This window comes from Xyrauchen texanus, chromosome 10, assembly GCF_025860055.1.
Source record: "Xyrauchen texanus isolate HMW12.3.18 chromosome 10, RBS_HiC_50CHRs, whole genome shotgun sequence".
Lineage (NCBI taxonomy): Eukaryota > Metazoa > Chordata > Actinopteri > Cypriniformes > Catostomidae > Xyrauchen > Xyrauchen texanus.
In genome coordinates, this window is record NC_068285.1 from 23916374 (window position 1) to 24204731 (window position 288358).

Here is a 288358-nt window from a genome sequence, read left to right on the forward strand (position 1 = left end):
TTAACAATGACAAGTGAACACGAAGGCTAACAAAGAGACTAAGGGGCTACACAAGGGACAAAAGTGAAAACTAAGGAATGCAAAGGTGACAAAAATGGCAGACAAAGGGCAATAGTGAAACAAGACAAGGAATTCCTAACAGTAACAGTGTTACATCTGTCCCACACTGATCACTTTCCATAGTGATTTTCTAAGTGACCTTACACCCTCAATATCCCAAAATATGTTAAGTAGACAAATAAAATATTACAACAAGCAAAGTTTTCTTTCATGGTGAGTCAGGAAAGATTTAGACACAATAAATTGGTAGTAAGAAAGTAAAAACACTACTGTTTATGACAGTTCAAACTTGCACTGGAAATATTAATTTACAACCGTACTCAATTTATCCTATAAGATGTTTAAAGCAGGCTATTGCCAAATTAAGAGGGATTTGATTCATAGCAGATCATTTTAAGATGCTATCTTAGTCAAGTAATTCATATTATTGCCACTTTTACTGTGGTCATGTTATCAATATATCTGCCTTTTCTGGATAAAATATATTTGATTTTATATCACACATATGCAGAAACTAATCAACATCATTTTCATTGTTATATATTTTTATTTGTTTTATTTGTTATAGGTCTCTAGAATATCTAATATCGCAACGAACACATAGCTAATTATTTATGAAGAAATCCCTATTAATTCTCAGGTTCCTTAATTCTTTCAACCTTTATGGTGTCTGTGTGCACAAAATAAAACTGTCTCTAAACAAGTCACAAACAAAGGAGTGGTAGAAATGGCAGCACTATTCTTTAGGTTCATTACTTAAAACCTTCTTTATACACTGTCCTATCGAGTGATCGTTTACATTTACGCATTTGGCAGACGCTTTTATCCATAGCGACTTACAGTGCACTTATTACAGGGACAGTCCCCCTGGAGCAACCTGGAGTTAAGTGCCTTGCTCAAGGACACAATGGTGGTGGCTGTGGGGATCGAACCAGCGTCCTTCTGATTACCAGATTACCAGTTATGTGCTTTAGACCACTACACCACCACCAATCAGGAACACATACGAACATTCCCCATCCCCATTTACTACTCACACTACAGACATAAGCACATGCAGAGCTTACTCATGCAAAGCAGGCTGGATGAGCTGGACTGACAGCTGTCTAGCCCAAAACCAGTCCGCCTTCGACCGCGTCATTTGATTGGCTGAGGCCATCACACCTCCCCCAGGGGTCGCTCTGGTTTAAAAAAAAAAAAAAAAAAGAGCAAAAGGTCAGATGAAATGATACTTAGAAAAATAGATCATTTACTTGGCTGGGCTAAAAAAAAAAAATACAAAAAGTTTATAAGTAGAATGACGTCTCACGATGACGTTACCATTTTGTCGCATATAAGGGGTGTTAGGGGGTGTTGACTAAGGAACAAGTTCAGCCTACCATTCGTAATGATGCAGTTATCACTACATTAGCACGGGTTAAAATCACAATAAAATCGAAAACAGACCAGTGAATCAAATCAAAGCATCACACTATGCAGATCACCAACATTTATGGTCTACTCTAAATTCTAACGGCTTCTGCGCGACCCGCAGGAATCCAATGCGCATGCGCACAGGATAGCGCTTTAAATATCCCCAGTCATCTGATGAAGCAAAACATTTGCTGTAGCCAATCAGGGAGCAGGAGAAAGACGGACAGGGCGGCCATCACTGATACTGGCAAATAATTCACTGACAACTCTACAACAGATGACAGTATTCGCCTGTTGTTCACCCCGCTCGGAGTAAACCGAGATTGGATAGGCAGAAGCAGGAAGGGACAAGCGGACAGGGGGAGAGGAGGTGACAGAGACTGGAAAAAACAAAGATGGCAGTGTAGATTAAGGGACGGTCTATCGAAGAGACTCTGCATCAAACTGATAACTTTTTGGCTTTCGGGCGAATCCGGATCGTGTCGGAGTGGTTCGTGTTTGTTCGGAAGGTGGACCGGAGGCGAAGAGCCCAGCCTGGTAGACGAGAGTAGCTGTGCGCGTGCTGTCACGGCGGATAACGGCACTAAACAACAGCCTGTTGTTTTGTTGAGGCTTAGACAAGCTGTTTTTTTCTGTCTCTTTACAAGCTGTGAGCGAAAGCTAACCTGTGTTATATCCAAAAATAGCAGGCATGCATGCAGGCCAAACTGCAGTGAAACACAGATGAAATTATATTCACTGTCCCCTAATCTAGGATCATATTACCCGATAATTATTCGAGAGATTGTTTACAACTGAATTAATTGTTGGCTCTTCAGATCCCCCATCATCCATACAGGCCAAAAATAGCTTCGAAAAAACTGGAAATCTCACACTGACACTGCAATCCTGTGCTCGAACAGCTCAAACTCCCTCTCTGACACATTTGGATCGGGTTCGGATGTCTTCGATGGAAGAGAGGATGGAATTAGGCGTCGCAGCCGCCCCGGGCTCCTCGTCTACGGGTCTGGGAGTCGGTCCGGTGGGGGGCGCCCTGGATGCGGGTCCGGGGAACGCTGGACTGGCAGGTATTCAAGAGGAGTCCGGGGTGCGGAGAGACGGTGCTGGTACCGAGGCCGACTCGGACGCACCGCCCAAGAAGCGCGTGAGACTGCAGGAAGGGGAAGCGGGGAAGCTCGAGGAGCGCCTGTACTCTGTGCTGTGCTGCACGGTGTGTCTTGACCTGCCTAAAGCCTCTGTGTACCAGGTAAACAAGCACAATGTCTTTATGGAGTACACACATTATTATGTATGCAGAGATAACTATGGAAGGCTGTGTTTTGCCGACCTGACCACTTAAATCTTATGATAATATATAATCATTGCATCCCCTTGCAATGCATCAGATTTCGCCTAGAGGTACTGTAGGCACAGCCTGTAATAATAATAGATACGAGGGCGTTCAGTATGATGCGGAGACATAATTGCTTTGAGATTTTGGCATCTCTTTGCTATTTTGATTATTTGCCTATTTTTCAAGCAAATTGTCGGTGACTCACAACGTGCAATTTGAATGTGTAATAAAATGCGACAACTTGAGAACTGTGACGCACCATTTGACACATTTGCCAAAACCCCAATAGTATCCTCATGAAGCTTTTTATTATTTTTTATTCTTTGAGAGCTTGTTTGCTGGTATTATTTGTTATACTCCTAAGCATAATATGATACTGACCTAAGCAGCTGTTTTTTGCCTTGAAAGGCAAACATGACAATCAAGGTGGTCACATGTTCGATTTAACCCAATCACTGCTGGCCTCTCTTGGTCACCCCTCCCCAAAATATGTACCCTGCATAATCCCTGTGAAGCCACTGCCTAAACCAGCTGTAAAAGAACTTCCTTTTGACACTCACTCACATTTGAACACAATTTTTGGTGATTAGGTTTGCCCCATCTCTTTTTTTCTCAGTGTTTTTTAAAAACTTTATAAGACTCTAAATGGGGTTGCATCATATGCTTTCAGCTGTCCTCTGACCCATTCTCCTAAATCCTCAACTTAGTTCTGGGTAACAATAGAGTGGCCATTCTGATTGCTGTATTGAAACTAGAAAGGAAACATTACAATGTTTGACAAAGTATGACAAAAACCTTCAGACATCCATGTGTTCTTTTCTTTTGTGTGCTTTTCTAGTGAACATTGACACTCTTTCACACTGACCCATGAAAGCATGTGATTCAGGCAGAATGTGACACACAGCATCATGTGTTGTAATCCGTTTGTTACTGAATCAGGGTTGAATCCCATCAAATAAAACGGTAATTTCTATAAGCACTGAAGCCAAACAAAATAAGTCAGTAATAAATAAAAAAAAAAATTCACAACTGCAGTAATCAAACAAACACAGATTAAATGGAGGAGCTCCAATGATATACACTAGATCGGTTTGGTGAATTCGTAAGCCAGTAACAGAATTATTCAAATGTTTAGTTAAACTTTAAACTAATCATAAAATCTTACCATTCAACATTTTTTAACATCAGGAGCTTATCTTTCATCTGGAACTAATGAATGAAGAATTACCTTTGTACGTAATTTAAAAACACATTAATAGATTTTGTAGTAAGTCAGTTACAAACATTTTTGTAAAATTTCTTATTTTAGATACATTAGCGATAGTTCATCCAAAATGAAAATTCTGTCATCATTTACTCACCATCATGCCATCCCAGATGTGTATGACTTGCTTTCTTCTGCAGAACACAAATTAAGATTTTTAGAAGAATATCTCCGCTCTGTAGTCCATACAATGCAAGTGAATGGTGACCAGATCTTTGAAGCTTCCAAAAGCACATACAGGCAACATAAAAATAATCCATAAGACTCCAGTGGTTAAATCCATGTCTTGTGATGCGATTCAATCAGTTTTGGGTGAGAACAGACCAAAATGTAACTCCTTTTCACTAATCATGACATCTGCTGTCTCATTGTCGATCATGATGTCAAGCTCAACTACATTTCCTAGCCCCATCTTGTGTGCATGTGTTAAGCACTAGGAAATGTAATCGAGCTTGAAATCATAACCATGCCTAGAGACTGCAATAGCAAGTTTTCTTGTGAAAAAGGTGTTATATTTTGGTCTGTTCTCACCAAAAACTGATTGGATCGCTTCAGAAGACATGGATTAAGACATTGGATTCTACTTTTTTGCCGATAACCTTTATGCTTTATGCAATAATTATTGTTCTGCAGCAAAAATAAAGTCATACACATCTGGGATGGCATGAGGGTGATTAAATGATGAGTGAATTTTCATTTTTGGGTGAACTATCCCTTTAAATTCAGACCTTGAAATTGATGTTACTTGCTGGCATCATTCAGGAAAGTGCTATAAAGGGTCAGTTGAGGAAAATGGGGAACTCCTGTAACAGTCCGTTAAAGGAGTCCTGTAACAAGAAAAGTACATTTACTCAAACAGCACTCTTTGAGAAGGAATCATTACATTGTGCTTATCATAAAATCTCTTCAGCTCTGTTGCTCTCTGTGCTGTGGACTGAATATGTGTGCTTTCATTTCACAGTGTACAAATGGGCACCTGATGTGCACTGGCTGTTTTATCCACCTGCTTGCCGACGCACGTCTGAAGGAGGAGCAGGCTACGTGTCCTAACTGCCGCTGTGAGATCAGTAAGAGTCTGTGTTGCAGGAACCTGGCGGTGGAGAAAGCCGTAAGTGAACTGCCCTCTGATTGCAGCTACTGCCTCAAACAGTTCCCTCGCTCCAGCCTAGACCGCCATCAAACAGAGGAGTGCCAGGACAGGTACTGGTACCTGTATAAAAATTCACAAAACTCACACCTGAATTAATAAACCAAGATCATGCACAACACACAGTCCCCTTTTAAAGGACAGTATACCATATATTGTTTATCGATGCACGACTAGGACTTATACACATCACACACGTTCAAATGCAGGCTTCAAATTTTAAATACATTTATAAATATAAGCTTGCACACTGAGAGATTTGCATATTTTATACTATTTCTGCTAGTGATGATATAAGTTGGTTATTTTATTTCATTATTTCTGATTTGTTCTGGAAATAGACTGACACAGTGTAAGTACAAGCGGATTGGCTGCCCATGGCAGGGGCCTTTCCATGAGCTCAGTGCTCATGAGGCAGAGTGCTCTCACCCCTCCAAGACTGGCATGGAGTTGATGGGTATACTGGACGAGATGGACCAGAGCCATCGCAGAGAGCTACAGCTCTACAGCAGCATATTTAGCCTACTGTGCTTTGAGAAGATTGGTTTTACAGGTACACGCATAAAACCCCTGAAATTTCATTTCATTAGGTTTTAGACCATTTGTTTTGAGCCTCCGAATGGAGCTCAATTAATTTCGTTTTCTTGAACCTGATGATGTTGTAGAAAATAATTTGATCACACATGCTTTAGAAAATAGAATTCTATAGAAGTGCATGGCAGAACAAAAACCAAGCCATGAGCCAAAGGAATGCTTTGTAGAGCTTTTAGGTATGATTGTGTCAATAAATACATTAATAAAAGGGTACAAAGAAATTATATTGCAATGAAGGCCTCTGTATAAATAAATGAATGTGAGAGTTATTCCTACTTTGAGTGCATTGTATTGTATTTTTGAGTCTATGCACCTGGACAATTGGATAATATTTTTAAGCCTGGGCTGGTGTTTGGCGGAGCTTTATTTGTTATACTGCTGAATGCAATGAATGTTACCAGGTGCACAGTGGCCCTATACTTGTGGAAAAACTATGGGGCCTTATACACCAAACTCGTTTTTGTCCAGTTTGTTTAATTTCTATGTAAACATGCGCTTGTTGTTTTTCAGTATTTCGCACTGGAGCACAAGTAGGTATAGCTGTACACCAGAGATCTCCAAACTGGGGGCAGAATCTCCAAAAGTGGGAGTGGTTACTCCAGAAGGGGGTGGAGTTACTACACAAAGAGGTTTGGCCAATTCCAAAAGGGGGCGATTAGTTTAGGGGCTCCGTATATCTTTGCTGGTGGTGGTTGGAGCGCCCGCCCCTTATTGGAACTTGGTTGCAGCTATACCATTCTCCAGGAGTGACATGCTTTTTAGAATTACATCACACGCGTATACCACTGCTGACCGGAAGCGATGATTTAAAGTTAAAAAGTACTTAAATATTTGGTAGGTCCAGTGGCGCCATGCAAGGTTCGGACATGTGAACGGCGACCTCTGCACACTTTGCTAGTTTTATTAATATTTGTGTCGTAACCGTGAGATTCAATACACCCTGATTCTTAACTGTTCTATGAAGACAATATGTCAAAGATTCAAAATCCTCAGGCTCTGGAGATATTATAAGACACTTAAATGCTCAAGCTGATATCCCATACAGGGCCGCAGACCAGGGACTCAGTTTGGATGGTGCGGCGGGAGAAATCCAGGGTCATCTGTCCAGCATGTCGGTGATGCTGACGAAGTTCGTAGAGGACTTGGAGGATCTTGCTGTAATACTTTGATCGATTACGCCCATGGAGTCGAAATTCACTGAGTTGGTTACAAGAATGGGGGACATCGAGAAACGGATCGATTATCATTTCTTCGGGACAGTTTGTGGATAAATCTGCACGTTTTTGGTGCTTGTGGACTGGAGTTTGTTTTGTGGAATATCTCTGGCAGGATATTGGAGTGATTGGGTTTTTTAATTGTACGTATGTATCAGCCAAATTGGCCAGTTTACTGAACATTAGTTTGACTTCGTTTATTCCGTATATATATATATATGTATAATGTATATGTTTTTTTCTTTTCTTTATTATTGTAAGAATTAATAAAAAAAAAATGTAATTACAAAAAAGTACTTAAATATTGATCTTTTTTCCGATCATGTCGCTTTAGAAGATATTAATTTAACTGCTGGAGTCGTATCAATGACGTTTATGCTGACTATCTGTTCTTTTTGGATTTTCAAAAGTCTTATCACTTTTGAAAATGTGTTTTCTATTTTTCTTCAAATGTGTTCTGGTGAAGAAAGAAAGTCAAATACACCTGGGATATCATGAGGATGAGTAAATGATGAGAGTATTTTCATTTTTGGGTGAACTAAACCTTTAACCATGTTCAGCCGGAACTCACGTTGGCAATGCTTTGGCCAAGCACTCGCGTTTGCGTATGCGTACGTTCTAAAGTATAGTACTGTGCAAAAGTCTTTTTAAAAGACATTTATCTTAAGATAGTTATGTATATATTCAGCTTAAGAGTGTTAATAGGAAATATAGATTTTAGACTCCCAAACATAACTTTTGAACATAGAAAAGATTAGAATAGAAGAACAAGGAGCACTACAACAGATAGCATGTCCCCCACAGACCCCCACTGAACACTGAGTCAGCCTGGGATAACATGAAGAGACAAAAGCAATTGAGACAGCCAAAATAGATAGAAGAACTGTGGCAAATTCTCCAAGAAGAGTGGAACATCCTATCTGCCAACACCCAAGACAAACTGTGTCCCGGTGTACCTAGGAGAATTGGTGACGTTTTGAAGGCAAAGGTGGTCACACCAAATATTGATTTTGCTTTTTTATGTTATCTGGACTTTGCATGACATTAATTGATAAATGAAAACTATTTATGGCATTATTTTGGAAGACATCCTTACTATACAATAAACTTTTGCACAGTACTGTATGTTTCTTGTCTAAGAGTCCTGTAGTTTACTCACTGCCTAATCAAATTCAGTATTAAGGTTGGAAGAGCCTTGGTCAGAGATGTGATTTTCAAAGGTCCTGTATAGCAGTAGGAGAAACTGCATACAAACCATTTCTGCAGCACTTAATCAGTTAGGTCTCAATGTTCCTATAGCTCAACTGGTTGTTCATGGTGCTAACAATGCTGAGGTTGTGGGGTTGATGATTCTCAGGGAACACATATACTGATAAAATGTATACCTTAAAGTTGCTTTGGATAAAAGCGCCTGTTAAATGATAATGTGTTGTAGATGGAAGATACTCCTTAGTAAAAGGCATATAGCACCATTGGAGTTGCCAAATGGTACTAAATGGATTAAGAGAGCTGTAACAAGGTTTTGTATCTCATCAATGGAAAACAGAAAGTATATACCATAATAAGTATGGAAAAATTTAAAGGGTCTGTGTATTTAATGAAAGTGCTGTATACTCTCTACAACATTTAATGCTCTCAAACGCAATATCTCATTTCAGAGGTGCAGTTCCGGCCTTACCGCACCGATGACTTTATCACTCGACTGTATTACGAGACACCGCGCTTCACCGTGCTCAACCAAACCTGGGTGCTGAAGGCGCGGGTCAACGACTCAGAACGCAACCCTAACCTGTCTTGCAAACGTACGCTCTCCTTCCAGCTCATCCTGAAGAGCAAAGTGAACTCTGCACTGGAGTGCTCCTTCCTGCTGCTGAAGGGCCCGTACGATGATGTGAAAATCAAACCTGTAATCCAGCACCACGTCTTCTCCAATGATGCAAATGAAACAGAGTATGCCCTGCTCCCCATCAGCGACAGTGTGGAGTGCAACAAGCTGCTGGCTGCCAAAAATATCAACCTCCGCCTCTTCATCTTTCAGATCCAGAAATAGAGGCTTGAGATGATGGGACGGAAGAAACGGATCAGACAAGGGGAGAAGGGTATGGCGTGAACAAAGAAGGAGAGACGGAGGGGAGACAAGCACCACTGAACCACAGATACCTCTACAGGAGCAAGGAAGGAGACGGATGAAGAAATACGGCCCATCAGTACTGCAGTAGATTGTTTGTTTTTGTGCAAGTGTGTGTTGTTGCTGGTCAGCTTTCAGACCCTCTATGGCCAAAACAATCTGCGTTTTTCCATTAACAATCTCACCCAATACCCTGCTGATCTCTCATTGGCAGAACAAAATAGGCCTGAATGGACAGCACAAAAGAATCTGTGACTGTTTCCTTGAGCCTGTTTGTCAATCAAGACCAATGATGAGTAATATAAGGAACAAACCTGCTGTGTGACGGACTGAATGAGTGAGTGTATTTCTGTGACAAAGAGGTAGAAACAGATTTGTCAAAGGTGTAATACAGCATATCATTCAGGCAATGTGTGTATCCATGCAGTGTGCTGTTCTGTTCGAAACCTTATCCACACAGACACTGCAGCACAGAGGCTGCAAGCAACTGCTTTAAGTGTATTTTTTATATGTGAAGGTAGCCATTTTCATTGAAGTGCAGCAGTACAGTTAGGCTGAATAAAATGGCTGCCAACCCCAGAACCCAAAAGATGCGATATTGCATGATTTTAGTTTGATTTTTGTGTGCTCCCTGGAATGCACACTTTTAGTTGAGTAGCATTGTAGCCCTGTAATGTAACTTAAGTTTGACCTTATTAACACATTTATTTAAAAAAGAAAAAACAACTACCCGTGGACCTTTTTTCCTCCTGTAATTTTTTTTCTTCTTCTCCTCTTATGTGTCTTTTTAACCCCCCAGCAGTTTGTGAACACAGGTACATTTCTCACATGCTGATGTCATAATGCCATCAGCGAAGTCATCATTATTTATATTTTATTTAACCTACATTTATTAATGAGGTAACATAGACTCACTCACACACACACACAATCTTCTTTCATACCTTCATTAGAAATTCACACACACACAGTCACACAAAGCTGGGGGGAAAACAAGAGCCAAGGGGGGTAATTGGATCTCATTTCAGATAAACTCAGCTGTGACTTAACAGATTACAAATACTTGAATTATGAACGACAGAACAACAAACACACATGTGCTGATCTAGCAGAGACTGTCACTTCTGATTAGAGGAGTTTAGATTAAAACTGTTTCTGCATTTAAAAGCTTTTAATTCTCACATTACTCTCTGGCTGTATATGTGCCTTTCTATTAAAGCTCATTTTAAACTTATTACACTGCTTTTTGATATAAAAATTTTACAGAGTTGATGCATTCATTTGTTTACTGTAAGAAATGTGTTATTCACTGTCAAAAGCTTAGTTGTGCATGTTAAAAATAATTAACAATATATGAATTTACAGTTATGACAGCAAAATCAAATCACACTCAACATAATGGAACTCTTGTCATGTGGGTAACAACATTAAAGGAATATTCAAGCTTCAATATAAGTTAAGCTCAATTGACAGCATTTGTAGCATAATGTAGACTCGCCGTTTTAAAAAAAGAAAGAAAGAAAGAAAGAGGAAGCAAAAGATGTGGTTAAAGTAAATGGAAGTATATGGGGCCAATGAAACATGTAAACTTAACGTGTTAATTTAAGTGTGGTGAAATCACTTGTAGAGTTTACTGGTGCTGCATCATCATGGCAACCCAGACGTCTATTTGACGTGTGTGTTTACATCTAGACGTATTTTAAGTGTAGTGCTCATCTGCAGTACATCTAGAAGACGTTTCCTCTCGGATGTTAATAAGACTTTCAACAGATGTCCTTGAGACATTTATGATTTAGTTTGTTTGTAATCTGATATTTTTCAGATGTTTATCAGAAGTTAATTAGATTGCATTGCTTTTCAGATGAAAAGGTCTAAAATGGACATCTCGGAGGTACTGTACTTGTGCAATCTGGGTACTTACATTGATATGGTTAGTAAGAGATTTTGTCACACTAAAATCATGTTAACACTTATGTTTACATCTTGTGGCTATACATTTGAAACAAAACAAAAAAAAGTGTATTTTAACATTTATGGACTGGCCCATTGACTTCCATTGTAAGTGCCTCACTGTAACCACACGTATTCTTTATTTTGAATTTATATATAAACGAGTTAAAGTTGAATTTTTGTTTTTGTGGTAATCACGTTATGACCACAAAGCATTTTTTTGTTTGTTATTGTAGTGCCTTTTCATACCAACAGAGAGCGCTGCTTTTATCACGTTTACATTTAAATCATAAACACATCAACACAAAATTACTCCAACGTATGTCTAAAACTCAGTTTTTGAATATGTGAAAAGGCCAAGACCAAAGTTAAATGTGTGCAAAACCCAAACAAATGGCATATGAGAACATCAACTGACTCTTCAGTTAATGCAAGTAGACCACACACACACACAAAAAAAAAAAAAATCTGCAAATTGTTTAAAATGCCATATATTTAAGAAATTCCACTCAGATATTGTCATTTCCTGCAATCATTATATTACATCCTAATATAATTTTGTCAACCAAAAAAAAAACTTTAAACATTTGTTTAAAATGTAAGTATTGTGATATTAACAGACAGTGCTAACTCAAGTGCATTTCATTCTCCACTCATGTAATATATAGACCTCTATAAACAAGATAAATAGAGTATATCCAAATATATCTTATGTATATTAAGCTAAAACACCAGCACTAATATAAATAGTATAAATTATACTCTAACAGCAAATTGAACTTGATCTTTTCATTCTTAACATGTTCATAAAACTCGATTAAACAAACGACTGAAAGTAGAAAAGTCTGAATCTGAATAACGCTATCAGACTTCAGTACTACAGACTGTATGGACCATTATTGTGTAGCTATAAATACTGAATGCATATTAGCTTGTAATAGCACTGGTTCTGTTTGGCTTTCACAGCTGTAGGTGTGACTGTGTGAAGACAGTTTATTTTAGTACCAGCACTGGTTCTGATTAACGTTGCAGCCGTTTTTGCAGCTGCTTGACTGGAAGGAGACTCCCAGCATACTGAGTGGTGGAGGGGATGAAGGGGGCAAAGAGTTGCAGTACACTTGAACTCCAGCAGGGGGCACCAAACTCTGGGTCTGCCCACCTTGCCCTGACACTAGCATTGTAGATGGATAAGAAGGTTGTTGTTGCTGCTGCTGTTGAGGAACCTTAAAGTGAGAGAAGCACATATATTTATTATTATTTTACAATCACTTAATTTTACTGATAATTGCATTTAGAAGTATTTTTTTCTTTGCATCTATACCTGATAGGAGGGTACAGATGGATAAGATCCTATCATGCCTTGCTGTGTTTGGGGTAGAATCTGACTTCCCATCATGCCTGGACAACCTTGTTGATTAGATATGACAGTCGGGTATCCTGTTGAGAGAGATGTTGATAACTCTGTGTGAGATTTTATTGTTAGTTATATTTTATTGTTGCATCACCTGTGCACTCTACATGCACTACACAATCTTTGTTAATTGTGGACTCAATATTATAACCAACACAAAGCTTACAGCTGTAAAAACATAATGTGAATGTTTATATCAGGGGGCATCTCCAATTTTATTCATGATCTCATAAAAAGTGGATGTTTTGCTAGGTAATTTTTTTGTTCTCCTTTTTCTTAACTGATGAAACTAGACATCAGCTTAACTTGCCCTGTTGTTGTGTCCTTTGGTTTGCTATCATACTGCTCCTTTTCAACAGAAGAAATGCTAATCTATATGGACATAAGTATTGGGCCACACATCTTAATCATTGAATTCAGGTGTTTCGTTCAGTCCCATTGCCACATGTAAAGTCAAGCACCTAGCCATGCAGTCTGCCTTTACAAACATTTGTGAAAGAATGGGTTGTTCTAAAGTGCTCACTGAATTCGAGCGTGGTACAGTAATTGGATGCCATCATTGCAACAAGTCAGTTTGTGAAATTTCTTCCCTTCTAGATATTCCACGATCAACTGTAAGTGGTAGCCTATTATTGCAAAGTGGAAGCGTTTGGGAACCACAGCAACTCAGCCACGAAGTGGCAGACTACGTAAAGAGTGCTGAGGTGCATAGTGTGTAAAAGTCACCAACACTCTGCTGAGTTCCAAACCTCTTCTGACATTAACATCAGCACAAAAACTGTGCGCCGGGAGCTTCATGGCATGGGTTTCCATGGTCGAGCAGCTGTATGCAAGCCTTACATCACCAAGCACAATGCCAAGTGTCGGATGGAGTGGTATAAAGCACGCCGCCACTGGAGCAGTGGAAACGTGTTCTGTGGAGTGACGAATCATGCTTCTCTATCTGGCAGTCTGATGGACAAGTCTGGGTTTGACGAATGCCAGGAGAACGTTTCCTGCCTGACTGCATTGGGCCAACTGTAATGTTTGGTGGAGAAGGGATAATGCTATGGGGTTGTTTTTCTGGGGTTGGCCTAGGCCCCTTTAGTTCCACTGAAGGGAAAGATTAATGCCTCAGCTTACCAAGACATTTTGGAAAATTCTATGCTTCCAACTTTGTGGAAACAGTTTGGGGAAGGACCTTTTCTATTCCAGCATGACTGTGCCCCAGTGCACAAAGAAAGGTGCATAAAGGCATGGTTGGATGAGTTTGGTGTGGAAGAACTTGACTGGCCCGCACAGAGCCCTGACCTCAACCCTGTTGAACACCATTGGGATGAACTAGAATGGAGATTGCGAGCCAGGCCCTCTTGTCCAACATTATTCTCTAACCTCTCAAAAGCTCTTCTGGAAGAATGGGCAAAAGACATACTTTTCTTGTAGAAAGCCTTCCCAGAGTGGAAGCTGTTATAACTGCAAAGGGAGGGCCAACTCGATATTAATGCCTATGGATTTAGAATAGGATGTCATAAAAGCTTCTGTAGGTGTAATATGTAGGTGTCCCAATACTTTTGTCCATAGGTTGTATCTGTTTTTTCCTCTCTTCTTGGATGATTTCTTTCTTTTAACAATTAACCCATCATCTTTCACAAAAACAAAAGCTTTACTCACTATTTGTCTGTGTGGCAGGGCGGAGAGCGGGGCCGGGTCGTGATCATACGCACCCGGTCCAGTATCAGGCTAATCAAACCTCAGAGGCTTGATTAGCCTGATACTGGACCGGGTGTGTATGATCACGACCCGGCCCTGCCCTCTGCCCTGCCACAGTCTGCTTCTGATTGAAATAAAACACTTAAAATGTTCTTACTCTGGCAATTTTGGCTTTACAAACAGCATCAATGTCTAGTAACAGATCAGAACAGTTATATTTGTGAATCAACGTCACACAAAACTGTCTAAAACAATCACAAAAGCGCATTCATCAGGGTCAGATCTAGGGGGTTGCTGGGGTGGGCTTTGCCCCTCCAAATTATACCTATGCCCCCCCATTTGCAAATGAAGCACAGAATCGAACTGTATCGTCAATGCGCTAACCATATCAACAAATTACCCCCCCATGTCGACAGATGACACACTCGTACAACAACCCCACTATATACTTCACCTATACAATTCAATTATTTCTCTCAATCCTAATAAGATTCCCACAGACATATGGGAGTATGGACACGCTTATGACCCCTGGTTTACATTTATGTGTAAACACATCACATATAGGATGTATCAAAAGAGGGCTGCGGTGAATAGCAGGAAAAGAGACCGGTTCACTGTGAGACCAGTCACACCATCTCTTACAGTGTAACGGCCCCCTCCCCTACTACTGTAAGATCAAGGCATAAGGGACTCAGAGGTGTTTCATGTGTACCTGTTTGTGTGCTGTAAGTGGCTGCTCCGTATTGTTGAGATGCACTGGGACACTGAACAGGGTAGCTGTACACTGAAACCTAAGAGAGGAGGGTAGTGTTGATTCATAATTAGACATATGACATTACACTGTATTTCTTCATTACTCATTTATGATGATTACCTGGTTGCTCTGCTGACCATGGGTCTGAGGGGGCAGGGCTGTGGGATGAGCCAGTGTCATTCCAGGGCTCACATAACAGTCTGAATGGTGACATGGCGCGTAACTGTGGTGAGGCTGGGCATTGCTGTGTGTGGGCGGAGCCCCTTGCATGTAGTAAGAGGGCATATCAGGAAGATCCCCTGATGATTGGTGGCTCAACATCATGTGACCAAACTTAGAGGTAAGATCTTCCCTCTGAGAACCAAAAATATATTTTTTATGACTATAATCATATCTATATACTAAATGCATTTCATCACATTTTACAGTTTATGTAAAAGATTATGTGACACAAATGTAAACAATTTTTCACTAAACCAGATCCGATTAAAAACTCACTTACAGTCTGTTCTATTGGATGTTGCTGAGAGGTAGAGATATTTAAATGCTGAGGTGGAAGATACGTCACTGAGGAATATTGAACCTAAACCAGAAATGATTGTATTTATACACATGACTTGTATTTTCTTTTTATATTGCATCAATTACTGTACCAATGCAGTGTGCCCAGGTTGCATACTATACATTTCATGCATGCATACTGTACCTTCCCATATGGTGCACAGTATACATATTACATTCAGCTGCGTCTTCTGCCCAGTCCTACATATTGTTTCACTTACCTGTGGGACTCCATGGCTTGCTACTGTCTGCTGCTGAGGTGGAGGGGGTGGTGCTTGAGGCTGCATTGTGTTAGACTGGTTACTAATTGGCTTCTGACTGACTGGTGGGTTGTAAACCGCTGGAGTTCCATCAGGATTCAGAAATGGCTGCCCTAAAATGACACTTCCATTATTAGCTTGATGATAGAATTTACTTGTAGTCTACTCAGATTGTTACAAAACATTGAACTCTTTTGAGATACAGAGGTGTGTTCTGTTGTATTGAGAACTATGCAAGTGAGTGTATACCTGTATGTGGGTTCAATAAGATACTCCCTGGAGGTATTGATGACTCTGCAGGTACAATGATGTAAGCAGGGCTGTTGTTGGGTGGAGTGTAGGACAGAGCTGACTCGGACACTAATTGACAGATCAGATAGAGACGACAGCAGATAATATGTAAACAGAGTGTGTATGCACAATAGCTTTCACTGATTGCATGTATCAAATTTTGAGTTTATAATATCCATTTTTAACTTGATCTAGTTTTATTCATCTAGGTAGTCATAGACATGATGGGTAGTGCTATTTTTGCACCTGGTTTGCAGAGTTTGGAGCTGCTGTGTGTAGATTTAGAGGTCCACGACGGGCTGTCAGAATCTGTGCTGCTCCAGGGTTGAGGGTCATTCCAATGAGAGTCCAGTTCAAAACTGCTCTGCCTGCTGCCAGACAGCTGACCAGAACTGCCCCTGTTACCCCTGCAGAACAAGACACATATCATAAGCATTATTTTGGCAAAGACAAACTTTGTATCTTGTAAATTCCATAATTAAGTTGTTTAGCATGAACTGACAGGACAATGAATAAAAAGATCATTTTGGACTGAAAAGTGTTTCAGCAGTGTTACATTATTTCAGTTCAGAAAACACTTCTCACCTAAATAGCTGTCGTCTTCTCTGGGTCTCACTGAGAATACTACTGTCTTCTAGACCTCTGTAAACAGATAAGAAAATAAAAAAAAACAACTTAAAAAACAGGGGGAAAAATATTTAAAGGTGAGGCGTGTAACCAAAAAGAATTTAAATAATTTTTCAACTGTAAACAATATCCAATGATAGAGAGTGCCGCTGTTTCAATGCCACAAACAGTCAATTCAAAGCCCAAGTCAGTTTTGTGATTAAACATAAAAACTTTATTACAGTTAGCCCCACTCCACCTTTAAGTCAACCACTTGAAGGGGATTTCCTTACTGTGGTGCTTGCAAAACATTGCTTTGTTTGTTTCAGTGGTCAGACATGTCAACTTCTGGCCCAAATATAGTTGTCTCTGTACATTAAACTGGAGTATTTTAACATTCAAAAACACACTTATAATTTAATATTGAAAATATATATACATTTAAGCCAGTTGGTTTACAAAATATTGTCTACTAGCACTTTGCCAGCTTAGCAACTTCTGCCATACATCCTTAAATTTCCATTTTTTGACAGGAATGACAATGAGGCTCTCTTCAGTGGACTGTACTGAAGTTTAAATCGTTTTTGAATTGTTCCGCAGACAAAACATAAAAATAATATATTTTCAAGAACATTCAGTAGATAAACTCAAGACAACATGAGTTGTGGAAAGTCAGATGTGATCTAGGAGCTTTATACAGTTTTATACTCTTTGTGCCATTGAGATGGGAAGTCTATCCCTCACAGCCTCGTTGTCATTCCCATTAAAAATTAACAATTGCACTATTGTGAATAAGGCTTGAAATAAAGTTTCAATCTATTAATCCTTCATCCTGATATATAGACTCAAGCCCAATCAGCCAAGCTGCTATGATCATACTTCCGTTCCCTCTCCATATGAAGGGTTTCTGCTTGTGTAAGTGCAGATACTTCATTTTTCCTTCTCATTGGCGGATATGACAACCTCACAATAACTGTCAGAACAGCTGACTCTCCAGCCACAAACTTTAAAACCCACCCCTTTAAATTCGCCTACATGTGATTTCATATTGGACTCACGTTGAAGATCTCACATTGGACATAAATCACATATTTATATCAACTCCACACCTAAACTCAAATGCAATGTTCTTGTTGTAATGACAACTCATCTGTTACAACTGTATATACTTGTACTGTAACTCTGGATATCTGGATGATTTAAAAGTGGCATGATTGAAAATTACTTTGTGTTTCTTCATGGCACTTGAGGCCTAACTTAGCTTTCTTTGAGTATTCTTTGCTACCTATACATGGAGCACTTTAAGTCATTTTTGCAAGAAAGTGACTGAAAAGAACATAAATACAATGTAAATATACTGAATCATTTACATTTTAGTATCTATATATTGTGTAGATGATAATTAGACCATTTATACATGTTAAAAATATGAATTATTAAGAGATATTTACCTGGTCTCAATGAAAACGCTCTGTGAAACACAACTGGACTGAAATAAAGGAAAGAGAACAAAATCAGAGTCCAAAGCTTCAATGTACAACTGTGTGTGCATTTTCTATCTGTGTTTTCTTACATCCTGAGAAAATATACGTTCTCTGACTCTCTGGTACTCCTCCTCTCTCTCCTCTATAGACTTGCTCCTCATCTGGTCTTTGAGCAATGGAACTCTCAGCTATAAAACAACAGCAGACACAAGTTAACCAAGCACAAAGATCAGGAGGAGCCTTTGTTAGCTCTTTTCTAATATCAGTGGTCAGTGAAGTGTGTATTTATCCATACCTGACTATCTTCTTTGTCCTGACTGGTGTCTCTCTTCAGTATTAACCTTCTTTCCTCTATCTTCTCCTCTTGAACATGTTCTGCAAACCGGTGTTCTGGTCTGAAAAGCATACACACTGTTATAGCCACGTCTATTCTTTCATAAACACACATACATATAACAGAGACATACATCCTAGAATTGCTGGTTTTGTTGATGATAACAGCTTTTCCACTGTGATCCACATTGTGTTCCAGACCAAAATAAGCTGCGACCCTGTGAACCAGCATCCTGTGATATGACGACATCTGAGGAAATTTCTTATAGGAGCTACAGAAAGAAAGAGCAAATAAACATATACATTATGGTTTAACTTGTTACAGAAAATGAGCCTGTTCCTTGCCCTTAAAGATGTGGTGAATCTTACCTGTTGTCTGTCATAAAGTCAATCATATCTTGCTCGAGTTTAAGAAGCATCAGTCTGTCTCTGCAAGCCACAAAGAAGAAGGAAATAGATAACAGTTTATTGGAGTGAAAGTAAGGGAATGAACGAGTAAATGCAGAGTGAAATTTCACACTTTAACTCACCTAGGACTGCTCTTTAAAGTAGTGATAAGAAATCCCTCCAGATCAATGCCTGTGGAGTCTGTGTACTCCAGACTAGGCTCTAAAAGTAACAAATGCACATACCGTTTAGATGTGCCAAGAATTGGAGTATATTAAAACTATTTGTTTGTGCAATTGTGACTAAGGGGGTGGGGGTTCAAAATATGGATTTCAAAATAAAACACTGAATCTACATTCTCACACCAAGAATAATTTTTTTTTGTTTGTTTTTTCTATGATTTTTCAACAGAAACTTTTTTGGGGACAGACGGATCTCACAGAGAATTCAGTGACAGTAGGTCAAATGTTTTTCTGCTGAAATCTGTGCTTACTGAAATCTGAACCACTGCCCCGAGTGTCCGACTGTGGAAGTCTTTTTGAATGTACATGGTCAGTTTCTGGTCGAAATGTCCACAAAATGGTGCCAAAAGCGAGTTGTAAAGAGAGATGTTTTTTCAGAGGAATACAATTTTTTAAAATGCAATCTCCAAATCGCATTCATCATTGATTAGATCAGAGGTTTTAAAAATTTTCAATAACATAATGACACCCTTTCGAGGGACCCCCCTTCCTAAAATATAAAGTAAGCTTTATCATTTTATGTATAAAGACTGTGTGAGAAAAATGGTAGCCTAAGTGAGATAATTTTTTTCCTCATTTAAAACGGTTATTTCTAAAGAAATGAATAGTAATTTTGAAACATAAGTATAAAATCATAACCACTCATTTGAGATGAAGAAAAAAGCTCAGTAAAAAATTCAGGACTCCTTTAAAGGTTACTGAGACGTGAGTAGTATTCAGCTGATCATATGATTTTAAAATTGCAGCCACCATAAGAGTGCCCCTGCTTTTATAAGGTTACTGATATGACTGAACTCCTCATCTCATGTGAGAGCTCATTTTTTGTTTCAAAATTACATTTAATTTCTTTAGGCGTAAAACTTTTAATAAGAAAAAAATTAGAGTGCACCTTTAATATATTAATTGTTCTAAAGCCCCAAAAAAATAGAAAATATTTTATGTAAAATATTATCTCCAAACAGAATGATTTTTAATTGAGTTCACAGTGTTTCTTTTTTCTTATCATCTTATTTCTTAAGAGACACCTTTCAAATAAATTCAAGTGTAGCATGTTAACAATAAATAGTACTCTTCCAAAGCAGCTTATGGCCTTACAATCTCTCTCTCTCTCTCTCTCTCTCACTACTAATAATATTTTTATAAAATAATAATACATTATATATATATATATATATATATATATATTATTATTATTATTTTATTCAGTTTATTTTGTAATAAGTTTAAGTTTTTTGGTGCAATTTTTTTCTCCTTTTTTTTTGCAGACCTCCTAGCAGCGCCCTGGGTGTCCCAGACCCCCAGTTTGAAAACCCATGGAATAGTTAATTACTTCCACATGACCAGAACCCTTGTCTTTAACATGCTTTCAGTAGCGTCACAGGAAAAAGTCATTTTAATTAATGCTAAAATATCTGATGGGAGATGGAAGAATGGGATCGATGTCAGGGTACCAGAACATTTAATAGCAACAATATGACCCGTGTGATCATGTTCAAACAAGTGAAGTGAGTAAAAGATATACACTAAATGAAAATATTTGCAATATTATATTGATATGATAATGTTTATACTCTGTTGATTCACATGTGCATACGTGCAAGGTAAATCACCTTTGGATAAACTTGGCTTTTTGGTTGTGGTGCCCACTTTGCCCTTCCCCTCTTCCTTCTCATCACACTCAGGACTGTCACTATGGTTACTAGATATAGTTGTCTCGCTCTCTTTTTCCTTTACCCAGACAGAGCAAAGTTCCATCACAATCTATAGAATCAATTAAATGTCGTAAAAGATACCACACATTCAGGCCTGGTGGGACATAAATGGAATATTTAAGAAGGAACCTTTGAAATAACATTTCAGTCATTTCATTACTTTAAATAGTCCCTGTGAAAGTTACAGTCTTGATTTACCTACAAATCACATATTAGTTATCACTAGATGATCAGCAACAACATGTTATTAGGTGTGATAAAGAGAAAAAAAGGAAAGAAAATGGATGGAATTAGATGAATAGATTCTTACTTTGCTGTTCTCCTCAGTGGGTAATAATGACTCGTCACATACTGCTGTACTCCGAACTAATTTCCCTTTGGCCTGTAACACATACATTCAATTACACAATTTCATCATTCAGGAGAGTACATTGTTATTCCTAGAGGAAAAGTGTTCTTAGTGCATATTATTACTGAATTTGGTATTGGTACCATATTACAGTATATTAAAGATAAAAAATATAAGTAATGAGCTTTAACCCCTGTTATATGCAAAATGCTGTCTGTTTTGTTTAACTTAATGGAGCTGTTTACTAAGAAATATTATGCGATTAATCACAATCTGAATTTCTAAGTATATAAAAGACAAATTTCAGTTCAGTATAAAAATATTTACGTAAATGTTCATGGGCAAAAGCCGAAAATCAGCACATAAACAATCATTTAAAGAATGTATGAGGGAGACAAGGTATCTGACTTTAGTATGATCATATATAAATGTTCATTTGAATGAATCAATATTTTAGCTTGATGTCCCAGTGATTGTATTCAATGTTCAGTGGATCAACACTACAGTAAAAAGTGCTACTACAGCATTTTTAAACTATCTCAGACTGTTTGAGAGCTGTTGACGTATATTTTGGAGTTGGGTAACTTTGTACTATCAAGGGAGTGAATGCAATGTTTACTAATGGAATTTTGACTCAGCCAGACAACTGTTGGTGTTAAGAAGCCAGCAGAACATGCCATTAACCCATGGAGGACAGAAAATGACTCAAAATGCAATATCCAACTGTACATACCTCCAACAATAATACATGTCTAGCAAGCTGGTAGGTAAGCTGCAAGTTCTTACTCTCCAGCATTCACATAAGAAAGGTGAATAAATGTAATCAGCGTAATCATACCTTCAAATTCGTTTTAAGTCCTTCATGGTTACCATTTATGTTTGGCTGCTCAAGACAAACATACAGAGTAAAAGAAACAAATCAAATGAGAAAAGACAGAGGTAAAATTGATAACCCAAAATTGTTACCGAAAGGAGCTATTTCTACCTGATCTAAGCCTTAAAATGAGTTTTGTTCATTTAACCCTAATGCATTCAGGTTGATTCAGTGATGTTAAAATACTGTTTTTGACACCAATAAAACCAGATAAATTAGATGTTACCACATGAAGCACATTTCTAGATTAACATTATTTTTCAGTGTGGAAGAAAATGGAAGGTGTGGGAACTCCATTATCACCTTGATGTTGTTATGACAGTCCTCAGTTTCCATGAAGCAACTTGGAGGTGGAGTCTCATCCTTCTTAGTGCATTCTGAAAGATTTGGAGATTCTCCTCTTTCTGACATCTTGAAATGTGTAGAGTCAAGGGTCATATTAGTTGTAGGCCACCATATGCCCCATGACCATCCAAGCCAGTTATCACCAAGATATGTTCTTTCCTCTTTTTTCACACTCTTCTCTTGCCAGAAGCATATGGTTGGACAGATTCATATTTGATAAAGAAGAATAAGAAGCAGAGCAAAACATTCCTTAGCATCTCTGTAAAACATTTAACGGACCCACTTTACATAAATTCACCCAAATTCACTTTATTTATTCTGCAGAACACAAATTATTATTTTTAGAAGGATATTACAGCTCTGTTGTCCATACAATGCAAGTGAAGGGGCACCAATATTTTGATTCTCCAAAAAGCACATAAAGGCATCATAAAATTAATCCATATGACTCCAGTGTTTTAATAAATTTCTGACTTTTTTCCTACTTCTCCCTGCCCAGTAGGGGGTGGTATGCTTGAAGAATGTGAATCACCAAAAACACAAGTAAAAGAATGTGAAAGTGATCTGTGGCTGCATCCAAAAACATAGGCAGCTAACTTGCTGCCTTATAAATTATTGGCTTAACTGACAGCTTTTGAATAAATGGAACTCTTAAGGAAACTGATTTTCATCCTGCCTCCGTATACAGCATCCGAAGGCAGCATTTTCCTGGTTTCGGACACAGCCTGTTTCTCACCCACGCCTATAACATCACTTCAGAAGACATGGATTTAACCACTGGAGTCTTGTAGATTACTTTTATGCTGATTTATGTGATTTTTAAGCTTAGAAATTTTGGCACTTATTCACATGTATTTTATGGACCAAAAGAGCAGAGAAATTCTTCTGAAAATCTTCATTTGTGTTCAGCAGATGAAAGAAATTCATACACATCTGGGATGCCACGAGGGTGAGCAAATGATGAGAGAATTTTCATTTTTGGGTGAACTATCCCTTTAAATACTATGCACTTACACACACAAAAATAAAAATTCAACATAACATAAATAATAATATTGCATGTGAATCTCTCAAGACTTTTTGCAGAATGAGGATCTGAATACACTGTAAAAACCTTAAGGAGCTTTATCTATCTGATCTGACCCTTTAAACTGGTTTTGTTTGTGTAACCTTGTTTATTCTGGTTGATTCAGTGATGTAAAAAATATTTATCCATGAATGAAACCAGTAAATTTAGATGTTACCAAATGAGGCACATTATTTGGGACCCATTTCTCTGAACAATATACATTGTGTATTTTTCTGCATACAAAATATTTATCCATTGCATTGCACTTTTGGTAAATGTCATTGTCAAATACTCACATATGTTTAAACCCTATTATGCTTCAACAGAGTCCAAAGTAACGATATATCTTTTTTATTTTTTTTATTTTATCCAGGCCATCAACTGACTAGCCAATTTGCTAATATTAACACAGCTCTATGGACTTTGTGGTTTAAAGTCAGCATAGCAACGTGTGGCGATTTGGATAAAGTACCTATCGTATATGAGTTACGGGTCACCAGTCTTCGTAAACATGAGTTTGTATGTTTGAGTATTATGTGTATGAGTATGTGTGTTTCAGTGCAGTGGCAGGTGTTGTAAATTATCTTTCCAGAATGAATGACTCCCTGAACTGAAGGCACACACATGCAAGGTCTGTTTGGATAAAGTGTAGCTATCATTCTTATGTCATCACTCTCATCATGATTTAACTTGTCTTCATGTCTGACCACTGAGTCACTGACTCAATTTCACCACGGTAAAGCCCTCGACTACACACGAACAGACACCACAGTAGCTTTCGGTATCAAGATCAAGGTCTTATATTGGTTAGCTGACAGGTGGCTGCAAAATAATTGTGTGAAAGAGATGTCATCTAACCAGCTCAAATGAACAGCACAATGGTCTTATATTTCTGCCTTTGACCCACCTTTACTAATATTAATGGTGACACTATTTTACAGCGTCTGTGGTACTTATTACACATTATTGTCCTTTACTATAATGATAACAATTACAATAGCTATGTTCCAGTTCTAGCAGCTCAAAAAATGCTGATGGAGTAAGTATATGTAGCACATTAATATTATTACTTATGTAAATACACAGTAGCACCCTAGCAAATTTCCGCCAAAAGACTAGATACAGTTATAGTAACTATGATTTTACCATTTCTGTGGTATTTTCCAGAGAGCCTTTATTACACGGCTCTCTGGAATACTCGATTCTGATTGGTCAATGGCGCCATCCAGTGGTCAGGTATTGCTAAGTAACAACCGCACATCCGGGGATTAAGACGTATCAGACCGTTCATCTGTGTTCTGCGAGCCATCTCTCCTTCTTCTCGGATCACTCTGCGATCTCTTCAAGTAAGCTAATAAAATGATTTCAACAAATGAATGTTTCATGGCCTTTTATTTGTTTATTTGGCAAGCAGTCTTGTAATAGGCTTAATATTCAGAAATAATGCGATCATTTTCACTAAATGATCACCAACAGAATTCTGACACAATCCAGAGGTTGATGCAACTCTCAGCCAGTTGTTATCGCCAGACAGACTTATATTGACAGACAGACAGACAGATAGATAGATATAAAAGAAAGTGAGTGAGCGATAGACAAATAAATAAAGCAATTTAATTTTGTTTATATTAGGTTGTTTTTTAACAGTTTGAACATTCAGTCAGTGTAAGTTTATGGGATTTGGGTGATTTTAGCAGAAAATATTTACCAGAGATGGGCCACGTCTATTTAAATGAATGGGAGAAATTGGAACGCCCAACCAAGATGCTCTAGTAGGCGGTGGGCCGAGTCCGTCTATCTCGTTTAGTTTTTGATTTGATAGTTACCCAGCAGCTGTCTGGCTCATTTTTTTTATTTGTCTGTATGAATAATTCACAAAAAGATTACCGATTGTTTCCAACGCCAATTGTTGCACATTAAAGTATAAAAATAGATTTAATTTCGCTAGCTGATCACAAACGTTGGCCGATAGTGAGATCCAATCAACGCTTGTGTTGTTACCTTGTTGAATTGATTTGGCCAATCACGTTATTCGTTGAACCAGCGTCGCGTGACTCGCGTCAGTCTGAAGCCAAATGAGTCTACAACCCAACCTGGAAAAAAAAAAATAAATTAAAAAAAAATACAACCCAACCTGGAGAGACCGGTGTGTCTCGGCAAGACAACGTCAAGGTAAGATTTGTTTTACAATGATTATACACCCCTATATCTTAATGCTTTTCATATAAGTTGTATTTAAGACTGCAAACTATACTTCGTCGTGAATATATGCGTTGTCGTTGATGAGAACAGTAGCCACGAAAGAATGTTGGTAGTGCAGCAGTAAAGCTAGGTCTAACGGTATGTTGCTTAGGCTAATCCAAATCATTCGGTACATACACAGTGAACTAAGCAAAGAGTATTCAAATACGGGATAATTACGGGTAAATATTTAAACGGGAAGACAGTAGGAAATAATTTGCAAGGTTGGATTGGCTTATAGCAAGCTACCTAGGCTACAAGTAAGCTAGACTAATTATCAGCTAAAAAGAGTGCAAAGCAAAACAAAGAAATGATTTCAAATCAACTTTATAGTGGTAGTCATGGAGTTATATAAGCCATTTATGGTTGATTGTCACAGTTTTATACAATGACACAATTCTGTGCATGGTAGCTTATGTGATTTAAAATTATCTAGTAATGTGTGCTTTCTGTGTTTATTTATCTGAATATAATTCTGTTGTTTATCTAACACACAGACACGGACAGGACAACATCATATCTCTCCACACCCAAATGACTACAGAGGTGATCGTTGACAATCATCACATCAACAGCACCATGAATGGAGCAGGTCAAGATCACGGAGTTGCTTAGTATCCACATCACAGATGACCCATCTTGATCTATCGACACCACCAACAGAACCTGGCCAAGAAACTCCAAAAACCTCTGCACTTCCTCCCACAGTTGAGGAAGGCTCATCTCCCACAAATCCATCCTCTTAACTTTCTATATGGGAATCATAGAGAGCCTCTTCCTTCCATCCCCACCCTCCAATAACCTAAGGGCAGCTGATTGACTCTTGCACAAATACACTGGTAGTTTACACTATGATGCTGCTACATTGGTTTATTTTTTTTATTTTTAAATTGGCTATGAACATTTGACCCCACTTACACACATATTGCACTGCCTTTTGCTACTTGTCATGTCATCCACTTGCACTGAAATACTAAATTAATTAGGGATGAGTCACGATTTTCGAATATTCGATTAGTTGATTTTATTATAGAATATTGAATAGGATGTGCGGGATGATTGTCTTTAAAAAAATCCCCATGTTTTAGTTGTGGTTATAAGTTGCAATCCTAAATTCACATAATATTTTTATACATTTTATAAATATATTCTTAATATTTGTTGTTTTTGTTTCTATGTTTGAGCTTATATATCTCAATATTAATAACAGTCTGGTTAATTTTGAGTCTTGAAATGTAAACTCTCAAGGGTTGGCTTTCTAAATATATGTTGGTTATGTGCATATTCAGAATGACTTCTGAGCAGCAACCTTTTTATTTAGGGGATGTCATGAATGCATCACTTGCCAAAATTGGGGCTGACTAGTAAGGGGTTAAACGTATGTAAATGAAACGTTTTATATAAAAATTATACATTTGATACAAACCTTCACTGTTGTTAGCTGCATTTTCTATCTTCTTACGTGCTCTTCTTATGTGTTCTTTGTTGGTGAAGAGCATGTAGCATTCTCTGTGAAATCCAACATTAGCCGGCACATCTTGGACGTCTTCGGAATTTAAGTTAAATGCCAATACGGCTTTTTCAGCTACTGTACTCTCTGTGGTTTGCAGGTTCACCCATAAATTTGTACATTGAACAATCTTTGCCCAACTTGTCTGGGAAAGGGGGTTACAGGGCTTTTTACATTTGAGGCTAAATGGATAAAACACCTCATTTTTACCTCAGTATTACTGAACTACAGAACTAAATTTACATTTTTAATGATTTACAGCAAAATTGTAATTTCAAGAACGCAGCTTCCTGGTCATCTGTGTTCATTATTTACATTGGTTGTCAAGGAAACGGGAGGTTTTCTAACGTTATGATTAGTACTCCTGCTTATTTGCCGGTTTAAAAAAGTAAGAGTTTGTAAGGACATTTTGCGTCAAATGTGCAAACAACAAAGTTGGAAACAATGTCTGTAGTACCTACACGATTTTATTACATGACCTCAGCAAAAAAAGACTTACACAGTTGTGAGGTAAGTATTAAATTCATAATTTCGAGGTCCGGCCCACCGCCTATAGTGCCCAACAGTCAACGAATGAAGAAAATAAGTCCCGCCTTACAGGTGAAAGAGCCAATCACCTTTTAAACAGACATGGCCTGTCAATCAACTTGACACGCGCATGCGTATTACCTATACAAAGCGGGAAAATTTAGTTTTGAGCGCAATGAGGTAAATATTCAAAATTTATGATACCTGTGTTGTCAGATTTTACTGATGATTTTAAATATGTTCTTTTGACCGTAATCTTGACCAACCACTCAAGGAGGAGTTACAATCAAAAAGGTTGGTTTAGGTAAAAAGGTTGGTTTAGGTAAAAAAATACAAACTCATGGTGTACAATAACAGTAGCCTGTTGGCTTTGTCAACATTAATAAACTGAGCTCACCTTCTTCAGCACAGTGTAAGAAACTTTCAGAATCATTCTAATTTCTTTCCTTCACTTTTTTAAGACATTAGTCGCTATGAACTGGGGAGTAACAGTCTCGGATTTAGTTTGAATGTTGTAACAATACTTGAGTAGGACCAGTTCACACCAAACACGTTTCTGCGTCCGTCTGCATAGCTTTTCGTTTGTTTTGTACGTAAACATGCGACTGTGACCGTTGCGCTTCGTCTCGCCTTTTTTTTCGCCGCGTTTTTAGACGCCGTGTCAAGTTAAAAATAATTTCAACTTTTTAAAACGCGTCTCAAGACCCTCGTGGGTCTATTCTCTGCGCTACGTCTAGCTTTTTACAGCGCAAGAACGCGTTTGGTCTGAACGGCTCCTAACTATGAATTTAGGCAGACAAGATGGTATCCACTGTAAACTTTAAGGCCAGTACGTATTTGGATAATTCGCGCGCACATACACAGACACGCGCGCGCTGCAGCATAGCGCAAATGTCTGTGTCCAAGATCCATTCTGTCTGCGTGGTGTAGCAGCAGCCGAGATAGGGTTCGGTTTCGACCACTAGGGCGCATTCCGGGCACTGTCTGGCACGGTTTATATTTGGAGCGGCTGTTTGGGGACTTCAGGCTGCTGTCACTGACGCACACGGAGATGGCGCAGGAGCAGCTGTAAGTTTCTAAAAAGGAACCCATATCTCGCGCTACCGATCCTCTGTTGTTAAAAGACCTGGTCCTATCACTATACTATTACAGAGGCACGAAAAAGCGTGCTGGAAAAATTAGGTGTTAAAATTGTATAACGGAATGAGTGTTCCAACTGATCCCGTTCCGACTTCAAGTTATTTACATCAGAAATGTATGAAGTGATCTGGTTCAGAAGATTAGTGCCAATAAATGTATCAATCAGATATATTCCCTTACAGAGCGATCTGAGATAAAGACATTAGCAGACTAACCCTGGCCAGTTTGTTGTTTAATTAATTGGGTCAGACTTGACACAATAAAACTCGCTAAACCTCAAAACAGCCGGTCATAACCAGTGCAGTACACAGAAAATGCGCACCACCTAATACACTCAATTTCTTATTCTATTCATATTTATTATAATCAACTCCAAAGGCATAAGAGAGGCACTTTGCTTACCTGTATATAGCTCGATCGGAATAAAATAGCCTAAATCGGTAGAAATGTTTAAGCTGAGCGGTTGTGCCGCAGACCGGTGGGCTTCTTCAACATCTTCTGTTTGTGACAGCAGAGCGCGTGCAGGTTTCACGCCATCCTCTTTCGACAGTCACTTAAATGAGCGCGCAAGCACGCGTGCCTCCAGCCTCTTCCTGACACACACACGCCAAGGCTAAAATAAACTCACTAAACAAAAATCCTAGACATCCACCTTGAACGTTAATTGGATGAGCGGGAATTACATGACCTGCAACAATGGAACTCAGAAAATGACAATGGTTCTGCCAAAATGCCTAGAAGTTATCACAAATGTGAAAACATAATTAGTTATTAGGAGATCTTCAAACCGTTTAAGAGGAAGAACATTCCTGACATTTATTTATTATAGACAGTGCTGGCCAATACCAAGTGTTAGCACAGTTTATCGCACTGAAAACCTTAATTAGTTGCATTAAACGCAATTGAGTAAACTCGTTCCCTCAATTGAATAAGTAGAGTAAAGGTGTCTCCAAAACTTGTGGTATTAAGTTCACTTAACTTGGTGTTCACATAGAACTTAACTATTTATGTAAATGTAACTAGATGCAAGTAAGCTTAACTCATATTTGCTATTTAAATGTTGATAATTAATCATTTAAATTTGGATAAAAGTAATTGAGTGGACTCAAATTTAGGTCATTCAATAACAGCTTAAATATGAATATGATAACATATTCTAGATCAATCAATAAATAAACTTAATTCTCCACTGAAATGCACATATACAAGGTGAACTGAAGTCGATTTAACAGAGTAATTGTGGGTATTCCCCATAGCCTCCATTTTTGTACCCATTAGTTTGAGTTCTTAACACTTAAAATCGAAATAAGTTCAAGCAACATTTATATTTGAGTTATGAGCCCAAAACTTGACATTTCATTAAGACATTTAATTAAGACCACTTGATTTTTCCAGAAATTGCAAAATTTTTACAGTGTGTATTCATAGTAATTGAAATATGGCATTTTCCTTTCAGAGTGACTATTTGCCAGAGGTGTGGACTCGAGTCGTGTGACTTGGACTTGACTCGGACTCGAGTCACTAATTTGATGACTCGCGTCTCAACTCGATAGATTCAAAAAAGACTTGCGACTCGACTTAGACTTTGACAGCAATGACTTGCAACTTGACTTGGACTTCAGCCCTCTGACTTGGAAATACTTATACTTTTTAAAACCAAAGAGAAGAGTTGTATAATTAAAAAAAATTGCAGTAAATCAACGATTCATTTCCCAAATAAACGATTCATTTGATTTTCAAATCTGCATTTCAATGCTCCATATTCAACGAATCAGACAACCAACCAATCAGCTTCCACGAAAGCTGGACCAAGTTTGAGGGCCACGGTGTGCATTTAAGGACAAGGACACAGCAAAAATTATACCAAAGTTGATCTGGATATATTGAATACAGCGTTAAAGGCAACAAAAGGATTGCAACATGTAGAACCTGTGGTTCCAAAATTACAGACACCTCGTCGACAACGTCCAATTTTGTGAGGCATCTGAAAATCCACAGACAGTGGTAAGTTGTTAACTAATTTACGTCAGCTATGGTTCAGTAACATACATGTCTATGGCAGCACATGGCAGATTTACAGGCTAACAAAGTCTGCATATCAAACCGCAAACTATTTTTTTTACTGCAGTCAGTAGCATTTAACATGTTATAGCAATTGGTGTAATGGACAAAATCTACCCGGTGTTTTATTACGCTGTTGTGTGACCTCGATAAAGGAACGCCATTTATTGTGACCACACACATTGGTGCTTTTTGAGCATAACTGGTTAGAACGTGCATGTAATCACACTCATTCTTTTGCGGACATGCTGGTCCTCTGTCATGTGTTTAGCTATATTTATTTAATTATATTGCTTATGGTTCTAAAAATCACAAAACCGATAATTTACTCTGTTTGCAGCCCTTTACACAGTATATAACTGGTATATGCAACTTAAATGTCTGCAATTAGCCACTGCCTGGTAATATTTCAGATTTCACTCACCAGTTCAGCACGTTCAGCGACCTTTCACTGCGTGTTTAGAGTAAAAGTTTGGTTTGCCTTAATGTGTGTCAAAGGATAAGATCCATGTATCATCTTTATTACCCTGTTTGGGCTTTACAGGTAGATATCGATAAAAAAAAAAAGAAAGATAAAATTAGTCAAGTCAAGTCAAGTGGTTTTTATTGTCGTTTCAACCATATACAGTTAGTACAGTACACAGCAAAAGGAGACAACGTTCCTCCAGGACCATGGTGCTACATAAAAACAACAAAGGACCAACACAGGACCACATGAGACAACACAACTAAATAAAATACCTATATAAAATACCTATATATACCTATATAAAGTGCACGTGCAAACATGTGCAAAGTACGGGACAGTACAACAAATGTCTGACAATGAACAGGACAATAGACACAGTGCAGCGCCGACCAGTACACAGTAGTGCAAAAAGATAACAGTTTCTAAAAACGTAAACATAACATACTATGAGATAGTGTTCTATGCACATAGCAGTTATTGATGTAGCAGACAGTTATAAAGTGACAGTAATTAAAGTGCAACTCAGGACACGTGTGTGTCAAACCAGTCTGTGAGTATTGAGGAGTCTGATGGCTTGGGGGAAGAAGCTGTTACACAGTCTGGCCGTGAGGGCCCGAATGCTTCGGTACCTCTTGCCAGAAGGCAGGAGGGTAAAGAGTTTGTGTGAGGGGTGTGTAGGGTCGTCCACAATGCTGGTTGTTTGCGGATGCAGTGTTTTTTGTAAATGTCTTTGATGGAGGGAAGAGAGACCCCAATGATCTTCTCAGCTGTCCTCACTATCCTCTGCAGGGCTTTGCGGTCCGAAACGGTGCAAGTCCCAAACCAGGCAGTGATGCAGCTGCTCAGGATGCTCTCAATAGTCCCTCTATAGAATGTAGTGAGGATGGGGGTTGGGAGATGTGCTTTCCTCAGCCTTCGAAGAAAGTAGAGACGCTGCTGGGCTTTCTTGGTGATAGAGCTGGTGTTGAGGGACCAGGTGAGGTTCTCCGCCAGGTGAACACCAAGGAATTTGGTGCTCTTGACGATCTCCACAGAGGAGATCACAATTAGATTATAAATTAGAAATTTCTAGATAAAATTTGTATAAATTTACTATAGTAATTCATACTCTGACACTAATTTGGGCAAAGCGCACTAATGACTTGTTTAAGACTTGAAGCTAAAAGTTGAGGACTTGTAAATTGACTTGGATTTGCCTGACTTGACTTAGGACTTGACTCGGGACTTTAATGCAATGACTTGAGACTTACTTGTGACTTGGAAAATAATGACTTCGTCCCACCTCTGCTATTTGCACCCCGGTGGAAAAAGCATCTGTCACACAGAGCAGCTATTTTCATCTGGTGAAACCACTGGAATATACGACAAACTAGACAATAAGTTTTGCTACAGTGGCGTGGGGTGTAAATACAGTGAAAATGTGTTGTGATGATGTACTAACAACCCCGGTTCGATTTCACCTTTTGTCCCACTCTGTTTCCACTCTTAATATATCCTTTAATACTATTTAAAACAATCAATAAAAATTCATATAAATGTTGATTTAATCACAGGGATTTGGTGACTGTGAATGTCGGTGAGTGCAGAGAAGGGTTTGATCCGGAGGAGGGGTCTGTTGATCCTACTCATTCCTGTGGCTCGGCATCACTTTTGTGTACATTCAACCCGATCTCGTGAAAAGTCGTACATCATTTATGAGGTGGCTATTTCGTGTGATGTCGCACGATTTTGTTTGCAAAAACCCGTACGATTTCATCACGTGCAAATTCCCATATGTCTAATGCGGAATTAGTTTGGTATTAGGTGTCCAATTCATGTGTGAAAATGATTCCTCATGCTCCCTGAACCACTCTTTCACAATTTGAGCTGATGAATCTTGGCATTGTCATCCTGGAATATGCCCGTGCCATCTGGGAAGAAAAAATCCATTGATGGGATAACCTGGTCATTCAGTACATTCGGGATGTTAGCTGACTTCATTTATTGCCGCATAATGTTGCTGAGTCTCGACCTGCCTCCAGAGGCTTGTACAGTGGCTACTATTCATGACGGGTGCATCACTTTCTTCTTACCCTGATGCGCCCATCGCTTTGGAATAGGGTAAATCTGGACTCATCAGACCACATGACCATTTTCCATTGCTCCACAGTCCAATATTTATACTCCCTTGCTAATTTAAGTAATTTTTTTCTGATTAGCCTCACTAACAAGTGGCTTTCTTGTGGCTGTTTAGTCCCAATCCTGTAAGTTCTCGTCACATTGTGTGTGTGTAAATGCTCTTAGTTAACTATTAAACATAGCTGTGAGATCTACTGTCGATTTTTACATTGTGACTTCAAGCATTTTAGTGATCTCCGATCACAATCATTCAAGATTTTTTTCCGACCACATTTCTTTCACGAAGCTGACGGTTCACCACTATCCTTCCAGGTTTTAATAATGTGTTGGACAGTTCTAAACACAATTCCAGTGATTTCAGCAATCACATTAGTTGTTTCCTTTCCTTTGTTCCATTAATGTAGTGTGTCTGTGAGACTCTAAATAAAAACAATGCAGTGATGCCCACACTGTATGCTAGTATTTAAATATGGGCGTAAATAGCATATACCATTATTTGCACCAGGGTGCAAATAGTATCTGCTTTTTCCCCCTTTTTTTTTAATATAGCCTATTCATTTCATAACATTGCATGAACTACATACCTTCATACCAGTAATCTGTCGATTTTTCAGTACCTATATAAAAAGCAGTTTAATAGTCTAAACAACACACTGAGAGTTTATGCAGCAGCACAAAGAGAAGCCACCAAATAACGCAATGAGCACCTGTTTGATGAAAAGATTATGCGACACTCAGAAAGAGACACACGTATGTAAGTGCTTATACCACAACTCCACTTTACACCTGCACATCGCTCTTTCTGCCATATGGCCTTGCCATTTCAGAGAATCTGAGATATCTACTCATTTAAAAAAACATAAGGCTTTTTAGAAGAGAGAGTGAAACAGACTCAGAGAAGACATAAATGTTGATTAAAGAATATCATAAGTAATCAGTGTACAACTTTGGCCAAAGAATAGAAGGAAATTATGTTTCTTGGGCCTGTTTGAATGTTTTCCCTGTTTTCTCTGCCCAGCTCTCCAAAACATTTAGACAAAAAGCACATGGTCTACTCTGTACTGTTTGAAGTGACGTTCATCCCAAAATGAATATTCATTCATCATTTACTTACCCTCATGTTGTTCCAAACCCATATGACTGCCTCTTGTGTTCCACAGTTAAATTAATCAAGTTTGGAACAACATGGGGGTGAGTAAACGTTTTTTGGCTGAACTAACCCTTTACGTGATGGGAAAGTTGTTTTAGATGTTTTAGATCAGCATATTGTTCTGTCATGACTGTAAAGAAGAATGTTGTTATGGCTATGCAACTTAACTGCATTTGTCTCCAGTCCATTTGAAGTCTATATATACACCGGCGGCCAAAAGTTTGGAATAATGTACAGATTTTGCTCTTATGGAAAGAAATTGGTACTTTTATTCACCAAGTGGCATTCATCTAATCAATGTATAGTCAGGACATTAATAAAGTGAAAAATTACTATTACAAATTGAATTTAAACTACTTCAAAGAGTTCTCATCAAAAAATCCTCCATGTGCAACAATGACAGCTTTGCAGATCCTTGGCATTCTAGCTGTCAGTTTGTCCAGATACTCAGAAGACATTTCACCCCACACTTCCTGTAGCACTTGCCATAGATGTGGCTGTCTTGTCGGGCACTTCTCACGCACATTAAAGTCTAGCTGATCCCACAAAAGCTCAATGGTGTTAAGATCCATAACACTCTTTTCTAATTGTCTGCTGTCCAAGGTCTGTATTTGTTTGCCCACTCCAACCTTTTCTTTTTGTTTCAAAAGTGGCTTTTTCTTTACAATTCTTGCCATAAGGTCTGCCCCGCTGAGTCTTCTCTTTACTGTTGTACATGAAACTGGTGTTGAGCGGGTAGAATTCAATGAAGCTGTCAGCTGAGGCGTCTATTTCTCAAACTAGAGACTCTGATGTACTTATCCTCTTGTTTAGTTGTACATCTGAGCCTTCCACATCTCTTTCTGTCCTTGTTAGTCCTCTGCCAGTTGTCCTTTGTCTTTGAAGACTGTAGTGTACACCTTTGTATGAAATGCTCAGTTGTTTTTGGCAATGTAATGCATTGTATATGCTCCATTCCTCAAAACAATGATTGACTGATGAGTTTCTTGGGAAATGGTTTCTTTTTTGCCATTTTTGTCCTAATATTGACTTTCAGACATGTCAGTCTATGACATACTGTGGAAACTCAAAAACAAACACAATGTTAAGCTTCATTTAATGAAACAAATAGCTTTCATCAGTGTTTGATAATGACAAGTGATTTTCTAGTACCAAAAGATACATTTAGCATGATTACTCAAGGATAAGGTGTTGGAGTGATGGCTGCTGGAAATGGGACCCGTCTAGATTTGATAAAAAACTTTTTTCAAATAGTGATGGCACTGTTTTTTTTACATCAGTAATGTCCTGACTATACTTTGTGATAAGTTGAATGACACTTTGGTGAAATAAAGCACCAATTTTCTTCAGAAACAGCAAAATCTGTACATCATTCCAAACTTTTGGCAGCCAGTGTGCGTGTATGCATGTATGTATGTATATGTATATATATATATATATATATATATATATATATCCATAAGTCCATAAGCAGGCCTACTTAATAGGCAAGAATGCTAAAAATTATTATTATTAATCTATTCATCCACCTATCAGAATAATTCTTTAAACATTATCAAGCTAAAATTATTTAAACAGCACAGAAAAAAAAGCTTTAAAATCATTAAAAAGCATCCCTTAATTCCCATATGTCTGCTAAATATTTTCATGCTATGTCTGTATCCTTAACCACTCTCTATAATAGTTCATATGCATTTGCGTATTGGTTACCTATACAGAATTATTTATAAATACACATTAGTGTATCAACACAAAGTAAACTAAAACACTAAATGTAATTGTAGTTGTAGCCACTCGTGCATTAAAAGCCTCCTTTTCTTGAAAAAAGCAAAAATCTGCAGGGGCCTGGGTAGCTCAGAGTATTGTTGCTGACTACAACCCCTGGAGTCACGAGTTTGAATCCAGGGTGTGCTGAATGACTCCAGCCAGATCTAAGAAACCAAATTGGCACGGTTGCTAGGGAGGGTCGATTCACAAGAGGTAACCTCCTCGTGGTCACGATTAGTGGTTTTTGCTCTCACTGGGGCGGTTGGTAAGCTGTGTGTGGATCGCGGAGAGTAGCATGAGCCTTCACATGCTGCGAGTCTCCTCTGTGTCATGCACAACGAGCCACTTGATAAGATGTGTGGATTGACGGTCTCAGAAGCGGAGGCAACTGAGGCAACCTGCCCTCCACCACCCGGATTGAGGGGAGTAACCGTGGCACTACGAGGACCTACCAAGTAGTGGGAATTGGGCATTCCAAATTGGGAGAAAAGGGGATAAAAAAATTAAATAAAAAAGGAGGCAAAAATCTGGGTCACAGTAATACACATAAAATGGAAGTGAATGGGGGCCAATAAAAGTTTTAAAAGTATAGCAACATGTAAAAAAATATACATGTTAACCACCAACCTTTTCTGTATAAAGTTATATACAATTTTACAACTTCATTGCCATGACAATGTAACACAGAAAACCCTAAAAATGACTGTAAAAACGATGGTATAAACAACATTCAAACAATACACAATTTGTAACAAAAGTATTAATTTTAATACTTTATAAAATTATAAGCTTCACATTTCTGCATTTAAACCCTCCAAAAATTTGCCCCCTTGACTTCCATTGTAAGTGACTCAATATAACCTTGATTGTTGCTTTATTTTTTTTTAAGGAAAACAAATGTTGTAATCAACATTATGCCACAAATGCTGTCGATTGAGCTTAACTTGTATTGAACCCAGACTATTCCTTTGATTCAGTCTCTTTTTAAGTTGTTAACAACTGTTAAACCAAATATGAACTGTTCCGCTTTCTAGTATGGCCTATTATATAACCTAAATCTATATGTTGAAACAATGGCCACTCTCACTGACTGGTAAAATTGGACTTGGGCTCTTGAGGATGAGATGTCCAGACTGGCACCTGCTGGGGTAAAGGTTAGGGTCAACATGCAGTTGTTCATACATACTGTTCATACAGTACGCCTGGCTAAACTATGAAGTCAATCAGTACTGTGGGACATCAAAGCATTCTGTTACTTAACTTGAAAGACACACAAATAGAACAACTACTTGAGCACTGAGCTTTCTCTAATGACACTTTCTCATTCCCTCAAGTCATCAGAGAAAGCTCTAGACAGGTTAAAATGGTCACAAGAGATACAGTAGCCAGATCTGGCAGGGAGTCAACAATGCAGCATCCGTTTGACATTTATATACTTCTATTGACACACCTGTCTCCCTCAATAAATCTCTCAATACTGGCACAAAGAATTTCTCTTACGGTACGCACTCACAGAGAGAATTTCACACCTGTTCTTTGTCAGTATTTCATTGGTTTGTGTTAGTAGAGGCCAAACCAATTTAGGAAATGAAGCATCAACAGGAAATGTGCTTTAGAATACAATAGCCACGATCTATTTCAAGCTATTTCTGTTCGCTTCAAATATATTGTATGTAAACACAACAGCAGTAGGAACAACAATCGGATTAATTCTAACCAAATGCTGAATGAGTTGTAGTGAGGCACAACAGGACATTCACTAAATTCAGTCCATCTTTGGTGTTACTGGAGTCTCTAAAGCACATAAAAATAACTGAGGATATTGAAGGACTCTGATCTTTTACGTTATCAAGCTAGATCTGTACGCTGATGGATTTCCGGAAATGGACATATGAATGCTTGTCAGTAAAAAGCAACAGCTGAGAGAAGCATGACGCCAGTAGGTTTAATTACATTATCCAATATGTGTAAAGGCTTTTAGACCATCTTAACCTTCATTAACAGCACACAGCAAAATCAGATTTTCAGATTACAGTTCCTGATGCATTGCTATTTTTTTTGACACATACTGCTTGTGTCAGAGTATCATAAACATTTTATATACCGTGTATTTTGATGCTAATAAAATGACAGGACTGTCACTTTAGTGCTCTAAAATGCATTCATAAGTAAAGGCATTAGTTATAGACAATGCCCAAAATGTAACAGTTTAGGCATATATGCATGGAGTGTGCATTGTAGGTGAATGAAAACATTCTTACATATTCGCAACACTTAATTATACCTCGATAAACCCATTCACAGACTAAAATCCCATCCTCTTCCATCTGTATCCATGGAGACACGAAGCACGGCACTTTAAGGACACAAATAGCATTGTAATAACTATCCCACAAACACACTTGATTCACAAGTGGTGACCCCCAGACTTATGTAGACATGCTCTTATACCCCAGCCAACTCAGATTGTCAGACTTGACATTGATGAATGAGAAACAATGCCATGAGTCATTGACAATGACCATAAATGATGGAAGTATGCTCTTGCACACCCACAGGCTCCAAGTGAAGAAAGTGAATAAGCGGATTTTAATCACATGAAAACAAAAGAAACACAAAAACAAATTATTTGTAGAGATTAATCAATTGCCTATTTTGTTTTCCGGTTCCTTTCCCAAGGCGATGATTGAAGACTGAACAGGAGTTATAATATTACTATACAGGTTACAATAAGACATAACTGCAGTTTTTCTCCCAGCAATTAAATGATCATCATCAAGGTAAGAAATCACTAACAGCTCTTGCAATAGATTATATGTCAGTATTCAATACAAAAATAAGATATAAGCAGTGGCAGGCAGCCAGCAGCTTCACTTTGGGCTAGATGGTAAGACAGAAAGAGGTCTAAGTTCTAAACTCCACCCAGAGAAAGTCAAACGTTAAAGACAGAGTGCAAATGCAGGGGTGTTAATAGTTAATTGCAAGTAATATGAGTGCTAGTTTACAAGAATGAGTGTGGCTGTAGTTGCAGAGAGTTGTTTGGGGGTAACAGTGCTCTACTGTTGGGGGTAATAGGGCTGTTGCGGCTGTTGGGGATAGGGGTAAGGCTGCTGCTGCTGCGGAGCTCCAGGGTATCCAGCCTGACCTTGGGCTTGATAGGGCACATAGGGCATATTAAACTGCCCATATGTATAAGGATTATAAGCCATCGGCATCTGGTAATACCTAAAAGCAGAAGAGAAAAATAAAAACAATTTATTTTAAAGCTTGAGGAAAGCTGTTTGAAACAATGGTTATTTTTGTCATTTCTTTTGGTGGTGCAGAAATTATCACTTCAGCTTTATACTGCCTTCAAGTGCTATCGGAATCATCATAAATGCGAGTTTCCCCACTCGGAAGTTGCAGATTCCAGCCCCCTCAAGTCGCAATTATGACTGGGAAAAGGTAATTTTGATACCCGAGTTTCCATGTTGAGTGGTCAACCGATTGTGAATTTTACAGATACTGATAAAAAAAGGCTAATAACTGTTAAATCATTTGACTTTTTTTAAAATAGATTCATAGAATTAAAAAAAAATTTTCATATGAAGTCATCTCGTTATGATGGCACAGACATAATGCTATAAGAGTTCAAACTGAATAAAATACCAGATGCAGTTTATTGTTCAAACACAATACCAATAATAATCAGAAACATTTTTAATTGTATTTGGTGTATAACATGGGACTTTTAACAATGCATACACACTTATTTTGAAATGACTGGGCCTTGGCTCTGCTACAATGCTCTTTTAAGTTAACAAATACATTTTTAATTGATTCCAATGAAAAACCAAACAAACATAAAAGGAAACACGGAATCAAATTACATGAACCTAAACCCTTCACTCTGAACATTAGGCATTGCCAGCAAGTGGGTGTGTCTTTGAGCCCAAGTAATCTAGAGGGGGTCCAATAGAATCAATTTAAAATCTTGATCTCTAGATATAGACTTGAATTTTTTTTAGAATCCTAGCCCACACTCCCTCCTTCAATACCAAGTTTAAATCTTTCTCCTATAATCTCTTGAGAGAAGTTGAAGCTCTGTCCCCCTGAATTAACAGGGAAAAATAAAACTTTTCCGAAGGCAGAAATTACCACTTCCAAAGTATCTGCCGCTTTAAGGGGGTGTATGCTACTCACAAAAACAGTACAGAGCAGATGGTGCAGCTGTAAATACCTAATGAACTGAGATCTGGGATTCCTAAAATGTTGAACCAAATTTTCAAAAGATCAACACTCCACTCTCATATAGGTCACTGAATGTATTAACCTCCCTCACAATCCAATCTCACCAACAGAAAGGGAACTTTATCAATACATAATTTTGGGTTCATCCATATGCTCAATTCAACATTTCTATAAATGTCCAAATTAAACACTCTTGACACTTTTGTCCATAATGAGTGCAAATGCGAGATAACGGGGTGCAACTTAACTTTTCCGATTAGTTTGATAGAAAGGCTTTGGGGCAAGAACTTCCAGTTCAATACAAAACCGGAGAGGGGCTCTCTCAGGTGGATGTTACCAATGAGTCAAATGTCTGAGAACGAATGTATAATAATAAAACAAAATCTTGGGTAGGCCTAGCCCACCTTTGTCAATCGGCTTATGTAACTTATTGAAATGTAATCTGGGATGTTTACTGAAGGATTTATGCTATCAAATTGCTTGAAATAAGAGAGGGAGACATCTACAAGGAGAGACTGTAGCAGATAGTTGAATTTTGGAATACAATTCATTAAAATTAACCTTCTCAATCATTGATAATTGTAATGAAGCCCACTTGTCCACATCGCTCGAAAACTTTTTTATTAAAAGGGTCAAAATTAACTACCTAAATCACACAAATTTGCTGGGAATAATATACCAAAATATTGAATACCCTGTTTGGGCCACTGGAAGGCGCACAGCTGAAAAGCGGTTACTGAGCAATATGCTGTCAGAGCCAAAGCTTCGAATCTAGACCAATTAACTCTGTATCCTGAGAAAAGGAATGATTAATTCTGTGAAGGCAATGCATAGATCTAGTGGGATCAGAGACGAATAATAAAATATCATCATATGTGTAAAGAAAAAGCCTATGTGTCACATCTTCTGCCACCACCCCTGGAAAATCACCTTCCCTTCTTATCGCGGCTGCTAATGGATCCATGGCAAGACAGAACAATAATGGGGAAAGAGGGCAACTTTGCTTCACTGCGGGTTACCCCTATCCAGAGTTAAATAATCTGAAATTAATTCATTTGTTTGTACCACCACTACCGGGTGTCTATAAAGCAACTTAATATATCCAATAAACATACTACCAAACCCATACATTTCCAAAATCTTAAAAAGATAATCCCATTCTACCATATCAAACACCTTTTCAGCGTCTAGTGAGTTGGTAGTGACCGGCGTCTGATCATTCGCCACTGACCACATGATATTGAGGAGATGCCTAATGTTATCAGAAGAGCTGTGACCCAGAATAAACCCCATCTGATCTATATGTATAAGAGATGTCATAACTTAATTGGTTAGCCAAAATATTTAAAGTCAGGGAAATTGTTAACTCTTACACTTGCTTGGATCTTTGTCCTTTTTAAGAATCAGACTGATCTGGGCTTGTGTCATGGTTGGTCGAAACTTTCCATTCTTTAATGATTCCGTATAAACTTCTAATAAAAGTGGAGCCAGTTCTGTAGCATAAGATCTAAAAAATTCAGTGGCAAATCCATCTGGCCCAGGAGCTTTGCCTGCAAGCAAGGCCCTAATTACCTCGACAAGGTTATCTCAGAATCATGAGAATGTTTTGCTCTGTAATCAATTTAGGGAGATCTAATGGTTCCACAATATCTTCATCAGTAGACGAAGACGTGGAACTATAGAGATCAAGATAGAATTCTTTAAAATCATTATTAATATCAATGGCCGAGGTAAATATTTCACCACCAGCAGATTTCACTGAGGGTATGGTAGATAAAGACTCTCTCTGCTTTATATATCTATCCAAATGCTTCCCTGCTTTGTCCCCCAACTCAAAATATGTCTTGCCCTGAATACCCAAAACCCCACCTTCCAGAACAAAATAGTATTATATCTGTATTTCAATCGGGTCAATTCACTGAGGCCATCAGACAAGATTCAGAGCTTCAGCTCTGCCTCTGCACTTTAAATATTTGCTTTCAATTCCACGAGTGCTTGTGTTTTGTATTTTTTGGTGAATGAGGCATACTGTATGATCCCACCCCTAAGAAATGATTTAAGTGCCTGCCAAGCCACTCCCACAGAGGATACTGAAGACCAGTTGGTCTCCGTATAAACATTGATTTCAGCATTTAACATGTGTTGGAAATCAGGATACATTAAAAGCACCAACTATATGATTTCTTTTCTCTATGTGGCAACACCTCTAAACTCACCAGAACATGATCTGAGACTAAAACGTTTACAATTGTACAAATCAACAACAGATGAAATGATGGACTTAGATATATATTAAAAAAATAATCTATTCTAGAATAAATCTTATGGACTGATGGAAAACGTTTACAGTCCTTACAGATGGGTTCAAAAGTCTCCAAATATCTGTAAGACCAAGATATTTACACATCCTGTGAAGCATCAGTGTTGCTCTAGGCTTACACACTTTTGCTTCACTATGATCAAGGACTGAATCCACCAAAAGATTAAAGTCTCCTCCCAATATTATATCAAGAAGGTACCAGTGGCCTGCAACATCCCTTCAAGATCTATAAAATAGCTCTGATCATCAGAATTAGGTGCATAAACATTAGCCAAAATTACTTAGTGTAATGACTCCCCTGCTCTTACTTGAGCCAGCACTAAAGAAAACCTGTCCACCACATATCTTCCCAAATTTTTCAGCTTCCTGCAGGGAAAGATGCGTTTCTTGAAGAAACACTATATCATATTTCTTATGTTTACGAAAATAAAAAATCTTCCTTCTTTTTATGGGGTGCCCCGACCCACGTGGAGAGAGATAATCCACTCATATTAACATTTCACATATTAGAAAAATTATATTGTGTGACAAAAATAAAACCCCAGAACTTTCCCCAGAACAAAACAAATAGAAAAACATGCGCATAAACCCTGTGCACGACAGCACCAACTGGCGTCCATCCCTCTAAACTCAAACAGTCCATGTACGCCTAAGCATACGAGAGCCCCCATGACAACTTTGCTGTTGTATTACTCAAGTCCGGTGCTTCTATAAAAATTGAGAGACAGAATTATATAACAGAAAATAATCTATAAAATAAACTCCACCCAATAGGCAAAATAAACACAAAGGAGTAGTGTTATCCCTGTTCTGCGGACCTGTCTGAGGTATCAGCTTGAGCACGCAAGTGTCTTTTAATATCTCCAGAGCCATATGATTTTGAATTCTTTGACATATTGACTTCATAGGACAGTTATATAGCAGGGTGTATTGAATTTCACCGGTTTATGATACAAAAATTATTAAAAAACTAGCAAAGTATGCAGAGCTGGCCGTTCAAATGTCCAACCCTCGCATGGCGCCATGCGACTCTCCCAAATTAAGCCTTTTAAAGCCTACAGATTCACCAGATGAAGGATTTTATAAATCCATTTCACCAGATCAGGTTTAATGAGAAAACAAAGGTTATTATTATTATTATTCACAAGATATGAAGTTAGATACGCATTGCATTTGCTGATGGGGGACATTTACATATAGTTGCTTTTGTCTTCGCATGCCCTCACTTCAACTTAGACACTTGATTATCTAATCAAAATATGCATTCAAGCAAGGATAAAACTATGGATATCATCAATTATGACCAATTTAGATACAGCAAAATTTAAATGAAGCAAATCCCAACAAGGTGTCAGTGATTTTTTTATTTCACATCGGGCTGCTGTTATAGTTGAACCAAGCTGCTCCAACTGTAGAATCCTCCAGTGCCAGCCACAGCAGAACATGGAGTAATAAAAAACAAATCAGAGGAGGAGGGAAAAAAAACTAAAAACATTTGGGATAGATTTGTGCCGATAATAGATCATTCCAAAATAGTGTCTAATCAATTAATTCCTAAAATTTTTAACAAATGAATATAAAATAACCTTTCAACACACCATTGCATTTTCCCCCCAAACTTTTAATCAGTACAACAGCACTCTTGCTTGTGATATATTGCATATTTTTGTATTATTATTAATAATTATTATTATTATAACAACAAATATTACAATTTACTATACAGTTGTAATATATTTCTGTTGCAAATTCCTCAGTTCGAAGCATCTATCTTTTATTTTGAATCAAGCGTTTATTTTGGGATAAACAGTTTGCTACATGGCCCAATGTGATCATTACAGTGCAAATGCTGTATAAATATTATATAAATATTTAGTTTACATGTACTGCACTTTACAGTAGATGAGGGCTCTGTTCTGTCATTTCATATAACTAGGGTGGCCAGACGTCCTGTTTTTCCCAGGACAGTCCCGTAAGCACTTTTTCCTAGTGTCCCGACTTATTCTGATAAAATCTTGTTTTGTCCTGTATTTCCTCTCTCCTTAAATCTCTCTATCGCTTGAGTGGCTTTCTCAGTCATGAGTATTCTAATCAAAGTTTGCCAAGGATACGGCTTGTAAAACCAATAAAAAATAAAAAATAAAAAAAATCACACCATGTTATTTGAAGTACATGATTGGATTTTTCGATCCAATCACAATCCCCTATTAAAAGATGTCCAGTTAGTAAACAGATTGAAGAGCACACAGATGAAATTGCGGCTGGAAAAATATCAAGGAAGCGTGCACGAACATTTAATGAGGATCTTCAAAAAGATTTAAAATTCCTTAAAAAGGAGTCACCAACAGATCCTAGCAAAGTGAGGTGTGAGATTTGTGGCACTCCCTTTTCCATCGCCCATGGAGGCTGCACCGACATCGTGCAGCATGTTCATACAAAAACAAAAAGCATATAGATGCTGCTAAAAGTGTGCCACACCAAGTGTTAGCAATTTTTTGGTGAAGCAAAGTTCCGAATCTGACAAGGTGCATGCAAGTGAAGGACTTTTTGCTTAATTTGACTCATTCTGTGGAGCACGGCCATAACTTTGCACATTCATGACCTGAGAAAAGTCTTGTAGGCCAGGATGGAGGAATCATTCATACCCACTAACATTAAAAAGCAGTTGGATGCCCTGGTTGAAGCTGGTGACATGCGAGTGGATGATTTATTTCGTGCAGTTGGATACTTTTATTCAGCATCGATGGATTACCTCCAAAATTGTAGCCGCTCATTGGAGAAAACAGAAAAACTTGAGTGAGCCCTACTGAGAGACATCCCAGAGTGGAAAGACATTCAGAGCAGCCTTGAACACTTCTACTCCAGAATCCCAGCTCTCAGTTTGATTGAGAAAAAAATGCTCTTTGATGAATGGGATTGCACGAAAAACACTGTCACTCGTCGCATCACTGAGTGGAACATGAACAAGATGGCTGTGTCTGAGAAATGGACAGATGTTTTTCGTGAGCTGGAGAGCAAGACCATCAACTTCGGAGCCTTAGCCAAGGTCATGGAGTTTGCTTTAAGCCTGCCTGGGACATTAGCATCTGTGGAGCGTGTGCTCTCATTAATGAACGCAGCATGGACACAGGATAAATCTAGACTCAGTGTAACATTAATGAAGGCAATGCTTTTCGTAAATGGACTGCTCTGCATTTTACGATAAACTCTTGAAAGACAAGTGCACACTGAGGAAAATTTAGGCCAGCGAAAAGTAGAAGGTGACAACAGTTACAGATGCACCCTCTACTTCGCATTGATCTGTGCCTAGGCAAGGATACGTCAATAAACATTTTTCTGGGAGGGGGCTCTCCCATTTTTGACAAACAGGAATATGGTCACCCTACATATAACACACAGGGCGCAAGTTTCTGTGGAGTTTCGAGTTATGAGTGGTCTGCTCCACACGTTCAAGCACGCAGCTAATGCAGAATAAGATTTCAGTCTTTGGCAGTTTAATAATCACAATAGGACATGTCATGATTTTAATTTGATTAATTGTGCATTTATTTTTTCCCAAAAAAAGTCACATTTGTGTGAGCATTTGGAAGCATTCGTGTGTCAGTCAGAGCGTGCAGGTAGCGAATTGAGTCAGTGCTTGGTACTACAGCTACTGCAGAAAAACTGATTTCTTTACATGTTTTTTATATTAGTACCAACTTGGTACCAATTTACCAGTACTTTTGACACCACTGCTTGTCAGCAAGCTGATTTATAGGCATTAATGTGTCAAAATAAAAGTTCCCCAAGAAACATTTAAGAATGAACATGGAATTGTCCATGTTTCTGCCAACAAAGCATCAGTACGTGATGTCCTCAATTACAACTTAAGAAATGGGAAGATAGATAAGCATGTGAAGGCAGCATTAAATCTCTCCAATATATGCACATTCACAGTCTTTTGATATTTATCCAACTCATCCAACTTCTGCTATTATTTCCTTTGCACTGTATATAACAGATTTGCATTTAGTTTTGCACTAAGTGCAAATATGCATTTATGTATATACAGTGTGTATAATATAATATATATATATATATATACACATATATATACACACACACACACACACACACACACAAATGTCTTCCGTATTCTATCTACACTATTACCTATTCAATTTTTATTTATTTCTATTCAATTTTTTATTATTGTCTGTCTTGTTGTTTTGTATTGTTGTTCACTGGAAGCTCCTGTCACCAAGACAAATTCCTTGTATGTGCAAGCATACCTGGCAATAAAGCTGATTCTTATTCTGATGAGCTGATCCAAAACCTGGTAAGTGGTCTTGCTGTTTACATAGGCAGCTACCTTCTAAAGCAGCATCCTAACTGAAATGAAGCTCATAAGCTCATCTGTGACACCAATCATGCAAAATGCACATTAGAATCGATCCAGTTGATTCCAATAAAGTTTGACGTTATGATGTTTTTACGCTAAGAGGTATGGAGTCTGTTGCACACAATTTGGACAAAATAAGTAAATGTGACGTCTTAATTTACCCTGGGTAGCCTTGATAACTTGGGTAGGGTGGTCCTTGAGCCTGTGAGGGTCCAGTAGTTGGTATGACAGGTGGGAAATTAGTACTACTGGGGGGCATTGGAGTGCTGACTGGAACTGAAGCACTGGCTGCCTGTGGAGTGATGTTCGGGGGTGGTGGCCTCGCTGGGGGCTGGGCCTTAGCCTGAGGCTGCTGCTGCTGCTAAGGTTGAAACAGAGAAAAAAAAGGAAATGGAAATGCAGAAGTTTATTTGGTCATTCACAGGCTTGCTATGATTAGACATTTGAATGATTGAACATTAGCTATATAAAGTGGCAGTACAACAATTTTTCCATATTAAATAAGCTTTACACCAAATTAATAGTATTATTGACACTTATGCTAAAAAATCATGTACACTCACATGAGAACAGGACTTGTCATATCAGTGGCCGATTAAAAGTTGAATTATTTTACATGGACCTCACCAGCAAAACATTATTCAGTAACCCTGCTGTTATTACTGCTCATAGTGTAATTCATTACAGATGACTGGGAAGAATGCATTTCTACAATGGAATTGGTAACCGAAAATGATTGCTTTTGTATGATGCTACATCCACACTGCTAGATGTTAGTATTGACCTTAGTCAGGGTAGACGGCATTTTTTAAATTTCACAACTAAAACAGAGGCTGTGAGGGATGGATGTACAGTCTGTTCAATGGGATTTACTGTCTAAATGTTCCAGTTCACATGTTTTCTGTAGTGTTTTGTCAACTGGGTTTCTTTTGATTTTACATATAATTTTAAAGGTGCACTTAGTAACTATTTATGATCAACACAAAGATATGAATTGCTACAACACATTGAACACACAGTGCTACTTTCACTCACTGCCTCAATTCCTTTATGAAAATTGAATACGCCGTTTACCCTGACTAAGGCCCATAGGTTCAATAAGACTGCCATTTCACGCAGCAAGACATTACATATACAGCATAAATACATCAAAAAGAAAAGAAAAAAAATTGACCTTTAAAAACATTTACAATTTCAAATTCTGCCATTATGCTTTCAAACTTAAAACTGATTTGAGGTTAAATGTCTTTATCTTTGAAACTGATCTGTTTGCACACTCACAAACACAGTCCTGGGTGCAGCGTTGGGGCCTCCTGCAGTAGGTGCAGGGGTGTTGGACTGGTATGATGGAATGCTGAATGAAGGAGCACTCGGCTCACGAGCAATGCTCTGCTGCAGCTCCCTGTCAATCAGACACAGTCACAGCATATCAACCAATCAAAGTCCTTCTGTATTATAATTGGGTGATGTGCACAATTCTGAAGTACATACTTGAGCAGCTCATCCCTTTCAGTTTTGCGGGCGAAAACAATGTCACTACACTTATTTTGAAATTTCAGCAGGATCTCTGTCAGATCATTGTAGAACTAAAAGAACAGGAGGAAAAAGGAGAGAACGAGGAAGCTGAATAGGTGAGTGACATCTTGTACATTGTGCATGTGTGCAGTACTAATATTAGAGCATGCGTTTAGTTACCTTTGTGCCCTCTTTGATATTGCAGCTGATCTCTATGTAGCTATCATGGGCGGCAGCTAGCTTCTTCAACACCTCCTCTCTGTTATTGGCCTCAGAGTTGGACTGCTTAAGTGCTGAAAATTCCTGATGAGACACCTGAGACAGAGAGTAGAGAGAGTAAGAACTACTCATTCTATCACCACATAGCAAATGAATTACACTCTTTTTGATCAATGAATTTACATGCTCTTTCCAGTCATTAGTAATTACTAAATAAGGATTTTGTTTTTTTAAATGATGCATATTCGGAACAATCACTAATGAATCATTCAGACTAATTTGTGAACTGGTTCATGGAAAAACAACTGGGACAATACTATGACTTAAAGGAATAGTTCACCCACAAATGAAAATTCTCTCATCTATCATTTACTCACCCTTATGCCATCCCGGATGTGTATGACTTTCACAGCAGAACATAAATACATTTCTCAGCTTTTTTGGTCCATTCAATGCAGTGTATGGGTGCCAAAATTTTGAAGCTCGAAAAATCACACAAGTCGGCATTAAAGTAATTATAAGACTCCAGTGGTTAAATCTGCTCAGTCAGTGTGCACTTTAACTTTCACATTTTTGTTTTGTTTTTGGTAGATCACATTATTCATGCATACGCCCCCTACTGGGCAAGGAAAATAATTTCTAACAAAAATTGACTTCCTCAACCACACCAATCACATATGAATTTAACCACTGGTGTCTAAAGGATTACTTTTATGCTGCATTTATGTGATTTTTGGAGGTTCAAAATGTTGGCACCTATTCACTTGCATTGTATGGACCTACAGAGCTGAGATAATCTTCTAAAAAAAAAAATCTTAATTTGTGTTCTGCAGAAGAAAGTCATACGCATCTGGGAGTAAATGATGAGAATTTTCATTTTTGGGTAAACTATTCCTTTAAGAGCAACTTTAATCAACACAAAGCAATATCAACCCAATAAGTTATTTTAGAGCAGAAAAATTATTAGGATTTTGCCACGAGTTTTAATGACTTTTCAGGCCTGTATAACAGCATTTAAAAATTAATTCCCAGATATTTCCTGGGTTTCCATTAAACAAGAGAACCCTGATAGCTGCAGCAACATCATTTGGTCACAGGCAAATCATTATTAACCAAGCTTCTGTCCATTCAAGTATTGATAGGTACTATTGCCATGATTTGAGTATGTGGGTAAAATTAATACTGAGGATTACACATTAATTCTTCACTGGTGCTTTCATTTAATTGACCCAGTCTAGTTCTAATGTGAGCATTTTCACCTGTATCTGCGACAGAAGTTCCTCCTGTCTGCGTAAATTCTGCTGGACGTGCTGTGTGTGAGTACCATAGCGTGAGTCCAGCTCGCTGGATGTCAGGGCCTCCTCATTAATGGCCCCATCTTGAGCCAGCGCAGTAAGGAACGTTGTTGTCATGTCAAAGGTCACGGACTTAATTTCTCCCTCCAGAATATCCCTTTCCCTCTTCACCTCATCCAACTGTGCCAGCTGAGCTCTCAGCACGTTCACAGCCTGCAAAGGAGAAGACAACCCTGGAATGAATAACCGCATGTGTGCATGCTTTGAAGAGTTTGATTAATTTAACAAAACCACCTTTGGGGGGGATATCCTCAAAAGGAAAAGGGGTTCATAAAGTAAATAATTTATTACTTATTCTAACAATGCAAAATCTTTTTTAATTTTTTTAGAGTAGCATTAGTGTAGTCTGCAGCAATTATAATTAGCTTTACTTAAAAAAAAATATATATATAAAAAAAAATAGAAGTCTACGGTATGTTCGCATTTGGATAGCTGGGTCAAATTGTGTGTGTCTTACCTCACTACCCTGTAGGGTCTTGGCAGGGTTGGCTGATGGTATGGCAGCACTGAGCTCATTCTCTGGTTTGCAGAGCAAAGCAATCATCTCACAATGTGCATTGTAACGCTCTTTCACCACCTGATCAGCCTGCACTGCCTTGTCAAGTACACAGCGGAAATTAATTCCCTCTGCACAGACAGAAGAAAAAGAGAGATGGAACACAATGCAAACTGATACTCATGCATATTTAGTATCCTCATGTGATTGTAAAATATGCACAATGCATAAGATAAACTGAGAGAGAGGGGGAGTGAGAGTGTCTGTATATATACCTGCTCGGAGTGGTTTATAGAGATCTCCAGATGGTGTTCTGCTCCAGCGCTGGTTGAATTTGGCTCGGAGTTCATTGTCTGTCGATTCTTCATCATTTAACATCTTTAATGACTGTTACACCAACACACAATATTTTTGACAATGATTAAAATTGCCATAAAGTGCTAGTATATACAGTACAATCAGTCGGTGTTATACACATACTGAATACCCCTCATTAAACTGAAAATATTTAAACCTAGAACTACATATAAAGTTTCAGATTTTAAAGTTATGATGTGATTTAAAGAGAAATTTAAGATTTTTAGGTTACTAATCAAATATAAGGAAATTTGTGATGATGGCCATGTATAAAGACTTTCTTTTTTTTTTTTTTACACAGTCAGCCAAAATGTCAGACCAAAAGGTTCCAAGTACACAAGATGTTCTTTGGAACATTCTCAGATTAAGTTGGGATAACATGGATCATCATGTTTTGAGTAGGCCATGCCAGCTCGAGTGGATGCAAGTAAAAGGCAACATATAAAAAAAATGATGCACTACATTTGAAAAATGCAAAATAGAAGCATTTTTACAAGATGTCTGACTTTTGGACCCCACTATAGAGATGGGCAATAAACAGACTGTGAATGCGTGAATCACCTCATCCAGGATCTCACTGTTCCTCTGCAGTAGTTCTGGCAGATCTTTAATCAGCTGTTCAATGCTCTGCAAGCCGCCCTGCTGTATGATAGCATGGCTCTTCTCCAGGATGGACTGAGGGACTGAGTTTCCTGACAGATCCTCCAGCGCAGCAGGGAGGTTCAGAGATGCCAGTACCCTAAATGTTTTTAACATTGAACAATTACTACTCCAGCAACCATTCTCAATTCATCCAAAATGTAATTTAGTTTTATTTGACAATCATTAGTGTCCTAGCCTTTCACCAATATATCGTTATCGGCATATACGTTTATCGAAATGTGCAGATATGAAACTTTTTTCAGAACATATAATGCAGAAAACAATGCTTTAGAATTGGTGTCATAGAGTAGTTTGTCCAGCAGAGTGTGCCCCGACTCCACTGTTTACAGAGCTGACGGTGGCTCTGCAGACAGTGCAGAGTTAAGCAGTGTCTTCTCGGTAAGTTGCTAACTAGCAATACATACTGGAAAGTTAATATACAATGACCCCATTATTTTCCCTTTTCAATACAACGCTAACCCTGGCCCTGACTACCATGTCAACCTGTTTATCACAACTGTTTGCTGTTAGCCAGCTATAGTTTGTCAGTGCAGTCAGTAATATTGCAGATTGAAAGGTAAACAGCAGAGCACCTGCTTTGTTTGCTGCTCAGCTTACTTGATTTCATGGGGTCTGCGGAGTGTTGATTTCATGCTACGCTGTTACCTAGTTGGTGAGACGCAATGCTGTCCAATCTTTTACTCTCCGTGACAACAAGCTTATAGCTAACTAGTAAACCACATAGCTACTTTCATCCCTTGTCAGCTGAGTGGAAGCTAATGTGTAAACATGTATTCAAAACTGTTTTGTTCAGGATTAGCAGTTTGTTACCCCCTTCAACCAAACAATTCCAGTCGTTGTATGTACAAAATATAACATTTAAAACCTAGTTTTCCACCGTTGAATGTTTCCCTGAACTTGTATGGCAGAATACGGTGTAACACCACTGCCTCTCTATATCTCTTGACTCGGCAGGTGTTAATGCTTTTGGCAGTATTAAAATAGTAAGCATTTGACTGATACTAAACAGTACTACTGCTATTTATTTTATTTGAATTTATTCTTTATTTTCTCAGTGTTCATTTCTAGAATTTGTTGACAATGTATAATAATAATAATAATAATAGTCAAATATTCCTTGATAAAAATATTTCTTCTTCTTCTGAGGACTTCTAAGTACCTTTGCATAGTCAAATCGGTGCACAATCCACATAGAAAAGGTATGTTTTCATTGCAGCTCAAAAATTAACTATATAAGCCACCATATCGCTAATCAGTGAATTGTCCCCCTCTAAAATCGGTATCGGCCTCAAGAATCCCATATCAGTCAGGCTCTAATAATAATTTAAAGGAAAACTTGTTTGACTTTATGTGCATTATTACACTTGTATGCAAATTTGAGCACCCCTGACCAGACAATATGTTGTGTTGATTTTCTAGGCGAAAAGATCTCTGAAAATCTCTGTGTAGATATAAAAACAGGCTGTGCATATAAGACGACTTAAGAATATTTCTGAACTAAAGCAGGAATAAAAAAAGTGTTCACTGGCAACAAGAAACATTTGGAGGCTCAAACAGCCCAAACAGTTGCTCATGCCACATATACCATTTTATTTTTTCCAATCTGTAAAATTGTGAATAAATAGTAACCATGCATTAATATTTGCAGAAATATTGCAGACAGGAACAGTTCACAAAAAAATAAAAATTCTGTCATTATTTACATACTTGTATTGCTCCAAACCCATATGATTTTCTTCCATGGAACACAAAAGGTATTTATTTATTGATAAGTCTTAATGACGTTTGAATATGAAATGCAATGAGAAAAAATGAGGTTTGATGTTATTGACCTAGTTGCAAAATTTGATTTAAGCACTTTATTAATGATTAGATGTGAGAGTGAAAAAGACTTTTGCTGTGGTTTTGTGTTCATTTTGTCCTTTTTCGAGCTTGACAGACTGTAATCGCTACTCACTTAAGAGTATATACAAAATAAAACCTGTGAAGACTTTCCACGGAAGACAGTCATAAGGATTAAGAGACATTACGGCAAGTAAATAACTGTAAATGATTAATTATTGGGTAAACTAATCCTTTGAGTTTTGTTCCTTGCAGTGTTTGTGTTGACTTATTTTACTTAAAAAAAATCAACAAAACATGTTATCTTGTCAGGAGTGCCCAGATATTTGCATACAACTGTATATCCAACAGTAGTGTATTCAAACACATTTAAATGCAAAGGAGTAGAATGTTTTCTTTGTAGTTGTAGTTGTTTTTGCAGTCATTTTCAACTGAAACCTATGAAAGAGTGCACTGCACATGCATGCAAGAATATACACGGACACTGACCCATTGCACAGATTTGTTGCTTCTCTCAAGCTTCCAACAAGTCTGTTCACGGTGTCTGACTTCCTTGAATTGGCTGCACTCACTGACTGCTGCACTGCCATTGGAACCATATTTTCAAAAAGATCTAAACACAAACAAAACAATATAGTCAGTAAATAATGCAATACATTGCATGCAATACGATTTTACATCTATAAAGGGAGAAATATCCCCCAAATATAAAAACAATAGTAAAAAGTAAAAGATCAACATAGTGTCATGTGTATCATCATTCCGACCTGTGAATTTCTGGCTGAGTGGTGTCTGCACTGCAGTTGCTTTGACAAGAGAAGCCTTGCCAATGTGTTCCAAGTCTTTGACCTCTGGCACACGGTCATGGTATATAAAGTCGTTGTCTTTCTTTGCAGCTGTGAGAGCACGGTTGATTTTATCCGTCAGATCCTTTACATTCACATACTCATCGTACCGGCAAGCAGCTGTCTTCAACAGCTCTGTGGCATGCTAAAAGACACGCATGGGAAATACAAACATTGTCAAAAAAACCAACATCACACTATTGAAGCTAAATAAAACAAGCAAGCATCCAACCGAAAATAAACAGTATGTCACACACAGATAAACCCACCTGTAGCCGAGCAATCTCCTCTCCAAATTTTTTCTTCTGATTGGCCATGGCTGACTGGTGCATCTCTGCGGTAGCCTGCATCATACAGTGCTTGGCAGCGAGGACAGGAAACACTTCCTGGAAATAAAAATACTAACCAGGGAGAGGCAACCACAGCAATCACAAACACCACGGCAACCACGAACCAACACCACAGGCAACCACAAACGAGCACAGACACACAGCACAGGGCGCAGGAAGAGAAAACAGAACAGCAAATCAGCACGCATCCTTCAGCAAACCCCAACCAAACCCTCACACAATGCTCATGCAGCGTTCACTCACAGATCAGTAGGAGAAGAAACAAGGGTTGGAGGTCTGGAGATTTGAAAGTGTGTGTCTGTGTATGAGGTGATGACTAGCAGTCATAGCAGAATCAACAGCCCTGTCTACGACTGGTATAAGCATTAATTGCAGGCAATCTGTTTGAAACGGGATGAAGCTAAATACATGTGTAAAAGGGTTCCAAATGTTTTGAGATTCATCCACTTCAGAATGTGGTTGAGGTGGTTCGAATTTCGAAAACACTTTTGACTTGCTTTCAATGTAAACACTCCTGTATTCGAATGTCAATACATACATGCCTCATTCACACCTTGCATTAACATGCGTTTCATATCTGGATTAAAGCTGGATATTCTTTAGCTGGATTGCATTTACACCTTGCAGACAAACGTGTCTCCATTTTTATCAGATAGAGATCCAACCAAAGTTAACCTCGCAAAATGGAAAACACTACTTACATATTAATTCAGAGGCTGTGGTAACTGAACATTTGCAGTGTATTAGTGAATTTGAAAAACATTGGTGGATAATCCAAATGATTTCCATTACTTTGAAATTCAGGTTTTTTTTGTTTTATTGAAAAATGTAACATTTTGGGTCGCCAAAGCAAATTTCATTATATTTATCTCACGTTTGTCACTTTGTAAAACCTAAATATGCTTCTCATCTGAAATGCGTGAGTGAAGCCTGGTTAAACTTTAGTGTTGCGTGAGTCATAGTGATTAGAAAACGAGAGAGACACAGGCGAGTGGGGATTTGAGATAATGCAAGAGTATTCCAATGGAATATTTGAGTGGAAATGGTTCATTGTTCGGGTGACAATATTGTAAGACGGCAGTATCTGTTGTGTACTTCAGATTACAATGGCAGAATAAATACAGCGCATTTACATTTACACCTTTAAATGTAGTCAGAATTCGTTCCTGACCACCTCCAAATGTGGTTTCAGTAAGCCGATCACAATTTGTCATGGGTGCATTTACACCTGTCATTTAATGTGGTCAAGTGCTATCCGATAGTGATCCGATGACCGAAAGCGCATGTAAATGCAAGGTATAAATGGGGCTGATGAGGCATGAGACACAAGAACTTCACTGAAGTTCTTGGGTGTGCCTGATATCAAAATTCAGGGACACAGATAAGAAGCACACACATATGAAGCTCAGTTACTAAAATAACTGAGAGCTCTGCTTGAAAGGTCATATTTCTGCTTAGATTGTAATTAAAGTCTAAGAACAGTGCACCAATTTTATCATGCTTTCTTTTTCTTTGCAGATGTTTTGGTGACTTATCATCATGCATTATACACTGACACAAGTGGAGACACATTTAAGACAGATTTTATTACCAGGTATAAACAGGGCCAATGAAATAAACACTGCACATATACAGACACACCCACAATGACTGCTGCATGCAGTATGTGTGGATCTTTGAGAATGTTTAACTGCCTCGAGTGACCTCTAGTGGATTATTTTCCCCAGCTTGCAAACTGATATGTCAGACATGTGTATTGACAGCTGCACTTACCTTAGGCAGATTCTCTTTGTACTGGCACTGCTTAAAAGCGTCGCCGTAGTAATCAGCAGCCTGATTGGCAAGTTTAGCTATGATGGCATCCTTCATCTTATCTGTGAAACAAAACAAAATTGGACCCACAATTGTGTAATATTGTGTCAATTAAAAACAACAATGCATATTCATAAACACACACACACACACACACACACACACACACACACACACACACACCTGCACTGGCCTTGAGAACGAAGACCTCTTGTGCCTGGCTAAGCATGATCTGACTGAGCGTGCCCACTGTCTCCGGGGAGATATCCATCGTGGGCTCTCGATTCAATGCAGATAGCACTGTGTCCTTTATATGAGCAAATGCACCACTTGCCAGCTAGAGAGAAACAGAAAACACTTGGTATTTAACTGTTATTGAAATAAAAGATTTAAAATTATTGAAAAGAAAGATTTAAAGAAAATTCATAATTTTCTCACCCTCATGACATTCCAAACTATATGATATTCTTTCTTCCATGGAACACAAAAGATTTTCAGCAGCCTCAGTCACCATTCACTTACATTGCATCTTTTTTTCTCTCTACATAAACATGAATAGTGACTAAAGCTACCATCCTGCCTAACATCTCCTTTTGTGTTGCATGGAAAGAAGAGTTATATGGGTTTGGAACAACATGAGTGTGAGAAGAATTGTGACAGAATGTACATTTTTTTGGAGCAAACTATCCCTAAAAGGTCTAACTCCAACCTGGTAGAACTTAGCAGCAGACTTCAGTCCTTCATCATTGTCGAGATTCTGCTCAGAAGCAATCTGACTGGCCAGTGCCCCCACATTAAACAATACACATGTCTTCTCGTAGCCCAAACTTGCCAAGGCTGAAAAACACAAAGAATATTACATATTGTTACCGTCTTCCATTATTTTGAAAGTATGGTGGATAATATTATTTAGAATTATTGTGTAAAGAAAATAAGAACTACACTTTATATGGGGTTTCAAAACAAAACTTCTTTAAAACAATTTCAGATCAAAAATTAAAATAAAGAAATCTATTCGTCTATCCTCCTCAGCCACCTATGTGGATTATTGTAACTAACACAATATACACACTTTAAGATATTATGGCAAGAAAATATCTGCCAAGAACATAAATATTATTACGCTGACTTCCAAGTTGCTATGGATATTTTCACAATTGAGTTTTTTTTAAATCTGTGCGTGTTATTTTCCTGTCAAGCGGGCTTTTTCTAGTGCAGGATAATTGCCTCAGGTGAGTCTGGTCCCATCTTTCACCGGACCATGTTTAACCTGTATGTATGCGTAAGTAACCAAGAAATTGACTATTTGTGACTAGGTACACCAATTTGGTTTTATTATTATTATTTTTACCCTTCTGATCAAGAAGACTATTTTCAACCATGAGCCGATTGGTAAACTGTTGAAAACGTATTTTATTCTGTGTGCACGTCATGTTTAGAACACATTAGGTTTATTGTACATTTCTCACATTTTATTTTCTATCCTAGCAATTTTTTTTTTTTTACATCATAACAGTAATTTAACATTCTTAATTGAACAGCTGTCATATTAGATTATAGGTAAATACGCACAAACCTAACCTAGTGTATGAGTTTAATTTTAACCAGCTTTGCGTGTCTCCCTCACTCTGTGCGCCCACTGCGTGTGTGATAGAGAATGCATGCTTTTATTCAAATGACCACAAGAAAAGGGCTTTTTTTTAATTAAACAACAAAAACAAGTAACTCTGAACAAAAACGTTGATGTTCGCAATAAATATGACTGAAAATGTCTGCTGGTATCTTATCTCAGTTTCAGTGAACTTGTAAACATTCAGCTGATCTTTTCGCCATTGTAGTTAGAGGTTATACTGTTTGATAGAGATACACGTAACTTGCTCTGGCTTTCAAGAAACAGGAAAAATTCCCAACTTGAAATAAATAAATACTGACATGTGTAGGATGTTTGTGTTGTAGAGATGAACAGGTAGAAAATTAAATCCAGTATGCCTATTAAATCAATAGGCATACTGGAATATTTGGGCATAGTAATATGGTGGTGCAGTGTGTTCACTGTTTTGACATCATCAGCAATTCAGTTCTGAATTGTTTTTGACTCTGGGTTTCTTACTTTATAGACTAGTCGACTACAAGATTTAGTGAAATTAGTCATTCCAAACATCCCTAATGCATGTGTGCTCATCTTTGAAATATTTTTTAACTATTCTTGCACTTACCAAGTTTGACTGAGCCTCCAAAAAGTGATCCTTTATCAAAAGCATCTTTCCATGTGAATGTCAGGCATAGCTGCAAAAACAAAGACATAATAATCAAAGAAGTTTATTAAAGTTTAAATTAAACTATATTAAAAAAATTGCAGTCACTGAAAAAGGAATGGGCATAATATTAGGCTTTAAAGTGTAGAAATATTACCTCTGGAAAGGGAAATTTGGTTTCGATTGCACAGAGCTGATCGTAATATCTAGATGGGAGAGAGACACACAATGAGAAACACTCCAGAACTGGGACACTATATAGCAAGGCAAAGTGAGATAGATAGAATTTGAGTCAGCCTTAAGCAGACTCAACACAAGTTAAGATTAATTAACAGCATTTGTGTCAATGTTGATAACAACAAAAAGAATTACTCGTTTTGAAAAAATACAGGTTACAGTGAGGCACTTCCAATGGAAGTGAATGGGGCCAGTTTTTTTTTTATTTAAAAGCAGAAATGTGAAGCCCTTACATTAATTCTTCTGTTAAACCTCATGTCTTATTTGAGCTGTTAAGTTGTTTAAATAGTCCTTTTTACAGTCAGTTTATGTGTTACGTTGTCATGGCAACAAAGTTGTACGATTGGATATAACTTTACATGGAAAAGGTTAGTAAGAGATTTATCACACTAAAATCATGTTAACACACAATGTTTGTGTCTATGCTTTGGAAAGTTGATTGGCCCCATTCACTTCCATTGTAAGTGTCTCACTGTATCTCAGATCTTCATTAATTTAGTTTTAAAGAAAGGGGGGCAAGTCCAAATGATTTTGTGATAATCAATATTATGCCACAAATGCTGTTGATTGAGTTTAACTAGTATTATACCCGGAATATTACTTTAAGTGATATTAAACCACAAGCTAAATGCAGAACATAAACAGTATGGACTAGGAAAATATAGGTGTATTTGTACCCACACCAGGACTTATTTTTTAAACAGAACTAAAAATCTTAGCTGGCACATTTCTCAGTACTACAGTCAAACAAATCGAATGAAATAAAGTAAATAAATGATCTCTTCTGACACCTCATTTACACTAATACTTTCCCTAAGGAACAGAAACTGGATTCAAAGTGGCCAAATGATCAAAGCATGAAGAAGCAACGCTGATTTTGTTAAACAAATTAACAAGCCATATCCTCAACTCTACTACAGCAAATGATCTACCTCTCCACTTTAGATAAATAAATAAATCACGTAGCCACGTGACAAATATCTTCAGACTAGCAAAAACCAATACGTCACTGAAACCTGCTGCACCCACCTACTTCAAATAAATGACTTCATTGAGCCTCGTGACGTCTAGGTCAACATCGAAATGACTTCAATTCTTAAAAAGCGAATACAATATAAACATGCATATTTTCTTTTCATTTATGTATTACTTGCGTCCAATTAAACGCGGTTAGTTTGAAAAACACACATGAGTCACTGCAATCCAGGAAGCCCGCACGATAACGTATGATAAATATTCTGGCATACCAGCCTAAATATTTACATATGAAAACATAAAAACGGTAATAATACGAATACAATACTACTACAACTAATACACAAACTAATAATACACGTACATTCCCCTCATTTGCGTAACAAACAACATGGACAAATGTTACACTCCCATTTTTGAGTAACATCCCTAATTATGTCATTTCTTACAATTTCAATGAAGCAAAAAAAAAAAGCAGATCAGCTACTGGCTTTAATAAAGTGCGCAACGAGGTAGTCATCACCTAGCGAAACTCTACATGAAACTAAATATTAAATTACATAACTAGTGCGAAACTAATACAGCTGCAGAGTCTGGTGTTGCTGTAGGTTAATGTGTCATGTCATAACTCCAATTTTAGGCATATTTCGCTCTCTGCACACATATTCGCAATTTATACAGAGTAAACGTGATAAGCCATGAAACTGAGCTTGTCAATATAATTGGAACAACTGTAGCAAGTCTGTTAGCGAGAAGTCTTGCCAGGTTCTCACCGCAGCAGGATTTCCAGCGAGCTCTCGTGTTTGTCCAGCGGCCTCCCAAGAGCACTTTTACGGAGCTTATTGAGCTCCTCCACGGCACGGAGGTACTCTGCCTGCTCCTCGCCGGGAGGATACGTGGCCGTCACAAACTTCGACAAGGGTTTCACTAAGTCGACCTCCGAGGACTTCTTCAACGGGACAGAAATAAACGTCGCCATTGGGGCCCACGGACACGACACAGTTCAAGCGGAGAAGGAGAACAGCACAGACGGATAAACACAAGGCCGTGTACTTCCTGGATCTCCTGCGTGCGTCATACCGTTATCCGTAATGTCAAAGCAACGCATGCGCAATCGAGAGTCAGTCCTTTTTTTAAATTATTGAACAAAAGACTTACAGGGGATACATATCTATGTGTGTGTGTGTGTGTGTGGATCACACACACACACACACACACACACACACACACACACACACACACACACACACACACACACACACACAGACAGAAAGAAAAGATTACAGGGATAGTATTTATGAAGAATTTTATAGTGAAGTTATTTCATCTTGTTAGGTAACAGAAACGTATTAATGCCAGTCCATTTAATAATAGTAGAGAAGAGCTTTAGGGTGACAGCTGATTTTCTTAATAAGGATTCTTCTAATCCAGAAATTGTTACATTTGATATTGGAAAGCTCTAATCCACCATTGGATAATTGGTGTATTTCACAGACTGACACTCTGTAACTACAGACCTGACCTTATGCAATAGTTTAGGTGAAAAACAATTAATAACCCAGACTTTCTGAATAATCGCATCCAACTCTTCCAAAGTCAAATCCATCTCACAAAATGACCGATTTCCATCACGTATAATAGGTGTGAATACTTGAACCCCTTCAAAACAGTCATCAGAAAACTGTGGTTTAAATGAATAAGTATAGAGCTGTGAATAAAAATTGGAAACAAAATTAGAAAATCTGTCTTCATCTGTGACCAAATTGCCCTCAATATATAGGGAAGATATTATTTTAGCTTTCCCTCTTTTCTTTTCTAAATTAAAAAGAAATATGCAGAAATGTTTCTCCCCGAAATCTAGAAACCTTCACTCTGGATCTAATAAAAGCACCTTTAGACTTTTCTGCATATAGGTTATTTAATTCTCCTTTTAGGTTGTGCAGTTCTACTTTATCATTTTCGTTTGTTGCTTACCTAAAATGTTATTAATTTCAACTAAACCAGAAGTATACCTTAAAGATTTTGCCTTTACCAATTTTTTACTAAATCGAATAGAGTCTTTTCTACACTCGTATTTGAACATCTCCCAATTCGAAGATACTGAAACAGCAGGTTTTGCTTTAAATTCTCCCATAATGTTCTTAATTCCTAAACAATAAGAGGGAATCCGTAATATTGAACAATTTAGCTTCCAATATCTAAGGTTTCTGTGACAACCAGTACCAGAATCAGATACAATAAGGTCGATATAAGTATGATCTGTGAGGGGAGCAGGACAAATACCTCTGGACTTAATAAAAGGAGACATTAAGTTTTATATACAACAGTAATCTATATGCGATTTTCTTGAGAGATCCGTACTAAACCAAGTATTTGAATAATCGTTGTCAACATGCATCGAGAGTCAGTCCTATGAGCACCATATTGATATTAGTCCTGCAAAAGAACTGCAGCACTATGCTGAAATATGGATAGCTTATTTAGAAGCTGTAAATTCATTGTGTGATGGATGCAATTGAACTAAACGGGTGTGTGCTACAAGGGTTTAGTGTAGTTTAGGAAAATCTGTCTGTCATTAAAAAAAAACAAAAACCAACTAGCAATTTAACAATGTTTGCAGTATAATAACTGATATGAATTAATAGTTGCTGAGACCATTTCCTATTCTTATCCATAATTTCTTTTGAACAAGTTACTGAAATGTCACCCAAATGATTAATTCTCTAAAATTCTGACTTCATTTAAAAAACAACAACAACAATCAAATTACAATTTACTTTTAAGTTACTTAATGATTACATTTGTTTCTCCTCAACAAAATAAATATAATTCCAGTAACACTTTACAGTAAGGTTCCATCTGATAACAATAATGCATTACAGCCTTTATTAATAAAGTTTTTAATTGTTAGTTCACTCACTGACCACATTATTAAGAGCACATGTACACCTATTCATATGATTATAATCAACCAATCATGTGGCAGCAGTGCAATGTATACAATCATGCAGATGTGGGTCAGGAGCTTCAATTAATATTCACATCAACCATCAGATTGGGGAAAAATAAGATCTCAATTATTTCGACCGTGGCATGATTGTTGGTGTCAGACAGGCTGGTTTGAGTATTTCTGTAACTGCTGATCTCATTGGATTTTCACACATAACAGTCTCTCGTTTACTCAGAATGGTGGCAAAAACAAAAACATATCCAGTGAGCGCCAGTTCTGTGGACAGAAATGCCTTGTTGATGAAAGAGGTCAATGGAGAATGGCCAGACTGTTTGAGCTGACAGAAAGGCTATACTGTACAATTGAAGTGAGCAGAATAGCATCTCAGAATGTCAAACATTGAGGTGAATGGGCTAAAACAGCAGAAGACCATGTTGGACACTATATTAGGACCATAGGGTTCATAATAAAATGGTAAGAGTGTGAATAACCTGATTACAAAAATTTAAAATGTAATCCATTAAGCTATTTTGTACTAACATTAGATTGCAGAAATCAATCACATTATAGAAAACACGACATATTACAATAACCATTTACTTCCCATTATAATAAATACTTAACATTGCCAAAATAACCCAGAGACAATATATGAAAATTATTTTATTTCTGGTACAGGCATTATTTGTGTACATCTCAGCACCCCTTATGGAAGAGCGGCTTCTTTAGACAGACAGTGACATGAGAGCACCATGATCATAATCACGGAAACACAGAGGACAGACCATGTGATCCACATCAGAGGAAGAGGAAAAACACACATCTCTATGTATTTATACTTTGATTATTTCTTCACCTGGAAACTGTGTGTACACCAAAATGCTAAGTGAACATCCAACAACAGCAAGGTATCCAATGGCTTGAAATTTGTTGTGGTTTCAGTTCAGTGCAGACTTGGTCATTCCTTTTTTATTTTAAGAATCATGAGGAGTCAACATTCTTACAACCATGCTCCTCAATAAAGTGGCAAGAATATGCACAGTACATGCCAAAGCACAGCTGCCCAATGCATAACTACTGAGATGATCAACTAAGTCAGCTTTTATTCAAGGTGAGAAAAAAAGAAAAAGCCACAGACACAACCTGCTTTGGCTGGCCAGTCAAATGTACTATTCCTGTCCCAAGGCAAGGAAAAGGCTAAGATAAAGGAAAGCAAAGGCATTATGCGAAATATAATTCATGGAGGTTTATGCTATTGTGCTTACTTCCCATTTTAATAGTTGCATTAAAATCTGTGCCAGGAGCTACTATAGAGGGCAGGAAATATTACCAGCCAACAACAATCACCATGTTAAAATCAAAGACTCCCACTATTTTAATACAAAAGTGGGGCCCAAGTTGATTCAATTCAGATGCTTAATTCATCCCGCTAAACACAAAGTAAATGCTAAGCATCCAAAGAAACTACAGTGTAGTTGTCAGTTTTAACGGAATAAAGTAAACAGTCAGAATGGCACCAGACATGATAGGTCTTGATAAAGGAATTTTTATAAGTGTTATTAGCACTGACTATGTCTTCTACTACTAAAATAGGATACAGCCAAAACTTAGGCTCACAAATGTGATGATAGCTGCAGGGCATCATACTTAAACTCAAAAATCATTTTATCCAGACAGACATAATAGACGTCCTGTGCATGCCTAAGACAGGACGCAGTTCCCCCACTTTTAAAAGAGAGTTCATTATTCCAATGAGGGGTGCAATGGTGACAATACAAACTGTCTATGGGCCAGTCAAAAGGGGCAGGCAGAAAAACAGTTGACAGCTCACAGACAAAGGCCAACAAACTCAAGTACATACTGTATGTTCATAACTTGCAAAGTGAGGACAGAGTCTGGACATGGACCGTTTTGCCACAGAAGTGGGGAACAGCCACATCTTGACATGACACACTCCATGAACACCATGCTGAAGTAAAAGTGGTCACAATTCTCCTCCACTTCCTTGCGGTTTCTGCACACCTCCATCCCTCCCAATTCAACCTTTAAAAACACACTCACACACATATTTAAATGCCCACGGCTCACACACACTGGCATCAGTTTAAGTGTTTTCAATATGAAACAATTTACACACTGAAGTCAGATTCTAACAGTTAGGAGGCCCTGTCCAACCCCGGCTTGCTCTCTCTCTCAACATCGGAAACATGAAGAATGAGAGAGCAAGATAAAGGGAGGAAGAGAGAGAAGGATGGAGGGAGCATGTTCAATGCCCTGAAGTGGCAGTATGGAGCCTTAAGACGTCATCATACTCTCTGGTTCACATGGTTTTTCAGCCATCTCTATTTCAGGACAAGGTGAAATCCATCGCTAGAGTAATCTGAGGGGAAACAAAAAAAAAAAAAGGAGAAAAAAGAAAAACAAAGGATTTTACAGCTGTGTAATTTCTGCACCACTAGCAAAAAAAACAAAACAAACATACACAATTTCTTTCTTTTAAATTCCATGCCAGCTTCAATGGCCATTTTAATTGCGAAATCCAGGCTGAAATAAAGGTAAAAGGTAAAACTACTGAAAACTTATAGAAGATGTTTAAAATTCATTTTAAATAAAACTATAACACTGATTCTGGACTGAATTTGCTATAGGAATAGTTCACCCAAAACTGCAAATTCTCTCATCATTTACTCGCCCTCCTGTCATCCAAGATGTGAATGACTTTCTTCTGTTGAACACAAACAAAATGTTTGTGAATTGGCTCTGTTGGTCCTCACAATGCAACTGAATGGTGACCAACATGTTTAGTTCCTTTTCTTTTTTCTGCTGAACACAAACAAAATGTTTAAAAGAATATCTCACCTCTGTAGATCCATACAATGCAAGTGAATGGTGGATTGATCTTTTGAAGCTCCAGAAAGCACATAATGTCAGCATAAAAGTAATCCATATGACTCCAGTGGTTTAATCCATGTCTACAGGGATATGATAGGTGTGCATGAGAAACATAAATATTTAAGTTATTTTTACTATCAATCTCCACTTTCACATTCTTCTTTTGTTTTTGGCAATTCACATTCTTCGTGCATATCACCACCTAATGGTCAGGGAGGAGAATTTATAGTAAAAAAGGAACTTAAATATTGATGTGTTTCTCACCCACACCTATCATATCTCTTCTGAAGACATGTATTAAACCACTGGGGTCATATGGATTACTTTTACACTGACTTTGTGCTTTTAGAGCTTCAAAATTTGGTCACCATTCACTTGCATTGGATGGACCTACAGAGCTGATTTTTTGCAGATTTTTTATACACATCTGGGATATCATGAGGGTTAGTAAATAACAAGAGGATTTTTATTTTTGAATGAACTATTCCTTTAAAAATCTTTTTTTTCCCTTTAGATTAAATGAAATGGGTTTTGGAATAGATTGCCTTGTTTTAAGGAAATATTTTTACCTTGTATTGTGCTGACAATGAAACTGCTCTCGTCAAGGAAGTTACAAACCATCTGTAATAAACAAAATAAAAATAATATTATATATATATATATATATATATATATATATATATATATATATGTCTCTTTCTCTCAGTGCATTCTGTTCCAACAGTACATATTACAAACAGTACACTAGACAAATAAGTCACATGATGTTCATCACCTACGTGGCCAATTAATCTGTCATACATGATAACGGGACCGACAAATTTTATCAGTAGCATAATGCAAAAACATTCAAATTTGCAACCGTGTTTGGCCAACTCGTTCCTTCTACCTGATAACAGTAGAGGGAAAGATGAGACTGTTTCTAGTTGCTCTATGAGTGGGTGTATGACTGAAGGAAAGAGTGGTAAGTTATTGTGCTTACCTGATCACTGAGTAGTATGTGTATCCCTGTGGGCCCCTGTTTGTACACTTGGTTAATGTGGGTGAATGACAGGGACAAGACACTGGAGATTTTCCTGGTAAGCTCACAAGCGGTCATCTCTTCAAGGTAAAGAGCGTGGTAAACTAAAACACAAACAAATATGCTTTAAGGCAATGACAATGTCATGTAAATGACCAAAGTGAGCACTGCCGACTATAGATGTGGTCATTTGGATACAATACAGAAAGCACAGAGAGGCATAATGAAAGGCTATTATATACTGTGAAACATACTGTCGGGTCTGATTAAGATGAGAAATTAAAGACTTTTTTAATTTTAATTTTTTAAAATGGTTTAAATCCTGATTATGACAGAATGCAAAAGTCTCCAAAATAGCTAAACAAGATAAGTAATTAATAATGTATATAATTTAAAAAGAATGTCTCTTGATTTCATGTCAAAGTTAAAAAGATATGGAAAAGATTTGGGTTCATTTAAATACAGTGCTGTGGAAAAGTATTTGCCCCATCCTGATTTCTTCTTTTTTTGTGTATTTTTCATACACATTTGATCTTCAAATGAGATATACCATAAAACAAAAGCAACCTGAGTAAACACAAAATACAGTTTTCACATTTTTTTTATTGAAGCAAAAACGTTTTTGACACCTTTATCACCCATGGAAAAAATTAACTGCCCCTTAAAATTAACAGCTGCTTGTGCCACCTTTAGCAGCAACAACTGCAACCAAACGCTTCCGGTAACTGGAGATCAGTCTTTCACAATGCTGTGGTGGAATTTTTTCCCACTCTTCTTTGCAGAATAGCTTTAGTTCAGACACATTGGAGGGTTTGAGCATGAACTGCCCATCTAAGGTCCTGCCACAGCATCTCAATTGGGTTCAAGTCAGGATTTTGACACCACTTTCATTTTGCTTCTTTTGAACCATTTAGAGGTGGACAAACTCCTGTGCTTTGGATCATTGTCCTGCTGCATAATCCAGTTGCGCTTGAGCTTCAATTCATGGACTGATGACCGGACATTCTCTTTTAGGATTTTCTGGAAGAGCAGAATTAATGTTTCACTCAATTATTGCAAGTCATCCTGGCCCTGAAGCAGCAAAGCATACCCACACCATCACACTACAACCATCATGCTTGACCGAAGGTATGAAGTGTTTTTTTTGTGGAATTCTGTGTTTCATTTACACCAGATATAACGGGACACCTGTCTTCCAAACAGTTCCACTTTCGACTCATCAGTCCACAGAAAATTGTCCCAAAAGGTTTGAGCATCATCAAGGTGTGTTCTGGCAAAAATCAGACGAGACTTAATGTTCTTCTGGGTTAGCAGTGTTTTTTGCATCTCTTCCATGGATGCAATTTTTGCCCAGTGTCTTTCTCATGAACAATGACCTTTATTGATGTGAGAGAGGCCTGCAGTCCCTTGGATGTTGTCCTTGGCTTTTTTGTGACTTCCTGGATGAGTCGTCGCTGTGCTCATGTAGGAATTTTGGAAGGTCGGCCACTTCTGGGAAGGTTCACTACTGTGCCAAGTTTTCTCCATTTGGAGATAATGGCTCACTGTGATTCTTTGGAGTCCCAGAGCCTTTGAAATAGCTTTTTAACCCTTCTCAGACTGATGTATTTCAATCACCTTTATCTTCATGTCAAGTCAATGTTATTTGTATAGCGCTTTTCACAACACACATCGTTTCAAAACAGCTTTACAGAAAATCATGCTTTAACAGAAAATGAAACTGTAATATCTATAATGTCTTAAGAGTCATCATTGTGTAGTTCGATTAAATATGATTGTAAATTGTGCATAAAATTAAATAATTAAATCATAATTGTATTTAGAAACCCGAGTGAGCATGCCAAAGGTGATAGTGGCAAGGAACACAAAACTTCATAAGATGTTGTTTAATGGATATAAATAACCTCTTGCTAAAATCATGAATATAACGCCAATATTACTTATTTATGTATAGTGCAAGTTATGGTTTAAAATTATTACACTAAGTGTTAAGGGTCATAATTTCTGGAATTTTGTTCACCCTTGGTATAGTGCGCTACCGGGTGAGACCTTTTAGCCAACTTTATGCTGCTGAAAAAGTTATATTTAGGTGTTGATTTGATTGAACAGGGCTGGCAGTAATCAGACCTGGGTGTGTCTCATCCAGTTGAACCCCATTATGAATACAGTTTCATAGATTTGGGAATTTCGTAATTAAGGGGCAAATAGTTTTTCACACAAGCCCAAGTATTGGCTAACCTTTTTGCTTCAATAAATTACATTATCATCTAATATCTGTATTTTGTGTTTACTCGGATAGCCTTAATGTTAGATTTTGTTTGAAATTTTGAAACAATTTAGTATGAGATATCAGAAATCAAGAAATCAGGATGGAGGCAAATACTTTTTCAAAGCACTGTATGTCATTGTTGTTACATTGTTTAATGTTAATGTGAAAGATTTTTATAGTAATTTTTGCTAAATGGTATGATTTATTAATTTTAGTCAAATCAATGGTGTATATTTTGTGATGCTATTGACACCAACTTAGAAAATTCCTCTTTCCAATAGTCAAGTTGTCCTTTATGGATAAGATGTGAATTTTTTTACCTCCAACTTTTATGGGCAAAAAAAGAATGTCAATATACTTTAAGTTGGAAAGTCAATTTTTTTTGAGAATGACCCTATTACAGTGTAATTATAAAACCAATATAAAGGGCTCGACCTATTTGAAAACACAAATGAGGTGGAATAATTAAATAAGGCGATCATCATAAATAAAATGATAAAAATCAATGCAATCTATTTGATTTATTGTTCAAATATATTAACTGACTGTTTTCAGGAACAATTTCTCTCTCTTTTTTGTAAATCTTTAGTAATAACTAAACAGTCAAAGGTTCATTAGTGCCAATTACATCCCTATTTGGTGCCATTTTACAATGCAGAACATGGTTACCTCCATACATTTTACATTTATTCATTTAGCTTGTGCTTTTAATAGTGTGTGGTATTGAGCAGCAGAAAAATGATGTGAACATTTTTATTAATTATCTACCATGTATGGATGTTGGACTGCTGTGTTCTCCATTTTTGATGTGGTCACGTTTCTCCAGAAGAGGGCTCTCACTCTGAGAAGCTTCCAGTGAGATGTAGAGCGTGAGCCTGGGACGCACTGCTCTGTACGGGCACACAAACAAACACATACAATATGAAGAGTTTCTCCTCATTTAGATTTGTAAGAAAGCATGTCATCCATCACCTTACCTTGATTTTAGTGCATTGTAGAGTCGGATTCCATCAGCTGCACCACAAATTTGGACTAAATCCTCACGCGTTAACTTCAGTAGATCAGAACCTGAGGCGGGAGAGATTACCAGTTACATTTTATTTTATGTGATCCACAAAAATAATAATTTGGTTTACTTAAAAGGCATACACAGGACAAAACATACAGACACAGAAAAGGGGCATGTGGTGTGCAAATAATGGCATGGAGGGTGCTTCTGCACCAGCATACTCTATAGTGTATAACACGAAGAGGTGCACTTAACTGTGGTGGAATGTGTGCAAAATATTTGCTTCATAAACTGTGTGTGCGTGCGCAAACCTGAGAAATGGGTGAAAATACGACTGTACGAGTTGAATCTGTTCATAAGGAGCCACTTCTGCGTCTCCTGTATAGAGGCTGTAGGACTCAAAGACTGCAGAAAGTGTCAAACACATTGAGAGTGTTTTACAATTTAAGGCAGACTTGTAAAAATCATACAATTCACAAATATGCACAAACCTCCATAGACATGAGGCTACCAGGATCCCCTTGGTGGTTAGGTGAGGATGACTCACTAAAAAACAATTGCCAAATTATCAAATGATGCATAACTTAGCATTATGGCACATTGTCAAATAAACAAAGAGACATTAAATAATGTGTATCACCTGTCAGGTACTGTGCTGCTAGGACTGTATGTGTGTGTGCTGGAGGTAAATGTTGGAGTAGCTGCTGTATTGGGGTTGACGTATGCATTATCTGACCATGGAGAGCACTGAAATCAGAGAAAGAGAGAAATGTAAGATAATACATAGTGAATGTCAGAGTAATGTATAGCCCTACAAACATCAACAAAGAAGGTCTAAAATGAAATATGGATCACATCTGAGGTTTTGGTCATGAGGATAACACTGTTAAAACACAGAAGAGGTGAATGAGTGCTCACACTTCCTCTCTTGCTTTTGGCGATGGAATCGCCACAGTCTGCAGGAAGTGTTCGCTTGCTTGATTTTTTAAGCTCATGTTCCACAGCCTCCTCCATCACAGGCTCCAACCGAGTCTACACAAACACACAGCCCAGTTAAGACATCGTTCAAAGATAAGAGACAGAGAGACTCAAACAAGTATAATTCAATCAAGTATCGGTGCACTAATACTACACAAATGAATAGTACTTTAATAAATGCGTTTAAAATGCTACTCACTTCACTTCAGCAGCTACTTAATTATGGGACTTAAAGGGATAGTTCACCCAAAAACGTTTACTCACCCTCATGCTATCCAAGATGTGTATGACTTTTTCTTTCCCAGAACACATTTGAAGAAAAATAGAAATATATCTAAGCTCAGTAGGTCCTTAAAATGCAAGTGGATAGTGATCAGATCACTACACCAGTGGTTAAATTAATATCTTCTACAGCGACACAATCACTTTTGGTGCAAATAAGATCAATATTTAAGTACTTCTTTACTATAATCCAAAGCTTCCGGTAAGCAGCGGTATACACATTCATGAGAGCGCTGAGTTCACGTGGTCCCCCTGTGACGTATTCGCGTTGGCATGTTATGGACGTAATGTCACATTCTTCTCCATTTTGGGACATCCAGGATAAACACACAAATACAACATTGTGAAAAACAAACAGATACAAATACAGATCTAAACCATAACCAATTAAGTTTCTGTACAGCGTTCCTCCCACTCAGTTGTAAACAGCACTGCGCTTCCGGGTGTGTCGCACGTGTGCCATTTCTCACGTGCCAGCACGATTACGTCATACATGCATACTGCTTGTAGAAGTGACGATTTATAGTTAAAGTACTTAAATATTGATCTTCTTTGCACCAAAAGCAATCATGTCACTTTAAAAGAAATTCCTTTAACCACTGGAGTCGTATGGAGGACGTTTATGCAGACTTTTTATGTCTGTGATTTTCTGATCACCATCCACTTGCATTTTAAGGACCTAATGAGCAGAGATATTTTTCTGTTTTTCTTCAAATGTGTTCTGCTGAAGAAAAAGTAAAATGGGATATCATGAGGGTGAGTAAATGATGAAAACAAATTTAAAAATGCACGTTTGAAATATACTTGCCTCTGATAAAATAGTGGTGTCATAGGAAGGTTGATATTTCTCTTTCTCTTGTGCGGTCCGTTTCTCCATCTTCTCTCTGTCCGTTTTCTGTTTTCTATCTGCTCCCTTTGGCTGTATAGGAGGACAGAAGACTTTACAAAACACAGAAGATCAACAGTCAGGTTTCAGTTCAAGTTGCAAATGTAGTTTCTTTCCGGAAAAATTGAATATCTCAAAAACAAATCAAGCATGGATTCCATCCAATGTGTTCTTGAGAACAAAATAGTCTCTTCTGGGGAAACTGCCACAAAACAGAAATGGAAATGCTCTGATAAACTTAAATGTAAATGTGTTTCCATTGTAGTTTATGTGCATGCCCTCTTATCAAATGGAAGCGAGTGCAAGTTCGCATCTTGTTGTTTCCATCTAGCAATTCTCATGCAATATCCCAAAAACTGCATAAACAATATGTGAATGGAAATTTGGTTAATGTTACCTTCAGGAAACATGGATCAAAACCAATATAAATTTCATGTGATGCATTATTTCTTGCGTGCGTGTTGCGTAACCTTAAAGACTTTGATCTGGCAGCTGGCGGAGTGCAGGTGCTCTGTATATTCTCCACTTTCATTTTGCTTAAATGTGTCAATCTGGATGCGGAACGGAACTCCTTTCTCTCCACCGTGTTTCCGTGGGGTAAACTCTGTACTGATGCAATGAACCTTCATCAATGAGGAAAGGAAGGAAAAGAATTAGTGTGGAATGCATGGAGCAGTTTTGAGATTATGCTTGGCATGCATTACACCATTTTTGCACAGATAAGGTTGTGCCAGACAAGTTTTTAACAACCGGAATGATATTCACAATAATTTGAAACTTGATCGGGCTGCTCCAATGTCAAAAGATAATTTAAAACAGGCAGTTGCCTAAATCGAAAACTATTCAGTCTCTCTCCAAATTATCTGGGACATTAATACAATTTGAACACAATTCCACTGTTCTACTTTCCACCTCAGGAATGACCGAAACCAGAGAAGAGGGCGGCGCAATTCTTACAGATTTTTGAAGAGTGCACATGTGCGCGAACAGACCGGATAACAAATATCGTAGGATGGAGCAACAAGTCAACAACAGAAACAATTATTGTAAACATTTCTGGTAGAACAGTGTTAAAAGCACATACACTATAAACCAGAGGTTCTTAACCCAAGAGATCCCAAAGGGGTTTCGGAAAACGTTTATTTTGTATGAGTGTAAATTGTATCATGTATCATGGCACCACCTACCGGCAACTTGATATAATCCAATTACTGCTTATTGCAATACGTCACCTGGGTCTAGTAATTCGTACATTTATAGTCATCTTAGTTGGACAGAAGATTAGTCATGGAGCGATTTCTAACTGGTGATGGTGATGTTAAAAAGCATTCAACAGAATCAAAAGGTGAGAAAGCCAGAAGCAGGAAATATGAAGAAAAGTACTTGGAATATGGCTTCACTATGACCACAGTGGGTGATTAGTGGTGACGTGTTAGCAAATGAGAGCCTTAAACCATCCAAGATGCTAAGGCACTTAAAAATGAAACATTAATCTCTACAAACAAAGCCATTGAGCTATTATGGTGAATGAGAGGGGTATGATTTTTAAAAGGGGATTGCACTTGCAAAAAGGTAAGACCCACTGCTATGAACTATACCCATTTATACACAACAACGTAAAATATCAATTGTCCATCACATTCACTGGCAAGTGAAAAAGTTTGGAATAATGTACAGATTTTGCTGTTTCAGAAGGAAATTGGTACTTTAATTCACCAAAGTGGCATTCAACTGATCACAAAGTATAGTCAGGACAGGACTGATGTAAAAAAACAGCACCATCACTATTTGAAAAAGTCATTTTTGATCAAATCTAGACAGGTCCCATTTCCAGCAGCCATCACTCCAACACCTTATCCTTGAGTAATCAGGCTAAATTGCTAATTTGGTACTAGAAAATCACTTGTCATTATCAAACACTGATGAAAGCTATTTGGTTCATTAAATGAAGCTTAACATTGTATTTTTGTTTGTTTTTGAGTTTCCACAGTATGCAATAGACTGGCATGTCTGAAAGTCAATATTAGGACAGAAATGGCAAAAAAGAAACCATTTCCCTAGAAACTCATCAGTCAATCCATTGTTTTGAGGAATGGAGGATATACAATGCTTGAAATTGCCAAAAACTGAAGTATTCATACAAAAGGCGTACACTACACTCTTCAAAGACAAAGGACAACTGTCTCTAACAAGGACAGAAATAGACATGGAAGGTCAGATGTTCAACTAAACTAGAGGATAAGTACATCCGAGTCTCTAGTTTGAGAAATAGAAACCTCACATGTCCTCAGCTGACAGCTTCATTGAATTCTACCCGCTCAACATGTACAACAGTAATGAGAAGACTCAGGGATGCAGGATTTATGGGAAGAATTGCAAAGAAAAAGCCACTTTTGAAGCAGAAAAACAAAAAGAAAAGTTTAGAGTTGGCAAAGAAACACAGACATCGGACAACAGATAATTGGAAAAGAGTGTTATGGATCTTAACCCCATTGAGCTTTTGTGGGATCAGCTAGACTTTAATGTGTGTGAGAAGTGCCCGATAAGACGATCACATCTATGGCAAGTGCTACAGGAAGTGTGGGGTGAAATGTCTTCTGAGTATCTGGACAAACTGACAGCTAGAATGAGAAAGATCTGCAAAGCTGTCATTGTTGCACATGGAGGATTTTTTGATGAGAACTCTTTGAAGTAGTTTAAGAAGTTCTGCATTTTTTTTTCAAATTGTAATAGTAATTTTTCACATTATTAATGTCCTGACTATACATTATGATCAGTTGAATGACACTTTGGTGAATAAAAATACCAATTTCTTTCCATAAGAGCAAAATCTTTACATTATTCCAAACTTTCTGCCAATCAACCACTTTCTGGTGTTCATGTAAATGTACTCAATGTTGATGTATGGCTTCTGCTTTGCAGAGTAAAGCCATAACTTGAATCTGTGGATGCAGCGGTGAACAGTGTTAAATGGAAAAAGATTTACCGAAGTATTCCTGAGCTCATGTCATGATATCTATTACAGAAGCATGACAGTTTTTAAGACAGCGCCGTCAGAGGGATCAGAGATCACGCACATTCGGAAGAGATTTGACCAGATTCCTTGAAACTTGTTACATATATTATGCACTGTTGAGGGTGAAATGTGTGTTCACAAAACATTAGATTATTTGCTGATGCATCTGGGGGCAAATTGGCAAGCCTCGACCCATCTTTGCTCTTTTGGAGGCTCCTTATACAATATAATGCATTTGCCTCACTCATTTAACATCTCCTTTTTCACATCACTGTTTTATCTCAACTTGTCAGATTGTTATTAGTCCTCATTACACAGCTCTCTGAAATACTCTATTCTGATTGGTCAATGGTGCCATCTAGCGGTTTAATATTTATCTGTAACAACTGCACCTCCTCGTATCAGATGACTCATCTGTGTATTGTGTGTTTATTTATTTATTTGACAAGTAGTCTTGTAATAAGATACACAATGAGCAGTCAGACGTTCATTAATTACAAAATAATTGTTTTCAAATTCTTCTCACATAATTACATAACATCAATATTTTAGGTCCATATATTTATTTATTTGACCTGTAATAAGCAGAATAACGTACAGGCAGCTGGATGTTATCGTAAAATAAACCCGACAGGATAATCAGGATCCCAACGCAAAGCAGAGGGGTCTTGTATCACTCAAAAGGGGTTTATATTGTGTTAAACAACCGGCTGACTGTACATCACCCCTTACTAAATTGCCCATGTCTCATCTTTTTACATGCCTTCAAAAAGCAATACTGTTGATGAAGAACATTTACAAATCACTCCTTTTGTTTTTATTGGCATTTTGCTACTGTCCCACCTTGACTTGAGGTTGTAATTAAAAAATAATTATTTTAACCAATATTTCTGTGTGTAATGTATGTTTAAGCTTATTAAATCAATTGTGAGTCTCTTGTGTGGAGTGTAATTTGTGTGATGCATAGAGTTATCTGCACATGTAGAGTGTTTAAAATTGGTAACTTATGAGGTTCCATAAAGGTTAGGATGCTGTCTATGTAGGTACTTAGCAAATCAATAGGTTTTGGAACAGATAGTATGTTGAGTAGACAGTGAATGCTAATTCAACCAAAGTAATCATTTTTGGCTATGAAATAATATAATAAATTCATATCATTCTCAGATGTTCTTGATTTCACTGATGATTATCTACAGCAGGGTTCGGTGTAATGCATTACTAAGTAATTAAATTACTTTTTCAATGAAAAAAGTAAAGGGATTACTCTTAATTTTTCAGTAATTTAATTAGTTACTTCTGATGTAATTGTGTTAAATATTGTATAGACTATAGAACAATTCTATATAAAACAATAGTGAATTTGTGAATAAAATCGAAATTGAATGACTTAAAATTAAAATTTATGTTTTCTAATTTAATGTAGCCCCATTAAATTCTTTGGCAAGTTCATGAATAAATTATATGATTTTATATGATTTATTTGAAAGAACAATTTCATGTCTATCCTTTTATTTTTCATTTGGTCGAGGTTGAAAAGTGTTTTAGAAAGTAATTAGTAATAAGTAATGTAATTACTTTTCAGACAGAGTAATTAGTACAGTAATCTAATTATACTGTAGAAGATGTAATTAGTAGTTAGTAATTAATTACTTTTTTTAAGTAACATTTAGTCCTAAGTAACTTACCTAACACTGATCTAGAGTAGTCGATCAATGCTAAAAAATTATTTGTACAATGTTGTAGAAAGTGTTATCTCACACAGCAAGACATTAAACATTTTGTCAGCTACCTCATTGACATTCAAACTGAAATTCAATGGTATGCTTTTTAGGCATAAAACTACCACCACAACATGAAAGCATGCTTGTGATTTAAGCTCAAATCTGGTTCATGTGAGAGTGGTCATGAGTACCTGCACGAACACTGACGCTCGCTTAGAGAGATCCCACAGGAACTCTGCAGCGTTTAGCTGGGAGTCGTGTGTGCGGGGCTCTGTGATACCAACTGACAAAGGGATATCTATAACACAAACACATGAGGCACAGTAAACACTGTTTTTAACCTGAGTGAATCAATAGATATCATGGCAAAGCAACAAAATAACACATGATCACACAACAAGCTCCCACCGATGTCAAGAAGGCGGTCACCAGGCCGATTCCATTTCCAGCCCTCCAGCTGCTGGTGCTCCATGTACTGAAGCCTTCGGTCATGGAAAACCACCCTAACTATACTCTATAATTCAACACAAACCAAACACACACAAACACAAAAAAATCAGACCAAGCACTACTCTTGTAGTGTACACAATATTTTCTTCACATAATCTACAACTCCATGTTAGAAATTGTATCGGCAATCAAAATAAAATGTGATGGGATAAAACACCTGGATAATGTGACGCATTACAAAGACAAAAAATAGACATGTCTTTCTGTTAATTTTCTTCAATGACTGCATGCATATAAACACAGTGCAACCAGTTTAGTCCGATTCACAAACATATGAGCTGGTTCTTTTAATAAATCAGTCAAAAATACTCAAACTCACATGTTATTGTTATTCTGAATCAGAATATAGATAATCTCACCTTCACAGTATTGTTGAGTTCAGGCATCTCCCCTATTTTCCTGTTATCAAGCAACCGGATCTCATAAGACTGGCCTACAAGAGAAGTGAGTTATTGCTAATGTTACTGCTTCTCTTCTCAACAGGTTTGGGGCTTGCTGATCTCCTAGAAGACAGAGAGAAAATGGAGAGGAGAACAGTACCTTGGTTTAGGTAGGTGAGCGTCTCCTCATGCAGTTTAATAGCAGGGGACGTGGCGGTGCACAGCACATACTGAAAGGGAGGATTCTTGGTGTCAGACTCCACAGGAACGCTAACGTCTTCCTGCTTAAAGATGGGCAGAGCCAACACATCACTGCAGTGAGAAACAAAGACAGACAGAGAAACAGATGTTATGTTGAATTGTTTTGTCAGAACCACAGACCCTAGCCCGCTGTCACTATAGAAATGGTTGTGACAGAAACAGGTATGGGAAACCCCCTGCACACATACACCTCTATAAACATCTCTCACACTTAATCTCCATTTCAACATTCTGAACCACAGACATGCAAAGAACACATGTTCCCATCACACTACTGAGAAATGAAAAGAAAAAAAATGGTCACACATCTCTAATATTTATTCTGCAGTTTTATCACCACTAAGATCAACAAACGAACTTGCAAAAATTAAGTACGTACATTTTCAAACAGGCTTCCTGAACAATTCCTCCATCATTGGTCAACAAACAGATAGTCCTGTCCTAAAATCATGCAACTCTTTGAGCTAATGTTGCCATGTCGGGATGGTCAGGATGCTCAAACTAATAGTTTTGATTCTGCCACAAAAGTCACTGACAGTGTTTACACTTTTCAGTATGTCAACATGAAAGAATTCTGCATTTAAAGGAACAGTTCACCCAAAAATGAAAATTCTCTCAACATTTATTCACCAAATTCAGAGGTGTGTGTGACTTTCTTTGTTCAGCAGAACACAAATGAAGATTTTTAGAAGAATATCTCAGCTCAGTAGGTCCACACAATGCAAGTGAATGGTGGCCAAAACTTTGAGGATCCAAAAAGAATAAAGGCAGCATAAAGGTAATCCGTAAACACCAGTGGTTTGATCCATGTCTTTAGAAGCGATATAAGTGTCCTTTTTTACTATAAATTCTCCTTCCTGCTCAGTAGGTGGTGGTATGCACAAAGAATGTGAAATTACAAATTGTAAAAAACAAAAGGAGGATCTAAAAGTGGAGACTGATAGTAAAAAGGGACTTAAATATTGATTTGTTTCTCACCCACACTTATATCGCTTATGAAGTCATGGATCAAACCACTGGAGTCGTATGGACTACATTATGCTACATTTATGCTTGCATTGTATGGACCTACAGAGCTGAAATATTCTTCTAAAAATCTTCATTTGTGTTCAGCAGTAGAAAGAAAGTCATACACATCTGGGATTGCATGAGGGTGAGTAAATAATGAGAGCATTTAAATTTTTTGGTAAACTATCCCTTTAAGCTGGCATAGGGGAAGCATTGTAACATTGAAAAGGTAACACTTTACCTTTAATGACAGCAAATGTGATATTCACAATATTGTTAAAAAAGCTATTATTTTTACCCAACAAATATTCAAAATTCATGAAAACAAAAAACATAATTGTCTATAATCCAATAACAAGGCTAAAAGTAGCTTTTGTAACTGGCAGAAGTGGGGATTTAAGGTTAAATCGGCCCATCAGAAATGCTTATCATCCAATTATGGTAATCTCTAAATGGCCAAATATTGTCCAATTAATTGTCCTGGCCGATATTTTAATCCATCTCTATTTTTTATTTCTCCCCAATTTGGAATGCCCAATTCCCAATGTGTTCCAAGTCCTCGTGGTGGCGTAGTGATTCACCTTAATCCGGGTGGCCGAGGACGAATCTCAGTTGCTTACGCATCTTAGACCATCAATCCACGCAGTTTATCACGTGGCTTGTTGAGTGCGTTACCATGGAGTAGGGTTGAACGGTATGAGCTTTTCACGGTATGATAACAGTCTCAGAAAATATCACGGTTTCATGGTATTACACCATTACTATAATTAGTGAAAACAGAAGGGTTATTTTATTAATTTATTTATTTTTGAGCAGACACTTTATTATAATTGAAACTTGAAACCATTTATTTTATTGAAGTATGTGTTACACTTTTAAGAATGATGCGGCGTACACTCTTGGTACATATGTGTAAAAAAAAGTCTCCCTTTTGAAAATAAATAAATAGAAAAAATAAGAAAGCTAACAGAATAATAAACAGAATATAATGTAACTATAACATGTTATATAACTAAAGCATGTTAGTTTACATGTTAAATGAACTACTAAATAAAAAATAACATCTGCTGTGTGAGCTTTTAAAGTAATATCCGATGATTATTAACAGTTAACATATACTGTAGGTGTGCGACAGCGAGGCCAGACTGCTCCTGTCTGTACCATTGTATCTTTGGCTTTGCTTCAGGACAGATTTTACATTGGAAATCAAGTGTCGACCTGCCATAGATCGAACATAACCTGTATTTAATGTATCCTGGGTTGCATTTCCTTTTATGTTGCATAGTTGTGTTCATGGCTTTCAAGTACAAGGACATGCATCAAGTGACATTATTTTTGTTGATGATGTCAACAACAAAATCTACAGGAAGTTCTCTCTACCCCTTTTAAAAATGTAAGAGCATTTACTTATATGAGCCCATTATTATCCCATTTGTTACCTAATATTAAATATTTATACACACATTACACAGAAGGCAAGGCTCCTCATTACCATGGTTAGGTCAGTGTGCTAGTCTTAAATAATAGTAATAATAATAATAAATTAATGTATTCATGAAAAATAAACACTAGCTGAAACACATCTTGAAACTTTACCCGTTTACATGCTAAGAGTCATGATGCGGGTCTCCTCGATGGATTGACTTTCAGCACACAACTGAATAACACAGGCTGCATGAATATGATAAATGATTACTGCAAGAGTTAGATTAACATACAGGCACGAAGGGACTTCAACGTTTTTAAATTGCACAAATAAAAAATAAATGTACATATTTGTCTCTTGCTTGCTTGCTTGCTTGCTTTGCTCGCATGTCAATGATGCAGAGATCTACTTTTATATTTAATTTAATAACTGAGAAGGTTTACCAGCAAAATCAGTAGCACCAAACATCACAATCAGCCTCAAGAATGGACACAGAGTAGCCGTATAACACTTTTCCTTGAGCAGAATATTGCACTACAGATTGCTAAATTTGTTCAAAGGGGAAAGTGAGACATGCATGGTTGCCAGATTGCACAAAATAAGTAAAACATTAGGCGGAAAATATTTCCAATTTGCGCAAGTATAAATCTCAAACTGGGGGTGTTTCGTCTCTTATCTGAGCAAGTTATACGCTTGTGGAGATGCGTTACGTCTCAATGCAACTGAAAAATTTAATGAAAATATTTTATTCATTTTTTTTAATGATAAATGAGCCTCACCGAGAATCACATTATAGCGACAACAAGGTGGTTACCCCATGTGACTACCCTACCTAACAACCTAGCCAATTTGGTTGCTTAGTAGACCTGACTGGAGTCACTCTGCACGCCCTGGATTCGAACTCACGACTCCAGGGGAGGTAGTCAGCGTCTTTTACTCGCTGAGCTACCCAGACCACAATCTATCTGAATTTTGAATTATTTTCTATGGTAATCAGCATTCTGCACATGCTGTCCCCAGTGTATTTATGGCTTGGTTATAATAAAAAGTCCCACGTCAAGCACCGGATCTTATTTTTTTTCTGGTTATCGTTGAAATTTGGTTGCACAATAAACAGCATCTGGGATTATAATCCACTTGAACTCTTGAAGCCTCTCTCTGTCTGGACAGCCCCATCACAGTGAGGAAAGACTAAGAAAATGTTTAACACATTTTGTATATTGATTTAAATAAATAATACGCTAATTAATTGGTTATGAGCGTTCTTTTCTTTGACTTTCTATCTTTCTTCTGAACAAACATATAAATCGAGCAATTATGTCATTTGTTAACTAAAAAAACACTATTTGCAACCATCAATTTTCCTGCAGTGCAAGACGTAAAAATTAAATGGTTATTAATTTACCATTTACCAACTTAATAGGGTAAAGTTACTTATAGTTACTTACAGTAAACCCTCTTAATGATTTAAATCACACTAAATCATGTAAACATACATGATGCCATTTTGGGGCTATAGTTTTGAGGGTGTATTTGAATGTTTTTTGTAGTGATGCACTGATGCCACTTTTTCTCTTCCGATCCCTATATCGGAAATCTCAGTATCGGCCGATACCAGTGTTGTTTTTTTTTGTGTAATCAGTTTAGGATATCTTTACATTATTGTGTGTAACTAATTGAGAGTACTCTTTAATATATAAAGAAACACAAACCTCTAACTACACATTATTTCAATATAAATGTATAGCTTATTAAGAAACACTTTATTATTAACTAGTTTACTGGATAATGTAGCAGCAAAATTAACAGTAATTCCAGTCTTCAGTAGAAAAGAAACCAATGTTTTATTTTGCTTTTATTTTTTCCAAAAATATTTCAACTTGCATCTGGACTTTAAAGGATTCAGATCTCTTTTTTGTTCAATTTATTTATAAGACATCATTTCACTTTTCATTCACACAGTTATTTTTTGGAACCATTCAACTTAAATATTGTTATAAATTGTAAACGAATACTAATGATGACAATAATAATGTGTGCCACCGATCGGTGCATCTCTAGTTTTTTGACTGGCCCCATTCACTTCCATTGCAAGTGCCTTTCTGTTTCTCATTTTTTGCTTCTTATAAGTAAACAAGGGATGATTCCAAATGATTTTCTCTCCCTGCAGACAGTAAACACTGTTTGCAAGGAGAGACGGTTGAAGATTGCCATGACCCTGTGCATGACATTTATACATACTCCTTCGCCACTCTGACACATGTAGAGGCGGTATCAGGTCAGTGCAGTAACAGCAAAAGAAGCCAAGTCAGTAAGCTGGCAGTCTGCTTGACATGACGTGATGTGACGTTCGTAACAGTGCTGCCCAGCAATCTGCATCTATTTTCTGAAATATAAGAAGCCCCACTGTAACATTCCGTTCCACAGCTGCTCCTTCCACACATAGGCATGAACGCATGCTAGACAATCTGCACCTCACACCCTCATTCACCTCTGGGGCTTCACGAAAACATCACATTAGCACTTTGTCACAGCTCTGACTTACAGACACAGTGGGAAAATGGAGAAGCATATCTCCATTCTAACTAGATCCTAACCTGATCTGACCCAGCTCTGGGAAGACACCTAATAATGCAGCAGTAGTGCAGCAGCCGCTACAGTATGTGCTAAAAACATTAATACCAGTAAGAATGGTCCTTATTGACATAATATATGTCAATAGGGACAGTCTGGTTGCCTTTGGATGACCATGTTAACTGCAGAAATGCAGGGTGCTGGAAGAGTAATGAGAAACTTGATAGCACAGAGGCAAAGCATGTGAACAACTCTCTTGCGCTAGTCTAACACTAGAGTGCTCCTATGTCCCGTCACTAACAAAACTTGTAAATTCAACCACTCACTTTACTCTCTCTCTTACACAGTATTGAAGTCACTTGCATATGAACATTTGCAGAACAACAGTGCGCTCCAGAGAAAATGCTGATTCTGCTTTTTCCACCACAACCTCCCAAAATCCCGCCAGATCTCAGTGTCACCATTCCATGCAACCCAACCTCAAATGCATAATGTATATTCCTTTCATGCACGGACCATATTTCAAACTCCTTGTGCCCAGATGGGAACAGCAATAACCACTGATGATTTGTAAAGGCTACATACACCAATCAGCCAAAATATTAAAACCACCTGCCTAATATTGTGCAGGTCCCTCTCGTGCTGCCAAAAGAGCGCCAACAGGCATCTTAGAATAGCATTCTGACACACTATTCTTCTCACCACAATTATACAGAGCGGATATTTGAGTTACCGTAGACTTTTTCAGTTTGAAGCAGTCTGGACATTCTTTGTTGACCTCTCTCATCAACAAGGCATTTCCATCTGCTGAACTGGCACTCACTGGATGTTTTTTGTTTTTGGCACCATTCTGAGTAAATACAAGAGACTGTTGTGTGTGAAAATCCCAGCAGATCAGCAGTTACAGAAATACTCAAACCAGCCCATCTGGCACCAACAATCATTCTACAGTTTGAATCACTGAGATCACATTTTTCCCCATTCTGATGGTTGATGTGAACATTAAATGATACTGCTGACCCGTACCTGCATGATTTTATGCACTGATGCCACACGATTGGCTGATTAGATAATCGCATGGATGTTTGTTGGTGCCAGAAGGGCTGGTTTGAGTATTTCTGTTACTGCTGATCTCCTGGGATTTTAAATGTCAACAGAGAACATGAAATACGAGCTTTTGCCCGTTATTGCACTAATTTGCGCAAAAATGAAAAAACACCAAAAATAATGATGAGAGAGTGGTTCGGGAGACGTGGGTGATGTTTTTATTTTCTAATAATTTTTTGTCTGCTGCTTACCAATGTCTTTTACTGCTGTTGCACACTGCCAGTCTCTCGCTCGACAGGAAGAGTGTGCACACCTGACGGCTCTTAAGATAATGTAAAGCAGGTGAGACTTAACATTTATGCAGAGCAAACAGATAGAACAGCACATTCAATATGCTTGATAGATTTTTTTAAATAGCAATCCCACTGTTTGTGCCGCTTTATCACCTGTGGTGAGGAAAGGAGAAGCTGACATCTGCACTCTTACAGAAGCAGATATCTTGTATAATACCTGTAGTTATATTTAAATAAAAAATATAATACTATTAAATAAAAAAAGAACAATGCTTTAAACATATAAATTTATCAATCAGTTGAATTATGTTTTGAAAACCAATTTCTTTCATTTATTTTCTTGTGTAAAGAGGTCAGTGTTTATCACTTTTTATGATGACGATACTGCCATACAAAGGCTGCAAAATACACCAACAAAACAGTTAATTAATTGAGAGTGGATTTTATAATTTTCTCAAAACCTGCATATAGTTAAGCGAGACCTGTCTGTCACAGGGCAACTTACAGTATAAGAACCCCAATTTAAATTAAGTTACTGTGTTTTGCCTTTGCAAAGCAGAATAATCAATAAGAAATCTGAATCTTATCGAATCGTGAGATGCCTAAAGATTTCCGACCCTAGATTGAAGCTCATTAAGTGTTGTATAGTATAAAATGAATAAAATTACAACTCCCAAATGCATCTACACTACGCAATAGTTAAGTTTCACACTGCAATTGCTTTTCATCTCTTCAGTCAACCGAGCAAGCACAAAAAGTTGTGCGAGATGTTTTAGTCAGCTTGAATGAAATGCATTCAATTTTACTTTAAAAGTTTACAAAGCCTGGCTAACTGAAATATGCAGCAACTGATTGTTGTATTGTGTGAAAGGAACATGAATTGTGTTCAGCAGTGCAGATGTCAATTCAGAGTTCTTAAAAACAATTAAGAGGACCACACTTAAAAGACTGAACATTGTGTTTTTGTATATTTATGTTCACAAGGTGAAGCAGATTAACATGAGCTGCGGTTGCTGTTTTTTGCAGACAGCCTTTGAAATGAACTGAAAATATTTAATTAGGTTTATAAGAATTTAAACTCCTTTGTCATTACACACTGTTCCTATTTTGTCATAATTGATGAGCTCCGTTTTCTCATGCCTTTTTGTGCCGTTATATTGTGGCACATTACCATTACCATCTCTTAAAAAAAAGAATTGACTACAACTGTGCTCCTACATTTTTGACTGTTATCCTAATTTTTTTTAATTAGGAGGACAACTGCTCCTATAATAAATTTAAGCATAGGGTCCTGCTATCCCAGGTTAATATGCAGAGACAACTATAAGTAAGCCATTTGTAGGACGATTTTCTCAAAAAGTATAACTGCGGAGCAATCAAAATATTGCTTTTTGGGTTTGTGTACCCCAAACAGCCCTACAAAGCAACACTGGCTGAACCAATGGTGAGAGTTTGGAGGCAGGACTATCGGTTTGTTCGACCAATGGAAGATGGGGGAAGAGTTTCCTAAAATCAGTTTGAAAACAGTCACTAGTTTTGCGATTCTTTTGAGTGCTGGAAATGCCTGAGTGTTTACACATTACATCTTTAATAATGGGATATTAATGATTTATATAATTTGATACAATATTTTCTGTTGTTTATTCAATTTGTGAATGGATTAAACAAAAATTGTTAATAACAAAAAATAATGGGATAATCAGACAAGATTCCTTTGATATCAGTAAATGTGACACGTGTGATTTCTGCATGACTAGCATCATCAAACAGAACAGAAAAAGGACGACTGTTCAAACAGGTTTCCAGAACAATCTAGCGTCTTCCATTGGTCCAACACTCAAAACCAGCAACTGCTTTTAAAGGAATAGTTTACCTAAACATGAAAATTCTCTCATCATTTACTCACCCTCATGCCATCCCAGATGTGTATGACTTTAGACTGCAGAACACAAAGATTTTTCACAGAAAGAGAAGGATTTCTCAGCTCTGTATGTCAAGTGAATGGTAGACAGAAATTAAGCTTTAAATAGCATATAAAGCAGCATAAACCCCTTCTGAAAACATTAATATAACCACTGGAGTCTTATGATCTACTTTTATGCTGTCTTTATGTGCTTTTTGAAGCGTTAAAGTTTTTGTCAACATTCGCTTGCATTGTATGGACCTACAGAGCTGAAATATTCTTCTAAAAATCTTCATTTGTGTTCAGCAGAAGTCACATCTGGAATGGCATGAGGGTGAGTAAATGATGAGAATTTTCATTTTTGGGGGAACCATTACTTTAATGGGGAGGGGGTGAGTATTGACTGGGAAATACATTTATTACACGTTTTATGTTTTTAATGGATCATAAACTGCTTCCAATCTTAATGTCTTGGCTTTAAAGGCCCATAGCAAAAACTGTGGATGAGCTATCTTGAGTATAATGGTGACCATCATCTTGAACATTGTATATATTAACAACTGGAGTATCCCAAACTGTTAAATGACGTCACGATGTTGACCGCTCTATTTGCGCAGTATCATATGACGTAATGGAGTTTAACTTTCGCCTCAAATTCTACAACCACTAAACGCTTTATTCTCCAACGGTTTAATCCCCAGTCAACTAGACACGCGAACAGGCGCGAATTGAACTTATTCTGCCTTTGATAATAATTAATTTCGCATCTCATAGACAAGAGCAAAGAACACCCTGTTCCAGGAAGTAAAGTTACTTCAAATGTGATAGTTGTCCTTTCAGTACAACCACTGCTTAATAGCTCCTCAAAAGGAGTGTGAAGAAAATGCATTAATACCACTTTAATCAATAATGTGGTCTCGTATAGTTCTCAAGCTGGTCAGATCGGATAACTCCCTGTCTATTGTTTTGAGCTAGCTATAGCCACTATAGCCATATGTGAATCAGCCGATAACAAAAACAAATTTCGCGAAGAACGAACTGATGAATACTGGCGTCAAAACAAGAGTCTGCGCAACCCGTAAGCAAAAATCGGCGGGTATCATGTTTGTTCTGCGAAACAAAAATTGAGGGCGCAAGACAGCTAGCCAACAATCTCGCCATCAAAGTTGTCTCACTCCCGGCTTAGAGACTATTGGAAAGCTGGTTAACAATTCACATGCTGCTCTAACCTCATGCTGTACGCGCCAGCTCCAAGCTCCTGACCAATGCCAGATAAACTGGCATCAAAGTCGTGCACAAGCCCGGACTCGATGGTAGCATCGTCCATCTTCAGCACCCACGCCATGGCGCCCAGATCCTTCTCCTCCGACTCTAACCGGAGGGCCGCCAGCTTCACCTCGTACCGACGGCACCTGCGCGGAGCTCGCGTTGCAGCTGACGGACCGCAGCTAGTCCTACTAGAGTGGGTAAGGTGGCCACCCGCGGAAGGCTAGCTCATAAAACCAGGGCAAATGGCTCGAGCCCTGACTGTCGTGTGTCTCGCCATTGCTTCAGCTTCACAGGAACACAGGCGAGAAATATCAGTCTCAGGATGAGTTGAGGCGTCGTGAAGTAAACTCAGCCCTCGCCTTTATGCTCATCAACACTGTATTATCCAGTGGGGGAAACCTTGCGTCTTACCACCCTATCTGCATTAGCTCATCATCTCTGCATGCGAACTTACATTATATAAAAGCAGGGTGGGAGGACGCTGTTGACAGTCACCGCATTCACACGCAATGTCCGCTCGATTTGGGGCTGGCAGACCTTGCTAGCTTTGATCTCCGCTGCTGTAATAATCCTAAACGCAGTGAGGTGGCTTTGTGTTCACTGTCTTCCGGAAGATCTCGCCTAATTTCATCGGGCTGACCCGCCGGTGGTTTAGACTTGACACTTTGTGTTTTTTTTAGCAGAGGCCAAAGACCACAAACATCGATACGGCCCTCCGTGTGTACACCATTCAAACACCAAACGCTAGAAATCCACAGCCGTAGGAGGGATCCGCTCGGGAATCTGCCAGCCAATCATATTGCTGCTCTCAGCCCAACGGAACTTCGCTCAGCCAATGGGCTTACAGATATCTGTCGTCATCGTCTGGCTAAAGGGAACTGATACACTGCTGGCATTCTAAGCTTCCAAACAAACTTTAATCTTTAGGAGTAATTCAACTATGGGCGAACAAATGATACGACATATCACCTTGGCAGAAATGTATCGAAGCCGTTCCTGTCACATGACAACATCTTATCTTAACGTCTTATTTACGAGATACTAAGTCATGTTTATAATAATAAAAAGTCATAATTATTAGATTCAAAGTCATCATGTTGAGATAAAAGTTAAAAACTAAAAGATAGTGTATCATAATTAAGAGAAGTCAAAATTACGAGATAACGTCATAAATATGAGATAAAAAACAATGAGATATTAAGCTAATCCACAATTTTGAGATTAAATCACAATTATGAGGGGGAAAAATATTAGATTAGTATCTCATAGTTATAGGATTTTTTTAATCTCACAATTATAACGTACTCGCATACTTTTTTTTTTACTTTTATCTAATACATTTTTACCTTTATATCATAATGACTTATGTCATAATTATTATATGCAGTCGTACTTTTGAGAAAAACAATTATGATAATGTAATAATAATGTAAAAATTATTATATAGTAGGCTAAGCCACAATTTTGAGATTGAAAATTATAATAATGAGGGCAAAGTAAAAAAATAAAAATAATATATATATATACATATATATTTGAGTAGTATCTCATCATTATGACATACCATTTCATTTTTTTTTTTTACTTTTTATTTAATAATTTTCACTTTCATATTATAATTTATGTCCTAATTAGATTTAAAGTGATAATTTTGATAAATAAAAAAAAAATCATAATTATGAGATAGTAATCATAGATTAAAAAAAATCTCATATCTCAATTTATTCTTAATCTCATAATTCTGATTTATCATCATAATTCGGACTTCTCAAAATTATGACTGAATAAAAATAATATCTATTTCTTAATCTATTTCAGAATTATGACTTTCTCAAATATGACTTTACATTTTCCAAAGCATGATTATTATTTTTTTCAGTGTGGTGGAAAAGGCTACCATAGAAATGGAAACCTGTGAAATAACGGACAAAATCCTTTTGATAGTACATTTAATGATAAGATTCGATTTAACATTTAATGTAACTTTCATGGGTTGGCATTATTTTTACCAACATGTAACAAACACATTTCTATCGTTCTGTTGAACTTGGACTCATAATTTTTTGAAATCATAATTTAATTTGGGTTCAAAATTGGAATCGCTGCTGACAGCCAGAATAGCAAAGTCTAAAATCCATTTGATAGGGTTGGAAGGTTCAAATGACGCTGTAAGATTACTTGAAAATATAGACTAGTGCTTGCAGTACATATTGTAGATAAATAAGGCACAGTGTGAGATAATCAGCTCCCAGATTGGAACTGTTTTGCTGTGAAATTCCATTCTGAAAAAACAGGTATAGCCACTCAAGGACATCATTTGGGGTTTCCTTTATCAATCTGTTGATGTTGTTTGGACAGGGCATGCCTTCTAACATGATTGGGCTCTGTAAACTATAGTGGTCACTGGTCATCCTTCATAGGTGTTTTCAATGGGTGATACTAGAGATAATTAGAGAGCATGTTGATTACTGATATAATGCTTGCTGATACACGATCAGCCACAACATGATGATATTCTTCTCACCACAAATGTACAGAGCGATAATCTGAGTTACTGTAGATTTAGTCAGTTTGAACCAGTCTGGCCATTCTCTGTTGACCACTCTCATCAACAAGTCGTTTCCGTCCGCATAACTGCACCATTATTAATAAATTCTAGAGACTGTCCATATCACTGTGATAAAAAATGAAAGTGTCACTTAAACCTCAACTAAATTCTCCATGGCCATATATAACATCACATGTACAGAGGACTCTTAAAATGTTGACTTATTTAATTGCTCATTACAATTAACCGACTATATTTTATCTGTCTCTCCTCTAGAAATGTCCTATATTATTATTATCCTTTCAATCTTGCCTATTTAAAATGTTTGGTATGTCAAACTTACTGTGCTTAAATTTATGACATTCAATTGTCAAATAAGCGTGATGTGAATCCACTAGGGGCCCACTCGGAGGCCACAGTACTCTTCCAAGGGGCCTGTAAAATGACTAAAAATGTGTGTACAATATAAAATAATATTAAATACATTTTTAATGTTAATTTCAAAATTCTGAAAATTTGAAGCATAAAATGCTAAAAGTCTTTAAATTAAGATTTAGGCCTACAACTTCTAAACATCCTCTTTCTGAAACTTCTATTTTCAAAATGGAGGGGGACTTGATCACCTCTGACAGTGAGTGTGACCTTGGAGTCAAAAAGGTTGGAAACAACAGATGTAGAGAGTAAATTTGAGCTCTTGTCAGTCAATTTCTTGCAAACTAATGAATGTGCCATTTGCCCGTTTCATATACTTTTTTATTTTACACTTTATATGTTATATAAAATTATATATATTACTTCCTATGAAGTCACTAAGAAGCAATCCAACTCAATATTGCTAACTAATATTGTGCAGTGTTAAATTGCCATTTAATACTATATAAATACTCCATTAAGACCATGTAGCAGAACAACATAACTCATAAATGACATGCCTTAATAAAATTTGTTGTATTTAGAGATGCCATAGTATCTAGAGTGCTGATGACATTAATAACATACCAATAACATTACCACACAGTAGGGACTCTACGTTCAATCTAAGGGCACATGGGTAAAAGATGAAGAGACAGATTGTTTGTTACTGTACATTTTCTTTATTTTAATTTTATCGTTAGCACAGTTATCTAGAAATGCATCAGGAATAGAGAGAACTTCCTCACAGGGGAGAAAGACTGACACTATAGGAAAGAAGTGACAAGACAGATGCTGCGTTTTGATGCGTAAATACATTTCTACAAATTTTCCATCAGAGAAGAATGACTACGCTACTTAAAAGTATTCACGCGCCCTCAAGGACATCACGAGATCTTCTCAAATATTCCTTTGTTATGTGATATATATAGATACATATTACCTATGTTGTGTGGCATCACATCTGGCCTCGCAGGAGAGTCTTGGGTGCGGGGTGACAGACCCATGGCCCATCAAGCCATGGACGCAACCGCATAAAAAGGTTTTATTCATGACATGCATGTAGCCAAGCAAAGTATGCTTTATAATAGAGCAAGCTGGACCAACCGCTCACTGTTATGAACAGATATGACCGTTAATAATCAATAGAGAGCAATTACGAACGTTAATGACATGTTGCACAGATCAATGAATTTTTAAACGTCATCTTAAAAATCTGCGTTATTCAAAAGCTCTTTGATTAAAAGAAATAATCTGCATAATGACACCCACAACATCCCCATCTTGCCGTAGCCTCTGTGCCGAGTTGCCCACAAATATCACTGCCGTCTCCCAATGCCCTTTTGTCTGGAAGTTAGTGCAGGACCAGAGGAGGGTGTTCAGCTGTGTAGGTGCATGTGGCTTTGTGTATTTGTAGGCAAGTGTGTGTGAGTGTTTATTTGTATATGCATGTGATTTAAAAAGCCAGCTAGGGTCCCCCTGCACTATGAGAGTGTTGTAGATCTGAATCATGACAACAGAGCTACAGGACCGGCCCTCCCACATCTGAAGACTGGTCACTTCCACTGGAGCCGCTCTGAGCTCGCTTTATGTACAAATTCAACAGTTTCAGCTGAAAAGAAAGAGAGAGAACGTATGTTACAGCTTACTCCAACGTTTAGCTCTGCAAATTTGAAGAAAATCAGGTCTTCAACAAGAGAAAATGGCTCACCTTGCTGCCAGACAGCTGGCTAAGATGAGGTTTAAGATCCTCTCCAATGACAGCATAGATGGCTACCAGGCAAAATACACACGCTTTTCGTACACTGCTCTCAGAGTTATCATAACCCTACAAAGAAAATGTATAAGAGCATACAGTATAACCTTACAAGATCCTCATTCCTCAAATAAGTCAATGGTTTTATTAAAGAAAATGTTGCATACGTCCACTAGGGTTGTCCGTAATGTTGAATAATATGCAAGATGAACTAAAAGTTTGTTTTGTGCTTTACTTTATAATTGCACTAAATAGTGTATAGGATTCTTCTACAACATTGCGGTATGAAGACATCTCAAACCAAAGCATGATGATCTGGCTATATAATATAGTAATTACCTGAATGAGCCCTGGGACCATCTCAGGGAGCATTTGAAGTAGACCATCTTTGGGCAACCGGTCAATGACTTTGGTGAGCATCTTAATGGCAGCCAGATTAATGGGGTAGTCGGCTGACTGTATGATGGGACACAACACTTTGATACACTGATCGGGACTTATAGAGGTGGCCAACATAGATGCTGCCTCTTCTGCAGCCCGCACCACCTGATACAGAGTAAAAAGGACATTTAGGCAGGCATGAAACAAAGAAACAAATAAAAAAAAAACTTATTTTAATGTGTCTATTGTTTCATGTCTATTAAATGATACTGAGTGTGTCATTGTTGTTTTGTTATGCCTGACCTCTTTGTGTGGGTCTTTATGTGCTTCCAGGCTCTTCATGATTGTGAGTTCTGCATAGTTTTTAAATCGCCAAGGTTGCCTGTTAAGGATCTCCTTCAACACCCGCAGTGCTAATGCCCGGATGACATGCTGGGAGAGGGTAAGATAAATATAGATAAGTATATAAGCAAATAAAATAATACTTAAGACTAGGCCCAGATGGAATCAATGGACTTTTGTCAAATATTCTATTTTGATTTTAAGGGAAAATTTGCATAGGGGAAACAAAATTTCATTGTTAAATGGAGCTTACACTTGTACTACACTCTTATTGGTAGTTGAAGCATGATGCAAGTTGCCTAAATGCCTAATAAATGAACATGCAAGGGTGGGGGTGCAGAATTTTATGAGCAAAAGGCGAATTCAAGAGTGGGAGTTCTGGGTAGCTGACATGAAATACTTCTGGAAAGATGAACTGTTCAGCAGTTACATACTAACTTTTTTTTTTTAAGTTTATAATTATTATGCATGCAGCTTATATGACTTAAAAAAATATTTTATAACAGCTTTTAATAATTGAGATATCACAAGGAATTTGTATTTTAGAAATTAATTGTCTGCATTTAAAATACGTTGGTAAAGGAAAAAAGGTGATTAAAATGGTTTAAAACTTAAAGACCCCATTTACAGCTGGTATTAAGATGTGTTTTGGTTTATCCGATCAAGTGGTCAGCGCTAAATACAGGTCTAAACAGGGTCAAAAACGTTTTGTGATCGGATGAAAAAAACCACATTCAGAAGTAGTAAAAATGCATGTAACCGCATCACATTTGAGTTATAAACACTAATCCATCATGTATATGTCCCAGACAGAAGTGACACAGATGTGAAGCACAAACATCTGAAGCTCCTTTAATACCAATACTCCACTAAAAAATATTTAGCCACGTCTGGGAGAAACAGCATGCTGTTTTTTCCCGCTTTTTCTTTCATTACTTCTTTGCGGTTTATTATCATGCTGTAACACACTGACAGAGTGATAAACGTATGTCATCATGAAACAGAGACCCTCCCCTCAAAATCCGAACACAAGTGGTCACAGGAGATGCAATTAAGCGACCAGGTGTAAACTGATGTGTCTCGCCTGACCACATGTGATCGGATCACCTGAGATGCATCTTAATACCAGGAGGAAATGGAGTAAAATGGTCACCAGTTACAGGACCTAGCATTTACACTTTCCCTTTTACATTTCAACCTAAAATCTGGAAATGAAAAATCCCATGGACACAACTACCTGGGTGCAGATTCCTACTCATGACTCCTATTTGTGTTGTAAGTACTTCTAGAGCAACAGCATGTGTTTATGTGTACCTCTCCATCGCCAAGTGTCTCAAGAAGTAGCAGAAGGATTGTTTTGAAGTGCTCGTCCCAAACATGTAGTTGTGTTTCTCTGATTAGCCGCATTAGCTCACACAACGCAGCCTTTCTCTCTTCCACTCGCTCGCTATGATTCGAGAGCTCCTTCAGAAGCTCAGAAACCACCTCAGACTGGTCCACACCACTGTCTGCAAACACCACCAGCAGAAAGGAAATCAGACTCAATGACATGCTTGACTTCATCAAGCTGTTATAAAGTCACATGTAATTGCTTACAGATAGTACACAAACAATTCACTGGTCTTACCATCTGTGAAGGACTCAGCATCTTGGTCTGCATCTTTCAGGCATTTATTAAAAGGGGAGGAGGTGAAGGAGGAGTCAGAGTAGCTGACTGACTGGTATTCTCGTGTTGGGCGGGGACTTGAGGAGAGGAGCGGTATAGTATTTAGAAGAGAGGTCTTGTTATCTAGCGCTGTCCGGCCAGTCTCTGTAGTTTCTGCACCTCTCTGCACAGATACAGGCTAAGGTTCAGTATAATACATCCACACATCAGTGACAGGCCTTTAGATCCATGTACTTTATCATTTTTCACAAATTATTCAGTTGAATAAAGACAAAATTAACCAACAAAAGGCCAAGTAGAACCATAAGCTCAATGTTGGCAATATAAATAATTGATATTTCACTAAAAAGAATGTTTTGGCAAGAAATAGATTATTACTTCTTCTCCGTCCCCATCTCTTTTTTGCAGTGGTTCTGTCATGTCCTCTTGGCTGCGGACACTGAAGTTCTGGATGGCCTGACTGACTCCTCTCAGAGAGCTGTAGATATCCTCAGAGTTCATGTTTTCTGTATCATATTCAAATGCACTGTGTACACATACAAAAGGTAAAGTTTTGTTATCTTGAGCGGCTGATCAAACATCAGTTTTATTTGTTGTATCAAGGTTTGGATTCGGTGGACTGGAAGTGAAGGCAGTACCTTGGTGAAGGTGTGTTCTGTGATGTGTTGGTGGGGGAGGTTAAGGGACTTGACCAACTGGCTGGCGATCTTGGGGTGTGTCGGGTGAGAGGGCTTCCCATTGGAGCCTGCAAAAGCAAATAATTTCTTATTGCTGAAAGATAAGCGGGTGTCTTTAAAGCTGCACTACGTAACTTTGTTCTCTCTAGTGACATCTGTGGTTGAAACTTAAAATTGCAAGTATTTTGCAGGAGAGTAAATTACATCAGTCGTGTTTCGGCAATGATCTTCTGGCAGATGAATCTCCCAATTTGAGCATACCTGGACGTCGCCTGTGTGTGATCATAACTGGAGCCGGAGTCTTAACGTGCTATTTTCATGTAAACATTTGAAATGGAAATATTACATGCTTTGATGAAGTCACTTTTCTGACAGTACACTTAAAGCACTTGATATGGCTGATACGAGCTCAATAGAAGATTTTATTGTATTTATAATATATTGTCCAGCCTCAGTTACTACAATAGCATGTCTATGCAATACAAACAACACTGTAAACCTTAAACGAGGATTTAATAAAGATGGGGATAAAATATACTTTATATAACAAAAAATAATATGCTTAAATATGCAGTATAACAATTACAAGTCATGCATATTAAACATGTCACAGTAACTTCACTGGACAACATGGATACATTGCGATCGGTTAACACACAAGTAATGTTTAATTCATACAAGTGAAGCATAACCAGCAATATAAGCTTCAACAACCCTACCAAAAAACATATCCAAGCCTGATAGCAGGTAAACAACTTCACAAACAGATAATAGATAAAGATCCATCTAGACTTCAACAATTCTGTCCTGAACTGTGTGAGTGTTACTGAACTGAGCTGAATGTGTAGTTAGTTTATAGCACTTCTTTCCTGTGTGTGCGGACATGATGTAATGACGCAAGGATGAACATCACAAGCCAGTGATTTCACGACAAATCGAACCTGACAGCTCAAAATACATATAATTGTTATCCACTTACCATAGTGAATCAGGGTAAGGACATTGTTTTGAACACTGATTGCTTATGTACACAAACAATAATGTCAATTTGTTCATTTTTAACCAAAAAAATCATTCATTGTGCAAGATTTTCTAAATGTTTTTTATGGTCCTATAAAGTTTATTGTCCCCTTGGTTTTACTATGCTTAATGTTACTGATGTTTACATGATGTTTAAATTTTTTAATAAAAAATCTTGGTATTACTAAAATAAATGAGAGCAAGCAAGGCGCATTAGTTATGTTTCTCACCTGGGCTGTGTTGCCTGTGTTCCGCAGGTGATTCTGTAATAATTTGGTGGCTCCATCTTGAAAAGTTTTCGGTAGTGCCGCTAGAAGCATTGTGAATTCTGGTGTGTTCAGTTGGAATAGCGAAATCAATACAGACTGTGCTGCCTGTAATCAAAGGACATGATTAACTTCAAACCAAAGAAACACCACTAGAAGAAACAATTTTCAACTATAAAAACCTCACAATTTATTGATTTGTTTTGGGCATTGACAAGTCAGGACATTAATAAAACTCTTATATTTTGTTTATGCAATGAACGTGCATATTTTGTACCTTTCTGACGTCTGAGCTCTTGGGCTCAGTGGTCCATGTGATGATACGTGAGACTGCCAGTCTGGTTTCACTTGAGTTGACAAAATCCTGCGGCTCCATTTGTAGTGTCAGTGTTTCTATGTACTTCAAAATGGCCACCTTCACCTGAAACATTATCCTCATGTTACAACTCTGCAATGCAATTAGCTATCTGCTGACTAAAGCAAATTATATCAAGATGGTAACATTAATTTCTCCTTCAGTAATATGTCTCCTTTACAATGCTAAATCCAAGCTACCATTTTACCTCCTCATCATAAGTCTCATTCACTTAACATTTCCACAAACTGCACAGGAAAGCCACTCAGAATGAAACCATTTTAACAGTATTTCCACATCATTAATGCTGCAATCCATCAGTTACCAGCAAACATACAAAGTCACATTTACAGCTTAACATACATAACATTCAACAGTAACTGTAAGAAATGCAGCAAGACAGCAGAGGGTTTGAAGTTGGAGTGAGCGGAGATGGGTGTGATTGGACACAGCATAGTATTTTGAAAATAAAAGCTTATGCATCTCAATTGTATTTGTGGTGCCTGGGATTCATACTCTAATTAATTGATGCTCCACTCCCTCTCACTCTTCCTGTGTGGCAGACGTACATAATCTATTTAAGAAAACAATTTACTTCTTTAAAGACCTCCCCTGATCAAGGGAATAACTAGGCCAAAATGGAATTTGAGCACTTTTTCATATTTTCTTCAGGGGGAAATCTGTGTAATTATGTGTAATACATTTAAATACGGTAAAATGTGTTAAATGAAGTTGCGAGTACGGCAGTCTTATTGATAGCTGAAAGTAAAGGTGTGAATCTTCACTGGCCTTGATTACGATTCAATGGGTAACGATTCGATTATAAAACGATTCTCGATGCATCACGATGCAGCTTGTCCTTCAATATCTTTTTTTAGTTTTTTCAAAATATTTTTTCCCTTTCAGCTTTTTATTTAACAGCCGTTTTAAAAATCAGAATGAGTCACATTACATAAACTGGCCTTTTACATTCAGTATGAGGTGTGAACAAAACATGGAACATCCACAAGATTAAAGAAATGGTTCTATAATTTATAAGAAAAAAAATAATTAAAATGAAAACATCACCAACATCTCCCGAACTGCTGCCGCGTCATAATTTTCTTCTGTGTTTCCCACCGTTGTGTGCAAATCAGTGCAATTATGGGAACAAGCTCATCTTTCATGTTGTTTGTTGGCTTCTTATCACGAATAAACTCTCTCATTGCTATGTGCATGGGTTTGTGAAATAACTTCGGGATCATGGTTTAATTCGGGCACAAATGGTCATGTGTTTGATACAGCTGGTCTGCAAACAGTCGTGTTTGTGCACTTCACTTTAGTGTATGTACTTCACTCGTGTCTTTCTTTTCACATCTGCTTTGGCATTCACCACTGCTCTGCCATGATGTAAACTGAACTCAGAATCGTTTGATTCTTTTGAGAATCAATTCAGAATCATTTGAGTATCAAATTGAGTATCAAAATTATTATCGGTCTCTTTACTAAAGTATTCCACTCATGAGGAGCTTGGAGTTATTGTTTGTGGGGGCTTCATGTTATAGATATGTGAATATCAGTAAAAAAATGTCAAACCAATTATCTGTTTCTTTACTAAAAGTATTCCACCGATAAGGGGCTGGGAGTCTTAGTTTATGGGGCTGTGCATTATAAATGTGTGAATTTCAGTTAAACTGGTTATTGGTCTCTCTCTACAGTAAGCGTTTCACTCAAAAGAAACTGGGAGATTTTGTTTGTGCGAGCTGTGTGTTACAGAATTGCTTCCCCTGTGTCTCACTGACCTATACTACTTGGATCCACACATGGATATTTTCCTGCAGTGCAAGTATGCCATAGCTTTCTGAAGGGAAACAATTCTATAGCCTGCAACAGCGCATTTTCCCCGGCTTCAGAGTGCGAAAGTAAGAGCATGTCAATGAAAGGGAGCCCCAGACAGAGAAGGAGAGAGGGGGAAGGAGGGAGAAGAGCAGTAATAAGTAATACTGCTGAAAATAATGGCAAAAGTGAAGTGATGGTTTTGTTAGAGCGCGGGAGGGTCTGTGTGCGTGTGTGGATGCTACAAATTATGTTTTGAGACTGGTGATAGAGATTATTACGCAAAGCAATTTACTTGTGGTGTTCATGAGATTGTATGAGGAGCTAACAAAGTCGTAAAAGCATTTACCCAATGGATTACATCCTGTAGAACCTCCAGGTCACTTCCGCAATCTCTGATGGCCACAATGACTATAGTCGAGTAATCTATACTAAAAAATCTTTACAATACAGGGCTCAAAAATAATGGTGGTCCAAAGGTCTTGGGCTAGTGTAAGAGAGTTTTTGGGCAAGCTGATGGAACTCTCACTTGTGATATCGGACAAATATTTAGTTTTCTGTGATGTACTGAACTTTGTTGGTGTAAATTCAGCTGATTTAAATATCTCACAAAGGTAATGTTACCTAAGATGGCAAACCGATGAGATTGTAGTAAAACCAGTATCAAGTCCTTTTTTTTTTTCTTTTTTTTTGCGCTGCAATCTCTATTCAAATTCCAGCATATTTAACAACTCCACCCATCCTAGTTGTTTATCCAGTCAGTCTCAGAAGATATAGTGCTATTTAAAAATGCCCATACCTTTAGGTTGGGTGTCTGTGTTTGGTCAACGGTGAATCTCATTAGGATGGTGAACTGTAGATCATTAGGGAAAGATTCTCTGAAGAAATGCACAAACATTTTTTAATAAATTCTTGAGCATCATTGAGCATACTGTGAACACAAGTACAACTTTATTATCCAGACTTGATATCTCCAGACAGTACATCCAACACACCTTGTGACATCTAGAGCTTTCTGTACTTTGGCTTGTACTGAGCCAAGCAGATCTGCTCCCATTTTCTTCAGCAGTTGTGTGAGCAGCACAAAGAGCCAGTCCTGCAGGTCATCCTTATGAACTACAATGAAATCCACCAGTGTCTCCAGAAACATGCTAAAAACCTGATCAAAATTTGTCAGTAAAACACATCAGCATTATACAACAACAGCTCTATGGAACAAAAAAAACTAACCATGTGCAATAGTAGTTAGCAGTATTGATGAATTCATGCATTCATCTTGTTCAATATGAGAACATTCATTGTTTGCATTTGTTATAGTTACGGCAGATTTAGTTTTTTTAATCTCTCAGCAGGAAAGTATCTAAGTAGTGCCATTGCCATCTCTCCCCTTTATCTGAAATGTATAGAAATCCATAAGAATCCCCATTTGAATATCCCAAGAGATCAGAATAACTAAGAATAAAATAGTAGGCAACAAAATTCATCCCGATGGCCCATACAATAAGTCCAGTGATGGACAAAATGGTAAAGAGATTTGGAATATTTGTCTGGATGACATTTGACAAAATGATAGTTAGTGGCTCTGAATATTATGTTGATTTGTTTAACTTGGAATGGGAATGAATCACAGCTTATCAAAGGGCATTGTGGGGTTCAAACTGCTTATATGGGAAGATGATAAAGGTGCTACTTAGCTATTTACCTACTCCGGAAGATAAAACATAAACTGCCCTATAAAGAATTAAGTTATTTAAAAGAAACAGCATGCTAATTGTTACACAACTGACATTACAACCAATATTCTGAAACATCAGGCATCCAGAATATTGATAAGAGACTGCATTTTAAACAGGGGACTCTTGTTTAGATTAACCAAAATAATTGATAACAGCAAAGCAAGAGATTAAGAGCAGGAACAACTGATTTTTTGTCATCTGTCAGACATCAGAAATCCATTATCCTATTTTGTTACTGATTAGTGTATTAGTAAAGATCATCTCCCAGTTAGTGTCCCAAACATACAGCCAAAAAGACTGAATAATTGCTTTGCAGTAGGGGACATCTATTATTAGAGTAGCATCTCACAGTTGATGTGTATAGTATAGGCATGACACAAAAACAAGCAGTCAGTCAAAACAAAACGCTTTGCACAAAAGTTAACCAAACTTACTCTCTACAGTTCCATCACAGGGTAAGGCATGAAAGAAAACATCAACAAAAAAACAAAAAACGGGTGAATTTATATAAACGCATACAAGTAAAAAACTGACTGCAACTCATTTAAGGAAAAAAACCAAATCAATAATAATAATATTATATACACACACACACACACACACACCTATATATACATCCATCCATACATACATATATATTAGGGGTATGAATCGGACGTTTCATCACGATACAATCTTATATCGATTCTCTTGGCCTGCGATCCGATATTTGAAGATACTTCAAAGTCTACCACAAAACGATTTCGATTTGATTCGATTCAGGGCCCTGCGATATTCCGATATTATGTGCCTATTTTACACAATCAATAAAAAAATGTTGGCCCTCAAATGCAACCAAAATATTATGTGAATATTTTATTGAGCTCTCTGAAAAGTGCAAATTTAGTATCCACATTGGGACATCCATAACAAAATAAGGTACTTCTGATTGGAAATAAATGTACAGATAATAATATAAAAATAACACCACACACAAGTGATAATCAATCATTTGACTACAGCTTATTTTTCAGTTTAATCCAAACAAAATACTTACATACCCATTACTTGTTTCCAACTATCCGTGCTATCTGTGGTTTTCTTGGCTACAGCTTCCACAGTTGTAATGAAAAATTCTGTTACAGTTAACTGGGATAAATGTTAGTAAGGTTATTGATGTGTAGATATGTAAAGTCTTATAACTGATGCTGGAGTTGAGCAGCAGGTGTTTCTCTTTCCTTCAGAATGTCGGAGTTGACAAGATGTTTCACATTGTTGAACTTCTACATGGTACCTTTAAAATAGCAAATTATCATTGCATGCGCAATGATATCGATGGAAGCCTGAATTAAATCGCACATGTGAGCTGCTCTGCGTTTGTCACGAGAGCTCACATTTTAAGGTGCGCCCGCTTGACGTACTCGCACTGATCCAGTCAATGGTTTGGAGCAGCTCACGTTTCGCAGGAAGCACGGTTGACACGTGTGCATGGATAGCAGAATACAGTTTGGCTTCAAAGACTCCACATCCGTGTCCCACATGAAAAGTCTATTTAGCACTCAAAGTCAAATTAATGTAATAAGGTTGCTTCATCACATGACGGAAATGCATACGGATGTGGCTGACACGACAGTATTAAAATAAAGGTACATCTTTAAAAAAAATGTATATCGATATTTACGCATTGTATCGATGAATCACCACACCACCATATACATATATATATATATATATATATATACACATTTATTAGATACACACACACACACACACACACACACACACACACACACACACACACACACACACAACCGGTCAAAAGTTTAGGGTCACTTACTCATTCTTTCTTATTATTCACATTTAATGACAAAAGTCATCAAAACTATGGAAGAACAGAAATTGGACTATGGGAATTGTGTTAAATAAAAACTAGGTTATATTTTAGCATCTTCAAAGTAGCCAGCCTTTGCCTAGAATTTGCAGACATGTACTCTTTCTCTTCTTGACATTCCATCTTCTTGAGGCATCACCCTGGGATGCTTTTTAAACAGTATTGAAGGAGTTCCCATCCATGTTGGGCACTTATTGGCTGCTTTTCTAATTTATTCCGTCCAAGTCATCAATAAAAAAAAATAGTTTTTAATCAAATTTTAGTTTTGTAATGAAATAAATTTATATGGTGGCACAATTATATTTTTGTCTACAAAACTAATTTCAAACATTTAAGCATACGACCTTCAGATCAAAAGATTTTTTAGATCATGAGAAACATTTCAGTCAAGTGTTTCAGAACTTTTGAACGGCAGTCTGTGCACGCACGCACACACACACACACACTTTGGAATAATGTGCAGATTTTGCTCTTATGGAAAGAAATTTGTACTTTTATTCACCAAAGTGTCATTTAACTGATCACAATGTATATTCAGGACATTAATAATGTGAATAATTACTATTACAATCTGATAAAAATGTCAGAACTTCTTAAACTACTTCAAATTTAAGTCTGTTGTACATGAAACTGGTGTTGAGCAGGTAGAATTCAATGAAGCTGTCAGCTGAGAACATGTGAGGTGTCCATTTCTCAAACTAGAGACTCTGATGTACTTATCCTCTAGTTTAGTTGAACATCTGACCTTCCACGTCTATTTCTGTGCTTATTAGAGACAGTTGTCCTTTGTCTTTAAAGACTGTAGTGTACAAATTTGTATGAAATCTTACAAAGATAAAATTATCAAAACCAAATTAGCAATTTAGCCTGATTATTCAAGGATAAGGTGTTGGAGTGATGGCTGCTGGAAAAGGGCTTGTCTAGATTTGATCAAAAATGACTTTTTTCAAGTAGGCCTAGTGATGGTGCTGTTTTTACATTAGTAATGTTTTGACCATACTTTGTGATCAGTTGAATGCCACTTTGGTGAATTAAAGTACCAATTTCTTTCCATAAGATCTGTACATGCCAGTGTGTGTGTGTGTGTGTGTGTGTGTGTATATATATAAATACATAATTATTATTATTATTATTTCACTGATGTCAAGGAAAAGGTTTAACTTGAATACACTAAAATGTTTTAGAAAAAAAAGGCTTTTTCTGACCCTTGAAGAACAGATAAGGGAGCTGTACAATGTGATTGTATTGGACAGGAGTGAGAGTGAGTGTGTATTATACCTTAAAGGAGGCAGAACTGATACCGGATTCTGCCGTGCCAAAGCCTCTGGAATCACGCTGCAAATCAGAAAGAGGATCGGGCCATAAGCCCAGCAATCAGATACATGGGGCGGAGCTACGGCCTACCCGACAAGATAGAGGATGCCAGTAGGAGATTCCAGGAAAACGTTTAGAGTAAAATAGAGAGAGAGAGAGAGAGACACCTCAAACGCGGGTTAGTCTGTGTGTTCATGTGTGCGGGACTGGGCTGTCAAGGGTAGGAATTGACAGGGAACCTGGCGATACGATATTTGATCAATATTCAAGTTGTGTTGTATTATATCAATAAAACTGCAATGTTATATTGCAATTTTTTACTCTATTCTCTTTCATCTTTTTGGACTTTGCGCATCTGGTGCCCTGCTTTATTTCATTGTAGAGGCATAGAAGCAGCACATAGGGTGTCAGTAATGTTCCTTGGTTTCAGCTAGAGATGTCAAAAGTACTGTTACAAGGGTATCAAGTTAATACTAATGTAAAAAAAGATATCAGTGTTTGGCCACTACGCCACCACGAGGACTTAATCACATTGGGAATTGGGCATTCCATTGGGCATTGGGGAGAAAAAAATAAATTAAGTAATATATCACAAGCAAGAGTGCTGTTTTACTGGATAAAAGTTTGGTGTATGTTGAAAAGTAATTGTCCAATTTTCATTTGTTTTAAGTTTTAGGAATTAATTTGATTAAACACCATTTTGATGATGAAAATAAATTAAACTTTTAAACACGGAATTCTAAAACATTTGGCAAAATAAACAATTTCAGTAGGGCCCCATTTATAAACACTTAAGCAATGCACCAAGAAACACTTGAAGGAAACATGCATTCGTTTTAATTTATTATATACATTAATAAATGAATGTTACATTTAATATGTAACTTTTTAAAATAGTGTGTTCAAAAGCACATATTAGCATATTTTAACTGTGGTATCGAAATTGGGATCGAGAAACATGAAATTTCACTGGTATCATTACAAACAGAAATTGTGGTATTGTGACAACACTAGTTTCACATAAACCTTTGCGGTCTATGGAGAATGTATAAACTTATATTCTTAGCTTAGCATTTTAGTTTAATATAAAGTGTTTGTTAACATACCTAATTTCATCTTTCAAAAATCTATACATTATATAATACTATTTATCAGTGAAAATTATAACTAAAATATCAACACAGTATAATTTACACTACATTGACAATTTCCTGTGTGGTGCAGTTTATTTGTGCATTTTTCTTGCAAACCTATCATGAAAACAACTTTGATTTCTCTAGCCAGGTTGCATTGCATTCTAATAAAGAACATGTTATTTGAATCATGTTGGAATTACTTTAGTGGAGTACATTTAAAAGTTGAAAAATCTAATCGTGAATCATCCTTAAGTTTGAAGAAAAAAAAAAAAGAAATCTAGATTTTTTTTTTGTTGACATATTCCCCAGAATTACTGACAACAGATAAATACTCTATTAAAGTTTGTAACTATTTTGAATTAAAATAATTCAAATGAATATAGTAAAGGTTCTAAAAGATGCCATCACTTCATCTTTTACTTCTCTGGAATTGAGACAGCCCCAGTATGAGTATGCGTGAGTTCAAGCATGAAAGAAAGGAAAGCTACGAAGGCAGTTCGGGACTGCTGAGAAAAGACAAGCTAACTGACTGGCAGCATCGGAAATCCACTCAAACCAAACCATGCGATTAGCCACGGTCTTCAATCCGAGAGTTAGTGTGCACAGCACATGCCCGATAGTGTGGAACTGTGTGTGTGTGTGTGTGTGTGTGTGTGTCTCTGCGGCGAGAACAAGGGCTGTGGGTGAGGCAGAATCCGATATAGTCAAGCGGGTTTGGGTCATGTAAGTGTTCATACCACTGGTTTATGTCTGCAGAAGTGTGTCTTTATGTGTGTGCTGGAGCATGTGTGAAAGCGGCATGCGAGGGTACCTTGCTGTGTGGGTCTGCAAACATCCTGGTGAAAATTTCACACAACCTCTTCAGCTCGACTCGACTAAAACAGACAGAAAAATACAATTAACCAAACACAAGTTGCACAGAACCCCCAGTGAGTTCACAGAATATTGTCAGGAATGAAATGAGCAAGTTTGCCAATATGAGGGGAAAAAAAAACCACTCACCACAATGCTAGTGTTTGATAAGATGAAAACTCAAATGTATTTTTGTTTGCATGGATTACCTGAGAGTGCGTTGGTTCTTCAGCAACGCCTGCAATCCCATCAGTCCCTCTTTTCTCTCGGACCAGTTGGCAGAGGCACAGCGATTGAGCACTTCTGCCACATCCTCAGTCTGACGCATATAGGTTGGAATACTGCCATTCCGGGAGCTGTACGAACGTTCAGAGCATGCGCTGGATGCATCGCTGTTTACATCATCATCAGAGTACATCCCATATGTGTCATACCGCCGCCGGGCTGGTTTCTTCTGCTTAAAATCATTAAATGAGAATAACAAACCTTTCAGCCAAGAATAGTTCTGGCGAGTTAAAATTGTACTTTTAAATGTTAGGTTAATGCAGAAAGCCAAACAGGGAGACAGAAAGCCGGACAGACTAACCTTGCCCCGCATATCTCCTAATAGCTGGCATCATTGACAAAGCCAAAGGTTTAAAGTTAAAGCATGACAGAGTTAAAGACAAGACAATTCAGCACATTATACAATGGTTAAGTGAATCTTTGTTAATCTGTGAGTATGGTTGCTTATAATACTCTTGCAGAATCTGGAAGATCTTTATCATAAAAAAAAAAAAACTTCTGCCTTGACAGATATTTAGATACATTCTACAGTACAAGAAGAAAATTACTAAATTTACACAAATAAAACTGCAAGCAAGTTATTCATGCTCGAAGAGAAAACACCCAAAATTCAGAACAAAGAGTTAAAAAAAAATTGACCAGGATTATGTGTAATTTCAGTTATTATTTGGTCTTGTGGAAATATATCAGGAATAGTTTTTAAGGCAGTACTAAAAAGGAAAGCAAAACAGTTTATGATCTTTTTTTAAATAGCTAAAAATCTTGCCAATTCTGCAAGGTGCATGTAAACTTATTGGCACAATTGTTTGTGTGAATGGTAAGCAAAATGCCTGTGTATTCCTGTAAGTTTTATTTACCAGAGCATCTGCCAGGGCTTCCTCCACATCTGATCCAGTGTTCAGCACTCTCATAGCACTAACTGATGACGAGAGACGACTGGACTGAGATATACCCAACCCAGAACCTATAACACACATTTCACATTTTACAAACACACACACACGCACTGAAACAAATAACGCACGCTTTTCCAAAAAAGAAAAAAAAAATGCATGCAGTGATCTTATTAAAACTGAACAAATATCAATAACATTCTCACATAATTCAGAATTAAAAATCATTCTTTGAAAATACAGAAATCCACACTAGATAACCAAAAACAAATGATCACCATCTAATAACATGAAAATGACCACAAATGCCCATACAAATGAAAAGGAAGAAAAGCACGACAAAACTTGGGTTAAATTCGGGAAAACACTGAGAAACAGGTGAACCACAAATAACTCAACTTGAATTGACAGCAAAAAGCTTCAAATGCACAGTGGCCTCTTTGTGCTTTCATCTTGAATACCTAAATATTCCCCCTTTTCACTTATGATACCAAACAAACCCCCTTCTCTCTCATTTCATTCCCTCTATCGTTTCATTCCTTTCTCCAGTTCCTTAATCTCTTTAAATCTTCTGGGTCCAGTTGCAAAAAAAACTCCCTTAAAGCTGAAGTGTGTAATTAGCCACTAGTGTGACCAAACGAAATTGTAAAAAACATTATTTTCAAATAGCTTCTTCAAACAATACCCTGTTGGCTATTGATCAAACAAACAGTTTCACACCACTGGTTGAGCCAATGTTGTGGTGTCGGGCTGCTCATGTTTTAGCAAATTTATAGGAGGTACAAAGACACAGGGTTCACCTTTTGAGGAAATGAACCAACATAATTCTTAAAAATATACACACTTCAGCATTAAAGGAATAGTTCACCCAAAATTGAAAACTCTCTCAACATTTACTCATAATCACGCCATCCCAGATGTGTTTTTAGAAGAGTAGTTCAACTCAGTGACCAGAACTTTGAAGGTTTCAAAAAGTAAAAAGCAGCATAAAAGTAATCCATATGACTCCAGTAAATCCATATCTTCAGAAGCAATATGATGGCATGGGTAAGAAAAAGATAGTCCTCTTTTCCTATAAATTCTCCTTCCTGCCCAGTAGGTGGCGATATGCACCAAGAATGCAAAGTCAAAAAACAAAAGAACAACTCTTAGGAGAAAAGGGCACTTAGAAAGGCTGTTTGAAAGTGGAGATTTATAGTGTTAAATATTTAATTGTTTCTCAGCCACACATATCATATTGCTTTTGAAGACATGGATTAAACCACTGGAGTAATTTTATGCTGCCTTTATGTTCTTTTTGAACCTTCAAAGTTCTGGCCACCATTCATTTGCACTGAACAGACCAGTAGAGCAGAGATATTTTTCAAAAATCTTTGTGTCATAGAAAGTCAAGAAAGTCATACATATCTGGGATGGCATGAGGGTGAGTAAACAATAAGAGAATTTTCATTTTTGGGTGAACTATTCCTTTATATTAAGAAAACCCCTAGTAATAATTATAAGTGTATTATCACTTAGGGTCTTGTTAACTTAAAGGGTTTATGCAATCTTGATCTCTTCTTTGTTGTCTCACATTTGCGGCTGTTTGCTGAGTGTCACACTACAGTTGTTATCGAGGTAATGGGAAGAATGGTTGTTATGAACATTAAACGTAAAGCATGCAGGTCCGATCTAGGCAAAACTGAAAGAAGCAGAAAGATGGGATGAAAAAATGTAATCTTTAAGTAACAATAAAAGAGGTCTGTGCTGGCTGGGGTGACAGTTCACCTGCTGCCCCGAAGGCATCTGGGGCATGTAGAGCACCAGTTGAGCGCGAATAATGCCGGGATGCTGCAACACACACACACACACACACACACACACACACACACACACACACACACACACACACACACACGAATGCACACAAGCGCACACAGCACACACACACGCGCATGCATAAATTACCAGGCCAATGTTAGAACTCTAGAGAAACTCCCAATTAGTACTGATGTGAGAATGTGCCATCACCAAAACAAACACATGCCCCACTGTAACAAACAATCACACACTTCAAGTGTCAGTTCTCAAAGGTACAAGTCCAGTTCTGCATTACAGCAGGCATAGATGCACTTTCAGCTGTGCACCCCTCCAACTTTTTTATGCTACAAGTTTCTTATGATAAAAGTACTGAAAGTATGTTTTAAATGCGTCATAGCTAACATTAAACATATGATGATGGCATATGTCAGTATCTATCAAATGTTCTCATCCTCATTCTACTTTGAAATTTGTGTCTATCAAAATAACGTGAAAACTCCAATAAAACAGCTAAAAAAAAAAAAACTACTCTGAAGTGAACGCATGTATAAAGTAACATTAACGACTAGAGCTTAGAAACTCTTTCCCCATTAATAACTCCAATTCTGTGTTTGGAGTTCAAAAATACTCGTTTAATGTTTCAAATCAACATGAAACGGCATTTGCAACCCATTTTACTTCCATAATGTAACAAAGTATTTATGAGTGAAACAGGATAATCAATGAGAAAAAAAAAAAAACAATTAGGGCGGCCTTTATTTTATCTAGCTGGAACTGACAGGATCATGAAAAGCCGTCTCCATATGACAGGTGGTTTTGCGGTGTTAAAAAAATAAGAGGCTATTTCAGAGGCAAGAGACGTTATTGTATTTTGGTGAATAATTATGAAAACAAATATTTTCTCCTTTGGAATAACATGAATCCTTCACAATCAGACCAGGAACATGCATTACGAAAGTAAACAGGATACATTTTCATTTAATATTGACTTTGATAAAGGACCACTTAAAATAGTCCTAGTTTGAGATTTTGGCTTTAAAGTCCTTTTCTCTGGTGTGCTGTATGTAAGGACCAGCTCAGAATAGGCTCATGTCAGCATCCATCAGCATGTTGAAAATGTGAGATGAGGCAAACAAATTAGGCCAGGAAAAAACTGCTTACGAACCAAGCAGAGCAATATGTGAGGTTGTACATCCCCAGATATTTTCCACAAGTAAATAAGATTAATGTGATGCTGGGTCACTCTTAAAACATTCCCATTTGGTAGCTGCAAAAGTATCAAAGCAAACAAGAGTCCAGGCAACAGCTTGAATTTCAGTTTCAAATTAAGTGTAGGAGGGCATTTCTCACTTTTCAACATAGCATTATCTTGTCTAATCATCCTGGCTACTGCAAAGTTGAGGCTGATTGGTCCCGGTAGATGAAATAGCTGCCATGGCTACTCACCGAGCGGCGTGAAGGAGCGCACGGGGCTGGTGTCTCTGCTGCTCTCTCGGCTGGCCTCGCGACTGCAGCCCTGACTCACGCTAGGACGTGGTATACGACTACCCCTCGCTGACCCCACCCCCAAGATTGAGAAACAGACCAAGAAAAGAAAGTAGAGAAAAACAGACAAAGAACAGAGAAATTGGAGGATATAAGAGACAGTCAAAAATAGAAGAAACAGACATTTGAAAAGAGAATTGTTAAGCAATGAAATAACAATGGAGTTAAGTTTGAAAAATAGAGAGGGCCTATTACAGAACCATGAGGAACCTCACAGACCATAGGAAGGAAGGCAGCACAAAAACCATCAATATTTGTACTAACTTCAAAAGCTCATGCACAGATTCTACATTAGTAATAGATTAGAAATGAGTAGATATTCACCGAAAGGGGAAGGGGCTATTAGAATGGAAGTAATTAAAGGTTGAATTTTAGTAGTTCATGGGAGGTGGCAGGTGTGGATCTTTGCTTTTATATCCTGTCTATTAACTGATGTTCATCTGCATTCATGAGATGGACTTCATTCATTCATTCACTTAGCAACGAGCAGCACCAAGCTGTGGGGTTTAACATCATGACAGACAAGTGGAGACCCAGCTGGTTAATGTTATGGCATGTTCTGCTTTCTCAAAGCAGCGTGTACACGCAGCATAGCACACCCTCCAGCTTGAAAGGCATTTGATGGATTATCACTATGGAATGGCTGACGGAGACCAAGACACAAAACATACCTCCTTTGGATCCATTGTAGATGTGGCTGATGTTTGATGGAGCTTTGATTGAAAGAGAAAATTTTGATTTTGGTAAGAACACCAAACTGTAAGCAGTCACCCATTACCAACACTCACACAAATACAGACAATTATTTGAAGTTATTGAATGCCCAGGAGCGATGCAAATTTTTCATCCCACAGATTTTGTGAGCACACAGACTGATCAAGGGGATCTTTTATTCATCAGGCAGAAAAGATAAAGAAACAAAAACAGATCCTATTGGGAAAGGATTTTTGGGTTGATAGCAGAACTGTCATGTAAACCATCATGATTACAGACAGAAGCATGTGCTTACCGACAGACAGGCGTGTGGGGCTGGAGTCTCTACTGCAGCCTTGACTGCGTGGGATCCGACTGCGACGGTGGGAGCCTGGAGCTGCACTGACACGCTGCGCTCCCGTACTAAGCGTGCTCAGAGCTGTGCAGGCCAACACCCGGCCTGGGGAACCCGAACGAGAACCCGCTGTAAATACACAGAAAACAAGAAATAAAAGCAGTGTGAGACTAACAGACTGTTGAAAATCTATATTATCCTACAGATAAAAGTTTTTATATGCACACACAAACTGCTTTATAGCTAGACGTTCAACAGCAAACACATGACTGTCCACCAAAACCAATCTCAAACATCATCACTGACCTAATTAGAGGTCGACCAATAGTGGACTTTTCCCGATACGATAATCAATCAGGTGGAAAAGGCTGATAACCGATTAATCGGCAAATAGTTTTTAAAATCTTCTAAAAGTAAAAGATTTAGTCCTTCCTTACTGTGACTGGCACAGACATGGAGACAACAAGAGGTGTGATTTATTGTACAACCAAAATACCAATTATAACACAAGATGTACTGCATAACTTGGTACTTGTAACTATGAACGAGCACAAATTACATGGGAACTCTTATTTTGAAATGTCTGTGCTAGCAGCTCAAACAAGCACACAAGCGATAATATGCATGCACTGTTACAATAATCTAGAGTATTACAATATAAACAAACCATGAAGTAAATATTGACATTTAGGTCAAGAAATACTGTGAGCAGTAATTCTTCAACAGCAAATCATCATTAAACCAGCTTCTTATGTGTCAGGCTCTGTGCAAAGTGCAGTCACATGGCACAACACAATTCACAGAGTCAGTGATAGTTATTTCAACTCAAGATGCCGCTGTTATATTGTAGAACCAAAGAGTTCTAACTGAAGATCCATCCAGTGCTGGAAACAGAGAAATAATTGTCACAAAATAACTAATCGGCAACCGTAAATAACCGATAGTTAAAAAAAAGAAGCAAATATCGGCACAGATATATCGGTCGACCTCTAGACTTAATCCTCAGTGCTATGCTGACATTTGCACTGACAAATTTGAACTAAACAGCAATAAGTCACAAAAATAACAACTACAGACATAGACAGAAAACATTATGACTTAAAGGGATAGTTAACTGGAACTATCCCTTTATTTACTCACCCTAATGCCATCCCTGATGTGAATTACTTAAGATCACTTTGGGTGAAAAACAGATAAATATTTAAGTCCTTTTACTATAATTGGTTACTTCTGGTCGCTCTCCAATGAGCATCAATGAGGGAATCCAGTTTACGCTGCCTCTAGTATGACTTAAGCATGCTGGCATGTTCAAATGAAAGCAAAACAAATTAAGTTTGTGAACAGTGTTCTCTTGTAAACAGCTCGATCTGCGCTTCTGGTTGTATCGCGTCAGTTCACGTGTGAAAATGCCAACACGCTTACATTACGCGAGAGGCAGAATGAGCTGGGTCCTCTCAGGAATGTGCATTGGAGAGCGAACAGAAGAAACAATTATAGTGAAAATTACTTAAATATTGTTTTGATTCTTACCCAAAACGATCGTATAGCTTTAGAAGACATTGATTTAACCACTGGAGTCGAATGGATTACTTTTACTATGAATGTCTGTGCTGTCTGAAGCTTTAAAGTGCTGATCACATCCATTTGCATTTTATGGACCTAAAGAGCTGAGAAATTCTTCTAAAAGTCTTTGTTTGTGTTCTGCTGAAGAAAAAAAAAAAAAAATCATACACATCTGGGATGGCATGGGTGAGTAAATGAGAGAATTTAAATTTTAGGGTGAACTATTCCTTTAAAAATTCCTAGTGTTGTGGGGGCCTAAGTAGCTCAATGGTAAAGACACTGGTGTTCGCTAGTTCGAATCCCAGGGTGTTCTGAGTGACTCCAGCCAGGTCTCCTAAGCAACCAAATTGGCCGGTTGCTAGGGAGGGTAGCATCACATGAGGTAACCTCTTCGTGGTCGCTATAATGTGGTACGTTCTCGGTGGGGTGCATGGCGAGTTGGGCGTGGATGCCGTGAAGCCTCCACACTCGCTAGGTCTCCGTGGCAACACGCTCAACAAGCCACGTGATAAGACTCAGAAGTCGATGCAGCTGGGATTTGTCCTCTGCCACCCGGATTGAGGCGAATCACTACGCGACCACGAGGACTTAAAAGCACATTGGGAATTGGGCATGCCAAATTGGGAGAAAAAATTAATTTAAAATGCTTGTGTTGTGATCATAAATGTGCTGACACCAAAAGAGAAGAATAAAGTATTTCTAGTGAACATGTGGAAATGTACAGACTACACAAACACAGATGAACAAGCCTATGCGGCACTCTGACATGCTAATTGCCAAATTTCTTCCAAATTTCCCACTTCATAAGGTGCAGGTTTTAATGAATATACAGGTTTGACATAATGTACAACCAACAGGGCATCCAGAGCGAGCCAAGCTTAAACACCCTCCATGCAGTGAAGAGAGTGGGGGATTCTGGGAGACCCCATGTTTCTTGTTCAACCAGGAAAAGCGAAGAAAGGGTAGAAACCCATAGGACGGGAGTAACAAGACTTTGAGGGACAGATGAAATGTTGAAACTCTTACCACCAACAGGGGTAGCAGACTGTGATCCTGAGCCAATGAGGGGGAGGATTAGGGAGAGGGGTGGGGCCATGAGACCCATTGGGCAGGGAGGAGGAACAGCATATTAAATGGATACAAAGCATTATGGAGTAAAAACATGCAGTGTGTTGTGACACACATTATTTAAATAAAATGAAACCATCAGGCTGCAAATGAAAACAACGAGACGCACACATAGTCGATAAGCCCTGTGAAACAATTGCATTCAGATGTTACTCCACAATTAACACCATGAAGGCACAAAAAAGATGACACAACATGACTGTTTTTGCCACTGCTTTAGTTTGATGTACCATCAACACTCTCAACATATGTCTGTTGAGTTTGTGTTTCTACACGCCTGCAGGCAGAAATGGACTTATACCATCACACCAAGTGAAGAAGACCACACAGCATGCAGGGCACTGAAGACATAAAAACACTTGCGCGCACACACTCTCTCTCTCTCACACGTTTGCATGAATTAACACACTCGCCAACATGTCAGACGAGGGTACCTGCCGTGCAATCAGAATCGTCGGAACCTAGAGGCACAGAAACAGTTGGGAGGAGCTGTGGGTTGACTCCTTAAAAACTCACACACATGAAGTTGACATTGTGTGTTACAACACATGGTCGTGGTGCCAGGAATGACCGTTTACAGTCAGGTTCCACTGCATTTTTACCATATTTCTATAAAACAAAATCTTACATTTCTAGTAGTTGGGACATTCCTATAATGCAGTAAATTTGTATGCCCATATCATATACTTCAAGCAAAACATGTTTTTTTGGTCAAATTGTTTAAATTGGAAATTAATTTATATATTTTTTTACCTATGTGCTCAATATGACTTTTCATCCCGCTAATCTTTTGTAATATCCCTTTAAGTTCCTTAATGCTTTAACCATCATCCAGCAAGTGACATTTTTTATGGGAAAACAACAGCACAAACATCAGTATCAACAATGTATTTTATGAATTCTGTGATGTTTTGTGGTTTAGTTGGTTTTTCCATCTCTACTATATTCCATATTGTATGCTCAAATTACATAAATCTATATGATAATATAAAAATGTCAAAGGTTGGTAAAAACAAAAACATATCAATACATTTTTTATTAAAATTAAGATGGTATCCTCCTGTAAACTAACTTTCAATCCCTATTTTTAGCTCCAACCTTCAAGGCATCCATTAAATGTCTTGTCATTGTGTAAATACGTTTTTTTAATTAATAGTGTATGTGTATGAGCTTGACCAGAGCAGATTTCTGCAAGTAAGGTATACCCCTTTCTAGAAATACTTCCTTTAATTACAACACAAGCATAGTTATTCTTTTAAGTTACACATACAGCATAACAGGAATGACCCAACTGAATAAAATATAAAAGTAGTGTATGGAGCACTTTTGTGGAGTGGACAATGCTCTATACTACGGGAAAACATTTTGCATTGACAATTTCTGAGAGTTAAATGCTTATGAGAAGTGTAAGCTGCTACAATATTTTATGGTGTTTTTTGAGCTAAACAACACAAAACATTTGTGAGTAAATGTATATAATATATTTAGTACATGTGCGAATCTTCGCTACAGATTGGTAAGAACACGTAGCGTGTATTTGTGTGCGTATATATGTACTTACGTTGTGACTGGGATGCCATTTTTGACCGGGTCCGCCCTCTCGAGTCGACCTGACTGCTCCCCACACTAGATGCCGTTGATAAAGTCTGCTTAGTCCGTAGTCGCCCTGGAGACAAACAGACATCATATATAATCTCATGCTAATCTAAACACTCATGTTAAACATTTTCTTGCATCTCGCTGGCCCACATACCCACCCACTAACTGACTCCTATGAGGGAATGGATTCATGGTCAAGTTAGAGGAAAGACAATGAGACAGAATTGAGAATATTAGATCTAGAAGGGAGATTTGGAATTAATCATGTCCATTTAGCACAATGGAAAGCTGAAAGCCACTGGCACCTCCTGAGACTTCTGCTTGTAATACCACTCAGCAGCAGCAGATGACAGCAGCGCTATATCACACACAAAGAGCTCCACCCACTGTGTGAGAGGATCATATTCCTTATTATACCTAAGCCATTGAAATAACTACAACAAAGAGCAGAAACAAACTTTCCACCCAACACAATGAGAAACATTATCTATGCAAGCCTAGTTCGATATTGACCATAGAAGAGCTTCGATAAATCACACCAAAATTCTGATCAACAATACAAACACAAACAGTAGGAAAGCGTGAGCTGTGAGAAGGGAGTCGATTAGAAAGCAGTAAGAAAGAGGAAGTAGAACAAAAAAAAAAAAGGAGAGAAAATGTAGATGATGGATTGAAGCATAGATGGGCAAATGGCAGATGATCTTACCATCTTTTTCAGAGGCATCATCTTAAGCCAAAGAAGAGAAAGAGGAGCACAGCAAACCAGTTAGAACTAAACACACACTCGCAACAGAATTACATACATTCCAACAACCACACTGGTACACACATGCAACTTTAAACAATTAAGAAAATTCTTCACTTCAGCTGGTTTTGTGTGTGGTAAGTGTAGGAAAGCTGTTTGTTGTGTGAGGCCAATCAGCAAATTTGCTTGTCTGACCTGTTCTGTTTTCGTGAGTTAAAGAATAGTTCACCAAAAACTGAAAATCCTCTCATCGTTTACTCACCCTCATGCCATCCCCGATGTGTATGACTATCTATCTTCAGCAGAACACAAAGATTTTTAGATGAATATCTCAGCTCTGTAGGTCCAAACAATGCAAGTGAATGATGACCAAAAATTTTAAGCTTCAAAAAGCAAATAAAAGGCAGCATAAAATAATCCATACTCCATACAACTCTAGTGATTTAATCCATGTCTTCAGAAGCTATATCATGTGTGAGAAACGGAGCACAATTTAAGTCCTTTTTTTACTATAGCTCTCCACTTTCACATTCTTCTTTTGTGTTTTGGAAATTCACATTCTTTGTGCCTATTGCCACCTACTGGTCGAGGCTGGTCAAAGGTGGAGATTTATGGTAAAAAAAAAAGGCTCAAGCATTGATCTGTTTTTCAACCACACCTATCATAATTGCTTCTGAAGATATGGATTAAACTACTGGAGTCATATTAATTACTTTTATGCTGCCTTTATATGCTTTTTGGAGCTTCAAAGATCAATCCACCATCCACCTTGACCTACAGAGCTGAGATATTCTTTTAAACATCTTTGTTTTCAGCAGAAAAAAGAAAGTCACACATCTGGGATGGCATGAGGGAGAGTAAATAATGAATTTCATTTTTGGATGAACTATTACTTTAATTAAAAAAATTGTGCATGTCCTATATGTAGCACTTACCGAGAGATGCATATGATCCGGGGGGCAGGGCTGATGCGACACGTCCTGCCCCACCAGCCTGTCCACTGTGTCTGGCTTTAGCACCAGCGGCAGCGTTAACATCCACATCGCTACGGGAACGCTGCAAAGAGCCTGGAGATCCTGATGACTTTGAGCTTGCAGGTACTAAACAAGTAACAAAACAAAATTAAACAAAACACATCACACAGAACAATACAACAAACCACAAAACAAAAAATGTGTTGTGCATATTCATATAGATTTAAGTGTTTAATAAAACATGGCAGGGTTTTTGCACATAAAAAAAAAAAAAGTTGTCACATTGATTCACTGTGAACACAAATAGCAACATTAAGGATTTCACCTCTGCCTGGAGCAGCGGACCATTTTGACAGCGGCCGACTGGAAACAAACAAACAAAAAAGAACCAGTCTAAAACCAGAATTCTAATTTCACTGCCAACTGTGTAGTTAAATGAGGCAGAGTGAGAAATTCATACTTGAGGCTTTCCTGTGAGCTAGAGGACGAGCGATCAGACTGCGGAAGAGATGCCACGCTGCCCGAGCTCTTTAGATACGACTGTAATGTCTTCTGATAGGATGATTCCAATGAGTTATACAGAGACTCTGCCTCCCCGGGGAAATGAGCCCGCAACCCCCAGTATGCCCTGCGGGGGGGGGGGGGGGGGGGAGCGAGAGAGAGAGAGAGAGAGAGAGAGAGAGACAGACATGACATAAAACAGTGTTTCCCAACCTTTTGTCTGTCACGGCACACTTTTTACAACTAAACATTTCAACAGCACACCACTATCCCACATAGGCTAACCATCATCAATATTTTTCCTTTTCAAGAACTTTTTCATGTTTTCTGTCTGTCTTAGTAGCACGTTTACTTGCATTAGACTTTCTCATCGTCCGTCATTTTGACGGACAAGGTTGTAAAAATTCCGTCCTAATCTATTATTACCCGTCACATTCATTTTCATATTTTAATGATAAGACATTTAATAGCTTTTATTTACGTTCACATTTCCATTTTTAATCATGAACTTACAGGACGAGTGTACAGCAGATTATGCATTTATTTATGAAGAGAACAGATCAACAACAGAGACACCACACGAAGCAGATGAATGTTTTTTTCCTCCGCAGTGACAGCAGAGGCCACTAAAACACAACATGTGAACAACACAATATTACAAAAAACAAATACGATTAAAATATGAACTAAACAGAACTCAATCGACAACTCAAATCTTCCTCCTGGTCCGCATCGACTTAAATTCTCCTGTGAATAATCAAATACATTAAGGAAGACTGATGCTGAGGCAATTGTCATTAGATTTTGTGTCTTTGCCTTGGATAGATGATTTCTCGTGGCAGTTTTAATTTGGTTCTGGAGAATGAACCCAGTGTCAAGCACCGCATAGCCCTCCACATAATAAGAGTTGCAGAAAACGTCACAGAGGGGCGATTTTACGAGTTTGCCACGTAAAAAGCGGGAGGTATGAACAATAAAGATTGCAAACAGGTATTTGGAAGAGAGAAAAACATCTTGCAGTTGCTTTGATAGCAGAAAGTATTAAAAGGACTCGTTTATGTTTAGGTCTAAGTGTTTTCTTGGTGAATTTTATATTAGTTCAATAACTGGGGTCTCTGATATTCGTAAACGATGAGGTAACATTTCATTAAAAGAAATGAGACATTCAATGTCTCTTCACAAATTTGGACAGTTTTTTAGTACTCAAAGACATTATTGGTGAAGCAAAAACTTGTGTGAGTAAAACACTTTGGTGTAAAGTCACTTCACAGACTTCAATGTATTCTGCAGCGCTGATGCGAGTCATGTGAAAGACTCTTAACACGTATAAACATCACTCACTTTTGCACATTAGTCATTGCTCTTCACAATCACAAAAGTGACCGATCATGGTTTTAAAATGGCGAATTTCTCCAAAAGGTGAGGAGTTTGGATCCCTGAAGTTATTCAAAAACATTTTTTATGCATTTATTTCTTTTGTGGAATTTGATAATTTTCCACTGCACACCTGACAATCTAGTTTGCCACAGCACAGTGGTTGGGAAACAAGGACATAAAACACAACAGGAGCCAAACTCACTTCCTGGCCTCCACTCGAGCCTCAGAGTCTGCATCTTTGATTCCCTTCTTAATACTCTCCACCAACACAGCCGCATGCCTGAGACACAGAAGACAAACAGAGCAGTTATGTAGTGCAGTATTGGGCAGTCAACATAAGCAGGTTGAGCAAAGATCCTGTGTTGTACCTCTCCAGAGAGTGAGTCTGCCATTCCTGCAGCAGAAGATCTAAAAAGTCATAACAGCGCCTAAAGAGTAATAAATAAACAGAGATATATATATTACATATCAAAGGAAGAAAAACAATTATATTTCAGCTATATCACTATTGCTCAGATATAGTGTGTTTGAGCAGAACTGATATCTAACCTCCGGACGGCCACAGACTTTGATGTGCAGTTACTAGCGATGAGTGGAATCAATCGTGGGACGTGAGTGTGCTGTAAAAAATAAAATAAAAGTCAGAACACACAGATGCAGTACATACTGACAGATTGAACTTGTGGATGGCATTGTGTCTCACCCGTATGATGACGCGTATGGCTGCAGTGCCAGATGTGGACATCACTTTGGCACAGTTTGGGATGAGATTGAAGAGCACTGGGACAATCGCCTCTGCACCATGATCAAACTTATTCCCCAATAATGTGGAGAGATGCCTGCACAGAAAGACAATAAAAGGCACAATACAGCAGTGACTTTCAACTGGTGGATTGCGACCCAAAAACGGGTCATGCATAGTTAGGATAGTTATAGAAATAGGATTGTCAACTTTTGAAAAGACAGTTTTTTTTTTAATCTTTTGTTGTTAATGTCAAAGGCCATGCGTCCAATAATACTATTTTGCAGTAAATGTATGTCACTTGTAGAAGCCACCTAAATTAAATGAGTAGTTCTTTCATAATTTACTCACACTCATGCAGTCCCAGATGTGTATTACCGTCTTTTTTCAGCAGAACACAATTGAATATTTTTAGAAGAATATTTTAGATCTGTAGGTCCATAAAATGGAAGTGAATGGGTACCAATGTTTTGAAGCTCCAAAAAATACATATAACCATCATAAAAATAATCCATACTATTCCAGTGGTCTAATTAATGTCTTCTGAAGCCAAACAATATGTATGAAGTAGATATTTAAAACTTTAACAAAAATTTTCAATTTCAGCCAACTTGTTGACAAGGGTGGAGTTTAAACTGCCTCTCATGTGACATAAGTGCGAAATCCTCCTCGGCATAGAAATCCATACGTAGATCCCTTTTAGTAGCTGTTTCTATGGACTGCAATACTGTTTCCAGGAGTTTATGCAGCGGTCTAAGCAAGGAACTCGGTCTGAGACATCTAGTCCACTCACTCGCATTCAAATCGATTCAAACATCTCTTCTTGTTGACCGTTCCAAGATGGCACCGCAGTATACGTATTCAAACCAGCCGAATGAGGCATCCATGTATGATTTATATGCTCTTCTTTTGTAAACAACACAGCCCTTCCGTTTTTTTTTTTTCGTATTTCACGTGTCAGTTCTCACGTAATCTTGCCAACACGCTGGACCTCGACCCTTGTGAATATTAAGTGAAAAATGTTTTAAAATATTGATCTATTTCCTAGGGCGTGCTGAGTGACTCAAGTCAGAACCAATTGGTCCGGTTGCTAGGGTGGGTAGTCACGCTGGGTTAACCTCCTTGTGGTCGCTATAATGTGGTTCTCGCTCTCAGTGGGGCACGTGGCGAGTTGTGTGTAGATGCTGCGGAGAATAGCACCTCCACACAAGCTAGGTCTCCGCGGCAACTTGCTCAACAAGCCACGTGACAAGAGGCAACTGAGATTCATCCTCTGCCACCCGTATCGAGGCGAGTCACTACACCACCATGAGGGCTTAGAGCGCATTGGGAATTGGGCATTCTAAAATTGGGGAGAAAAAATATATAAATATTGATCCATTTCTTACACTTAGTATTTTGCGTCAGAAGACATTAATTAGTCCACTGGAGACTTATGGATTACTTTTATGATGACTAAGTGCTTTTTGGAGCAGCAAATATTTGGCACCCATTCACTTGCATTTTATGGACCTACAGAGCTGAAATATTCTTCTAAAAATCTTAATTTGTGTTATGCAGAAGAAAAAAAGTCATACACATCTGGGATGGCATGAGTGTGAGTAAACTGAGAGAATTTACATTTTGGAATGAACTAATCCTTTAAGGAGATGCAAATGTGTGCCCTCATCCAAACTATGAAACTTCAAAAGAAAATATGTTTAATAAGTTAATAATTTTGCATATTATATTATTGGGACTATTCAGTTCACAGTAGTATTCATTAATTTCCATTAATACATTCACAACTTTGTCAGGTCGCCACTTGATGTCCAATGAAAAACAGTGCTTGATCCAATGCTTTAAATCAGGGGTGCCCAATACGTTGATCGCGATCTACCAGTCGATCGCAAAGGCAATGCTGGTAGATCGCAAAAAATGTAAATGTACTTTCGATAAATTTTAATACAAATAAATATAATGTCTTTCCTTCTTTTAATTTCTGTCTGACTTGCACTTGACCAGTAAATATTGACCAGGCAACTGAACTGTTTATTCAGTTGCCATGACAACTAGGTTTGCGCATACGAGCCTTCCAAGGACTTCTGAGAACAGCGAAATTGCGATGCTACTGCCCGGATTAGGCAAAACTGTCTGATTCCATTCAGTGCAAGTCATCAGAATAAGGTAAATGCCCTGGCTATTGTAATCTATTGTGCTGTAGGTGGTTTGGGTTTAGTTTTAAAACTGAATGATATCAACATTGAACATTATTATATATTTTTGTATTAATTAGAAGATGAATTCCATGTAGGGATACATGCAGTAGTCCCAACGATCATTTTCTTATTTTAAATGAAATGGTGTTTTGTTTTTAGTTGGTAGATCTTATTGAGTTGGTCATTTAAAAGTAGATCATCACACAAAAAAGTGTGGGCACCCATGCTTTAAATACTTGTTCTTTAAAATGTTGAAAGCTCCTTTTAGCAACAGTAAAAAAAAAATAAAAAATAAAGCAACTGCGAGTACACTAATCGAAATCCAATTGACTAGACATAGAAACTGCTATGCTTTAAAAGCTTCTTCACCTCATCCTCAAGCCCTTAATTAAATGGCTGATAGAAACCAGATCTCAATAATCTGCGTAACATGCACACACAGCTTTCTAGAGCAAGACATCGGAGTTAACATCCCTGTCATTTAAAGATGTCAAGACACTCACGCCATTGTGATGCAAGCCTCCCGCACCACCTGAGAACGCAGGTCTTTTGCAGACAGCTTAAATGCGCCATCCAACAGGCGCAGGTGCTGGTAGAAACAATCATAGTCTGCTGCCCCGGCAACCAGCAGAGATCGGATTTTCTTTAGCTGTGGAGAGAGGAGGGGGAAAGCAAAGTGAGACCCACCACATCACAGAGTGTATTACATTTGATCACAGATGAATGGTAATGTATAGGAAAATCTACAGTATATAAAAGCCAGGAAACTTCAAATGCAGTTAAAAGCTTTCATGTTTTCATAAAATATTTTGTTTTATTTTAAAAGAGAGAAAAATTTAACTGCCCAAAAAGTAAATAAACCACTTTCTATGGTCACAAAGACTTTAGGTCGAGTGCATCCCAATGTCATCTTGTCACCTTTTGAACTTTTTGAAGCCGTTTCTCGTGGGAAACACTAATACAGTTTGCCAACCACCACATTTTGCCAAATATTTATACAGCAAACAAGTTCAGCCACTTGAAAAAGCAATATGGAGACTATAATGGTGCCGTGTCTAAAGAGCAGAGATTTATTAAGATGGTTATGCATCCAAAAGTGTAGTTCACCTGAATATGAAAATTCTGTCATTATTTACTCACCCTCATGTCATTCTGAACCTGTATGTGGTTATTTTTTTGGTGGAAAACAAAAGTAGAAATTCTCAAAGAATCCTTACAGAGCTCTAAATAGTGACATAGGGCTGTCAAGTTCCAAAATGGCCAAAAACACCTTAAAAGTAGGACATACATCTTTTGAGCAATATTCCAATTTTTCTGAAGCCATGTGATAACTTTGTGTGAGGAACAGATCAAAATGGTATTTATTCACTGATCATCATTTCTATTATAGCTTAGTTCTAGGCCATGTTCGCATCCAGATTAAAAAATGGTGCATCAACATCATTGACGTGAAAAGGCATTGGTTCACAGGCATGATTTTGAATTCTGGATGCGAACACGGCCAAGAGGCGGGCTTTGGGGGAGGGCAAGACGATCAGTGAATAATCACTTAAATTTTAGTCTTATCCTCAGAAAATATATTGTATGACTCCAGAAGACTTTGTACTCATGTTTTATGGACTACTTTTGTGATATTTAGTGGTGTTCTTTGTCTGCCTTTGTCACTATGAACAGTCATGGTATGGCAAGAGCTTTGCAAACATAATTATTTTCCACAGAGATAAAAAAATAAATAAAATCAATCAACACGAGGGAGAATAAAAATAGGATTTAACTTTTTGGGTGAATTATCCCCTTAAAGTTGCACTTACAATGAAAAAATAAATAAAATAAATTGTAATAAAATTATTTTGAAACATACGCATGTATAAAAATCAGACTTCAGTCATATTAGTTACCTTATAAAAGCTGTTTTTTTCTACATGGAGAGGGTCCCCTCATGGGGACAGCCCTGTTAGGATCACATGACCAGCTGAACACTACTTAATCTAAGTAATGCACTGTTATTAGACCCTTTCACTCATGGCTGACTGGGAATAATACATTTCTACAATGGCGTTGTTAACTGAAAACGTTTGCGTTTGAATGATGCTGCATCTATGCTACTTGGTGTCAGTGCAAGTCCAAAACAACAAGCATAAAACATTACTGAGTGCACCTTTAAATTGTGTTAAAAACGTTTTACTAACCGCGCTAACTCTATGGTCCCAGTCATGTTTATCATCAGACAGAACCTCACGGATTTTGTTTAGATTATCCTCCAAGTCCCGTGAAGAGTAGATCTATAGAAAGACACGGACATAGAAAAAGAAAAGAGTTGTAGATCAAACAATTACAAGCCTTAGATCAGACATCATAATATGAAACTTGGTCTTAGGTGGATTTGAAAGAATTCCGTAATACCCCATTTAGATACAAATGTGTTTCTCACCTGAACACTGGGGACGTCTGTAAATGCTTTAACGAAATCCTCCTCATCCACAGCTCCTGCCCCCTCTTTAGAGATACCTGCAACACACCATCCACTTCAGTTAAACACACTCACTCCAACAGCTGTCAGTACAACTGTTTATGTACTCATTCTCTCAGTACAACTGTTTATGTACTCACTCTCTGAGACATTTTTCTTAAATCACACTGAGAGACAACCAAAAGACAGCTGCAGTTGTCCCCTTAGAAACAGAGCACAAGGAGGATCCTATGGAAACTTTTGCATTGCTAGGCGAGGGGGGTGCTCTGTGTATAGTTTATGTTTAAATATGACATACATAGGTGGAGGAAGGGAGGGAACTCACTTGTTCTTGTGCAATTTGTAAATTACATTAAATTATAAAGTAGTTCAACAACCATTTGCAGTTGAAAATCTTACAAAGGCCTCTGATGTCTTGTGAATGAACAGACCCATCCTGCACATTAACATCTCTCAGTCCTAATGGACTTCCTGTTTGTTTTCTTGTCTGCCTGTAACTGAATGATCAATCAAGATACCTAGAGAGAAAGAGGCCCTGAAGAGAGGAGAACACCCACACAGGGGAGAAAGCCAAAACAGCCTGATAAACACATCAGAATCAGAGCTCTGTCATTCATTCTTCAAGGAAACCCCATGCCAAAGCATTCTGGTTAGATTTTGAAACCAAAAGCTAAACGCAATAATGAGCCTCATCACAAACATCAATCCATCATGAAAGGCCTAGTATAGACAGCCAATGATGATTTAGGTATTGGGTCCATCCTCTTGTTCTTAAAAGAGTCTGTGGCAATGTAAAACATGTTAAATTACATACATTACACAACTTCAAATAGTTAGACTGCCATACTAAATGATATAATCGAAAGTATAAAAACACATTGAAAGTACAACTCATTTATGGACCTCAAACATTAACTATAAAAAACGAAACAGCTCTTTTTTCCTAATACTTTGCTATGCGCTCTAATTTAAATATGTTTGTTGTTCCTGGTCCATCAATAAATACAGTCAAACAAGCACCCTGAGACCCAGCAATAAGTTTGACCAGAGAGGCAAAAAAGAAAAAATATCATAAGACGCCCTTGGGCATAATATGAGTGATACTAGGCAACAAATATAAATATTGGTGACACATTTAAAAACTTCACCACTAACTTGGCCCCATTTACTTCCATGTAAGTGTCTTACTGAAACTCAGATTAATGCTTTTTTTTGTGTGGAGAAAACATAATTTGTGGCATAATGCTTATTACTACAAAAATGAATTTCTACTTGTCCCTCACAAGTAGAAATTCATTTTTGTAGTAATAAGCATTATGCCACAAATTATGTTGATTAAGCTTGTATTGAACCTGGGTTATTCCTTTAAAGCAGCAATGTATCCTTGCAGCACACATGAATAGAGTCCGTCATCACTATTTTAGAACGATTGCATTCAATTTAAGATTTTCCCAAGCCATGTGCAAACTAAAGTCTAAAGACTAAATTATACACAGTGTCTGCACCTCAGTTACCTCCTCTGAATTTAAATGCAGTGTAAAATTGCATGTGTGTGTGTGTGTGCACTCACCTGGTTTGCTAGCTCCAGTGCCACTGGGTCTTCTGGAACTGCTGACAGAATCTCCAGGTTTCTTGGGTACTTTGGGCACTTTAAAGGCAGCCTGAGCTGAAGATGGCCTGCTTCCATCCACTGAGTCATCATCATCAAAGCTACGATCTAATAGAGACAAAAGCAGAAGGAAGATGAATCAATCAACTGTCAAGATCTGAATGTGAGGGCAGCTTAATATCAATAGAGCTGTTTCTGGATCAATAGCAATTTTATTAAGGTTAAGTTACAATTCCTTGTGCCTTAAAGGGAATAGTTCGCTCAAAAATGTAAATTCTGTCTGCATTTAAGAGCCCTCATGTTGTTTGATCATAAACCAGTATGACTTTCTGCATGGACCACAAAAGATGATGTGGGAGGCAGAATGATAGGGACTTACAGCCTCAGTCATCATTTACTTTCAATGCATCTTTTTCCTTCCAATGAAAGTGAATGGTGACTGTCCGTCTGTAACATTCAGAAGAAAGAAAGTCATTCAAGTTTAGAACCACATAAGGGTGAGTACATTTTTGGGTGAACTATCCCTTTTTTCTTTCTATCCCTCACACAATTCATTTTCTTTCAGAATAGATTGTTGACTCATTCAACAATTTCCTGCACAAGGTTCAGCAAAAACTAATTTCAGTATCAACTTGAATATAAGGATTGGCTCATATTCTCATTCTAAAGTAGTCGGTTCAATAATAATAATGAATAATATCAAGTAACGAGGAAATGTATTAGAATAGATCAATGAGCAAACCAACCCCTACTGAAACCCAAGAGCTTTGGATTGCCAAGTATGGCAAGTATGGGTCTCATTTCCTCCCTTCCACAATATCAGCTTTAGTAATCAATGACCAGCCCAGAACCTATTACGGGCCTATCAATTACTCAATAGTGAAAACATGAAGTAATACAAGGTAATCTGAATCACTTGCACACATAAACAGACAAAGAAATGCCTGCATACAACTCAAATGATTGCAGAAATCCACCCACACACCTGCATGCACAGATTGTGTGGTTCCAGTAAAAAGCAAGGCTTGTAAAACGCAGACAGCTCAAAAGTGGCACAAATCTCCATGGCAATATTACCTGGGCAACACCCACTTTCAGCACAGTCGTAAACCTTACCATTCATTTCATTCATATAGTATAGGCTACATATTTTAAACAGTCATATCTTGAGAAAGCACTCACAATCACAGATGCGTTTGCAGATAAGGCGCCTCATGCCTGTAGGCAAGCGTGTCTCTCTCTCATATCCGAGGCAACACCCAAGCTACTGCTCACATGACAGCGGTTCTCACGGTGACAGAATACCCATAGAAGAATCAGCAAGGCATACACCAGTTTTTACAGAAACCACCACCCAAAAGCTAGTCGGCATCTTCTCTATCAATTACTCTCCCTCTCCTTCCCCCTCTTCCCTCCTGTCTCTCTCAGCCTCCTCCATCACTCCCTCGCACTTTCCTCCCTGCCGTTCCCCCTCCTTCACAGAAACCAAAGAACCAATCAGGAGAGTGATGACATCATCTTTAACCAGCCAGTGAGCTTTGAGATTTGAGGCTGCATCTTGCATGTAAATGAGCTTATTTTGTCTGGAGCTCAAGCTAAGCTAATTAGCATCAAAGGCGCTGCGTTACCATCTTAGATTAAAGGGGTATGAAAATTCTGTCATCATTTGCTCTCATGTTGTTCTAAATATGTATGTGGAACAATAAAAAGTCATACAGGTTTGGAACAACATGAGGATGAGTAAATTATTACAGAATTTTCAGTTTTTGACTGAACTACCCCTTTAAACACATATTCAGATAACACACACACACACACACACACACACACACACACACACACTAAGGATGCTGACCCCACTAGCACGGCTCAAATGGCTCTGTGTGCTTGCCAATGAGTGTAGCATTATTAGCATAACCGCCCTTTGTTCAGACATGAGGGCCTGAATAACAATCCAACAAGGACGAGCCAAAGACTATGAGAGAGAGAAAGATCAAGCGAGAATAAGGCAGAGCAAAAGAAACAAAACAGCTACAGGAAGCAAGAGAGAAGAAAGTGGGAACAAGGGAAGAGGAGAAAAAGGGAGGAAAGGCAAGAACAGACCGAGGGAGCAGGCTGCTCTCCAAAGGCTGTTGCCATGACAACAAGAGCTGCCCGCGTCAGTGGAATTGAAATTACAAAGATCTGACTGAATCTGATTTGAATCTGTCTGCAAAAATGGCCAGCTGAGACGAGAAAATTAAATGTTTTAAATGCTTTAAGCGATTACGAGGAAGAAGGGTATTATTCAGAAGAACTGCAACATGGCAGAGGCCATGTAAGGGATGATATCTAGTCAGCTGGTCATTTTGACAAAATAAACCCAGACTTGTATCACATTAATGGGTTTATTTTGCGATAACGACTGTCTGACTGCTCATTATCCCACTTATTACAAGACTAGTTGCTAAATAAATAAAATGGACATGAAATACTGATTCACATTTAAATTATTTGATTAGCTTTCTTTTTTTTGTAGAGGTCGCACAGCGATTCGAAACCAGGGAAGATGACTTGCAATACCAGGATGACTAGTCTGATTTGACTATCCATGAATGTGCAGTCATTAATGTAAAACAGACCGCTGCATGCTGCAATTGACTAATCAGGATTCCAGGTAATAATTATAAATAACAGAAAATGGGGGCCTGGGTAGCTCAGCAAGTATTGACGCTGACTGCCATCCATGAAGTCGCGAGTTCGAATCCACGGCATGCTAAGTGACTCCAGCCAGGTCTCCTAAGCAACCAAATTGGCCTGGTTGCTAGGGAGAGTAGAGTCATGTGGGGGTAACCTCCTTGTGGTCACGATTAGTGGTTCTCGCTCTCAATGAGGCACGTGGTAAGTTATGCGTGGATCACGGAGAGTTGCATGAGCCTCCACATGCTGGGAGTCTAAGCGGTGTCATGCACAACAAGCCCTGTGATAAGATGTGCAGACTGACTGTCTCAGAAGCGGAGGCAACTGAGACTTGTCCGCCGCCACCTGAATTGATGTGAGTAACCGCGCCACCACGAGGACCTACTAAGTAGTGGGAATTGGTCATTCCAAATTGGGAGAAAAGGAGATAAGAATTTGACATTTTTTTTTAATAAAATAACTGAAAATATGACTGCTAGGGAAGTAAAAATCACATATTTTAACTAATCGTTCTTGAAGACGGCCTGTACAATTAGGTTGGTTTCAGGTTCACCTGACCCCGATCAAATTAGTGTTTTCAGGGGCATTTCTACAAGATGCATTATTTTTCAAATATAGCTAGATTGCAACAGAACGGAACAGAAAGTAGGGGGTCTTGAGACATATTTTTTTTAAATATGAAATATTATATTTTGACATGCCATCTTGAAAATGCAATGCTCTTCCTGGACTGCTCAAAAAACAGCATGAAATGTAAGGAAACGGCCATAGATGAATGGCTGTAGCAGTGGTGCTTAAAGGAATAGTTCACCCAAAAATGAAAATTGTCTCATCATTTACTCACCCTCATGCCATGTGTGATTTTTTCTTCTGCAGAACACAAATTAAGATTTTTAGAAGATTTTTTCAGCTCTGTTGGTCCATACAATGCAATGAAAGTTGGGCAGAAAGTTGACGCTCCAAAAAGCAGATAAAGTAAGCATAAACATAATCCATCAAACTCCAGTGGTTTAATCCATGTCTTCTGAAGCAATCCAATTGGTTTTGGGTGAGAACAGACCAAAATGTAACTCCTTTTTCACTATAAATCTTGACAGCAGTCTCCATGGTGATCGTGATTTCAAGCTCGATTACACTCCTAATAATGGCATGTATCATGTGTCAAGCACTAGCAAATATAATGAAGCTCGAAATCAAGATCAAGATCAGTCAAGTGCCTACAGACTGCAATGGAAAGTGAAAACGTAGTTACATTTTGCTCTGTTCGCTCCCAAACCCGATTGGATCGCTTTGCATTAAATTGATTAAACTACTGGAGTCTTATGGATTACTTTTACACTGACTTTATCTCCTTTTTACAGCTTCAAATTTCTGGCCACCATTCACTTGGATTGTATGGACAACAGAGCTGAGATACTCTTCTAAAAATCTTTAGATTTTTAGAATTTGTGTTCTACAGAAGAAAGTCATACAAATCTGGGATGGCATGAGGGTGAGTAAATGATGAGAGAATTTTTGTGTGAGCTATCCTTTTAAGGAGATAAAAATAAAAAAAGTTATTAATTTAAAAAGACAAATTTTTTGAGACTGTTTTAACATGCAAACTGTCTAACATCACAGCATGCTGTCAGCATGCTTATAAAAGCACCACTGGTAAAAATATACAACATAATAAAAATATACTTCTAATAGTTTAGTTGACCTGACTAACAGACAAGTAGATTTTTGGATGTAGTGACCCATTCCAAATGACTGACTACATACAGCAATAATTTACATATTTCCTACTCTGACCTGAAGACATAAACTCACTGACAGTCTCAAGAATAAACCACCAATGTGTGCCATTAACACCACATCTCCCATTATTACTCAGTGTTTTAGTGTGTTGATGCCTGAGCTCTCACTGGGCATTCCGTAACTTAATTAGCCATTTAGTCTAGTTATCAGGATTACGGAGCATAAGAAGTGAAGTAAACGTGCTGAGAGCAGTTTGTGTAGTAAGCCCAAAGCATACTCCGAGGGCAACCAACCTAACGCTTTCACAATACATGGCGCTTCATTTATAGTCTACGTACACACGCTATCTCTTAAAGTACTTCAATTTCCAGGGCAAAAACTGGAGTCTAATAATGGGTAGCCACGACAACGAAATGCCCTAGAAACCAGGTCACACTTAAACTCCCAAGAGACAAAACCCACTGACGCAGAAACCAATATAAATATACCACATAGAGACATCATAGAGACAATACCATATACTTTGGTTAAACTCCATTATATTAATACTTGCAGACTTTGAAGTCAAGCAGGTTCAAATACACACTAACAAGACACATGCAAACAATAAAAGGAAGATATTGACAACCCATAGGAGAGTATATTCTGCACATAAATTCCACATTGCCCTTATTTATTTTTTGGTAAGCTGCTTCATGCACTTAATCATATGTTCAAAACAAAGACAGCCTAATAATACAGTAAATCTAATGTACACAAACAACAACAAAAAAGCTCACAGACAGTATATTTCTCTATAATACTTTGATTTAATAAACACACTCACCATCTCCATCCTCACCAACAGACATGGCTATAATGCTTCTGAGAAGAGGCAGCTCTTTCACTCTCTATGCCTCTCTGTCACGCCGTGTCAGAGTAATGCAGTGACAGGCACAGCTCTCTCTCTCTCTCTCTCTCTATAACCCTCTCCTCACAGTGGCTCTGTTAGCAAAGCCCAGTTTTTGCTTAGGAAAAAGAAATCTCTTTGAACTTTCTTCTGGCAATGGTAAGGAAGTTGGCCTCATGGCTATCGGCCCCTTCCTGTTCTTATACTGAAAATTGGCAAGAAATATGTTGTGGCTCATGGTCAAGAAAAACACTTCTGGAAGATCGCCAATACCTTTGAAGAGCCATTGAAAAGCGATCAGCTAGATCAATACATTCATCTGATTTTGCGCATTTAACTGTCCACGAAACATCATTTCAATGAGAAAACTATATTTCCCTGTCTGTTTCAAACCATGCTTTTGCTTTTGAGTTTTATCAAAGTAAAGTAGGTACTCATATACCGATATTTTTGGCCAGTGTTAGCAGAACTCTGAAATCTACAATTCAAATCGTCCATTGAAAATCCTATATCAGTTGACCACTAGATGCTACTGTTAATTTATAGCTGATATATGAAAAGTGAGAATTACTGAGCTTATTGGATGCAACATAGCCTTAAGTAACATCCAACACCCTTGTGTATAAGCGATGGATATCGAAACAGATTTCCCAATTCAATTCCAAATCACAAGCTCTTGATTCAATTCTGATTCAATTCCTTCCGATGGGTAAATATTTTAGTTATGTTGTCCAATTTGCTTACATATTAAATCAATTCTCTGTCAGCTAATGCTGTTTATTATATAAGGGACCTTCTAACTAGGTACATTACGAAAATGTAAATTTTACAAATGTAGTTTTATCATTAGTTTTTATTATTTATTTTCACTTTAACAACAATAATTTTCCAGAGAGACAAGGAATTATCTGAAAAATAGTTACTTACTGTCATTACAGTATTTTTTTTACATTATAAGAGCCACATTTATGCGTTTCAGCATTGTCACATTAGTAATGTTTTACAGGTTAAGTTTTTATCATTCAAACAATATTCATTCAAATGAGTTTATACTTTCTGTACAAAGCTAACTAATGTTGATGTTTAATATGATGAACAATGGACTCCTTTACTTTAAACACCCAAAAGAATCCGTTACAGTCATCACCTTTATGAATGCTTCATGTCAAATCATATGTATGTCAATGAGAGAATCACAAACTACCACCGCTCGTTCTTTACCATGATGATTCTGACAGATCGGTGACTACTGCTTTGATCTGTGACTTGTTTCAAGCTGCCGCATTTATCACTTGCATTGGGAAGGGACAATTTTGACAAACTTTGCAGTTCGAATTGTAATATGGTAAACATGATATTGCTGTGCTACTTTGCATGTTCCACTTACTCCTGCCAGGGTGCCAATCACTCTCACAGCTTTGTCTGAAGTGGTCAATACAGATTTTAATCCACAGCCTTTTAGGTCTTAGTTTTCGTGCAAAGCCATATCGCGATTTCAGTCTTATTTAAATCCACAATATAGCCTTGATGGATATCATACAGATGTTGAGATCAAAATCAACAAGTGTTAGCATTTTGGAAGATTTTTTGATGTGCTGCATTCACGTCCATAACGAAGAGATGTCTTCTCCGTAACAACGGGTTTTCCCCATTTATGTGAAAACAAAAATTAAGTACATTTTTTTTTTTTGATGTCTGGCTCTATAGGTAGGCATCTATGATTACTCATTGAAATGGTTTGACATACTGGTCATGAGCACTTTATTTGTGATGTTAAATTTGAAGTTTGCCCTGCAAATGCCACATCAGTAAAACTGGAATTGCGTGCGTTTTAATTAATTAATACTTTTAAATAGTACATATTATGCAATTAAACAATAAATATGTAACAAATAAAATTTATGAAATATAAAAGTTATTTATTAATTTAATTCATGGATTTGTTAATTTTTAATTAACTATAATTAGTAAAATTAACATTTTCAATATGTACATAGTCAGAAGGTCCCCTGTATAATTTACAATAAAGGGACATTATAACTGAAATATAGAAATATGAAATTATATAAAATCAAGAACTTGTGAATCAATATAAAAATCTGTATCAATACCTAGCCCTATTGTGTAGCACAAAATTTGGTCGCATATGCAAGTGATTGACTAGCAATGTAGAGGGTTGCCACAAAGGGTAAAAGATTAATCTTGGGATTAAAGAATCAATATCAGGATCATTTAAATGAAGTTTGTAATGTATTGGAAAACAATTCTATTTTTTACCCAGCTCCACTTGTATATGCCTTACTACATACATTTACATTTATGCATTTGGCAGACACTTTTATACAAAGCGACTTATTACAGGGACAATCCCCCAGAGCAACCTGGAATTAAGTGCCTTGCACAATGGTGGTGGCTGTGGGGATAGAACCGACAACCTTCTGCTTAACAGTTTAGTGCTTTAGCCCACTACGCCACCACCACCTGTAATACATACAATGTAACTAACTGCCATCAGAGCCAATTTACAGTATTACCAAATCACCAATAAACAGCACCATTTGGCCAACTAATAAACCTTTAAACTCAAGTCAAAGACACTGTTTGAATCAATAAAAACATGTACAACCACATAAAATCAAAGACTGCAACCATAAACCGTTCTATAGGTTCTTAACAACTGAACATCATCACTGCAACAACTTAGTATACACCTCGACCATTCTAAAGCACAATCAAAAGTGAGAAGCACGAAAAGAGCAGCACAGAGTGATCCGGATGGATATCCGGCTCTTCCATAATGCAACATATGCCAGACACATCATGGAGATTTCCAAGACCATGGAAGTCTGACACCACCTACCCTTTTTAGATTCCAGCACTCACGTTAAAGCGATCTCACTGGAGACAGAAGAGGCATGGTGAATTCCAGCATTTGGAAATAGCCAATCAGTTTAGGTTGACGTTAACCCTCTAGCAGTTAGAAGTCAATGCTAATGAAAAACTAAAAGAAGAGGATCAGCATTTAGATGAATGTAGCATTCCAGTTAAAGCTGGGGCTCAGATGTCAAAACCTTGTGTTCGGTACTGTGGTTAAAGACGCTGACAAAGACTAATATTAGCATTGTAGCTGAAGCTGAAAATAAATGTGAGGTTTTATACATGATTTAAAGGTGTATACACGACTTAAAGTTGACATTTGATTTTTTATGAAAAAATACTTTCTACAGCTTAATATGCTGAGACAACTATAAGTAAGCCCATTACTAGGTTGATTTCCACAAAAAACATTACATGCACTGCATACCTTAAAAAGCGTAAGGAAATCAGTGTTCTTGTTTACATGATGTTTCAAAATGACGCTCTCTGCGAAAACCCTGGAATAAACCTTTTTCTTAAGTGCTTGGCAACGTGGTCATTGTCTAACTCCAAAAGTTGCTCTGCTTGATTTGAGCATTCAGAGCTTAAAATGGCAATACTGCTCAAGCAGTTGCGTGAGTTTGGGGCAGTACTATCTGTTTTATCAACCAATGGAAAACTAGATGCATGTTTGAGAAATCCATTTGAAAATTGGATAATGGCAATTCCGTTTGGTGATGCTAGTGTCACACTTCAGCTTTTGACGAACATATTAAGACTAACTTACCTTGACTCAGGCTGAGAGCCATGTTCCCAGAATTCAACACTTCATCAAAACGGCTCAGAATAGTCTGTAACCTGCAACACAGAGAACAGAGATGATTAGAGATTGATAGTAAAATCATGAAGGAAGAGCCAAATTCCATTTTATTTTGACTGAATTCCGGGTTTTAAAGTTTAATTAGTTCTATACTGATCCTCACAGCACAATCCAAAACTCAAAATATGAGTTTTATTTATTTATTTATTTTGGTCAAATACAGTGCTGCACAGTAGAGCATCCAGTATTAATGAAAACAGCGATGAAACTCTTGCTTGACATTGCTTAAATATAATGTCATTATGGTACTAAGAATTTGAATTTTCTGACAATTCTTTCATATGTCAAGCTTTACAGGGTTAATTGTGCATTTGTACATTCATTTTATCCCACAAATATATAAAACTCTGTGCCATTCCACGTTTATGATGTTTAATTCCTTCATGAGAAGCATAAACAACTGCTCATTTTCAGGTAAAAGTGCTGGCTCAAGTCTTTGAGACAGACAAAAGTCAACCAATATCCTGCAATATCATGCGTGCGCTCACTTTCTCACATGCAATATGCATGTAGATGTACATTCAAGGCCACATCCCTTTGGTTAAATGCAATGCCTGCAGTTCAGACAAATCAAGCATGTTCTTATACACAAGCACACAGATCATCAATCCCCATTAACACAACCTAGAACAAAGACTTTTCAATTAATTGCCAGCAAAAGCCTTCATCAGCCAACTAACAAAGGACAATGATCTACGTGAACTTCAGCAGTTGATGAAATTAATGACTAATGTCTTTGAAGCTTACATTTCATACAAAATCTTTGTTTAAACATTGGCCCTCAACACTTACTTAGTTTCCTATTTTTAAAGCATGACTTGCACTTTACATAAATAAGTAATATTGGCATTATATTCATGATGTTAGCCAGAGGGGAACTGGCCCCCACAGTGAGTCTGGTTTCTCAAAAGGTTATTTTTCTCCATTAATCAGCATCTTATGGAGTTTTGTGTTTCTTGCCACAGTTGCATTCAGCTTGCTCACTGGGGTTCTAAACACAATTATGATTTAATTATTTATTTTTATACACAATATACAATCATATTTAATCGAACTACACAATGATGTCTTCAAGACTTTATAGATATTACGGTTTCATTTTCTGTTAAAGCATGATTTACTTTTAAGCTGCTTTGAAACTATGCGTGTTGTGAAAAGCGCTATACAAATAAATAAATATAACTTGACAACCGATTTAGGATATCTGCTCTCTCGGTCTAAAATGGTGCAGTGGCAGAAAGACAAAACAGCCTCAAAGGAATAAGACCGAGAATGAGACGGGGACAAGAATAAGGATAGAATTAACGAGACATGCGACAAGAGAAAGGAAGAGAAAGGGTAACAGAGGGACAGCATGAGAGGTCCCACCCACCTGCTCAGTCATACTGCCTTTGATATGTGGACGAGGAACGTTGAAAAGACCAGTAACTCCTGACGAATGCAATGCGTGGTGAAAAAAAGAAACTACCCACCAAGCGAGTGTTTATGTCAGAGACAGCACAAGAATTCTATTCCCCTTTACATAACCTCATGTCTGGAACACACACCAGGGGGAGGGGCTAAAGCTCAGGGCTCCCACCCCTCCCCCTCCAGGCACAGACACACACACACTCCACACTGTCCCCCCCCATCTTGCCCTCTCGCTCTCCTTCCTTCCTGTTTTGACTGACAGGGCCTCCCGCTCGTGGCCTTGTCCTTTCAAATCGTATCCATGTCAACAATACACAAGTCCTTTCTTGCATCCTCTCACATAAAGGGAGCACAGATGCCGAAATACAGTTTTTGTATATACACTAGCTTAGAGATAATTTTTGCACCCGTATCTGCAACCCCTCGAGTGAGCGTAATCAGATCATATCATATCAAGATGATATAATGAAACAGGATTGCAAAGGCAAAGCATAAGAGACAAACAACCCTGGCCCTTTCCAAATTATACATACACAAAAAGAGAAATTAACATGTGAACTTCTAAACCTAACAAACAATGAAAACTCAATGAAAACACAAATCAAATATTCCTTAAAGGGATAGTTCACCAAAAAATGAAAATTCTTTCATTATTTGCTCACCTTCATGTTGTTAACCCACATGACTTGTTAGGCAGAATGTCAGTCACCATTCACTTTCATTGTGTCAAAAAACAAACAAAACCATAACCAAAACAAACATGTAATGACAGTGAATATGACTGAGGCCAAACATCTCCTTTAATGTTCCACGTAAGAAAGTCATGAAGGTTTGGAGCAACATGAGGGTGAGTAAACGATGACCAAAATTTCATTAACATTACCCTCATTCAGACAAACACATATTTGTGAGCTCTTGACCAGCTGTATTGTCTGAGATGTGTGTCAGAGTCATAGCCATGTCACACACCAGACAATCTGACACATCCCACTGTTACTATGGAAACCAAGCTGAATATATACCAGCTTCAACACCATATAATCTGTATAGAAACATCAGGATTATGCTAAAAGTGAGTCACTCTGTGTGTATTTTAGATCTGAATGCTGATTCTGCCAGAATGGAGAATTAACATGAAGGACAGTGCCGAAATCTGGGACCATGAAACCATGTGGAAAACCCATCCCTCCTACGGTAGCTATCCATGGGGATTAAAACATTATAAAGACTTTAAAGGAATGTTTCATGCAAAAATGAAAATTCTGCCATCATTTACTCACCTTCCATGTTGTTCCAAACCCATATTACTTAATTTCTTATGTGAAACACAATTAATTAATATATTGTTGTTTCCATTTGTCTTTTCAATGCAATGGCAGTTGATAGTGACTCATTTAAAATCTTAATAAAAGGACCTAAAAGTATCATAAAATTAGTCCATGAGACTCATGGGTCACATTCCAAGTCTTCTAAAGACATCCGATTTGTTTTGGTAAGAAACAACCTGAAATTTAAATAATTTTTTAAGCTTAAGTCTTGACGTGAGGACTTGGGTTGCTTAAAACAATACAAGTTCTCACGTGAACGAGCTTCTCTCATGGGCCCTGTTTATACCTGGCATTAAAAGGAATATTCAGTGTTCAATTTAAGTTAAACTCAGTCAACAGCATTTGTGGCATAATGTTGATTACCACCAAACAAAAACTGACACATTCTTTTAAAAAAGCAAAGATTGTGCTGAGTGACTCCAGCCAGGTCTCCTAAGCAACCAAATTGGCCCGGTTGCAAGGGAGGGTAGTCACATGGGGTAACCTCCTTGTGGTCGCGATTAGTGGTTCTCACTCTCAATGGGGCGCGTGGATCGCGGAGAGTAGCATGAGCCTCCACATGCTGCGAGTCTCTGCGGTGTCATGCACAACAAGCCACGTGATAAGATGTGCAGACTGACTGTCTCAGAAGTGGAGGCAACTGAGACTTGTCCTCCGCCACCAGGACTGAGGTGAATAACAGCACCACCACAAGGAGCTACTAAGTAGTGGGAATTCAGCATTCAGATATTTTAGGGTTTGTCACACCAATGAAGCAATTTAGGGTTTGTCACACCAATGAAGCAATTTAGACACATTAAAATCATGTTAACTTAGATATTGTTTATGTGCTGTTGCTATACTTTTGAAACAGTGAACATTTAAATTTATACAGATTGGCCCCCATTCCCTTCCATTGTAAGTGTCTCAATGTAACCCAGATTTTTGTATTTTTTTATAATTATTTCAAAATCCATTTTTGTGGCAATCAAAATTATGCCACAAATGCTGTCGATTGAGTTTAACTTGTACTGAACCCGGAATATTCCTTTAAGATGCCTTTGCGGTTATCTGACGACATGTGGTCAGCCAAATGGATCTCCTGTGACCACTTGTGTTTGGATTTCAAGGGGAAGATCTCATTTCATGATCATACTGTACATCAATCATTTTAACACAACTAGGTTTCTGCCAGTGAATGCGGCTTATGTGGCCATGTAAACGCATAGGCGTCATTCTTCTGGGTTTTTGAAGAGCGCACATCTGGGGTAAATTACGTCAGGGGGAAATGACATTGCTGTGAAGAATGTTGCTTACTGAAAAACCACATGTATATGGGGGTAAAGATAACAAAGCTTAGAAAGTGCATGAAATGCAGAAGGTTCTCGTAATAATCAGCTTTCAGGTGTTCATGTAAACAAGCTCACTATTCACTGCCATTGCATTAAAAAAAATTTACAGCAATATTCATTAAAACATATACCATTGTGTTGCGCACAAGTCATACAAGTTTGGAATGACATAATGGTGGCGAGTAAATTATGACAATTTTTAATTTGGGTGACTTGTGGTCTCTGAAGCAATCATACAATCCTGAAATAATCTGGTGGCAAATCACACCAAACACAGGCAAAGCAAACACAGTCTGTGGAGCGGGTATAACACGTGTCTGGGTATTGGACAGAAATCATGCTTGTAGGCTTGGCGTAGTGTCCTTATGTAAATAAAATTAGACATTTTGGCTTCCAGTAAGCATGTACTTCTGGTGTAGTGTAGAGAAAGTGCAGCAGTGTTGAGTACTGGTTTGACTGTTGTGTCTGGTTCGAATAGTATGTGAGTGTGTGCGTCAATATACTGCATATACATGTAACAACACTAACCGTGCAGATGGTAGATCTCTCTTGATGAGGTCTGCTCTCACCCTTTCTCCCACATGTCGATACACCTCCACCAGGGCTGTTATAGCTGCCTCCCGAACCTGTAAACAACACATCCTTAAGTACAACTGTGTTGTTTTAGTAGTAAAACTTACAAAGTGACGGATCATGATTATATGCACTGTAGTGCAATCTCTGATTGGGATAGAAATGCAAATAGTGAATAAATTGAAATAAAATGTATAAATATAAGAAAAGAACATATAGCAATAATAAGAAAATTGCAAAGATGTAAAATGTATTACAATTCAAAAGATTAACATAACTTAAAATATCAGGTGGTAAATCATATTGGTCCAAGGGGTTCAGCATGAATTCAGAGAACGTAAACCTCTTTTTGGAAACAGTAAAGAAATTATGTAAATGAATGGATTAATTAGTCTATTTAATATTAAAATAAATCACTGATGAGGAGTATAGTATATATAGCATATGGGCAGTAACCCAAGAAATAGCCCGGACACACATGCAGCGACTATCGATTGAAGTCGCTAGTCTCTATACGGTGAAGTCGCTAGTGCGCGTTCATACAGCTGTCGCTGTAAAGTTATTGGTGGACTGCACGTCTTGGCATATCTCTTGCAAATTTGATCACAGATGAGGAGGAGATTTTCCTAGTAAAACTAAGATATCATTCTAATTTGATAAGGAATCTGTTTTCTTGTCCCAAAAATAGCACATTCTGCCATGTGTTTTGCGCTGTTGATTCAAAAGAACCGGTGCCTTCGAATAATTATTTTGGGAATCTAACTGTACCTGATGCGCATATTTTTTGTGCTGTAAAAAGAGCCGGCTCAAGACTCGTTCATTTGGGAATTAAAAACACTAGTAGAACTGTGTGTTTTTATGCCATAGAGTCAGTAGAGGGCAGCGCTGCTGGAAACACTGTCAGAGTTTTTGAGGACGGTGTTCCAGCTGCATCTGCATCTAAAGAATGGATCCAGTTCTGAACAAAAACCTGTTCTCGGTTCCCAACCCTAGTTAAGAACCTCTTCTCTAAATGACCTCACCCCCACACCCCACCTCTAATGCTATCTAATGCTCATATCTGTGAGTGATCTGTTCCCACAGCAGGAGGTCCAACTCAGCTGCACATGTCTAGAAACCTAGCATTAGTGCTGACTGCCACCCTTGTGCACGCACGCACATGCACACACACAAAAGAACAAGAGAACAAGACAGAAACAAGGAGTGTGTCTTACTCCCTTTCCTTTTTTACACACATTCCAAGCATTGCATACATACACAGACTGACACACAATCAGGCAAACGTAGATTGATACCTGGGGGTTTTGGTCTCCCGTTAGTGTACAGAGATGTGGAACAAATTTACTCAAACTCAAAGGCTGAGCACCATACCTGAGAGAGAGAGAGAGAGAGAGAGAGAGAGAGAGAGAGAGAGAGAGAGAGAGAGAGAGAAACAAAGAAATACTGAGTGCAATCAGCTTAGACAGCAGACAGTTCACCGCCTGTTCAAATTCTACATGCATGTATCATACTTGGGCTGTGCTTTTACCACCATATTTCAATATATTGCAATTATTTTTCTTCACAAGCTGATTAACCAAAAGGCTAATGTGCCATGGGTTCCCTCTGGAATTTCTAATGGCTTATGTGAATCAGAAACCATGCATGCTGTAAAATGTAAATTGCTACATAAGGACTACAACAGTTGTCCAATGAATTACACATCAGGAATTACATTCTTCCTGGGTTTTAGGACAACAAACTGAGCATATACTTGCTTCCATACTTTCGTGTATCAATACATTGTTTTTTTTGCATACAATACAATTATGATATCATGATGCAACGCGATGTACTGAATCAATTTAAATGTATCGCAATATGTATAAAATTGTGAGGTTATTGCTGAACTCCAGCACTTGTTCATACCATCTAAACATTAATGTAACATACAACCCAATGTCAAACTTGTTTTATAAGGAATGCAAAAAAAGATGGTCCCTAGCATTATTTTATTATAATAAACGTATTGTGTTGTATTAGGCTAAGTGCATACTGAAGTGATCAGGTGTAAATGACAGCTCATTTGTCTACAGTGAGGAGTAACGTTACTGAGAAAGTTCTGTTTGTGTACATGTGCGTATACAGCACCTCAGTGAGAATGTGTTAATCTGACCTTCCTTGTATCGATACAAACAGGTAAGAGGATTATATGGGTGGGCCAAGTTTGTTAACACTTGTTCAGGGTTTGTAAGAGCTTGCGCTGTATAAATGAACAGAGATGGTTCACCAATGTGTCTTGAATGAAAAGCCTTTAGATTAGAGATTGTTTTAAATATCAGTGAATTCAACAACTGTGGTTTGGAATTCTAGGATAATGAATTTAATGAGTAAAATTAATACTTTTGCACATCAGTTTAAATTCCAAATGTACACCCCTACTGGGTCCCCACACCTTTTGAATGAATTTCCTTTGCCTTTATGACTTTTCTATTTTTTTGTGATTACTGGACCTTAATAAAATGATTTTTTTCAATTATGCTAGAGAGCTTGTACTCACAAAGATACATTTCTAGCAATTAAATAAATGCAAACAAATTTAGCAATTTAAAGCTCATAACTTAAAGGGATTGATCACCCAAAATTGACATTTCTGTCATTATCTACTCATTCTCATATTGTTCCAAACTCTTATGCACTCCTTTTTTCCAGTGGAACACAAAAGGAGATGTTACGTAGAATATTAGCCTCAGTCACCATTTACTTTCATTGTATTGAGAAATGATGTAGTGAAAGTCAAATGGTGAATGAAGCTAATATTCTCGGCTGCATCTTTTTGTGTTCAACAAAATAAATGAAGTCATACAGGTTTGGAACGAATGAGGTATTTTTGGGTGAACCTTCCCTTTAAATATAACACTCAATGTAGAAATTTCCATGGTTTTCCATGACTTCTCAAGGCATGGAAATCACAATCTTAAAATTCCCTGACATTTCCAGGTTTTCTATGAATGTGGGAACCCTGCTCATATCAGTGTTAAACAGAGAATATGGTCGTATCAACAACTGTGATATGGAAGACCGGTGCCCCCTGTTGGACAAGACACACACAACAAATGTGGGTTTTTTTTTTACAAAGTGAGAAGGTCTAGGATTGTACGGGAGACTTACGCATTTAGTGTGGCAACCAAGCACAGGCAGAGTCCCTCTCTACTGCGGAAGTTTTTGTGTTTGAAGCCGGGAAACAGCCTCTCCCAAACATACTACACAAAGAGACAGAAGTAGAAAAGAAGGGCAGGGAGATCAGAGGAAAATAATGAGAAAGAAATTCATGTAACTCATTACAAAGAATTACTGCAAAAGCAGGAGAGAAAAAGAGGATACGCTCAGATGGAAATAATGAATTACTGGCAGCTGTAACTGGCAAAGAGGATCCAATGTGTTTCAATTCAGAAAGCAGACACAAACAGTGGCTTCAGAGTACCGTAGGTTTGTTTGTATGTATGAATAGATGCAATAGTTTGGGTGTGTGATCATTCCAAAGTGAACTGGCACTGTATGGTTAGGTAACTTTTGGAGCATGGTCGCTCACCATGGGTGTTGCTGTCTGATCCATCAGCTTCAGAATGAGCGCTTGTGTCTGTTCTCGAACCTGGTCCTTTGCATCACCAAGACGATCAACCAATACAGGCACCACTGAGAGAGAAAACTGATTTTGTATTATAAAGAGATCAATCAAAAAAAATATTCTATGATCATTTACTCACCCTCATGTTGTTCCAAACACATTTGACTACCACACTGAACAAAATAGGCAGACAGTTAGGGACTAACAGCCTTACACACCATTCACTTTTGTTGTATGGAAAAGCAATGAAAATAATGGTGAATGAGGCTAACACTCTGCCTACTCGTGTTAACATGGAAGAAAGAAACTGATCGAAGTTTGTAGGTGTGTAACGATTCACTTGTTTTCTGGATGCATCGATAACTAATCCTGCCAATGTATATGCATCAATCTTGAAATATGATTTTTGAATCAAGAATTGTTAGTGATGTTGGTCAATAATCAATTTAAAATCCTAAAACTCTTCTTGGTGACTATGGTCCCGGCTGCCTTGAGATCATTGACAAGATCCTCCCGTGTAGTTCTGGGCTGATTCCTCGCCGTTCTCATGATCATTGCAACTCCACGTCGTGAGATCTTGCATGGAGCCCCGGACCGTGGGAGATTGACAGTTCGTTTGTGTTTCTTCTATTTGCGAATAATCGCACCAACTGTTGTCACCTTCTCACCAAGTTGCTTGGCGATGGTCTTGTAGCCCATTCCAGCCATGTGTAGATCTACAATCTTGTCCCTGACATCCTTGGATAGCTCTTTGGTCTTGGCCATGGTGGAGAGTTTGGAATCTGATTGATTGATTGCTTCTGTGAACAGGTGTCTTTTATACAGGTAACAAGCTGAGATTAGGAGCACTCCCTTTAAATGTGTGCTCTTAAATCTCAGCTAGTTACCTGTATAAAGACCTGGGAGCCAGAAATCTCTGATTGAGAGGGGGTCGAATACTTATTTCCCTCATTAAAATGTAATTTAATTTATAACATTTTTGACATGCGTTTTTCTGGATTTTTTGTTATTCTGTCTCTCACTGTTCAAATTAACCTACCATTAAAATTATAGCCATATATTTTTACAAACTAAGTAAAACATTTTTACTCTAAATCTCCACTTTCACTTTTTCATCTGAAAGTCACAAGTGGTGCCTGTTTAGTTTAACTTTCACATCCGAAAGCTAAAGTGGAGATTTAGAGTAAAAAAAGGATTTAAATATTGATCTGTTGCTCAGCCACACCTATTATAGCTTCTAAAACATACAGTTTCCTGTATGTGATTTTTTTTTTTTAGCTACAAAAAGGTCTGATCACCATTCACTTGCATTGTATGGAACTACAGAGATTAAATATTCTTCTACATATCTTTCTTTGTGTTATGCGGAACAAAGACAGACATACACATCTGGGATGGCATGAGGGTGAGTAATTGATGAGAACATTTTTGGGTGATCTATCCCATAAGTCTTTGTCTTTTTTTTTTTTTGCTTGCCTAAGACACATTAGGGTAGTTTAAGAATCTTATAATGCATTTTAAACAATACAGAATCGACTAGAATTTCATTGTGTACTGAATTGAATTCTTCGGAATTTGCAAAAACTCATCCTGAATCGAATCAAAAACGTATGAATGCTGAAATGATTTGCATTTGACCCAAAGAGTTACACCCCTAGAGGTTTGGAACAACATGAGGGTGAGTAAATGGTAACAGAATTATCATGTAAACTATAACTTTAAAATCTAATGCAGAAACAACTATAGGAAAGCTATTTATAGGATGTATTCCCCCAAAAGACAAATACTGTGGAGCTATCAAGATTTGCCTAGTTTGTTTGAGCATCCCAACATAGCAATATAGACTCAACCAATGACAAGAGTGTGGGTCGGAGTGATCGGTTTGTGTGACCAATGGAAAACAGGGAAAGTGTTTTAGAAACCTGTAGGATAACAGTCATTTTTATGTATTTTAGTTGGTGACAGTAGTGGCACAGAAAAGACACTCTTCACCTTTAACTTAATTTTTTAACATTAAAGTTTACGTTCCATTGGGCAAACACAAACACTCTTTATATTAAGTCATCCCATTCCGTTCACTGTGTTCTTTTGGTTCCATATTTTCATTGATGAATTAGGTATGATGTGTATGAGTGTGGTGTATGAATGAGTGTTATGATCATAACAACCCATTTCCTTGGTAACATGAGGTGGTAACGCCAAAACAGCTGAGAAAAAAGAAATGAGCCTGTGGATTATGTCATGTGCATGGCAAGTTCAGTAAGCCTGGTATTTCCCTTTCTGCTGATTATGCAATGGAGACATCTTGATCTTATAGTGCCTTATTGTATTAGTATGGGGGACACAACGTAAGATTTCCGTAGCAGCACATATTGAAACACAATTGTCTTACCTGTGCCGAAATAACCTCTGAAGCGATCAGTCATCCGATCCACGAATGCGCTGACAATATCGATCCCCATCAATGCAACCTGACACCAAACAAGAAAGAGACAATTCAGCTGAAAATGTCAACTCCTAGATCACTCTTGCTCTCATGTAGGCAAACTGCAGGACAGCAGAATCAGCAAAACACAAGAAGCCCAAAGCAGAGGTGATATCCAGTTTCGCACTGGATTCCGAACTGATTCTCCCCTAATTTTTAAACGCAAAAAAACTCTTGGTGCTGCCTTTAATATTCGCTGATTCAAAAAACAAATGTTTTAAATCATTATGAAATATTTATTTTTGGTAATAAAGTAAAAAAAAAAATGTTAAGTAATAAGTGAATAAATCACTGAAAATAATGTGAATAGTAGAGCTACAACAACTGGACACACACATTACAATAATGAGTATATGGGGGTAAATGTGCTTAAGTGTCCTGAAAATAGTCACAGTGCAAAATTTTTCACACAACATAAGAGTAATATCTAGCCGATTAAATGTATTAGGCAAGTACTATAAATTGTATTAGAACTATTAGTGTCCGCTGAGTCTTTTAAGAAAGATTATTGTTAGTGTGCGAGTGAGTGAGTGGGTGAATTAAAATGAAGAGATTGCAAGTGTGTATGCAAGACGTAGAGTGTATTGAGGATTGCAGGGGAATTGCTGCAGTGTATATCTTGGCAGTGCAGAATGGAAGTTTGCATTCCAAAGAAACAATCAAATATTCACTACATCCCAGAAGCTCCAGTTATGACCTATTTTAGGCAAAGCATCCAGAGAAAGTTGTGTGTAAGGGCAAAAGTGTGTGTGCACCTGCTGAAGGAACAACTGCACCTGGTGATTTCATTTGATATTGTTGAATGCATTTCGACTGGACTCAGCAATGAGCCTACTCATACTTTCTAAGAACATTTCTCAAGACAAACAACCTATTCAGTAAGCATTTCTGGCTCTTTCAACTACCTGGTCTATTTAGAAAACATCTTGTTTGTAAATAAAGGATATTCTTTCACTATAGTATAAGTTGTAGGCATAATAGCACCGGTACTTCCCTCTATGAACCACTGCTGTCTGATTCCTTCTTACCTAAAAGTACACACTTCAAATTAAAAATAAACTCAATATATAAAAGTTATTTTAAAAATGTAATTCGGTGGAGGGATGAAAACTGTCTACCAGATTTTCCAACAGTACACAAAGGAATTTGACCCCCTGCATTTATTAAATCACATATACTTGTAGCAAGTCTGCAGCTGTGTCTCTAATCTATGAATCAGTCCCATCATTTGTAGTCTGCAAACTCAATGCGTCTGATGTCATAGCAGTCCAATAACATCCATCCCTGAAGACCTCAGCTATCAGCTGAAGGTAAAACACTGATGGACCCAGATGGAGCACTTACAGCATGAGGCACCGGAAAGATTTTCGATGCATCTTTGAAGATGTTCCCATTCCAAGCATGTTCTGGTTCATGCAAACTGTGACATTAAAAAGGGAAGTAAAGCAGAACGGATCTTATTTGACTCAATAAGATGGCCTTAAACAATAGTAGCGGCATGAGCCAGCAAAAAAGCTCTCCCTGGCTTCTCATTGTAATTCAGAAACATAATTGACATGCATCCTCAAAGACGAATGCTTTCTTAATACAGCATAGTCTTAAGTAACTGTATTACAACAAGCATGTGTAAATGGGGTGAACAAATATAACTGCGCAGGCCCTCTGACATGTGGCGTGTCTTTTACTGCCTCAGTGCAACTGAACAATACCAATACGACACCTCCCCCATCCTCATGGAACCTCCCACTAGCATACCCAATCTCACATAGACACAAATTAATCTATAATTGACATACACTTCTGTGACTGTACTAAAGCTTGATTCTAGGTGGACAACCGATATATCGTCGAGGCTGATAAATCAGCTGATATTCTGCCTTTTTTTCATTATCGCTTCGGCCAATACATTTTACCTTTTGGCCGATTTGTTTCTTGAAGGCGCCAAAAATCGCCTGCTTGCATGCGATGTGACTGATACATGTAAACGACCAGTCACGGTTCATTTTTTGTTATGTGCCATGGTGTTACTACAATAATAAACAACACAGTGTCATTTAAACAGTCAGCATATCAGAGCCACGGCAGACGTGTTTGAGCTCAAAATGTTAAAGTGTTCACCTGTTTCATTCTCCCTCTCTCTCCTCAACAGTTCCCAGTAACATTTAACGGACTTGTATAATAATAAAAAGGCAAATAACATTACAACTAATATCATATACCATCTGCAAATATGCACATATCTCATTTAATTAGATGTAAGAACCCAGCCTCACATAACTTCAGCAGATCCAGCATCCTGTTAAGCGCTCGTTCATTTACCTCTAAAGCATGTATTCTATCAGTCACTCCTCTACAGTTCCCTGTCACAGTTGACTTTCTTTTCTAACGATAAAAGGCAAATATAAATAAAACTTCTAATTATATACTGTTTGCAAATATCTCGTTTAAACAGATTCACGATCCTTACGAAATTGCTAATTTGGACATGCCATCCATGGTTGCTGGACCACGGTGTGTACCGTTATTTCCTTTTTGCTAATATAATAACAATTTCTTTGTGTGCAAATAAATTACTAAAATTTGATGACTAAACAGACATCTTTAGAAACTGATACTTCCATTTAAAACAATATATTTTTTGAGTAAATATAGTGCTAAAAAAACCAAAAGTTTTTATAATTTGTTTTAGCAATTTTATGTTTATATCCTATATTAAATTGTGTGATATATCGGCATTGTATCAGCCTAATATCCCACCCTACTGTCTGGATATCAGCATCGGCAATTAAAAAAACCCATATTGGTCGACCACTAGTTGATTCTCACGAAACCAATCAAGAAAATGCTCAGGTAATATTTTACTTCAAAATCAACAAAAAAATAAGAAATTATCTTATGTATACAGAACATTGTCTATTTTTAGGGTCATTAAGATTTTTTTACATTTTGATTATTTTCATGAAGGTTATGCATTTTACCCCAAATTCGAATTAGTGCAATGCGTAAAAGATGTTCATTTTTTCTCACAACGGCAACATGGAGAAAAAAAATCATATATATATATATATATATATATATATATATATATTATTGTAAATTATTTAGCTTATAAATCATAGTAATTGATAAAGCGGTTTCCTTTAGTTTTCGCTTATTTGACATTAAAACTAGTACAACAGCATCTTTTTACTGTAAACTGTTGTGGTAATGGGAATCATCAATGAAAATAATAGTAAAAGTAACATCGGCACGAGTTGCAGAAATGAAAATAAAACGTAATAAGTGCTTAAAGGGATAGTTCATCCAACCAAAAATTATAATTCTGTCATCATTTGCTCACCATCATGTTGTTCCAAATGACTCCTTATGACTTTCTTTCTTTGGAACACAAAAAGACATGTTAGGTAGCATATTTGTCTCCATTCACTGTTTTACATCTTTTTTTTTCATATAATGAAAGCGAATGGTGATTGACATTCTGCAATTTGTCTAATATCCAGAAAAGAAAGTCATGACATTTTTGGGTCAACTGTCACTAAGTGTCCTGAAAATAATGCGAAAATTAGGGCTGTTACAATTATGAAATTTGGCTGAAGATTACTGGTCAAACAAATAGTTGCGATTATGACTATTAATTGTCTGTTTTATGGCTTTCACGATTAATTGTCATATAAATTGTTGGTGTTCTTTTCTGCATGTGTGTGCTTCATACACCATAAGTAATTTTGACATTTTTAACTTCAAATATATAAATCAAATAATAAAATATGGATAAACTATGATTTCCTTTTAAGACATTAAAAACTTAGGAATGACATGAAAAATAATGTGTTAAAAATCAAAATATTTCTAAAAACTTGAACTTTAGTTTAGGGTCAATTTTAAATTTACCCTTGTTTTTATGAACACATATTTCAAATATAATATAAAAAATATATTTTTTTATATTTATATTATATTATGGAAAAGTAAAATATTTATTTTCGCAGTTCTTCACTTTCACTCATTATTTTAATGCTCTGAATCCACAAGCCCTTATTTCTCATGAAGCAAAACCTTTGAGATTTCCTTTCATCATTTTATCACTCCACAAAAATAGAGCAAGTGTGCGTCTTAAGAATCAGATTGCTTGATGCACTCTTCAGGACAGGAGCTGATTGAACTCGGAGTTCAACTGAATGACACACAAACACATCGTTCAAGGCATTTATACCGTATATTTGCTCAAAATTCCCTTATTTGGGCATTAATTGGATTGGAATTTAAATGGCCAATAATAGCGAATGTCTCAAATAACCGCGGTTCGATCAAATAACCGTGATCAGACGATTATATAACAATGTAATCACAATGCAAAAAAAAATATTATTTTAATTTGTGTGAACTACCTGAAAATAATTTCACAATGCCAAATAAAAATAAAAATTTACATTTTGAAACAATCTCTATCGCGCTCTTAGCAAGAAGATTCTCTACTTTTGGCTCGTAACACTGGCACATCTTCTGATGGAACTGTGGAAGACAACACCATTGAAACGGGTGGCCGACGTGTAAATTGGATCATAGAAACATGTTCGATCGTGTTTTGCACCCAGTCTGAAATGCCCGTAAAGGCTCGCCACACGTCTGCATAACGGGACAGAGGCCAATTTGGTTTGTTCATTGTATGATATAATATAATGTGCCGCTCACCACTGGGAAGCAGTTGTGCATGATGTGTGGGCTTTGAAGAGAAAAAGCTCTTTATTGAAAAAGTGTTGGATTTTTTATTGCATGTGATTGAATGTGAGACACAGAATCAACATATTGAACAACAATATTCCTTTCCCAAAAACAGTGGGGAAAAGCGGAACAGCATTGTGTTTCAGGAGCGCTTTTGCTGTGCAGGGGTCCCCTCAGCTAGGGGCTTCCACTGAGGCAACTGCCTTCGTTTGGGCCACGGCTTGTGTGACTATACCAGTGGCGATGAGGCAGCAGGCGTGGGGATGTTAGCCAGGCGCTGGCCCGAGACAGAGAGAGAGCGAGCCAGTTGTGATGAAGTACTGCTCTGTTTTGGCAAAAAATGTCTCATAGCCTGTGAGTGTTGCAGAGTTGTGAAATAGTGCTCAGATGGAGACGTCGAAAAGGCCAGCTGGAGACACCGGAGCGGCTTTTTCTGCGTTACGCCTTTCCGTGCGGGTCAGCCAGATGTTAGACGTGCCTAAAAGGATGGGACTTAAACTCCATTATTGTAGAAAGGTTTCAACTAGGTCCAATAGAAGGACATTACCCATAGCGTCAGCTTATACAGAGTTTGCACTATACTGTTTTAGGCCTGATTTTCACCTGCTGACAGTTTTGTGGAGATTGCCAACAAAAGCCTGAAATCGTAAGCAAATCGGAGCTCGTTCCCATGAGCGACGATCGCAATGTATGAATTATCAAAGGTGCCATCTGAAAGAAGCGCCGATGTGTCGATATCAGTGAGATATCTAGCATGTTAAACATCTGGACCTGTCTGCGATTCCAAATCGTGCAATGTGAAATATGTTTTGACTGAATACAACCGCAGCTTTGACCTACAGCCAATGAGAGAGCAAGAAACGGGCACAGGAAGTTTCAGTGGGAGGAGTCCTGATGTACCTGCAACAGAACATCAACTAGAATGGCTGCGGTATCAAGAAAGTCTCATTGGACCGAAGAAATGGAGGAAAAATTAACGGAACAATGGCAGGAGCACCAGATTTGATGTTTCATCTGAACTGCACAACGACCGGGTGGAGAAAGAGAAGAGTTGAGGAGAAACTGCCAATTCTCTTGGACAGTCAGGTAAGCAAATAGGTAGATTTTTCAGTAGGAGGTACTATTTCATATTGAAACCAAATAAAACATATGATTAAAAACATACACATCATATTCTGGAATGCATAACGTATGATAATACATTTGTTTTTGTATCTCTTCTCGTGTGTACTCTGCCTGGACTCCAAATTACATTTCACAACAGAGTCGTCGGGGATTCGTCAACAGTGAAGTGTTTTGTAATGTGTTCACCCCTGACGCCGACTCGCTGTGTAATTTGAAAACTCTACGACTTCCATGACAAGACAGACAGTTGTTTAATATGAACGGTACCACAATCCAACATCTTTGAAAGTCATGTAGTGTGTAGTAGACATTAGTAACGCAATGTCAAGTGTACCGAGTTGTAAGGGAATGCTTTAAGTGTCTGGAATATAATGTCACAATCCAAGAAAACAAATGAACAAAGTAACTTCATTTTGGGGTGAACTATCACTTTAAGACTTGTGAAAATAGTCAATATGCAAAAAAATATAATACTAATAAAAAAAAGGAAATAATGGCCCTGAATAAGGGCTTTATTTTCTTTAAGCAAAATATTATTTAACTTTTTTTTCCTTGTATTGCTTTAGGGTTAAATATGACCAGTTAATTACATTGTCTGTTAAGATTATATAAACTGGTGGATCTGGATCCTTTCTTCAAGACTGTAACATCACACAAGCAAATGTCATAAAACACACCCTTTCAAGACTTGTTTAGTAAAATATGTGTCCTTAAAAAACAGGTAATTGTACCTTGTAATTGCTTGAATTGACCCATCCCGTCAGCTCGTCTATGGTTTTATCCAGGCGCGGTTTGTCCTGCTCCACGTCCCATGATCGTTCGGGGTCACTCAGGTAGTCTATGAGATCCGGGCCGACCTGCAGCCTCCGGGTCACGTCCTTCTGCAAAACTTGCTGATAAAAATAGTCCATATTGTCATTGTCCTCCATCGGGACGCTTTGTGGTTAGTCCTCCAGATGCAGAGAAACAAAGAAACAGCTGCTGAATGACTGTCAGCGTCGCGTAAACAACACAAGAAAACTGAAACGTGCACAAAGAGGAAGTCCAATACTGCGTTTAAGGAAACTCAGAGTTTCTGATCTTTGAAACTAAGATTACAAGACGTTAAAGTATGATTTAATTGCATTAAAGATGAAGTAACGGGAAATAAACAACATGGCGAAAGTTTCCAGGACCGAAAATGTTTAATAGTTCTTATTCCCCGAACAAAAAGCAGAAATGTGAGCGACCAGAGACACAAAGGGAAATAACGGTTATCCACGGCGGTACGCGCATAAAAACAATGTGTCCGTGCGAGTGCAGCAGGCAAGCAGTCTCGGCTAACAGTGCTAGCTTGAACCTTTATGGTCGAGTATCCTGGAGCCTGCCGCCGGGAATCTCTTCCCTCCTGGCCTCCATTTCAGAAAAGCCCGCTTCACACCGGAGCTGGAAAGCGCGCTAAACGCTGCGCTACTCTCGAAGCGCCCGTGTTTACGCTTTTATCCAAAAATAATCCGGAGTGGGACAGCTGCCTTAAAGCGCAGGACTCTCCTGTTAATCACGGCTGCTGAACCGCCGGTGTCCGGTACCACAATACTGGAATGTTGAATAGCAAACGATCCCGAACAAGAGTGATTGGGCCGAGGCTTGGAGGTCCTTCAACGCCGCACAGATGTCCAGCATTCTGCCTGAATGAAAATGTGTGCGTTTTTAGAACCCCTCTACCAAGGTGTGACCTTCAGTGTTAGCAAAACATAGCGTGATGCGGTGGAACGATGGCGAAGGGACAGAGGCCGTTTATTTAGAATGGATGTTAATGGGGAGATGATTCAGAAGGCCGAATAAACTGCTTTTGAGATTAAATAGCACACCACTTAAGGAATTGACCACCTCCAATAATCTTCAAAAAAAATTCACTAAACGTCTTTTAGAGTGAACTGTATGAGGAGTTTACTACGATAAAATTAATGTTTATAAGAGAAGTCAGGAACCCGTTTGCGCCAGGTAGTTGACAGTTTACGGCTCTCTCCGTTCATACATATGGTTTCCGCAAATTGTTACTTGCTGTCGTAACATGCTAGTTGACTGTTACGCTTTCTCCTATGGTAAAACGCTGAGATTGTTTTAGAGTATAAAATAATCTCTGGCATTACTGAAGGATGAGACTTCTTATTAATTATACGCTGTGTGATACTATCAGGAGAGATGCGTCTTTTATTATTATTATAAATACAAATTATTATTATTATTGGTGGTGGTGGTAACGTTATCAAAATAATCTTTCCTACTTCAACGAGAATATGATAGTCTCATGCTGACTGATGCTGTTAAAGCATGTTTACGTTTTTCTTCATTATTCTTCATGATTAATTACCATAAATGAATTACCGGTCTGAGTATTAGATATTATGAATACTTAATTTAAAACTTTTTCAGAGATGTCATATTGTTGCGCATTTATCAGCACCAAGCAAATTATAGCTGAATAATGTGCACGTTTGTATCTTTGACACAAAAAGTGATTGAGTTCTAGCACAAGCTGTTCTAGCTGCTTGTTCCTTTGTCTCCGTCTCCCTCTAGTGGCATTTATTTGTCACACTCAAACGTGAATGCTCCTTTACGCTCATGTACACCGATCAGCCACAACACTAAAACCACTATTGTTTCGGTGTCCCTCGTGCTGCCAAAACAGCGCCAACCTTCATCTCAGAATAGCATTTAGACATGCTATTCTTCTTCAAATAATTTTACAGAGTGGATATCTGAGTTAGCATAGACTTTGTCAGTTTGAATTAGTATGGCCATTCTCTGTTGACCTCTCTCATCAACAAGGCATTTCCATCTGCTGAACTGCCGCTCACTTTATGTTTTTAGTTTTTGGCACTATTCTGAGTAAATTCTAGAGACTGTTGTGTGTGAAAATCCCAGCAGATCAGCAGTTATAGAAATACTCAAACCATCCTGCATGGCACCAACAATCATATAATGGTCCAAATCACTGAGATCACATCCTTTTCCCCATTATGATGGTTGATGTGAATATTAACTGAAGCTCCTGACCAGTATCTGCATTATTTATGCACAGCTGCCACACAATTGGCTGATTAGATTATCGCATGGATTAGTTACAGTTGGTGCCAGACGGGCTGGTTTGAGAATTTCTGTAACTTCTGATCTCCTGGGATTTCCACACACAACAGTCTCTAGAATTTACACAGAATGGTGAAGAATATCATATCAGAATGCCATTCTGAGATGCGGGTTGGCGCTGTTTTGGTGGCATGAGGGGGATCTATGCAATAGGCAGGTGGTTTTAATGTTGTGGCTGATCAGTGTATCTACCTACTCCTTTAGCTTTTGCACCTTGGCTACAGGGTGCAAAACACAAGGAAATTAGCAATGCAAATAAAAGCTGAAAAAACAACAACGAAATGAAGCCACAAGACAACAGAAAAGCCATAGCACAATGGAAATACGTCCCAAGACAACAGAAAAGCTAAAAAGACAACAGAAATAAACCACAACACAACAAAAGGAAGCCATAAAATAATGCTTAAAAATATTTATTTTCTGTTCATTTGATTGTCGCATCTTATTTCCATTGTGTTGTGTCCTTTCTGTTGTGGCTTAATTTTATTGTGCTGTGGTTTATTTCCATTATGTTTTCAATTTGTGTTCTGAGCAAAGTGATTTTTTTTTGCTTTGCTTATTTTGCATACATTTTATACATTATATGCACTGCTGTATGTGATGCAGTATGCACTAGTATATGCATACATTCTTCACATATGTGGTGCATACTATATTGTGAATATTCTAAATTACCTACTACATTGAGTAAACTATTGACTATATATATAAAGTTCTCAGCACAGTATAATTATCACTTTGCTCAGAACACAAATTGAGATACATTCCACAAATTGTTTCAGCCTGCTATTTTTAATCTAATAGTAAAATAGTCAAAAAGAACTTCAGTGAAGTTTGCCATTTTTTTTAGGAGCTTGTAGTGCAGCTAACTATTTTATCAAACAGGTAGTTTGAGTGTTGCTATCTTTGTATCATCAGCAAGCTTGTAGCTTGTCATGCTACATTTTAAAAGTATACACTGTAAATAGGCAGACGTATACATACATATCTAAAAAGGACACATGTTAAAGAATCAAGACAGACAACAACATACAGGTACCAACAGAAATAAATGACATCACCATGTCTTTTTTAAGTCAAGTGGATCAGTATAAATCATGAAGAGATCAGAAATTCTAGCTGGAGAAAATTATGTTCTATTAAAATCACCAAGCAGCATTGATTCATGTCGATAATTAAAGGTTTGGAATCATAAGAATTAACCAATACGGAATGTGACACTGTTTAGAACTTTTATTTAAAGAAATGTCACATTAACAACCAGAACACAAGGACATTCAGGTAACTTGTTTCATCTTTGTCAAAAATATCAGAGAGAATAAGGGGAACCGATCAGCTGTTAAAAGAGCAATTCAAAACAAACGTCACTTACTGTAACAGGTTTAGCATTGCCTTCCAAAGTGACATGGTCGATCTAAGGAATATTGGAATCACTGGTGTATGCATTGACAGTAAATGATGTAGTACTTCATCATAATCGGATCTAATGGTAAAAACCAACTAAACAGGGAATACAAGAGAAAAGAAATGTGAAGAACTACATCGCAGCCCTGAGTCAAGCATTTCTGTGGCTGTAATTCCATCCCTCCCCCAATTGCAAAATCCAAGGCACTCACACCGAAAAAGCATTTATATTGATTAGATGATCCACGAGCAGCTGTTTTCATCAGCGTGACTCAACATGTATTTAAAGAAATATGCAGCATTCTTAAAGGGATAGTTCACCCAAAAATGTAAATGTACTCCATTGAAAGCACCAACAGAGTTGAAATATTCGTCTAAAAATCTTCATTAATGTTCTGCAGAAGAAAGAAAGTCATACACATCTGGGATGGTATGAGGGTGAGCAAATGATGCCATAATGTTCAATTTTGGGAGAACTAATCCTCATTGAACATTAGTTTTATGCATCCGATGGTCTACTTTAAATTATCTCATGATTGCATTGATAAAAATTGCCATTTTTGCCTCATTCCTATTGTTAACTTTTGTGTAACATTATGCTGAGATCACATCTATAAGCTCGAGGACATGTAACTGGCAGTGAATATAAAGGATTGAGGACACAGGGGCTTCGCTGTAGAACCAGGGACATTGCCATGAGAATACGATTGAGACTGTTGCCTAGGAAATGCCTGAATAAGGAGTGTTCTGGATTCTGTCACACACCACAGTTACATACGCCTGGGCTTTCAATATTGCACTGAAACATTGTGAAAGTCAAATGTAAATCTATCCCATATGACCCCCCCTAGTTAATGAATATTGTCTAAATTTGAACATTCACATCAATTATGATGTTAAATTAACTCCGGACTGGAGTGAAATCAACTGGCATGCACAATCTCAGTCTTTCTCGATCTGTCATCCCCTTACTCGCTCACTTGATTTCAATTGCAAATGTTGTTTTTCCTCTCTCAAAATGAGTGAGCACTAACAGAAAATAAAAACCATTTTACTTCCGTTTTAATACGGGTTGATTTTGTTGTAGTGTTATGTTTCGATTAAACATTCTCACACGCACACGCAAATCAGAAGAAACGCTCAAACTTCATCCTCCCATGTTTGAGAAAGTCACATGATCAAACAGCGGTAGGAGTATCCTACAAAACTCCAAAGGAAACTTGCATCCTGCCACTCGTTTTCTGTTTTTGTTATTGATTCTCTTCATCTTGAGAGAATGCATTCCTATTGGTTGAGGAAGAGGAGCAGGATGTAAACACTGTGTAGCTGTCATTACGGCATTAAACATGCCTCAAACAAAGTTCTTTGTGTATTCATTCCATATTGTGTAGTTCCATAATGCTTTAAGTACTTCCTCAGATTTGTTTTCTATATATCCAAATATGAAATATTTTACATGGTAGCTCCTTGATTTTCTTCTTGTATATCCAGTAGGTTGTATTGTATGTACATAGTATTTATATGTCACGTTGCATTGTATTTATTTTGTGTAACTTGTTCAGGTCATCCTGCTACCAGGCAACTGCTCAGCGAACAAGCCATGCCTCCCATAGCCACATCCCCACACAGTGTCTCATAGTGGTGTGGAGCCAGGACAGGGCAGAGTTTAGAGGTTGACTGACAGCTTGACTTTTTATGGCATCTCTCAGAGGCTCCTCCTGTCAGATTATGACACAGCATCGGCAGAGACGCTGGCCACTTCCATGCACTGAGGGAGGGGGTGTGACTGGGGCAAAGTAGGCGTGGACTTTGATATCAGGAAGGTGAGCCTGCAGAAGAAAAAAACAGCAGAATGGCAGAAAATGCAGCATATGACATTATAACACCTAACCAAGTATGATACAACTGCTTTCCAGCGATAAGTAATACTTCTGTCTTTGGATAAATTGTGCTTCTTTAGCTCAGATCATACAAAAAAATAACAAAATTTTTCAGGCTGGAAACATGGAAGAGATTTATCGCTTGCCATCTGGTTAGGATACAGTGTAACAAGTCACACAGTCATGTGTACAGTAAAACAAAGAAGCAGGTGTACAATGTGGGTCTCCACCAACCTTTAATGGTAGCACTGCAAACAACTATTGTACATTTTAATTTTGCAAATATATCCGGATCATTTTAGTCTGTATATGGTTGATACAGTTTAGACTAAGTGTGGTAGTTGTGATGTGGTCCAGCTATTGTGTTTCACAGACCCGAATGCGTTTGATGCCCGCGCGGGTGACCTGCTGGCAGTCATAGAGCTCAATGCGTTCCAAACGCTGGCAACTTTTGAGATGTTCCAGTGTGATGTCTGTGATCAAGGGGCAGTTGTCCAACTCCACGACCTGCAGACGCTCATGACCACACGCACTGCTGCTCAGGTGTCTGATTCCATCATCTGTTATCAACTCACAGTGAGACAGGCTCTAGAACACACACACACATATATGCAGACTGAGCAAGGTACGCATATAAATTAGTGAGTCACACTGGAAACAAATGTACACTGGTGGCCAAAAGTTTGGAATAATGTACATAATAGTTTGATCTTATGGAAAGAAATTGGTACTTTTATTCACCAAGTGGCATTCAACTAATCAATGTATAGTCAGCACATTAATACAGTGAAAAATTACTATTACAAATTGAAAAAAAAAAAAATCTGTTAACCAACTTCAAAGAATTCTCATAAAAAAATCCTCCATGTGCAGCAATGACAGCTTTGCAGATCCTTGGCATTCTTGCTGTCAGTTTGTCCAGATACTCGGATGACATTTCACCCCAAACTTCCTGTAGCACTTGCCATAGATGTGGCTGTCTTGTCAGGCACTTCTCACGCACATTAAAGTCTAGCTGATCCCACAAAAGCTCAATGGGGTTAAAATCCATAACACTCTTTTCCAATTATCTGTTGTCCAATGTCTGTTTTTCTTTGTCCACTCTAACATTTTCTTTTTGCTTCAAAAGTGGCTTTTTCTTTGCAATTCTTCCCATAAGGCCTGCCCCGCTGAGTCTTCTCTTGACTGTTGTACATGAAACTGGTGTTGAGCGGGTAGAATTCAATGAAGCTGTCAGCTGGGGACATGTGAGGCGTCTATTTCTCAAACTAGGGACTCTGATGTACTTATCCTCTTGTTTAATTGTACATCTGGTCTTCCACATCTCTTTCTGTCCTTGTTAGAGCCAGTTGTCCTTTGTCTTTAAAGACTGTAGTGTACAACTTTTTATTATGCAATTTCAAGCATTGTATTGCCTTCATTCCTCAAAACAATGATTGACTGACGAGTTTCTAGAGTAAGCCGTTTCTTTGTTGCCATTTTTGACTTAATCATTTCCTTAATACATAGTCTATTGCATACTGTGGCAACTCAAAAACAAACACAAAGGCAATGTTAATCTTCACTAAATGAACCAAATAGCTTTCAGCAATGTTTGATATAATGGTAAGTGATTTTCTAGTACCAAATTAGCAATTTAGCCTGATTACTCAAGGATAAGGTGTTGGAGTGATGGCTGCTGGAAATGGGGCCTGTCTAGATTTGATAAAAAATTACTTTTTTCAAATAGTGATGATGCCGTTTTTACATTAGTAATGTCTTGACCATACTTTGTGATCAGTTGAATGCCACTTTGGTGAATTAAAGTACCAATTTACTTCCGAAACAGCAAAATCTGTACATTATTCCTAACTTTTGGCTGCCAGTGTATGTGCTCTATAATTTCTTTATAGAGAGCCGCAAATAACAAGCATGGGAGGAATGCTCCCACACACTTTCTCTCAAATCCTTCTTGGCACTCACCAGCGCCTGCAGCTGAGGGCAGTGGATTGAGAGCTGAACCAGAGTGTTATCAGTCACCTAAATTGGTTGCACAAACACATCAAATTTAAATGAGCATATCTACATACCAGGATAAGAAACTGCAAGGAAACGGCAATAAAAAGGAAAACTCAAATAACCTTTAAAACTGCACATATGATGCCCAAGATTTTGTTTTATAATTATGCATTCAGTCTCAGACATTTGGCTCATTTGTCACTCCCACCTGAGAGCACCCCTCCCTGGTTTTCTATTGAACAGGAAGTTCTTGCCCCTATTTTGCCATTGCAAAGCCTGTCTATCATACTAACCGGAGAAGTTAATTACACCCAGTTATCTCGCATTTGCTCTCGGTATGGACAAAAACAATTTCTTTAAATGTTGCCTCAAGCATTTGGCTGAACCCAAAGTTGCGTATTGGTGAGTCCCCTTTCTGCTGGTCAGAGTGGATTGTGAGGGAGGTTAATATGCTCTGTGACCTATATGAGATCTTTTGAAAATATGGTTCAACATTTTAGGATTCCCAGATCTCAGTCCTTTAGGTATTTACAGCTAAGCCACCTGCTCTGTACTATTTATGGGAGTAGCACACACCCCCTAAAGCGGCAGGTACTCTGGGAGAGGTGATTACTGCCTTTGGAAAAGGTTGTGAGGCATCAGTGTATTACTCCCTGTTAATTCAGGGTCTGGGGGACAGAACTTCAACTTCTATCAAGAGATTATGGGAGAAAGATTTAAACTTGGTATTGGAGGAGGGAGTGTGGGCTAGGAGGACCCTATTGGACCCCCTCTAGTTCGTATAGACTTGGGTCTTAAAGACACACCCACCTGCTGGCAATGCCAACCAGAAGACGTGGACACAACCCATATTTTTTGGGGATGTGTCAAGATCCAAGATTTTGGTTGAGGGTTCAGAGCTTTATGTGTGACATATTGGACACTCAATATATAACTGTATATAACTGATTCCGTATTTTATGTTGTGTTTGTCTTATGAATGGAATCAATACAAATTGTTAAAGGGGTCATGACATGGTTTTTTTTATTGTATTATTATGTTCCCTTAGGTGCAATTATAGTATTAATATATTTTTTTTTAAGAAAAACTTTTAAAATCTAGTGATTTATGACCTTTTCCCACCCTGTTTCTCATCCTCTGATTCAAACAGTCTGTTTTGGGGGCGTTTTCCATTTAAGACTTCAGTGTTAACGCCCACTGTTATGATTGGCTAACGTCAGTGCCTATGTATCAATTATTGACGCCCCAGCCAGAACAATATGCAAGTAAACTAAGTAAAAACACTGTGATTATTCATAATGAATGAAATTGCGCTTTAAAAAGTAGTTTAAAGTTTAAAATAGATTACTTACAGTTTGCGTCGTCGTTGTTCCCAGAATAGTCGGCACGGACTTATCTTTGAGCAACAGTTTTCTGGCAAAGCCAGCATCATATTGAGATTTGTTCTCAAAACAATCATCCTTAAAATGTACAGAACAAACGCTTAAGTTAACACTGCCGTGACTGGAACGTCCGCAAAAAATAAACTGCATCCATTTTTCCCTGACGTCTGGATCTTTCGGCAGCTTATTCAGAGGTTTTGTTTGACCACAGCCAGGAACAGCACATCTGTGTGGCATCGTAATTTTCCTGTGCACAAGTAGTCTCTGTCAGAGCTCGCTGTCCATCGACTGAACACTTGTGAAGCGCACGGCGATACTGAAATGAGCGTAGTTGTCTTGCGCTTAAAGCGTAGTTATCTTGTGCTGGAGGCGGTCATATGCAAACGCTGGTACGTCACTTCTAACCGTCACGTCACTTCTAACCATGAATCCAGAACAAGCTGTATTTTGAGCTTGATTAAATAAATGATTCGTTTAGAATGGGGAGGACGTCTTAAAATATTAAACTTGCAGGACGTTTTAATGATACAAAGACCTCTTATATACCAAAAGATCAAGGCAAATTTGGTTTCTCATGTCATGACCCCTTTAATAACAAAAAACTGCACAAATGTAACAACATCTGAAATATCAGTCTATCAATAATGCTATTTGGCAATTTTGAGATTATCAGCATCGCTGAAAACTGTGCCCCACTTGGCAATTAAAAGACGTGGTATTTCACTCGTAACGGTTACAAAATATACCAACAGCTGCATTATATTGGTCATCTGTATTATTATATCTAAATATTTGTCATTGGAAAAAACAAATGACCACTACACAAATTTATAAATTTGAAATGTACATTATACAGTAGATGTAAATATTATGCATAATACACTCAAATGCAGCAAGAACCACACCATGAAGAATGAAATAACAAAACTATACAAATCTACATCCTCTTGCATTTGCAAATTATTTCAGGTTTCCTAAAATAAAATGGCTCAAAGCTAATGACTAGGCAATATACACCAAATAACAGCTTTTCCTCCATGAAAGGCTTTAAACTCACCAAAATACATTCCTCTAAATCCATCTTCTCCAAATCATGACAATTCTATAACAGAAGGTATAGTTTGTTTAAGATCAACAAGAATCGTGTTATCTCAGAGATGTCTTATAATCTTTGACTCATGCAGAGTTTAAGAACAGAAAGCATGCTCTCCAAAAGCACGCATTTACATTTGCATGTTTCAGGGTATTTGTGCGATTACTCACCCTGGCTAGAACAGTAAAACCAGCATCGGTCACATGTGAGCAGCGAGCAGCCTCTAGGATCCTGAGGAAACACACACAATGTGAATTAATGACTCTGTGTTGTGTGTGTGACCACATGTGTGCTTGTCTGCGTACAGATGAAGAAGGCTTTACTTGAGCTGTTGGCAGTTGAGGCCGAGTGCGGTCAGGGAGGCATCTGTAATGTTGCTGCAGCCAGACACACACACCATCTGTAGTTTGTGACAGCCCCGGCACAAACTCACAAAGCCATCATCTGTGATTTGCTGCAAGACGGATAAACCATCTTAGTGTAATATCTAGTTTGTAAGTAGAATTGCATTTCTTGGATTCTTCTGATTAATCTTTTTTCAGCATACCAAGATATATATTTAAAAATGTTATGCCACGTGATACAAAATTAAATATTATCAAATGGATAGTTCCGACTCTAAATTCTGATCGGATGAGCCGCATTTGAAGCTGTAGTAAAATGACTTTAAATGCTCACATGTGATCGAACATTCAACATTAATTTGCCAAGTTGCTACGGTGCTTAGCAACCACAAATGGCCTACCGTTAGACTAATGAAATATATTTCTTGGAGATAGAACTGTTAATTCTGATAATCATTAATAATACATAACTGTTAGGGGGCCTGGGTAACTCAGCGAGTATTGATGCTGACTACAACCCCTGGAGTTGCGAGTTCAAATCCAGGGCATGCTGAGTGACTCCAGCCAGGTCCCCTAAGCAACCAAATTGGCCTGGTTTCTATGGAGGGTAGAGTTACATGGGGTAACCTCCTCGTGGTCATGATTAGGGGTTCTCGCTCTCAGTGGGGCACGTGGTAAGTTGTGCGTGGATCACGGAGAGATCTTGACCATACTTTGTGATCAGCTGAATGCCACTTTGGTGAATTAAATTACCAATTTCCTTCCGAAACAGCAAAATCTGTACTTATTCCTAACTTTTGGCCGCCAGTGTATGTGCTCTATAATTTCTTTATAGAGAGCTGCAAATAATAAGCATGGGAGGAATGCTCCCACACACTTTCTCTAAAACTACAAATTCTGTAGCAATAAAACTACAGAATTCAATATGTTTTATATTTGTATGTATAATGTCTAAAAATGCATTGCCAACATACACTTAATAATCTCTTTCCAATAAAGTTTGATATGAATTGAACATTTCCAAATGATCCCATTTTTTTTTTAAATTCGACTGGAAATCGGCTAAAGTTTTTGCCCAACTTTGAATTACAGCATGTCAACTGATTTTATGGCATGTACTATACATGTACTGTATCAAAGATTTATATCTGTAAAAATGTGTCTAATTAACTGTATCAGCAAAACACTTTTACATGTACATATTTAACTAATTAAAATAAATGATGACTGTGGCAGGGCGGAGGGCGGGGCCGGGTCGTGGTCATACACACCCGGTCCTTTATCAGGCTAATTAAGCCTCTGAGAGGGATTAAGGCCGATGGCAGACGGTGGTGCGAGGAGAGAGAGTTTACGGACATGTCCATCTTGTGTGTTTGTGTCTTAAGTTATTCATTAAAATATTATTTATATTATCAAGCCGGTTCTCGCCTCCTCCTTCCCATTGAATCCCTTTACAATGACTAACCAATTTTCGTATTTCTTTGAGATAAAGTATAAAGTAAATACTATATATTTATGTTTTTTTTTTTTTAATGTTTGTTGTAATGTATCTTGTAACACGATTAATCTTGATTAATCATAGAAAAATGTGTGATTGGTAAAAAAGAAATAACTGATCAATTCACAGCCCTACTTCAAATCAAAGTTTGTAATGGTGTGACTCACCTCAGAGCTGGATAATTTGGTTCATTGTTTAGAACTTTTTTTATGAGGATGGATGAAATGAATGGGAATAATACTTCCAGAACCAAGATTGCTAAAGAATTGTGGGTAGGCACTTTTGCACTTTATTATAACACTGATAGTTCCGACTCTATATTCTGATTGGATTAACCACATTCCCAGCTGTTGTGAAATGTTGCTACATTGCTTGGCAACCTCAACTACATCAGGCTATTGATCTAGAGCACTTGGTGGAAGAACTCATTGTGCCTTAGAACAACCCTTACCTGGGGTAAAATCACTGTAATGCTTGGCCTCTCATGGCTTATTGCTTTATTAAAACCCAGTAAAGCAAAGAGTTGGAGTCTTACTGTGCAGGATTGCATGTTGATTGTCATGAGAACAGGACAGTGCTTTTGAAGGTGCTTCAGTGCAGTATCTTCAAGCTGAAATGACACTTAGCACAGTTACTTGATAAGTGCTCTTTCAATTTCCATGTTCAAGAAAAATAAGTGTTTTGTGTGTGGGTGAATGTATACCTGTGTGCAGCCTCTCAGGAACAGAGCTTTGAGGCCTGCGCATCCATGGGTGAGAGCCTCAATGCCATCACTCGTGATCTGATCACACCAGGACAGGTTCAGATTCTCCAACATCCGGGAGCCCTCACTAGCACACAGACAGAGCAAATTACAGCCATGATGCAACCAAAATAACCCAAGTAACTCTGCAATATTCTGCCCTACAAAGGCCTTTGCATGTCAGGATATAAACATAATACACACTAATCTACCAAAATGTAGTAATTTGACCCTTAAATGCATGGGCTTTTAACCAAACATTATTACATACTTAGGTCTTTAGCGACCCGACACTACCGGTTTTGAATAGTTTTGAAACACTCATTCTTTATTATATTTAGTTTTTCCTTCACATTATAGAACAACAGTAAAGTCATCAAAATTATGGAATAACAAATGGAACTATGGGAATTATGATGTGACAAAACAAAATCCAAAATAAATCAAAACTGTGTTATATTTTAGCATCTTCAATGTAGTCACCCATGTACTCTTGACATTTTCTCAACCAACTTCTTGAGGTATCTCCCTGGGATGCTTTTTAAACTGTATTGAATGAGTTCCCATCTATGTTGGGCACTTATTGGCTGCTTTTCTTTATTATTTGGTCCAAGTCATCAATTTCAAAAACTTGTTTTTGTTTTATTAAATATTAGTTTTATAATTAAATAAATGTATATGGTGGCACAAATATATTTTTGTCTACAAAACTAATTTCAAACAATTAAGCATACACCTTCAGATCAAAAGATTTTTAAGATCATAAGAAACATTTAAATCAAGTGTTTCAAACACGCACGCACGCACACGCACGCACGCACGCACGCCACCACGCGGCCAAAAGTTTGGAATAATCTAACATTTTGCTGTTTGCTTTAATTCACCAAAGTGGCATTCAACTGATCACAAAGTATTGTCAGGACAGGCCAGATGTAAAAAAACAGCACCACCACTATTTTCAAAAAGTCATTTATCAAATCTAAACAGGCCCCATTTCCAGCAGCCATCACTCCAACACCTTATCCTTGAGTAATCATGCTAAATGTATCTTTTGGTACTAGAAAATCTCTTGCCATTATATCAAACACTGATTAAATGCTATTTGGTTCATTAAATGAAGCTTAACATTGTGTTTGTTTGCTGACAGATTCATTGAATTCTACCCGCTCAACACCAGTTTCATGTACAACAGTAATGAGAAGACTCAGGGATGCAGGACTTATGGGAAGAATTGCAAAGAAAAAGCCTCTTGTGACACAGAAAAACAAAAAGAAATGGTTAGAGTGGGAAAAGAAACACAGACATTGGACAAGAGATAATTGGAAAAGAGTGTTATGGATCTTTTGTGGGATCAGCTAGACTTTAATGTGCGTCAGAAGTGCCTGACAAGACAGCCACATCTATGGCAAGTGTTACAGGAAGTGTGGGGTGAAATGTCATCTGAGTATCTGGACAAACTGACAGCTAGAATGTCAAGGATCTGCAAAGCTGTCATTGCTGCACATGGAGGAGTTTTGATGAAAAATCTTTGAAGTAGTTTAAGAATTTCTGAACATTGTTTTCTAATTATTCACGTTATTAATGTCCTGACAATACTTTGTGATCAGTTGAATGACACTTTGGTGAATAAAAGTACCAATTTCTTTCCATAACACCAAAATCTGTACATTATTCCAAACTTATATATACAGTGCATCTGGAAAGTATTCACAGGACTTCACTTTTTCAACATTTTGTTATGTTACAGCCTTACTCCAAAATGGATTATATTCATTATTTTCCTCAATTCTACAAACAATACCCCATAATGACAATATGAAAGAAGTTTGTCTGAAATCTTTGCAAAAAAAAAAAAAAAAAAAAAGAATGAAATCACACATACATAAGTATTCACAGCCTTTGCTCAATCCTTTGTTGAGGCACCTTTGGCACCAATTACAGCCTCAAGTCTTTTTGAGTATGATGCTACAAGCTTGGCACACCTATTTTTGGGCAGTTTCTCCCATTCGTCTTTGCAGGACCTCTCAAGCTCCATCAGGTTGGATGGGGAGTGTCGGTGCACAGCCATTTTCAGATCTCTCCAGAGATGTTCAATCGGGTTCAAGTCTGGGCTCTGGCTGGGCCACTCAAGGACATTCACAGAGTTGTCCCGTAGCCACTGCTTTATTTTCTTGGCTGTGTGCTTAGGGTCGTTGTCCTGTTGGAAGATGAACCTTCGCCCCAGTCTGAGGTCCAGAGTGCTCTGGAGCAGGTTTTCATCAAGAATGTCTCTGTACATTGCTGCATTCATCTTTCCCTCTATCCTGACTAGTCTCCCAGTTCCTGCCGCTGAAAAAAAATCCCCACAGCATGATGCTGCCACCACCATGCTTCACTTTAGGGATGGTATTGGCCAGGTGATGAGCGGTGCCTGGTTTCCCACAGACATGACGCTTACCATTCAGGCCAAAGAGTTCAATATTTGTTTCATCAGACCAGAGAATTTTGTTTGTCATGGTCTGAGAGTCCTTCGGGTGCCTTTTGCTGAGGAATGGCTTCCGTCTGGTCACTCTACCATACAGGCCTGATTGGTGGAGTGCTGCAGAGATGGTTGTTCTTCTGGAAGGTTCTCCTCTCTCCACAGAGAAATGCTGGAGCTCTGTCAGAGTGACCATCGGGTTCTTGGTCACCTCCCTGACTAAGGCCCTTCTTCCCCGATCACTCATTTTGGCCGGGCAGCCAGCTCCATGAGTCCTAGTGGTTCCAAACTTCTTCCATTTATGGATGGAGGCCACTGTGCTCATTGGGACCTTCAATGCTGCAGAAATCTTTCTGTACCCTTCCCCAGATCTGTGCCTTGATACAATCCTGTCTCGGAGGTCTACAGACAATTCCTTGGACTTCATGGCTTGGTTTGTGCTCTGACATGCACTGTTAACTGCAGGACCTTATATAGACAGCTGTGTGCCTTTACAAATCATGTCCAATCAACTAAATGTACCACAGGTGGACTCCAATCAAGTTGTAGAAACATCTCAAGATGATCAGTGGAAACAGGATGCACCTGAGCTCAATTTTGAGTGTCACGCAAAGGCTGCGAATACTTCCGTACATGTGATTTTTTTGTATTTTTTTTTTTTAATAAATTTGCAAAGATTTCAAACAAACTTCTTTCCTGTTGTCATTACGGGGTATTGTTTGTAGAATTTTGAGGAAAATAATGAATTTAATCATTTTGGAAAAAGGCTGTAACATAACAAAATGTGGAAAAAGTGAAGCGTTGTGAATACTTTCCGGATGCACTGTATATATTTGCAATTTAGCCTTTTACACTACTTAAACTATTCAGAAGAGAAAGGTGGAGAAATACTAAAAAGGAAAAAAATTATGAAGTACATGGTGTAAGATGAGGTTCTAGGTCACTAAAGACCCAAGGTATGCATTAAAGGGTTAAAGACAAATAAATTCATTAAAAAAAAATGAATACCCATTATAGTAAAAAGAAAGAAAAAAACCTTAAGAGTTTACGGTTTACTTTTTAAGAGTCACTTATATTTTAAATTCATACCATGGTGTTTTTAAGTTGTGGGAACAAACACCAATGATTTAAAGAGGTAACAACGAGTTTATAATTGTTCCCATGTCTCTGTTTAAATATTCACTCTTAGAATTTCCTGTTCCACCAGCTTATACAGTGTAATCTAATACAACTGTGGAAATGACTGTGGTTTTATTTAAGAACACATTCAATCATTAACAAAGTCACCTTCTTGACACATTAAAATCAGAGCTACGGCTTATGGATCCCATGAACACCCTTATCTCTCATGTTTTCCAATTAAACAACTGAGAACTATTAAGTTAAGAGATTCAAATTGATCTGACATTGAATTAAGCAATGAATACATGGACAACAAGTAATAGATAGCAGACATCCAAGGCAGAGCAGCAGAAACTGGTTTAACCCTGATTTAATCTTAAACCCTGGTTTAAAATAAGCAACAGCTGTCAGGCATGATAGACTCCTGATGCCCAGACTTAAGTATAATGCCAGTTAACCCGAACACTTGATAAATGGCTCATTAGGCAAAAGAATCAACCAGCCATGGTTTTGATCCCCTAGTCCTTATGACTGCCGCTCACCTTAAGGCCTTAAGTGCATGATTGGTGATAGACACGCAAGAGGTCAGGTCAAGGTGACGAAGTTTGGAGCAGAACTTGCTAAGGCTGATGCAAGTGGAATCTGTGATCTTGGTGCAGCCGTTGAGGTTCAGATGCTCAATGTTGCGACAGTTCTGAGCAAAGGTCCTGTCAATCAAATAAAACCTTACAGCTGTCGATAATGTTCAACACAAACACTACAAGCTATAACAACATGGTAAACATGACCATGGCCTCAACCAGGACCATGAGGAGAGAAAACAGCAAAAAAAAAAAAAAAAATTTGTATGTCAAATCTGAGTCTTATTGATTAAATCTGTATGTAAACATAAATAGCACTGAAAACTTTACAATGCATTTTAATTAGCAAGTAGTGCAAAAAGTAGTACAGCTCACTTCATGGAGGCATCGCCCACACTGAGGCAGCCCCTTAGACTGAGCTGCCTCAAAAAACCTCCACATCGCTTTGAGATGTTCTCCACCACTCGACCCTACAAGAGAGAGAAATACAGAGAGAGCTCAGGCACAGAGGATCAGGGATAATGTTAAAGTCTATGGATTCAGGAGACAAACTTGCTCTTTTCACCTCAATATCTGTCTGAAAGTTGAAGAGATCAATCTTCTGCCAGTTGCTTCCATCTAACGCGAGGACATTCCATGCCTATTCATCCACAGAGAAAGAGGGATGGAGGAAGTATTGTTATATATTCCTTTAAGAGATAGTTCACCCAAAAGTGAAAATTCTCATATCATATACTCACCCTCATGCAATCCCGGATGTGTATGACTTTCGTACTTCTGCAGAACATAAACGAAGATTTTTAGAAGAATATCTCAGCTCTTTTAGTCCATTCAATGCAAGTGAATGGTGGCCAGAACTCTGAAGCTCCAAAAAGCACATAAAGGCAGCATACAAGATATCCATACAATTTTAGTGGTTTAATCCATGTCTTCTGAAGCTATACAAATTGTCGGTGAAAAACAGATCAACATTTAAGTATATTAGCATTCATCGTGCATTTTGCCACCTATTGGCAGGGAGGAGAATTTATAGTAAAAAAGGAGTTAAATATTGATCTATTTCTCACCCACACCTATCAAATCACTTCAGAAAATATAGATTTAACCACTGGAGTCTTATTGATTATTTTTATGTTGCTTTTGTGTTTTGTCACCATTCACTTGCATACAGATCTGAAACATTCTACGAAAAACATTTTAGTTTGTGTTCTGCAGAAGAAAGCCCATCTGGAGTGGCAAGGGGGTGAGTAAATGATGAGAGAATTTTCATTTTTGTGAGAAATATCCCTTTAATTGTAGACTGTTTCATTTATTTTATTTGAATGAGTGGTTGAACATACCTTTGATACTTGAGCACACCTACACAATGTAACAACATCCAGGTAGGAGAAAATCCTAAGGAAGTAATGCAGGAAGGATGGAAGGAAGGATGGATGGATGGATGGATGGATAATGAGGGTTATTACAATGCAATCTGCCATATATTGCCATTAGTGCATCTGATCACACATTATTGTGACTGGCTCACCTGAGCAGAAGCTCTTTAGGAAGTTTTTTGTTGATTGGGGCCTCATCACTGTTTGAGAACACCTGGACAATATGAAATCAAAGAGATGCATTCCTATAAACCTCTTACAGAATCGGTTATGACGGTACACAGCTAATAAGTTCAGAGCTGTTTCAGACACACCTTGGCCTGGTCCAACTTTACATTTCACACGTATACAAGAGGGGTGAATAGGGAGTGTCTGCAATAGTGACTAAATGAGCCTTCATTAGATAACCCTGTTAGATTGTGACACATTCTCAAGCCCTCGCATTCAGGGCACGTAAGCAAGTCTATCAGCTTGATATAAACTCCAGGTGCAGCCGCCAACTCCAACGTTAAACGGATTCATGCTGACACGGTCAGCTGGTGCCGTTGTGTTAGGACGGGATTACCCTTGACGAACAAAAGCCTCAACACGGCACGTAAAAATAGCTCGGTCCAAAACACACAGTCCCTTCCAAACATATACGCAGGCACACACACACCCCCCACAATCACACACACACACACACACACACACACGCGCGCGCGCTTCAACACACTGTCATCCCTCAGACAAGCCTGCCACAGCCCGTTTTCGTTTGCTCGGACAAACTATAACAGCTAAACTCCCATGTCCACGGTTCACTCGATATGGATTACCTCAAATCTGCTCTTGGTGATGCCGTTCATGTCTGTTGCAGTCAACAATAAAGACAGTCCGACGCGAGCGCTGCGCACAGCAACGTTTGGGCGTTTTGTCAGCGTTGGTGATCAAACTATCGCGGGACAGAAGCGCAGATGTAACGAGTGACTTGCTAGCGGTTCATGTCTGTGCTGGTAACCGGAGAAATCCCGGGCTGGACGCCGTCCGTGCGCTCCGCTGTGAACCATCACACAGCCAAAATAACAATAATAACATGGACGAAGCAGACTGCTGCCGCTCTAACCTCACTTCCGCCTCGCGAGCAGCCTCTCTGACTACATTTCCGTTCAAGCGCAAATTCCTGCCTGAAGTGTGTGTGCTTAATCTTTAAACGAAACCAATAAAATGTAAGGTGTGTCTGGCATGTTATCTTAAAATACCCTCCTCTTATTTAGCACTTGGGTGAAGATGCACTCTTGCGATTTCAAGAGCCCAATTGAGTGGCTGTCATGACGTCACTTTTGCGGGAAAAACACGCGTGGTGGATTTGTTTTGATTGTGGTGACGCGTGGATTGGCACAGATGGAAACGCATGTATGTTGGAAATGGAAGTGTCTTCACACGAGCAACGGAGATGAGACATTTTTCCAAAAAGATAATAAGGATCATCAACGATAAAATTTTAACTTTTATTTTTTCAAATCAAATGTTATAATTCCTGCTGTATACACGATATAATGCTTTTGTAGGTCTTGAACAGGTCCAACGCATACTGTCTTTGTAAATTGTGTCAGAGAAAATGATCTGTAGTGCAGGAATGAGAAAATAATATATATTATGTCAGCATAAGTTCACATGAATCTGACTGCTGTAAGATGTTCATTTTGTACATTGATGTGAGAAAGTAAAAAAAAAAAAAAATCAAGCACTGGTGTGAAATTAAAAGGATAGTTCTTCCAAAAATGAGAATTAACAATTATTCACCATCATGCCATCCCAGATGTGTCATGTGTATGACTTTCTTTCTACTGCTGAACACAAACGAAGATTTCTATAGGAATATCTCAGCTCTGTATACTATGCAAGTGAATGGTGGCCAGAACTTTGAAGCTCAAAAAAGCACATAAAGGCAGCATAAACGTAATCCATACAATTTCAGTGGATTAATCCATGACTCCTGTAGTTATATGATATGATATCTGTGGGTGAGTAACAGATAAATATTTAAAGGGATCGTTCAATTGTTTTTCACTGTACATCTTGCCATTGCAGCCTCTTGGCACAATCATGATTACAAGCTCAGTTACACTTCCTAGTGCTTGACGCATACACATGTTTAATTGAAAATTAAATCATGATTGCCAAGGAGACTGCTGATGTCAAAATGTATTGTGAAGAAGAAGTTGTATTTTGCTATGTTCTCACCCAAAACGTATCGCTTTAGAAGACATGGATTATACCATTGAAGTTTTATGGATTACTTTTATGCTGCCTTTATGTGCTTTTTGGACCTTCAAAGTTTTGTTCACCATTCACTTGCCTCGTGAGGACTAACAGAGCAGAGATATTATTCTAAAAATCTTCGTTTTCTTTCTACAGAAGAAAGAATGTCACACATCTGGGATGGCATGAGGGTAAATAATGAGATAATTTTCATTTTTGGGTGAACTATCCCTTAAAGTCCTTTTGTACAATAAATTATCTTAGCTGCCCAGGTGGCAATATCCACAAAGAATGCAAGTTATCAAAAACAAAAAGAATGTGAAAGTGGAGATTTATAGTAAATAAAAAAGACTTAAATATTTATCTGTTTCTCAGCCTCTCCAACCACTTCAGAAGATATGGATTTAACAAATAGAGGCATACAGATTCATTTTATTCTGCCTTTATGTGGTTTTTGGAGCTTCAAAATTCTGGTCACCATTCACTTGCATTGAATGGACCAACAGAGCCGATATTCTTCTTAAAATCTTCGTTTGTGTTCTGCAGGGGGGAAAAGAAAGACACAAATCTGGGAAGGCATTACGGTGAGCAAATGATGAGAGCATTTTTATTTTTGGGTGAACACTTTAAATGGACAAAGTAAATAATTTTGACTTCCTCCCTTTGTCAGCACACCAGCAGAGGGCGAAAGATTGCACCTGTAATTAACATGTTATTTTCTGTTGGTGAGTGCCAGTTTACGGTCATTATTCTCTTATTGGAACATTGAAGTGAATGTGTATTTAGAGCGCGAGAGACCAGGCGTGAGCACGCGCGTATTTGTTTGGCTAAAGCCTCGATGAAAATAATAAGGTTAGGAATTAGTGGCACACGCAGCTCCGTGGTTGAAGTAAATAACAGTAGAAGTTTAGTTCAGACATCCCCAGCCTGTGCTGGCCAGAGTCCTGCCACTTACTCATTAAAAAACAAACATACTTGCTAGTTCACACACTCACTATCTCTTTCTCCAGCACAGACATTCAGATAAAAAGCCTTTGAAATGGTATGAATGTGTTTAGGAGTGTGTGTTTGTAGGCGAAGGTGGGGGGCAAAGACACCTATTATGCTTTCGAGTCTCATAGTGTCCAATAGCGCCCAAATTGGGCAGCTTCATCAAAGTCACTGTGTCTTCAGGTTGGCCCGAATAATTTGCCTGAATCGCTTTTAGACAGTTGGTTTTGTCCGGCTCGTTTCTGAGCTGTCATGCGGCCAGGCGCTATGGTGACAAGACGCACCTAAATTAAGACTCCGGTCCAAAAAGAGAGAAAAAAAGTAATTACACGGTGACAAACTTTTTTTTACGTGTTATTGGACCACAGACCATTATGCCCTCGACTCCCCATGGCACACTGGAACAATCCCAGTCCTTAGAGCCTCTGTTCTCAGCACAGGTTTTGAGTCATGACGTATTTACTGACAACGCCGTGCGAGTTTTCGCACGAGCGCACCAGCAGCTCGGTAATGCACTTTTTGGTCAGATAAACCTCCCCTTGCACTTCTGCCACTGCGTCTGTTTGTTCTTTTCTCTAGGCTAACGGAATCACCGGACCTGTCCTTTTGGAGTGCGCAATTAAATTTGGGATTTTCACCTTTCCTCTCTGAATTGGAAAAGTTTACATCAGTTTTCTGTTCAGCTTCAAAGCATGGGGCGACCCTGTAGCCGCGAGCTGGCGCTCCTGCCGCTGCTGGGATACTTGGCTTACTTAACAGTCGGTCACACTCGCGCGGACGGTGGGTTTCTCTTGATGATTTGGGTGCGGTAATTTGTTTCACGCGACACTGCAAATACACATTTACTCGGGGTGATGTATATGCCCACGCGTTCAGATTCCAAAAGATTAGACAGTGGTGTGCATGCATGTCATTTTTGTTCTTGTTGATATGCTTAAAGGGGAAACTGTGAGTCGATTTAAATCAAAAGTTGACATTTCAAGCCCGAAATAGTTCAAAGGCGCACCTAAACTATCAATAGCCTTTGCGCTTTCAAGTCGTTTGCTCATCCAAATAAGCATTATTAGGTTTAATGCATCACGGGCGGATATATTTATAGGTATAGGTAAATTTAAATTAAAAAAATTATAAAAAACTGTTTATTTTTAAAAATACATGTTATAGAATATAGACTGCATTCAAGACGACTAAATGCTGCCTCCTGCTTTATTCAATGGCTTTTGAGTGAAAATAACACAAGGCTCTTGTATGCTGAGAGATTTATTGGCTGGCCTTTTTCTTTAGGGTTGCTCTTAAACTTTAGTTTTTAAGAATTCAATTCTCTTTAGATAAACGTCTAATTTATTGATTTCTTTTTAGTGGTAAAAGAATGTAAAAAAAAATATTACAATAAAAAAACTTTAATTGGTTAATGGGCAGTTATCCTAAGATACAGTTAAAAGTCATGCATGTAATTTTACGATAAAATATTGTATATATATATATATATATATATATATATATATATATATATATATATATATATATATATATATATATATATATAGTTATTTAGACGTAAAAGTGTTATTTTACTATATCATTCAAGTTTAAAATGTTAAGTTTAATAATAAATTAAAATAAATTACATACTTTTTACGGTCAAATATAGTTAAAATTACGGTAAAATATTTTTAAAATCGGCTTTTCCCAGAAGTCCCTGCGTGACCCATCACATTTCACCATATGGGGAAAATTAGGTTCTTTTTTTTTTTTTTTTACAGGCAAATCATTAAGAACAAGTTGTTATTTACAATGGCGTCCTGACAAGTGGAATAACCACTTAGGGAAAGGTAATGGGGCTAAAATAAATACAGTACATTAGAAATGCATACAGGTTAACAATTACATTATATACAATTTAAAACAACACAATAAACAACACAAAATGATTATGTAGAGAAGCAACTGTATGTGTCCGTGAACAAGGATTATATAATAGTTTTAAAAGATGAAATTAGTAGTTTGAGAATATTTTGCAGAGCATTCCAGCCGCGAGCGGCAGCAGATTGAAAAGAAGCAAGACCAAAGGCAGAGTTAGTTTTTGAAAATTATTCTTATTTTAAATATCAGTTATGTACAATGTGGTGTTCTGTGTTATATTTGAGTTTTTTTTCATGTTTATACAATTATTTTTATGTCACATCATGATGACGTGTTACTCATCATGTGGCTAGCTACTACCTACTGTGATTAACAATACATTTTAAAATGGAAAAGCAGGATTTAATTGTACCAGAAGGGTAGTATATTAAGTTTATAACATTGAATAATGTTAAAGGTAGTAAACCATAAGTTACAGGCATTAAAATTACATCCCCATAAAGCCTGAAACTTGATCACTGTATATGTTACGGTTACTTTCTGCCAACCACAGCTGGCAGTATTTGACCATATATTGAACAGAAATTATATTTATATATTCAAGACTCATCCACATGACACTAATGAATTTATAACAAAGGGTTGATAAATGGCATGTTGTTTGTGGTGGGTCATTTAAGTGTGCTGGATTAGTCAGATGCTTTAATGACTTGGCATTTTAATGAACATGACTCAGGCTGAATTTACCTCACTGACACCAACCTGCTAAACTTATCTATTCCAGTCCAAATTCATCCCAAACAATGATATTAACTGATATGTAATTAGATTAACATAATGGATTTGGTCATATTACAATTCACATTACATTACTTAAAAGTACATTTCTAAAATGTTTATTTGGAAAGCAGAGAAAAGATGCTTTGCTTGGGTACCATTTTATTATCTTTAAATACAACATACTGTATGTTTGGTGCAGTGATCATGTGAACTCTTATAACTTATTTTTGACCTAAAATTAGCTTATCTAACCTGATAACTCGCAAAGCTCTTGAAGTAAAACTGAACTATTATTCTCTGATGCTGACACACACACTGAAGCAAACGGAAGATATCTGTAGGCTCTGTGTAATTTCTGTTTCAGAGGGTTGTCACAGGAATTGACTCAAGCTGGTATTTTGGTCCTCTGTGTGAAACAGTGACAAACTAATGATGTAATAAGCAGTTGCCTTATGGAAGATTCGTTGTGATGTTACAGGTTCATGTGTGGAATATAGTTGCTCAGGGTGGGGCTTGAATGGTGCTGACTGTAGAGTTTGTGTGTATGCAGATTGATTTTGGCACCACAGTCATGAATCCTGTTTGAAGCTGATCTTTATTTCTCTCCACGTTCTCTGTATCTCTGTTTCCTCAACCCTCAGTTGTCATAGCTTCACACCACCACTATTGCTCCAATACACACACAAACACTACCAAATGTTTAAATTAAACTCAGCCAACTTTCAACTCACTTAATGTTATTCAAGTAGTAGGCCTAAATAATTTTCTGAAATTGCCTAATTTATGCCTTTTGCAATACAAAGTTTTGATGTTATTCATACCACCTGTAGATACCATATCACCTTGCTGCTGTTCAAACTGAGTTTGAGTTAATTAGCATTGTATTCTCCTAATTTCTTGATGTCGTTTTCATTTCCCCCATTTGAGGTAATGTGTTCCCATTAATCTAATGGCACTTTCCATGAATAGGGTACAATAGGGCCTGAAACTGAGTTTATTTTTTAATAAATGGACAGTGAAAGAAGGTGTTTAAACTTCATAAAATGTTAATTGTCAACCTCAGGAGGTCAAACAAAATATTATGTCACCCATTTTTATTCTATATTAATTTGATCATTTTAAATATTTTTTTGATGCCTTGAACTGTTGAATCAAATCAACAGATTATGTCAAAATTATGACTGTTGTATCATTTGAGTTGTTGAACACTTTGAATAAGTTTAAATTGGGACAGTCCAAACTTGCCATTTTAAGGGAAAATGCAGACTTTTGAGATTATTTTATTTTACTACACTCATTGATCACTTTATGAGGAACACTGTGGTCCTCATAAAGTGCCCAACATCGTCTTCTGCTATTGTAGTTCATCCGCCTCAAGGTTCAACATGTTGTGCATTCTGAGATGCTATTCTGCTCACTACAATTGTACAGAGCGGCTATTTGATTTACCGTAGACTTTGTCAGTCGAAACAGTCTGGCCATTCTCCATTGACCTCTGTCATCAACAAGGCATTTCCGTCTGCAGAACTGACGCTCGCTGGATGTTTTTTGTTTTTGGCACCATTCAGAGTAAATTCTAGAGACAGAGACTCTGACCGTCTGACACCAACAATCATGCCACGGTTGAAATCATTGAGATCATATTTTCCCCAATCTGATGGTTGATGTGAATATTAAATGAAGCACCTGACCCGTATCTGCATAGTTTTATGCACTACTGCCACACTGTTGGCTGATTAGATAATCGCATGAATAAGTAGATGTACAGGTGTACCTAATAAAGTGCACGGTGAGTGTAGGTTAATTTTATGTTAGATAATTGTTTCTATAATATTGTATCTAACAGATCTAAAAAAAACTTGGGATTTGTGTCTCTAATGCCTTAAAAACATCAAAGTACACCATATTTGTGGAAAGTGCCTGATGCAAAATGTGATTTTTAAACACAATATTTAAACTTGTCTGTCTATGCCAGTCTCTTCGCTAGGACAGGTATTCTTATTGGAGTTACAAACTGTTTCAAAAGGCGGACAGGATGCTGGATTTGAGGCAGCAACAAATGCCTGTATTGCTCAAGGGGCCCAGGTGGCATCTGGGGCCGACGTGCATCATGCAGTGTTGGAATGTGCTTTCTCAGCCTGCTCGCGTGGTTGGCTCTCTGGACCAAGCATTGGGTAAGAACATGAATGACCTGAAAATCAGAACTGTTACCGTAACTACCTCTTTTGGGCTTAGGCTTTCGGTCAAAGAGTCAGTGCTGAGAATGGTCACTGTGCATTTTGAGAAACGATATTGAGATACCTTGTTCCTTTGTGTTAATATCTGTGTCTTTTTGTGTGTTTGAAAGACACAGAGTATCCTACTTGTGATTTCAGGCAGAACATTCCTATTTACACCTCGGTTATGTCAGTGCCTGAGAGAAATGTACCTCAGCCTCTGTGAGAGAACACATCAGCACCTTTCCTTTGTTCATTTTCTGTGCTGTTCGGTTGCTTAGATGCATTTCTTTACCACTGAGCGCAAATCCCCAAATAATTATCACATTTGAAATGTGACCAAAAACTACTTATTCTTTGTAAAATGGAAAAAACCCCACAGTGGCCCATAAAGTATTTGGACACTAAAGCCACACTTACAAATATGCATGTTATTCCATTTATCTAACAAAATATCAAACCAAGTGGACTCTGTAAATACTAGATTTTTCCTCAGAACCAACTTTGGTATTCTTTGCCATTTTTGCAATTGTTTTTAACTAACTGGTTAACATGTCATTTTAGTGGATGCACAGTATGTAGTCAGTTCCTTTTAAGTTCACATGGGTATCTTTAAGAATAACCATATGTGTACTTCATGACATTAAATATAGACATATTCCACTAATGTTTGACAACAAGAAGGTGTCCTGTTCTTTATATATATGTTGTTTTATTAAAATAAATAGAACTTGGGTTGGAATTTTGTTATCTAATGTAATGACATGGCTGAAATGTCCAAATACCTATTGGGGCAAATTTGTGCTTTCAGGACCTTTCAGAATCAGATCAGAGAAACCTGGCCAGATCAGATGAAGTGTGAATTTATGCATTCATGACAACGACAAACCTTTGCTGAATATCAATTACATCTGCAAGTCTCTGCAAATAACTTTCAGAAGGTTTCCCATCAGAACAACCTAAAGACGACACATTCATTTCTTGGATATGACTCATACATTTCATTTAAATGACGTACATATGGACCCCTCCATACAATCTAACCTTAAGAAAATCTACCTCAGTACAGCTCAGCCTTAAAAAACAAAACTTTGACACTGGGTGTTTCCTAGTAACTTAACACTGTCCTAAGAGAGTCCAGTCTCGCAAGTACTCACAATCTGGTGAGTAGATTTGAGCCCCCTTCTGCACCCACTCAGACACAGACATACCCTCATACTCATAAGTCTGATTAAGACGTCACAGCCATGTGTTAAAAGGTGTGGTAAGCAACTTACTACTTACTTCCTAGACATTTGGAGTCTTTGGATGATACAAAGGACAAAACAGAAAGACATTCTTGGTTGTAGATCCAGTCAGTATATTCAGAAACCTGGACTGACATATTGAAGTCTATTTTATTACATATTCTTATAGATAATATTAGATCAAAGTAGTTTTTAATCACCATGGTATTTTCACTCAGACAGATAGATAAATGCACACATTCAGAGAGATACTTGGACACACAAGCTTGGACATGCTCACACACACATGAGCCTATGATAGAAAACAGACCTGCAATGTAAATTTATAAAAACACTGGAGACATAAGCAATATGATAGGGATAAACTACCTCAAATGCATGTGTCTGACAGAGTGAGAGTTGACATGTTGAAATAGTGCAAATGCTCATCCCCTCTGTTACCTTCATAAGGATGAAGACAATGAAAATGTGAAAGAAATTAAGAATGAATTCCTGTAATTCAGTTCCAACTGTATTCCACTGTTTGATTTCAGGACCACAGTGTGCAGAGATGTCTTGGGGAGTTTGAGGCCAGTTGACGTGCAGCTGGAGAATGTAACCGGGGACATTGAGAGGCTGGGCGTGTTCTGTGTGAAAGATAGCGGTCAGTTTTAAATAATAAAAATGAAGAAACTGGAGAGGGGAGCTGTTTTTCCACTTATCACAAGGACTATTTTATGTCACAAATACCTAAGTACTTTTATGCAATTTATGTCTGGTCTGACATACTGCATGGAATTATTACAGACACAGGCAGAAACAAGAGACTTTGCTCTATATGAATTTTTATATTGTAAAAAGTATTTTCTCAACAACAATATTTGTTCTGTTTTCCAAATCTAAACATCCTTAAACAAGAAAAATGTACTTGAGATATCAAGAGTAGGTCTTGAATGAAGTTTATTTTTCCTACCGCATTGGCAAATATAGTAGTTTTTTCTCATGTTAAGCTTGAATCTTACAAACAACAACAACAGAAATGAACCATATGTTTTTACTGCAACAAACAAAACAAAGGTAAAGAAAATTATTACAGTGTATTTTATGAGAACTCTTCACTTTCATTATTTGCCCTGTTCCTCTTCCTCCATCAGATGCTCCATGTGGACAGCCACCTTCATTCCCAAATTCGCATCTGCAGGGGAAAACTGGACTAGACCTGGGGGATGAACTCCTGTATGCCTGTAACCCAGGATACAAACTCCCCAATACAGAGACAGCCTTCAGCCTGCTTTGTGATAGCTGTGGAGAATGGTATGGCCTGGTACAGCATTGTGTCAAAGGTGAGTTGCAAACACAATGATATGACTGGGTTTGCAGACCAAAGGTGTGTTCACACTGACTGCAATTTGCAGAACGAAGTGATTGGAAGTCACTGGGTTGAGAGTAGGCAAATTGAGCCAACATGAGGGGCAATGAGTTGAGAAGAGTTCAACTTCATGCAAATGTGCAAAGATTTGATACTTAAACTGCCCATATGAGTGCAGACATGGAAGCTCACCTGATCAGCCACCTGATATAATTGGATACAGCAAATAAGTGGTACACCTACTAGTTGAACAGAACAGAGATTTGGTGACCTCCAGCACTTTAACCAGTGTCAGTGTGAAGGCACATTGAGCCCAAAGGCCCGATTAATGGGCTTAGAGATGCAGAAGTCTTGGAGTTTGTGTGTTTTATTTGTCTTCTGGTTGTAGGCTCAATAGAACTCAAAATGTTTGATTTGTTGCAGATGATCCTGAAAGCCACATCGACTATGACGATAAGTTCACAGATGGCCATCTCCTTCAGAATCCAGGGGAAGTGCATCATGTTTCTTTGATTCCAGGAGGAGCAGAGACCACAGATGATGAAGAAGAGCAAGTCACTCCTGAACCAGAGCATGAGCGGACAGCCATGTCAGAGGAGGACGAGAATGAAGATGATTCTACAGTATCAGTGACTGAACCTCCAGTGTCTCAACTCAGTCAGAAGCATATGTTCTGGTTCCCTTCAGAGGCCTTTCAGGACGAGAAAGAGCCTCCAGTTATCACCACAGATTCTTCTGTTAAAAGCCCCACAGAAGACCAGAATCACAGCCAACTGAAGCCTGACATCATCACAGAAGAACATGAACCTACCCCTGACCCTGATTATGACCATGCGACAGATCCTCCCACTAATTTGCCTGTCAGTCCCAGTGTTGGCAGCACGGAAGACTCCTGGCTTGATGGATATCCTGTTCACCAGGTGGAAGATAAAACTGGCGGCGAGTCAACGGGGGAGGCAGGACCAGAACATGGAGTGGATACGGACCCTTCAGAAGTGGAGGTGTTAGAGGATGCAACTAAAAGCCCAGTGGAAGAGTATATTGGGGGTTTGATTGACCACTCGGAGGAGGAAGACATTGAAGGAGTTGTCAACAATCACAAGGACACAAAGTATAAAGACAAGATCCACAGGAAAGGAGAGGAAGATGAGCTTAGCAGAGGGACAACCAGACTTGAACAGGAGGAATCCATTGGAGTAAAAGAGGATATAGTGGTAACACATGATGGAGAAGCCACAGAGAAGGATGAAATGGGGAAAGAGACATCCGTACCAGAGGTAATGGAGTCTGAAGGAGAGATTGATGGATCCGAAGAGTTGGGATTTGACAGTGTTACTAAAAGCTCAAATGCTGTGGAGATGGATCCCACAATGTTTGTCAGTGTTACTCAGATGACAACAAGTGCAGACGATATTGATATACACAAGCAACCCATGGTGTACACACCAGCGTCCGCTTCAGAGAATGTGAGCACCAGCCAAGATGGTTTAGAACCTGAATACACAACTACACCTTCGGGTATGGTATTTCTCGACGTTACACCTGGTTTCTCTGATGATCTCATCACCAAAGCCACACCCATTATTGACGTTTCTTGGGAAACTATTGACAATGGTCACATTCAGGAGCTTGACCCTGAAAATTACACGACAGAAATCCCTGAAAAGAGTGAGATAGAAAGAGGTGGTGATCACAGCCTGGATCAACAAGAGCGGGCTGGGGAGGGTACTTGTGCAGAAGGCCTCTGCCATGTATCTGGTCGTGGACCGATGATTGCCGCCATTATTGTTGGTGTAGTAGCAGCATTGGTAGGCGTGGTCTTGGGAGTGTGGTGCTACAAAAAGAGGCTACAAAAGAGCTCCCACTACCAACTCAATGGAACTAACAGTCAAGCACAGTGCATTGAATTACAACAGACTGTGTGATGGCCATGCACATCCTCACAAATCCACACAGCTTACACAAACATCAATACAAAGCCATTAATGTGTGAACATTACAGTCTACACTAACACAAAAAGTGTCCCTCCGTTCAAATCTCCTTCACCACACAAATTCTGTTGGATAGGATTGTGTAGTACTTATTTTAGATAATGTTTCTGTTTTGTTTTTTTCTTTTTCTCTTTTCATTGTATTTTCATTGTATTGTGTTGACTATAATTGACACTTCATAATCTTTCAATTTGGTGTCATGGATCTAAATGTCTTCTGTTATTTTGGATGGACTACATTGGACTGTGGGTCATTGCATTTGCATGCATAGTGCCCATATGTCCTTGTTAACAGATTATGTGTATGTGTGTTTATAGCTTTGTCCATTAGTGACTGAGTGTGCGTAAGGAGTGTGTGTGTGTGATTGTGACTTTGTCTACACGTATGTAAGAGACTGAAAGAGAGGGAACGAGTGAAAAAGCGAGTGTGGTTGAACTTAGCTTTCTGTGCATGTGCATATTGAAAGTTTCTAACTCTCACAGACAGCTGAGACATTCTGTTCAGAGGAGCTGAGGGTGAATTCTGATTGGCCTTCAGCACATATATGCCTAGCAATTGCAGAATAAATAGCTTTTTCATCCCTAAATTTAGAATACAATGAGCATTTGTTCAGTTTAAGCCTTTTTCCTATAAATAAGTCCAGTTTCTTGTGGTTGGGCTCAGGACTCTATTGAAAGAATTTAACTCACAGACAGGTGAGACATTTTGGTCAGAGGAACTGTGGGTGGATTCTGATTAGCTTTCAACATATATAGAGCTTGTATAATGAATAGCTGTCACCCACCAGTTTAGAATACCATGAGCATATGTTCAATTTCTTCAAAGTCTATATCAACACTAATCCGTTTTTGTTTGAAAATGCATTGATTTTGCTATATGTTTACACCTCTCATCCACACTGAAACAGGGTTATCCTCCACTAAAAACTGAGACTTTCAAAAACTCTCTCTAATACCGCATACTTTGCCAAACGATGACATTAGGCAACATTTCAAAATTAAACGAATTGTGGACAAGGCCTAAAAGTTCATGAAAGCATTGAAGTATATTTAGATTTAAGGAACCATTAGTAAAAGTCATAAATTAATATTTATATGTCTTAAAGCCAGTATTACACTCCTCACTTAGGTATAAAATAAAAAATATTAAATAATTAATTATTATACTTTTCCCCAATTGTGCCATTGATGTTTAAATAACAAAAAAAGAACAAAATATTTTTGCCCCTCAAGGTAATGATTAACTCAAACTAAATTTGTGTTTATAAAGGGATATTTGTATCAGATGTTTATTACAAAGGATTTCTTAGACATTTTAAAACAAGTTAATTAAAACAAAACAGAAATCACATAATGCGTTAAAACAATTGTCAGTGTTTAATTAAAGCTGTAATCAATTATGTTATTTGATTTCCCATACATTTCAATTGTGATATTAGTTAATAAAAGATCTAGTGAAGCTAGATTAGTAAGGCTATTTTTTCAACATGCTGATAGTAACAAAGTAATAAATTGTTGTTTAATTTGATTATAAATTAGTAAGTAAATTAAGAGTGGAGTAACAGGTTTAACTTTTGTTTTGCAGAGTAATTTTTCAATACATTAAAGATCAGCTGATGTACACAAAATTAACTTGATCTAACTGTTATGGTATGTTTGAAGGTTGTTTGTTATGTAAGATGCATAAATTATATATATATATATATTTCCAGAACTGTGCAGCTGATGTTATATTAGCTTTGTTCTTATTGTAGAATAGGCCTATACACGCTGACTGTGTTATCTGAAATAACTCTCTGTTTAATTGAGAGGTTAGTATGGTCTCATTTACTTCAGATCAGATACAGATCAAAACAGAATATAGGACATTATTTAATGCCATTGCAAATTTCTGGTGTCTAATTTCTATTAGATTTAATGCAAAGTATTGTGAACTATTAAAAGTTTAGATTAAAAAAAAAATCTGTTTCACTGGGCTCTTGTGCTGGTCAACGCATTAAGGCAATTTTGATCGTTTATAAGCTTTGTAAGGACAAAAACCTAGGAAAGACTGGCCCAAATGAATGCTTAATAGATAAGTACCAAATAGATACTTCATAACCATTTTAGGGCACTTGTGGCAATTGGAACTCAAAATTGTATTTGTACTGAAAATAGTTTCAAAGTTGTTTTTCTGAATTGTTAATGATGTATTGTTAGATTGTTGATTGAGTTGTCTCTGAATAGAGTTCTTGAGTGAATGAGTGAAATTTTGTAATCTTTTCATCTGTGATTTGTTTATTTGCAATAGAAGTCAAAACTGCTTGTTAATATCTCCCATTACACAGTAACAATGTCAGTTAAATGTGACATGAGGGTATCTGAATAAATATAGCTGTGGAAAACTAACTGAACCTTAACAAATAAATTACTTTGGGGAGAAAATGTCAGCTTTAGTTTTCTTTGGTGTCAACATTGTCATGGGAGCTAAAGTAAGCTTAAAAAAGAAAGAGGTAAACATTTGCATAGTGTGGCCAGGTGTCTCTGTAAGTGTGTAAGGTCTGTAAGGCCAGCAGGGCTTAACCTGATGTCATGGGAGAGAGAAAGAGATTGTCATTGTTTAGACTATTTTAATTGTTGTTTTATGTTTTCTGTGTATATTCTGTCACTTTTAGCCAGCAAAACAAAAAGTCTAAGAAAAACTCTACACAGTGGGAGAATAGAGACTTGTATAAATGTGTTTGAACATGGAGTATCTATGCAGTTTATCACACCATAGTAGGAAAAACCCACAGGGAAATGAAGAAAAGGGGGGATATGGTGTGGTTGTGAGCGAGGTGGAGGGAGACTGGATACAAAAAATGAGTACATGAGTGTGTACACATGCTTAAGGTCCAGTGTTGGATGAAAACAGACCAAAATATAATTTATTTTTCACTGTACATCTTGCCATTGCAATCTCTTGGCAAGATCATGATTTCAAGCTTGTTTCCTAGTGCTTGACACATGCGGAGAGCACTAGATGGCGCTATAGGAAGTGTAATCGAGGATGAAATCATGATCACCAAGGAGACTGCTGTCAAGATTTATAATGAAAAGTTACATTTTGGTCTGTTCTCACCCAAAACAAACTGGATCACTTCAGAAGACATGGATTGATCCACTGGAGTTTGATGGATTATGTTATTTATTATTCTGACTGGATCTGCTTTTTGGAGCTTCAAAGGCCTGGCCAACATTCACTTGCATTGTATGGACCTACAGAGCTGAGATATTCTTTTAAAAATCTTCATTTATGTTCTGCTGAAGAAAGAAAGTCATACACATCTGGGATGGCATGAGGGTGAGTTAATTATGAGAGAATTGGTGTTAGGCGTGTCAAAAAATTGGCAGAGACAAAGGTTTTAATGCTAATCTATTCTTCCAAAATGCAAAGGATTTTTTTAAGATAATGTAGCACACCCACAATCAGCTTTTTTTATCCTGTGATGAAAATATTACTGCATGCCACTACAGGAATAAATAAATAAATCAATTATATATTATATCATAGAATATATATATTTTGACTAAAACAATACAACAAGAAAGGTATAGAACATGACTGTTGATTATTTTGGCCATGTTGAGCCATTATTACAGAACTTTGGTTTAGGCATTATTGTTCTCATTCACATTACTTATTAAAATAACATCTGCATCTGAAATGATCATCCAAAACATTTTCAGTGTTTAATCAGTTCTTGTGGATCAGGTCTGCCCAAATATCCTCACTTTACATCCTAGATGGTACAGGGACATCCCAAAATGATCTAAACTTGGATTCTCTATATTAAATGAGCATTGGAAAGCAAAGAACAATCAAAAGACCTTTTATTAAAACAATCCAACCAACATATAAAAACATGGCAGTTATTTCTCACAGTGAATTGACAGTGATTGATATTCAGATTAATCATTATCTTTTTTAGCTTTTGGTGTATGTACAATATGTACTTGTAAAAAGACTCTAACACTGCCAATCAATAACCAATTCCAAAATAAATACAAGAGTGACAATGGTAAAGTATGGAAAATACCTTTGTGACCTTTTCACTCTTCAAAATTATTTTTTATTCAGTGTACATACAATATTTGTCTTACTCAGCATCAAGCAATTCATCAAGAAACTCTAAAACTTCACCCTGGAACAAAAAAAGGGGGTTGGAGAAACAGGGAGGGAGAGAGAATGGTTGGTTTTAATGTCAAAAAATATTTATTTTAAATCTAGTCATTTCACTGCACTCCAATGGAACAACGCCTAAAATAAAATATATTCCACTACTAGAGAGCGGTGTGAAGCTGCGAATGTCTAATCAAACACAGGGTTACCCTGTAAGCATGGGCTACACCCCAGTGCACAAAAGTTTTATTACAACTACTTCTCAGAGGACTACAGCTCCACACACGTGAATATTCAACAAACCACTCCAATCAAAAAACTCTTGAACACTGTGCAACTCTCACCTCATCATCCTGCAGCAGCTTCTGTTTGGCAAATTCCAGCAGCTGCAGCTGTAATGTTGTCTGATTGTGGTACCGAACTGCCTCCTGTCAACATATGAACACACATTATCAGTAAAACTTGAGACTTTGAAAGGTAACTGCTCAGGTAGTGAAATTTCATTTGAGGCACTCACCGCTCTAGGCAAGAAGTCCTCATCAGTGAGACCAAATTTTTCTCTATGGTAATGATAATACTCCACATTATTCTTCATCACCTCATCATTGGGATCAAAGAGCATGTAGCTGGCCACACATGGAACAGCATTCTTTAAATCATTCACTGTAGGAGATTGAAGACGTTATTGACATTCAGCGTTCACGTATGTAGTTTAAAGGTTAAGTGTGTAATTCCTAAACCACTAGAATCATTAAATAGGATTGCAAAAATTAAGTTGCAAAGTTGTTTACCAAACACTCTCCCCATCTGCCATTGGTCATCGCAGTGTTAGACATTTCAGGGAAATAAACATGCGAATGGCTTACTTATAGTTGTCTCCGCATATTAAGCTAGTATAGGAGAAAGTATTTAAAAAATCTTCAACTTTAAACAGAGAATCTTTTAGACTTACATTTGTAATAGGCAAACTGAAGATAGTGATACATGGTTGCCACAAACTTCTCAACAACAAATCCGCCAACAACTGGCGTAAGTTCAGTCTCACAGTGAACCTTTCTCTCTAGAACCTCAATGTAATGATCTAGAGAGTAAAAAACAGACATGGAAAGTGAAGAAACAATGATTTATCATTGCTGCTATGTTTCAGCTAATGTTACAAACAATTAAAAAAGGGAGATGACTGAGAAAAAGGATACAAAAACACTGACATAAAAGAGGAAAGCAATGGATATATATACCAACCTGCAATGGAAGGATAAAAGTCTTTGAACTCTTTGATCTGTCTGGAGCCCTCTGAAGCTGCGATGCACTCATCAAACACCTTGAAAAAATCTCTCAGTGCCAACTCCATATCTGACACTGATGTTCTGAAGTTATCGCCATTGTACGCCCGGACGGCCCGAATGAACAGCATCTGAACAAATTGACAACTACCATTAACCATGAAGTCTTAAGTATTAAATACTACAAATGTATTACAATTATATACATTTAAAGGGATAGTTCACCCAAATAATTTACTCACCCTCATGTTGCTCCAAATCCTGTATAACTTTCTTTTGTGGAACACTCAGTCACCATTCACTTTGATTGTATGGAAAAAAGATGTAGTGAAAGTGAATGGTGACTGATGATGTCTAACACCTTTTGTGTTCCACGAAAGAAAGGAATTCAGATGGGTTTGGAACAATATGAAGATGAGTAAATGATGCCAGATTTTTTATTTTTGAGGGAACCTTCCCTTTAACAGAGCTTGGATTGCAGGGTAAAAAAGTAATATATCTGAAGCCAATGCAATGTACATTTTAGATCAAGTTAACGTCACTGACATTGTAATTTGTTTGATTTACAGATTCATTTGCCATTTTAGGCAGAAAGGCAAAGATGTTTATTTAAGAATTATTTTGTAGGGGGCCTAGGTAACTCAGCAAGTATTGACGCTGACTACTAATGAACTGTAGTTCTCGCTCTAGGTGGGGCGCGTGGGGAGTTGTGCGTGGATACCGCGGAGAATAGTGTGAAGCCTCCACATGCACTACGCCTCTGAGGTAACGTGCTCAACAAGCCACGTGATAAGATGCGTGGATTGACGGTCTCAGATGCAGAGGCAACTCAGATTAAGGCGAGTCACTACGCCACCATGAACACTTCAAGCGCATTGGGAATTGGGCATGCCAAATTGGGGAGAAAAATAATTACTTTGTAAACTTTATAAAGTGTCCTGCAAATGCTACCTTCAGAAGTTATTTCTGCTTAATCGAACCCAATTGTTTTGTTGTTGTAACTGAATATATTCAAACTGAATTAGTGAAGTTAAATTATATTTTGAGGTAGTTTATAACCAGTTTATTTAGAGGTAGCCTCATGAAGCACACACACACACACACACACACACACACACACACACACATTTAGAAATATAGATCAGGTAGAAATAACTTCTTAGGGTAAAATTTGGAGGGTAAAACCCTCCAATATTTTTTACAATGACATTTATTTTCATTTAATCAATGCTAGATGGAGTTGAAGGTTTTGATCTCTCAGTGATATACCCCCCAATTTATGTGTGAATAGATGTCTTGCCTCATATGACTTGGTCTCCAGGTCTTTCATATGTTCCTCAGACCCAGGTAAGCTCTTGTAATAGTTCATGTTCCTCTGCATCATCTCATCATCTGGATGCTTCAAGAGGAAAGTGTGCGCAGCAGATACAGCCTTGGCCAGTTTATCACTCTGGAAGAAATATGATAATCCATTTTGTCACACATTTAAAAACTTCCACACAACACTTGCTATTCTAACAGGAATAAAACGTGATACGGTCATGTTTTTGGACATTTCCATGGTAGTATTCTTTAAAGTAGGGAAGTACTTTGTAAGTACCATGGAATTACCATTACTGTATAATTTTTTTGTAATGGTAAACATTAAAAATACATCAAAATATCAACCAAAGGGTTCCATTCACGTTACATTATTGTTTAAACTGATGTTGTTTTTTAAGAATAGCCTAGCAAGAGTGGAAGTTTATGTACAGTAGACTCACTTTAAAGTAGGCAAACTGCAGATACTTGTAGGGTTCCCGTTTCTCAAACTCTTCGATAGTTTCACGGCTGGGCATCGTCTGTTTGAAGGCTGGTAACCCCTGTTTACATCGCCTCAGACACTGCGCACGCTTCATCACATTACCGAAGGCGTGCAGTTCGGGGAACTCGGCGAAGCGCGTCTCGTCGTCGAGGCGCACCGTGCTGCAGTTGAGGTTGCAGAAGGCCTCGCTGTCTCTGAGCAGCCGGTACAGCCGGAGACTCACCTCCAGAAACTCCACAGTCTCGGGCCACTTTTCCTCGTTGTACTGGTCCAATGCGTGGCGATACGCCGAGTCGAGGGGCATAAGCTCGTGCCGCGGGAAACTGCGAAAATTGTATTTCTCATACTGTGCAAGAACACAAAAGGAAAAGTAGAATAAAAGAAACGCGAGCTTCAAGCAGTGCGACGAGGAGGCCATGGTCCCGTTTAGGATAGGAGCAAGACCCGCCTGCAACCTCTCCACGTCCCCTAAGTCAGCAAACTCCCTTCCCCCCAATACAGTAGAAGAAAACGGATTGCACCGATTTGTGCTCCACAGAGTTGAAAAACGAACCTAACCCTAAAAAAAAGAATTAATGAAATAACCAAGTTCCAGACACCATGACAGGCGTTATTTCAGCAATATTTCGGGTTCAATACAAGTTAAGTTCAATCGACAGCATTTGTGGCATAATGTCGCTTGATGATTACCACAAACGCTCATTTCGACTCGTCACACCTTAAAAAAAAATACAAAATGAAATCTGGTTTACAGTCAATAGGGCCAATTTTGATGGTTTAAAGGCAAAAATGTGAAGCTTACAATTTTATCAAAGCACTTAAATTAATGTTTCTGTTAAAACTCATGTATTATTTGAGCTGTAAAGTGGTTTAAATCGTTGTTTTTTAATGATTGAGTTTATAGGGATTATGCAGTTACATCCTCATCAGAATGAGCTTTATTGACAAGTATGCTTACACATACAAGGAATTTGTCTTGGTGACAGAATCTTCCAGTGCACAAACAATACAACAACAAGACACACACACACACACACACACACACACACACACACACACACACACACACACACACACACACACACACACACATATAGGCCTATATATGTGTGTGTGTCTTGTTGTTGTATTGTTTGTGCACTGGAAGATTCTGTCACCAAGACAAATTACTTGAATGTGTAAGCATACTTGTCAATAAAGCTCATTCTGATGAGGATGTAACTGCATAATCCCTATAAACTCAATATATATATGGTTGGGAGGGTTACTTTTGGATTACTTTACAATACTTTGGATTACTTCTTCAGCACTGGTAGATTCACTTGTTTTGACTATAAAAACTCTGCCAGAACAGTAAGACAAAATACACTTGTTAAAAATACATTCTCAGAAAAACCCAAATATCTTATGCAGTGTTGTTTATAAAACAAGATCAATCAAATTAATCTTGTTTTAAGGATTTTTTGAAATTTTTACAGGAAAACAATAAAAACATTATTATCAAGAATACGATTTTTGCCCTAATATCAAAGGTCTTCTTAGAAAAAAAATTATTATGATCCAACGTGAATTTTCTTGATAAAAAAATATGATCATGCTTGGTAACATGTGCAGGTAAAATGGCTAGAAATAGCATTTTAGCTTAGCGTAAAGCTGACAATTTACACAAGGATTATTTATATTTCTTCTGCTCTAAACCTACTTCAAACTTACTTCTCTGTCTGCTCCTATGAATGTAACCCATCATAAGAAAGTGTTTCACCGCTGTTCAAATGCACTTTGGATCACATCATTTATATGTATAAATGTTTTCCATCTGAAAGGACTAAATATTAAATGAAACAAATGACAATAAAATGCAAAGTAATCTCTTCAGAGATTACATCTCTTACATCTCTTTGAATGTAACTTTATTCTAATTACCAATTATTTAAATTGTAACTGTAGTGGAATACAGTTACCTATATATTGTATTTTAAATACATAATCCTGTTACATGTATTCCGTTACTCCACAACCCATGCACACTATACAAATACAAATCTGTTATATACAGATGCAAGGGAATGTAATGGCAGAAAAGGTGTGGTATGTTGGATAAATATAAATAGATTAAACTGTGTATTGCACATAATTATTGCTCAATGGGGCAGTTTTAACTGTTCATGGGGTGGACATGGCAACAAAGTTGTAAAATTGGATAAAAGTTTACAACGAAAAGGTTAGAAATCCATTTTATCACACAAAAATCATGTTAACATGCATATTGTTTATGTTTTGTGACTATACTTTTGAAACAGTGAGGTTTTGGCCTCATTGGATTCCATTGTAATTGTCTCACTGTAACACAGATTTTTGCTATTTTTAAACAAAAGAAGGGATGAGTCGAAATTAATATTTGTGGTAATCAACATCAGGCTACAAATGCTGTCTATTGAGCTAAACTTATATCCGGGATTTTCCTTTAAAATATAACTGACCAAAGGGAATGACTGTATTGAATGTAAGAAGAATAAGCTTGTATGCATCTATGATATTATTACATTGACATTTATTAAAGCTTACTTCAATATAATACAGGCACCTGAGTGTATCTTGAGAACTGGTCTAATATAAAGCAACAAGGACCAATACGGCTGTTATATTAAGTGATGAGCCTTCTATACTTCCATACTGCAAAAACCCCCTTCACCAAGTTTGAGCCGCCCCTCTCTATGCCACGTTGAAAGCATTCCAGCCTACAGGCCTGCGTTTCCGCATTTCCCGAGCACACTCGAGCCCTTTCCTGCGCATTCTCCGAAGCATTTAGAGGGAGTTTGAAGAGCGTTTTCTGGTCTACACACTTCCTCCTCTCAATAATAGTGCGTGTGAGAGCTTTGGCTTTGAGGAAACTCTGCTGCATCTCATCGCAGGAGAGGATCAACCAGTATTTTGCAAGACATAGACGGAAAATGACACGGTTAATGCTAAAGATGATTCTTCTAGCTTTCCTAGTGACTTTCGTTGCGTGCAACGCGCCGCCTGTTCCGTTAGATGACATCGTGATAGAGAAGACTTCCACTCCGGAGCGATGTGAGCGAGCGGTGAAATCTGGAGATTTCGTTCGCTATCATTACACCGGCATGTTCCCCGATGGAAAGAAGTTTGACTCTAGGTTAGTGCAAAATCCATGTTTGACCTAAATTGGTCAACTTCTCACCTGGCCTAAAGCCAGATGCGTTCGTACCCCTGTTTATAATCTGTTGACATCAGAGCCACGCAGGCAGAGAGTTGTCACTCTTGGAAACTACAGTTTTCTCAACTGTGCAATTTTAGTTTTTTTCACTTTCGTAAAACCCATAATCTAAATTAACAGCTGATGCATAGCAATGTTCCAATTTGCAGTAGAGGTATTGTAATGTATGATTGCATGCATGAAAGAAAGAATGACGATTGAAGAATGATTGCATGCATGAATGAAGAGAAAGTGGAATGGCTGTGATTTATGTGATATATGAAACAAAGCTAAACAGAATTGCTCTTAAGTTTAAAGGGCTGCAACTCTTCTTAAATTAAACTGATTATAAGTAGACTTTTATCAAATGGTAGATATAGTTTTACAAATAATACTTAACTCTGTGTTTCTTGATTATGTGTCTGTTTGCAGTTATGACCGTGGCACCACCTATAATGTGTTTGTTGGTCAAAAGAAGTTGATTGCTGGAATGGACAGAGCTTTATTGGGCATGTGTGTTAGCGCAAGATGGATCATAAAAATCCCCCCTCAGCTTGCCTACGGGAAAGACGGTTCTGGTAAACACACTTCTTTTTAAAGCACAGCTCTCTGTTTACCACTTTAGCATAGATGCATGTCAGGAATAGGCCACCTTGTTAAGTAAATATCTGTCTGTGTTGATGCTATCAGTACATTTACATTTAAACAGGCACATACCATTCAGTAATATCTGTGAACCTCAGAAAAGGCAGTTCCGGAGCTGAAAACCTGGTTTGACACCAGTCCCAAAAGGTTGGTGGTCTCCAGGAAGGAACGGATTACATCAGGGGGTGGAGGGCGGGATAATATTTTTTTTTTGTAAAATGATGCAAGCCGGTGTTATGGATCAACTGGGGATCATGTTAAATGGGGATGTGTGTGTGCATGTGTAACAGGTCCTTCTCGACCCGCTCCGAGTGGGATTTGAACTGGGAGGCAGACTTGCTAACGAGGAGGCTAAAGGGTACATCCTCTATCGTCAGTTGCTAGTTCGCCTCTTGAGGCCAGGGGAGTGAGATTTACACACACCGCAGAGCTATCACATACCAGCTGGCTCCTGCTACTCTCAACCCCCTAAACTTCACTTCTATCTGGGTCACGGCACCACTGTAACCAGTCCTGCTCGACCCACTCCGAGCGGGACTCGACCGGCGTCTCCTGCATGGGAGGCGGGCGTGCGAACGAGGAGGCTAAAGCCCTACAGCCTCTATCGTCAGTCGCTAGTGCGCCTCAAGGCCAGGGGAGTGAGATTTACACATACCGCACAGCTATCACATACCAGCTGGCTCCTGTGTCACATGTGAATAATTTTACTTGCCTTTTCAGCAGATTAATTCAATATGAATTGTCAGTGTTTAAAGAAAAGACGTTTTGCACATTATACATTTATTTTTTTTAATCATTATTAAACCGAGTTGTTTCATCGATGTCTGTTTTAATGAATTTGCCACAGTTTAAGAGCGATTTTACTGGTTTCACGTAGTAACATCTGATTTCTCCATGTTAACGTGGGACATTGGTTTGAGTGGGAACTGACGATTACATTTGTCAAAAGCAGTGAATCGGAAGTGGAAATTGTTTTATATGCAACACTAAAGCATCATAGGTTGATGTGTGTCAGTAATACACTTTCAATTGCTTTTTTTTTCTTTATAATGAATAATGACTAATTAACCATGATAGTTTCGGTAACTTTTTCCTACCATTGAAAATGAACAAAGTGATGTATTAGTTAGAGCTGGGGTTCTGGTTCAGTGGTAAGTTGCACTGATAGTTTACTAAGTTAGATAAGTTAGATAAGATTTATTTCCACCGAAATTGCAATGGCGAGCCAGTACTCTGCTGGTTCATGGCCGGGGCAATCTGGAGCCTATGGTAAACCGGTTGTGCTTTTTCACTGACCTGAGAGCCGAACTGTGACGTAACAGGTTACTGTCTGTGTGGTAGTTTCACGTGACTACCTCAAACATAAACAAACATGGCATGTCACAGTATGTATACAGCTTTTACTCTTGTTTTTGAGGACATATTTCAACATGTGGATTAATGCAATCCATTGTTATTACATTGCTCAGCAAGATTGTCAGAGACATCTACACTAAAGATGACATGTACCGTGATTACATTATATTGTATGAACTATGGCTTAACTTGCTAAATTCTGTAAACTATTACAGTGGAATCATCATTAACATTGGTGTAGCAGATGGTCATAATGTTTTGCCATAGCATATAATATAATGTTTACGTCTTGATTGAGAATCTCACAGTTTACTAAACAGATAACTGCGATCTTCCAAAATTAGTGAGTAGCTTTGTCAAAAATCCCCTTACAGAACAAAACAATGCACAAAATAAGAGGACAACAGTGTAAGAAAAGCTAACAAAGTTGGCAAATATAACAACTTACTGAGATCAACTGCAGAGAAATTCACTGTTAATCATGAGCATTATTGGCTGAATTTAATGCCCCAGTTAGATAAGAGCAAAAGCTGTACACAAACACTGTTGTGATCTGCCATGTTTGTTTATGGGCAGGTAAAGTAGTCGCATAACCTAGTGATTCTCAACCAGGGAGCCGGGACCCAGTAGGGGGCCTCAGCACACTTCCAGGGGGGCCTCAAGATCTCTTAAAATTATTTAAATAAGGTTGATTATTATAATTTGTAAATAATTCATATTTTTGAAAATGCAATAAACATTGAATAAACTTGTTATGAAGAACATACAGTTTTAGACATGTATGAAATCGCAAAAATTTATCATAGTTTTAATTATTGATTCTAGTAGTTTCTTACATTAAAAAAAAAAAAAAAAAAAAACTTTGAAAAAGAAGCTTGGTCCTCATTACATTAGAAGTAGCAGAGGAAATATCTTGTAATAGATATGGCTTATAAATATCTAATTGCCTACATTGGGGGACCTTCAAATATTTCCTCTGACAGTGGGGGGCCTTAGAGTCAAAAAGGTTGAGAACTACTGGCGTAACACATTAGGTCACTGTTCGGTTTGTGTTATTTTCCCCCCTCCCATATTCTGGTAGGTCCCGCCTCCTGCATTCGGATTGGCTACTAAGCTGCTTACAAGCTGTCTGTGATTGGCCAGTTGAGAAAACGTTCATATCCACCTTTTGTTCCGCGATTCGACTGTTTTCAATTTCCGGTCTCCGGTGTTTGTAAAAAACAAACAAAAAACAAACAAACAAACAAAAAAAAACAATACTTAAAAAAATGCCGATAATTCACAGAGTCGAGATGACCATTTTTTTATCGGCAGTGCCTCACCTGAGTGTGTAGATGACATGAAGCAATGGTCCGAAGTTAGTTACGTTGATATTCATTATTCTGAGTTATGGCAGCCAACAACGGCACAAGTTCAGCTTAAAATTCATTTTTACACCAAGTAACACTTAAATGGTTGTTGTTCTTCTCTGTATCGGTCGTTTTGGCAGTTTTTACTAGAGAAACATCAATATTTAAAGGAGCAATATGTAACATTGACATCAAGCGTTTAAAATATTGGAGAGAGTTGTCTCCCCCTCAGACTCGAAGCACACGCGGGTTGCCAGGTTGAGGACAAGCAACAGGAACGAGCAAACTGACAATGGCAAGCGACGAGCCTTTCACTGTAAGTTGATCAGATAATGTATACGTTTGCAATGTTTTTATTGTTTGCTAATTATAAACCAGCTCATGTGGATTTTTTATAACTCTGTCAAATGTTAGCTGTATTGCTGGCTTCCATTGCTGCGGCGTGCTCTGTTGCCCGCTAATTTATTTCTAATATGGCAACCCGGGGAGTCAAATTACTATTGGGAAATAGGCAGTGGGTGGGATCACACAGGCCAAAACACAAACATAGAAATTCCGGCCCAGACATTTCAAAGTACTTACTGTATCATTGTTTTCAGAGAAGCCAGTATTTCAACTTAGCATATTTCCTAAAACTCTAACATATTAAGATAATGTTGTGCTTTATTACAGTAAATACAACATATTGCACCTTTAAGCCCTTTTTTGCTAAAGTGAAAGTCAATGACTTAAATGTGTATCTGTTTCTTGGAATATGGTTTACCTTACAATATTTTCAGTTCTAAGGTTGGCTGTGTGCTTATCACCAATTGCTATGTGCTTAACTGATCAATTTATATTCCACAGCATTCTCAGAAATGTCTGAAATTTTTAATTACAAAAAATGCACATTCTCTCATGGGAAGTGATGGTTACCTTGATATTTTTTTATTCTTAAATGTAATTTGTCATTAAAAAAACAAAAACATTCATATCACTAATTATTTTCTTTCCAGTACATTTATTCAGCTATAATTTACTATTAATAAAATGAAAAACACAAAAAGATTTCTACTTTCAGAACAGCAAAGTGTCAGAAATTATTATTATCTAATTATATAATAGCGGGAGTTGATGGATTACAGGTTTGTCCTGATAGGTAGTATACATTTTCTGGACACCGGCTTACGAAATGCTCCAGATTGCTCTGGCCGTGAACCAGTGGATTACAGGCTCGGCACTCGAACCATCAGCGTTTTGGTGGAAAAGGGCTAACTAAGGAACTACAGTGGAACTGGGGGCCAATTTTTAAAGGGTTTAAAGGCAGAAATCTGAAGCTTATAATTTTATAAAAGCACTTGCATCAATTATTCTGTTAAAACATGTTATTTGAGCTGTAAAGTTGTTTAAATTGTCATTTTTACAGTCATTTTGGGTCTTTAGGGTTTGTTGATATTTCTTCGTCATGGTAACAAAGTTGTAAAATTGTCTATAATTTAACACAGAAAAGGTTAGTAAGTGAATTTATAGCACTAAAATTGTGTTTAAATGAATATTGTTTATGTCTTGTGGCTATACTTTTGAAATAATTTGTATTTTAATGTCAAAAAATTGGCCCCCATTTATATCCATTGTAAGTGCCTCACTGTAACCTCAATTTTTGCTTTTTTTTTTAAGGAGGGGCAAGTGAACATTCATTTTTGTGGTAATCAACATTAAGCCACAAATGCTGTCGATTGAGCTTAATTTGTATTGAACCCAGAATATTCCTTTAAGCATCCATACACAAGAAATTTGCCTGGATGAGCCATAAACACACACATAGTGTACAACAAACAAACAAGGAAAACACTGTGTCAAATAGAGAGTGGAAAGAGTACAGAATATTATTCTGTGAAATCCCCCATGTTTTGGCACAGATGAAACAAATAAAAAAACATTCAATATGAACAGGTATACAACCTCATTCTACTAACAATGCAATAAAGTGTTATTAGATTAAATAGTTTCTCTATAAGTAAGTAGTATAATAGTTCATAGTTAATCATTAAATTAATAAATTGTGCAGATTTTCAACAATATTTTCAATGCTTTATTTCTTACAATATTTCTATGTCGTTCCATGTCAGATGACATCATCCCCCCAGATTCTATTCTTCACTTTGATGTGTTAATGTTGGACGTTTGGAACACAGAAGACAAGGTGCAGACACAGACCTACTATAAGCCAGAGAGCTGTGACCGCACTGTGCAAGTGTCTGATTATGTACGTTACCACTACAATGGTACTCTGCTTGATGGCACGCTTTTCGACTCCAGGTGAGATTAATCCATCCACAATAAAATATGTTGAGCTCAACCAACAAACACAATAAACACTATAACAACCATTTTCATATAATCTACAGTATAAAATATAATAATTGAGGTAAATGTATAACTGTTAAGTCTCTTAAATATATGTCCTTGAGGGAACTGTTTGTGAACCATTTTTATATCTCTTTCATGCACTAAATATATATTATTAATATATAATAAAAAATATATGCAAACATGTGAGTTTTTGGAAATAAAAGGGTTAAAATCTCTTGTGCTCTATTTTCGTGACCATGCTAGGCGCAGCACTACACGCAACGACCATGCTCTGCGTCTTTTCTAATTATCGTGAGAGCACTAATTCTAAGCGCAATTTTCGTGCCATCGCAAAGCGCAAGTGGGTGTGAGAGGGAGTCTTTGCGCTGTCTGTGTGTGTATGCTCGCAAACTGCGTATTGTATGTAAATGAAGTGGCAAAGAGCTTAATTTGCTATTTTCCTGATAAATAGATCAATGCACTTAGAAGTCTGAGAACCGTGTCTATTTTCAGCGCAAAGTCAAAACTTAGTTCTCGCACTGCTGTTTGGAGATTACACCAGCAGGTGGCAATAAAGTTAATATCCAAACTCTGAAAATACAGTGGAATATCAAAGGATGTCCCTGACAATCACTGTTAATACTAGTCATGATTTGTGTGTCTGTAGATCAGTATGATACATTTTACTTACATTTATCTATATTTTAATGGATCCTACATCTAATTAGTCCTATAAGGAACTTGTCATTGGCATAGATATGTGCCTGACATTCAATGTTAATGAGCAAAAAAACACAAGTCAATATTTCTATTCTTCCAGTTCATTGCATAGAGCCTATTTACACAACCAACCTCTTTTGAATGTGATTAAAGCTTAAAAGTAAATGTTATACTGTATATCATTAGTAGCAGATGGTGCAATAAGCAATTGAGAGCCTGCAAATTAAATTGCACTTGACCCAGCCCATTAGCGCTTTGCACTTGTGCCTAGACATAGGCTTTTGCTTGCACCAAAATGGCCATACCCACTGACTTGTTGTGTATTTTGTATCGCATAGTGCTGCGCTTAAGATGTAGTGCTCTCAAAATAGGGTCCAATGTCTCCTAAGTATAATTATGTATTTTTTTCCAATTATGTAACACATAATTTTTTATTTAAATTATTTGCTGTGTGGATATCTAAGATCTAATTTGATGTTCCTGATTGTTTCATTCTACAGTCACACACGCATGCGCACCTATGACACTTATGTTGGGATAGGCTGGCTCATTGCGGGAATGGACCAGGGGCTTTTGGGAATGTGTGTGGGAGAAAAGCGCATCATCACCATGCCACCCTTCCTTGGCTATGGAGAGAATGGGGATGGTGAGAGTGATTTTATAAATATAAAGATTATTTAATTTGTGAAACAAGTGTTACAACATCAGTTTATCTCCTATTACAGGAAGTCACATCCCTGGTCAGGCCTCTCTGGTGTTTGATGTGGTTCTGTTGGACCTTCATAACCCCAAAGATGAAATCACTGTAGAAGTGCAAAACATTCCAGATCCCTGTCCACGCAAGAGCAAAGTTGGCGACTTCATGCGTTACCATTATAATGGAACCCTGCTGGATGGGACATTCTTTGATTCCAGGTAAATCCCCTGTATTTTAAAAATATTTATAGTTTTTTTTTTTGTTTAAAGTTAGATACAGTGAACTAATGGCAGGGACAATCTCCCTAGAGCAGGGTTCCCCAATTAGTTTTCACCAAGGGCCATATTCTGTCAACAATACAAAGCCAAGGGCCACTGCCCTCGATGTTATGAAAAATATTTTGTGCTGCTGCTAATATTATTATTATTACTATTGTTGTTTTGATTGTTTTTGTCAAAAGAGTTGTGACATAAATATCCAGTTTTTTTTATAAGTAATTTTTCTCAGTATTAGTAGCCTGTTTTATTTATTCAAACAATTATGAACATTTGTTTGTATACAGAAAAACAAAACTACACAAATTTGCCTGTTGAAAAAAGAATAAAATATAAAAACTGAATGAAATAATGAAAAATGAAAAACTTTAATTAACAATCTGTTTCTCCATGGAACTGTTCCTGCTCATCTCCAAACAGGGCCTACTCCCTGCACTTTCCTTAATTGCAAATTCAATTATTAGACCTGTTAGCATTAATATTGTTATTGTTCTTCCTTTGATTAATGGGGGTCAAACTGTACCTGTATTAATTGACATATGCTCCCCATTAAATGAGGGATGTGACAGAGACAGGCTGAAGCAACCTCTGATGTTGGGACTTTACTCTGCTGTTGCAATCCTGAGACACTGATCGAGGCTGCTTATGGTGTTTTGTCTTAATATACATTATTTAATAAATATCATATTTTCATGGCAATTCGTTTGCACTAAGATCGTAGTAAAAATATCCCATAAAAAGACTCTTTAAATGCAATACTTTACTGTACACAAACAAACTTCAGAAACACACTTCTATTTTTATTGCAAGGAAAATATAACAAAGTATTGCAATCATTTAAAAAAAAGTAAAGACAGTGAGCCAGTGATTACTTATTTTTAAAATTAGGTCTATGCATCGTATTTTATACTGTACTATACATGTTATTCTTTATGTGCACTATTGTGCATGTGTATTTGTATCACAGAACCTTGTGTTATATTATCCAGGCATTAATCCAGACATTATAAAAAGAGTAGTTGGGTTCAGGAGTCTGTTTACTCGTAGCAAAATACATGTTCAAATATAAACAGGATGATATTTATGCAACATGCGTCAACACCATGGAAAGAACATAATGAAACAGTTATGCCAAAATAGGTAAATAAATGCCTTAACAGAGTTCATCTAGCATTCACAGCTGGGCAGGGCAGGAGACTGGGAACATTTTTGTAGAACAGCAACAACGCCGCCTACTGTACAAGGATGAAATTGTTTTTGGTTTTTATTTTTCACGGACCCTGTGTGAGTTTCGTTGGAGGTGCATCTCGCAAAATCGTCATAGATTTGGTCTCTCTGGCCCGCGGGTCGCCTATTGAGTAACCCTGCCCTAGAGAAACCTGGACTTAAAGGGATAGTTCACCCAAAAATGAAAATTCTCTCATCATTTACTCACCCTCATGCCATCCCAGATGTGACTTTCTTTTTACTGCTGAACACAAATTAAGATTTTCAGAAGAGTATTTCAGCTATGTAGGTCCATACAATACAAGTGAATGGTGATCAGAACTTTTGAAGGCAGCATAAAAGTAATCCATACAACTCCAGTGATTAAATCCATATCTTTAGAAGCAATAAGATAGGTGTGGGTGAGAAACAGAACAATATTTAAGTCCTTTTTTACTATAAAGCTCCACTTTCACTTCCACAATCTTATTTTGTTTTTTGGCAATTCACATTCTTCATGCATATCGCCACCTACTGGTTGGGGCTGGTCAAAGGTGGAGATTTATAGTAAATATTGAATACTGTAAATATTGATTTGTTTCTCAACCACACCATCGCTTCTGAAGACATGGATTCAACCACTGGGTGTGAAGGATTAGGTTGATTGGACACTGGAATCATATGGATTACTTTTATGCTGCCTTTATATGCTTTGTGGAGATTAAACATTTTGTCACCATTAAATTTCATTGCATGAACCAACAGAGCTGAAATATTCTTTTAAACATCTTTGTGTTCTGCAGAAGAAAGTAAGTCATTCACATCAGGGATGGCATGAGGGTGAGTAAATGGTGAGAGAAAATTCATTTTTGGGTGAACTATCCCTTTAAGCTCTTTCCTCAAAGACAGTGTTAGTAGAGAAGGATTAAAAGCTCAGTTGCCCCATTTAGGATCAAGCCTGATCTATTAGCCTAACACCATATAATGTGTAAATGCTTATATTTGTGTTGATGTATGTTTCAGTTACTCAAGGAATCGCACATATGATACCTACATTGGTAAAGGCTATGTAATCAAAGGAATGGACCAGGGGCTCCTGGGTGTGTGTATTGGAGAGCGCAGGAGGATTACTATCCCACCACACCTGGGATACGGAGAAGAGGGCACAGGTGAGCATTATATATGTGTGTGTGCATTTTAATTTATGTACTGCATGATTTCTTTTTTGATAGGTAAAACTGAATAAAGAAAAATAAATTAACTTCTCAATCTCTATAAATCTGCAGAAATCTCTTTTAATCCCTCGTACAGGAACCAAGATCCCTGGCTCAGCTGTGCTGGTGTTTGATGTCCACATTATTGATTTCCACAACCCATCTGACAAGGTTGAGATCACCAGTGTGAAGCCAGAGAATTGCACCTACAATGCAAAACGTGGTGACTTTGTCAAATACCACTACAATTCCACTCTCATGGATGGCACTGACATTGGATCCACGTTAGTATCTATCTATGTGTCTGTCTGTCTTTCTATCTATCCATACTTCTATGTGTCTGTCTGTCAATCTAAGCCTTTCCAGCTTAACATCAAAAGTTTAATCATGTCATGTCAACTATGTTTAGAAATGTTTTTGTTTAAATTAATGTTTTATCACTGTGTCTGTGTATAACTGCAGGCACACCTTGGGCAAAACAAATAATGTGGTTCTGGGGGCTGGACAAGTGGTCCTAGGCATGGAACAAGGGCTTATAGGAATGTGTGTTGGAGAGAAGCGCAAGCTAGTTATTCCACCTCACCTTGGCTATGGAGAGAGGGGAGTCGGTAAGACACTCGTCTCACAGACACAACTCACAAATACATACAATTCAAAATATATCCATAATTCAAATCCCCTTATAATTGTATTTGATTCTGAAGAGAATGTACCTAGAGCACCATGTCAGACAGGTTACCAGTCTCACAAGAAGTCAATAAAATCTATTTAGGCAAATCAAAAAGTCAAGATGTTATGACAATGCTCATTTGTACTTCTTGCATGGAGATTTATGTTGCAATTTGTGGTGGACCCACTAGAGGGAGCCAATAGAACCCTTCAAATTATTTAACAACCTTTTATTACAAACTCAGTTGAGAAATATGACTTAGGTGCTGATATGTTGGCTTTTTAAGGGAGGTGTCATTTCAAATAGCTTCAGCTGTGTCAGCAAATTAGCAGCTTCTAAATAATGGGTTTGGCTATTTCAGCTCATTAATAACAGATGCAAAAAAAAAAAAAAAAAATCAAGACTACAGCCATGCAATTTCCTTAGAGCACAAAATAACTTCTGCACAAACCCCAAACGTGAACCATATTGGACACCTTAGGGATGAATTGAAACACTGACTAAGAAGAAGGCCCCACTACCCAACATCAGTGCCTGACCTCACTGATGCTCTTGTGTCTTAATGAAAGCAAATCCCTGCAGCCATGTTCTGTCATCTAGTGGAAAGGCTTCCCAGAAGAGTGGACGCTGCTATGGCAGCAAAGGGAGGAAACATTCCCAATTAATGCCCATAATCTTGAAATTAAATGTCCAATAATTACATAAGTGTGTATTGTTTGGGTGTCTGATGGTAAAAGGAACCAGCAGCTTTAGTCATCCAGTTCAAGCCTCTCTATTGCACTCAAAAAATTATTTTTGCTATGCGTTCCTAAAGTTTGTACCATTTCTTTGCTCAGATGGGGAGGTCCCTGGCAGTGCTGTGCTGGTGTTTGATGTTGAGATGATGAACCTGGAGGAGGGACTTCCTGAGGGCTACATGTTTGTGTGGAACAGTGATGTCTCTCCTGACCTTTTCAATGAGATGGACAAGAACAAAGACTCACATGTGGATCCCAGTGAGGTATATTGCACGTGACTGTATATTTGTGTGTGTGTGTACAGTACATCTGCAAATGGTTTAATGCTAACCATTTTACTGCTTCCCTTCTTAATTTTCCTCTTTGTTCTTGTTTGTCTGTTCCTTCCTACAGTTTTCAGAGTACATTCTTCAGCAGGTAGAAGAGGGCAAAGGTCGTCTAGCGCCAGGTTTTGAAGCTCAACGCATCATAGAGAACATGTACAGTAACCAGGACCGCAACAAGGATGGGCGAATCACAGAGGATGAGTTTAAACTCAAGGAAGATGAAACCACTCATGATGAGTTATGAGGTCGGACTCAGGAATGGAGGGGCGTGATTGGTTGTATGGTTAAATATTATAAGAAGTGGAAGTGAAGTGTCACTTAGTGCTGTTGATGTTGTGTTTTGATGTTTGTCTGAGAGAAGTATGCATATATGAGTGTGCTTAATTGTGTTTATATATGATTGTTTTGTATATGTCTGAGTGTTTGAAAGAATCTGGATTGATACAAATGTGCAAAATGTTAATTTGTAAAAAATATCCCTTAAAATAAACACATTCCAACCCCCAATGGGTTTAACTTTAACTATTTTATTACTATAAAAATATATACTGAAAAAGTTGTCACCTGCAATTGTTACCTCAAAGATCTATTTCTACTTGATAGAAATATATCAAATATATACTGAAAAAGTTGTCACCTATGCTGATGTTACCTAAGTTTTCAGGCTGATTTAATTTTGTATTTTTTTTATTTGAATAGATCCAGTTTATTTAGACGTTACCACATTAACCATAAAAATATGGATGGCATTTTTTACAGTGTAATATGAAAAAACATATTTTAATAAGTCATGCACATGATACCATGACCACGGTGTTGTTTGCCATGTTCATTTCACCCATAGATTCCTGAAACATAACCAAAGCAAACAGGTTATTTAAAAGCTTGCAGCTTCCTCTTCAGTTAATTAGTTGTGTAAATAGTGGTAACCTGCAATTGTTTCCTTTAGGAGCTATTCTTTTTACCCAACCCTTAAAATCATGTTGTTTCATTGATGTTAATGGGGTCATGACATGAGGAATACATTTTTCCTTGATCTTTTAACATTTAAGAGGTCATTGTACTAGAACTCAAAACATCCTCACCACTGCAAAAAAAAGCATTTTTTTTTTTTTTTTAAACCAAACTGCCAAATCACTTGTTTTCTAATTCCTCCACATTGTGAGGTCAGTCAGTCAAGAGCCAATCATAACAGTGGGTGTTTACTTTCAAGTGTTAAAGGAGAAGCACCACCAAAACTGAGCGTTACTAACAGAGGGTCAGAATGAGGGTAAAAAATTATGTTTTACAAATATATGACTTTTAGTTTTTTTAGGCAAAAAACCTTTTCTAAAATTATAAGTGAACCCCCCAAAAAAGGCATGTCATGACCCCTTTAAATACATTTTAGACTTGAATAAAACCAGTTATTTAGATTTTACACTCTTTAAAATAAAGTTTCATTTAAAAAAAAAAAAAAAAAAAAAAAGGTATTTTAGCCTATTTTGTAAAATTCCATCAAACTGAAATGTGTAATGTTCAACTATATATACAGTGAGGAAAATAAGTATTTGAACACCCTGCTATTTTGCAAGTTCTCCCACTTAGAAATCATGGAGGGGTCTGAAATTGTCATCGTAGGTGCATGTCCACTGTGAGAGACATAATAAAAAAAAAAATCCAGAAATCACAATGTATGATTTTTTTAACTATTTATTTGTATGATACAGCTGCAAATAAGTATTTGAACACCTGAGAAAATCAATGTTAATATTTGGTACAGTAGCCTTTGTTTGCAATTACAGAGGTCAAACGTTTCCTGTAGTTTTTCACCAGGTTTGCACACACTGCAGGAGGGATTTTGGCCCACTCCTCCACACAGATCTTCTCTAGATCAGTCAGGTTTCTGGGCTGTCGCTGAGAAACACAGAGTTTGAGCTCCCTCCAAAGATTCTCTATTGGGTTTAGGTCTGGAGACTGGCTAGGCCACGCCAGAACCTTGATATGCTTCTTACAGAGCCACTCCTTGGTTATCCTGGCTGTGTGCTTTGGGTCATTGTCATGTTGGAAGACCCAGCCTCGACCCATCTTCAATGCTCTAACTGAGGGAAGGAGGTTGTTCCCCAAAATCTCACAATACATGGCCCCGGTCATCCTCTCCTTAATGCAGTGCAGTCGCCCTCTCCCATGTGCAGAAAAACACCCCCAAAGCATGATGCTACCACCCCCATGCTTCACAGTAGGGATGGTGTTCTTGGGATGGTACTCATGATTCTTCTTCCTCCAAACACGGTTAGTGAAATTATGACCAAAAAGTTCTATTTTGGTCTCATCTGACTACATGACTTTCTCCCATGACTCCTCTGGATCATCCAAATGGTCATTGGCAAACTTAAGACGAGCCTTGACATGTGCTCGGGGAACCTTCCGTGCCATGCATGATTTCAAACCATGACGTCTTAGTGTATTACCAACAGTAACCTTGGAAACGGTGGTCCCAGCTCTTTTCAGGTCATTGACCAGCTCCTCCCGTGTAGTTCTGGGCTGATTTCTCACCTTTCTTAGGATCATTGAGACCCCACGAGGTGAGATCTTGCATGGAGCCCCAGCCCGAGGGAGATTGACAGTCATGTTTAGCTTCTTCCATTTTCTAATGATTGCTCCAACAGTGGACCTTTTTTCACCAAGCTGCTTGGCAATTTCCCCGTAGCCCTTTCCAGCCTTGTGGAGGTGTACAATTTTGTCTCTAGTGTCTTTGGACAGCTCTTTGGTCTTGGCCATGTTAGTAATTGGATTCTTACTGATTGTATGGGGTGGACAGGTGTCTTTATGCAGCTAACGACCTCAAACAGGTGCATCTAATTTAGGATAATAAATGGAGTGGAGGTGGACATTTTAAAGGCAGACTAACAGGTCTTTGAGGGTCAGAATTCTAGCTGATAGACAGGTGTTCAAATACTTATTTGCAGCTGTATCATACAAATAAATAGTTAAAAAATCCTATATTGTGATTTCTGGATTTTTTTTTTAGATTATGTCTCTCACAGTGGACATGCACCTACGATGACAATTTCAGACCCCTCCATGATTTCCAAGTGGGAGAACTTGCAAAATAGCAGGGTGTTCAAATACTTATTTTCCTCACTGTATATATATATATATATATATATATATATATATATATATATATATATATATAAATTATTATTTATTAAAAATTACTCAGTTTAACTCAACTTAATGGAATTTTGTTATAAAACTGAAAAGCATAAATCTTATAATTATTATTTTTTAAGTGCATAGGAACCTTGTACCCCAAAGAACCTTAAAAGAACCATTTGTGCACTAGGCAGTTTCCATGGATGTTAAATGTTCTTCATGGAACCATACATGCCTATGAAGAACTTTTATTTTTAAGCATGTACCATATAAACAAAATTTTTAGGTTTACCTTTTTTCAATGTACCTTTAATAATAGGCTTTTGCATTGTGGCTAGTTTACATGGTGCCTTCACTTTATGTAATCAAATGTGACTCAACCCGTATGTTGTGTGTGTTATTTTGTTTTGTGCCAACACATTTTGTGTTCTCGGTCAAAAATGACCAGGCCCGCTAAGATTTATACTAAGTTAATAAATCTTTCATATTGCAGATCTATATATATATATATATATATATATATATATATATATGGATTCATTTAACTGAGCTTATGCCAGTCCAGTGGTGGGCATTCCCACAGGAAAAATAAATAAATAAAAGTAATAACATAATAAATTAATAAACACTTGCTTGATCTGAACAAAATAGGTGTCGCTTTAAAGCTTATAATCTGGACTTTACAATGCATGGCTGATCCTAATTCTTAAATAATGCTTTTTCATTTACTGACTCATTACTCATTTGCAAATTTGTTAGTAAGGGTAAGAGTAATATTTAGATTTTGCTATCAGTGGTTTAGTCTCATATATGTTTGGCAGACTTTTCAGTTTTGAGGCATAACATTTATAAAAAAATAACTTAGCACAAGCATTCTGTCCTGATTATAATAGAATGGATGAAATGGGAATTGTGAAGTTACATGGTTAAATGAACACGGCATACAAGTAACATGAGCATCTAAACCCGTGAGTGCCAGGTGTTTTCGCAATCCTCTTTACCAGTGTAGGCCTATGTTGTATGTTTAGCAGGTGTGGGCTGATAGCGACTCCAAACCGGAACTTACTGTACCAGACAAGAGTAGTTCAATGCATGAATATTCCAGCAACCACAATTCATTTAGTCGGCAAACTTTGAGCAAAACACACTTCATATCGACACTCGAGACAAAATACACAACAGCCACGGATAATTGTACTCCCTGCCACAATATACATAATGACAGAAAGGAAGGAGAGCGAGAGAGATACCATACGGTGTGAAGTGCTTAATAATTCAATTCCTCTGTGATGTGAATCCGGTTCGTATTTTGCTCTGCGCCTGAGGGCGGTGTGTGAGAGTGCCAATCCAAATCAGAATCACACGGGACTAGTGAAGAGACGACCTACACAACTGAAGTTAACAAAGAAATAACGACGAGAATGAATGACCCAGAGCATCTTAGATAAGAGGTATGGAACTTTGTCGATTAATAGTGATAATTGTTTTCTTTTTCCTCATAATCTTTTGCACGTCGTTTGAATTGGTGGAATTGAGCGTTGACAGGTGCAACCCAATCTGTTAATTTAGTCTCAAGTGCTTTACACTAAATTGTTCTAAAGTCTTAAGCAGCAAGCTCATGGTTATATGCGGTTTTGTAGGGTTTAGTTTCCCAGTGCACCACCACAGAGGCAATTCATATGCCATCCGAAATCTAATGAACATCTAATCGTCAATGCGCTAATGTACTTGTATATAAACTATATCCAGCTGCTGTATGTTGTCGAGATTGACTTGGAGTGAATTATGATAGTTAATGCTTTATGGAAGTAGATCTAAAAACACTGCGGGCTCGATTGCAATAAATTTGTTTACTTTCTTTCGCCTTGTTTACCATTGTTTGTTGTGCGCGTGCGTGAGTGTCGCTATTAAGCAGCATCACTCTGTCATTAGATGTTCAAAGACATCACATATATTGTGCTTTTCTTGTTTTAGGGAACTTAAAGTCCCTTTATTGCAACTGGAAAATATAAATAATAATTAATGAAGGTTAGAGTGCAAAAACAATCCCAATTTTATTGTTGAAAATATTTAGGGGGGGGGAATAGTTCCTTACCTGTTCTTGTGATGGGGTTACCCGAGAGTAACATCCCAAATAGTAGTCTCTTTGAAGTCTCTCATTTGAGCATCCACCACCATAAGAAAATGATTAATATTTAAAACACCCACACAATAGTGTAAAAATTCACTTTGAAACCAATGTAGTCACGTGGTCTGATAATGACACCTGTTATGCCATTCACTTCCCAAATATTTATCTGTAAAACTTGGGTGTGGTGTCTCATAAATCATCACCTTATAAAGCAGGTGTGATCTGTGCCAGTGATGGAAGGGGAACCGCTACTGGATCTTGGTCACCTGACTGAGGAGGAGCAAATTGTTATTCTCAATGTGCTGCTGAAAGATGCTCAACTGCGTAGCAAAGAGGAAGGGAGAGTATGGTTAGTGAGTGTACCATGAGTAAATTTGGCAAATTTTAATTAAAGGGATATTTCACCCAAAAATTGTCTCATTATTTACTCAAACTCATGCCATCCCATTTGTGTATGACTTACTTTCTTCTGCTGGACACAAATTCAGATTTTTTATAGAATATTTAATCTCTGTAGGTCCTCACAATGCAAGTGAATGTGTACCAAAACTTTGAAGCTCCAAAATGCACACAGGCAGCAAAAAAAAAAGAAAAGAAAATCCATAAAACTCCAGTGATTAAATCCATGTCTTCAGAAGTGATATGATAGGTGTGGGTGAGAAACAAATCAATATTTAAGTTATTTTTAAACATAAATTAACCTCCCCTGCCAGTAGGTGGTCGATATGCACAAATAATGCAAATAACCAAAAACAAAAAAGAATGAGAAAGTGGAGATTCATAGAAAAAGTACTTGAATCTGTTTCTCACTCACTCTTGTGGATGTCATAAACCTCTGGGATGGCATGAGTAAATGATTAGAGAATTTTCGTATTTGGGTGAACTATCCCTTTGAATGTGCACACATTCTATGTGTGTGGTTAATATATGTTCACAATGAAAGGTGAATAATTGTGCATTGTTTTCAGTAAGCTGCACCAGACAGAGTCAGACCCTGTCCGTCTGCGCTCACTTTCTGGGGCGTGGTTTCATGAAGAACGCGCTAAGAGATATCAGATAGGAGGATCTGATGTTGTGCATGCATCTATACGCAGAAAAAAGCGTGATAAAGGTCACATGATCTCTTACACCTCCCTACAGTGTAGTTGCACTTATGGATTTGTGTAAATACTCAAGGTTTTCTTCTTGTATCCTCATATTCAATGTTTGTTTTTATGTGTGTAGGTGTACCCCTGATGGCAATATTTGGTGGAGAAAAAAATAATAACTCTTCTCCATTACCTGAGCAGCAAGAAGGAAGGTATACAGAGAAAGAAGTGCATGAAAATAAAAGTGTAACAGTGGATGACAAGAGTCAGGGAGAAAAGGAATGTGGGGATAGGTTGGTGCAACCTTTGGTGTCATCTCTCTACCATAACTCTTTATAAGGTGTTCTTCAGACTAGCCATGCAATACTGTCAACAAACAATGGAATGCATCTTAACAGATCAATCTGTGCACTACAATGAGTATACATACTGATTATACAGTGCATCCGGAAAGTATTCACAGCCCTTCTCTTTTTCCATATTTTGTTATGTTACAGCCTTATTCCAAAATTTATTAAATTCATTATTTTCCTCAAAATTCTACAAACAATACCCCATAATGACAACGTGAAAGAAGTTTGTTTGAAATCTTTGCAAATGTATTAAAAATAAAAAACAATAAAGAAAAATCATATATGCATAAGTATTCACAGCCTTTGCTTAATACTTTTTTGAGGCACCTTTGGCACCAATTACAGCCTCAAGTCTTTTTGAGTATGATGCTACAAGCTTGGCACACCTATTTTTGGGCAGTTTCTCCCATTCGTCTTTGCAGGACCTCTCAAGCTCTATCAGGTTGGATGGGGAGCATCAGTGGACAGCCATTTTCAGATCTCTCCAGAGATTTTCAATCGGGTTCAAGTCTGGGCTCTTGGCTGGGCCACTCAAGGACATTCACAGAGTTGTCCCGTAGCCACTCCTTTGTTATCTTGGCTGTGTGCTTAGGGTCGTTGTCCTGTTGGAAGACGAACCTTTGCCCCAGTCTGAGGTCCAGAGTGCTCTGGAGCAGGTTTTCATCAAGGATGCCTCTGTACATTGCTGCGTTCATCTTTCCCTCGATCCTGCCGCTGAAAAACATCCCCACAGCATGATGCTGCCACCACCATGCTTCACTGTAGGGATGGTATTGTGGCCAGGTGATGAGCGGTGCCTGGTTTCCTCCAGACATGACGCTTACCATTCAGGCCAAAGAGTTCAATCTTTGTTTCGTCAGACCAGAGAATTTTGTTTCTCGTGGTCTGAGAGTCCTTCAGGTGCCTTTTGGCAAACTCCAGGCAGGCTGTCATGTGCCTTTTACTGAGGAATGCCTTCCGTCTGGTCACTCTACCATACAGGCCTGATTGGTGGAGTGCTGCAGAGATTGTTGTTCTTCTGGAAAGTTCTCCTCTCTCCACAGAGAAATGCTGGAGCTCTGTCAGAGTGACCATCGGGTTCTTGGTCACCTCCCTGACTAAGGCCCTTCTCCCCCGATCGCTCAGTTTGACTGGGCGGCCAGCTTTAGGAAGAGTCCTAGTGGTTTTAAACTTCTTCCATTTACCGATGATGGAGGCCACTGTGCTCATTGGGACCTTCAATGCTGCTGACATTTTTCTGTACCCTTCCCCAGATCTGTGCCTTGATACAATCCTGTCTCAGAGGTCTACAGACCATTCCTTGGACTTCATGGCTTGGTTTGTGCTCTGACATGCACTGTTAACTGTGGGACCTTATATAGACAGCTGTGTGCCTTTCCAAATCATGTCCAATCAACTGAATTTACCACAATTGGACTCCAATCAAGTTGTAGAAACATCTCAAGGATGATCAGTGGAAACAGGAAACAAACTTCTTTCACATTGTCATTATGGGGTATTGTTTGTAGAACTTTGAGGAAAATAATGAATTTAATCCATTTTGGAATAAGGCTGTAACATAACAAAATGTGGAAAAAGTGAAGCACTCTGAATACTTTCCGGATGCACTGTAAGTGCCCATTGAATGATGAGTGCATGGCAAGGCTTGATTACCTAATGAGAAATAGTCAATTATGGGAATTTAAGTCATTTAAAAAACTTTGTAATCTTATGTGCCAAACATTTTAAATGCTATTATGGTTGAACATCTAATACATTGTCCTAAATAAGTGTGTTAAATCCTTTTTAGTCTCATTCCCAGGTTGGCCAGTGAATCTAGCCCTAAGATAAGACACGTCATAAAGGTCAGCTTATTAGATGTTTATTTAGTTTGTATTTAGATATGTGTGCAAGAGAGATGTACATTGGCATGCTGAAATATATGTTAGTGCATGTGAGGCATATAACAATCTTTCGTTTTAACAGAACAATGCAGTGGAAAGAAATGGTGTTTCAACACTTCAAGGTAAAATAAACTCAGAGTAAAATCATAGGATAGCGTAAAATAAGTGGAATAAGAACAGATTAGATCTCAACTCTGCTGACTTATTTTTTTTTTTACCCAAATGTTCAGGAACTGTTGTGGAGTCAGCAGACATAGTCAGTAGGATTCTGCCATGTGCATCACCACCTCTGCAGGTCTGTTCAGCAAATCCAACTATACAGATACATACAGCACATCACTGAAAACTACCAGCATATGCCGTTGTTGCATTTTGTTTCTTTGTATGTGACCTTTAAGCTATTTGTGTAGGTTGACTTGGAGGGGGACATTGACTCTTTCAGAACTGAACTGGACCATACTAGATTTGGTTCAGTTAGCAGCTTGATCTCCCATCAAATGGTAAGACACATCTACATACTCTTCTACACAACAACAGAATCATTGAAGATATCAACATGCCAGTTTTTGTATGTGTAGATGAATGGCAGTTTGATGAGCCTGTACAGCGTGGGCGATTTCAGGGATGTTGTTGTATCAGGGCGGATCCAGTTTTCTTTGCAGTATGATGACAAGAGGGAGGAGCTACATGTGCGCATTATATGCTGCCAAGACCTTGCGTCAGCCCGCAAAAAACTATCAAACCCGTAAGTATACAGACAGTGGCTGACTGATTTGTGTTGTGTTTGTACAGACACAAATTTTTCATTCAAGTTCTGCTGATTTGTATTCTCAGCTCCCATGTGCCTGGTTTCCACCAACGTTATATTTCTCCATAACCTACATGTTATGGAGTTTTGTGTTCCTTGCCACAGTCACTTTTGGCTTGCTCACTGGGATCTAATGACAAATAATATTTTGAAGGCATTATCTACAACCACACTTTTCATCGAACCGCACAATGAAGACTATATTACATTTTTTTTTTTTTTGTTACAGTTAATGTTCAGTAAAGCTGCTTTAAAACAATGTGTGTTGTGAAAAGCACTATACAAAAAAATTACTTGACTTTACTGGCACCAGAAAGGAATACAGTCATGTTAATGCCAAACAAAGGCAAAATGCAGTAACTAGTATGCCAACACTGAAATGGCTTTAAAGTTACTTGGATTTTGTTTGGATTTCATAGTTTGTAAGTCGCTTTGGATTAATAAATGTAAATATAATGTAGTTACTATTTTCTCAGACTCTGAGCATAGTTGAGCCAAACATGTCTGTCTCAGGACAGATTGTAGTCAAAGGGGTCATTCAGAGCGAACATGTTCTTGTGTTAAAAGCTAGACGATGGAACCGAATGGATCAAATGGAACTGATATTTTTCTCCCCATCCCAGAGATTTCCATTGACATCACCAAACTCCTTTGAGATGCTTTGCTAATCCTTTATTGCAGCCATTTTCAGCTGTTGACTGTTTTAGTAAGTTTCTGCCTTCAGTCACCTCTTCACTGGGTGAAATGCAAGTTAACTCGCATTTAACTACGATTAACTCCTTTGCTGCATTGGCAGTGTGTTTTTGGTCATTGTCCTGTTGCAATTTTCTGTTTAAGGAGTCTGGTCTCGACACATTTTTAAATGTTGAAGTTATTTTTCTTGACATTGTGTCTTAAAAAACATGGTTCTCCTGTGCAAAAAACAATAAAATCTTCCAGTTGAAACATCAGCGGTCAAAGATGCTAATCTTGCGCATGTTTACATTGAAAAACAATAAAAAATACAGTGCACGCTTAATTGTGTTTGGTGTAAACTGCCCATAAAAGACCCAATTTCGGTCATAGCTACATTTTGCCGTTGCACGGCAGTATGTCTCCCCGATTTCAGATTTATATTATTGTTCCACTGAAGGTCTCTATCCCTCTTACACCCAGGTATGTGAAAGTTTACCTTCTCCCAGATAACACGTCCCGCAGTAAGAAAAAAACTGCAGTGAAGAGGAAATCATTAAATCCAGTCTACGATGAAACCATGAAAGTGAGTTTAGCTCAATCAATTATATAAAAACAATATGGTCTTCTGAAGCTTTTACCCTTACAATGCATTTCAAATACATTGTTAAACTTACTGGTTATTTCTCCACTCAACCATAAATTGTTGCTCTTGGCCAGTACAAAGTGCACAGGCTTGACCTTCAGGCTCGTGTGTTGAGTATTTCTGTCTGGCACATGGAGCGAATGAGAAGAAATGTCTTCCTGGGGGAGGTGGAAGTGAGGCTGGGTCAGTGGGACTGGAGCCAGAGCCAACCAGCCTGGCACACCCTCCAGCCAAGAGTGAGCCAACCACAAACACATTTTATTGCAATACAGTTACTGGACTAAAGTTAATTTATAATCATGAGTCTCCTGCGCTTTGACTTAGGTTCGAATAAGTCCAGATGCCATCATCAGTAGGGGGACAATTCTGTTCTCAATTAAGTTTATACCTCCAGACTCAGATGGTGAGTCTAAACAGACACTTAAAAAAAAAAAAAACACACTGTGGTGCATACAGGTACAGCATATTAGGCCTCTTAATGTGGACATTTAATTTTTGTGTCTTTTATGCATGTAGAAGATGGTTATCCACTGACTGGTGAGCTGCATATTTGGTTGAGAGAGATTGTCGGTCTCCTTCCTACAAAACGTGGGGCACCCAATACGTATGTGAAAAGGTATGTGTACACATTTATAACTGATCGAATGTTTATATTTATTATTATAATGTATAATGTAAGTGTATCAGTATTAAATTGTATGGTGTGTGTCTGTGTGTTTTATATGAGCAGTGTGGTACTGCCGGATGAAAGTGGTGTTAGTGGTCAGCAGACTCGTGTAGTACGGGGATCTGTCAACCCACTGTTCAACCACACTATGGTTTATGACGGGTTTCAGTCCAGTGACCTCATTCAAGCCTGTGCTGAGATAACTGTGTGGAGCCCACAGCCCTCCAGCTGTCTTGGTGGAGTACGTCTCAGCACTGGTTCAGGTAATGCAGAATGAGATTTTATCATATTAAAGAACATAAGCTTGTCTAGAATCTGGTATGACAATATAAAGTAGCTGAAATATTTTTTTTTTCTGATTAACATTTTATGGATTCATAAAGATAACAATGAAAAGAAAATATTCTGTATATATACAGAATCAACATTTAACCCCACTATTACCCCACCCTGACCCTCAACAAGATCCCTGTGGTCACATGATTATAGACGCACACTGAAAAAACATAAAACAAAAATATATAATAATCACACACATTTAAAACTAAACTTCTCTCTCCACTGCCCCTCCCAGAGAGTCCTCCAAAAATGCCAAATAACTGCCTAATTTCCCATCAAATTAATCCCAACTCCCCAGCCTTCTATATGCTGCTTCCTCAAAAGCCGCCACCCTCCCCATCTCTGTGCACCATTCTTGAAATGGGGCGCTCCAGCCGACATCCATCCCCTTAAAACAATTTGTCTACCGATCATGACACTGGTTATAACCCAATTGTTTATGTGTTCATCCCCCAAATTTGTCTTTAAGTCCAAGCCTATGCAATCTAGAGGGGGTCCAATAGAATCTACGTAAAATCTTGAATCGCAAAAGGCAAACCCCTGCATCTCTAGATGTAAACTTGAAATTTTTTAGAATCCTAGCCCACACTCCCTCCTCCAATACAAAATTAAATTCTTTCTCCCATAATCTCTTGAGAAGTTGAAGCTCCGACCCCCAAACTCTGAATTAACAGGGAGTAATACACTGATGCCTCATGACCTTTTCCAAAAGCAGTAATCACCACTCCCAGAGTATCTGCTGCTTTAGGGGGGGTTTGTGCTACTCCCAAAAATACAGATCAGGTGGTGCAGCTGTAAATGACTATTGAACTGAGATCTGGGAATCCCAAAATGTTGAACCAAATTTTCAAAAGATCTCAACACTCCACTCTCATAAAGGTCACAGTGTGTCGTAACCCCCCTTACAATCATTCTGACCAGCAGAAAGGGGACTTTTTAATATATAATTTAGGGTTCAGTCATATGCTTGAGGCAACATTTAAATAAATCTCAGAATTAAACTCTCTGGACACTTATCCATACCGAGTGCAAATGCGAGATAACAGGGTGTACCTTAACTCCCCGATTAGTGTGATAGAAAGGCTTTGCAATGAGAAATGGGGCAAGAACTTCCTGTTCAATACAAAACCAGGGAGGGGCTCTCTCAGGTGGAAGCGACCAATGAGCCAAATGTCTGAGACCGAATGCATAATAATACAAATAAATCTTGGTTAGGCCTAGCCCACCATTGTCAATCGGCGTATGTATCTTATTAAAATGTAATCGAGGACGCTTACCATTCCAAATGAAGGACTTCGCTATGCTATGAAATTGCTTGAAATAAGAGAGGGGGACATCTACAGGGAGAGATTATAGCAAGTAGTTGAATTTTGGAATACAATTAATTTTAATAACATTAATCTTCACAATCATAGATAAATGTAATAAAGCCCACCTGACCACATTGCTTGTAAACCTTCTATTAAGGGGTCAAAATTTACTTTGAACTAAATCAGACAAATTTGCTGGTAATAAAATTCCCAAATACTTAATGCCCTGTGTTACTGGGCAGTACGCTGTCAGAGCCAAAGCTTTGGATTTAGACCAATTGGGCATTCCACTCCCTCACACTGTTTCTAATCCCATTACAGCTGCTTCTTTCATTTTAGAATCTCACAATAATATATTTAATTTATTATTCAACAGTAAAAATAGTTATATTTATAATAACTGATTATATTAACTGCTTTCAAAATGTATCATCTCACACCATTTAAAAACAAAAAACTACTCTCAACTTACTACTACTGTCGATTCAAACAACAGATCCTTCTAATCTTTAATAAAACAGAACACAATGTCTTTTTCGACATTCTCTATATAATCAGTACAACTTATTTTTAGCCTTCTGTTCATGCAGAGCTTTACATTTAGAACACCTATCTTATTATTAATATATTATAATCCCTTTTTTATTGTTAAGTAATAATTTATTATTACTACTTTCTCCATTTCTTACACGTTCTCAGGTGAAGGAACTTCCATTCTATCTAATAAAATAATATAAATCAAGTTTTTAAACTAACAGAAAAGTAAAAGATTAAACAGAATAAAGTCTTAAAGACAAACATATCTAAAAACATATCTCTTTTCTTGTGTTTTGAAATAATTGCTCAGGAAAATACACTACGTACTTTTAATTTCTCATGACTCTTAATTTTTTTTTATCCAAATGTTTCATCATCATTTAACAGTTATCACTATTATACCTCTAAAATGATACTTTCACGTATTGACTATGGCAAATGGAAATAGTTTGACACTCAATCAACACTTTTTAGCACCCACTAACCTTTTTTTTTATTATGAGGGTACTCTCTGGAAAATTTGGGGGAGTAACCAATCCAATAGGTAACTCTATAACTTTGCCATACGTTTGTGTTTATTTACTCTTCAAATCAATAAATCAGTGGTTAGCTGCTGGATTTAAATTTAGACCCTCAGAACAATTTAGACACGGGCATTGAACCCCATTGATGGCATTCTGGAAAATCAGAAAGTGATCGTATAAGACTGAAATAAACCTTTCTAGAGAAATTTTAATCCACATTATAAATGGCAAATCAGTAATGATTACCAGCAGTAATGAGCGCAGGAGGATCAATCAGATAATAGCCCACATCATTTTCAGTCTTCTTTGTGTCCGGATTTCCTCCTGCAGCATTAGTAACTTCTATAAAATCATCTTTCTCAGCCATCTGCAATGGTGATAAACTAGTTCCAGAATGAGTTAGTGAAACAACACACATAATGATGACAAAATAAACACAGAATAGACACATGCATATGAAGTTATTAACATTCATTTTTGAGGAAGTTATGATGTTCAGTTTAATCTTAACCTTTCTCCATGGGCTTCACCTGCCCCAAACACCAATTTTTAAATGATCCAAATCATTCTTAAATTTATTTTCCTTTAATTTTAGTCTCTCATGCAGATTCTCAGTGTACCCATGATCAACCAAGACCTATTCTGTGTATACCAAACAAAAAATAAATAAAATAAAAATAAAATATCTATCTATCTGCTATCTGTCTTTTTCTAAAGTCGGGGCCCATTTCTGTCTGTCTGAAGACATCAAGAGAGGCCTGTTTCCCCTCAAAGTCATCCTCAATACCTTCATCCGACAGTTCCTGACAAAAATAAAAAATCCCTGCCTATCTTTTGTTAGTTGATCAAGTTTACGCCGATAACGCTGCACTCACATTTAAATTGTTCTCCAGACATTTTAAAAATCATAGAAAAATCAAAAACAACTTTCTAGTGTTTAATTTAATAATGTTAAAATAATATTCTCTCATAAACTGGACCAGACAGAACATAAAACGGACACATGAATGTGAAGTTTTCACATTTAAGGTTTAACTGCATAAGATACAAAATATAATTTTCTTATTTTATCATATCATTGGTCCTCTTATGCCATTTGCTTGAATATAACAACACTTATGTTAAATACAACCTTTGTTTAAAATCCAATTACTTATTTGACTTTAGTTTAACACAATACACTAGACTCAAAGCTTTATTGTTTGTCCAGATAATGTGATTTCCCAAATGGAATTCAATCGCTTTAAAGTGATCACTTTTTTATAATCTAAATATTCTTACTCATCACTTTGATATAAAAGGAGTTATGATCTGACACATGTCCACTCAACAGCTGCTCCCTCTCAGTTTAGTTAATCTTACATCAGGCTTCATTCATGGCATGAAAAGAACAGCCCAAGAATAAACATTATCCAGTTCGCTAAGAGTTAACTTTTTGATTTCATGCACATTTTTGTTTTACAGCTATTTGTTTGTTTATACTGTATTATATTTATCCTTATACATACAGTGTGTGTGTGTGTGTGTGTGTATATATATATATATATATATATATATATATACACACACACACACATACACACATTTACACAGACATACAAATATATTTTTTATCATTGGTTTTAATTCTACAACCAGAATATTTATTAAGTGCCCTCTTTGTTTTTAATCATCAGATCTCTTCTGCCTCTTATATTGATGGAAGTTTGAAAATAGCCTAAATAGATTTTCTTTTATGTAAATTGCAACATACTCCTTATTAGTTACGCAGCAAATGATCAACCTCTCTATCTGGATGGATATTTATATCCTAATTGATATTTATAGGGTTCATATAACACTTCAATCACACTTCAGTCATACTTCCCATACTTTCAAACACAGATACAGATACTCTCACAAACACAGAAACTTTCACACTTTTTACACACACAAGGCCTTTATAAACACGGAGCTCTCAAAAAATATTATACTAAAACAAACCTATTACTTCTGCCCCTCCTTTTGCTCTCCTTTTCCTCTTTTTATCCCGCTCTCTCCTTTATTTCCATAAAAAAACACTCATTATTTACAGTGGTTGATTGCTATATCTGTTACTACTTCTTATATTAAAACCCATATACTTCCACCCACAGCTGTCACACCCATTTTGGGTCTCTGTTCAAGAAAATTTCTACATTGGTGCTAATTTTCCTTTCTCTATTAAAAATCACCTTAACATTTTTTGACTAGTTAATTTGTTAACTCCAGAAATGATCACTAATTCCCTGTGTTTCTATTATTAATCTTTTTAATTCTATTTCTTTTCTCCTCTCAGCCTGCCACCACATTAGGATTTTTGTTTCAGGGGGAAAACTGAGACAAGAAAAAAAAAAGTCTCTCTGTTTCTGTGCATGCTCCCAGCCCTCCCTTTACTGCTCCCTTTTCTCACTCTAACAGCCCCTCCCCTACAGCTCTTTACAGCACTCAGTCTCTGCTCAGCCAGCCCCTCCCCTACAGCTCTTCACAGCACACAGTCTCTGCTCAGCCAGCCCCTCCCCTACAGCTCTTAACAGCACACAGTCTCTGCTCAGCCAGCCCCTCCCCTACAGCTCTTAACAGCACTCAGTCTCTGCTCAGCCAGCCCCTCCCCTACAGCTCTTCACAGCACACAGTCTCTGCTCAGCCAGCCCCTCCCCTACAGCTCTTTACAGCACTCAGTCTCTGCTCAGCCAGCCCCTCCCCTACAGCTCTTAACAGCACTCAGTCTCTGCTCAGCCAGCCCCTCCCCTACAGCTCTTTACAGCACACAGTCTCTGCTCAGCCAGCCCCTCCCCTACAGCTCTTAACAGCACTCAGTCTCTGCTCAGCCAGCCCCTCCCCTACAGCTCTTCACAGCACACAGTCTCTGCTCAGCCAGCCCCTCCCCTACAGCTCTTAACAGCACTCAGTCTCTGCTCAGCCAGCCCCTCCCCTACAGCTCTTTACAGCACTCAGTCTCTGCTCAGCCCCTCCCCTACAGCTCTTAACAGCACTCAGTCTCTGCTCAGCCAGCCCCTCCCCTACAGCTCTTTACAGCACTCAGTCTCTGCTCAGCCAGCCCCTCCCCTACAGCTCTTAACAGCACTCAGTCTCTGCTCAGCCAGCCCCTCCCCTACAGCTCTTTACAGCACACAGTCTCTGCTCAGCCAGCCCCTCCCCTACAGCTCTTAACAGCACTCAGTCTCTGCTCAGCCAGCCCCTCCCCTACAGCTCTTCACAGCACACAGTCTCTGCTCAGCCAGCCCCTCCCCTACAGCTCTTTACAGCACTCAGTCTCTGCTCAGCCCCTCCCCTACAGCTCTTAACAGCACTCAGTCTCTAGCGTACTGTATGAGAGAGAAATGTTACCTGCTGCAATTTCTTTCCAGTCAACAAACGGCCATTCTTGTAAGGTCTCTGCTAAGTTTACTACTTTAATCAGACCCTTCACCAGTTCCTTTTTTCTTTTTCTTAGTTAACTTCCTCCTCTGCCCTGTATAATCTATATACTCTGATTCTTTCCAAAAATGATCACTGATCCCCTTTGACTCTCAGTGTTTTCTCCAATTTTCTCTCCCATTCTGCAGATCTGCGTTGATCTACAAACTTTACAAAACTTGCTTGTCTCTGCATTTCTCTCTAGTCTTGTTCACTGCAATGGAAAACATTTAGGCTTTTCTTTATCTTTTTCCCAATTATTCAATTTTATTTCTTCTGAATCTCCCCTTCCCCTCACTCACAGAGCTGTCCGTTCAGCCGACCTGAGATATCAGAGAAGCAGGTGCATTTTGCGTCTTTATACTTTTTCAACAATTGTTTTATCAATTCACTGTTTCAATTCATTTTCCACTTTTGCTCTCATTTAGTATTTCCTTATTGCACCTGATTGTCTGTATTATTCTGCCTTTGCACACAATACATCATCAACACTGTAAACATGCATTTGAATAAACACAAAAACAGCGCAATTAATACCGTAAGCACACATGCACCAACAACATAGTTAGTCATGCACATTATTCATTATCTCAAACATGCACATAGTTCAACAATTCCCCATTTTCTGCACAGTCCGGGTTCTGTCAAACACTTCAATAAATAAATTAATCTAACACCTGGAGGAATTTTACGCGAATTTTCACTTCTCCACCTGTGTTAGGATTTTCACCTGTACAGGATTTTCAGCCACTCTTCTGGCAAAACCTTGAATAAATGCACCTAACCAGGAATTTCCATGCGCCGTCGCTTCTCGACTCACCCCCAGGCTTTTTCTACCTTCTTTAAATAACCTTTCTTAAACAATCCCACCCCCAATTTTTTTGAAATCTGGAACTCACCTCTATCTTAGACAATTTGTTCAAATTATTCTATGTCCGGACCAGCAAAAGTCTCAGGGAAGTCACTTACTGGGACTTGCTATCACAGATCACACAAGATCACCTTAAGCAAAGCGCTTACCTTGATTTTGTGGCGCCGGTGAGCTTGTGTAACTTGTGCAAGCCGTCCTGTTGTTGACCTTTCGCCCCCGTTTGACCTCACTGCTGTCCCTTCGTGGTCGCCAGCAATATGTCGTGGAAAATCACGATGAATCTCTCTAAGTTGTAAGAACTCTCTGAGTCTTGAGTTCCCGATGCCAAAGTTGTAGTTTATTGAACACCAACAAACATGAGACCGGTCAGCTGTCTGTTCTGACTGATTATCCTAAGTTCTCAGTTATATACCTTTTTGTTATCTTGTTACCCACTATCTCTGACTAACGAGGTCACTGCCTTGTTTCTTTCCCTCCCCCATCTATTAAAAAGAAACATATATCCTTGCTTCTCTATTGAAAAGAAACATATATCTTTGGTAGCCTCTCATATCTTGACCTCATGTTACAGTTCATGGACAGAGTACATCAACTCCTAGAAACATCTGCGTAAACAGCCATGTCCCCATCACATACTTTTTATCTTTGTCCTACATTTCAGCGCATCCCCACAATGAGGCGGCCTTGTTTGCTCTAACACATTATCATTTGAAAGAAAACACCAGCTGCAAAGATATCATACATTCAGCTTATTAGAACAAGACACCATTCATATAATAACTGATTAAAAGTGTCTTTGCAAAGATATGTGCCAGCACAAAGGAAACACACCAAGGACTCACATCAGAATACTACTAATTAACAGAAACACATTTTGTTTTTGAAGAAATACATATTTTGTTTTTGAAGAAATACACCTGTTTTTCAAGGTTATACACCATACCTGTTGTCTATAAAGTAACTTAATACATCCAATACAAGTATAAACTTCTAACAAAAGAGGAGCCAGATCTGTAGGATAAGATCTAAAAAATTCAGCGACAAAGCCATCAGGCCCCAGAGCCTTTCCTGTAGGCAAGGCCTTTCTTACTTCGCCAAGCACCTCCAAGGTTATCAAGAATCAATTATTACATTTAAGGAATTCTAATGGTTCCTCAAAGTTTCTAATGTCTTCATTGGTAGATGAAGATGCAGAGCTATAGTGATCAAGATACTTTAAAAGCATTATTAATATCAATGGCTGAGGTAAATATTTCTCCACTTGCAGATTTCACTGAGGGAATGGTTGAAAAAAATCACTCTGCTTAATTTATCTAGCCAAATATTCCCTGCTTTGTCCCCCGACTCAAATTATGTCTTGCCCTGAATAGCCAAAAGTCATTTTGGAGGCCATTAGATGACATTCTGTGCTTCAGCTCTGCCTTGGTACTTTTACTATTCCATTCCATCTCCACGAGTTCTCATGGTTTGGATTTTTTGATAAATGAGGGATACTGTATGATCCGACCCCAAGAACCATCTTAATTGCCTCCCAAGCCATGCTCACAGAGGATACTGAGGACCAGTTGGTCTCCATATAGACATTGATGTCAGCCTTTAGCATTTGTTGGAATTCAGGATTTTGCAAAAGGGATAGATTAAAGCGCCAACTATATGATTTCTTTTTCTCCGTATGTGGCAACACCTCTAAACTCAACAGGGTGTGATCTGAGACTAAAAAGTTTCCAATTGAACAATTAACAACACATGAAATGAGGGACTTGGATAGAGAGCTATATATATATATATATATATAAAAAAAATATATATATATATATATATATATATATATATATATAAAAATGTATAGTCCCTACAGATGGGTTCAAATGTCTCTAAATATCTGTAAGACCATGATTTTTACACATCCTGTGAAGTGTCAATGTTGCTCTAGGGGGCTTACACACATTTGCTTCACTATGATCAAGGACTGAGTCCATCAAAATAATAAAGTGTTCTCCCAATTTTATATTATGAGGGGTGCAAGAGGCTTGCAACATCCCTTCAAAATCTATAAAGTAGCCCTGATCATCAGCGTTAGGTGCATAAATATTAGTCAAAAATCAACCTTTGTCCCTGAATTTCTGCTAAAACAATAATGACTCTTCCATTAGTTATCATTAATCTGTTAGATAAATTTGAATTGTTGATTTAAAGAAAACATGTCCATTCCATATCCTCCCAAATTTTTCAGCTTCCTGTGGAGAAAGATGCGTTTCTCGAAGAAACACTATATCATATTTCATACATTTAAGAAAAGAAATAACCTTCTTTTTATGGGGTGCCCCAACCTATTCACATTCCATGTGGAGAGAGACAATCCACTTTTGACACAATCCAATATTTGACATTTTGACATATTAGAAAAAATGTATTGTGTGTCAAAATTATAAAGACCACATTCCAACATTAGAGCAACAAACAAACCCTGAACTTCCCCAAGAAAAAAAAAACAGAAAAAAGAAAAACATGCGCATTAACCCAGTGCATGACAGCGCCAACCTGCGTCCATCCCTCTAAACTCAAACAGTCCATGGACGCCTACGAGAGCCCCCATGACATATTTACTGTCGTATTGCTCAAGTCCGGTGCATCTATACAAATTTTGTGAGACAGAATTACACCACAGAAAATAATCTATAAAACAAACTCCAGCCAATATGAGGCATAAGCACAAAGAGCATGTAGATTCATCCACATAACTGTCCTGATGGTGTGTTCCTCCACAAAACAAGTTCCAGCTACTAGTGGAACCAGCACAAAATAAAAAGGCCATTCAGTTTCTTCGGGCAGTCAAATGAATTTTCAGTGAGCCGGCCCATTTGGCTGTTACATGAGTGTAGCACATGCCCTAATCACTCTAATGATTTGCAAGAAATACTCCACAAAACAAACTCCCATCCAATAGGAAGCATATGCACAAAGAACGTGCAGATTCATCCACATACTGTCCCGAAGGAGTGTTATTCTACAAAACAAACTCCAGCCGCTAGGTGGAACCAACACAAAAAGAAACAAAGAAGGTGCCCAGTTTCCTCAAGTGAAGTGAATGTTCAGTGAGTCAGGCCTTCTTTGCTGCATCGAGAGCATCACACATTGACTTACTCATTCCATTGACTTTATGAAGGACATCGCTTGCTGTGGGCATGTAAATATTTTGCGGCCATCCTTAGTATATGTTCTCAATTTGGTCGGGACAATCAGTGCAAAAGTGACCTTCCGTTGATGTTAGAGTTTCTTGCATTCCTTAAATCGATCACGTTTCTCTCTTGTAGAATTTGCATAGTCTGGGAACAAGAAAATGCTGTGATTCTTCCAAGAATGCTTTCCTTTGCTCTTCGTCTCAAGTAACACAAGATCTTTATCGGATGATCTCAGAAATTTGGCCAGAATTGATCAGGCCTGTCTCCCTCAGTGGATCTCCGAGCCGGAACCCTGTGAGCTTGCTCGATTTCCAGTTGATGGCCTGTTATGACAAGCAGACTCGTGAAGAGTTCGTTTAGGAATTACACCATATCTCTGTCTTCATCTTCGGGAATTCCAACAATTTCAATGTTGTTTCGCCAGTTACGATTCTCAAAGTCCTCCAACTTTTCCCAAACATGCTCCAAGTCTGTCATGGTCACAAGCGGATTAGCAGCTAATTCCCACTCTGATGACTCAGATAATCAGATTCATCAGATTCTCAATGTCCCCCATTCTTGTATCCAACTCAGAGAATTTCATCTCCATGGCAGTGATCGATCAATGTATTACAGCAAGATCCTCCAAGTCATTCTTGCCGAATTTCCCTCACTTCTCCGGCCTAATCGCCCACCTCTGGTCTGCAGCCTTGTCAGGGGCATCAGCTTGAGCATGTTAGTGTCTTTTAATGTCTCCGGAGCCCGAGTATTTTGAATTCTTTGACATATTGTCTTCCTAGAACAGTTATAGAACAGAGTTTATCGAATCTCACTGGTTTATGACATTAATAGAGTTAAAACTAGCAAGTGCGCAGAGCTCACTATTCGCATGTCCGAACCTTACATGGCATCACCTGACTCCTTCATAGCTGAACAACATTAAAATTAAGTGGAATTCAATATGTGAACCTTGTACATAAGTCCAGTCTTTTTTTTTCTCCCCTTTTTCTCCACAATTTGGAATGCCCAATTACCTAAGTAATTGTCCTAAGTCCTAAGTCCTCGTGGTGGCGTAGTGTCTTGCCTCAATCCAGTTGGTGGAGGATGAATTTCAGTTACCTCCACCTCTTAGACCGTCAACCCACGCATCTTATCACTTGGCTTGTTGAGCGCGTTACCGCAGAGACATAACGCATGTGGAGGCTTCACACCATCCAAGCACAACTCGCCACTTGCCCCACCGAGAGCGAGAACCACATTATAGCGACCACGAGGAGGTTATCCCATGTGACTCTACCCTCCCTAGCAACCAGGCCAATTTGGTTGCTTAGAGGACCTGGCTGCAGATAATTCCAGTCTTTAACATTTTGCCTAACGTTGTCTTTTGTGTCTTCTCTTGTGTTTTGTGACAGGTGTGAGTTATGGTCAGTCTGTTTGCTGGATGGACTCTACTGAAGAGGAGATCAGTGTGTGGTCAAGTGTTATTCAGAGCCCTAACAGCTGGGTGGACACTTGTCTGCCAATCAGAACCAACTTACAGCTCTGCACGGAGTAAACTGTGTTAGACCTGTGCATATTCAACATGTGATCTTGGCTGTGCAACATTCAGAGCAATTCATAATTTCTGTTATATGTAGATTATTTGTGAGATGCATAAATTGGTCTGAATTATGATTTCACGAAAAATTCCCTAATGAAAGTTTGATGGATATAACAGAGAATCAGGATAGAAGTGAGAAACACAGGGCAGAATTTTAATATGAATTTAGAAGTGCTCCACGTCAGCACAGGCTCAAAAACAACTTCAAATTTTTGCAACAGAACAGAAATTAGAACAACCACCTCTACATAACACATTTTGTCAACATGTAGTGGAATTTTTGTAAAAAAGAAAAAATCTTTATATTGCAAATGAAAACTATAGTTCGTACGTTTAAATGTTGTCACCATTAGGGGATATGAGTGTTTTTGCTTTTGTCACACAATATTAGAATCTGAATAGGAAAAGAATGAGAAATCACAGTCGTAACATAAGTAATTCAACTAACTTATGCTGTCCTCAGATAGGGATAGTATTTATATTTTTTCCTCAAAATTTTTAATATCTGTGTTTTTTAATAGCTATATTTTGTTTAATGGAGAAACCCCATCTTCAAGGTATTTTCAGGCCAGAAAGTAATTTTGTCATGTTAAATGATCCTGCAAATGTGATCCTTTCACAATTTTGTAACAGGTCTTTTTTTGTAACAGTTCTCAGGGTGACAAGCTATTGTATAGCTTGCCATTTGTAATGAAACTGATTATTACAATGTTTTCTGCCATTACAAATGTATATAGCATCAACAAAAATGACTACTTATAAAATAAAGGTTTACTGATATTGTATAACTTATTTTTTGCAAGACTATCAATATAATTTGTTTTAAAACAAGTGCTTGCTGTAAAGGATTAGTTCACCAAAAATTAAAATTCTCATCTTTTACTCACCCTCATGCCATCCCAGATGTGTATGACTTTCTTTCCTCTGCTGAACACAAAAGAAGATTTTTAGGAGACTATATCAGCTCTGTAGGTCATCACAATGTAAGTACATTTTTGAAGTAATCAATATTAAATCCATGTCTTCTGAAGCAATATGATAGGTGTGGGTGAGAAAGAGGTCAATATATATTTTTTATTACTATAAATCCCAACTTTCACTTCCACATTTTTCTTTTGTTTTTCATTCGTCATGCATCACCACTTACTGGTTGAGGCTGATCAAAGGTGGAAATTTATAGTTAAAAAAAAAAGGACATAAATATTGTTCTGTAGTTCTTATTTTTTTTTCTAAATTAATCCTTCACAAAATAAAACGTACATTGATATAAAATATAGTAATTATGCTTTTAGTTATTGCTCTAGATGTTGTAACTTGATATTTGACACAACTGTCATAAACAAGTGAGCATGTTAAAGGAATAATCTGAGTTCAATACAAGTTCAGCTCAATCGACAGCATTGTGGCATGATGTTGATATTCACACAAAAAATATTTTGACTCGTCTCTCCTTCAAAAAAAAAAAAAAAAAGGCAAAAATCGAGGTTATGAGACACATTGGAAGTGAATGGGGCCAATTTTGGAGGGTTGAAAAGGCAGAACTATCAAGCTTGTAATTTTATAAAAGCACTTCTGTTAAAACTAATTTGTTATGTGAGCTATAACGTTGTTTAAATCGTAATTTTTGTAGTAATTTGAGTTTTTCTTTCTATTAAATCATCATGACAACGAAGTTGTTTTTGTTGGTGAACATTCTCATCTCTCATTTCAAGCATTTCTGCAGTTACTTCTCATCTCTCATTTCACTACACTTGGCTTGAGGCGAATGAGAGATTAAGTGTTTCGGTTTTGCTTTAATTCTGATTCATGGTTAAACACGTGTATTTATTTAAGATGTTCAATAATTCTTAACTTTCTTAGTAAGCAATCAAGTGAGCAAATTAACGGTTCAACCACCGTAAAGCTGACTGAGGAAACTGCTCAAAGTAAACAACAGCTGACTGCAGTCATGTGAACAGCGGACTCTCGTGTCATATGACTTTAATTCAGTCCCTCCCACGTGTGCTTTTGTTGGGCCGTTTCCTTATCAAGTCTTGTCACTGGCGCAAGCACTGGTCGATTTGGTTTTGGGGACTTGTTATTGTCCGAAGAAAGACAGTTTTCTTTCTCTATGCAGTTCTAAGATCTGTTTGCACTATGTGGCTTCTTGTAGCGGGAGTCGTGCTTCTGTGGCGTGCCTCAGGTAAAACGCTGTTTATGAGAAACATAAGCAGGAAGCGACAGCTTAATATTTTAGCTAGAACGCGTATGATTGTTGATCTTGTGATGTTATTCCTGTTGCGTTATTTTTCGCACTTGTATTGCATGAAAATGAATGTCACGCAATGCCGGAGAATGTATGAATAAAATGCGTGTGATCTCTTTTAAATCCCCAGATGCTTATCTTGGTGGCAGGACAGTTCCTGATTTCGGAAACAAGTATCACGTGAAAGGTAATTTTGCTTAAATGTGCAAGTTTTACATTATTATTATTATTATTATTATTCATAATAATAATAATAATAATAATAATAATAATAATAATAATAATAAACATACGTATAACATCATGACCACTCACACGAGATGAAGACTGATTAGAGCTGCCCCCTGATAGTCGACCAAAGGTTAGTCGATGAGAAGAGTCTTGGTCGACTGTGTTTTGATTGGTCGGTTGGTTGCAGAAAAAACTTATGGTATTAGCGCTAGTTGGACTCTAGGTGGTACTATGGGCTAATTTTCGTTAAGAATGGTTATGGTGTGTTCACATACAACACAAATACATTTTTCATCTCACATTGCTGGCATGAGTTTGTCTGCTGGATTATAAATGTGAGTTTAAACTTGCGTTTGTGCGAGTAACACAAACCTGCAAGTATTCCCCCTTCTCTTCCGGAGAAGGACATGAGGAAGGGCTTCTACGACTTGGTTCATAGTAAAGTACAACCATTAGCTGGAATCAAGTAGACATATTTTCAGAATTTACCAGGTAGTCCAACTAACTCACTCCCTTTCCTCCAAGTGAAGTCTTTTTTTCGTCTGGTGTCTGTACATGTATGACATTGTGACATACAATTCCGGGTGCCCACACACAGCTACAACTATTTTTTGTCATGAATTTTCCCAGATTTTTTCTGCTACTACATCAGTAGGTCAGTGTCATTCGGACAATCTCAATGCTGATAGGCTTTTGTGACAAAACGTCATGCAAATGTCTATACAAGAATGAAACTATTTCGCACGTTCGAGTCGCACCATTCACTAACTACATTCGCGCCTATTCGTATCTTTGCATTGACTTTGACTTTGTATGTAATCGTACCGTGTGAAATGCTTTCTTTGCATTTGTATGTGAACGCACCATTAGCGTTAAGCCTACACAATAAAGCAAGACACCTTGTATTTCAAACTCTTAGAATATGCTTATTTTAAATTTGGTGCTGTTGCTCTCTGTTTGTAAATGCCTGACGAAGGTTGAGTGACCGAAACATTGCTTAATAAAATTAGCTCCTTTTTTGCAAGCCGGGATAGTGAGTGGGAGTTTTTCCGTTTTGTTGACTTTGCTGAAGCTTGAGTTGTACGCACCAATCAATTGCTTCTCAGGTGTGCGAGGTTAGTCTTTATTGATTGCATTATTTATTTTAACCAAAATTTCGGATGAATGTAATTAATGCAATTAAAATGTGTGTTGTTCAACTTTTTGAAAGATTGTCAACACCTCTCTGGCAAATATATATATATATATATCACAATATCCTGGGCTGAGGGATCGGTGAATATTCTTGGTAATTAAATTAATATCATAAACATGCGACTAGTTGACTAATGGCTTAAATTAACTCCTACTAGTTGACTAGGAAAATCTTTGGTCGGGGGCAGCCCTAGCTGTTTTAATCTACATGGAGAGGCTCCCCCTCATGGGTGCTGCCATGTTAGGATGACATGACCAGCTGAGTACTACTAGCTGGAATAATCTCAGAATTATCATAATTATGAGATTCCGACTTGCATTCACGTCTTTGTAGAACTGGTAATTACAAGTTGTAAACTCTGAATTTTATGAAAGCTCTAACTTGACAGTCCTGACGTAATTTATAAAGAACCAATATGGCGGGCCTGAGTAGCTCAGCGATTAAAGACGCTGACTACCACCCCTGGAGTCACGAGTTCGAGTCCAGGGTGTGCTGAGTGACTCCAGCCAGGCCTCTTAAGCAACCAAATTGGCCTGGTTGCTAGGGAGGGTAGAGTTACATGGGATCACTTCCTCGTGGTCACTATAATGTGGTTCTCGCTCTCTGTGGGGCATGTGGTGAGTTGTGCGTGGATGCCACGGAGAATAGCGTGAAGCATCCACACACGCTATGTCTCCACGGTAATGCGCTCAACAAGCCACGTGATTAGATGCGCGGATTGACGTCTCGGACGCGGAGGCAACTGAGATTCGTCATCCACCACCTGGATTGAGGCGAGTCATTACGCCACCACGAGGACTTGGAGCACATTGGAAATTGGGGAGAAAGTAACGCCTATTTCTGTTTGTTGTGCCATTTTTTTTTTTTTTTTGTTCTTAAACATTTTTCAAGAACCTATAGATGTCAAAAAATGAAGTGATAAACATTTAGCTGTTATCAGATTCAGCAACAAAGCTGTTTTGGCATTATAAGTGTTGTCGTAGAAACAAATAACTTACGAGGTCTGAGGACGTGAATAGCTCAGAATAGGATCTACAAGTTACCATCTCTTGATTAAAGTAATTAATGAACCCAACATTAATCTCAGTAACCACCCTGTTATTGGACACTTTCACTCTTGGATTAAATTAATCATGGCTCACTGTGAATAGTGAATTTGTACAATGGCATTGGTGACTGAAAACTTTTGTGATGTATAATGCTGCATGGCTCGAAATTGCTAATTCTCTTCCAGGTTTTTGGACTACAACCTGAACAGGTCTATTGACCAGCACAACAGAAATAAAAATTACTAAAAGCACCTTTAATTGCACAATGCAGTCTACCACACCACTTTTTCCTATATGTTTGTTCCCAAAATGTTGCCTATCATGAACATATTTCCCTTTTTGTAGGTGTGATCTCTTTGCCTTATGCTGAGATAAAGGAACCATTTGAAGCTTGGTATGACCTCAACGAGAACAGAAGTCGGATTGACTATTACCATGGTCCGTAATCTCCTCCACAAAATCATCTAGCACTGAAATTGTTCAACCATAAAATTCAATAAACCACAAGCCACAGAAATGTATTTTGTGGTCAAGTTTCTGTGTATTGGTGTATGTAGGTCAGGTGAGCACTTTTCAGATTGGAACAGACTTGGACTATGGTGCCATCTACAAGATCACTCCAGTTACCACTGAGACAGAATTCAATGCCATGAAGTGTTTCCAGCTCAATGGCACCAAGGAGCTTCCAGTTCTTCCACAGATAGCACTGCCTGATCTGCAGGGCTTTGAGGTATGTGCTTGGTCTACTTTAAAAAAACTGAGTATTGGAACATGTTGCAACTGCATGCCTGCTGTGTGGCTGAGATTTTGACACACCAATAAAATGGATTCATGAGCTCTCTAATGATCCAGTCTAGCTAACCACATTTTGGAAGCCTATTACAGCCCATAAATGATCAAAGTTTAGTCATGAAACTCTATATGGTGGAAGCTGATAGGTTTTTTGACTTGTAATCCTGTAGCCAATCAACTTGCGTCTCTTTTATAAAGCTAATTTAGTAACAACTAAACAAACATATAGAACGTTTGGCAAACAAACACAATCTGCTTCTCAAAGAAAATCTCGACTCTCAAACAAATTAAAAGCTATTTGCAAATACAAAGGGCTATTTGAGATCCAATTAAGGGAAGTTGTCATGAAATAATGACTTAAACAAATGTGCTGTGTTTTACAAATATAATTGTTTCATATGAGCACACCTCATATTTCACAAATAAATACAATCTATTCTACAAATGCTACACAATCACTTAACAAATACACACCACGTGTCACATGACTTTTGGCAAAATGTTCTCAACCACCGTATTGATTTGATAAATGCGTCAATGTAGATTTTTCTAACAAATGGGCTGAGCAACGTTTTTTAAAACAGTAGATGGTGTAGTGCTGATTCTTTCTAGTAATTACAAGATATTGTGTCATGAACAACACTTTTTTTTTTTTTTTTTTTCAAACTGAATTGGGCAAAAAAAAAACAACAACATTGTAATTATGATAAAAATTACAAATATGTCATCCTTTCTCATTTTAGCTTGATGTTTTTGGCTTTACAATTAATTGACAGCTTATTAATGTGCTTCATTCACTTTTGTCCATGGTACACTTTCTGTTCAGTAACTAGAAAAATATATTACTAGAAAATATATTTTTACTTTAAAATATAATTATTTATGGCATAACATCTTATTTCTCATTCTTGAGGATCATGTTTTTACTATAAATTATGTAATTTAAGTCATTAGTAATAACGACATAATTGAGTGGAAAAACATATAAAATTTTTGGAAGCACTGTGTCATTTACTGTTTTAAAAGACATTGCTCAGCCCATTTGTGAGCAAATCTGCATTGACTCATTTGTGAGAAATCAAGATGGCGGTTGAGAGAATTTTGCCAAAAGTCATGAGACTCACAAGTGGTGTGCATTTGTTAAGTAATTGTGTAGAATTTGTAGAATAGATTGTATTTCTTTGTGAAATATGATTTGTGCTCCTATGAAACACATTATTATACTTGTAAAAACACAGCACATTTGTTTAAGCCATTGGTACACGACTACCCTTCATTTTCTCTTAAATGTCTCTTTACACTTCCAAATAACTTTTTATTTGTTTGAGTGTCAAGATTCTCTTTGAGAAGCAGAATGTGTTTGTTTGCAAAACGTTCTATTTGTTGGTTTAGGTTTGTCACAAAATTAGCTCGATACGCTTTGTCTAACATTAAAATGGCTCATAAATCCACCTCCACCCCAGCTTCACTTGTCTAGAACTGCTACATGGGGATTGTTTGTGCCGCAGCACGTAATATTTGCTTGATGCAACATGTCTTGCGTTTTGTCTAATTGTGCAGCAGTAGCAGCATAAATTAATTGTGATTTGCATTCACATTGCATTCGCATTGTGCCGCAAACCAGAGCAACAAATGTGTATGAAGTCATTGTGTATTTGTGTTTGCAGTTTGAGAAGATAGAATATTATGCAGGTGTTCTGTGTGAGGTCTGGAAAAATGTCACAGTAGTTGGCCATAAGAAGAGCACATATCGTCTGTGGGTAACACGCCCGGAGAAAAGAGATTCCCCAGCCACGCCATGCCACTATGAAATGATGGGCTTCAACACTCTTTTGGGCTCCCACTTCGACAAATACCTCATCGACTACAGTGACTACAGCCCCCGAACAGACCCTGACAATTTCAAACTACCTGGAGGTATATACATACAGTAAATAATGAGCACACTTTGGTTACATGCCTCTGTTACACCTGAAAACCACCTACATTTTCATTAAAGTATTATGCCTTTAGGAATGACCTGTGGTGCATTTCCTGGTCCTGGTTTGGAGCATCGGCTGTTGGCGAACCCCATTCAAGATCTGGTCAGCACCTCTCCTGTTGGCCACGCACATCGTATGTTTGGCCACTTTAAAGAAAAGTATGAACGTCAGTACGACAGCGAGAAGGAGCATGAAGCGCGTGAGCACAACTTTGTGCATAATATTCGGTGAGGAAAACACAAACTGTGCATTTACCATCTGCAAACTTGTGTGTGATTTTAAAGTTGCACTACTGATAATTTCTTGTTTAATTTTGCATCATATAAATACCATTATTAAACCAGTACAGTACTTTTCTAAAAATAATGATTTTTCACTCTTGAGTTGGTGGAAAATTTGGGGTGTTTACATCATGTCCAAAAACAAAGAAACGAAGGTCTGGCAGCAGTCTGCTGATATGCTAATTACTATTGCTTACTATTACAGCAATAGTAATAGAGGTCAACTGAAACTGGATTTTGCTGGTATGATAGCTAAGGTGGTGGAAAAGTCTGATAACCAATTAATTGGATGATATTTTTATAAATTGATTCATAGAATGCGGAAAGATTTAGTCTTCCCTTACAATGATGGCCACAGACAGATGCTAAAAGAGTCCAATATAAATAAAATCCCAGATGCAGATTATTGTGTAACCAAAATCCCAATAATAAACATAAAAAAATAAAATGAAGATTTGGAGCACAACGTTTAATTATAACAAAGCCTGAAATTACTGTTGACACTTGTTTTGAAATTGAGACTTGGCTTTGTTACAATACTCTATTTGTGTGTGTGTGTGTGTGTGTGTGTGTGTGTGTGTGTGTGTGTGTGTGTGTGTGTGTGTGTGTGTGTGTGTGTGTGTGTGTGTGTGTGTGTGTGTGTGTGTGTGTGTGTGTGTGTGTGTGTGTGTGTGTGTGTGTGTGTGTGTGTGACACCGCTCAGCCACAACATTAAAACAACCTACCCAATAATGTGTAGGTTCCCCTCGTGCTGCCTAACCAGCCCCAACCCACATCTCCATATAGCATTTTTAGATGATATTCTTCACACCACAGTTGTACAGCACGGTTATAGGAGTTACCGGTTCGAATCAGTCTGGTCATTCTCCGTTGACCTCTCTTATCACCAAGGTATTTTGGCACCATTCATAGTCAGTTCTAGAGACTGTTATGTGAAAATCCCAGGAGATCAGCAGTTTCAGAAATACTCAAACCAGCCCATTTGGCACCAATAACTATCAGAATGTGGAATTAGTTTATCTTAGTGAATTGGGACCGTGGCCTTTGCATGCTCTCACTTCAATTTAGAACACTTGATTATCTAATAAAATTAACAAAATATGCATTGAAGTATGGATGAATATTGTCAATGATGAAAGATGTATTTACAGCAAATCCCCGTGAGGTGTCATTGATTGTTTTATTTCACCTCTAGAGCCCGCTGTTATACTGTTGAACCAAGCTGCTTCAACTGTAGAATCCTCCAGCTCCAGCCACAGAGGAACACGGAGGATTAAAACAAATACATTTTTGCCGATAACGGTTTCAAAAAGCAACTATTGGCACCAATATATCAGTCTACCTCTAGATAATATACCACAGACCATCAGATTAATCTGCACAGAAGAGCAGTGATTAGTTTTACTTTTACAAAACTATTTTTATCCACAATTGACTTGCAATTTATGTATTTCAACCGCAGATGTCGACAGAGAGCCGAGAATTCTGTAGTATACCTTTTTCACAGTTATGCTTTCTCTTTTCTTTTTTTTTTTAATCTTCTCTCACTTCGTTCCCTCAGATATGTTCACTCTATGAACAGAGCTGGTCTTTCGTTCTCACTGTCTGTGAATCATCTGGCTGATCGATCGGAGGCAGAGATGGCTGTGATGAGAGGAATGAAAGGGAGACGGACTCACAGAAAGGCTCAAGCTTTTCCTTCTGATCTTCACTCTGTAGCCACCCCTGATTCAGTGGACTGGAGGCTGTATGGTGTGTGTTTCTAGACAACTTTTTTTTGGACATTTGTGATAGTCTATCTGTATCTATGTTTAAGTTTTGCAAGAGTAATTCAAATGATGCTTGGGCATATTGTTATAGTGGTGTGTGTTTTCAGGTGCTGTGACGCCAGTGAAAGATCAGGCTGTGTGTGGATCCTGCTGGAGTTTTGCCACCACTGGAACACTAGAGGGAGCACTTTTCCTAAAGGCAAATCCACTCCATACACTACGCAAAACAACACCGTACAGTCAAACAACAAACTAGACACCATGTGAAGTCTTACATTAACTCGACAATAAATGTAGACAACCCAAACTAAATTACTTATGCACACTCTCTTGCTTGGCAGAACTGTTAAATAGTAGTCTTAAATCTTATTAAAGGGATAATTCACCTGAAATTGAAAATTCTCCTTTCATTTACTCACCCTCATGCCAAAAGAAGCAATCCATACGACGCCAGTGGTTAAATCTGAAGTGATATAGTAGGTGTGCGTCAGAAATAGATCCAAGTTTAAGTCCCTTTTTTACTCTAAATCTCTACTTTCACTTTTACATCTTAAAGTGAATATGAAGGTAGATATTTAGAGTAAAAAAAAAACAAAAGGACTTCAGTATTGTTTTGTTTCTCACCCACAGCTATCATAGCGCTTTTGAAGATATGGATTTAACCACTTGAGTCATATGGATTACTTTTTCTTTGCTTTTGTGATTTTTGAAACTACAAATGTAATAACATCAATAACAAAATATAAATTATTTTGTTAACATGTTATACTGTGAAAAATATTTTGGGATGAGTAAGAGGGAGTTTAAAACTTACTGAGTGCACCTTTAACAGCCCCCCCCCTTTCTCTCTCTTTCAGACAGGACAGCTGGTATCCTTGTCCCAGCAGATGCTGGTGGACTGTACCTGGGGATTTGGGAATAATGCTTGTGATGGAGGAGAGGAGTGGAGAGCTTATGAGTGGATAATGAAACATGGTGGTATTTCTACTGCAGAGAGCTATGGTGCTTATATGGGCATGGTACGTGCACATACACCACCAATACCAAACACCTCAAACCTAACCCAAATATCTAACTAAGACATTTCATATAGTTTCAAATGGCTGTTTAGGTCCTCACTCTGCAAACTCTTCATAATATACGGAAAACTATATTTTCTAAAAGTACCTAATAACAAAAAACACTTTTGTAGGGCTAGGTCTTGATACAGATTTCCTGATTCTTTTGGGTATATTTAATTTATAATGTCCATTTTGATTACATTTGAAATTCCCTCTCGTCTAATGCTATTCAGTGGGACTTTTACCTTAGTACATTATGAAAATATTTATTTTACAAATTCTTTTATTCATAGTTTATCATTTTGGTCACATTTTAAAGGTGCACTCATTAAAGTTTTACTCTTAAAGAAATTAATTGTTATTTTGAAACATATGTGTAAAAATCATGATCACTCACATGAGATGGGGACTCTAGTCATATCAGTAACCTTATAAAAGCTGCTTTATTCTACATGGGGCTGAGGCGCCCTCACAGGGGCTGCCATTTTAGAATCACATGACTAGATGAATACTACTTGCCTAATCTCAGTAACCGTCTTGTTTTTGGACACTTTCATTCTTGAATTAAATTAATCTTGACTGATTGTGAATAGTGAATTTCTACAATGGCATTTGTAACTGAAAACTATTGATTTTGGGGAGTCATGTGAAGCCATGCAAGGAGCGGACGTGTAGGCGAAAAGCTGTGCTCACTTTGCTAGTTTTTACTTATTTTTGTGTTCTAATCCGGTGAGATTTGACCCTGAGATTTGAGATTACACCCTGCTACATATTTGCTCTTTTGAAGTCAATATGTCCAAAAATTAAAAATCCTCAAGCTCTGGAGACACTTACGTGCTCCAGCTGAAACCTCCAGTGCCCAGGGACTCTGTTTGAAAGATGTTCAGCAGAGAGCGGTCACTCTGCTCTCTAAAGTCAACAACCATCTCTTTTGTTTTGTTCACATTCAGGGACAGGTTGTTAGCTCTACACCAATCAGTTAGCCGCTGCACCTCCTCTCTGTATGCTGACTCGTCGTTCTTGCTGATGAGACCCACCACGGTCGTGTCATTGGCGAATTTAATGATGTGGTTCGAGCTGTGCATTGCTGCGCAGAGTAAACCGCAGTGGACGGAGCACACAGCCCTGGGGAGCCCCAGTGCTCAGTGTGGTGGTGGTGGAGATGCTGTTACCGATCCAGACTGACTGAGGTCTCCCAGTCAGGAAGTCCAGGATCCAGTTGCAGAGGGAGGTGTGCAGGCCCAGCAGGTTCAGCTTTCCAATCAGGTGTTGAGGAATTATTGTGTTGAATGCTGAGCTGAAGTCTATGAACAGCATTCGAACGTATGAGTCCTTTTTATCTAGGTGGGTGAGGGCCAGATGGAGGGTGGTGGTGATGGCATCGTTTGTTGAACGGTTTGGACGATACGCAAACTGTAGTGGGTCTAGTGAGGGGGGCAGCTGGGTCTTAATGTGCCTCATGACGAGCCTTTCGAAGCTTTTCATGATGATGGGTGTGAGTGCGACGGGACTGTAGTCGTTGAGGCAGGACATTGAAGACGATTTTGGCATGGGGACGATGGTGGTGGCCTTGAAGCACGTTGGAACGATGGCGCTGCTCCGTTGGAACGATGGCGCTGCTCCGAGAGATGTTGAAGATGTTTGTAAGAACATCTGCCAGCTGGTCTGCACATCCTCTGGGCACTCTGCCAGGAATGTTGTCTGGTCCAGCAGCCTTCCGTGGGTTGACTACCTAGAGTTTTCCTCACATCAGCCGTGGTAAGACAGAGCACCTGGTCGTTGGGAGGAGGGGTGGTCTTCCTCGCCACCACGTCGTTCTGTGCTTCAAACCTAGCATAGAAGTCGTTCAGCGCAGCTGGAAGGAAGGCATCTTTGTCACAGGCAACTGATGTTGTCCTGTAGTTGGTGATGGCCTGGATGCCCTGCCACATGCGCCGCGTGTCGCCGCTGTCCTGGAAGTGACTGTGGGTTCTCTGGGTGTGTGTGCGCTTTGCCTCTCTGATGGCCCGGGACAGTTTGGCCCTCGCTGTTCTTAGGGCAGCCTTGTCGCCTGCTCTGAATGAGGAGTCTCGGGTCCTTCGCAGCGCAAGCACCTCTGCAGTCATCCACAGATTCTGGTTGGAGCGTGTGGTGATGGTCTTGGAGAAGGTGACATCAATGCACTTCCTGATGTAGCTGGTCACTGATGCTGTGTATCAGTTGATGTAGCTGGTCACTGATGCTGTGTATCAGTTGATGTAGCTGGTCACTGATGCTGTGTATTGTTGCAATAATGCTGAAATGTGGTCTTTATAATTTTTGTTGTGTAAAGAATGTTGGTCTTACAGATATTTGGAGACTTTTGAACCCATCTGGTAAGGACTCAAATTTTTTTTTTTCATCAGTCAATAAGATTTATTCTAGAATAGATTTAATTTTTTTATATCCAAGTCCATCATTTCATCTGTTGTTGATTTGTTAAATTAGAAACATTTTAGTCTCCGATCATGCCCTGGTGAATTTAGAGGTGTTGCCACATACAGAGAAAAAGAAAATCATATAGTTGGTGTTTTAATGTATCCGTTTTGCAAAATCCTGAATTCCAACAAATGCTAAAGACTGAAATCAATGTTTATATGGAGGCCAACTGTTCCTTGGTAACTTCTGTGGTCATAGCTTGGGATGCAATTAAGTAGGGCTGAAACTATTAGTCGACATTATTGACAACGTTGACAATAAAAAAAAATTGTCTACACAAATTATCATTGTCAAATAGTCATCTGATTTGATTTAACATTACATGAGATCTTTTGAAACTCTAAAGATGACGTGGGAGAGCAGCACTTCAGTTCGCACTTGATTGAAGAGAGGAAGAAAGAACAGCTCACAGTCCAGATGCACTCCAAACTTTCCAAACAGATTAAGGTGATCTAGATAGCAGAGTATTATAATACAAAAATGCTAAATAAGTAAATGCAGAAGCAGTGACGTCGTGAAATAAAGCGTAGGTGCGTGCGTGTGTGATTCAACTGATCACAAAGTATAGTCCGGCCATTACTGATGTAAAAATACAGTGAGAAGTGCCCGACAAGCCTGCCACATCTATGGGAAGTGCTACAGGAAGCTAGGGGTGAAATATCTGGACAAACTGACAGCTAGAGTGCTAAGGATCTGCAAAGCTGTCATTGCTGCACGTGGAGGTTTTTTGATGAGAACTCTTTGAAGTAGTTTAAGAATTTCTGGAGAAAAAAAAAACAATAGTAATTATTAATTTACTCTAGTATTATTGATGTTCTGGCTATACATTGTGATCAGTTGAATGCCACTTTGGCAAATAAAAGTACCAATTTCTTTCCACAAGACAAAATATGCTTTGTTATGGCTACTCTATACCTTGGCTTTGTTGTCCTGAAGCCATTTTGCAACAACTTTGGAGGTATGCTTGGGTTCTTTGTCCATTTAGAAAACACATACGCGACCAAGCTTTAACTTCCTGGCTGATGTCTTGAGATGTTTCTTCAATATATCCACATAATTTTCCTTCCTCATGATGCCATCTATTTTGTGAAGTGCACCAGTCCCTCTTGCGGATGCCTCCACCCCCATGCTTTACAGTTGGGATGTTGTTCTTCAGCTTGCAAGACTCACCTTTTTATATATATTTGTTATTTACATGCATTATTTGTACTGTATGTAAGTATTTACATTGACTTGTAGAGCAAGTGCAAAAACAGCACTGTCTCTTTAAGAAAACCATCCGTTCAGTGAACGCCAACGGGTGTTTTTATTTTTTTTAGTTGAGAGCACATTAAAGAGAGTAATCACATGATTTCTTTACCGCACCTGTGCTATTTGTAATTTGAATTAAATGTTTTTTTTCAATCAACAACTGACTAAAAAACAAAAAGGGCACTAAAAATGACATTATTCAGTGACAAACGTATTGCATGGATCTTGTCTTGGGACACACACTACCTAACTTTTGCTCTCAATAGGAACTCAGTGCTGAAGTTCTTCGCCACTATAATACTAAATCGATGATGAGTGAAATGTGACATTTACCATTAATTGGCTAGTAATCACATACATTTTTAGTTGCATAATTTGTTCTCGTATGCAAGTTATTTACGCTCATTGATCTTGGAGTTAAGAATCGATATCTGGATTGTCCAAATGAGGATCACGATGCATCGGAAAATCTATATTTTTACTCGCCCCTAGTCATTTGTGTTTTGATAGATCTAGCTCACCTACCAGAATTGTTGCTTTCTTCTAATTAAGGTTTTGATCCATGAGAAACATGATGTAAGTGATGAGAATGAGACTAGTTTATTTAACTCTGGCATATGTAATACTACTTCTACTACTACTAATAATAATACTACTGTATGTGCGTTTCAGAATGGTTTGTGTCATTACGATAAGTCCTCCATGGTGGCGAATGTAAGCAGTTACACTAATGTGACCAGTGGTGATATTATTGCACTGAAGGTTGCACTCTCTAAATTCGGCCCTGTTGCAGTCAGCATTGATGCTTCTCACCGTTCCTTTGCCTTTTACAGCAATGGAGTCTACTATGAACCAGCATGCAGTGAGTCTTCTTGAATATGCTTTAACATACAGCCTCACAAAAGTACTCTAATATTCTGTGTATGATCTTACAAATGCATATAGTGTATGCAGTTCCTTACTCTTGCATTTCTATTTCCACAGAAAATGGGACAGATGACTTGGACCATGCTGTGCTGGCAGTTGGTTATGGGATAGTGGATGACCAGCCCTACTGGCTAGTGAAGAACTCTTGGTCGACTTACTGGGGCAATGATGGCTATATACTTATGTCCATGAAAGACAACAACTGTGGTGTGGCCACTGATGCTACTTATGTCACATTAGCCTAACACACACACACACACACACACACACACACACAGAGAGAGATACATCCTCCTACAAATCACTCAAGACAAGAAAGTAATAGAATGTTTTTATCAGTTTTAATGCAGATTCTGGATGATGTATTATTGATCACAGTTTTATTGTGCTTCAGTTGTAATGCCAATAAATGGAAATTGTTCTTTTTAAAATCACATTAAGACTTGCGTTTTATGCGGCGTAGCACACAAACCTCAATACAAAAACAAACATGAGTTTACTTGCTCACAGGCAGTGTTCAACATTTAGCTGGCAAATATGAGTTTCATTTCACCAAGTCAAAGTCATACTCATGTTTTCCTCATGGCTGTGGGAACAATCCAGAACACTTTCTAAAGGGTGGTTTTAATCCCTTGGAAGAGCCTCTTTCCAATTCGTCATATTATAATACCGTGCCCTTCACAGGAGTACCAGGCTGTCCCACTTCCAAATTAATTAACATCACAGAGAAAGAGCATTTACATGTAATAATCATGCACTAACATAGAAACATTTTGGTTAAGATCTGATCAAATATATATTTTTTTTATTATTATTATTTAAGACAAATTGCATAATAAAATCGTTCTTTTCTATCAAATATTTTTCATGCAGTAAAACTACATTTTCTTATTTTAAAAAGTCAATGTCAGGATATGAATGCAAAAACTAGACTGTATCATTTGGCTGTGTGTGGCTGAAGCTGGACAAGTCCATGGGTCCAGAACTACGACCATCATTGTGTATGCGTCATTGTCTCGAATTCATAAACCCATAGAACATTAGTGCCACAATCCATAAAAAGAATTAAGTTAAAATCTATCATCAGTATCTGTGGAATGCTGTTGATTACCACAAAACATAATGTTGGCTTGTCTCTCAGTAAAATATGTGTTATTTGAGCTGTAGCAACCCATGTACTTTGTCTACATCATGGATTTAGTGGTGGGCTACTGTTATGGTCCGTCGTTACTAATGTAATTCCTGTGGTTGGAGATTCCTTCACGTAAACATTACTTTGGAAAACATTACGTCAAATCTCTTTCTGGTATTTCGGCTACATAGTCATAACTGGAGTAATTGTATCACACATTGGTCTCTTGTTAACCTTGTATAAAGTTTGAGGTCTACTTGCAAAACACTGTGTAATTCGACATTTATTCCTTCTCAATCCATTGCCCCATAGACTTCCATAGAAGTATTTGATACTTTTAAAGTAATACACTTACTAAGTAAGGGACACTAAGGTCAAACTAAGGGATAATTAGAAATTATTTATTTGGTAATCGACAGCATGTGTCGAGTTATGTGATTGATAGAGCTCAACTTGAGTTTAACCCAGTGCATTGTGTCTATGACGTTTTCTTTACTAAAACAATATGAAATGACAAATGCAGTCTGTAGAATCCCAGCTTAATGCTGATGCAGTGCCCTATTTTCCCCATCACATCCCACCATACTGGCTTCCTGCAGTAGAGGGCCCCACTTTCCCAGACTTCATCAAAGAGAGAGCCCAGTATGTGGAACTGCAAATGGTTCCACCCCCATCTATCAGAACATTCATAAATACTAGATCCTTCTCAAACATGTGAAGGTGCCGAATGCCCGTAGAATGGTATTAGCACATGCTTAGTCAGCCATGCCTTTCAAGCCCTTGACAGAAGGTATGGTCGACCCTATCAGTTTGTGCTAAGGGAAATAGAGACTCTGGAGAACTTGCCTCCAATCTGTGCTGAGTTGAGCAAGCATTTGATGATTTCTCCCTTAGAATAAAAGCCATAGTCGGCATGCTCAAAGCCCTGAAGGAGGGCGGGGTTGAGGAGCTGCACAGTGGTTCTTATGTAAAGCACCTCCTGAACAGACTGCCATGTTCACAACAAACCCAATTCAGGAGGCATCACCTCAAGGGCAACCCAGACAAGGTGAAGTTTTCCCTCATTGAGTTTGCAGATTGGCTACAGCTAGAAGCCAACTGCATGGAGTTTGACTCGACTGATGGCGCCAGAGCTGCAAAGAGGGATCAAAGGGCATCAGTTAGGGAACAGGGCAAACAGACTACCATACCACCAGCCAAACCCATTGTGACCCGAACCAAAGCACCAATCACTATCAAAGCCATCTGCCCATACTGCAGTGCTGAACACAACCTCAGCCAGTGCACTGCATTTGCAACACTAACTAAAGATCAAGTAACTGGATGGATTAAAGACAATAAATGGTGCTGGAGGTGTGCACAGCCCCATGTGGCGAAGGACTGTGACCTCAAGAAACCCTGTCATCTTTGCCAAGGTAAACACCTTTCTGCACTCCACAACATCAATCAGCGGTAAGGTGAGGTCACCAATGAAAGCAGCACCCTTTACAACTCAACCACAGAGACTCTTTACCTAGACCAACTTTGTGTGTTTGCAAAGTGTTCCTGAAGGTTGTTAAAGTCACCCTCCATCACCAGCAGATGGCTTTGAAAACCTTTGTAATACTTGACGATGGCTCAGAGTGCACCATTCTGCTTGCCACAGATGCACAACACCTCGGCTTAAGGGGCAGCTCAGAGCAGCTTAAGTTACTAACTGTGCATACTAACGTGGACTAGCAGAGCACAACTACACTGTGTGTGCCCTGCAAGACAGATACAGGCACCTCAGATGGATACCCATACCCCTCTGGTTAAGGCTCATCCTCTGCTCCTCATTGGTTCAGACCATACTGAGCTCATCACCCCAATTGAGCCAGTGAGACTGGGTCCACCTGGAGGTCTAACAAATGTCAGGACCTGCCTTGGCTGGACTTTGCCATTCCCATCTAAGCAACAGTTTCACAGTTTCTGTTCACTTCCAGCTGCTCTCCATCAGCTGAATTGTGTCGCCAAGTCGAGAAGCTGTGGCAGATGGACATCCTACCTTACCATAGTGAAAATTTGGTGATAAGGTCACAACAAGACCATGAAGCGTTGAATATGCAGGAGCCTGTATGGGTGAAAGTAGATGGTGTTGCTCGATATTCCACCTCCCTTTTGCAAGTCAAAACCATGCCTGTGTTACATGCTCCAAAGAAGGCTGTGATGTGCCATCTCCGCAGCATTGAACCAACTGTTAGCTAGCAACTACCAAGAAGAGATCCAGAAACTGAAGGAATCTGGCTATGCCATTAAGATATCACCTCAGGAAGCAGCCTTGTCTGAGGAATCATGGTAGACCACTTCTAAGGTTTTTATGGTGGGACCTAAAGACTGAGCAACCACATGATGTATACGAGTGGCAAGTCCTTCCATTCAACATGCAGCCCATGTTGTGCGACCTTCGCTGTACAAAGACACGTCTTCATACACTGTTCAAAAGGGTGACAAAACACGACAGTCAGTTGAACGCTGTTTTTATGTCGACAACTGTTTACAGAGCACTGCATCATCAGTTGAAGCTTGTGAGCCGATTGAAGAACTAAGGTCCCTGCTAGCATCAGGTGGATTTTTAATCCATCAGTGGGCAAACAATAAAGCTTCAGTTGTTAGCCATCTCCCTAAAGAGGCCAGATCACAGAGCACCGAGTTGTTGATCTCTCACAGTCAGTTAGACCCCCAAGAAATGACCCTTGGAATAAGCTGGCACTGTGTACCTGACACCCTTTAGAAGAGGAAGTACCTTTGAAATTCTGGCTGATTAGGGCATCAATTTCCGAGGGGGTGGGGAGGTAGAGTTGCGTGAAATCTTCAATGCCATGAGTCCAGATCTCCAAAACCAACTAGCCAAACAGAAAATACAGTTCCATTATAACTCCCCAAATGCTCCACATTTCGGAGGTATGTGGGAGCATGAAATCCGCTTTGTAAAGGCTGCCCTTTATAACACAGTAGGGTCCTAGATACTCACAGAGGAAGTCCTCAGAACACTTCTCATAGAGATTGAGTCCATACTCAATGCAGAACTGCTGGAGTATGTCTCCACTGATGTGGCAGATCCAGTTCCGGTGACTCCTAACTACCTGTTGATGGGGTGGCCAGATACATCTCTACTGCAAATAGTTTACCCAGAGTCAGAGATGCATAGTTGGAGGAGATGGTGCCAATCACAGGTATTGGCAGATCAGTTTTAGACCAGCTTCATTAAGAATTACCTGCCCACCTTACAGCCATGGCAAAAGTGAACAAGTGACCCCAGTAACCTCACAACTGGGACCACTGTAATGATAATGGACCACCAGCTTCGAGCCTTACGACCTGTGGGTAGAGTGACAGCTATATAACCTGGATCAGATGGTCGTGTGCACTCGGCAGAGGTTCAAGTCAGGAATAAACACTACCATCCACCAGTAACTCGTCTCATCAAACTTCCAACAATACCGAAGGAGAATAGCCCTTCTTCACCCTCTACAAGGATTAGAGAATGTACATTTGCGCAGCAAATGTAGGGGCGGCTGTAGAAGCGAAACCCAGCTCTGCCCTCTGAGTGACCCAGGTCATGCCCATACACTGATCACGCAGGAGATCAGCCAATGGGGAGTCAGCATTGGGTGCAAAGCATTGGGTGCAAGAGCTCTATGTATGGAATTGGTGGGACTGAGCAGAGTTTTGGGATAGCCTCCCTTACTGATCATGAATCGATCACACAAAAGGACAACCAATCAAAATACAGCTCTTGCCCAAGGATGCAGTGATGTAAACAATCAGGACTAAGTCAGAGTCCTGCAGAGAGTCAAAGATAGCTTTTCCTGTATATCCTTACCATTAACTTTATTTACTTGTGTGCGTTCATGTTTGAAAGTAAGTGCTTATTCATCTAGTATTTGATAGTGTCATTGTTGCTATTTCTGTAGCAACAGCGGAAGATTAGAGGATTAACTAAAAATAGGTGCTTATCAAGGAGACATAAATTTAACAGAGATCATTTCATGCTACTCAAAATAATATGTGGCTAATTGGGTTACATTTCTGACTATTTATCTGTGTGCTTTAGTTGTAATTGTTTGTTAAATGCAAAGTTTATTGTAATGTAAGTCTAAATGAATATTTGTACACCATTTATACTCAGTTTTATGTTTGCATGCCTGTAATTGCCTTTATATGCCTTTGCAAGCCTGGTAGTATATACAGTATGTAATAATAATAATAACTTTATTTTGTATAGCGCTTTTAAAAGTTAATTCTCAGAGCGCTTTACATAAGCAAAATTAAAAGTAAAAAAACACATAAAAAGGCATGATCACACAATACAAAATATTATTTTTATGTTTATGGCAACACAGTGTTTTATGGAATTAAGTGTAATATCTACCATGCTATTATGTTTATTGTAGTTTGTTGATCTTATATTTTATCTCCTTTTAGACCACACACACACACACCTTCAGATTTGTAAGTATACCCCATTTAAATACTTGAAGGACATTAAAGATTTAAGTCTGGATTTCTGCCTCCGTGTCCTTACCGACACTCCATGGCGATTAGCACATTTGCCTAAGAACCAGTTTATCCTCACCTACACAAAATATAGACAGCAGTTAAATCAGCACTAAACTGTGATAATTTTCCCTGTATCTAAACAAAGATTATTCTGTATACACACATGCTATTAAAACAATTTCAGACAGGCAGAAGCTTTTGGCTTCTCAAGCAAAACTAAAAGAACATTTCCTCCCACAAGAAACATCTGTGGTATTTCTTAAAAGGTGGAGGTTTACTTCAAAATCTACACAGAAGGCACTGATTAGTTCCCCAATAGACCAAACCCTCAATGTTACCTCATGCTTAATGCTCAGTATTGTTAGCAGTATTGTTAGCAAGGTCATTTGGACAACTGTAAATCATAAACTCCCAAGGCTATAGGTTCATCTTATTGGAGTGCCATGAAGAGGTTGGCATCCTGCTATTACATTTCTGATGAAAATTTCTAAAGATGATACACAAAAAGACACTGTATGGAACAGAGTATGCTCTTCATTAGAGCACACTACAGTGCAAATAATCAGTAAATACATTACTACCTGGATATGCAACAGAAACATCACATACTGTATACAGTTAATTTATAGTGTAGTGATATTATATGTGCTTATTTGATATGATGAGGTTTACAGATGCAGTTCTTCTGAATTAACATAGCATATTTAACTTCAAGTTACTTAAATAGAAAGACCGATGTGTCAGTATATGGTTGTGTGTTTGGGTGCAGCGGAGATATATGGAGGCATATGTACTATATATCAGGGAGGTTTTTTTTTTACTTACTGTACATTTGAAATAATTGGTGTAGATGAAAGCCATAAGGCAAAAATAAATACACTGTTATTTTCTGCTTTCTCATTCACAAATGTTTGCCATGTGTAGGTATGTTTGGGGTATCTCTCTTTATTTTGCATAGAGAGGCCCGATAAATAATGTGGTTACATAGAGAGATGTGATGCACCAATCACATTGTGTTCTGACCCACTGTCATGCATTATTTAAAACTTTAGACTTTAGTTTATATCAAAACTGCTAGTCCCAATGCAAATCAGTAAAATCTTCAACCTATTGCCGAAGTCATTTTAAAAATATTTAGAAAGTTCAAATATGTGTTAAGGTGGCACAAAAGAGGCATTGTTTTCTTGTATCAAATCCTGACCAAATCTGACCCAATTGCAAGTTGCATCGTTCATCAGCAGGACTGATAATCGAACAGCTCTTGAAAGTGAGTCTGCATAGTGTTTTTGTGTATTTGTGTGTATGCATTTTATGTGATTATAATTTATTTTAATAATTTATTTCTATCTGGACTCATCTGCTAAACTCTGAAGTTCCTGCCCTTCTGTGCTGCTTGCTGATTGGCTGGCTTGTACTTGAATTTGTCCATCATAATTCAAAGGAGTAAACCTAAAGCAGGGGAGAGGAGGAGAAAATAACACTGAATGGTCAAAGGGACTGTTATATAAAAAAAGTGTATACTGTAGAAGTCTAAAACTAACACACACCACACCAAGTTAATCGCCATGTCGCAAATTTGTTAGGAACTACAACAGGGTTTAAATCGAATTGTAAGATCTACAGTAGGCTATAGTTCGCTGACACTCACTGATGTAAGTGATGTGATCAGTTCAAATAAAAGACATAGAAACTGTATACAAATATGCAAGGAAAACAGTTAAACATTTGCATTGACATACGGGACAAAAACATAACTTGCTGTGTATTTTGGATTGCATGGATGGTAAAAGAAATGTCAAGGCCATTAGCAAAATGGTCATTTTAGACCCTGTTTCTGGGTGAATATGGTGATTTGGAGTATTTACTTCTCTGCATCATAAATGCTGTCTGGTAGTGGTTGATTGGCTGTCTCAGGCAATGACAGGGCGAGCACTGCAGCGAGCAGAGGGGTGGAGCCAAATATCACCATGGGCACAACAGGTACATGGCGTCCAAGCAGATTTATTAGTGGAGCTAAAACTCCACCCATCCTTGCAAACATAGAAGACACACCAATACCTGTCTGCCTGTAGTAAAAAAGCCATACAAATTTAAACAAACAGGCTGCTTTTACAATGGTATTAAAGAATCTAGATGACACCACTTCTATCAGGATTTACAAACTGCCAAACCGAGTCTTTAGCTATTAGATCTTGATATCAATTGTACTGGTTTTCACATGCATTGTACACTGCAGTGACAATTATATAGTTTCATATTTATGTATGCTGTATTTATTTATATAGACTATGTGAATGAGGGTACCTGAGAACAGTTGGGAAAAGTTCTGCAGAATAAATATAGATGATGGCAAAAGATGCTGTAATTCCAAATTTTCCCACCATGGCCAAAGCAGCCCGAACTTGAGCAAAGTCTGAATGAAGGAAAGTGTGAAAAGAGAATGGTCTGTAAATAGATTAGAGATGGGTATTTTGTTCATGTTGTACACTCGAGTAGACATAAATCAGCCGAGTACTGAAGCACTCAGGGGGGTTCCATTTGCACTATTTTTAATTGTTGGTCAATGTACATATTCATCAAATGGACGTCTTTGGCCATAACTTAATGCTTTGCTGTTTTTTTGGACCATGAAAGTGACACTTTTAAGACGGTGGGCTCTATTTTCATGACTGTGCTAAGCACAGCACGATGCACAACCACCGTGCGTAACTACTTATCAAATTTTTGTGAGAGCACTAATTCTAAGCGCAATTTTTTTCTGTGGGTTTTGTGGGCAATCTGTGGTGTGTATGTTAATGAAGTGCCGCAAAGCGCAATTTGACATTTTCCTGACGTTTTTCAGAAATCTGTCTGCGTTCAACTTAGTTCCTGCATTTGCAGTTTTGAGACTCTACCAGCAGGTTGTAATGAAGTTAATGTCCAATCTCAGAAAATATAGTGAAACATCAAATTATGTCCCTGACTATTACTGTTGTAGCCGTTTTATGAAACAATTTATGAGATTTGTGATAAACGTTCATGTTTTATCCAGGTCATGGTTTATTTTTAAATTATTATTTTGTTCATATTTACAATTGTATTTATGATCTAATTGTATTAGTAATTTTCCACCTGTTGTCATAGAGTGATTTTTAAGTCACTACAAAAGGGATCAGAGGATAAAGTTGGAGAGGGTAAAATGTTTGCAATTGGGGAGGAGGTTTTTCAATAAATTAATTTAATTTATGAAAAAAATAAATAGTCTGGTAGACTTGAAGTGCATGCAAAGAAAGAAAAACAAAGACCCCTCAATCCACAGCCTAACCTGGAAGGATGATAAAACTACTGTTAATAATAGACCATGATTTCTGTCAGTAGATACAGTAAATATGATTACTAATAATACATTCTTTATAATTTACTTGAGCCTACATCCAAGTCCTGACAGGAACCACATTTTCAAAAAATGTATATGTTGCACTGAATATTACGCTATATTACAATATTACAATCATTGCAGTCACTGTAGAGTACTGACAATTGTACTGAAAGAAAGAAAAAAGAAAGAAAGATTGCTCACCGGCAGGAACAGTGAGAGTGAGTAGACATGCTCCACCTCCTACAGCGAGGAACACACTCTGTGGGATTCTCCGACTGCAGGGCAGGAGGACCAACACCAGCGACCTTGCAGGAATTTCCACCAACCCAAACATGAACTGAGTAAGGTAAAGATCTGCCCCTAGGTCAGACACACCCAGAGACAGCCCATAATACACCAACACATTAACAAACCTAGAGAAACATAGAGAGAAATAGTCAATCAATGTTCACATGTGTAGTGTAGGGAATGGTTTCAAACACTGAACATGGTATCCATATAATTGCACACAATAGTCGTATATAACATATAGGTAATTGATGCATAACATGTAAATGTGTGTCATTTTCCCAAAATTATTCCATGTCAACTAGCACCTCTAAAGGTTCTCATTCTAATCTCACCAGATGTAGAAGAGTATGAGGGTTCTCTTCCTCATCTGTGGAGTTCTAAGCAGGTCAGCAGCAGTATATTGAACCTGCCCTTGTGGGACCTCATGTCGCTCCACCTGTGATAGCAGAAACATACTTAGCTCAGAGAATCTAACACAGTTAATTAAACACCATTGAAACTTATATATGACACTCAAATAGTGTTAAACTTGCAAAGATGACACCAAGATGCTGATGTTCCTTCAACACACTGTAACAAATATTTTTTAAATAACATCATAGTTTCCACTACTGCAGCATTCCTTAACAGACAATTTCAAGCAACTTTAACTTAAATTGTGGTGTTTCAAATGTTTCAGTGGTTTTATTCATTATTTGAGCTCCATATTGCGGAGTAGATTGATTTTGGATTGTTCATTAAACAGTGTTGCTCAGAAAGTTGATATTTAACTATATCGTATGTGCTTTATTAACAGAGCGATTGCAAAGTACTGGAAAAACATATAACTATAAATACATTCAGTAATAAAACCCTATCGAAAAATATATACGTTAAAATGACCTAAACACTTTGAGGAGCCAATAAATTAAAATCCCCCAGACAGCTATTTTAGCAATTAACAGGATTGGATTCTTGCCAATGCAGATCTGAGCAGATCCCTTCCTGTTCGCTGGAACTCCACCTCGGCATGCACTTCAAGCCCTCACAAGCCAACCCCCACCCCCCATCTCCACTCTTTTTTTTGTTGTTTTTGTGCTGGTGGGAAATAAAGTTAGTATAAGTTTAAACAGTATCAAGTTCATTATACCTAATCCAACCACTCTGAAATTACTTGTAATTAAGTCATGCTTGAAATAGAAGTAGAAACTGTCAAAATGTATTGGTCAAAATTATTTTTTATAATACTTATTGTAATAAATAATAAAAAAATATATATATTTTTATAACTGTAAAGAAAAATGGGGGAGACCTTTGAGTATGCACTCACTCAATGGCCTTATGATGCGAAAGTCATCTCCTTGTTGCCCTGGTGATATTAACCACTAGCTTCAATCTATCACTTCTTAGAGAATAATAAACAAAGGCCCCCTTGGTAGACTGGTTGCTATGGGTGGGTGATGGTTGTTGTCATGGTGATGCTAACGGAGCTAATAAGAGATTTTATGGGATTTGAAAACTATGCCAGAGGCGTGACGAGGATAAAAAAGTGGGTGAGAATGAAAGAGAGCCCACGAAATAATATGTTCTACCTGAACAGTTGGAGGTAAGGTGCGTCCATTGAACACAGCTGCCTTACGTAGAAGAACAATTGCCTCCTCTTTCCTGTTATTCACCAAAAGCCAACGGGCTGAATGTGGAAGAACCCTGAGACAGAGGAAAAGAGGAGGATGTAAGGAGAAATTTATGTTGTCAGAGAGGAAGCAAGAGAGTCAAAGACAGACAGTGATATAGTGAGGGAGAATGACAGAGAGTTTTAAGTACTGCTTTTTATGTACTTTTTTATAAGGCAACAACAGAGTCTCTGTGCCTAGTTAAGGCCAAACGTAAAGCAAAATAAATTTACTATCAATGCTTTATAGTTGTAAGTACACTTGATGAAATATTTCTTTATTTATTGACTCCTTTCTTTTTAATTACTGTTAAATGATAAACATTTATACTGTATTTAAATGTTTTATGCACATACTAACAGTATGATACTTTTTACAAATGTACATAATATATTTGTGTTCTACTAAATAGAAAATATTTGTTTTTTAATCATTTAACATTTAACTAAGCTTGCATTATTTTACTATTTATTATTATTTTTATAAATAAATAAAATAGTTTTTTAACCAAACGTAAAATATGTGTTCACATCAAAATGTAAAAGTGAACACATCAAAAATAAGCTTGTAATAATAATGAACATGTTTTATAACACAACAGTAATTATTTGTGTTCTAGTAATTGAAAATATCAAAATAATATTATAATAGTAAATAATGAGCAATTGTTTTTATTTTAACAAAAACAATTAAAAAATTGTGCTCTAAGCCACAATAAAAATAATAATAAAACAAAACAGAACATATTTGTGTTTTTATAAGTGAACAAGTAAAAAAAAAAATGTTGAACAGTTCTCATTTCTAATAAGTGTTGTGTACGTATTTAATGCTGAAAATATTCAGTAGATCTCCTAAATTACATATTACAACTGATGTTATAACTATATTATAACTAACATATAACACAGGTGTCTGTGTTGTCTCACCAGATATAGAATATGAAGAGAAAGCCTGGTGCAGAGATTGCGAGCTGCAGTTTTCTCCAGTCTCTGATTATATAGGCCACACCCGCCAGCAACATGTAGCCAAAACCAAAGAAGTAGTCAGTGAAGATACCTGCCAGCATTCGTCTCTGTGTGCATGTCCACTCTGTGCCTGAGGAAGAGGGGTTCGGGGGGAGGTTTAGAATTTAGGGCTGGCTGGGATTGAGGTTTAGGGGCTAAATCTATAGGGTGTTTTAGGGCAAAGAAGAGGGGGGAGTTTGTTACTGTTGGCATATACAGTAATTGTGTCAGTGTCATATTGTGGTAAAATGTATCATAAATGCCCTACTTGTTACTTATGCCACTAAATTTCAAGAGATTAAGTTAGTGTGCATATGAGCAAGAGCACAGTATGTGAATTTTCAAAATGATCTAATTCATATTTATATGGCTTCAGATGTAAAGTGGACAGAAACATTTTTGAACAATTCAATAGATACTGAAACAAATATGATCAACCTATGGACAGCATCTAAAATGTCAACCTAAAGATATGATCTACTTTACAGATGTGCAAAGATTTAGAAACACTTTGAGGTTTTGAATTCATGAGTTGATATTATTGTATTAATAATAAATTAGATTAATTACATATCATATTAAAAAAATTAAAAAAAAATTAAATGTTAAAAATTAACATGCTAGAACCACATTTATATAAAAATACAGTATACATATGAATTCCTCTGAGATCTTGTTGGAAATAAGACTTAAGTTCATTGTTATTTAGACCAAAGTGTCATAAAGTATCTTAATTGCAGGAACAATCTGTCACCTTTAAACTGGGGTTAAAAGCATTGCTTAAGGCCATAATGATCAAGGTCAAGGGTCATCCAAACATGCAACATTTTGTGTTACAACCTATAGATCCTCAATCATGCCATTAAAGCTCTACTCAAATTCTGTTATTAGTTAATGTTTGTTAACTTGCCAAATTATCATCTTTTTTCACCAAAGAATAGCTTGATGGGACGTGCTTGATCCAAAAATGTTTATGGTTACAGTTAAGGTCCTATATATTAATGGCTAGATAATTCTCCAAGGCTCACCTAGCACAAAAGCATTGATTATCACGCCAGAGACTGATGTTCCAATGATGAAGCGTAGGGTGACATAAACAGGGAAGTTTGGAGCGAAGGCAGCAGCCACCCCAAACACTGTCTGAAGGGCTAAAGACAAGAGCATGGCAAACCTCCTCCCATACCTTATACAGACAGACAGACAGACAGAGAGAGAGAGAGAGAGAGAGAGAGAGCGAGAGAGAGAGAGAGAGAGAGAGAGAGAGAGAGAGAGAGAGAGAAATAGAGAAACAGAGAGAATTGATTAGAAATGTTGAAATGCTCAAATGTTTGAGGATGGATGTTTTTTGTATAGTTACTATCCATAGTAAAAAATATTTACTGAGTGACTTATGGTAAATTGGGCCACTTTTGACAGTCACCACTTTGTCAAAAAGTGGCCCAATTTATTTGAATTCACCTTACTCATAATGCAAGTATACAGACCGCTATATTTGATACAATGGAGTGTATTTACTCTCTATGAATGCATAAATATATCTGGGGTATATGCACTTGGTGTTAAAAATGTATCAAATGAAAATGTGCAATGGAAATTAAACGCAGAAAGAGTTCAATGGCAAGAGGGAAAAAGAGAGGGAGAGAGAGAGCGTAAGAGAGAGAGAGAGAGAGAGCTAGGAGCAGAGCATGACCTCTAGTTTACCTCAGGTTGTTTAAGGTTGAGCGAACAAAGCACACGTGTGAAGTGTGAGATGTACCTGTCTGCCATAGCTCCAAACACAATAGCTCCCACAAGTAGTCCCAGCATATAGACAGAAGAGCCCAGACTGCTTAGACCTGCCTTGTCACACACCAGATCCCACTGCAGACATAAACACACACAAAATACTAAAATTAGTCATTAGAGAACTCATTTTGAGTGACATTGTGTATGGCATTTGGGCTATATGCAATGTGGCATTTATTTAGATATGTTTAAGGATGCATGTTCTCTGTAATAAGTGTATCAGAGTGGAAAACAGAGGGGAGGGGTGGGGTTTCAATGTCATGTGAGCTTATTGTTTTTTTTAAAGTAAAACCATCTTTCCTCTGTAAAGATGGCACAAAAGCAGCATCTGAAGTGGAATTTAGTTGTATTTGCAAAGACTGTTGTAACGAGGAGGAGGGGTAATCAGCCAAGGAGAGGGATAAGTGCAGCGGAATGTGGCAGTTCGGGAGAGAGAGAGAGAGCCACATGCAGCTGCAGTGTGTGTGTTTGTGTTCTGTGTCTTTTTGTTTAAGTTTTCTTTAAACCATTATTTTGATGGTTCAGCCAGCTCCCGCATCCTCCTTTCCCATTTTGAACCTTGTTACATTGGTGCAGAAACCCGGGAAGGAGGAGGGATGCACTGTCGTGGAGTCCTCGCCAATACCAGCCAATCAAGGAGCAGCCGCGGCCGTCCGCCCAGGGACGGAGACGTTACTGCCGGTCACGAGGATCTGAGGATCGTTGCTGTTTCCCCCCATAGAAAAAAAGACACAGAACACAAATGCACACAATGCAGCTGCATGTGGCTCTCTCTCTCTCTCCCAAACTGCTGGATTTCGCTGCACTTATCCCTCTCCTCAGCTGATTAGCCCTCCTAGATGTCACAACTGTTTAAAGCTGCTCAGAGCATAAATGCATTTACACAGCAATAACAAATGCATACATAATGTTATGTGATGAATATTTAAAATATAAAATTATGAATATAAATGAATGAAAATATGAAGTTATACTTTTAAATATGAAACTAAATTCTGAAATGTATGATCTATCATAACAACAACATATTCGCATAATGTTGATTACCACAAAAATTTGTTTCGACTCGTCCTTCATTTTCTTTAAAAAAGAACCATCAAAAACCGAGGCACTTACAATGTGAGTGAATGTGGCCAATTTTATAAAGGCTCTTGCATTAATTCTTCTGTTAAAACTCATGTATTATTTGTGATGTTTAAAGAGTACATTTTACAGTGATTTTAGGGTTTGTTGATATTACATAATCATTGCAATGAAGTTGTAAAACTGGCTATAACTGTACACAGAAAAGATTGGTAAGCGATTTTATCACACTAAAATCAAGTTCACACACATATTGTTTATGTCTTGTGGCTATCATTTTGAACAGTGAGTATTTTAATGTGGCCCCCATTCACTTCCATTGTAAGTGCCTCACTGGAACCCAGATTTTTCCTTTAAGAAATTGAGGGGCAAGTCAAAATTAATGTTTGTGGTAATCAACATTATGCCACAAATGCTGTCGATTGAGCTCAATTTATATTGAACCTGGAATATTCCTTTAAGACTCTCCTAATTAGAATAAGGGAGGAGGAGGAGGTATAGAAAGAAGGAGAGCTTTCAGTTTGTGTAGCTACAGGCTAAGTAAATTAATTAAGCTTGTATTGATCGGTCAAGGATAGCAAAAGCAGAAACAATCAGGTTCATGAGTCACTTTATAACTATTTTACTGTTACTCTTTGCACACGTTACTTTAAGTAAATTAGACTGTTATATTGGTTCAATTGTTTCAATAATGTGGCCTTTTTAAAATCACATCTTATAGAAATGTGAATATCTGTCAGGTTGTGGTATATAATTATCCTTGTGTAAGGCTTTATTTATAACACCAAATCCGAAAAAGGAAAGATTTGTAAATTATATTCACTCTTTGCTATATTGAAAGCACCACAACTGCACATTATATGATACCTTGTGAATTATTATTTTTTTTGTAAACGTACAATAATTTCAAATCAGATGATTGCATCTTGAAAAAGGAGAGACAGGGCAATTTAAGATTAATAACAATTTCACAAGTTAAAATAACAAGGTGATGTGAAACCGGAGATTTTAAACAGGTGAGGCAATCGTGCCATAGTATATAAGAAGCCTCCAAAATCAGCGCAGTCCTTCAAGAGCAAGGATCATTCAAGACTTTTTTTTGTACATTTTTGCCAACAGATGCGTCAGCAAGTAATCCAGCACTTTGAGAACAATGTTCCCCAAAGACAAATTGGAAGGATTTGGGGCATGCCACCCTCTACAGTGCATGTCACCCTCTACAGTGCACAATATAGTTAAAATATTCAAGGAATCTGGTCAAATCACGGTGCGTATAGGGCAAGATGAAAACCATTTCTGAATGTGCATGATCTCTAATCCCTCAGACATCACTGTGTTAAAAACATCATTCATCTGTAATGGATATCATGAATATGGACTTGGGATTACTTTAGTAAACCTTTGTTAATCAACAACACTCGCCGCTGCATACACAGATGCAAGTAAAGACTTTACTATGCAAAGCAGAAGCCCTACATCAACACGGTCCAGAAGCACAGCTAACTACTCTGGGCTCAGTCCCATCTTAGATGGAAAGTAGAACAGTGGAACTGTGTTTTTTTTGGTCTGAAGAGTCCACATTTTAAAATATTTTGAGAATCACAGCCATCGTGTTCTCTGGGCCAAAGAGGAAAAGGACCATCCAAGCTGTTATCAGCGTCATGTCCAAAAGCCAGTGTGTGTATGGGTCAGGGGTGTGTCAGTGCATGGCATGGGTAACTTGCACATCTGTGAGAACACCATGAATGCAGACAGATATGTCAAAATCTTTGGAGCAACATATACTGCCATCTAGCACCATCTTTTCCAAGGACATCCCTGCATTTTCTAGCAGGACAACTTCAAACCACATACTGCCCGGATTACAAGTGCAGGGCTGTGAAGCAGAGAGTGCAGGTGCTAGATTGGCCTGCCTGCAGTCCTGACCATCTCAAATTGAGAATGTGTGGTGCATTATGAAGTGCAATTCATTAATGTGTTGCAATCATCTGATTTAAAATTACTGTACATAAAAAACAATTACATTTGCAAGGTAAAACATCATATAATGTGTAGTTGTGATGTTTTTAATATAGAAACGGGTGAATATAATTTACAAATCATCCCTTTTCATTTTTATTAGCATTTTTCATATTGTCCCAACTTTTTGGGAATTGGGGTTGTATATGTTATGTTTTAACTGATACAGTAAACCTTGTGTCCCTTTGTGCAAATCAATTGGTTTTGATATTTAGTTGGATGACTAACAAAGTGGATCTTTGTATTTGTGCTCTTACATTCCATGGGAATAATTTTCCATACATTGGCAAAGAAATTGGGTTATGATATTGATTGGATATTAATAATATTTTGTGTGTGTGTGTGTGTGTGTATGGGCAGGTTTAAGGGGTTTACGAGGACTTTTGTTAGGTTACAAACTGGTAATTACAAGGTTATTATGCTATAAATGTGGTTTATGAGGACATTTATAGTGTCAATGATTCAAATTAATTAAAAAAACATACTAAACTGTGTTTTATTGAAAATGTAAAAATGCAGGTTTAGGGTTAGTGGATAGAATCAATAGTTCATACAGTATAAAAATCATTATGTCTATAAAGAGTCCTCATAATGACAGCCGCACCAACATGCGCACGTGTGTGTGTATATAAAGTATTTGATAAATTCTTCATGATGAACATGACGAAAATGTTTTGTCTGGATCAAAGTTATTCAAAAATACATTTAAAATGCAATTCATACTCAGTCTCAATTCAGTCTCAAAAAAGTCTTCTCTTCTGAACATATATGATTTTTTTAATTCAAAGTAATTTTGATTATTATAATTTTTTATGGGACTTAAAGTAAAAAATGTCATGTGGTTTAACATTTAACAGACAATAAAAACTACGTCTCATTTAAAGCTGAAATTAGTGGGAAAAAAGAAAAGTTGGCATTAGTAGTGCAGAATAAATATAATTACTATTTCTTTAAAAAAGAAAAAAACAATAAGCAGTAAAACTATTTTGTTTTAAAATATTATTAATATTTACAAAACTTTTATCGGCCAAAATCATGCGGTGTAACCAATGTGTGACTGACATTTTTTGTCTGTGACAATTTTTTTTTAAACAAAACAGAGAAGACCCCTTTAGAAATAAATAAGAAAATCTGATATTTTTATGCAAAGGTACATTTTGTTCAGCTAATTTGGAATAACCCTTAGAAATCTTCTTGATAGCCTATTATTGAGTCCAAAATGCATGATATCATTTAAATCATATTTTTGAATGTTTGAAAACTCTTGTGTACATGGAGCTGTGGTGGCGTAGTGGGTTAAAGCACATAACTGTAAATCAGAAGGTCGCTGGTTCAATCCCCACAGCCACCATCATTGTGTCCTTGAGCAAGGCACTTAACTCCAGGTTGCTCCGGGGGGACTGTCCCTGTAATAAGTGCACTGTAAGTCGCTATGGATAAAAGCGTCTGCCAAATGCGTAAATGTTGTCTTCAAGGCGCAAGGAAAGTATTTTAATACCTTTTACTCTATGATTAATTACACCATTACGTTTTTAAAGTCACACTTACTTTTTTTTTTTTTTAATTCTATAAACTTTTTCAAAATATATGCAACCTTATTAGAAGGAAGTATTAAATTTCTTTGAACTTGAAACGTGTGTTTTAAACTAGATGTTTAAACAATTAACAATGTTAAAAATTACATGTCTTGCAACAGTATTTCATCTTTAAAAAAATAAAAAAATACAAGAGAGCTGAGTTGCAAAGCTCACTGAATCGCTGAAGAATGCTTTTCTTGGCAAAGAGTGGAAATAGACCATGTGGAGGACCGACCGCACCGTGTACCTCAGTGACAGTGGTGCTCTCGAAGATGTCGTGGCTATACACCCATCCTGTCTCACAACTTGAACGTGAACTTTGGTTCTCTCCTGAAATGACGGTGCACGTGTCCGCATGCCCAGGTAGGAGGGAGATGCTCAGGTTCACATTTGAACCATTGCTGCCGGTGTGTGACCAGTCCTCGAGCTCTGAACCCCGACAATGGTGCGGCGGCGTGGCGCCCGTGAAGACGCTCGCCATCATGTGGAATGCGAGAAAGATCTGCGGTAGACATATCCACACATACAAAAGCTTCTGGTATCTCCCGAAGCCACCAATTGTGGCTAACATCTGATCGAAATTCATTTCCGATCTTTAGAAAATTAAGTCTCAATCAAACCCCATCACAATACAGTCTTCACTTAAATAATTGCAAAGATTTCTGAATAATACTAGAACCAGAACCATATAAGATAAAAACCATCATCTAATGTTCATCTTGTGGAAAGCGCAAAGAGATCAATAACAAGTGTTTACGCAGGTTCAGCGCGCAGTTCTTTGTTTTGGTTGCTTGGTTTGCAAAACATCCATAACACAAATATAGTATTTGGGTTTAAAGGGGTGCTCGCGCAGTTCTGCACCTGTTTGAGGAAAATATGTTGATATAAATCTAAAGAGAAAAGTATTTAAAGCCAAAAGGAACAAAAAGGCAGTTGATGTCCACCCTCCACGCGTCCACACTCTTTTTTACGTCTCGCGACAGAGTCTTGCTTTGAGCATACTGTATCACCGTTAATACGATACACCCCGCGCGCTCCGCTCGTTACAAAACAGTGAAACAACGAGAAAGGCTGGAGCACAACAACACCGTCTACTGGAATGGATCGAGAGCTGGTGTACAGCTTTCGCCCATTCGGCCAGAGTTTAAGGAAAATAAAAATGCAAACATTAGGCTATTTTTGCTCTATGTCTGGAGTGAATTGGTTGATTAGTTTGAAAATACTTATTTGATCATATTTGAGCTATACGCCTGCAGTGAAGTCCTAGTCTAAATGGGACATGAGACTGTAGATCAAAGCCATGTAAATTAATCCCACGCGACCCCTCTGCACTTTACACGAGAAAAACATCCTCCGGTTGAAAACAAGAAAAGGGATGCGGTGACTTTGAATAACAAACGCATGCACGCATTCCTGAAACGACATGATAACCAGGTCATTCATGATCTTTCAAGTGTATATAAAAACCGCGCAAACACTGCGACAGAACAACAACTCTGGAAAAATGAACGAGTTGTCTATTGTAATGTAAGATGTGCAGCAACTGTCACAGTGTGCGCGCTGCAAAGAGTAATGATAATGACAACAGTTTCCACAACAGCAGGTTATTGGTTTTGAACAAGCAAATTATTTCTTGTGTATTCAGTGAATAACAACCCTGCTTGTGTAGATAGGAAAATAAAATGAAAAACGAATTCAGACGGCTACATGAAAATGTGCACATATATACAAATTATTCAGCCAAAAGAATAGTATAAAATGCTATTATGAATCCAAACACACATTTGCAACAGTTGATTGTTAATTGCATTGTTGTGCTCGCATATAAAAATCCCTGCTGTGGGTCAATTGATGCCTTCCACTCTGTGATACTCAGATAACAACAGATATCTGAGATACTCTGAAAAGAAAAACAGGGCATAGGCATATATACCATATGATATGCTACTACTCTGATATTGTAACAAGTTATTTAATGCAACAATGTAAAAAAATGTCTGTAATTTTAACGGTAAGAGACTGTAAAAATGCTAAAGGAAAACATGTAAATTGATTAATGAGTATTTACCACTGATCTATATATATAACTGGATAGCTCATGACGTCACAACAGTGAAGCTACTGCGCCGCCATCTTGGTATTCCCTAACGTTCTGTATTTCTATCCGGTAGTTAAGTCTGACGTCACGCGTGACGTTTAGCCTCTTCCGGGTCCAAGCGCTCCGCTCGTCCAGATCTAATAACAATGGCGGAACCTGTTAATTTATTTACGATCACGTCCTACTTTAGTGATGCACCCTTGGCGGTCAAAAAGGGTTTAAAAAATGTGTCCCGCACCGACGTGGAATGTGTGTGGAAGAAGGCCAACACTCCGAAGGGGGACGAAATTGCAGCCAAGAGAGTGTCTGTGCTTAATTTGGTTGCTCCACCTGTTCTTAAGGCAAGTCTTAACTAGTATTCGTAAACTCTCCGTAAAGTGATGCGTAGTCGCATACTATGACGTTTACCTGCATTGATCCAATAAGCAGCGTTCATATTTGTACACAGAAGTATTAAAAAGCCGTGAACTTCAATTTGATTTTGTTACGGTTGATGTACAAACCTTGTTTGCTCACGTAACCGTCACTGCGGACGTCACAAGAGCAGCTCTCTTGAGACATATTTTGATAATTAAGATATTATTTTAATTAACATTTTATACTTTTATATTTGACTGTCATTCATATGATTTTGAAGCCTGAAAAGGAAATCATACCCTTATTTTATTATATGACTCAAGCTTGTAAAAATTTGTATAAATTAATTAGTGAGTTTGTATGGTAATAAATCATCATATTTATGAAACACCTAAAACAGGCAATTAATTGTCATAATCACAATTATTTGATTGATGCCTGTTATGCAAAACATGAGCTTATTGATGTCATAAAATATCAGTCTGCTCTTTTATTCCATCAGTTACTCCTGCTCGGAGTCTTCTGTAAATATTTAGTTTATACTTAGGGTTACGTCCTACTGAAGTTTAATGGTGCAACGCTCAATTATTTAGTAGTGCGTAAATTGTGACTTTGTGCTCATTTACGCCACAACTAAGCTAAGTTTAAACTTTTGTATAGCTGGTGCAACCGGCTCCTGATCTTTATATCAAACTTTTCTTTTTTCTTCTATTTTGCAGTACAAGCTTGCCCAGAGTTTTCTTAAGCCGTTTGGACTGTGATGCAGCACATGTTTCCTTGGCAATGAAGTGGAGGCTGATGTTTGTGCAGCTTTCTGCAATGCACTTTGAGTATGAAGATGTGATTGTTGTATGGTTCTAGGTTGAACATGTTTGCCTCAAGTTCCTTGAATGCAGAACCACCATGGAGATCCAGAACCTTTGTGGGGACAGAGATGGGCCTTGTGAGTGTGTGCTGTTGAAGAAATCTCTCAGCTGTCTTGCAGACTTTCAGGACGCTGTCTGACGGTCTTATAAATCCACCTCAGGACTTCATGTCGATCAGTGTGTTCATCTTGGGAAGAGCTCTCAACACTGAGTGCTGATAAACAGGTAGTGCACAGAATCATTTTCATAGTGGTTTTAACTGCAAAGCCTGCTATGTGCCTGCTATGTGCCTCTTTGAACATGGACAAGCTGGGACGACATACAGTGATGTTTTTCTCTGTGTCTTCTGTTTCAGGCTGAACGTCACTGCCTGAAATGCCAGCATATCAGAAGATGTTGCCTCCAGTGTCACTGTGCTATCCGGTGGAGAACTGTTGCCACTAGCTCTGATGGCATGTCTTGCTACCATTCTTTTGAAAGCTGACATATGTGGGATTGTTGTTAAATCCATTAGCAGATTTGTTCCCACATATCTGCAAATTTTTATTGTGTTGTTCAGTTTAATTCAAATTGTGTGTACTTGGAAGCTTTTGTTATTGAACAAATAAATATGTATGATTTCCTTGTGTGCGTATGTCAATAAACTTTTTTCTAATTATGATTTAAAAGATCAGGGGATTGTTGAAATAATTAAATTCTCACAAGCTGGTATGTACATATTCCAGAAATGAATGCAAATGGTTAATTCCATTAAGTAAAGGTAAATTAATTTATGTGTGTGTATAGTATAATATATATATATATATATATATATATATATATATATATATATATACACACACACACACATACTGTATATGAACTTGTGTGTGGCGTTTTTATATTTGATTCTTCTGGATTTATTCTGAAGAGGTACTGTGTAGTTACAATATCAACACAAAGCTAGTCGTTTTTATTAACAACTCTAACAACTTGTTGATGTCCCCCCAATTAGCTCACATTTACTATATAATCTAGTCAAAAATGGTTAATAATGTTGGCAAATTATGCAGTTGTATAATTTGTCAACATTATGAACAATGAGCATCAACAGATTTAAACTATGAAGGCAGAGAAACATTGCATCCTGTAACAATCTGCAGATGGATAACTTTGCTTTAAAAAGGGGTATTAATACACTTTGGTGTTGTATTTTTACTGTTGATTATTAAAGATTATGATCGTTATGCCCACTCTACATGGGGATAACGACTAATGTGTGCTTAATATGTACATAGTCATAAATTACAACCTGTGGGCACTTTAGCCGCATCCTTAAGTGAGTGTTGTTTCGCGGTTAAATGCTGCACATGCCGCGATGCCCTCTGTCGGTAGGGAATAGTAAGATGGCCGCCAGAGCACTTCCGGTAGCTTCACCTACTGCTGGCAGTTTAGAATTCTATGAGCAATCCAGTTATATATATAGATCAGTGGTATTTACTGTAAAATATACAGTACAGTTTTAAAATATATTTTAAAAGACAATAAAGTAGTTTTTACAATAAAATGTTGTAAAAATAAAAATTTTTAGATGTAAAAAGTATGTTTTTCCTTTATAATTAATGGTAAAAATGTATAGTGTTTAACAAGAGAGTAATATGTACTTTTTACAGTAAATTATTGTTAAAATCACAGTAAAAAACAATAATCGGGTGTTCCCAGAATTCCCTGCATGAATCATTATATTTCATTTTATTTTCTGGGAATAGTCATGTTTCTTCTTATGTTTAATATCAGTTATGACCTTTGGGATGTTCTGTGTTATATCTGATGTAGTTTAGTTAATGTTTACTGCATTATTTTAATTTCACATGTGTTACCCTAATGGTGTTTAGTGTTTGTGTGAGTGACAATGAGCACTATGGTGATTAACAATACATAATAAAGTAAATAGCAGATTTTTACAGTTTCAGAATGTTAATATCAATTTATGACGTTTTTTACTGTAAATTTAACAGATATTTTTTTACAGTGCCAGCATAAATTATGTAAATTACAACAGGTTTTAACTGTAAAATGTACAGGTTGTTTTGTAAAGTTGTTTACATTTTTACTGTATTTGTTTTACACAATTATTCTGGCAACCACAGCTGCCAGTCTTTTTTTTTTTTAAATAACAGGATTTTTCTTTACAGTGAAATTACATGCTCAAAAGCGCACACACATCTACTTATAAACAGAATGAACAGCGAGTCTAACATGGAAACATAGTTCCACTAATACAAAGAATGTACTTCCTTGCAAACCATCTTTGACAGAATAGATTTGTGAAGGGTTAAATTGGGCGAAAATCCCTGCTCCTGCCTCTCTTAAGTTGTGGCCTGATCAGATATGAACTCAAAGGGCTTTCCTCATCATGTAATAAACTGATGTAGTAGAGCCATAAGAAATGAATCTGTGTCAATGTCACATACTGCAACAGATTCAGGTGAATAGACATTATAGTGAGTAGCACTTATCCTGTCTTTTGCCCACTTTTACAGTAAATAGTCCAAAATGATATATACCTCAACCAAAAAGGATGCTGGTAAGGGACGAGCAGCAGAGAGTTCAGGCATTTAAAGTGACCAGATTTTTGTGACACTTACTTTCCATGCATTGATGCTGATGTCTACTGCATGTCTTGAATGTTCTCAGCAGCTCGGAAATAACATGTTTTTGGCCAGGATCAGATGTAGGAAATGGTTGTTATTATCTACTAGAAGTTTAGTTTATCAGGTGCCTACACAATGGATTACGCTTACTCCTACCTAAATAACTCCAACAGTTATACTAGAACATATGGCCTTTCCATTCTGAAGTGCATGCACTTCATTAGGGAAGCTGTGCTCCTGGTGTGCTTGCTTCAGGTGAAGAATATCACAGTCCACAAACTGTGAGGCTGGACAGATTGTAATTAGCTTAATTTAAATTTGCCCATGTTGTGTGGTGTGCTGGATCTAGTCAAGATTGAAGTACAGCAATATGAGCACAGAAACCAGATTTTCCTCACTTTCATCTACAGTCGAGACTAATGTAGATTGTATTGGTTAATATTGAGATTCCTGCTATAGGTCCCTGATTCCTCTGGCATGGCTGGGAAAGCATTTAAAGTGTTTTTCCTCTTATGTCATCAGATGTTTTCTGTTCGAACGCTACACATCTCCTAACATCCATAAAAAAATCTCTTTTCAATTGATCTCTATAAGTAGAGCTGTATTTCAGGCTACCTCTAATATAAGCAAAAGGATCATTAGTTATCTTCCATTTTCCCTTTGAACATTATCTTACTCATTAACTAAACAGGCCTATGGCAAGAGCATATATTTGCACCTTAACTGTTCAGTTCAAACCAAATCAATGAACTGAAGTTTATTGCTTTTCTATGGGACACACAAAGGTAAAGAGGACCTTCTACCAGAGCCCATCTACCAAGGGGAACCGACAAGGTTAGCAACAAACTACATAACGCTGTGGTTCCATAGACATTCGGTACACTAGTGGTACACTGGTGAGGAAACAAGAGGTTGTTCTTTTTGAATGGACGTATATAAAGGAGATGCTTCAGTGTGCTGAATAAACTGCTTTTGTGATGAAACATCTCATCACTTAATAAACTGACCGCCTGTCTGCTAATCTTCAACATGTTTTACACCAAACAATCCTTTTGGAATGAACTGTATGCAGAGTTTACTACGATAAAGCTGCACTTTATAAGAAGAGATTCAGACAATTTTGCGACTAGTAGGTTTCAGTTCATGGCTCTTCCCATTCATTTGAATGGTATCTGCAAACAGTGGACAGTGTCATAACACAGTAATTAACCATTACGCTCTCTCCTATGGTAAAAACGCAAAGGTTGTTATTCAAGTATAAAAGATCTCTGCTACTACAACCAACACACACTATAGACCTTATTCACGCTAGTGCCATCTTTGATTTTTACTGGGAATGACAACAAGGCTGTGGGGATAGACTTACAGGCGCAAATGGAAATAAAGCTGTATAAAGCTCCAAGATCACATATGATTTTCCACAACTCAGGTTGTCTGGAGTTCTTTGTATACTGAATGTTCTTGGCCAAATGTTTTATCAGTGTTTTGTCTGCGGAACGATCCAAAAACACTCAACTGCAGTACAGCCCACTGAAGAGACTGTAACTCTATCCCTCACAGCCTTGATGTCATTCCCATTAAAAATCAAAGATGGTGCTGGCGTGAATAAGGTATATAAAGACTTACCCTGCTGGCATCCCAGATGTGTATGACTTTTTATTCTTTTGCAGAACACAAATTAAGATTTTTAAAAGAATATTTCAGCTCAGTAGGTCCTCACAATAAAAGTGAATGGGTGCTCCAAAATTTTGAAGCTCCAAAATACACATAAAGGGAGCATAGAATTAATCCATATGACTCCAGTGGTGAAATACATGTGTTCAGACACAATATGATAGGTGTGTGTGAGAAACAGATAAATATTTAAGTCATTTTTATCATAAATTCTCCTCTCTGCCCAGTAGGGGGCGATATGCAAGACAACTGTGAATAACCAAAAACAAAAGAAGAACAATGGGAAAGTGAAACTGAAGTGGAGATTTACTGAGCAGGGAGGAGAATTTATCTACACCTATCATATCACTTCAGAAGACATTGATTTAAACACTGGAGTCGTCTGGAGCACTTTTATGTTGCCCTTATGTGGATTTTGGAGATTCGAAAATTTGACACCCATTCACTTGCATTGTATGGACCTACAGAGCTGAGAAATTCTTCTAAAAATCTTTGTTTTTGTTCAGCAGCAGAACCCCTTTAAGCCTGCTCTGAACCTTCTCAGAATCCTGTGTAAAGATGCAAAGCCCAGACTAAATGACTGCTCTGACTCCCCTCAGCACCTAGTATCAAAGTCAGTGGCTTTGGTTCTGTGAAAATGAAATTCAGCATCAGAGTAGCCTTAAAGGGGTAGTTCATCCAAAAATAATAATTCTCTCATTATTTACTCACCCTCATGATATCCCAGGTGTGTATGACTTTCTTTCTTAACCAGAACACATTTGAAGAAAAATTGGACAATATCTCAGCTCAGTAGGTCCTTCAAATGCAAGTGGATGTGATTTGACAGGTAAAAAAATCAAAGACAGTCAGCATAAACATCATAGATTTTAAATTGGTTAAATGAATGTCTTCTAAAGTGATACGATCGCTTTTTGTGTGAAAAAAATATCAATATTTAAGTACTTTTTAACTATAATCCAACGTTTCAGGTATGTTTCATGAGAGGTGGAGTTCACGTGGTCTCTCGTGTGACATATTTGCATTGCCATGATACAGAGTTCTCATGTTCTCCACTCGGCTGAGACATCCAGGATAAGCACACAAATGCACCACTTTGAAAAACATACTGATACAAATACAAATACATATCTAAACTAAAACCAACAAAGCTTCTGTACAGCATTCCTCCGACTCAGTTGCTCTCTGGGTGTTTCGCATGTGCATGTTTCACACGCCAACATGATTATGCCCCACGTGCATACCTCTGCTGACCAGAAGTGATGATTTAGAGTTAAAAAGTACTTACATATTGGTCTTTTTTGCACCAAAAGTGTTCGTATCGCTTTAGAAAACATTAAAAACATTTATACATTTAAACATGGTTTTATATTTCATATTTAAAAGTATAACTTTTCAATAATTTCATATTTCTATATTCAGAATCGTAAGATTTAAATATTCATCACATTATTTATGCATTTAGTTAATGCATTTATGCCTGCTCTGAGCAGAATTAATCAGCCTGTGTAAATTCAACTAAATGCCTCTTCAGATGCTGCTTCTGTGCCATCTTTGTTGTGTAAAGATGTGTAAAGCTTAACACACACTCTTCAGCCAGATAGTTAGTTCAACATAAATTTGATAATAAATAAATCGTATTTGGCTATCAATATTAACTATAAACGTCTTATTTTGGTAAGGGCCTTTATAAACCAACAGAAATGAATAAACCATAGAAATCAAATGCATGCAACCTAACTTCCCATAATGTTTTTATTTATTTTTTATTATGCAATATAAAAATAACAAATACCAATACAAAAAAAGAACAATGAGGGTTACATTACATTATGACAGAGCTTGTTCTAACTTCCCATAATGCCAAACTCGCGGAGAGCATTGAGGCGTCATAAGTGTCGTCATTTCCGTCAATCTCGAACATGGAGTCGAATGGTTTGAAGCTGAATTTCTGGGAGAATGGACCGAAACCCGGTCAGTTTTATTCATTCCCGGGTAACAGCAGCAGCACGGTTCCTGGTTGTGGACCCATCAAACACACACTGTAAGTTAATTTCGATATTGTGTTTATTTGTCGCTCAGTTTGCGGTTTCGATTTGCCTTCTCACTGCTGCATCATCATGGAGGAAAGTTGCTGTTTACACTGGCGAACAGTTTCCAGTGTATGTTGACGGCTTTTTGTTAATTATTATGCCATCTTGAATCCATTTTATATACTTTTTCCCTTTATCTGTTGAACTTTGTAAAAAAAAAGTACAATTTAAAATGTCCAGAGATCAGCTAGCTTTTTTAGCAATAATGCTAATGATTAGGCAATTATCTGAACCAGGTTTGGACCTAATATAAAACTGTAAAATATATGTAGAATAGAGTATTTTTTATTGAATTTCTACAGTTGTAATCATTGTAATTTAGTATTACTGTTGACCAATTGCGTTTAAAATAGTGACAAATACTGATAAAATAAAAATAATTAAATAAAAAATGGACACAATTTATAGAAATGCAGAATGTACAATAATATATCAGGTATTAAAATTTGCAAGTATAATACTGTTTTTTTTTTTTTTTTATGTAAACACGTGCCATGAAATCAAGTTTTTGACTAATTAAATCAAATGAGTTGTGAACTTTGATATAATTTAATTTGACTTTAAGTACTGCTGCTAACAAATGTCTTTGTACCAAATTTTAAAGGTGTAAAATTAAATTAAAATTCTCTCCTCATTTACTCACCCTAATGCCATCCCAGATCTGACTTTAATTCATCTGCTGAACACAAAGATTTTTGAAGAATATTTCACCTCTCTAGGTCCATAAAATGCAAGTGAATGGTGATCAGACATTTGTAGCTCCAAAAATCACATAAAGCAAACTTAAAAGTAATCCATACGACTCCATATCTTGAGAAGTGATTTGATCAGTTTGGGTGAGAAACAATATTTAAGTCTCTTTTTACTCTAAATCTCCACTTTCAGATGTGAAAATACACAGGCACCACATGTGACTTTCTGATGTTAAAGTGGAGATTTAGAGTAAAATAAAAATAAAATGTTTATCAGTTTCTCACCCACACTTATTATATAGCTTCTGAAGAAATGGATTTAACTACTGGAGTCATATGGATTACTTATGTTTCCTTTGTGATTTTTGGAGCTACAAAAGTTTTGGTCACCAATCACTTGCATTGAATAAACCAACAGAGCTGAAATATTCTTCTTAAAATCTTTGTGTTCTGCAGAAAAAAGTAATTCACATCTGGAATGGCATGAGAGTAAATTATGAGAATTTTCATTTTAGGACAAACCAGAAATAAATACACACTGTATACACTGGCGGCCAAAAGTTTGGAATAATGCACATATTTTTCTGTTTCAGAAGTAAATTGGTACTTTAATTCACCAAAGTGGCATTCAATTGATCATAATGTATGGTCGGGACATTACTGACATAAAAAACAGCACCACCTCTATTTGAAAAAAGAAATTTGTCAAATCTAGACAGGCCCCATTTCCAGCATTCATCACTCCAACACCTTATCCTTGAGTAATCAGGCTAAATTGCTAATTTGGTACTAGAAAATCACTTACCATTATATCAAACATTGCTGAAAGCTATTTGGTTCATTTAATGAAGCTTAACATTGTATTTGTGTTTGTTTTTGAGTTGCCACAGTATGTAATAGACTGGCATGTCTTAAGGTCAATATTAGCAAAAAAAAGAAGAAATGTCTTACTCTAAAAACTTGTCAGTCAATCATTGTTTTGAGGAATGGAGGATATACAATGCTTGAAATTGCCAAATATCTGAAGATTTCATACAGCGGTGTACACTTCAGTCTTCAAAGGACAACTGGCAGAGGACTAACAAGGACAGAAAGAGATGTGGAAGACCAGATGTACAATTAAACAAGAGGATAAGTACATCAGAGTCTCTAGATTGAGAAATAGACACCTCACATGTCCTCAGCTGACAGCTTCATTGAATTCTACCTGCTCAACACCAGTTTCATGTACAACAGTCAAGAGAAGACTCAGCGGTGCAGACCTTATGGGAAGAATTGCAAAGAAAAAGACACTTTTGAGACAGAAAAACAAAAAGTAAAGGTTAGAGTGGGAAAAGAAACACAGACATTGGACAACAGATAATTGGAAAAGAGTGTTATGTATCTTAACCCCATTGAGCATTTGTGGGATCAGCTAGACTTTAAGGTGCGTGAGAAGTGCTTGGCAAGACAGCCACATCTATGGCAAGTGTTACAGGAAGTGAGGGGTGAAATATCATCCGAGTATCTGGACAATCTTACAGCTAGAATGCCAAGGATCTGCAAAGCTGTCATTGCTGCACATGGAGGATTTTTTGATGAGAACTCCTTGTAGTTTAAGAAGTTCTGAACTTTTTTTTATGTATTTTTTTAAAAATTGTAATAGTAATTTTTCACCTTATTAATTTCCTGACTATACATTGTGATGAGTTGATTGCCACTTGAAGAAAAGTACCAATTTCTTTCCATAAGAGCAAAATCTGCACATTATTCCAAACTTTTGGCCACCAGTGTATATAAATGCATTGAAAACCTGTTTGTTGAATCACTTTTTTTTTTGTTTATCAGCAACCCCATGGTAACGGGCACATCAGTGCTGGGTGTGAAGTTTAATGGTGGTGTTATCATTGCTGCTGACATGCTCGGCTCTTATGGGTCCCTGGCACGGTTCCGAAACATCTCCAGATTAATGAAAGTCAACAACAGCACCATCCTGGGAGCCTCAGGAGACTATGCAGACTATCAATACCTCAAACAGATCATTGAACAGATGGTGTACGTATATAGTAATTTGTTTACAATTTGGTTGATATTTGTAAAAAATAAAAATCATGTATCAGGTTTGTATCGGTGTAAGGCTTCAAATTATTAACATATCAAACCAAGAAAAAGCAGAAGTGTGTTGTATGTTCAGTCTTTAAAACAAACTAATATTTCAGAGGGCAAGCTTCTAATCTGTGTTTGTTTAGGATCGATGAGGAGCTTCTTGGAGATGGACACGGCTACACTCCCAAAGCAATCCACTCCTGGCTCACGCGGGTCATGTACAATCGCCGCAGTAAGATGAACCCTTTGTGGAACACAGTGGTCATTGGTGGATTTAACAATGGAGAAAGGTGAGACCATTTCCATCCAAAAATTATTCAGTGTACCAAGTAGTTCCTTTTTTTGTTAGAATAATTTAATTCAGCTGTTTACGTTTTCTTAAAGCTGATGTAATTTCTGCGCCACCAAATTAAATTGCAAAAATAAACTGTTTTCAAAAGCACTTTCCGAATAAGCCTGTCAAACAAAGAGAAACGCCATTGGTCGTGTCAGTGTCTTTGTGTTTGTATAGAGGGGTTGCTCAACACAGGATTTTCATAGTGCCACAGAGACACAGTGCTAACAGTTACAACAAAAAAAAAAAATATGAATGTCTTCTAGTTGTCTCTGCGTATCATGGCTGGCTAGGTGAAATTATTTTAACACAGAAAGTTACATACTTCAGCTTAAAGTTTCATTGAACAATAATCATTTTTTTGTTATTTGTCTCCCTCAAGCTTTCTTGGTTATGTGGACAAGTTGGGAGTTGCCTATGAAGCCCCAACAGTTGCAACAGGATTTGGTGCTCATTTGGCTCAGGTAAGGTTTTTGAATGCTACTGTTGCTTTTGAAAATGTATACGCCTTTGAAAAGATGAGCTGCTGCACTCCTGATCCATCTTGGATTATATTGGTCTCAACAGTACAAAAGTATCTTTTAGAAAGTTGGATATTGGTGTATACATTTCAGTGGAGAATTCTAAGTTGGAATATCTGGCTGGTTAAATAAAGCTTAAATACTTTTGTCAGCTTTTCATCCACAAAGTCATGTAATGTGAAGAACTAAGTTATTATGTGAAGCAGTAGTTAATCAAATGTGTGTATATTTTTGCAGCCCTTAATGAGGGAGGCGCTGGAAAACAAGGTAGAAATTACAAAGGATGAGGCACGAGCACTGATAGAGCGATGCCTTAAAGTTTTGTACTACCGCGATGCCCGCTCCTACAACAGGGTAAGATGTGCTCTTTGCTCTCTTCATCAAGAGACAATTAATTGAAAAGATCATCCCAGATAAAACATTGTATGTGCTTCAAGTATATTTTTGAATCATTTAAAATGATACATTTTCTTGGGTTTTGGTATAGCATGAGATTGCAATTGTGACCGCTGAAGGTGTTGAGATTATCGGACCACTGTCATCTGAAACAAACTGGGACATTGCCCACCTGGTCAGGTAAAATGAAATTATTTATGATGCATCTTTGAATGAAAATGTCACATTTTCAATGGACGTTTATTACTAAGCAGTGAAACTCTGGATAACACTTACAATAAGGTTCCATTTGTTATTGTACTAAATATCAATGAACAATAACTTTACAGCATTTATTAATCTTAGTTAATGTTAATTAAAACATATACTAATACATAAAAAAAAAAAATACAAAGTTGTATTAGTTAATGCACATTAATTGGTATTACATTAATTACATAACATAAATAACATTTTTTTTAACTAACATAAGAAAAAAATGCTGTAAACTTGTATTAATAATTTGTTTATGATACCTAATGCATTTATTAATGTTAATAAATGGAACCTTATTGTGAAGTTTTACCAAACTCTGATATTCACTTTACACTTTTGCCATTTTATCAAACTTACACTAAATAGTTTTTGTATAGATAACTCTACAACTATCTGTATTTTACATTTATGTATTCTTGAAATGTCTTCAACTTTATATTTAGTGTTGCTTCAGTGTCATTCCAGGCTTTTGGATATAAATATCAGTGCTGTAAATACATTTACAGTTATACCATGATTGCAGGATCAGTTATTTTGACTCAACAACTGTTCTTTTTTTTATTGCAGTGGTTTTGAATGAGACGTCATATTTGGACATGCCCTTAGCACCACCAGATCATTATTGTATTGTCAAGACTATAGTTAGACTTGTTTCTCTTTTGTTATACATAAATGCATTTTCCAAAAGTTGTTTTCTGTGTCACCATTGTACTTTTTTATATTTAAGTTGTGTATAGATATTTAACATGGACCCATAACAATTAAATTAGGACAAACATCCATGCTTTGACCCTCAGATTAGTAGATTTATAGTTACAATCATGTACACAGCTGCCCAGAGTTTTAAAATAATGTGTCTTTAATATTGAAATCATACTTTTATTCATGGAGCATGCATGAAATTGAAAGTTAGAAAACACATGTTACAAATAACTTTAAATATACACTTTATTTAAATTGTTCCTCAGTGCTCAAGTGAAGATTCATTCATAGATTAATTTATCCATAATGATCTTTTATGATCGTTTACCATCAATTCTTAAGGTTCTTTTCCTCTTTCTTAAGGGTGACTTACTGTTTTCTTAACAATAATGGTTATTTGGGCTTTGCCATAACAGGTAAAAATGAATGCAGAAATAAAAATGATGCAAATGGTAATAATTCTATTTTATTTCTGTTTTTGATCAATCAGATGCACCAGTTTAATGAAAAAAAATTCTAAGTAGTACCAAACATTGGTAGTGTAACTTCTGTAGGTCTTAATTATTGGTAGTCAAGTACACATTCCTACACAGTTCATTAACTCTTAGTTTTAACTGACCATCATAAGAACTACAGTAATAGTCACACTAAGAAATACTTCTAGCTTTGATATGTTTGGAGGACCATGGTAATTTCTTTTAAGAACAACAAATAATACATTGCTTAAAATGTAACAACGCTTAATCATATAACAAAGCTGAAAATGTATACCTATTAAGTGTTTATTCATTAAAATATAATCAAATATGTTACAATATAGCCCTAAATACAGTTGGTAGCAAGATTTCAGATAATTTCCATTAATGCACATTCCGCAAAACAAATCAAACCTGATGAAAAGGGAAACAGTGATATACTGAAGTGAATAGTGTAACAAGCTGTAAGTCAAAAGAACAACATAAGCCATGATCTGTCAACGGAGACCTTCACACCAGGGACCTTAAGCAGCCATTAGATCAACAAACATTTACATCTGCAATCATAAAGACATGTTCAAGCAATAGCTTTCTACTTTGAGGTAAAAGAGGACTCGCCATTTCAAAGACAGTTTTCTTGTGTTTCAAAATTGAAATCTCTATCTGTGGAAGGTGGCACACAAAATGCCTGGAGGTATGTGCAAGAGTCTGAAAATACTTGAGCTGTAGAGCCAGTAATAAAATGCTAATCAATTTAAAAGGAATTTAATGATCTATCATATCTGACTCCTCAAAACCATGGAAAGATTCTAGGTCACTGTCTTTCTCGAAGATTTCTCGAAGATCTTTCTCAATGCAAGGATGCTGCTTGTTGGGGAGGGCCAAGAGTTTGGAGAAGCAACATTAGATGAATCAGCTTTCACCTCAGAATGTTGCTGCTTAGCTTTCTCTTCTTGCACTTTCCTAGAAATGAGAGCATCGGTAAGACTCCGCACAAGCTCAGAGGTTTCCTCTGAATTTGTGCTCAAAACTCGATCAAAAGAACGAAAACTTAGTTTTGGTTCTGCTGTCACGATATCCAATACCTCAACAAGCCAGCCAGAGAGCTGAAGAGCCAGGTCGGCAGGTTTTGCCCCAACTAAGTCCTGTAGCGCTGTTGTCACGTGCTGGCTCCAGCGAGCATGAAGAAACTCATGCAAAACAGGCCCCATACAGACCTCTAGGGGCTGTAGACGACCAGAGCAACTGCAGGGGATCACACTAGGCATGGTGCTAGCACTGTTGAGCACTGCCAAGAATTCATCATCCATGTGTCCTTTGTAGGTGTCAATAATCAGTAATCCTTTGCCTCCAGAACTGGAGTTCACATGTGGCCGCCAAACCTTGTCCAACCAAAGCTGAAGTCTCTCTTCGTTTGTGAACCCCTGTGGTCTTGCCTCCAGAACGATGAAGTCAGGCATGGAAGGTGCATCTGGTCTGAGAGGGTCTCCTCTAAGGAAAAGCATGGTGGACAGCATGGTTCCATCAGCCAAAGCTGTGAACACAACATCTATCAGTGGCGGCGTTGTGCCCATCAACTTAAAAGCAGACATCACTGAGGACGAATCAGCAGAGGCTTTCTCCAGCCGTTCCATATCAATAAAGATGGAGAGCTCATCCATGGCACCAATAGCAGACAGTCTAAAAGTTTGTAAGGTAACTTGCTGTTTCAAAAAGAGGCTAAAGGAGTGCTCAAGCGCCTGAGATTTTAGTGGTAGCAATTTGCTGGATGTTGCAAAAGCCTGCAAGCCTAGATCATGATGCAGAAAGAAATCAACCACCCAGTCATAAGAGATGTTTGGTCTACCTATACTGCCCATGAAAACTGAGGCCTTGCTGAACAGGTTAAATTCATCAATAGGCAGCTGTTGCTCACATTGAGACAGCACCCATTCCACTAACCTGTCGGCTGACTGAGAAGTCAAGTCTTCTATGTTTCTCAAGGGCTGACGATTCAAAAGTAGAGACTGGACTTCTGGTTGAATGTTGAAATGATTTGCTGACTGAGGAACCCCACAGCAGAGAGCATACAGTATAATTTTCAGTTGGGCTATACGCAGTGACTTTTCCATTGTACGTCCTATATCAAGCTGGTTGCCTCTGGAAAGCTCTCCATTCACAGCTGATTTTGATGTGCCTGGAACGGCACTTTGTTTAATAGGCTGAACCTGAATGGGCAGGGATGGTGTATAAGCGGGGACAGGAGGTAGTGTTACTCCGTTGCTGGCTCGAGGACGGCGTTTAGTTGAGAGAGGAAATAAACTCTCCAATTGCTTTAGTTGCAAATTCAAATGGACTCCATTGTTGAGTCGCTGACCTCCTGGGATTAACTTCGTTGGAATGAAGACAAATCTACAAAGACATCAATTCATAAGATAGAGATGATGGAAACTAGGCTTGCGCAATTAATATAATCGCAATAGGAGCACGTGCAATTTTAAAACGGCAGCAAGCTTAAATATTATTTTATTATACACAGAATTCTGTGATGTTTCATTTGCTATTCTGATAGGTGCACATCTTTTGAACATCTTTCTAATCAGAATGCAGTTCACAAAAATGGTCTGAGAGAACAGAACAGAAACTGACACTATCATCTACTACTAATGCAAAGACAATTTTTTCCCACCTGAAACGTGCTTCTGAATAATGTTTTTTTTTTTTAAGTAAAATGTATGAATAAAAATAAAATAAAAAAAAACACTTGCCAAAATCACATAATCACAAAATCAACCATAAATCACATTATTATTTGTCTATCAATATTGCACAGCCTTAATGGAATCCAATTTACCTCTTTTACCTTCTACTAAACATATTAAATATATTTGGGGCGGCTGTGGCTCAGGTGGTAGAGTGGGTTGGCGGTTCGATTCCTGGCCCACATGACTCCACATGCAGAAGTGTCCTTGAGCTAGACACTGAACCCCAAGTAACTCCCAATGGCAGGCTAGCGCCTTGCATTGCAGCTCTGCCGTCATTGGTGTGTGTGTGTGTGTTTGTGTGTGAATGGGTCACAGTGTAAAGCGCTTTGAAAAACCTCTAAGGTTAAAAAAGCGCTATATAAATGCAGACCATTTACCATTGTGAAGCATCTTTATTATGAAAACCTACAGTGAAATAAGCCCAGAGGCAGTGGTACACATGACTTAAAGCATGATTAGGAGAACTGAAATCAACTTACCTTTTATATCCATGTGAAACTCCATCTGAAATATGAAGAATATGATAAGTAAAATGAATGTGACTAGCACTATCATAAACATTTTTATTAGACAAATACACATCTTACCATGCAGGGTGCATTGGCTTGCATGATGGTTAGGATTATCAACGAGATGCTTGGGCATCAAATCTCCAATCCGAGTTTTGAATTTACATTTGGTACAGCTTATCCACCCCTTCCTGCAAAACATTTCAAAATCAACACTGAACATAAAAGCAAAAATACAAGCATACCAGAAAAAAAGAAGAAAAAATAATCTCTTACTTTGGGCATGGTTTGTATAAGGTGATATATCTGTGTGTGCTTTTGCGAGGAACATGTACACTGCAAATGAAAATAAAAAACTAAAAAACACCTTTTTCACAAATAAACTGTTTGAACACTACATCACAAACTAAACATCTCTTCTTCTTTTTTTACCTGATCATGTGATTGGCATAAGCTCTGGAGCAGCAGGTGTGGTATTGGCAGAGGGAACAGCACACATATGTGGGAAAATGGTTGGAAAAATATGGAATCTCGTAGTTACATTCCATGCAGAAGTGTTTTTCTGTTGGCTTGTTGGAGGAGTAAGATGGTTATTCGTCAATATTGTTTCTTAAGCCTATATAGACATTTTTTCATCTGTAAATAATTAAAATGTAATACACTAACTGCAAACAAATAAAAATCAAATAAAGAGAAAATACAAGGAAACACTCACCACTGCTTCTCAAGCTTAACCATGAGCTCAACCATGTTCTCCACTGACTTTTTCACTGTAGGAATTACTGTCCTGTTGACAGTTTGAGACCCCACAGATACTGATGAGGTGTTTGTAAAGGTCTTTGCCACACCAATGGTGGGAGTGTTCATCAGAGATGCTCCTAATTGATCTCGGTTGGCAGTACTGTCAGCATGGTTATTCGAGGCATAAGCTCGGATGGTTACCTGAAGTAGACACGTGGCAAACGGTAAACACACAAGACCATGAACAAGAAATAAACCTAATAAATTATAAAATTAGCTTTAAAATTATGACATTAAACTATGTGAATGACAACAAGGCTGATTTTACTAAACTAGCATCTGCCGATGTTTCAGAAGCCTTGAGCAATTAATGAAACATTTTAGTATTCTGACAATTCTACAAAGTTTACAATGCAAATGTGAGGAGATCACACAACAGGTGTGTAGGGTGATCACAAAGAATATTTTGCCCATTATCTTGATCAGAAATAATTGTAATGAGACTGGCGGACGGAACAGGGAGCAGGTGCAGTGAAGATAGTGTATAGCGCAAAAAATCGGAATACGGCTAAATGTTTTGATTATGTAACACTGTTAGAATCATTTCAATATTCCCAACGTCTGCATGTGTGAGGCGTTAAGTGTTTCATTTAAGTTAATTGCCAATTAAGAGTTAAATTATCAATAATGGTTAGTGAACAATTAAAATTATTTTGCCAAAATGTTCATCCATCCCTAGATGGATTTCTTTGTTAAAATGACAGATTAAATGTGGGAGTCTCTTACCTTTGTGCCAGGCCTGAGGCCCTCCAATTGCTTGGGCCTAACAAAGGTCCCATGGTACTTTTCTTGGTGTTTTGCATTTTCCTTTGGAAAAAGGAACTGAAGTCGGCATTTGTCACAATGCGGCACTGATTTTTTTCTGTACAAACAAATTCACATATTAACAGGATTGAAACAGATGCAGTCTAGTAACATACACATCCACCAAGGTAATTAACTAAATTATCAAATTGTACTTTGCCACATATTACAGTAGTAATTCTCAGAAAATATTTGTGTAAAAATGTCAATGTTTATCATTTCATTTGGTTACTGCTTAACTTTCAAGAGATCATATAGTCCCAGCTCAGGCCCAAAATACCAGGGCTGTGCCTGACATAGACTTTGGGGGACCACTATGGGGGGATTTTTAGATTAGTAGACAAGTAAAGGTTTTCAATTGCAGATTCTTAAACCATTATCCCAATTCTTGTACAAATTTCTGTGAAAAAATCTTCTGTGAAAATATGATCACTGTAAAAAAAAGAATTTCCCCCCTCTTAACAGAGTTATAATATTGAGGCCATACTTTTAAGTGTAAATATTATGAAATATGGACAGATATCATAAAATTGTGTGCAATTTACTTGATTTTGAATGTAGTTTTAAATGTCACTCCATCAAATATGATGTCAGAAAGACCAAACCATTGTAAGAGGGAAAAAGAGGGAAAAGTCATAGCATATTCGTGTTGAATAGAACATGGTGGACAAAGACTGATTCTGCATTTTCAATACAGGAAGCACTTAGTATAACTAGATTTGCATAGTGTATACAGTATATCCCTTCAAAATGTAATGGGGATTATAATGAATGGGCACATGTACATTGACTGATATTATAGTATATTTTTCAATATTCTAGTATGTTTCTTATATATCAAAATACTTATATGAGTTTCCTGGCCTTTGTGTGACCCAGGAGAGAGCATATGAGGTTACTAAAAGTGTTGATGCTGCAGAGGCCACAAAGAGCACCCAGCTGTAACAAAATAATGAGACTAAGGACCTTGAAGATAGACTAAAGCCAAGTTTCTACCAGTAAAAAGATATCAAAAGGCTCTGTGAGATAATGGTGGCAAATAGTATCCATTGGTTACAAAAATAACAAAGGGGCTCAGAAATGAGGTAATGCCAGATAACAAACTGTATAGAAGAGGAGGTTTTGGACTAAGACAGTCAGAACGGACAGCTGGCCGGTCTCATGTTTGTTGGTGTTCAATAAACTACAATTTTGGCATCTGGAACTCAAGACTCTGAGAGTTTTCTTACAACTTAGAGAGATTCATCGTGATATTCCACGACAATATTCAGCCGATAATGTTTTTTTTATTTTTAATAAGTTTTGCATTACAAAGTAAACTGAATTAAACAAAAAATCACTTTTTTTAGGTTCAGTATCCTGATAATAGTTAGTAATCGGGACACTAAGAGATCACAAAGTGCAACATTTCCTGAGAATGACCCACTTATTGTTACAAAGACAAACCACTGTAAGCTTTAGTTTCTGAACTACAAAAAATTAAAACAGAACAAAGCATTTTTAAGTTATTAATTGTTTAGGAGACTTTACCAATACCTATAAAATTGAGAGCTTGGATGGTTGTAGTGCCAAACACGGTCTTTACCTGATGCTTGGTGAAGTGCAATTGTAAACCGTTGCAAGACTTGAATACTTTTAGGCAGAAAGGACACAGTAAGATAGCGGTGTCCTTGTGGAGCTCTGTGAAGTGGGCTATAACATCTTGGTAGAAAGAAGAGCGGAACTCGCACACCTGAGATGCATAAACGTAAGACAAACCTCAGCACTTTCCAAGGTTCTCAAGTAAATGATAACACAAGTGTTATCAAAGATGAAGTGCCTGCTTAAATAAATGGAATGAAGCATGATTGCAGAAACTCAGACAGCTGATTATAAGTTACCTGACACCTGTAGGGCATTTCCCCAGGCTTGTGAGCTTGTTTCATGTGGTTCAGCAAGAGAAGCTCAGTCTCAAAGGAGAACTCACAGATCTTACATACTCCTTTAGAACAGAATGAAAAGTTTAAGTTGGTTGACATTAAAAGACTTCCAGTCATGCATTAACAAGTGCATACACCAACTGTACTGTACCAACAGTGGTGCAAAACACCTGGGATGAATTCAAAGGATTTTTCATGAAAAATGGTGTTTCAGTGTAATTCACTCTCCACCCGCAATCTAGTTTAATCAGGTGAAATCAGTAAGTATTTAATTTAAAGGGATAGTTCAACCAAAAATAAAATTCTCTCTCATGCCATCCCAGATGTGACTTTCCTTCTGCTGAACACAAAGATTTTTAGAAGAATATCGCATCTCTGTTGGTCCATTCAATACAAGTAGATGGTGACTAGAACTTTGAAGCTCCAAAAGCACATAAAGGCAGCATAAAAGTAATCCGTACAACTCCAGTGGTTACATCTATATTTTCAAAAGCAATATGATAAGTGATGGTGAGAAACAGATCAATATTTAAGTCTTGTTTTGCTATAAATGATCTGTTTCTCAACTACACCAATCATATAATTTCTGAAGATATACTGTAGATTTAACCACTGGAGTCATATGAGCAACGTTCACACAGCTGCAGAATACGGTTGTCTGACCTGTTATATATATATATATATATATATATATATATATATATATATATATATATATATATATAAATATAAAATAAAACATATTCAGATAATTAAAGTGCATTACATTCTTGTAGCGGAAGAGTTCATCATTGATAAGACCATACAAAAAGCGGCTTTAGAATACAATGTATTGTTTACTACCATATTATTGATCATAAGCCAATCATTGGCACACAGTTCACAGCAATCCATTTCACAAGTGAATTTGTCAATCAGTTGGAGATTTATTATGAGGGCTTGTTTAAGGACCCGTCAATGTACACCTGCGTCAGACATGCTTGTATAACGTCTTGGATGCGTTGTGTCATAAACATACAATTTTTAGGTCACTGTGTCAAGTTAAATATAGTTTAATACTTAGAACACATATTGAGATCCCTTAGTTCGGATTTGCGCTCCAAGTGTTTTCAACGCAAGAACATAACACATGTTTGTGTTGTTCTGCTGCTCAAGTGTGTTTTTCTTCACTATGTAACCTGTGCATTGCCACGCAGCTGAAGTTTCACTTACTGCCCTCTGGAGTAAACAGGTGGTACTACAAGCTTGCATTTCTCAGGAATCTTCCATATTACAGTAAGGGGGCATTGCAATTAATGCAATTAAAATTTTTAACGCGTTATTTTTAGTGTAATTAATCACACTGAATTAACACGTTAAATCGACAGCCCTAATATATATATATATATATATATATATATATATATATATATATATATATATATATATATATATATATATATATATATTATATTACATATAACACACACACACACACACACACACACACACACACACACACACATATTTTTCCCCCATAAAATACAGGAAATAAATATGTTTGTTTTGTTATCCGATTAATCAAATAATCAAAGATTAATCGATCATCAAAATAATTGTTAGTTGCAGCCCTAGATCTGATGGATGAACTTGCGTCTCGATTGGACTAATTTAATAACGTGGTGACAACTGTGATAAGACATGCTGGTGTTATGAACGCCAACATCTTTTAATCACTGTCACCATGGTTAAAACTGTTAAAATACGGTTGTGACATTGGTTGTTTGCTCATACAGACAACATTTTAACTGCAAATGTAAGCTGTTTTATGAATGGGACTTTCAGTTAAAAACGGTTTTCAGACCTGACTGTGTGAATGTAGCCATGGATTACCTTTATATATACCTTATTATATTATTTATGTGCTTTTTTGAGCTTCAAGATTTTGGTCAACATTCACTTGCATTGTATGGACCAACAGAGCGGAAATATTCTATTAAAAATCTTTGTTAGTGAAAGTCATACACATCTGGGATGGCATATGGGTGAGTAAATGATGAGAGTTTTTATTTTTGGGTGAACTATTGGGTGAACATTTGTGTTAAGAGCCAGTTACAATGATCGCTCTGATTACTACTACTGCATTACAGCTGGAAATACAGTTGAACCAACAGCTTCAGCATTAAGGCATGAGCATTAAGGCATGTCACAGCAGAGAGCCACAACTTACTAAGTGCACATACGTGATACTATTGTATACCGAAGTGTCCACGTTGGGAAATGTAAACATTCAACATGGGGAGGAGAGTATGCACCGACTACTGTAAAATACTCAGGGGGAATCACCATTCTGACGGCTATTTTTACACAGAGAAAATATAATTTATTCGACCAAAATTCATCCATTATCTTCAGCAAGCTAACACTACACTACAGCTGTGGAATAAAGTTAAACAGCTAAATCACACTTGCGCTCTCTCTCTCAAACACACATCCTTGTTTCTCCTATGACTTATGGCTGTACGTTTTTTTTTTTTCAGAGTAATTCGAATTTGCATTTTGACACGATTTTTATTTTATTTTTTAAAATCGCAAAATCGAGATTTTGCATTGAAACATTGCAAACGCTTTAGTTAAATATGTTGTAAATCCACCAAAGGAAGAGAAAAATTATTCACAGCGCTCCTCTTAATGCCGCTCCCGATCTGATGATCATCTGCAAGTGTGTGGTGCCCTTCAAATGAACGTGACAGGTTAACAACACGGAGACTGCTATAAAAGACACTGGTAATAGGCCTATTCCCAGTGCGATTGTTCAGTGTGATTTTAGCTCAGCTTCATCCATCATGCAGGAATGCACCGGCTTAAGACCATAACTGGCCTCGGCATGTGTATGTTGATGAATGGTCTCCTTTCTTTAAAAGCATTAGTTAAATGAACATTATTGCGCATCATTTCAAATTATGGAGAGGCTATATATGGGCGAATCAAACATCCGCCGCTCCTTTTGCCATGACGATTCAGATAGATCACTAATTATTGCTTTGTTCTGTGATGTATTTCAAGTGTACTGCATGTATAGCCAACATTTGGCAAGTTGTCATTTTGACAAACTTTGCTATTTGAATTGTAATGATACATTTATTCATTCATATTGCTGCGCTTCTCAGCGTGAACCGATAGAGGACGTGTCTCTATCTGCTGGGGTTTATGAATAAACATTGTTTGATATAAAATGAGTACTTTCTAGACAGACTTGGTTTAGATAAAATGAATACCTACACTGGCTAAGAATTGTTTTTTCATTTACTTGTTCATTGAACTGTTGTATAAAAGCAACATCACACACGCAATCATAATGTATGGCCCTAAATCAGCCCTAATGTAGGTAATAGGGTATTCTTAGTAAATTCCCCCCACCCTCCAGTACTCAAACAAATTAAAGGGTCTGGGATACATTATTATGTTAGACTCACTTGAGGACTCCACTTGGCTATGGACTGCCTCAAGATGGCACTGCAGACTGAACGGTGTTGAGAAGTTTCTGTAGCAATGCTGGCACATGATATGATAGTCTACTTCTCCTATTTGATGCTCCATTTCCATGTGGTGTTTCATGTGGTTCATCATCCTTTAAAATTGAGGGTTTAAGGATTAAAAAAATCTTTCTTGCTCTAGAGTACATTCTT

At 37.8% G+C, this 288358-nt stretch overlaps 13 protein-coding genes across 66 annotated transcripts; 6 read left to right on the top strand and 7 right to left on the bottom strand.

Annotated features, from left to right (window-relative positions):
* The first annotated feature begins 1778 nt into the window (after window positions 1-1778).
* zftraf1 (zinc finger TRAF-type containing 1) lies at window positions 1779-10589 on the top strand. The gene is made up of 4 exons (XM_052135592.1): window positions 1779-2719; window positions 5032-5270; window positions 5559-5770; window positions 8684-10589. Exons 1-4 carry the CDS (start codon window positions 2414-2416, stop codon window positions 9073-9075), a joined length of 1149 nt encoding a protein of 382 aa, XP_051991552.1. The 5' UTR covers window positions 1779-2413; the 3' UTR covers window positions 9076-10589.
* Window positions 10590-11598: 1009 nt separating this feature from the next.
* Window positions 11599-29445, bottom strand: LOC127650871 (cAMP-regulated phosphoprotein 21-like). 4 transcript variants are annotated; one of them, XM_052136503.1, is made up of 21 exons: window positions 29295-29445; window positions 25475-25566; window positions 22363-22578; window positions 22024-22068; window positions 21147-21218; window positions 20735-20852; window positions 19026-19104; window positions 18865-18924; window positions 18630-18767; window positions 18458-18557; window positions 18252-18350; window positions 18130-18167; window positions 16658-16714; window positions 16319-16479; window positions 16031-16141; window positions 15743-15894; window positions 15463-15543; window positions 15081-15314; window positions 14919-14997; window positions 12425-12540; window positions 11599-12326 (listed from the first exon to the last, which is right to left on the bottom strand). In XM_052136503.1, exons 3-21 carry the CDS (start codon window positions 22495-22497, stop codon window positions 12102-12104), a joined length of 2100 nt encoding a protein of 699 aa, XP_051992463.1. In that variant the 5' UTR covers window positions 22498-22578; window positions 25475-25566; window positions 29295-29445; the 3' UTR covers window positions 11599-12101. The 4 variants fall into 4 exon arrangements, with proteins under 4 accessions (XP_051992463.1, XP_051992460.1, XP_051992461.1 ...); XM_052136500.1 differs by having other exon boundaries at window positions 20735-20885; XM_052136501.1 differs by having other exon boundaries at window positions 20735-20885; window positions 22363-22583.
* A 7782-nt stretch (window positions 29446-37227) lies between these two features.
* On the bottom strand, window positions 37228-61380 carry pdcd6ip (programmed cell death 6 interacting protein). 3 transcript variants are annotated; one of them, XM_052135958.1, is made up of 18 exons: window positions 61083-61380; window positions 59255-59303; window positions 59059-59128; window positions 57552-57679; window positions 57026-57179; window positions 56804-56904; window positions 54950-55066; window positions 54603-54825; window positions 54325-54448; window positions 51892-52069; window positions 51249-51360; window positions 50935-51104; window positions 50382-50630; window positions 49084-49218; window positions 48880-48974; window positions 48670-48790; window positions 47550-47749; window positions 37228-39682 (listed from the first exon to the last, which is right to left on the bottom strand). In XM_052135958.1, exons 1-18 carry the CDS (start codon window positions 61286-61288, stop codon window positions 39514-39516), a joined length of 2601 nt encoding a protein of 866 aa, XP_051991918.1. In that variant the 5' UTR covers window positions 61289-61380; the 3' UTR covers window positions 37228-39513. The 3 variants fall into 3 exon arrangements, with proteins under 3 accessions (XP_051991918.1, XP_051991917.1, XP_051991916.1); XM_052135957.1 differs by having other exon boundaries at window positions 47550-47746; window positions 54950-55081; XM_052135956.1 differs by having other exon boundaries at window positions 54950-55081.
* A 1792-nt stretch (window positions 61381-63172) lies between these two features.
* On the bottom strand, window positions 63173-88741 carry LOC127650890 (upstream-binding protein 1-like). Its single transcript, XM_052136529.1, has 16 exons — window positions 87965-88741; window positions 78384-78535; window positions 78203-78276; window positions 77742-77847; window positions 77525-77631; window positions 73067-73219; window positions 72519-72629; window positions 71369-71482; window positions 71091-71197; window positions 70942-70996; window positions 70762-70855; window positions 70419-70509; window positions 70210-70331; window positions 67134-67276; window positions 66721-66772; window positions 63173-65639 (listed from the first exon to the last, which is right to left on the bottom strand). The coding sequence occupies exons 1-16, from the start codon at window positions 88078-88080 to the stop codon at window positions 65602-65604; spliced, it is 1635 nt and encodes a 544-aa protein (XP_051992489.1). The 5' UTR covers window positions 88081-88741; the 3' UTR covers window positions 63173-65601.
* Window positions 88742-91629: 2888 nt separating this feature from the next.
* clasp2 (cytoplasmic linker associated protein 2) lies at window positions 91630-153904 on the bottom strand. Of its 45 annotated transcripts, none has more exons than XM_052135214.1 (42): window positions 152983-153904; window positions 146312-146390; window positions 143884-143987; window positions 143463-143554; window positions 141608-141683; window positions 140268-140365; window positions 135578-135648; window positions 126588-126734; window positions 124979-125055; window positions 124737-124829; window positions 123051-123196; window positions 120311-120446; window positions 120157-120227; window positions 119976-120035; window positions 119810-119887; window positions 118190-118357; window positions 118055-118092; window positions 117691-117855; window positions 116717-116737; window positions 115973-116077; window positions 114846-114872; window positions 111682-111849; window positions 111344-111385; window positions 110574-110681; window positions 109095-109157; window positions 107292-107398; window positions 106736-106759; window positions 106359-106603; window positions 106109-106172; window positions 101412-101414; window positions 100237-100400; window positions 100041-100119; window positions 97349-97492; window positions 97036-97179; window positions 95747-95853; window positions 95487-95634; window positions 95070-95271; window positions 94757-94950; window positions 93404-93532; window positions 93059-93265; window positions 92675-92791; window positions 91630-92575 (listed from the first exon to the last, which is right to left on the bottom strand). In XM_052135214.1, the coding sequence occupies exons 1-42, from the start codon at window positions 153178-153180 to the stop codon at window positions 92486-92488; spliced, it is 4599 nt and encodes a 1532-aa protein (XP_051991174.1). In that variant the 5' UTR covers window positions 153181-153904; the 3' UTR covers window positions 91630-92485. The 45 variants fall into 45 exon arrangements, with proteins under 45 accessions (XP_051991174.1, XP_051991166.1, XP_051991173.1 ...); XM_052135206.1 differs by lacking the exon at window positions 101412-101414 and adding an exon at window positions 104126-104182; XM_052135213.1 differs by having other exon boundaries at window positions 106359-106606.
* Window positions 153905-156598: 2694 nt separating this feature from the next.
* LOC127650062 (F-box/LRR-repeat protein 2-like) lies at window positions 156599-172985 on the bottom strand. Its single transcript, XM_052135253.1, has 14 exons — window positions 172075-172985; window positions 171412-171473; window positions 171224-171278; window positions 170449-170523; window positions 170259-170353; window positions 169845-170009; window positions 165684-165810; window positions 165516-165590; window positions 163462-163592; window positions 163309-163369; window positions 163103-163147; window positions 160627-160683; window positions 159040-159252; window positions 156599-158613 (listed from the first exon to the last, which is right to left on the bottom strand). Exons 1-14 carry the CDS (start codon window positions 172102-172104, stop codon window positions 158506-158508), a joined length of 1299 nt encoding a protein of 432 aa, XP_051991213.1. The 5' UTR covers window positions 172105-172985; the 3' UTR covers window positions 156599-158505.
* Window positions 172986-175008: 2023 nt separating this feature from the next.
* On the top strand, window positions 175009-186349 carry LOC127650824 (sushi domain-containing protein 5-like). Its single transcript, XM_052136468.1, has 5 exons — window positions 175009-175270; window positions 179109-179307; window positions 181130-181239; window positions 181730-181918; window positions 182368-186349. Exons 1-5 carry the CDS (start codon window positions 175183-175185, stop codon window positions 183867-183869), a joined length of 2088 nt encoding a protein of 695 aa, XP_051992428.1. The 5' UTR covers window positions 175009-175182; the 3' UTR covers window positions 183870-186349.
* A 1421-nt stretch (window positions 186350-187770) lies between these two features.
* On the bottom strand, window positions 187771-191847 carry crtap (cartilage associated protein). Its single transcript, XM_052136271.1, has 7 exons — window positions 191123-191847; window positions 190660-190809; window positions 189319-189490; window positions 189029-189157; window positions 188594-188739; window positions 188421-188504; window positions 187771-188098 (listed from the first exon to the last, which is right to left on the bottom strand). Exons 1-7 carry the CDS (start codon window positions 191579-191581, stop codon window positions 188054-188056), a joined length of 1185 nt encoding a protein of 394 aa, XP_051992231.1. The 5' UTR covers window positions 191582-191847; the 3' UTR covers window positions 187771-188053.
* Window positions 191848-193917: 2070 nt separating this feature from the next.
* LOC127651057 (peptidyl-prolyl cis-trans isomerase FKBP9-like) lies at window positions 193918-206548 on the top strand. Of its 2 annotated transcripts, XM_052136760.1 has the most exons (11): window positions 193918-194317; window positions 194810-194955; window positions 197960-198043; window positions 199836-200025; window positions 201279-201424; window positions 201504-201693; window positions 203980-204125; window positions 204268-204454; window positions 204633-204778; window positions 205677-205840; window positions 205971-206548. In XM_052136760.1, the coding sequence occupies exons 1-11, from the start codon at window positions 194115-194117 to the stop codon at window positions 206145-206147; spliced, it is 1779 nt and encodes a 592-aa protein (XP_051992720.1). In that variant the 5' UTR covers window positions 193918-194114; the 3' UTR covers window positions 206148-206548. The 2 variants fall into 2 exon arrangements, with proteins under 2 accessions (XP_051992720.1, XP_051992721.1); XM_052136761.1 differs by lacking the exon at window positions 197960-198043 and having other exon boundaries at window positions 193920-194317; window positions 205971-206522.
* A 3609-nt stretch (window positions 206549-210157) lies between these two features.
* On the top strand, window positions 210158-229944 carry sytl1 (synaptotagmin-like 1). 4 transcript variants are annotated; one of them, XM_052136386.1, is made up of 15 exons: window positions 210158-210492; window positions 211388-211521; window positions 212141-212283; window positions 212397-212553; window positions 214415-214457; window positions 214579-214618; window positions 214727-214791; window positions 214907-214996; window positions 215075-215241; window positions 216460-216562; window positions 216697-216858; window positions 216947-217025; window positions 217139-217238; window positions 217353-217552; window positions 228882-229944. In XM_052136386.1, the coding sequence occupies exons 2-15, from the start codon at window positions 211406-211408 to the stop codon at window positions 229022-229024; spliced, it is 1608 nt and encodes a 535-aa protein (XP_051992346.1). In that variant the 5' UTR covers window positions 210158-210492; window positions 211388-211405; the 3' UTR covers window positions 229025-229944. The 4 variants fall into 4 exon arrangements, with proteins under 4 accessions (XP_051992346.1, XP_051992345.1, XP_051992344.1 ...); XM_052136385.1 differs by having other exon boundaries at window positions 210159-210492; window positions 211385-211521; window positions 214403-214457; XM_052136384.1 differs by having other exon boundaries at window positions 210159-210492; window positions 214403-214457.
* Window positions 229945-231069: 1125 nt separating this feature from the next.
* Window positions 231070-244743, top strand: zgc:110239 (uncharacterized protein LOC550326 homolog). The gene is made up of 11 exons (XM_052136131.1): window positions 231070-231251; window positions 231445-231501; window positions 234135-234227; window positions 234347-234519; window positions 236249-236498; window positions 236595-236790; window positions 238406-238596; window positions 238721-238812; window positions 239471-239632; window positions 244055-244244; window positions 244367-244743. The coding sequence occupies exons 1-11, from the start codon at window positions 231206-231208 to the stop codon at window positions 244552-244554; spliced, it is 1638 nt and encodes a 545-aa protein (XP_051992091.1). The 5' UTR covers window positions 231070-231205; the 3' UTR covers window positions 244555-244743.
* A 5915-nt stretch (window positions 244744-250658) lies between these two features.
* Window positions 250659-263317, bottom strand: si:dkey-166k12.1 (solute carrier family 22 member 13). Its single transcript, XM_052136718.1, has 10 exons — window positions 262979-263317; window positions 258024-258127; window positions 257296-257450; window positions 256190-256358; window positions 255183-255297; window positions 253944-254047; window positions 253522-253733; window positions 252267-252375; window positions 251828-252028; window positions 250659-251411 (listed from the first exon to the last, which is right to left on the bottom strand). The coding sequence occupies exons 1-10, from the start codon at window positions 263315-263317 to the stop codon at window positions 251306-251308; spliced, it is 1614 nt and encodes a 537-aa protein (XP_051992678.1). The 3' UTR covers window positions 250659-251305.
* Window positions 263318-272264: 8947 nt separating this feature from the next.
* LOC127650691 (proteasome subunit beta type-4-like) lies at window positions 272265-277900 on the top strand. Its single transcript, XM_052136284.1, has 7 exons — window positions 272265-272403; window positions 274972-275178; window positions 275373-275519; window positions 275946-276027; window positions 276322-276438; window positions 276572-276660; window positions 277303-277900. The coding sequence occupies exons 1-7, from the start codon at window positions 272282-272284 to the stop codon at window positions 277313-277315; spliced, it is 777 nt and encodes a 258-aa protein (XP_051992244.1). The 5' UTR covers window positions 272265-272281; the 3' UTR covers window positions 277316-277900.
* Window positions 277901-288358: the final 10458 nt, after the last annotated feature.

What these genes read in the sequence shown, in the direction of transcription:
- zftraf1 (XM_052135592.1), top strand. Translation starts at nt 2,414, where the DNA reads ATGTCTTCGATGGAAGAGAGGATGGAATTAGGCGTCGCAGCCGCCCCG. An exon ending in CTAAAGCCTCTGTGTACCAG is followed by an intron (nt 2,720 to 5,031) that starts GTAAACAAGCAC and finishes TTCATTTCACAG; the next exon opens with TGTACAAATGGGCACCTGAT. An exon ending in TGAGAAGATTGGTTTTACAG is followed by an intron (nt 5,771 to 8,683) that starts GTACACGCATAA and finishes ATCTCATTTCAG; the next exon opens with AGGTGCAGTTCCGGCCTTAC.
- LOC127650871 (XM_052136502.1), bottom strand. Translation starts at nt 22,497, where the DNA reads ATGACCCTTGACTCTACACATTTCAAGATGTCAGAAAGAGGAGAATCT. An exon ending in AAAACCAGCAATTCTAGGAT is followed by an intron (nt 18,558 to 18,629) that starts GTATGTCTCTGT and finishes TATGCTTTTCAG; the next exon opens with ACCAGAACACCGGTTTGCAG. An exon ending in CATCTGTACCCTCCTATCAG is followed by an intron (nt 12,327 to 12,424) that starts GTATAGATGCAA and finishes TCTCACTTTAAG; the next exon opens with GTTCCTCAACAGCAGCAGCA.
- pdcd6ip (XM_052135956.1), bottom strand. Translation starts at nt 61,288, where the DNA reads ATGGCGACGTTTATTTCTGTCCCGTTGAAGAAGTCCTCGGAGGTCGAC. An exon ending in ACTCAGCCAGAAATTCACAG is followed by an intron (nt 54,449 to 54,602) that starts GTCGGAATGATG and finishes GTTTGTGTTTAG; the next exon opens with ATCTTTTTGAAAATATGGTT. An exon ending in CTATAAACCACTCCGAGCAG is followed by an intron (nt 51,105 to 51,248) that starts GTATATATACAG and finishes CTGTCTGTGCAG; the next exon opens with AGGGAATTAATTTCCGCTGT.
- LOC127650890 (XM_052136529.1), bottom strand. Translation starts at nt 88,080, where the DNA reads ATGGCGTGGGTGCTGAAGATGGACGATGCTACCATCGAGTCCGGGCTT. An exon ending in CCAAAAGCAAGAGAGGAAGT is followed by an intron (nt 71,198 to 71,368) that starts GTGAGCACTCAT and finishes CTCTGATTTCAG; the next exon opens with TGCTCTCCATGGTCAGATAA. An exon ending in GTAGCCTCATGTCTATGGAG is followed by an intron (nt 70,856 to 70,941) that starts GTTTGTGCATAT and finishes CACTTTCTGCAG; the next exon opens with TCTTTGAGTCCTACAGCCTC.
- clasp2 (XM_052135205.1), bottom strand. Translation starts at nt 153,180, where the DNA reads ATGGAGGACAATGACAATATGGACTATTTTTATCAGCAAGTTTTGCAG. An exon ending in CCATACGCGTCATCATACGG is followed by an intron (nt 120,228 to 120,310) that starts GTGAGACACAAT and finishes TATTTTTTACAG; the next exon opens with CACACTCACGTCCCACGATT. An exon ending in TAGGAGATATGCGGGGCAAG is followed by an intron (nt 106,607 to 106,735) that starts GTTAGTCTGTCC and finishes AATGATTTTAAG; the next exon opens with CAGAAGAAACCAGCCCGGCG.
- LOC127650062 (XM_052135253.1), bottom strand. Translation starts at nt 172,104, where the DNA reads ATGAACGGCATCACCAAGAGCAGATTTGAG. An exon ending in TCAACATGCAATCCTGCACA is followed by an intron (nt 163,593 to 165,515) that starts GTAAGACTCCAA and finishes TCCGTCTTGCAG; the next exon opens with CAAATCACAGATGATGGCTT. An exon ending in ATTTAGAGGAATGTATTTTG is followed by an intron (nt 160,684 to 163,102) that starts GTGAGTTTAAAG and finishes CAACCAATTTAG; the next exon opens with GTGACTGATAACACTCTGGT.
- LOC127650824 (XM_052136468.1), top strand. Translation starts at nt 175,183, where the DNA reads ATGGGGCGACCCTGTAGCCGCGAGCTGGCGCTCCTGCCGCTGCTGGGA. An exon ending in GTTCTGTGTGAAAGATAGCG is followed by an intron (nt 181,240 to 181,729) that starts GTCAGTTTTAAA and finishes TTCCTCCATCAG; the next exon opens with ATGCTCCATGTGGACAGCCA. An exon ending in GGTACAGCATTGTGTCAAAG is followed by an intron (nt 181,919 to 182,367) that starts GTGAGTTGCAAA and finishes GATTTGTTGCAG; the next exon opens with ATGATCCTGAAAGCCACATC.
- crtap (XM_052136271.1), bottom strand. Translation starts at nt 191,581, where the DNA reads ATGGCCTCCTCGTCGCACTGCTTGAAGCTCGCGTTTCTTTTATTCTAC. An exon ending in TCAGTTTGCCTATTACAAAT is followed by an intron (nt 188,740 to 189,028) that starts GTAAGTCTAAAA and finishes AATCTCCTACAG; the next exon opens with TGAATGATTTAAAGAATGCT. An exon ending in AGGACTTCTTGCCTAGAGCG is followed by an intron (nt 188,505 to 188,593) that starts GTGAGTGCCTCA and finishes ATATGTTGACAG; the next exon opens with GAGGCAGTTCGGTACCACAA.
- LOC127651057 (XM_052136760.1), top strand. Translation starts at nt 194,115, where the DNA reads ATGACACGGTTAATGCTAAAGATGATTCTTCTAGCTTTCCTAGTGACT. An exon ending in GGCACGCTTTTCGACTCCAG is followed by an intron (nt 200,026 to 201,278) that starts GTGAGATTAATC and finishes TTCATTCTACAG; the next exon opens with TCACACACGCATGCGCACCT. An exon ending in GGGACATTCTTTGATTCCAG is followed by an intron (nt 201,694 to 203,979) that starts GTAAATCCCCTG and finishes TGTATGTTTCAG; the next exon opens with TTACTCAAGGAATCGCACAT.
- sytl1 (XM_052136385.1), top strand. Translation starts at nt 211,406, where the DNA reads ATGGAAGGGGAACCGCTACTGGATCTTGGTCACCTGACTGAGGAGGAG. An exon ending in GTGCATCACCACCTCTGCAG is followed by an intron (nt 214,792 to 214,906) that starts GTCTGTTCAGCA and finishes CTATTTGTGTAG; the next exon opens with GTTGACTTGGAGGGGGACAT. An exon ending in TCTACGATGAAACCATGAAA is followed by an intron (nt 216,563 to 216,696) that starts GTGAGTTTAGCT and finishes GCTCTTGGCCAG; the next exon opens with TACAAAGTGCACAGGCTTGA.
- zgc:110239 (XM_052136131.1), top strand. Translation starts at nt 231,206, where the DNA reads ATGTGGCTTCTTGTAGCGGGAGTCGTGCTTCTGTGGCGTGCCTCAG. An exon ending in TCGGATTGACTATTACCATG is followed by an intron (nt 234,228 to 234,346) that starts GTCCGTAATCTC and finishes TGGTGTATGTAG; the next exon opens with GTCAGGTGAGCACTTTTCAG. An exon ending in AGTGGACTGGAGGCTGTATG is followed by an intron (nt 238,597 to 238,720) that starts GTGTGTGTTTCT and finishes GTGTGTTTTCAG; the next exon opens with GTGCTGTGACGCCAGTGAAA.
- si:dkey-166k12.1 (XM_052136718.1), bottom strand. Translation starts at nt 263,317, where the DNA reads ATGAATTTCGATCAGATGTTAGCCACAATTGGTGGCTTCGGGAGATAC. An exon ending in AGAGCACCACTGTCACTGAG is followed by an intron (nt 258,128 to 262,978) that starts GTACACGGTGCG and finishes TTATGTCTGCAG; the next exon opens with TGGGATCTGGTGTGTGACAA. An exon ending in CACTCTCACTGTTCCTGCCG is followed by an intron (nt 252,376 to 253,521) that starts GTGAGCAATCTT and finishes TCCTTCATTCAG; the next exon opens with ACTTTGCTCAAGTTCGGGCT.
- LOC127650691 (XM_052136284.1), top strand. Translation starts at nt 272,282, where the DNA reads ATGGAGTCGAATGGTTTGAAGCTGAATTTCTGGGAGAATGGACCGAAA. An exon ending in GGACCCATCAAACACACACT is followed by an intron (nt 272,404 to 274,971) that starts GTAAGTTAATTT and finishes TTTGTTTATCAG; the next exon opens with CAACCCCATGGTAACGGGCA. An exon ending in TTGGTGCTCATTTGGCTCAG is followed by an intron (nt 276,028 to 276,321) that starts GTAAGGTTTTTG and finishes ATATTTTTGCAG; the next exon opens with CCCTTAATGAGGGAGGCGCT.